Source organism: Petaurus breviceps, unplaced genomic scaffold (assembly GCF_028583685.1).
Source record: "Petaurus breviceps papuanus isolate PSGF00001 unplaced genomic scaffold, PetGlider_PUasm1.0 140, whole genome shotgun sequence".
Lineage (NCBI taxonomy): Eukaryota > Metazoa > Chordata > Mammalia > Diprotodontia > Petauridae > Petaurus > Petaurus breviceps.
In genome coordinates this window covers 49,570,065-49,819,206 of record NW_027185698.1, presented here as the reverse complement: position 1 = coordinate 49,819,206, position 249,142 = coordinate 49,570,065, and the positions used below count along the sequence as shown (strand labels likewise).

Below are 249,142 nucleotides of genomic sequence, written 5' to 3'. Positions count from 1 at the left end.
GCCTGGACAATGGCTTCCCAGAATACAGATCAAATCACAGAACACTTCTCAAAGTGAGCCCCCAAAACAAAGCCTCACATCAGGGCTTATATAGCCTTCTCCTGGCTCAGACAATGGACAACCTTTTGGACCCAATGGCCAATCAGAAAGTATCTACTGAAAAACAAGCTTCCCACCCCAGGCTCCAGGTGCACTTTAGCCTAGGGGCAGGGAAGATCTTTAAAATTTACATTCACATTACAAATGTATATATGCATTTGTATATATGTACTTCAATATTTACTTCTAAAAGCATAATCACAAATATACAAATTTACTCCATGACTCATGAGAGGCTTAATTCTGCTCTACCCCTTCACCAAACTACCTTACACTCTGGGGAGATGAGGGGAATTAGGTTCCTATAGAACACAGCCCCAGTTCCAAGTCCAAAACTCACCTTGGGCTTGAGTCCCAGGCACCCTGGCCTCTCAAGGCTTTTCTACTGGGTTGGCTAGCTGCAGCTTCCCATCTGCAGTCCTGGCTCCAAGGTTACCATGGCTTGAACTCCCTGGACTGGTGGGGCTCACTGTAGGTACTTGAAACTGAGGATAAACAACACAGAACAGAAATAGAAACTCCCCCAGGTCAAGAGAAACTTCTGAAGCTAGGGGTAAGAGGAAGAGCAAAGGAAGGACATTCTTGCCCTCTCAATTCATGACACCCATGCCATGGACAAATTGTGATCTTCATCCTCTGGATTCAGCAGGAAAGAAAGACTGTCTTGGTTTGACAGTTTTTAAAGACGCAGTCTCTTCTAGCTAGGTAGCCAATCAAAGGAGGCTGTTTGAACCTATGTAGAATGAAAACTAGGGATGCAGGATGCCTCCATGTTAGGTGGACAATCTAAGCCCAAACTAGGAAAGTCCCTTACATTCCTTTTTCTCCTTTTTTTTGTAATCAATGAGCAATAAACATAGTTAAATCTGGCATTCTCTGAACCTTTCAGTTAATTAGGAGAGTATGAAGATATAGTCTTTTGTAGAAAATGATTTGAGGATGTTTTCTAGTTCCTTTCACATATTTTCACCAAAGATAACCTTGATACATGGCAATCATTCTCATAAAGATTTTATGAAGATGAAAAAGTAGGCAATAGTAGTTATTGATATCAAACAAATTGTTCTTTAGGGGATAGTGATATCATCCATGAGTTTTTCCATTCTTTTGATAGCCTTCCCCTCCCTGAGGTAAAGGTAAAATACTCCCTTAACACTTTCAAGATTGCATCACTTCAATGAAGTTTTCTTTTTCTGTATCTGGCTCTGCTTTCCTCGCAGGACACATTCCAATGCCATTCAATGCCCTTATGTGATTGTGATTGATAATGAAAATATTTATCATCATCAAAGGCAATAGCATTATGTCATTCTGCTCCCTACCTCACCCTCACCTCAGGCTCTTGTGAGTCTCCAATGAGATAATGAATATGAAGACACTACAAAACTTTTGTAGGTGGGTGAGGGATTACTCTTATTAAGTGAGGGCAGGCACAATAAAATGTGTATCTTTTCTGGGGGAAGTCTGCCTGGCTGCAAAGTCTAAATTATTGACAGGAGGGCTTTACATGATCAAAAGTTTGTTTTTCACTCACTGTTCATCATTAGTCAAAATCTCTTTTCACCAAATCTTCTTTCATATATCAGCACACTGGCTAGCAACGTTGGTGGACTCTAAGGTCTGGAAATATAATTTATGACTATGGCCAAGGGTAATTAAAAATATTTTCAGCTTTGCCCCTACCAAGATATATCTTTTGTTTTTTCCTTCATAGAAACACAGAACTTAAGAGCTGAAAGGGACTTCAGGAATTATCTCACCCAAGATGCATTGAAACAAGGAAAAAAACTCTACAACAGTCAGTCAACAAGCATTTATTAATCACTTACTACATGCTAGTCACTGTGCTAAATTAGCACTGGGAATACAAATACAAGCAAAAAGAAAGATAGTCTCTGCCCTCAAGGAGCTTACAATCTAATGGAGATAGATAATACATAAAACTGAAAAGGGGTGAAGGGAAGAAGATACTGGCAGGGATATAATAGAAGAATTAGGATTGCAATCTGGTAAGAAATGAAGAGATGACTGGCTTGCATCAACGGAGGTTCTGGGAGGAATCAGATCAAAGGGAGAGGCCACAGTACATCAAAGCTATGAATGCAAGGACTAAAGTAATCTCTCCCAGAATAAAGATTTATCTGGAGCATGATGGAGGAGCCCACATTGTGACCTGATGAGAAAATACCCCCAACAAGTGGCCATCCTGCTTCCACTTACATATTCTAGTGATGGGGAACTCACTAACTCTTGAGGCAACTCATTCCATTTTTGAATAGCCTAATAGTTAGGAAGTTTTTTCCTATACATTGAGCCAAAATCCACCTTCCTATAACTTTACTCCCAGTTCTACTTTCTGGGGCCAAGAAGAAGAAGAAGAAACTCTAATCTCTTTTTTCCCATGACAGTCCTTCAAATACTTGAAGACAACAATAACATCCACTCATATCTCTCCAAGTCTTATCTTCTCTATTCCAGACTCCCTCCATTAAGGATCATAGATTTAAAGCTAAAAGGAACTTCAACCCATTAATTTTACAAAAAAGGAAGCTGAGGCAAGCTAAGTTAAGTGGCTTGCCTAAAATAATAGGATCATAGACTTAGAGTTGGAAGGGACTTTATTGGTCATCTAGTCCAACTCTCTCATTTTACAAGCGAAGAAACTGAGGTCTAGATAGAGTAAGTGACTCATCCCACGTCACATAGATAGTAACAAAGACAGCCCTGAACCCAGATCCTATGGTTTCAAAGCCAGTGATCTTCACATTGTACCATGCTGACTCAAGGGTTTTGGACCCCCTAGGACAAATGCTGCTCCCAACATCTCTTGGTGTTTTATGGGCTCTGGGACATGAACCTCCCAAATGAGCTCCTTAAGGATAAACAAGCATTCTCTTTTGTATTGTCCCTAAGGATTAGCACAAAGTCTAGTGCATGAAAGGTACTTTTAAAATGACTGCTGGTTGATTGATTGATATGCTTGCTTTGATTACACACTAGAGACATTTAGTATGAAAAAAGAATCATTAGCTGAGTAGAAACGATGAACAAAAATATCTCTTGATTGCAATAGACTCATGATATTGCATAATCTTCAAATATGCATGATAGACATCAAACCTAGATTTGATTCTCCCTCCTCCCCCGCATTGTTCCTGGGTCCTTCACTCTGGGCCTGAGCTGCAAATCTAATCCCTTTCTTACATGACAGATGTAATAATACTCGACAATATCCATCATTCCCCACCCCTACCTTCACCCAAGTCTCTTCTCTAAATTAAACTTGTTCCTTCAGGATCTTCCTAGACCCCTCACCATCCTGGCTCATTGTCCTCTGGGAATGTTCCAGCTTGTCATTGATTTTAAAATGTGAAACCCAGAACTGAACACAATACTTCAGACATAGCTTGACCTGGTATGGAGACATCAGGATTATCATCACCCTCATGCTGGATATTATGCTGTAGCAGCAAGCACCCCAGCGTTCCCAGGGTGGCTGCTAGCACAGGTTCTTGGATCTGCTTTGATAAAGGAAAGCAACTCAAAATGGGTTAACAAGCTCACTTTAATCAGTCAGACATATATCGTTTACCTTGTTCAGGGGAAAAGGTCAACACCCCGAACTCCAAAGTACACAGGCAGAATTATCAAGACAGAAACAGATCTAGTAGACAGATTTCAAACTGTCCAACCATTACATCCATACCAAATCAACATTCGGGGTTGAGTCATAGAGTTTTCAGTTCACTAAAACCCCACAATCCTTTTCCAGAAAACAGATCAGGGGTCAGATCACTTCGCAAAGTGAGCCCCCAAAACAAAGCTACACATCAGGGCTTATATAGCCTTCTCCTGGCTCAGAGAATGTAACAACCTTTTGGACCCACTGGCCAATCAAAAAGTATCTCCTGAAAAACAAGCCTCCCACCCCAGGCTTCAGGTGCACTTTAGCCTAGGGGCAGGGAAGATCTTCCAAATTTGCATTCCCATTACATATGCCTCCATTAATACAATTGGTGTTGTGTTACATTTGTTGGCTGACATGTCACTGTTGAGTCATAGAGTTTTCAGTTCACTAAAACCCCTAGATCCTTTTTACAAAAATTTTTGTCTAACAATTCTTCTCCCACCCTGTTACTGATGTAGTTGACTACTTTGAATCCAAATATAGGATTTTATACTTATGCCTATTTAAATTCCTTTATAAAAAATTATACTTTGGAAGAATATTCTTAGTTTTGCAAACATCAACAAATGTGAGCAGGTCAAGATGGTGGAGTAGAAACAGGACCTCTGCACAGCTCCAGCTCCTACCACCTCCAATTCATGTAAAAGGGGACTCTGAACAAACTTTGGAGCTACAGAACCCACAGAATGACACAGAAAAGCTAACCTCCCACTGAGAACAGCCCGGCAAGCCAGCACAAATTGGCCAGCATAGCACTCTGGGAGCCTACCCCAGCCCCGGGCGAACCAGAGGTTTTAGCGCCAGGGCAGGCCTGACCAACCACCAGCTAGAGGGACTCCAGATCACCAGCAGCTGTGGCAGTCCAGAATTATCAACACATAGATGCTAAGGACAAAGTGAGAGGTCAGTGCAGTGTGGACTTTGGGACCCAATAGTTGGGAGTGCGTCGGCTTTTCTCCCCGGGGTGAGAAGCTGCTGAGGGCTGCATTCAGTCACCACCACATGGCAGCTTCAGCTCCTGGCCTGCAGAGTGTAAGGGGACCAAGCTACCAGTCTGAGGGGTAATTGCTCTTGCTTTAACCTGCTTGGATCTAGATTGTGGTGTAGGGTGGAGGTCCTGGGGTGTGTGACCACCTTGCCAGAGTGTGTGCAGGCTTAAGAGAGGGAACCCAACTAATATCTTCATCAGCTGAGAAAACCCCAGCATTTGGAATGAAGCTCCCCTGTCTGGTGGCAGAGTCCTACTGTGGCAAAAAGCCCAAAAGTCAAGTAATTGAGTAGCAACATGACCAGGCAAAGGAAGCAAACCAAGCAAAGCAATCCAACATTAGACTCCTATTTTGGGGACAAAAAGGATCAAAGCATGGAACAGGAGGAAAACAGTGAAGTCAGAACTCCTGCACCAAAAACTTCCAAGAAAAATACGAGCTAGTTACAAGCCATAGAGGACCTTAAGAAGCAGGTAAGAGAAGTGGAGGAAAAAATAGGAAGAGAAATGAGAACGATGCAAGAAAATTATAAAATGAGAGTCAACAGCCTAACTGAGGAAAATAATACCTTAAAAAATAGACTAACTCAAATGGCAAAAGAGGCTCAAAAAGCTAATGAGGAGAAGAATGCCTTAAAAAGCCGAATTTGCCAGATGGAAAAAGCATCTCAAAAGCTCACTGAGGATAATAATTCCTTCAGAATTAGATTGGAGCAAATGGAAGCTAGTGACTTTATGAAAAATCAAGATGCTGTTAAACAGATCCAAACAAATGAAAGAATAAAAAGCAATGTGAAATATCTCATTCGAAAAACCACTGACCTGGAAAATAGATCCAGGAGAGATAATTTTAAAATTATTGGACTACCTGAAAGCCATGATCAAAGAAAGAACCTAGAAATCATCCTCCAAGAAATTCTCAAGGAAAACTGCCCTGATGTTTTAGAACCAGAGGGCAAAATAGAGGTTGAAAGAATCCACCAATCACCTCCTGAAGGAATATTATAGCTAGGTTCCAAAATTCCCATATCAAGGAGAGAATAAATACAATAAAATAAGCAGCCAGGAAGAAACAATTTGAATATTGTGGAAACACAATCAGGATAACTTAGGATCTGGCAGCTTCTACACTGAGGGATCAAAGGGCTTGGAATATGATATTCCAGAGGTCAAAGGAGCTGGGATTAAAACCAAGAATCACTTACCCAGCAAAACTGAGTATCATGTTTCAGGGGAAAATATGGTCATTCAGTGGAATAGAGGACTTTCAAGCATTCTTGATGAAAAAACCAGAGTTGAATAGAAAATTTGATATTCAGATACAAGAAGCAAGAGAAGCATGAGAAGGTAAACAGGGAAAAGAAACCTTAAGGAACTTATCAAAGTTGAACTATTAACATTCCTACATGGAACAATGATCATTGTAACTGATGAAACTTTTCTCAGTATAAAAATAGTTGAAGGGGATAGAAATATATATATATATATATATATATATATATATATATGTCTATATAGGAGGGTATATGGGCATATGAATACATATGTGAATGTGTGTATATATGTTTACAGGTATACATAGATAGAGGGCACAGGACCAATTTTATAGGAAGGGATGATACTTAAAAGGTGAAATCAAGAGGTGAGAGAGGAATATAATGAGAGGAGATGGGGAGAGACAGAATGGGGTAAACTATCTCATATAGAAGAGGCAAGGGAAAATGGTTACAATGGATGGGAAGAATAGGAAGGCAAAAGGGAATGGGTCAAACTTATTCTCATTGAATTTGGCTCAGGGAGGGAATGACATACACACTAAATAGGGTATCTCACCCTACAGGAGAGTAGAGGGGAAGGGGATGAGAGGGGGCATGATGGAAGGGAGGGCAGGCTGGGGGGGGAGGGAAGTTGGAAGCACCCACTTTTGAAAAGGGATGGGATCAAAGTAGAGAATAGAACAAGTGGGAGGTAGGATAGGAGGGAGGGAAATATAGTTAGTCTTTTACAATATATCTACTATGGTAATGTTTTGCATTAGCTACACATGTACAACCTATACTGAACTGCTTATCTTCCCAGTAAGGGTAGATGACAAGGGAGGAAGGGAATGAATCTGGAATTCAAAGTTTTAAAATCAAATGTTATATATATACATATATACTATTATTAATAGTATTTACATGTAATTGGGAAATAAGATATACAGGCACTGGGGCATAGAGATCCACCATGCCCTACTGGAAGAGTTGAAGGGAGTATGGGAGAAGATATGGGAGAGAGCAGATTGGAGTCCTGTGGGACTGCTATTTGGGGGTGGTGGGTAGGGGAAAAACGGGTAGAAAATTTGTAACTCAAAATCTGGTGGAAATGAATGATGTAAATCAGAAGTTAATAAAGCATTTGGAAAATGAAAAAAAAAATCTACTCTAAAAATGTTTTAGAGATTTTTTTTTTTTTACCTCCAGAGGACCTGGAAATCTAATCCCCAATGAGAGAGTAATGCCCTCTTGATAAATACACTGACATACTGAGGAGAAGAATTGTTCCAGAATTACAGAAATTCTCAAATGGAGGTGGAGTACTACAACATGAACTTGTACCTTTCCACATGTCACAATAGGTTAAGAAAATTTTCCAAGAGATGAAGAAATACATGCTTCAAGTTGTCTGGGAATTCATCCAGTTTAAGCTCCATGGAAAGCCTATAGGCCATACTCTAGGCTAGACTTGGAAAAATGAACTGTTTGCCAAAGGTATTCTCAATAGCCAATATGATGTGTGATTGCATAATGAACAACTAAGGAATTCATGTCAAAGTCTTGTGAATTCAATGCTGTTACATAAAACAAATGATTGCAACAAAAAGACACATTGCATATTTAAAAGCTTTTTTTAAGATATAAAAAAATGTGAGCAGTTCTATTATGTATAGGACAACAACTAAAAGGGTTACATGTGAAACCATGTGCTTCCATTACATACAGCTTGCCTTTCATTTCAAAATTATATAAATTCCCTACATTCGTTTCATAGCTGTCCTGCTTGTCTGTGTTTCTTAATCTTCTATTCTCTTCTGTTCATTTATTTAAAATGTTACAATGGTCCTCTTTTCTTTTTTTTCCCTTTGGCAACACTATCATTGTTATGTTCCTTCTCTCTCATAAATCCACCCCCTTATTAAAAAAACAAACCCTTGTAAAAATAAGTATAGTCAGGGAGGCCAGGTAGCACAGCAAGTAAGAGCATAGGCCCCAGGGTTGGGATGACCTGGGGATCGAATCCAGGCTCAGATACTTAGCACCGCACCCATAAATAACTGGCCGTGTAACCTTGAGCAAGTTACTTAATCCTGACTGCTTTAAAAAAAAGAAGTATAGTCAAACAAAATAAATCTATGCATGTTCAAATATATCTGTCTCAATTTGTACCTTGAGTCCCCCATCTCTTTATTAAGGAGTGGGTAGTGCTTCATTATTACTTTTCTGGAGTCATGGATGATCATTGCATTGATCAAAATTCTGAAGTCTTTCAAAAGTTGCTTTTCTTTACAATGTTGTAGTTATTGCATAAATTATTCTTCTGGTTCTGCTTACTTCACTCCACAAAAACTCACATAAGTTCTCATAGTTCTCTGAATTTCATGTTTTTCACCATTTCTTATGGTACAATTATATGGCAAATGCTATAACTATGGTCATTCTCCAATTGACTGTTACCTGCCATGCTTCCAATTCTTTGCTATAATAAAAAGCGCTGCTATAAAGTATATTTGTACATATGGATTCTTTGCCTCTTTCTTTGAACTCTTTGGGGTATAAACCTAGTAGTGGTATAGGTAGGTCAAAGTGGTAGTTTAGTGAGTTTTTTGGCATAGTTTTAACTTACTTTTCAGAATGGTTGGACCAATTCACAGCTTTAAGAACAATGCATTAGTATTCTTATTCAAACTCATCCCATTAGATTTTGATCATCATTTTAACCTATTAAAATCTTCTTTGAATTCTGACTAGTATCCAAAATCTTAATTAAGCACTCAAAGTTTTATGTCTTCTGCAAATTCAATAAGAATGCCACCAATATCTTTACACAAGGAACTGATAAAACTGTTGGTTGACTCTAGAACAGAACCAGGAACAAAACACCCATCCATGTTCCCATAAGAGATCCATGCCAAAACTATTTCCTGGTTGTATCTGCCATGGAAATTTGTCTTATCTTAACATACTCATGAGAGCCATCATACAACTTTGCTTCTTTACAATTTCTACCCATTACTCTTAGCTCTATCCTCTTGGACCAAGCAGAACAAATCCCTTTCAATGGCACCAAAAGGAGGTCCTTTCTAGGAAGACACAAACCTTGTCCACTCTCCTACCTTTGAGGTAACTCCCTGCCTTTGAAACAAAGCCCAGGTCTGTCCTTTCTGTATGACTTCCCAGGATAGAAGGAAAGGGATCCCTGAAGAGTGGGGGGTGGGGGACCCAGAGCTGCCTGGAACATCTGGGGGGATTGGAATGCCAGAGGCTGGTGCCTGGGGCAGGAGGTGAGCTGGTGGTGCCTGGAATGGACTGGGAGCAGTCAGGCACTAAGATGGCCATTGGGAGTACCAGCACCCACACAATCACTCTCCTAAAAAAAACTGTCCAGGTGGGAGGAAGAAAAAACAGATTTTTTTAAATTAAAAATATATAACTAACTTTTTTTCAATGACATGGTGCAACCCCCTTATTTACCAGTGAGGAAATAGCAGCTTGGAGAGAGAACCAAGCATCCTAGAACACCCAGACAAATAAATGGATTAGCCAGGATTTGAACCAAGGTGTCCAGATTCCAAACCAAGGACTCTTACCCTGCAGCATGTTGCTTTTTGCTGCTAGTAAAATAAAAATGCTGAGTGTACAGAAGCCCAGATGTCTCTGCCCTGGGGGAGCCTGGGAGGGAGAGACTCTGGGAGAGATTTCCTTCTGTACTTGGTGAGCAGCTGTGTGTTCAGGGGGTGTGAATAGCAGCTTTCACATTGTTTGTATATTTCAATTATTTTTCCCTCCTACAGATGAAGTCCCTCAGGGTTCTCATTCCTCTGACCCAGCAGATGACTCTGAAACCACTGTAATGCCAGGAAGTACAGCCGCTCACAGCATAGCCTGGTTAGCATCACTTTGCTGACATCCAAATGAATATTTTGTCTCCATTTCCCTGGGGTTTGGAGCTCTTGAAATAACTGTGGAAATGAGCCTGGGGCTGCTCTCAGAACCCAGTGAATTCTATCAAGGGTGCTCTAGGGCTCACCCAGTACTGCTAGCCAGGACCAGCTTTGCATGGCTCCCAGGCCAGGTCAAAATTCTGGGAAATTTTAGATCTTCTGGGCAATCCTGGGTCTTCAAGAGTAGCCAGTTACCATAAGATTCACCTCTTAGGATCATTGATTTAGAGCTGAAAGAACCCTTGGAGGTCCTCTAGTCCAATCCCCCTCACTTTGCAGAGGAAGAAATTGAATTCTAAAGAGGTTAAGTGACTGGTCCAGGGTCACATAGCTAATAAGAAAGAGGTAGGATTTAATCTCAGGTCTTGTGACTAAAATTCCATTACTATCAATTCCATACAATAAACATTTATTAAGCACCAACCATCAGACACTGTGCTAAGCACTGGGAATACTAATGAGAAAAAAGAAAAATAGTCCTGGTCCTCAAGGATTTACCATCTAATGGGGGAAGATAACAGACAAAAGGAGACCAGAAAGGGGCAGAAGCATCCCTTGTTGTATCCTACTTCAATCCATTCATTTTATACTTGGGAGAAAGGAGAGGGGCTCAGGGAGGTTCAAGGACTTGCCAACGATCACATGGCAGAGCCTGGGACTTGAACCCAAATCTAGCAGTCTTTAAATTGCACTACCCTGATATAGCATGAAATTCATAAAAACACAGAATCTAATGCTGGGACCCAACCCAGGGATGATGTAGGTCATCATTTTACAGGAAAGTAATCTTGCAGGTAGAGGTACAAAATGACTTTCCTATGGTTGCTCAACATAGAGAGTACCAGAGCTGGGATTCAAACCTATGCTCTTTCTACTACACTCCTCACACAACCAGTACAATCTAGTATAAGGGAAAGGTCTGTGACTGAGAGTCAAGATGCTGTATTCTAGTCATGATCTGCCACCAACTCAGTGTGTGACCTTGGACCAATCACTTCCCTTCTGCATAGAGAGAGGAAATTGCATTGATAAAATTTAGAGGTTAAAAAAATTAAATAAATAAAATTTAGAGATTGAACTATATGGTCTGTAAGTTCCCTACCAATTCTGACATCATAAGCTCCTTGAAGGCAAGGACTATTTCATTTTTGTCTTTTGGTGCCTGCCACATAGTTGGCACTTGATAAATGTTTGTTAAATTAAATTCAACTCCAGGGCTTAATGGCTCTGTCCTGGGTTTGGACTGGGAAGTCAAGCAAAGTATCCCATTTCTAGAATCCTCTCTCAAGATGCTGCAGAAGTGAGAAGTCTTCATTCTGTCCTTAGTGGGCAGAGACCTCTTCCCTTGTCTCACCAGACACACCCCAGTAAAGCACAGTTCTATAAAGCTAAACCATGAATTCACTTTGTCCCAAGAACAGATCTTTTAGAACAAAATGGCAGGTGGAATCTCAGAGTTGGAAAGGACCTTGGAAACCATCTAAACCAACACCTACCAAACCACAGGCACCCTATATGAGTCAAGTCAATGAACATTTATTCATTTAAGTCTCCCATAAGTGGTCATTCACTTTGCACTTGAAGACCTACAGTGAGGGAGAAACGACTCTTTCTAAAAGCAAATCATTCTACTTTGGGATGGCTCTAGTTTTCCTCAAAGTGAGCTGAAATCTGCCTCTCTGCATCCTCCACCAGTTGGTCCCAGTTGTGCTCTCTGCAGCCAAGCTGCACAAGTCTATCTGTCTCTCCTCTACAGGATGGTCCTTCAGATCCTTGAAGACAACTATCATGTTCAACCTCCTGACCCTTACTCCAATCTTTTATTCTCTGGGCAAATTCCCGCAGGTCCTTCAAATGATCTTTGGAGGCACTTTACCATCTCAGTCTCCCTCCTTGGAATGCTCTCCAGTTTGTCAGTATCCTTCCTAAAGTGTCACTCTCTAAGTTGAACCCAATACTCCAACTATGATCTGACCAGGACAAAATACAACACAATATTACCTCCTTTACAGTCTTCTAAGAGCCCCCACCCCGATCTTTTACAAACATACTGTTGTCTAATAATATCCCATGTTATACTGGTAAAGATGATTTTCTATTAAATTTTATCTTCTTGGATTCAACCCAATGTTCTAGCATATGGAGAGATCTTTTTGAATCTTGATTCTGCCATGTAACATGTTATGATCTCTTCCAGCTTTGTGGCATCTAAACATTTAATAAGCATGACATCTCTGCTTTGACCCAACTCATTTACCAGAATGTTGAAAAGAGCAAGGCTAAGGAAAGTCCTCTAACTTGGTTGATTATAGACCTCCCTAAGTTGACACCAAGCCATTAATAGACCTTTTAGGTTCAGTCATTCAACCAGTCCTAAAACCATCTAACTGTATTGTCATCTAGCCCACTTGTTTTCATCTTATATGCAAGGACAACACAAAGGTTTGTCAAAGACCTTGCTGAAAGTAAATTATGGGTGTAGCTGTGAACTGGTCCAACCATTCTGGAAAGCAATTTGGATCAATGCCCCAAAAGCTATTAAAATGTACATACCCTTTGGGGGGAAGGAAAGGATAAAGGGAGATAATTTGGAACTGGAAATAAAATAAAATTGAATTTTTAAAAAAGCAAATTATGCCTACAGAATTCCCCTGATCTATCAGTCTAGTGACTCTCAAAAAAAAAGAAATGAAGTTAGTCTGGCATGGTCTATTCTTGATGGAGGCAAATTCACTTGTAGTGATCACTGCTCCCCTTTCTAGACATTCACAAACCATTCCTTTAATAATGCATTTTGGAATTTTGCCAGGAATTAAAGTCAAACTCACTAGCTTACAGGAAGTAGATTTCTCTTTCCCATTATATCTTTTTTTAAAAGACCCTTTTGTTGTCCTTTAGCAAGCTTAGCTTATACTGAGCTTTAGAATCCCTGATGATATTTTTACAGTATCACACTATGCCTTTATAATAATCTTTCATTATCTGTCCTTACTTCTATTGTGACCCCTCTGGGAGCCACTTCCCAAATCTTACTTGAAGATCGGGTTCCCAAGGCATCACTATCCTTGGTTCAAGATCCTCTGTGAACCCTTACTTCAAAGCTATATTTCATGAGCCCCACAGTGTTTACCTTTAGGGATTAGTTGACACATTTAGCTTGAAGCAAAGGCATTTACCTTAATGACAATAAGGACAATGGCCACAGAACTGTTCCTCATAAACCTGGGACACACTGTTCCACAAACACATACAATGTAAGTGGGAAAAGTGGAAACATATTTAGAGTATACTAGTTGAGAGTCACACACTTAGATTGTGGTTGTGGTTTGTCTTCTGTTCTCAAAGAGGACCATGACATCAGCATGGTGATGCCATGCCTTGCAAACAAACTGGATTTAAGTGAGGGAGGGCTGTGCAGGGTCACCAGCCTCACTTTCTCCTGCAGAGCCATCTAGACTCAGTGACCAGATATAGAACAGGATGACTGGAGATGGCCCAGCCACACATTTAGGAAACACATTCATGCCTCTGATTAGATAGAGCTCTGACAGCCTTCTTTTTCTTGTATCATTTTCACTGCTCCCTCCTCAAATGATAGATTTCTGCTTGGCAAGCTGCTCAGTAAGACTCAATTTCTGAATTCCAGGTCTAACTCTCTCTTGACTCACCAACTAAACTCTCTGGGTCTGTTCTCTGCTAAGAGTCTTCCCCTACTGGGTGAATAGGTCCATTTCAAGGCATCATTGCCAAAGTGAGGGAAAAATATCTACCCCGCCTTCCAAGAGGCAGAGAAAAAACTCCCTCTCAAGATCTGGATTTTTCTTCCATTTTCTTTTCAATCAACAGTGTGCACTCTGAAGAATACCTTCCTGCCCCAACTGAGAGGTGGTCTTGCTTTTTAAAGACCACTAATGGTATTACCTATTCTTCAGTCAGACAATGACTAGTCCCTATAATTTCATCATGTCTGAATGAAGAATTTCTTCAAGCCTTATAAAAGGAACAGTTTAGGCACTTCTTTATCTTTCCTTTAAAACCATAAGACCTTGTTTCTGACTAGAGATTGATTAGAGATTTTCTGTTCAAACCTCCTCCTCACTATATTTCCATCTTCTATATATCTTCTTTTTTTAAAATCTAAGTTGATTAATAAATTCCCTGTATATTCACATAGGTTTCTTTACATAGTCCCCCATTTTCTTCTGCATTGAAATTGTTTGTTTTGTGTCTTTGGAATTTCACAGTTGAGAGTTTCTCATACTTCTTGGTTTAACTTTCCCTTTATAATTTTAGACCATGAAGTCCTACATAAGCCTCTCTGAACTCTTTCAAATGTCTTAAAAAATCAAGGGGACTGTCATACTATGCCCAGTTTTCCTGTTTTCTGTCACAGAAGTAGTAAAAATGAAGTAGTCACCACATCCCATGAAGATTCCTGTCATTTCTACTTCAGCAACAAATATCTATTTGTTCATCACAGTCCAGTTCAGAATAGAAGTTATCCTTATGCATCCACCTTTTGAAGAAGGAATATTAAAATAAGTCAATAATTTTTTAGTTGCTTTGCTTTGGGCAGAGAAAAAACCCCAGCTAATATGCACATAACTGCAGCCTCCCATCATTATTAAAAGCATGCCTGCATGCTAAGATTTCAATTAGTTTCTTGAATTCTGCATCTATTTCCTCCCATTTTCCAGGTGGTCTATAGTAACTCCCATAATATAACAATTCTGTTTTTTCCTTCATTGATTTTCACCCAGATCCTCTCCATCATGATTTCCCACTCTAATTTCTGGATTTACTCACATAAGTATATATATATTTTTTAAAGCAATCGGGGTTAAGTAACTTGCTCAAGGTTACACGGCCAGTTATTTCTGAGTGTGGTGCTGAGTATCTGAGCCCGGATTTGATCCAGGTCATCCTGACACTGGAGCCGGTGCTCTTACTCGCTGAGCCACCTGGCCGCCCCTAAGCAATTGGGGTTAAGTAACTTGCTCAAGGTTACACAGCCAGGTGTTTCTGGGTGGGTGCTAAGTGTCTGAGCCCGGGATTCGATCTCCAGGTGTTCTCAACACTGGAGCCGGTGCTCTTACTTGCTGTGCTACCTGGCCGCCCCTAGTATATTTTCTTAATATACACTGATTCTCCCCTTGCCCTCATCCTTTATTTTTTTTTCCCTTTTGAAGAAGGTTTACCTTTCGTTGGTATCATTTCAGTCATGAGTTCCATCTCACCATGACTCATTGATATTTCCAAAATTCAAATATCCCTCCTTGAATGAATATCTTTAGTTCACTTTGTTTTTACCCATATTTTTTGTAGGTAGCTATAGGTATCCTTGTGACAGCTAGGTAGCACAGTGGATAAAGTGCCAGGCCTGGAGTTAGGAAAACCTGAGTTCAAATCTGGCCTGAGACATTTATTAGCTGTATGACCTTGAGTAAGTCACATAACCCTATTTGCCTCAGTTTCCTTATCTGTAAAATGAGCTGGAGAAGGAGATGGCAAACTACTCCAGTATCTTTGCCAAAAGAACCCCAAATAGGGCCATGACTGAACAACAACAATGCCATCCTAGTCCTCAAGTATGGTTTGAGTAGGGCTGGCTCCTTTTCTTGTATTGTTGGGTGCCTCTAATGCAAAGCCTCTTCCCACGTCATAACTGGTACCTTGCATGGCATCTAGCTTAAAAGATATGCATAAGCAGTTTTCTTCTTCCCTCTTTCTTTTTAGCTTAGAGCCCTATTGATCTAATTTGTAAGACTCCAGATTAGCCAATAATAGACTGCAGACCAAGTCTCTGCTGCTCATTGTTTGGGTTTCAGTGGCTTCTTAGAATGTGTGAAAATAGCAAATTTTTTTTGTTCTGGCCAGAAACTCTTGATTGATTGATATTTTTGTGATGGTAAACTAGACCATCTTTTGTCTCACTTCTTACCTCGCCTTCAGTCATTGAATGGGTGTTGCCTCAGACAAATAGAAGTAAAGACCTTAATTTTAAAAGGCCAAGGTCATCCTGGGACATAGTCAGTGGTCTTGACTCTTGTCTTGCCACTGTACTCTGATGACTTTGAATGAGAGAGTGAGGATGATGACTTTGTGCATCTCTACTCACTTAAATCCAATTCACTAGCAAATCAAGATGTCACTCTCATGATGTCACTGATCCTTTTCAAAAATGGAGGATGAACAGCAATAAGACTCTAGACAAACATATTTTAACCAGTCTCATTTGGTGCTCTCCATTACATTTTAAGTTGTGGTCTAGAAATCCAAATGCCATCTTCAAACACCATCTTTTTAACCAGCTCTCCACTTCCCAGTCTGTCTTTCTCTTCTGAAACTATGTAATGGAAATGCAAATTTAAAGATCTTCCCTGCCCTTAAGCCCTTTGATAGGCTTAAGAGATTCTGAGAATCTTCCTTGATTTGAAAATTTACTCTGCCTCCTAATAGGCTGAATGTGGTCACATGGAGCCTGTGGCAGGAGGCTTGGTTTTCAGGAATGCCCACACCTTGATGCTATGTGATTGGGCAGTGGGTCAAGGGGATGGTTACATTCTCTGACCCAGGAAAAGGCTATATAATCCCTGATGTAAGGCTTTGCTTTGGGGCTCACTTTGAGAAGTGTTCTGTGATTTGATCAGATGAGACTCTGGGAAGCTGTTGTTGAGAACCCCCCGGCTTTGAAAAACCCAGATGTTGATTTGGTATGGATGTAATGGTTGGACAGTTTGGAAACCTGTCTACTTGATCTGTTTCTCTGTCTTGATAATTCTGTCTGTATACTCTGAAGCTTGGGGTGCTGACCTTTTTCCCCTGAACTAGGTAAATGATATATGTTTGACTAATTAAAGTAAGCTTGTTAACCCATTTTGAGTTGCTTTCCTTTAACAAAGCAGATCTAAGAACCTGTGTTGGCAGCCACCCTGGGGACACTGGGGTGCTTGCTGACACAAACTATGATAAATAATCAGATTCAGGTCTCAAATAAAATTTGTAAAAGAGAAGGTGAGAGGGGTGGCTAGGTGTTGCAGTGATTAGAGCACTGGCCCTGGAGTCAGGAGCACCTGAGTTCAAATCCAGTCTCAGACACTTAACACTTACTAGCTGTGTGACCTTGGGCAAGTCACTTAACCCCAGTTGCCCTGCCTTCACCCTCCAAAAAAAAAAAAAGAGAAAAGTTAAGGAAAACTGGGCATAGTCTGATTCTGAACTGATAAAAACATCACCTGTGACCCTAAGGTATTTATGTTTGTTACCCAGAACTTCATAATCCCTAGCAATGCTTCCTAGGTTACTTCTTATAGTATCATTTTTTTTTTCACATGAATCATCAGAAGTAGTTAGTGGTCGTCAGGTTTGACAAGTCTTGGAAAACTCTCCATCAAGCTCCAGAAAGACTGCAAACTTCTCTATTTTTAATGTCAGGTTGACAAATGGATTCTTCAACATCCCTTTATAGGTAGTCACCAATCACTACTGTTTATCTTGTCTTCCCCTGATTCATACTGCATGATGTGTCTTCTGCCACCACCTGCATTTCCATAACATCATCCCTTGGAGTGCAATCAGTTGCCTCCTCCTCAAAGATCCTATTCTGTCATCTATGGGGAAAGTTTCCTCATCATTGCTTATGTCTGAGTGTTCAAGGGTCTTTTACTCTTCTCTGTCATTAGGCATTGGACACTCTTCAACTTCTTGACGCAGGTCAGGATTTCCTTTGTCCTCTTCAGATCTTTTTTCTTCTTTGTTTTTATCTTTAAGGTCTTTCTCCAATTTTTTCAATGAGGCACATCATTCTCTATGATAACTTGGAGGATGGAGAAGCATTCCTTGTCGAAACTTTAGTCATTCTTGTTGGTTTTTCATGCCCAACTCTGACAAACAGAAATTTTGAACCTCTGTCTTCTCTTTCATCCTTTCCCTATGATCAGTTTTTAGAAGCTCCCATGTGTCCATTTCCTTGCCTCTCAACTGTGTCCACAAATTGAAGCATAGTCCAGTAGAAAAAGCATGGATGTGGAACAAGGGTGTGCTGATAAACGTTTTACAACCAGCCTGGGCAGGGGGGAGGGAAGGTTAGATGTATACCTGACACATTTTTTTCAGTTTAATCTTCATTACTGACATTTTCTCCATTACTTTCTTAAATCTAGACAATCAACAAAACACTAAATCAAGCCCTGATTTGATGATTTCTGAAGTATAAATGCTCACACTGAAAATTGAAAAATTTGCTTTGGGGAGCCATTATGGACTGGCTCCAGCACACCCTTGATGTGAAGTTAAAGGACCCCGGTTCAAATCCTGGCTCTACCACCTGCCTACCTACCACCTACCAGAGAGAGGAGCCTCTCTGGACCTCACTGTATATAAAATTAAGGGATTAGACTAGATGACCCCTTGACATCCATTTCAGCTCTGAACCACTGATCTTTTGATCTTCCATAGTACAGACTTATTTCTGAAGCAGGAATGAGGCAATCAAAAATAGGATGAACATCAAAGATCCTGGCAAAGCGGAAAAACACCACCAGATGATTCAATGGCTTCTATCATACAAATATTTGGAAAAATCTAGATGACTGAATTTTTTCCACTTTCCATTCCAAAGCAGAGTGTGAACGCAGCTGGAATATAACAGTTCACAATCAATCTGGATATGTGTGCTTTCCAGCTGTAGTGAGGACAAAAATAACAAGACTGACAACAGAAACTTGGGGCAGAGGCATTTCAGTGATTGGTAGGACTCAATCTGACAATCAAGAAGTATCCATTGTGTGAATCCTGCTTTTGCACAGCTTGACCTGTTGAGAATACCACAAAGCACAAGACACTTTCTCATCTTGCTGGGGAAACAAGACCTCTCACCTTAGCTATTGCAAAAGTATCTTAATTGGATGCCCTGCTTCTAGGCTTTCCCTTCTTCAATTCATCCCCCTTTGTTGTTGCTGAGTCATTTCAGTCATGTCTGACTCTTTGTGACCCCACTGGGGGTTCTCTTGGCAGAGATACTGGAGTGGTTTGCCATTTCCTTCTCCAGTTCATTTTACAGATGAGGAAACTGAGGCAAACAGGGTGATTTGCCCAGAGTCACACAGCTAGTATCTGAAACCAGATTTGAACACAGATCTTCCTAATTCCAGACCCAACACTCTCTCCACTGTGCTACCAGCTGTCCTAATTCAACCTCCAAACAGATGCAAAATAATCTTCCTGAAGCATAGCTCTGATCATGTTACACACACACACACACACACACACACACACACACCATACTCAAGAATCTTCCTATGACCTTTAGGAAAAAATAGGAACTGTGTCCCCCTAACCTCAGAAATATCCAAATTCAGCCAGGCATGTTGGTTACTCCAAGAGTTCACAGAGACACCCCTCTCTTTATAGAACTGTGGATTCCTCCAATTTCATTAATCAGAAATGAATGTAGACTTAGAGATGGAAGAGATGTTAGATATTATTATCTAGCTCTCTCATTTTACAGATGAGAAAACCAAGACCCAGAGAAATTAATTGACTTGTCCATTGCCACAAAGGAAGTGATTAGCGAACTGGAATTTAAATCAACACCCACTGACTCCAAATTCAGGACTCTTTTCTACTGCATTATGTAAACTAATTCTTTAAGCTTCCTTTTTCATATCTCAAGAGGGAAATCAGGAGATTTTGTCAGTCACTTATGCTACCATTTCTGCCTTAGAAACTAGATATGTTACTTTTCTGGGGAATTAGGAACCCAGAATGGCTGACTTCTGCCCAGCCTCAGTGTCCATAATGACTGAAGCAAAAGAAATACCATCCATTAAGAGAAATTCGCAGATATCAGAATCCAGTGAGACTAGAGCCTGCATCTTAGGATTTTATCAGCAGGAATTGGCTCTGTTGGAGAAGAGACCCATAGAAAGAAAGCATGAAAGTGGCTACAAAGTTTTCTTTCTAACCATGGAAAGCATTCTGAAGAGGAAAAGAGGCATTGGCCAAATGGAAAAAAGGGGACGACGATGTTGATGAACCTGCAATGGTAGCCCCAAGCCCAGGAGTCCCAGCAGACATCTGGTGACTTCGGTGCCAGACAGGCAAATTACTACCCCCACAAAACATCTACAGATCTCTACTCTGGCTACCAAGACTATACTGAGGAAACGGTGAACAAGACTCTTTGCTTCTAATTGTTATTACTATCTTTCATTTTTACATCATCTGCATTTATGAATATCCTTCCACTTCCTCTGACCAAAAAAGTAATCCCCAAATTGGAGGACTTTAAAAAGGAAAGAAAATAAAGTAGTTCAGCAAACCTAATCAACATATCAAGCAAAATGACAGTATATGAAGCATTCAATACCAGTAGCCTTCCTACCTCTGCAAAGAAAGGGAGGTACACTTCCTTGTTGTTGTTTTTTTTTCTGGGGCCAAGCAAGGGCATTATACTTAGTCGCCAGCTTCATTTGTGGTTTTTTTTTTTTTTACAGCATTTACATTGCTGTAGTCATTGTGTATATTTTTCCTGGTTCTGTTTATTTCATTTGAATCTTCATGTTTTTCTGAATTCTTTACATTCACCATTTATTATGGAACAATAATAGTTTGTCACATTCATGTACCACAACTTATTTAGTTCTTTCTCAATCAATGAGTGTCAACATTGAAACAACTGAATCTTTTCTCTGCCCAGGAGGTATGGTTTACACATTTCCATCTGAGACTCCTGGAGGTTACTTCTTCACTGGCACCCATCTATGTATGGGGAGGGAACTGTGGTGGACAATTTTATTATTGGTCTGTGAATCAGTTTGCAAGGTCTGAATCCTATGCTAACCTCATTAACTGCCTTTTTGATAGATATTCATGTCTTGACTTTTGGTTTTCTGATTAGGTTTTGATTTCCCAGGAATCAGATTCTCTAAATTCATGGCTTTTCCTTAGAGATTGGACAGATATATATATTACAGCTTCCCTTAGCTACTGACCCTGCTTTTTGAAAATGTCTTATTCAATCCCAGCTAGAGAGTATTTCAGCTTGAAACGGTTATAAATTCCCAATCAGAGTCATAGGCTCAGCTATACTCCCCCACATCCTATCTTTAGTGGAAAAAAAACAAAGAAATCCAGCTGTCAGTACTTTTTCACCTAGCCTCTGAAGGGCACCAAACCTCGCCTCTTAAGGGGTAAGGCCATTGAGTTGCTAAGGGATTAGAAGTGGTGGTAGTCATTGCCATAGCTTCATCTCAATTGTTTATTGAGGGAGACTGCCATTTCCCCAATACTCAGGAACCTGTAGTTCAAGTGACAAGGTCATTTGGGTTGCTGGTTAAGGGTCTGTAGTGAACTGCACTGGTTGACAAATGTTCCTGCATATTTCTGCAACAAGTTTCACTTTATGACCATAATCACTCCTGTGTAGCTATTTCCTGAACTTGGTAATTTAAACCCAGGCATCAAATGGCTTATCCATCTGACCTACAAAGGAATTAAGAATGATTCTGTTGCCTGCTTATTTTCCTATATTTTACTAGTTAATTTTTAGTTCTTACATAATCTATGAACAGGGAAAATACACTAGAATGAGGACTCAAGTTGTATTTGCAAATTATTATTATCATTAGCCCAAACATGCTACTGAACATGAATTATAAAGAAGTCTCACTTTTAAGAAGAATTCATATTACACTTGAGAGAAGAATATAGCTATGAAACTCTGACAGGGGGTAGGGGAGGCTGAGCAGGGAAGACAAGAACTGCTTGGAGATTGCCCCCAAAAGGTAGAATGTGAAAACAGCTCAAGAGAACCTGTGCAATATGGAGGTCACAGAAGACAGTAGGCACATTCGAGGTGGAGACAAGGAAGGCATTTATTGTAACACATGCCTGATCTTCTGAAAGCTGCAGAGTTCATCACAGAGCAAAGAGATTCCATAATTTGTTGACTAAATGAACGACTATATAAAATATAATGACTATATACTACACACACATACACACACACTGTAATGATTATATAGCTCCTTTCTGTGTTAGATCTTAGAACTATATTCTCAGGATTAAAAAAAAATTACAGAATCTCAGAAATGGAAGTAACCTTATCCAATCCAATTCCCAACAAGTGTTCACCTGGCCTCTATTTGGTGACCTCCACTGATGAGGAACTCACTACTTTTTTTCCTTAATAGTCTTTAATTTTTTTTTCCAGTTACATATAAAGATAGCTTTCAGCATTCATTTTTGCAAAATTTTGAATACCAAATTTTTCTTCCTCCTTTCCTCCCTCCTCCCTTCCCAAGACAGCAAGCAATCTGATATAGGTTATATATGTACAATCATTTTCAACATATTTCCACATTAGTCATGTTGTGAGAGAAGAATCAGAAGAAAAGGGAAAACCCACAAGAAAGAAAAAAACCCAAAAAAGTAAAAATAATATGCTTCGACCTGCACTCAGACTCCATAGTTCTTTCTCTGGATGTGGATAGCATTTTCTATCATGAGTCTTTTGGAATTGTATTAGATCATTATATTGCTGAGAAGAGCTAAATCTATCATAGTTAATCTTCACACAATGTTCCTGTTCCTGTCCTGTGTACCATGTTCTCCTGGTTCTGCTCACTTCTCAGCATCAATTCATGTAACTCTTTCCAGGTTTTTCTGAAATCTGCCTGCTTATCATTTCTTATAGCACAGTAATATTCCATTACATTCACATACCACAACTTGTTCAGCCACTCCCCAATTGATGGGCATCCCCTCAATTTCTAATTCTCTGCTATCACAAAAAGAGCTGCTATAAATATTTTTATACATGTAGGTCCTTTTCCCTTTTTTATGATCTCTTGTGAATACAGACGTAGCAGTGGTATTTCTGGATCAAAGGGTATGCACAGTTTGGTTACCCTTTGGGCATAGGAACTCACTATCTTAAAAGACAGCCCATTCCACTTTTGAACAGCTCTAATCATTATGTACCTGCATGATAGAAAGGAAACCCAGGAAACGTCCCATGATGTTTTTCCAGATGGAACTGCCATCCCCACTTTCAAGAGGACAATCTCATTTCTCTTCCTAAGATACTTATCCAGACACCAGTAGGAAGAGAGACCATATGTCAGAAGCATTTATTCTGTTTGACAAGATAATTTCAGGGGGAGGAAGCTTTCACAGGTCAGTTGTACAAGCTGGGGTGGGGGGGGAGGGAGGGACAGGGAGGAGGAAAAGGGGGAAGGAAGGCCAGCAGGAAAACTCTAGCAAAAAGAAAGCTAGCAGTCAATTTAAGATTAGAGGAGGATGGGCTTAAATAACTTGGGGAAGAGAAGATTCAGGGTAGGCACTATTGTTCTGTTTTGGTTTCAGTATCTAAAGGCCTGTCATAGAGAAAAGGAATTAATCCTGTTCTGCTTTGCTCCAGAGAACAGAGACAGGAACAAAAGTCGGATGTTACAGAGAAGCAGATTTTTACTTCTGTACTGTCCCTTTAATGTACTGCTTTTCATATGGAACAGTTTAGTGAGAAAAGGAGTAGAAGATGTATTTTTGCATAAAGATAAAGAGCTAAATTAGCTCTGATTGGATGCCTGAAAGGAACAGGAAAAGAACTTAGGTTAAATAAAAACTGCTGAAATGTGGGTGAAGAAACAGTTTTGGGATGAGATTTGAGCAGTTTGGAATAGAAAATGAACAGTGGTATAAATATAAAAACTTAAATCACCTTGTAAAGGATAAAGAGTTATGCCTTGTTTGTGAACAGTTTGATGACCTAAATAGGTATAGAAAGACCCCCAAATCTCTTGACTCCAAATTTAGTGCTCTTTCCATTATACCATGATCTCAGGCACTGAGGAGTTCCTAATCATTGAAGGTTTCCAAGCAGAGGTTCAAACACCAGTTAAGGATACTATAGAGAAGGAATTTCAGTTCAGAAACAAACTTTTTTATCCCAAAGTGGAAAAGATTTTCTCTTTGGAGCTTCCTCATTGGAGGCTTTCAAGGATAGAAAAGATGCCTATTCGTCAGGGACTTTGTAGAGGAGATTTTTGTTCTAGGTTGGAGTTGGACTGGAGTTGGACTTTTGAACATATCTTCAAATATTAAGCTATTTTGATTCCTGACACTTTCCTTTCTTCCTCCATGAGTTCAGTGATGGCTCAGTCTTCCTCTCTTCCCCAATTCCTACTTTCACATTAAGAAATTTCAACATACATATTGATACTCCTTCAAACCCCTTAAGTTCTCGGTTCCTCAAACTATTCAATTCCCATGACCCTCTCCTCTACTCTACTTCAGCTATACACAAATAGTCATGTCCTTGATCTTGTCATCACTCCCTAGAGTCCCACTTTCATGTTCATGAAATCTGAAATTTCTTTATCCTATCATACCTTTCTATCATCCCATAATTCCTTCTGCTTTGTGACTTCCCCCAACTCAGTTCTTTATGCTTGTCTGACCCCAGTACTTCTATCTTTCCTGATTTATTTCCCAGACCATCACTTTCCTTGCATTGGATTCAATCTCCTCCCTTCCCCATCTCAATGCCTTAATGAATCAGTTCAACCTTACACTATCCTCTACCACTGAACCAATTGACCCCTTGTCCTTTTGCCAGTCATGCCTTATCAAATTCCATTCTTGAATTACTTCCACCATCTGCCCCTTTTTCTCCTATTCATGTGCTACCGTGTTTCCCCGCTAATAAGACCTATCCCGAAAATAAGCCCTCCCCTTACTGTGTAAGATTCCTCTAAAACAAGCCCTCCCCCGAAAATAAGCCCTATTGAGATTGCTACTTGTATGCACCCCCCTCGTGAAATGCACACCGCGCTCCGAGCTGCATCCAATCAGAGCTGCAGCAGTGAGCGCGTCACCCTGTTCTTCCCCAGTGATTTGCTTATTGAATAAAGGTACATTTTTTTGTTCACATTTACCTGTTTATTAAAATTGCTGTCAATGTTCATTAAAATAAGCCCTCCCCTGAAAATAAGCCCTCTGGTGTTTTTCTGTCCAAAAAAATAATAAAACAGGGTCTTATTATTGGGGAAACACGGTACCAAATGAAATTGGAGAAACCACAAAACCATTATGAGTGGATCCACTACAAATTTGTTACATAATATCAACTGGGCTCTCACTGCAGTAAGGCAATCTTTTTATACTTCCATAATCACTTAGCTCTCTCATTCACCACAATAGACTCCACCTTTCCCCTCACCCTCTCAGCTGAAGGAAGCTAGGTGTGCAATGGATAGAGTACTTGAACTGGACTCAGGAAGACCAGAGTTAAAAACTGGTCTCAACATGTTCTAGTTATATGACTCTGGGCAACTCATTTTAAAAATTTCTTTCTGAGGGAGGCAGAGCCAAGATGGCAAAGTAGAAACAGGACTTCTGCAGGGCTCCAGATCCCACCTTCTCCAATTCATGACTCTGAAGAAACTTTGGAGCTACACAACCCACAAAATGACACAAAGAAGCTAACCTCCTGCTGAGGACAGCCTGGTAGGCCGGCAGGGAGCAGCCAGCACAGTGCTTTGAGAGCTGAGTCCAGCCCCACATGAGTCCGAGTTTTAGCCTCAGGGGGCTGGCCAGCCACCGGATAGAGGGACTTCAGATCACCAGCAGCTGTGGTGGTTTCCAGAATTATCAACCCATAGATGCTAAGAACAAAGTGAGAGGTCTTTATGGACTTTTGGGGACAGTAGTTCAGGAGTGTGGTTAGCCTTTGCCCCCAGGGATTAAAACCAAGAATCACCTACCCAGCAAAACTGAGTATCATATTTCAGGGAAAAATATGGTCATTCAGTGGAAAAGAGGACTTTCAAGCATTCTTGATGAAAAAAAGAGTTGAATAGAAAATTTGATATTCAGATACAAGAAGCAAGAGAAGCATGAGAAGGTAAACAGGTGTAATGCCAAGCAAAGGCAACTTCCCAAGGTTCAAAATACCAGCATAGCTGCTCTCGATTTTATTCAGTGACAAATTAAGAACAGAGAAAATCAAAATATACCATAATTCAAAATACAGCATTCACCAAGTGTAATTCAATAATTCCCAAGTACTACTCCACCCCTGGACATGATAATTCATTTAGTCAATCCCAAAGATCCTCTTCTAAGTACTACTTCACCCCTAGGCAGTACATTCATTTAGTCAATCACAAAGCACAAAAAAGTCAAAAGTTCCTCACCCTTGGATCACAACATCTATCCCAGAGTTACAACAAGCTTAAGCACAGCATTTAATACCCAAAGAGAGGTCTTTTCTTCATCTTGACCTGAGGCAAGTTCTCAGCGATCTTTGTTCCTGGGGAGACAAAGCTTAGCAAGGCCACAAGATCCATTGCCTGTGTCCTCATTAATTCATTATCTGTCTGCAGAACAGTCCTAGGACCCCTGAAAACATTAGCAAAACCCTCTTCCAGGATTTCTGTAAATATACAAGAAAATCCTTCTTCAGGGCTTCTGAACCAACAGCAAGGTTCCAGAACCTCTGCAACAACAGCATTGGCCTTCACCAGTGGGCGCAATTTACTCTCTGTCTGCAGAACAGTCTCAGGAGCTCTGAACCAACAGCAAGGTTCCAGAACCTCTGCAACAACAGGATTGTCTTTCACCAGTGGACGAATCTGGCAAAACAACATCAAAACAGAAAGACAAAGTACCAGCATAACAGCCATGTCTCCTCAGTCCTTGGCAGCTCTGGGTGGCAGATCTCAAAAATCCTGGGCAATTCAAACTGGCCCTCAGCAATCCTCTCCATTTCTGCCTCCATGATGCTGCTTCTAAAAAAAATTCTTCTGCCTCTTTTTTTGCTTGTGCCTCTATAAATTCATGTCACCAGCTCCTCCCAGTTCAGCCCTCTCTTTTCACGTCAACAAGTCCATCCCACAAGTGGGTCTCACAAGCTCTGGGTTTTAACACAATCAATTCAAAAACCAAGCCAATACAGGGGGATCTTTAAATTCCATTACTATTACAACAGGGAAAAGAAATCATAAGGAACTTCTCAAAGTTGAAGTTGAACTATTTACATCCCTACATGGAAAATGATAATTGTAACTTATGAAACTTTTCTCAGTATGAGAATAATTGAAGGGAATAGAAATTTATGTATACATATATATATACATATATATACACACACATATATGTCTATATAGGTGTGTATATGGGCATATGTGAATGTGTGTGTATGTGTACAGGTATACATAGATAGAGGGCACAGGACCAATTTAATAGGAAGGGATGATACTTAAAAGGTGAAATCAAGAGGTGAGAGAGGAATATAATGAGAGGAGATGGGGAGAGACAGAATGGGGTAAGCTATCTCATAAAGAAGAGACAAGGGAAAATGGTCACAATGGAGGGGAAGAACGGGAAGGCAGAAGGGAATGGGTCAACCTTACTCTTATTGAATTTGGCTTAGGGAGGGAATGATATACACACTAAATAGGGTATCTCACCCTACAGGAGAGTAGGGTGGAAGGGGATGAGAGAGGAGATGATAGAAGGGAGGGCAGGCTGGGGAGTAGGGAAGTTGGAAGCACCCACATTTGAAAAGGGACAGGATCAAAGTAGAGAATAGAAAAAGTGGGAGGTGGGATAGGAGGGAGGGAAATATCATCAGTCTTTTACAATATATCCACTATGGAAATGTTTTGCATAGCTACACATGTACAAGCTATATTGAATTGCTTATCTTCCCAGTAAGGGTGGGTGACAAGCAAGGAAGGGAATGAATCTGGAATTCAAAGCTTTAAAATAAAATGTTTAAAAATATATATTATTATTAATATTAGGTTATGTATAACTGGGAAATAAGATATACAGGCACTGGGGCATAGAGATCCACCGTGCCCTACTGGAAAGTTGGAGGGGGTATCGGAGAAGATATAGGAGAGAGCAGACTGGAGGAGGGAATATCCAGTGGGATTGCTATTTTGGGGTGATGGGTAGGGGGGAACACAGGGAGAAAATTTGTAACTAAAAATCTTGCAGAAATGAATAATGCAAACTAGAAGTTAATAAAGCATTTGATTAAAAAAAGAAAAAATTTCTGTCTGCCTCAGTTTACTCATTTATAAAATAGGAGTTGTGAGAATAAAATCAGATGATATTCATGAAGTGCTTCACAAATCTTAAAACACTACATAAATACTAGCTAGCATTAGTATACCTTCCCCTTCCATATAATCCTTAACTTCAGGTTCTCAAAAAGGCCTCTTAAGAAGAAGTAACTCTTCTCTTTGCCAAGTTAATCCTGCTATTTGTATCTATGATCTTATCTCCTCCTGAATTCTCCAGAAGATTGCTTCCTTGATTATCCCCACCCTAATGTTAAATTTCTCTATCTACTGATTCCTTCCCTGTTACCTAGAAACATGCTATAATTTAGTAGTAGTAGTACTAGCCGCAGCAGCAGTATAGTACTTCTATAGCACCTACTGTATGGCAGGCACTCTGCTAAGCACTTTAGGAATATGCCTCCCATATTCTTTTAAAATCCTCTCTTCATCTTACCACCCTTGCTAGCTATGATCCCATAGCTCTCCTCTTCTCAGCTGAACTCCTTGAGAAAGGCTTCTATACTAAGTGCCTCCACTTCCTCTTCTGGCAGTCTTTATTTTAAATCCTCTACAATCTAGCTTCCATTCTCTTTACTTCAACTGAAACTGTTCTCTCCAAAGTCTCCAGTGATCTAATAGCATTTTCCCAGTCATTCAGGATCAAAACACTGTTGTCATCCTCAACTCTTTTAACACACTGTCTCCACATATCAAACTGTTGCTACGTCCTGTCATTTCCATCTTCACAATCTCTTGCATGTGTTATTTTTTTCTCCAGTCACATAGTCACCACTGTGGTGGCAGGCTCTAATCATTTGGCTTAGCCTTCCTTCTGGTTGTCTTCCCAACCCCAACTTTCTTTCTATTCCAATCTATACTCCACTCAACTGCCAAAGTGACTTTCCTAAAGAGCAGTTCTAACTATGTTATACCCGCCAGTGGCTATCTCTTAGCCCCATGATCAAATATAAAATACTCTATCTGGCATTGAAAACCCTTTACAACCTAGCCTATTCCTACATTTCCAGGCTTCTTACACCTTACTCTCCTTTGTGTACTTTATGACCGAAGACCTTCTTACTGTTCTTTGACCATGACCTTCCATCTCTCATCTCAGCACTGGCTATCTCTCATGCCTGGAATGCTCTGTGTCTTCATCTCAACTTCCTGGTTTCCTTCAACACTCAGGTCGAATTCCATCTTGTGAAAGAGCCCTTTCCCGTCCCCATCCCCAACCCCCTCCCCCACTGCTAGTTTCTTCCCTTCGAGACCATCTTCTGTCTACTCCCTAAATGTCTGGTATGTACATAGGCGTTTGCATGTTGATTCACCCATTAGATCGTGAGCTCCTTACGGACAAGAACTATTTTTTACTTTTCTGTGTATCTTCAGTGGCGGATTAAGGGAGGCGGTAGTTAGAAGCAACATAGACTTTTGAGGAGGGTCAAGATGGAAAGAGAGAAAGAAGAAACAGAAGAAAACGGGATGGAGGGAAATATCCAGCTAATAATCATAACTGTGAATGTCAATGGCATGAGCTCACCCATAAATGCAAGCAGATAGCAGAATTGATTAGAAACCAAAATTAAACAATATGAGATCCTTGAAATAGAAAGGCACACACAGAGTTAAAATAAAAGGCTGGAACAGGATCTAATATGTTTCAGCTGAACTAAAAAAAAAAAAAGATAGGGTAACAACCATGATCTCAGACAAAGCAAAAAAAAAATGGACTTAATTAAAAGGGATAATCAGGGAATTACATTTTCCTAAAAGGTACCATAGACAATGAAACGATATCAAAAAGTTTTAAGGGAAAGTTTCTTTGACAAATTCCTCAAATATATACTGAGTACAGAACTGAATCAATTTTATAAAAATAAGAGCCATCCCCCACTTAATAAATGGTCAAAGGCTATAAACAGGCAGTTTTCAGAAGAAGAAATCAAACTGTCTGTAAAACTATGTATCCCTTTTAACCCAGCAATATCACTACTAGTTCTGTATACCCAAAAGAACAAAAAAAAATGGAAAAGAACTTATATGTATATTTACAGCAGCACTTTTTGTCATAGCAAAGAATTCGAAATTGAGAGGTTAGGGTTGGCCAGGTGGCACAGTGAGTAAGAGCACCAGCCCCAGAGTCTGGATGACCTGGGATCGAATCCGGGCTCAGACACTTAGCACCCACCCAGAAACACCTGGCTATGTAACCTTGAGCAAGTTACTTAACCCCAATTGCTTAGGGGCAGCCAGGTGCCGCATTGAGTAAGAGCACCGGCCGCAGAGTTGGGATAACCTGGGATCGAATCCGGGCTCAGACACTTAGCACCACACCCAGAAATAAATGGCCCTGTAATCTTGAGCAAGTTACTTAACCACAATTGCTTTAAAAAAAAAATTGAGACGTTGTTCATCAATTGGGCAATTGGCTGAACAAGTTGGGAACTGACAAGGGGGGGTGGTTTCAGAAAAACATGGCAAGTCCTATATGATTTGACACAAAGTGAAGTGAAAACCAGAAGATCATTGTGCAGAGTAACAGCAATATTGTAATGATGATCAAATGTGAAAGACTTGGCTACTCTGATCAATACAATGACCCAAGACAATTCCAAAGGGCTCATGAAGAAAAAAATGCTATCCATCTCCAGAGAGAACTGATGAACTCTGAGTGCAAATTGAAGTATAATTTTCTCACTATCTTTATTTTTCTTGCTTTTTCTTGAACTATGGCTAATGTGGAAATATGTTTTGTATGATTTCACATGTATAATTGATATCATATTGCTCACCTTCTCAGTGGGTAGTGGAGGGGGTAGGAAGAAGGAAGAGAATTTGGAACTAAAAATTGAAAAAGAAAAAATTGTATAAATGAATTATGGATTTTAAAATATGTGTGTATATATATATATAAATTTCTTTTTTAAATATTGCACCAAAAGATCTTGTGAGGTAAGCAGTGTGAATATTCTCATCTCCATTTTATAGATGGCAAAACTGTGGGGGAGAAGATGGGAAGTGACTTGCCCAGGGTCCCACAGCTAGCAAACTGCATGGATGGAATTTGAGCTCAGGTGTTCTGGCTCTTCATTCCACCATGCTGCCACCCCCAGACAAGCCTTGTTTACCTTGGTGGGGAGGGGTGTGAGAGTCAGAAGCCTCATCAAGCAGGAGTGTGCTTTGTGGAACCTGCCCAGCTATGAGGCAATATCACTCACCATGATACTATTATTGACCATGCCCAGATATCAAACCCACTATGGCTTTGCTGCCTCATTTCTCTGGACAGAGAAAAGGCAGTGACTGTCAGTCTTCTGCTTGGCTCCACCTTCCCCCAGAGATGTAAGGCACTGCTCTGGCTTTGTCACTGAAGGATGAGGTATCCCCAGCTTCCTTTTAGCCTGACACATTCTGGTGCAGATTCAATCTCGTTTTCTAACAGGATAGAGCCTTTTTTTCAATTAAGTCATAAATCTACAAGTGCAGGGCTCCCTCCCTCAGCACCACAAGCTGACGACAGCACCTCCTGCTGCCCCTGGAACCGGAGCCTACAAGGCAGACTTTGGACAGCACCTGGGCTGTGTCTGTCAGCCTGAGCTGTGGGCTAGGGAAGGGAGTACAGCTGCATGGTTGCAGTCAACAAACACAGGTGGAAGGAAGATAAGAGCCTTCCTCCCTCCACAGCTGAGCTTGCTTTCTTTAACTTGCAAAGGATGCCAGAGTTCAAGTCAACAAGCATTTATTAAATAAGTATTGTGCTACATGATGATACAAAAACAGTCCCTAAGTCTCAAGGAGTTTACAACGTAAATGGGGAGGGACTCTCTGTAACCTTGGGCCAGTGCCTTCCCTGCTCTGGACCTCAATTTCCTCCTCTGTAAAATAAGGGGATTCGATTAAAGAATTTCTCAGGGTCTGTTTGGCTCTAAATTCTCTGACAATCATATGACATCTTCAGAATCACATGGATCTTAGGCACTCTTCCTCTCAAAGTCCCTCCAGGGAAGCATGCTTTCAATCCCACTGCTTTCACTGATGTCCAGACCCATGAGTCTGCTCAGGTCCATAGGCTCAGAAATGAGCAGCCCAGGATTCCAAATTACTTTCGCTCTTTCCCTGTTACTGACAAATGGTTCCTTAGCATCGGAATCCATCACTCACTTGCTTCTTTCCCTTCTCCCCATCTCCAAATACTCCAGACCATGAGGATATATTTTCTAGGGTTTACTCACATAGAAAAAAGAGAATACACTAGCTTCAGAAACGGAATACCAGGAAGAAGTTCACGGGTTCCTAGATCTAAGAGCTGGAAGGGACCTCAGAGGGCACTCAGTCCAATCCTGCCATTTTCACAGATGAGGAAACAGGCTCAGTGAACAAAAGAGGGAGACCATATGACATGGTGGAAAGAGACATGGATTTGGGGTCTGAGGTCTTGGGCTCAAATTTTGGCTTTGCCACACCCCATTTATGTGACCTTGGGCAAGTTCCTTCCCAAATCGGGGTCTATTTTTCACATAGTCAATAAAGATTTATTAAGTACCTACTGTGTGCACTAAATACTGGAGATACAAACAAAGGCATAAAACAGTCCCTACCCTCAAAGAGATCACAACCCATGGGAATAGACAATACATAAAAAGAAACTGAAAAGCCAGGGTTAGGGTCCTGGAGCCAGGGTGAGAATTATCTGAGGAAGTGAGTTACAGGGCTGATTTCATCCTGCAGAATGAAGAACTTGTGGAGATCGTGAAATGCAGGTGGTCAGCCAGATGGGAAATGAGGTGAATTCTCTGCTTGCCCTCCTTAAAATGGTAGAGCGTGAGGGAGGAGCCCTCCAATGTTCAACCTCTACCCTCTCCAGTAAAGGGGGTGGGGAGGTCCTGGGATAGGAATTTCTGAGGGGTGTGAGCTTCAGAGTTGATTTCATCTTGCATCTCACATCTGAAATGTGGGGGATTGGATCAGGTGATATCACCTAGAAGTCTAAATGCCATCATCCTTTGATTGTATGATTTGCTCAGGTTCACAGAGTTAGCAAGGGGTGGGGCTGGTACTGTCCAGGAAACCTGACACACATTGCCTCTAATATTGTGCTTCTTAGGGGACCACCAAGGGACAAACAAGGAAATACTAATAGGTGAATGGAACAGTATTCCCCCATTATCTCAAAATCGTTCAGCCTGACAAAGAGGACAGGCACACACATCACCTTTGTCTACAGATCTAGGAAAGAAAATAGTGTTTTCCAACCCCAGTAAGCTAGGAAGGTTCTTCAGAGCAATTGGAAGATGTCAGGTGTACCCCTTTGGCCTGCTCAAACACCTCCAGAGATAGATAACTTATTACCCACTGAGGTGACCCATTCTGTTTTTGGAAAATTAAGCAGGGCTGTGGGCTATTACAGAAAGAGCCTGGGACAGACCAACAGGAACAAGAAGGGAACAATTCTTCCAGTGCGATTTTTGGGATGTATCTGGGCACACTTAAATTTCATGGGATCACAGAATCTCAAAGTTAGAAAACAGAATAAGAGGTTATCTTCTGGTTCAACCTGTACCTGAACAAGACTCTGGTATACAACACACCAGCACATGGTTACCTAGCCAATGCTTGAAGACCTCCAAAGTGGGGAGGGAGCCAACTGACGAGTCAAGCTTCTCATCCTTCCTTGGCTGCCTTCCCCTTTAGAATTTTAGATCAAGGGATTCTGCCCATTCTTACTTGAAACTCTTTGAAACCTACTCTTTCAAAAATCTAGGATGCATGCCAGATTATGTCAGGCTTGTTTTCTTATCCTTCCTTATTATAAATTCTAAGACAGAGTGATGAGTCCTTCTCCCTATCTCCCTACCTCTCACCCCACTAACCTCTCCCCAACCTCCCATCAAACAACCTAGCAACTTGTTCTTCCTTGAAGGCAGAGGTTATTTCATTTGTATCCAAATATCCCCTCTGCCTAACACAATGATGGCATAAACTTGAGCATGTGATAAATATTTGTTGCACGATTGATTGAATAAGGTAAGAATCTGATCCAGAACAGAAATTCCTCTCATTTTTTTCTTTAACTTTCAAGTGATGAAATTATCATCAGGGCAAGTCAAGAAATTATTAGCTGTTCTGCTTCAGGCAGAGAGAAAATTATGGCTTATGTCTGGATAATTGAAGTGCCTTTGGTGCCAGGATTATGATGTGCTGCCTCTTTCTGTCCAGTATACTCTAATCCATTTCTACTTTGGTAGATCTTCACCTAAAATCTCTTCACCATATTTCTCCTTTCTAACTCCTAAATTTCCTCACATTAGCATATCTTCTCCATGTAGAATGCTACTTCATCCCTAATATTCTATTTTTTTAATAAATCATATCTTTCCTTCATCATGAGTACCATCCCACCAAGGGCCACCTTTGAGGTCCAGTTTGCCTCCAGTCTGAATTAGGTTTGTTCCCCCTTGTTAATTTCCTCTATTTTGTTCATGTATATGTAGTCACCTGAGTCTGCAGGTTTTCTTATTGGATCCTTTTCTGCATTACTGGATGCATCTATTGTTTTCCATTATGTGATAGTTGCCACTCCCTAGGGTATTAAGTTTGGGAGATACATAAGGCAGTTTTCTCCTTCCCTTTGCTTTTCAGATTTTAGTTTTCTTGGTCAGATCTGTAATAACTGTAAGACAACCATATTAAGCCCCCTTAGGCTGTTGATTCAGGAAGTAATTACTGCCTTTTTAAAGGGGCCAATTCGTTGAGAAGTACAACCAACAGGGTTGAAACCAATTAAACTAACACAAAACTATGTATTAACCACAAGTACATTTCTCATAAACCCAATTAAGCTGCCCTCTAAAAGACATAACCCAGCCAAAATAATTCTGCCAATTCAATTCAACTAATGTTCATTAAGTGCTTGCTATATGCAGGGCTTTTGTGCTCAAAGATGAAAAAAAAAGTCTTTGACCTTAAAGAGCTAATAGTCTAGGACAGGAGATTAATGTCAATAAATGAATCCCCTTGAAGTGGTAGCATCAATAGAATTTGCACTGTTTATTTCCTTTGGGTTGGTACCAATAACCATATTTTACATAATTATAACTTTGAATAGTGTGAATTTGAATACAGCTGAACACTTTAGGGGATTTGTAATTCACAAAAAATTCTGGACCTAACTGTATACAAAAAAGGTATGACACAAGGTAGAAAGAAGGTGATGGGGCCAAAGAGAGATCCAAAGAGCCATGAGAAATTTGAGGAAAGGGTGATCAATTTCAGCAGGGAGAATAAGAGAAAACTTCAGGGAGAAAGTGGCCCCTAGCTGAGCCTTCAAGAAAAGAAGGGGCACTTCAGCAGATGAAGATGGGGAGAAATAATTCAGACAATGATGGATCCATCATTTTGGTAATAGAGAAAAGACAGGTTTGGCTGGAATACAATATATGAAGGGGAGAAGGGTGAGATAGGACTGGAAAAGTAGATTGGAGGTAGAATGAATGCCAGAGTCAGGGTCTTATACTTTATTCCATTAGCGAGGGGTAACCATTGAAGGGTTTTTAAGAAGAGGAGTGATGTAATCATAGAGACCCATTGATTACTCAGGCACCTTGTGCAAGAAGGATTTGAGAGGAAAGCAGCTGGGACAGAGAAAACAGGTAGAAATCTACTGAAATAGTTAAGGAGAGAAGAATTGAGGGCTGGTACTAGGAGAGTGGCAACATAAGTGAAGGAAGGAATTACTGCAGTTGGCATTTGATTGTCTTGCCAGACAGGAGGGGCTGGTTGCCCATGTTCTGCCAAATGAGAATTCTGCCCCATCAGGTGATGCTGCAGCTGTGGGGAGGCCCCACAGAAAATAGAGCTAGAGGGAAGAGGAGTTCAGCAGACTGTAGAATCATATGAATTATTAAAGAGTGACTGGCTCCTATAGGAAGCCCTAGGGAACTCACTACCAAGGGGAGGCAACCAGAAGGCACACTGACCCAAGTCTAGAGCCTGAAGCATTTTGTCCCATGCTGAAAGAGGCTACTTTGCCCAAGGCTTTTAAGGTGTGAAGGAGACTTCTCCAGGGCCTCCAAGGTTTGAATCCAGGATGGCTCCTAAATGGCCATTCTCCAGTCCATGCTGAGTCCTCATTATTTTTTAAAAGTGCTCAATTCTATAAATAGCAAAGTATAAAAATGGGAAGCTGCTCCTTTCTGAAAAATACCCCCCTTATTCATCCTGCCAGGAATAATGGGAACCGTGAAATGAAGATCATGTATTATTCAGGTATTCTAATATAACACAATCTTTTTTTAGACAACTGTAGGAAAGAGATAGGTGGGGTTTTAAACTTTTAATTCTGTCTTTAAAGAATGCTTTTTCAAAGTCTAATTTTAGAATGTACTTAAGACTCTCAGAGCTTGGAAAGAGCCTTTATATATCTTCCAGCCCCACCACCACACTCTATAGAGAAGGAAACTGAGTCTCAGAGAGGGGGCAATAACTTGACCATGCTGCTAGTCAATCCAGAATTCAGGTTTCCTGAATCCCACGCCCAGAGCTTTTCCCCCTACCTTCATCTTTCTCCTGAGCTCCACCTACCTGCCTGCTGGATAGCTCTATCTGCCTGCTGGACAGCTCTATTTGCCTGCTGGACAAGTCCATCTGCCTGCTGGACAGCTCCACCTGGTCAGTTATGCAATAAGCATTTATTAATCCCCTCCTGTATGCCACACATTTTGTTAGGTCCTGGAGATACAATAATAAAAATGAAATTAGTCTGCTTTCAATGTATTTACAGTCTATCTGAAATCTCTCATATTCAATGTATCCAAATAGAAATTTCCTCTTAAATTAATGTCTCCTAACATTTTTTTTTTTCAATCAAGGGCACCACTATTCCTTCAGCAACCCAGGTTCGTAACCTAGGAGTCATTCTCATAGCCCCACATCCAATTAGTTTACAAGTCTTGTCAGTACTATCTCCTCAATATCTCACATCTTTCCTCTTTTTCTTTACACCACAACCATACCAGTTCAGGCTCTCATCATGTCTCAACTGGATTACTGCAACCACAGCTCCCTAATTGGCATTCCTGCATCCAGTCTCATCCACTTCTAATCCATCATCCACATAGCTGCCAAAATCCTATTCCTAAAGTAGAAGTCTGATCATGTCATTCACCTGCTAAAGAAGATTCAGTGTCCCCTCATTATCTTTAGGTTAAAGTACCAACTCCTCTCCTGTTTGGCATTTAAAGTCCAGCAAAACTTTGCTCCAGTCTATCTTTTTTTTCCAGACTGATGGATCCTACATTGCTTATGGCAATGCACTCTGTGGTCCTGATAAACTGGCCTGCTCTGTTCCACATATATGGCATTCCATCTCCAGCCCCCATGTTGCATAGGCTATTCTTCATGACCAAATGCTACCTTAACTTCCTTAACTCTGCCACTTGAAGTCATTAGCTGCCTTAAGGCTCAGCTCAGATGCCAACTTCCTCAAGATGCCTTTCCTGATTCACACAGTTGTTACTACCTCCCACAAAAAAAAATCATGGAGTATTTTGAATATAACTTGTATCTACCTTAGAGGCAGCTAGTGGCACAATGAATAGAGCACTGGGCCTCAAATCAGGAAGACCTGAGTTCAAATCCAGTCTCAGACACTAGCTGTGTAACCCCGGAAATTACTTAACCTCTGCCTCCATTTTCTCAGCTGTTAAGTGGGGGTAATAATAACATCTACTTCATAGGACTGAGATGAGGATTAAGTGAGATATTTGTAAAGTGCTTAGGACAGATCCTGGTATACCATAGGCACTTAATAAATGCCTGTTCCCTTCTCATCACCCTCCCCCCAATCTGTGGATATGTTGTATCCCCACAGTAGAATATAAGCTCCATGAGGGAAGAGCTTGTCTCACTTTTGTATTTGTCTCTTCAGCACCTGTACTTTGTATACAGTAGGCACTGAATAAGCCTGTGCTAATGAACTGAATGAATTCCCCCTTCTGATTCCTCATCCAGTTTTAATGACAGAGTAATTTCCTATGCAAAATTGTACCAATACAAAGCCTAGTTCTAGTTTTGCCTGGCATCTTCCCAGGATATCATAGGCCAGCATCAGAGCAGACACCCGAGTGGTATTTCTTCCCACCACACATCCTACATGACCTCTCTGGGATTCACTCAGCTCATCTTTAAACTCAGAGGGGTTGAGCTAGATGACCTGGAAGGTCCCTTCCAGTTCCAAATCTGATTTACCCATGAGGCACTCATAATGCACAATGCCTGACATTCCACCATTGCAGCTTTGTCCCTTTGAGTTAAGTATTGGTTTCTCCCACCTGCTCCATTAAAATACAAACGGGAAAGTGTTTTTTTTTCCTACACACTTTCCTCCTCCTCCTCCTTGGGAGCAAGGTCCTCTGTGTATCTGCTACCAGAGGGATTAATTGTATGAGCACTAGCACTGACCCTTGGGGTGGGTTGAATCAATCTGGTTTTTACAGCAAACCTTGTTTGCTTCTTGGTGGAGGGGAAGTGAAGTTAGAATCACAGGATCATAGATTTAGATCGAGGTAAGATTTTAGAAGCCATAGAGTATAACACCCTCATTTTACAGATGAGAAAACTGAGGCCAAAGCCATTAAATGATTTGCTAAGTGTCATACAGTAAGAGTCTAATGCAGCATTTCAATCCAGATCTTCCTGAAAAGGCCAGTGTTCTATTTGCTTTACCCTACTAGCTCATCTCAAGCTAGAGATTAGATAAGAATGTAGGTAGAACAATTCCCAAATCTGCCCGGGCATGAGGAGGCTTCCTTCCCTCAAGCTCCTTGATGGCATGAACTTTCTTTTTGCTTGTATTTATATTCCTAGCACTTAACACAGTGCCTGGCACATAATAAAAACTTGACTTGACTATGAATGTTCAATGGTCAATTCTCAGCCAGGATGCCCATCTAGGAAAATCCCAAATCAGGGTGGCAAAGGAAGGGAGATTTTCTGAGTAGGGGAAGGTAGCATAGTGTTTGGTAACCTTGGAATCAAAGAATTAGAGCTGGGAGAGTCCTTAAAGGCCATCTAATCCATCTCTCACATTCCACAGTGAAGAAAACCAATGCAGAGGTTGTCTGTAACATAAGTTACAAGTAACATAAGTTGTTAGTAGAAGCACCAGGATTTGAATTCAAGGCTTCTGATTTTGAATCCACTGCTCTTCCTACTGTACCTTGAAGGATCCCAAAGCTCTAAGTCTAGAAAGTTTGGGAGAACCAAAGGCTGAAGAAAATATCTTAGTGTAACTCCAACTTTGGCCACACCCATATCTTGGACTCTGGCTGGGCATTTTGTTCCTTTCTTCCAAGTCTCTGCCCATTATGGAGGTAGACCAAGACAGAGCTTTATTTAAAAGTAGAAGTGCCACCTAGCCCAATCACAGAGGAATTTGGAAGCAGAGTTAGGATTTGGATCCAAGGTCTTCTGTCCAGTCTAAGGCTTGGCTATAAACTGGGGATTGGGCTGCTATCTAATTCACCTTCTAGAACACTGATTCTTCTCTTCCTAGTCAAGTAAGGCTTAGAAGCAGCAGATGATCTCTAAACCCAAGAGGACATGTTCTTTCAGGGACCAAGACAGTGGGGGAGGGAGAGGATCTCAAGATTAGTGAAGAAGGTACAGAAAGAAGAAAATCCTAAATAGATATAAAAGAAAGAGGTGGTGGCCCAGGAAGCTGACTGAGACCAGAGAGACCCAAGAATTATGAAACCAGGATTATGGAACAATAATGTGGACTAGGAGTCAGAAGGTGAGACATCTAATCTAGCCCTGGCTCTATCTCTTTGACCTTAGGACAATTCCTTGCTCATTCTGAGTCACCCTTTCTTCATCTGTAAAAATAAGAGGGTTGGGCTTTCAACTGATTGTGTCCTTCCAGCAATTCAAATATTCTGTGATTCTGTGCAGGGACTAAGAGAGGTAAAGAATAACAATTAACATTTATATAGTGCTTTAAGGTTTGTAAAATACTTTGTAAAAAGTAACTCATTTTACCCTTACAACAACTCTGGGGAGTAGGTGCTATTATTACTATTCCCATTTTACAAGTGATTCAACTGAGGTAGACAAAGTTTCAATGACTCATCCAGGGTCACCTATCTAGAGAGTGTCTGAGGCCAGAATTGATCTGGGGTCTTCCTGACTCTAGGTCTGGTGTTCTTATCCACCATGTTACCTCCTTGCCTCTAAAATTAAACAAACTTTATGCAGGCAGTTCTCCAAGGGGGCAGAAAGAAGTGATAAAATTAAAGTCTTAATTAGCTCATATTTATTAAGCACTTAGGACCTGCCAGGCACCGTGTTAAGTGCTAGAGATAAAATGAAACTTTAGTCCTCCAATCTCAAGGATCTCATGTGTGATCAAGGGAGACAATATGTGCATCTCCAGGCATATGCAACATATATAGAGAATAAAATATAAGGTTAAAGAAAATTGAGTGGGGAGGAGAAAGGAAGAGACACTGGTAGTTTGTGGGAAATCTGGAAAAGCTTCATGTGGAAGGCAGCATTTGAATTGAGCTTTAATGGAAACCAGGGATTGATTCTGAGAGGTGACTGTGTATTCCAGGCATGGGGGACAGACAGCCTGTGCAAACATAGGACATGCTACACATGAGAGTGGGCCAGCAAGGTGACCAGTTTGGCTGAAGTGCAAAGGCCAATAGATCAGGCATCGATTATCTGTTTAGGATGCAGGGATGTTGGCTTTTCAGTTCCTGAAATTCTGTGAGAATTTTTAGACTATTGAGGCTTCTGAACAATGGACATGTTGGCTTACTGGAAAAATGACTCTTGGATACCACCTCCCAGAGGAGACCCTCCTGCCTATGGCTTGCTTGGATTTGGTTTTCTGGGGATACCACCAGGGGACAGTCAGAATTCACTGTGCCTTACAGGTTCTACCCTGCTTTCTCCCCATTTTAGGCAAAGAAACTCTCCTTATCATGACAGTTGACTCTTAAACCCACATGAAATAGTCCAGACTATGGTCACATTAGCTTTTTGAGGGATGCCAAATCACACTCACATCAAACTTGGGGTCCACTTAGATTCCCATAGCTTTTTCACAGGAACTAATATTTGGTCATGCATTCCCCATCACCCACTTGTGGAGCTGAGCTACTGAACCCAACAGATGATTTATTTCTTATTTAATAGGGCTTTATCCCCATTACATTTAACCTTATTAGATTTGGCCCATGGTGCTGCTCTTCCAAGATCTTTGGATCTTAATTCTGTTGTCCAATATGTTAATTATCCCTCCAAGCTTTCTGTCATCCACAGATTTTATAAGCACACCATCAGCCTTCATTTGAAAATTACATCATGATGAACTTCCTTGCCTAACTCCAGACTCTACATACCCTGAAGCACCCTAGATGCTGATTTGAGTAAAAAAAACTCCTCCGGTTGTGCAAGACAGTGAATTTTAAAATAGCAATCCTCTTCCTCTGCCTCCCCTACACCCACCCTTACCTTATTATTTCCATATATTAGAGTCTTTTAAATACACAGCTTGCTTCTCACCCATCTACCACCATTTATATACTCTTTGCAGGTAGAGGCTAATTTTTTTTTCCTTCTCAATTGGCACAATCACTACTGAGGGTCCTGTTAATGGTTTTTGTCTCAAGGGGCAATCATTTCTCACATTGAGCTGAAAAGAGTTTCACTTTCAGACTGAGAAAGGATTGATGAAGGCAATGTCCCTACTAAAAGATGCATGACTGGAAAATTAAACATATTTTTATTCACTTCCAAGCACTATAAAGGCCCTAATCAAGGTAGGAGTGTTTAGTTCAGACTAAAGCTCATCATAAATTCACATTTCTTTAGAGCTTTAAACTTTACAAAGTGTCTTCCTCTTAAGAAACCTGTGAGGTTCACAGTGAAGGGATTTGTTCAAATTTACACCATTAAAAGGCAGAGGCTAGTGCAGGAGTGGAGAATCTTTGGCCTCAAAGCCACATGTGGCCTCGCCTCTGAACCTAGACCTTCTGATTCCAAAGGTCCAAGTGCTCTTTCTATTGCTGCCCTTTGTTTACCATAAATGCGGAAACCCCATTCAATGACTAAGTAACTAATTGTTGTTTTTCCCTACAGACTCAAGCCTTGGTGTGACCTTGGGCAAGTGACTTCTTGTGACTTGATTTCCTCATCAATGGAATAAGGGAATTGAACTAGAAAATCAGTAAGGTTCCCTCCAGTTCTAAATTCTTTTAACTTATAAAGTAATTCCCATAATGGTTACCAAATTAGTAAACTAAACTCATGGTAGTATTTTGACTGTCAAACAAATGGTTGTAACTGGTGGCTGCTGTCTGTCATCCTTAGGCCTGCAGTACACTAAAAGGTTTGAAGAACACTAAGCTTTGTGAATAAAATAGAATACTGTACCACAAGCACAAAAGACTTTGATGATGAAAGTTGTTCTAACAATGAAAGAAACTCAGTTAAACACAAAGGCACGTAAATGATAGTGAATTTCAGCGCATATCTCGATATAGACAAAGAATCACTAACCCTCACTAAGGGGCAGTGTGGTCTTGTGGATAGAGAGCTGACCTTGGTGCTTGGAAGATTTGGTTCTCATACACTGGCTATTAGATTCAAGACAAACCATTTAAGGTCCCCTAAGGCCCAAGGCAAGTTTGTAATACAGCTTAGAATTTTCAGGGAGAGTATTGGCTTGCATAGGTAGAGAAAGCTGTTTACCAGGTCAGCTCTATCCTTCCCTCCCAAATTTTTCTCAGTGAACATTACCCCATTTCTGAAGGCTTCTTTGGAGAAATCGAGGGGTCGCAGCGCCATCTTGTGGTCATCTTTTTCCTTCAAAAAAATTTTTTTTCTGGATGCCTTATCATTTCATTATAGCTCATTATCTGGTGTTCTTCAGATCACAAGACTAAATAAAACTGGTATCTCTGAAGTAACCATCCATGGTGACCAAGAAGGGACGGGGAGGGGGGAAATGACACCACCTTGAATTTAGGTCCAAGCTAAGTATGTGCATATACATTAATAGCAACAATAACATTGGATTTAGAAGACCTCGGTATAGACCTTGGCTTTGCCACCTCCTACTTATGGGACCCTCCAATTACTTCCCCTGTCCAGGCCTGAGTTTCCTCACCTGTCAAGTGATGGGATCTGAGATGACCTCCAAGGATCATTTCTTAGTTCTAGAAGCCTATGCTACTGTGGTATTATTCTTAAAGGGCTTTAAGGTTTACAAAGCTTGAAAATGCAGAGCAATCCTAAGAGGCAGGCAGAGGAAGTCATACTTTGTTTATTTTACAGAGAAAGAAATTTGGACTCAGAGAGATGAAGTTATTTGTCCAGCGGTTAGAGCACTAGACCTGGGGTCAGGAAGATTCATCTTCCTGAATTCAAATCTGGTCTTAGACACTTACTAGCTGTGTGATCTTGAGGAATTCACTTAACCCTGTTTGCCTCGGTTTCCTCATCTGTAAAATGATCTAAAGAAGGAAACGGCAAACCACTCCAGTATCTTTTGCCAGAAAACTGAATAACTAAATCAAGCTAGTAAACATGGGATTCATACTCAGGTCCCCTGACTGCAGGTCCATGATTCTTTACACAATACCACACTGTCTCTTGATTAAAAAAAAAGATGGAGAATGTATTCTGGAGGCTACTGGGTAGACTGGGAGCCCCAACTCTGTGTGGCTTGCCTTTTCTCCATTTTCCCCATGCCTTTCCTATGACCTACTACTTAGTGAACCCTATTTTTCTTCCTCTCAGACCTGCCATTTTATCCCTATTCACTACCATGCCTTAGTCAACCCTGTGGCCTTATTTTTGTCACTTTTCACATGTGACTTTGTCTTCATAATCTGGCCTCAGTTCAGCTTTGACTCCCACTACTCTGCTCCAGACTGGCCTTTTCACCAGCCACTCTCATACAAGATGCCCATGGGCCTTATGGAACAGTGAATGATAACAGCAACAACAAAGATAATTAACAGAGTTGCTGAGGTAAAAAAAAAAAAACCACTAGTGGTCAATCTTCTGATGGTGAGTCTGTCCACATTTAACCAGACTGATCTTCAGGTGACAGACATGATAGCAACATTTATATAATGCTTTAAAATTCTACAAAGCACTTGACAAATATTATCTTATCTCATCTTCACAATTTGTGTGAGGTAGGTGCGATTACTATTCCCATTTTACAGATAAGGAAAGGGAATCTATGTGACTTGCCCAGAGTCATCAAGCTAGTATTTGAGGTCAAATTTGAACACAGCTCTTCCTGATGCCATCTAACTGCACCATCTAAAAGCCCAGAGCCTCAGACCCAGAGTCAGGGAGACCTGGGTATTAATCTCACCTTGGATATTTACAAGCTCAATAACCCAACATCAGTGCGCTCATCTACAAAATGGGAGGGCTGAACTTAATGACTTCTAAGGTTCTTCAAGCTCCAAATCAATGATCCTGTGTTCAGGTAATTCTGCTCAAACTTCCCCTTCCTGAAAGGCCTTTCCCTTTACCTCTACCCAACTCCCACTCCTCCATTCAAGGCATGGACGTAGTGCCCTCTTTCCCAACTAATGGCCTGGAGATGCTAGGCAGTAGATGAGAGATCTTGAGATCATAGACAGTTTTCTTTCCATCTTTTACTTGGAAGAAGGGAGTTAAGGCGAAGATTTCTATAATTCAATTCAATAATGACATTAGTGTGCATTAGTTGGTGGAGTTGTGAACTGATCCAAACATTTTGGAGAGCAATTTGAAACTATGCCCAAAGGATTGTAAAACTATACATACCCTTTAACCCAACAACACTACTTCTAGGTCTGTATCCCAAAGAGATCATACAAATGGGAAAAGGAGCCATAAGGACAAAAAGATTTATAGCATTTCTTTTTGTGGTGGTCAAGAATTGGAAATTAAGGGAATGCCCATTAATTAGGGAATGGCTGAATAAGTTGTGGTATGTGAATGTAATGGAATACTATTGTGCTATAAGAAATGATGAACAGGTGGACTTCAGAAAAACCTGGACTTATATGAATTGATGCTGAGTGAGGGGGGAAGAACCAGGAGAACATTATATACATTTAGTCACATTGTGCGATGATTAACTCTAACAGACTTGGCTCTTCTCAGCAATACAAAGTTCTAAGACAATTCCAAAAGGCTCAAAAAGGAAAAATGCTATCCACAACCAGAGACATGCAGATTGAAGCATACTATTGGCTCCTTTTCGTTGTTGTTTTTTTTGTTTTTCTTTCTTGTGGTTCATTTCATTGGTTATAATTCTTTACAACATGACTAATGTAAAAATAGGTTTAATATGAATATAAGTCTATATCAGATTGCATGTCATCTTGGGGAGGGGGATGGGGAAGGAAGGGAAGGGGAGAAAATTTAAAACTCAAAAGCATGTGGAACTGAATGTTGTAAACTAAAAATAAATAATCTTTAAAAACACAAAAAAATTACGTTAGTCACTCCCATGGGCAGCTACATAGTATAGCAGATAGAGCGCCAGTCATGGAGTCAGGAAAACTCATCCTCATGAGTTTAAATCTGGCCTTAGATACTTATTAGTTGTGTGACCCTGAACAAGTCACTTAATCCTCTTTATCTCGGCTTCCTCATCTGTAAAATGAGCTGGAGAAGGAAATGGCAAACTACTTCAGTATCTTTGCCAAGAAAACCCCAAATGGGTCCACACAGAGTTAGATGTGACTTAAACAACTGAACAGTAACCTTTGACTATAGAACTTTTGTTGTTGTTGTACAGGAAATTCCCAGGAACTCCCTCTATCAATGCAGCTTATGGTCTTAGAGAGTTGCCTGAGGGCATTAAAAATGTAAACGACTTGTTAATACACAGTATGTGCCAGAGGTGAGATAGGAACCCAAGCTTTCATGGGCCCTATTACCAACTATGCCCTGTTGCTTCTCCCTATAATACTCAGAATTTACAAAGACTTATAAAGAGCTTTCTTCACAATGCTAAGAAGTAGGTAGGGCAATTATCCTCATTTTACAGATGAGAAAACCAAGGGGCAAAAAGGAATTATTAGCTGGAGTTAAGCCCCAGGGCTGGAACTCAAACCCAAGAGAAGTCTTTTTTCTACTATACCCCTACATGGTCACATACCACCTTCCTGAAAAACATACATTTTTATCAATGGCTTAGAGTGATAGTATGGAAGGCATTCCATGACAAAGCTGAGAGTGATACCTAACACTGGCCAATAGAATCAGGAACTGAAGGGATCTCAGCAAGCTAGGATAGGTCAAAATTTCAAAGAAAAAATTTAATATTTATCATCTAGTCCATTTGCGGACTCTTATAGGTTTGTCAGGGCCCGGGGGTGTGTGCTATGTAGGACCAGCATCATTCCCAGCATAAAAGCCAGTGGGGGCCTCCCTCCCCAACTTCTCAATGATCCATCAAGGTCTTACAGACATACTGACTCAGTTCACCTGTTGTTTCCTATAAAGATCCTTGTGACTGTCCATAGGCAGGATGTTGCAGTAATGCCAGTGTACTGAGAGGGCATACTCTGAGCAAGGCTTCTCTCTTCTGCTTGAAAGGGAGAAATAATTTCAATTATTTCAACTGGAAGAGAGCGTTACACTGGCTCTGGGCTGCAATTTCAACTCCTCTAGCGTGACAAGACATTAAGGCATTATCCTGTTAGTACTGAAAAGATACTCCAAGAGTATACTTTCCAGTCCCAAAATAGGAACTTATTTTTAATCACCACTGACTTTTCTAAAATAGCATTTCCAATGTGAATTCTGCTGCTTTATGGGATCAATCAATGAACAGGATTTAGTAATAACCTTCAGGACCAGCCTTGGTGCTTGTGGGGGGAGAGGGAAACATAAAAATAACAGATGGGACTTTAGCCTCAGGGAGCTCATTATCTTGGGGAGACAGAGGAGGAAACACCGAACAAAGACTGAATGCAGGCATACGTGATCATCTCTGTTCCTCACTCACAACACTTCATTTCCTATCTTCACGTCTTTGCACTGGCTGTCCCCCGTGCCTGGAATGTACTATTTCTCTTTGACTCCCAAAGTCCCTCTCTTAAAGATGTAGTTCAGATACCGTCTTCTGCTTTTTCTAATCCCCCCAATTGCTAGTGCTGTCCCTTCTAAGTCAACAGCATTTATTTATTGGGCATCTCTTATGCACCAATCATTGTGCCAAAGATAGTCCCTGCCCTGGGGAATACACACACATACACACACACACACACACACACACACACACACACATACACATACACACAATACAAGCTTTATGTTTATTACATATCATATATGTCATATTATATTGATGTCATATAACATTACATATTATGTAATTGTTATATAAAATAGTACATATTATATACTTATATATAATGTATTAAATATGTGTATGTATATGTATACACTGAAATTTACATGTAGTTGTAGACTCCCCCATTAGAATATGAGTTTATTATAGGCAGGGTTTTATTCTTTCTGCTTGTATCCTTGGTGCCTAGTACAGTGACTGGCATAAGCTTTTAAGACTTGTTGATTTTCTACCTACTGAGGAAAAACTCCTGATGAGATCATTCCAGAAGCAGAATTAGAGTGCCTTTGGAGGTTGCTCCCCCATACTAGAAGTCTCCAGGAGGAAGCTAGGTCGACCCTTTGGTATGCTGCAAAAAGGATTCCGTACAGGTTAGACTAACTGTCCTCCAAGGTTCCCTCCAGTGCTGAGATGATATGTTCTTGTGGTCCTGTAAGGCACTGGATTCATGACTCCCATCTCCGTGGGGAGGTTAGAAGTGACTTGAAATGGCCGCTGTCAACATAACTACAGAAAATGTGGCACTGTTAAAGAGGTTCCAGCTGTTTACAATTAAAAATGTAAGAAAAATATCTGTTATAATAAAGTGCTTCTAGACTCTCAGTATCTTTCACAGTCAGTATTCACTATAAGTCTATGAGATAGCACAGGGATTTGGGTAAGTCACTCAATATCTCTGGGACCCCATTCTCTCTCAAATGTAAAATGAGGAGGATGGATGTGATATTCTTTCTCCAAATTTATGATCCTAATAGGGACAGAGGATGGACTTGTAATTTCATTGGTATAGGGAACTCCAGATAAGGAAATTTACTGATGGAGGTCAGCATCTTAGCTGCAAGTGAAGTCTTTTAAGAAACTGCAAAACTGGGGGGCGGCTAGGTGGCGCAGTGAGTAAAGCGCCGGCCCCAGAGTCAGGAGAACCTGAGTTCGAGGGAGGGAAGGAAGGAAGGAAGGAAAAAAGGAAGGAGGGAAGGAAGGAAAGAAGGAAGGAAGGAAGGAAGGAAGGAAGGAAGGAAGGAAGGAAGGAAGGAAGGAGGGAAGGAAGGAGGGAAAGAAGGGCAAAACTAGAAGAAAATCGTTTTAAAACTGGAATCAAAGATTTTTCTAGGGCATTACCCCAGGGCCAGCTCTCTCTCTTTTTTTTTTTTTTTTTTTTGCCTTTTAGAGGGTTAGAGGGCAACTGGGGTTAAGTAACTTGCCCAAGGTTACACGGCTAGTTTTTTTGTGTGTGTTAAGTGTCTGAGGCCAGAACCGAACTCAGGTCCTCCTGACTCTGGGAGGGCCAGCTCTCTTATCCACCATGCCTCAGAATGATCCTATCATTCTATCATGCTTATTTAACCTATGGAGAAACTGGGGCTCACAAAGAAGAGGTGACTTACCAAAGGCACAGGTGGGAGCATATGAATGAACTCAAGTCTCCAAGGCTCTTTTGTGTACCCTCATACTGCCCATCAGAGGGAGGCCTCGGAGAGTGAAATCTTCTAAGTCACCTCTTTCTCATGGATAGGTCACGGCCCTCATCTACAAGACTTCATTGAGTAGTATCTGAGCACGGTCTCAGGAAGTACTGGTCAGTGGCTCAGACCCAAGACCTACTGACACACACTGTGCTTTACACGGTTATCACATGGTTTTCACAGTCACCAGTCAACCTCGGGGTGCTAAGGCTGGGGGGACTATCTTCATGCTAATGTGGGAAACTGGTTAGTTTGGGGATATTATTGGCTTATGAAATTATACAAGGGAAGACCATGGTCTCCTCCAAATTGAACTTTGAGGTCCCTGTCAGAGATTAAAGCCTGGTCCAAGGCAAGTAGAGAGGAAAGGGGAAGTGGACTTTCACATAGTACATTCTCTGTGTCATGGTCTTCCATTATGGTGGGTAAGGGCTCAGAAAACATTAATCCGAGTTTCTACTCTGCTGATTTCAGAAAAATAATTTCTTCCTGGGAATAGTTTCTTCATCTTTAAAATGAGGGAGCTGAATCAGTTGATCTCTAAACTCCCAGCCTTAAAATACAAAGATTTTAAGTCAGGTCTTAGTAGCCTGGTCTGGTGTAATGCAAAGAACACTGGATATGAAGACAGAAGAAACCCAGTCTCCCATACTGTGTGATCCTGAACAAGTCCCTTCCCCTATTAATCTCAGCTTCTTCCTGTATAAAATGGGGTTAACAACCCCATTTATTGCAACATTTTGCTTCCATATTATAATCTCCTCCAAAACAGTTTATGCTGTAGTCCAACTAGACTCTATAACTGAACATGCCCCTCAGAATTCCTTATGCTTGGATTGTCATACGCCACACCCTTGGATTGTCACACGCCACACCACGCCCTACCTTTGCTTGATGTGGTTCCTACCTAGCCTTTAAAACCCAGATCCAAAACCAACTCCTTCATGAAGTCTTCCTTGGTCAATCATGGTCTTCTTCCAGGTCTTACACATAACTTTGCAAGTCAGGTGCTTATCAAGTAACATGATGCATCACAGTTGTGTTTGTCTTATGTCCCTATTAGAGTTCCATGAGAACAGTGATCGTGTCTTATTTATTCCCGCTGACACCTCCAAGGTCAAAATCACAGGATCCTCAGCATTGTCAGAAGAGAGAAAGGTGAGGGCTGAGAAAAGGCCATTGGATTTAGTCATTAAGAGATCATTGGTAACTTTGGAGAGGGCAGTTGTGGTTGAATGATGAGGCCACAGGCCAGACTGGAGAGGTAAAAAGAGACTGAAGGAAAGGAAATCAATGGTAGATGACCTTCTCAAGTTTAGCCATGAAGAGGAGAGATATGGAATAGCTAATGAGAATGGATTAAGTGAGGGTTTGTTTTTGTCTTTTAAAAGCTAGGAGAAACATGGGTCCATGTGTAGGTAGTGGGGAAAGCAGCCAGTAGAGAGACTGAAGTGAGAGTGAGGGTGATTACATGGGATCATCCTTTGCAGAAAACAGGATGGAATAGGAGCACTTATGCATGTAAAGGGGAGCTTTGTCTTGGCAAAGTAAAGGGCTACCTCATTATGTGAGACAAGGGTGGAGACAGTGGCAGAAGGCATCTGAGTGATGAAATGAAAAGGGGAGAAGATGGAGTTTTTTGGTGAAGGCTCTTCAGCAGAGGATGAGGGAATGGGGTGAGAGTGGGGGTGGACACCCAAGTAAGTTTGGAGATGAAAAGGTTTGAAAAAATGGTTGTGGTGAGTGGGATAGTGAGTCAATTAGGGAGGCATAAAGAGATTGCCTTGCTACAGGGAGGGCTCAGTTGAGATTACGTAACAGATTTGTGGTGGATTCAGTTTCGTGGTTTACTCCAGCTTTGTGGAGCAGCAACTTTGTGTGAGAAGGCAATTAATGGTGGGAGAGAACTAAGGCTGAAGCTTAGTGAGTCACTTGATTTTGTTTCAAAGCTGCTAAGTTGGTAAACTTGGAATTATCTACAAAGAACCATGAGATGCAGTGTGGCAAAATGGGCTGAGAGCCAGTAAAACCTGGGTTCATTCTCACTTCTGAAAAATTGTAGATTATTCACTTTGTCAGCATTTTTCTGCAACTCTGGAAAATGGTTTATGATGTTGCTATAACAGTAAAACTTACTACAAATTCTTTTGGAGGTGACCATAAACTATGACCCCCCCCCCCAAAAAAAAAACCCTCACTACTCCATCAACAGCAGGTATACTCTTTCTGAGCAGTCTGAGATTTTGTTTCTGATTCTCAATCTCTACCCTCCATGACCAGCCCAGCCTTCCTCCTCCATCCCACAGCTACTGCTGTCTCAGTGCTGACCTCTTCCTAGTGACCTCCCACCCCACCATCCCAACTCCTGACAGGCTCTTCCCTTGAATGAGAAAGGCTTTAGCTTCAAGGTCAAACATGGCCATTACCCCATCAGATTACACATTAGAGTGTTTCCTAGTGGGAGGTTACACTTACCTAAAAAGCACTTTCGGTGGGTGGACATTTTTCAAGTGCTGCAGAGAAGTAAATTAAAGGTGGTGAAGAAAGATAGGAAGTTAGGGTTCTTCACAGGTCCAGTTATTTGTAGCTGCAAGTTTTTGTTTTAAGGAAAGTTTTGGAGCTAAGTGTTTCAATTGATCAATCTTAAGACACTTCAAAGCAAAGTTTTTTATTTAAGGACATTTTGTGCCAAGAATCCTAATAGACTACTTGTCTTTTGTTCATGTTTTTCATTTTTATATACACATACATATTTATACTTTTTTTTGACAATAGCAAATTTAGTACAGAGCAATTCCTGATGAAAGATGATCAGACTATGAGACAAGCCCCCATCTTTATATCCAACCACCAAAAAAGTCACAGCTAGAGAAACTGGCCACCACATGAAACCATTATTATCACATTAATATTTTTCAACAGCAACAGCCCATACTCATATAGACTGAGGTGTAAATATACATTCAATTGAATGTAAGTTTATCCAAAACGTCCATAATGCCTCTGGCTCCCATGTGAGATCACATTTAATATAAATAAATCACATTTTGGATAAAGAACATATGCAAATTCTTCAAACAGTTTAAGAAGCTTATACACAAAAGCTATCTTTCATTATCCAAACACTGACCAACTGGAAGTGCTGGCTTCTAACAACAGAGGCCTGGATAGGCATACAATGGGCAGGAACTCTGTCCAAAACAGTGGTTTGGAGGTACCCTATCAGCCCTATTGGAAGGTGGTTTGCAAAGGTATCAGGAAATACTGGAATGAACTTTGGATCTTTAAGACAACATATGCCCACTAAAGTAATCAATTTGGAATCACTAATTCAGTAACTAATAATGGAAACTTAGCAGAAACACATTGGCCTGATTCATGTGGAAGAATCACAGACGACAGAAGCAGCAGTCAGTATTTAAAACAACAGGATCCTTGACTGGTTAGAACCAACTCCCTAGGAATGGTCATAAGTGGTTCCTGGAAAAGCAGTTCAATGCTGATGCAGCAAACCCTGAGCTGAGGCTGGTGAACTTGGCTGGAAATCTATGGATTAAGCACAAAGACTGGCACCCCTCCCTTTCCTTTCAGTGGGAGGAAACAAAGAAAATGCCCTTCTGCTTTGAACTTGCATCACCACCTATAATTCTTAAAATTCAAGTATGTCTGAGCTAAGTCCCAGCTTCCTCAGGACTTCCTACCTCTGCTCCTATAAAACAAAACACTGTCCTTTTTCCTCAGCCCACAAGACAGCGCTGCCCCTAATCCCACTCAATCCACACTCAAGTTATTAACTAAGCAGTTCCAGGAGAAAAGACAGATACAAGACTGCAGGACGCTCAGGTGCCAACTCCAGTCCCACTCCCAATTTCTGTTCTGGCATATGAGCTGGTCTGTCTCAGAGGCCATTCCCTACCATACAAGCGATTTGGTGCCAAACTCCCCATAGTTCCTAGTGCTGATGAACAATTACCCAGACTTGCGAGGCCAGTGAAGCCAGGGTACCTACAGAGCAACCAAAGAAGCATGCTTGTTCTCTCTAGGCCTGACCTGACCTGACCAGACCCAAACCAACTCTTGCATCTGGAATGTGATATACTGACCAGTGGAAACTTACAGGCCCCCGAACAGTGCCCCATTGCTAACACAAATCTAGAGGTGACTCTAGATCACTAAAATAAAGGACCAGGGTGGCAATTTATGCTCATCATCAAAGGGTACAGCCTTGACCAAGAGGAAGGTGGCAATTTCTATTTATGATTAACTTAATACTAGGAGCATCTCTCTCTCTCTCTCTCTCTCTCTCTCTCTCTCACACACACACACACACACACACACACACACACAGCCCTGTGTCAACAACAACAAAATCTACCTTCTTTTGGTCCCTAGCAATAGGGATGGTTCTGAATTACCGTAAGCTGCAAGGAAGCTTACCTAGGAACATTTCTGAGATTCGTAAACATTTACCCTTAAAATCCTAAACGAACATAAATGTATGGAGACTGAGGTATTTGTGCTGAGCATGGAGTTCCCTTGGAAAAGGATCAACTTTTATGATTTGTCTCATGCAGAATACACCAATTTTGACCTATGTTTCAAAAACAAATCTAGGAATAATGACAAAGGCACTGTTCAAAATACAACTTTTTGCTGTTATTAAAGGACATAACATCCTAATGTTTTCTGCAAACTTATGTGGAAATCTGAATCAACTTTCCCCATGCTTAGAATACAAAAACCAAAGCTCAGGAAACAAGCCCTGAGGTCAGGAAACATACCTTTAAAAAGGAACAGGCAAGGAAACCAGATATAAAGAGGAAGGTCCAGGCAAATCCACCATCTGAAATCAAGACCAGCATTCCAATAACCAAATTCCCACTTCCAAGTTCTGGAACTATGGGGCCCTTCCCTTACTGAGAGACCAGAGTGGGCTCTATCCTTCAATTCTGTCACCAACCAATTTACTCAGTGTGGCCTTGGACAAGTCACTTCCTCTTCAGGCCTCTGTTTCCCTAGGTCCCTGCTTAATCCCATGGATGTTCTCTGAAGCACTTAATGGAAAAGCTTGAAATCATTCAAGTAGTTAATGAACAATACTAATCATTTTTACTCTTCAGTTAACTGTTGTAGCTTTTCACAGAGAACCAACATGTTTCAACACAGCATTTTGAATCATTCTGAAAACTGAGAAAAACCACTGTCCTTAAAATCCCAGTCCAACCACTTAAGGTTTGTTGATCAATTCACTCCATCAATCTGCTTGTGGGCCCAATGACACACACGGCTGTTGTACAGAAGAGACTCCCTGCTCTCTGAAATAGAGACATAGATGAAGATACAAGATAGATGGTGGGAGTTTTCATGAATAGCTTTGCCACATTAATGTCAAATACTTGTCTTTCTTTGGTTGGACTACTCTACTTCTAGTTGAAAAAAATCACTGGTCACTGTATGCTCTTCCCTTTCCAGTATCTGACAGGGCTTTGAGAAATACATTGGTGACCCAATCTCAGCAGCTCTGGAACCTTTCCCTATTCAGGGTCTGGAACTATGAAGGCTACATATTTCTCCATGATTCAAAGCACGTTAGGTCAATCTACCCAATGCCCAAGGCAGCCATCTCCTATAGACCAGTGAATGAGTTCTCCCTGTAAATTTATTTTATTTTTTGCTTTTTGGAGGGCAATTGAGGTTAAGTAACTTGCCCAAGGTCACACGGCTAGTTGTGTGTGTGTGTGTGTGTGTGTGTGTGTGTGTGTGTGTGTGTGTGTAAGTGTCTGAGGACAGACCTGAACTCAGGTCCTTCTGAATCTGGGGCCGACACTCTACTCACTGTGCCACCTAGCCACCCCTCCCTGTAAATTTAAGATCAAAGTGGGAGAAGAAATGACTTCTCTAACTCTCCAGTAGCTCATATAGTTCCTCAGATTTCAAGTCCTTTTCCACCATATTACACATCTTTATTAAGAAAATTTTGTTCCTTAAATGTTCCTTTGAGCTTTAATTCATTAATTCCCTAATACTTCATCTGTCTACAGACTGTCATTATCACCAGGGTTCCCCCTTTCCAGTTAGTGATCTTAAATGTGCATCTACTTCCTTCGAAATAAAAAATTAGATTTTTTAAAGCCTTTCAGACCCTGAAATAGGAATTATTTTGTTTCCTATTTTCTGACATCCCTTCAGTATGTTTACTCCTGTTGTGAGAATAGGAAACAAGATCAGCTTCAGAATATTTCCTCTCTCATTCCTCCCCCATTCAACAATGATTCATTCTCTCTCTCTAACCTCTACTTCACCCCTATTTCTGTAATCACCCCATTAGATAATTTTATTCTCTTATGTTTGGGGTAAATTATACAATCAACTGAGCTCTGATGCAGTGCTTATATAAGGAAATGAAATTAAACCAAATCATCTGCAATGATTAGCTGGGCATTTCTGCCATTTTTGTAAAACAACCTTCCCCTCATTCTTCATTTAAAAAAAAAAATTCAATGCATTGTTTTTAAGTCCACTCAACAATGTTCAAAGAAACCCCGCCCCTCCACCCCTGCCCCTGCAAAACTGCTAAAGCCACCTTCCTGTAACTGAATCTTGCATATCTTGTCTGCCTTGAATGTGCCAGTCTATCTATATCACTTGGATGAAAAAAGACCCCATTTCCCAATGAATGACAACTGATGGCAATAGTACTTTTTATCCCAAATTTTTAGAAAAAGTCTCTGTTCACACCCCTCTCCCTCATACCTATTTTCTAACAACCTCAGCCCCTCCTTCCAAATTCCTTCCCTACAATGCCCTTTCCTGGCAGTCAAAGAGGGCTGTGTCCTGGGGTGGGGAGAGGACTGGATCCAGGTGACTTCGCCTAGCACCACAGAGCTTCAGACATTTGCCTCCTGCAGGCTCCATGGGGCACCTCCTGGCAGCAGCGACCTCCCTGAAGTAGAGAAAGCCCCAGATTAGAGACTTTCCTGAGGTGGGTGGAGAAAAGACTAGATATTTTTTGCTTGTGGTCCAGTCAAAAAAGTATTCTTTACAGACTTAAATTAAATGCTGGTGAAGTGAGCAGAAACTACCTACCTGCCCACCTAAGGATAACTTTCAGGCACTAGCGCAGAAAAGCAAATTCCAATGCCTTGTACTGCAATGCTGTCCTAATGCACAGGAATCTACTGTGCAGGAAGAACTCTGCAACAGCACCAATGAATGACCACTGAGTCATGACTCCTACAGGATCACAATATAAATTTCAGCCTACTTAGATTCATTCACTCACTCACTATTTTTACCACTGATTTTACTAAGACAACTTAATGTCCTTTCTTTTTTTAAAAGAGAAGGCTTCTATCTGCTTAACAATTCTCAGCTATTCCCCCATTCTTTGAGGAAATGAGTGCTAGCAGTTCAAAGGTCACTGGTAATATGCTGAACAGTTCAGCCTTCCTCCTGATCTGCAGATACAAAGCCCAGTTCCCTTCCTCCAAGACCCTAGGGCAGCCTCCCTTTCACTGTTCCCTTCAGCACCTCCACAGCAGACTCCAAATGGCCTACCCAAGCATTCCTACGTGCTGCTCACTGTATCCCAGCTCCCCTTACTGAGCACAGCTCTTAGTGCTTGGTGCTGCCTTCTTTCTCATTTACTCATGATACTGCTCTTTCTGAACCAGAGAAGGCCACATTGCAGTTTCCCAAGACTTGATAACTAAATTTGGTCTAACTGTCCCTGAATACTACACTGGGGGCTCTTGTGGAGCTAAGAAAAGCCACATATAACTGGCAGGATGGGCTACGTTCTCCTCTCTAGTCTCAAAAACAGAGCTCACCAGGAAGTCAAACCAGATGAGTATTCTGGGAAGATGAAGCAATTGTAATGTACTTGTCAGATTGCCCCACCTGACCCCTCCTTAAGTGTTTAACAAAGAATTCACATGAACTATATAGACTGAAAAACCAAGAACATTTTCTTAACCATGCTTTTTGTCTCATGTTCCTGCTACTGGTAATTAAGACAGTCTAGGCAAAAACTATCTTATATATGCCATTTAACAGAAGGATGTTAATTTTTTTTTCTTTTTTCAGTGTTTAATTCTAGAATCTTTCACCCCAGATACTACCATTAGCTTCTGGTTTAGCTAGAATTGGCACTAACAACTCAGGCTAGAGGAGCTATGGAATTGCAAGGCTTCTCAGAGGAAATTACATCATACTGAAAAGGGTGATTATCCATTGTAAAAGATAGTTTTCCTCCTCTTCTCTCTTTTCACCCCTTTTCTTCCTTTCTGCCTTGTTTTCCTTCCCTCCTCCTTTTTCAAAAAGAATGGAACACGTATGTAAAAGCTGTCAATCAAACTCAGCAGCAACCCAGACTATAAGGAATTTTGTCATTGCTAAAGTACCTTCTTGTGACAAATCAGACACGAATATGGTTCTTGTACTTAAGATAGTGAAAGTTACTTCTTGTGTCTAAGGTGTGTGTGTGCGTGTGTGTGTACTCAAGGCCAAAGCCATCTGCCTGGGTATAACATCATTGCTTATTAAGACATTCTGACAATAAAATGTATAATCAGTCAATACAGTCGAGCTGACCAGATGTACAATAAAAGAACAGCAAATTTTTTCAACAACAAATTGCAAATGAGATCACATTTGCTGACTTCAGAAAAGAAATAAGCATGGTAAACAATATTGTGCTCACATTTCAAGATCAGATTGCGAAATAAGTAGGACAATCTTCTTTTCTAACAGCATATTTATAAAACCAATGGAATGCACATTATTCCACTGGAGGGGATACAGAGAGTAGAGAATCAGAAGTTACAAGTGCCATGAGCTGGAAAAATAAACCCTGGCAATACAGTTTAATGTCCAAAAAATTCTTCATAAATAACACAAAAGATTTTTAACATGCAATCACTTATATTAAAAATGCCAGTGTTTTCTGCATGTGACATACAGCCACTATCCAGAGTCATGAAATGTGATTTGCAAACAACTTGGTTCCTTGCTTCCCACAACCAAGAATGCTGGTTTAGTGGCTGCCAATTCATTATAAGGAATGCAGGTTATCATCAGAAAACATTTTAATTATATACAAAAGTGATTATCAGGATGATTACACAAAATACAGATGTAAATGTACACCTTCTATAGATTCAGGTAACAATGCTGTGCTTTAGCAAATTCACTGTTTCTCATTGCACTAAAGAGCTTGGACTGAGGTGAGAGGCACTAAACATCAAACTCCAATCACAAACCAGTGAAACATAACAGAAGCACGAGTCAGAGTTGTCTTCCTTTTGGGCAAAAAAACCAACCAATGTTGTTGGCTTTAGAATGAATGGCTCACTCTTCTTACACCACTGCACCCCAAACAAGGACGTCATCAGATCTATGTGTTTCATAATCAAACTGAGTGGGAAAAAGGTTCACTCTGGGCTATGGTTGTGACATGGCAAGAGGCCTTTGCTGATTTACATTTTACAATACACCCCATCTACAAGAGCAGAATTTCGAACTGGAGGATGAGCTCATGAAACTCTCTCAAGTTCTAGGAACATTAAGTCCAACAAACACCACCTTCAGACGCCATTCTGCTGCCAATGCATTTTGAAAATCCCCAAAACTGAGGTTTTAAAAAAGGGATTTGGATCCCTGATTTTCAAACTCTGACCAGGCATCATTTAACTCCATGAAGATCATTTTGGCATACTGCTCATATGGCTGCCCGGCGGCCTGGGAAGAAAGAATAGACAGACATCAGAAACTGGCAGCTTTTTCCCTAGAGATTCAAGCAAGTCTTACCTGGCCTTCCCTCTGTCACCCCCACTCCCAACTTCTATGGCACTAACCAGAGCCACATGGCAAAAACTGAGAGCAATGTCATGTTGGCCAAGCACCGGAGGCCACTCCCAAAATGTCCACAAAGCTGAACAGAAATTGCAGAGAGAAGCTCCTCAGGGGAAGAGGAGTTACAATTGGGTGGATCCGTAGATCAGAGAAGCTTTGCCATCACTGACAAAGTGGCTCTGAACAGTCTGTTCTTTTACCTCTCTCCAAAATCTCAGTGGTAAAAATATCCCATGTGATTTGTTCTTGAGGTGAATGGACTTTAACAGTGGCAAAGCCTGATCCTGGCCTGGAATAGTTAAGTTTCTCATCAGGAAATAAACATCAGGGTCAAATAGTTTCTTCCGTCACATGAATACCCTCTCAAATTCTCCACTGGTTCAAAGCTCAGCAGTGTAGTTCACAAAGGCAAGGGTAATATAACATCTGCCAATGTCGGTAAATGTGGTTTAAATAATGGTACCCTGTAACTATGGGCTTCATATCCTCAGCTATAATCAGATGCAATTCTCTCATCAGATCCTCACAATGACCCTTGAAGGACAGTTCCTGAGACAGCATTCTGCCCTATCTAATGGGTGACAGGCTCAGCACTCTGTCTTTAATAAACCTTTGGGCTAATGATCAAGCCTTAGCTTAACATAACTGCATAATCCTAGAAGAAGTAAGCTGGGTAACAGGTTTCCAATCTGCTCTGCAGTATCCCAGATCACAAGAAAGGCACTCTCTCCCTGATCATTCAAGCACTGGGACCTTCTCCTGATTGTGATCTTGAACATACAAGGATGAGATAAACAACAAAGACAATAAGGATAATGACTGAACAATTAGTCCTGGCCAGTTATCTCAAAGCAAGGTACTAACAAACCTATAAAGGTGTAGGTAACAGAGAGAACTTTCATTATTTCCCCTTCTTCTCCCCCCATCAGCCACCCCAGAAACATCCAGATAGCAAATGTGCACCCAACACCAATCACAACAGCAAGAAAGTACTTATGACTCTACAGAGTCCATCACCAACTATAAAGATTCCCTTTCACAGTTCTTCAGTAGCAATAATGGCATTATCCAAGAAGTACAGCAACCTTTTAAATTCAACCTCCTCCACCAGCACATAATTTGCTTATAAATCAGAGCACAGAACAGAAGATGCAAATTTTTCAGCTACTTAGTAACACTGCATTTGATATATTACAACATTTGATTACAAAATAGCCTTAGAAGAAAATGTAAGTTATTCAACAGAGCTCAAGCATCCATAAACATATTTTAAAATATTCAAAAAATGTTTATGCTTTAATGTAGATAAGAATCAAAATTATTCAACGCAGTGCCTGCAGTAAAAGCATCCATTCAGCTGAAAAGCTTTTCCAAGTCCTCATATCCTGACTTCATTATGAGCTTGCAGCTCAAAAACAAAAGAAGTGGGGTAGGAGGGGGGGACAGAAAGAGAAGGAGCGTGAGGGAAAGAGAGGGACAGGTAGAGATGGAGAGAGAGGGAGGCTGAGGAAGTCCGTGGAGGGGAGGGGGAGAAGAAAATCCCACAGGTACCTTGGACAGCTCACCTTGTCTGGATGAACCACCAGCACAGCCTTTCGATAGTACTTCTTCACCTGCTCAGGAGTCACCAGGTCTGCCATGCCAACTGGTTTCCACCTGCTTTCTCCCTCCCAAAGCACCATGTGCAGTGTGGAAATTAGTGCTCTTATATTTCTCTCTTTTCCTTCAATCCAATCGAGAAGCTGAGAAGGTATGGGAAAGAAACTTAATCTGTACATCTGCACACTTACAATTTCAATTCATTCAACAAAACTCTTTATATGACTTTCAGGAACACCTGGTGTGAAAACTCTTTCCACCAATGAGGATGCACTCCTCTTTTGTAGCTTATAGTCTTATGAAAGACCTATATCCATCATGCCATAATGCTGCTTTTCTTTTTAAAGAGAAAATAAAACATCATAGAGGCAGCTAGGTGGTGCAGTGAATAAATAGAGCACCAGCTCTGGAGTCAGGAGGACCTGAGTTCAAATCTGGCCTCAGACATTTAACACAAAACTAGCCATGTGACCTTGGACAAGTCACTTAACCCCAACTGCCCTCCAAAAAGCAAAATAATAATAATAACTTAAGATATTTCTCAAATAGTAGAAAAACATTTACATACAACTGATGCTGTAATTACTTATCTCTACATTAAAGTTAGTATTTTAAGAAACTATTAGACAATACTTGCTAACCTAGTTTGTTTAAATTAAAATATGTAGGAATTGAAAATGTTCACTTGTTCCAATTAACCTCCAGGAAATAATTAGTCCTAGGTTAGTGAGATTTTTGACATTCCTTGAAGACAAGAACTAGCACCATTCAAAATTACAGCTTCTAATTACATGAGTTCAGTTAAATTACAAAATGGAGCTAGCGACAACTTGTAAAATCATCTAGTTCACACACACACACACACACACACACACACACACACAGACAAGACACATACACACACACCCTTTTTATTAGCCAAGGTCATATAAACAGGTAGCACCAAGACTAGAAGTAAGGTCTCAAATTCCACAAATAGGAAGGGCTGATGCACTAAATACTGACCTTAGCTAGGAACTGGTCCTAAAAATAGTTACAGATTATATAATAAATAATCTTTTACCAGGTCTCAAAAACTCTGTCTAAATAAAATGGTCTGTTGGTTACCAGAAGTAACCTCTGCTCCTTTCTTCTAAACTCTTATAACCGTGTTCTGCTGACCTTTGCCCTTACTCTGAATCACAAAATGAGATGCTTGAGTTTGGAGGAACCTAGGAGTGCATACAATCTAATGACTATTTTAATAAAGCATGATTTGGCTTTGTTTTATCACCAAGAGGGTGTCCATTCAGTACTACTGGAGTACAGACAGTGACGGGGTATATACCCACCACCTTGACAAAGTAGCCCATTCCACCTCTGGGCAGCTCTAACTATTAAGGAAGTTGTTCTTCATGCTGACCCGTATAAACCTGCTTCTCTCTATAATTTCCGCCCACTGTAGTTCTAATTCTCCAATCCAGGACACCAAATACAACATACTTAAATCCTCTTCTACATGGCAAATCATTAAACAATGAAAGACAGCTATCATGTCCCACCCACACCCTCCACCTATTCTGCCCCCCCCCCCGCCCCAATCTTTTTTCCTCTAGGAGAAATAAACATTCTCAGTTTATTCAACATAGTCCTTGTATGGCATGATTTCAAACATTTTCACTATCTGGGTTAATTATCTTCTGGATACACTTCAGCTTTTTAGTGACTATTAAAATATGGCATCCTAAATTGGAGATAATAGTCCAGATAGAGTCTGAGAAACCCATAGGTCAACAGGACTATCGTATTCCTTATTCAGGATACCATACTTGTATTAATGCAGCCTAATGTCAAATGATTATTAGCAACTGTGGTCATGCTGTTAACTCATACTGAGATTGAAATCTACTAAAATATCCAGGTTCTTCCTTCACATGAACTATTACCTAGCCATACTTCCTCCTTATCTGTATTTATGCAGCTGAATTTTGTTTTAGAATTTTTTTTTTACTGTGAATTAAACACCAAATAAAGCATTTCCAGAAACAGGATAGAAAAGACTCTACATGATATTGCAAATCTCTCATTATGTAAAAGCTTGCTTTTCTTTTAAAATATATAATAGGGAAGCCAAGATGGCAGAGTAAAAGCAGGAACTTGTTAGAGCCCTGGCTCCAACCACCTCCAATACCTATAAAATATGACTCTTAACAAATTTTATAGCTGCAGAACCCACAAAGTGACAGAAAGAAACAAATCTCCAGCTGAAGGCAGCCTGGCAGGCTGAAAGGAAGGGTCTATTGCAGTGAGTTGGGGGCCAAGCACTCCCAAATGAGGGCACAGACCACAGGTCAGACTGGCCAGAGCAGACTTTAGGAGAGTGAATCACCGGCAGCTATGGTGGTTTCAGACTTCTCAACCCATAAACACCAAAGAAAAAGTAAAAGGTTAGTGGGAAACTGTTGGAACTGGGTGATGGAAGAGCACGGTCCAGCCCCTGCCCCCAGGGTTAGAGGTGGCAGCAGCTCAGCAGCTCAGCAGCTGCTACCATGTAGCTACCTCCAGAGCTCAAGAAATCATTCAGAGGGTAATCACTTTTGCTTTGACCTGCTTGGATCTGGGTCCCAGTCTTGGGTGGTGGTCCTAGGATGTATGGCCAATGTGGCAGAGCTTGTGGTGGCTATAGAGAGGGCACCATCCTCACAGCTCGAACAGCTCTGAAAACTGTGAAAACCCCAGCAATTTGGGACACAGCTCTCTCTACTCTTGAAGCAGAGTCTACCCTGGCAAAGAGCTCAAAAGTCAAGTAACTGACTGCCAAGACGAGCAAGCAGAGGAAGTGCAATTAGACCAAAGAATCCTTGTTTGGGGACAAAAAGGATCAAAACATGGAACCGAAAGAAGACAATAAAGTCAAAACTCCTGTATCAAAAGCTTCTAAGAAAAATATGAACAGCTTATAGGCCATGGAGGAGCTAAAAAAAAAATCTTGAAAAGCAAGTTAAGAGAAATGGAGGAAAAACAGGGAAAAGAAATGAGAATGATGCAAGAAAATAATGAAAAGCGAGTCAACAGCCTGCTAAAGGAGACCCCAAAAAATTCTGAAGAAAATGACACCTTAAAAAAACAGAATAACTCAAATGGCAAAAGAGGTCCAAAAAGCCAATGAGGAAAAGAATGCCTTTAAAAAGTCAACTTGGTCAGATGGAAAAGGAATTTTTAAAAAATGGAAGCTAATGACTATATGAGAAATCAAGAAGCTATAAAACAAATCCAAACAAAGGAAAAAATAGAAGGCAATGTGAAATATCTCATTGGAAAAAGCACTGACCTGGAAAATAGATCCAGGAGGGATAATTTTAAAATTATTGGACTTCCTGAAAGCCATGATCAAAAAATGAGCCTAGACATCATCTTTCAAGAAATTATCAAGCAAAATTGCCCTGATATTCTAGAACCAGAGGGCAAAACAGAAATTGAAAGAATTCACTGATCACCTCCTGAAAAAGATCCCCAAAAGAAAACTCTTAGGAATATTATAGGTGGTCAAGGGGGCGGAGTCAGGATGGCAGAGTAGAAACAGGACTTCCGCTGGGCTCTTGCTTCCATCTCCTCCAATTCATATAAAAGGTGACTGAACAAACTTTGGAGCTACAGAACCCACAAAATGACAGAGAAGCTAACCTCCTGCTGAGGACAGCCTGGCAGGCCAGCAGGGAGCAGCCAATGCAGTGCTCTGGGAGCCCAGCCCAGCCCCAAGGGAGCCTGAGGTTTTAGCCTCAGGGCAGCCGCAGCCACAACCAGCCTCCAGCTAGAGGGACTCCAGATCACCAGCAGCTGTGGCCATTTCCAGAATTATCAACCCACAGAAGCTAAGGATAAAGTGAGAGTTCAGTGCAATGTGGACTTTGGGACCTGTGAATTCGGGAGTGTGGTCGGCCTTTGCCCCCAGAGCAAGAAGCGGCTGAGGTGCAGCCACCATGCAGCCCTGCCACCGCCCCCCACATGGCCGCTTCAGCGCCTGGCCTGCAGACTGTAGGGGGACCAAGCGACCATTCTGAGGCGTAATTGTTCTTGCTTTAACCTGCTTGGATCTGGATCACAGTCTGGGGTGGAGGTCCTAGGGTGTGCGACCAGTTTGCCAGAGCGTGTGGAGGCCTCAGAGAAGGCACCCAACTAACAGCTCCAGCAGCTGATAATACCCCAGATATTGGGACAAAGCTCCCCGCTCTGGCAGCAGAGTTCTACTGTGGAAAAAAGCTCAAAAGTCAAGTAACTGAGTGGCAACATGAGCAAACGAGGGAAGCAAGGCAAGCACAGTAATCTGACTTTGGACTCCTTTTTTGGGGACAAAAAGGATCGGATCATGGAACGGGAGGAAGACAGTCAAGTCAGAACTCCTGCACCAGAAGCTTCCAAGAAAAGAATAAGCTGCTTACAGGCCACAAAGGAGCTTAATTTACATCATTCATTTCCACAAGATTTTGAGTTACAAATTTTCTCCCATTTTTCCCCTACCCATCACCCCAAAACAGCAATCCCACTGAATATCCCCTTCCCCAATCTGCTCTCTCCTATATTTTCCCCCACTCCCCCCTCCAACTTTCCAGTAGGGCAGGGTGGATCTCTATGCCTGTATATCTTATTTCCCAGTTACATGTAAAATAATAATAAAGTATATAATAAGTTCAACATATAACTTTCAAATCTTCCTTGCTTATCTGTGATTCCTTTTGGCCTTCTCTTCTGTGCACTAAAAAAAAAAAAAGCTTCAGGGAGGCTAGGTGGCACAGTGAATAGAGCACGGGGCCTGAAGTCAGGAAGATCTGAGTTCAAATCTGGCCTCAGACACTTAACACAAAAACTAGATGTGTGACCTTGGACAAGTCACTTAGCCCCAAGTACCCTATCTTCCCCCCTCCAAAAAGCAAAGAAAAAATATGCTTCAATGACCACCTTTTCTTTTGGTAACTCTATGCCCAGTCCCTGAAAGGGAGGAAAGGAAGGAGGAAGAAGTAACAAATAATCAAACAAAGGATTTTATCTGCACCCATCTTACTGAAGTCTGAATCCTTCATCCAACTAAATATTAGTTAGCCCTCCTAGTCTCAAACTTAACTGAGAAGATAGACCATCCAACATGAACTTCTTCATCTTTTTTAGTCTATTCCTCTTCATCACTCTTTTCCTATTCCTATTGTTTTCCCTCCCATCTCTTCCAGGAATTTGCCCTTTTAATCATCTTTACTCCACCTCCCTCCACCCTCGGCCTTCAATCTCTCCATATCCACTTGTGCCTTCCCTGCAGTCTATAAACATCCTAGGTCTCCCCAATCCTTAAAAATCTTTCCTTTGTCTCCTTATAAAATATCATTCATATTCTGTCCCTCTTTAGATCACACTAGATAAAGCATTTGTTAAATACTTACTAAAAAACAGAAGGAAAAGTAAAGATAGTCACTGCCCTCAAGGAGCTTACGTTCTAATGAGGTTGAATCAGGTTACAAGTGAACATGGCTGGCTGGCCTGGACACTTCCTCAAATGGAGGTTCCAGGAAGGAAGTCACCAATCAGAAGAGGTGTCTTTTGGGGTAGAGGCATCTCCAGAGAGATGAGGCAGAGGTAGAAAAATCCAGAGTCAATATTAGAGCTAAGAAGTGATCATGGCTTGCCTAGGCACTTCCTGACACAGAGATTCCTTTCACAGTCAAACTCCTAGGGGGAAAAATCATCTGCCACTTTTCCTCCTCCCACTTACTTTGCAATTCCTTGCAATATGGCTACTGATCTCACTGCTCAACTCAAACCAGTCTCTCAAAAGTTACCAACAATCTCTTCACTGTTAAGTCAAATAGTTTTTTCTCACACTTCATCCTCCTTTACCTCTCTGCATCTGATACTACTGAGCAACCAATGGTTGGATGCTTACTCCTTCTTGGGTTTTCATGACACTGCTCTCTTACCTAGTTTTCCTCCTACCTCTGTTAACTGCTTTTGATCTCCTTTGTCTGATTCTTATCTACATCCCACCCTCTAACCACAGTTTTGTCTTGGGTCTTCTCTTCTCTCTTTATAATCTTTTCTTGGTGACTGAATTAGCTTGTATGGGTTCAACTGTTATCGCTATGTACATAATTTTATATACCTAGACCTAGACTCTCCTAAAGTTATCAAAACATCATTTTTTGTGTTCTGCAGGAACTATAACCTTTCTAGTCACCAACTCTTTGGTCCCAACTCTCGTCAATTCTGCCACTACATGTTCGCTTCCCTTCATTCACATGGCCATCATCCTAGTTCAGGTCTTCTTCAGCTTTCCCCTGGGCTATTGCAACAGGTTCCTTATTAGACTTACTTGTGTGATCCTTGCACAAGTCACTGAACCTCTCTGCTCTTGAGCAGGGATATGACAGGATTTGTACTTCATGATGATTGTTTTGGCAGAATCAGAGAGGGGAGTGACAGGTTACTGGTATTTGAACCCAGGTCTTCCTGACTCCAAGTTTAATGACTATTCCTATACCCCATTACCTCCAAAGCCATTCCTTCTCTACAGGCAGCTGGTGGTGCAGTAGAAGATAGAGTATTGCACCTGGCGCCAAGAAAACTGGAGCTCAAATCCACCCCCAGACTCTTATTAGCTGTGTATCACAGAGCTGGGCACTTTTCTGCCTCAGTTTCCACATCTGTAAAATGAGGACAGTAACAGCACCTACCTCTTAAGGTTGTTGTGAGGATCAAATGAGGAAGTATTATTAGTAAAGCACCTGACAGAGCCTAGCACATAAAAGGTCATTCCCTCCCTCTCTTTCTAGTCCATCTCCCTACCATTACCTGAATATTCTCTTAATGAATTGCTCTGATCATTTCACCCCTCTTTTTTCCAACATTTCTAGAAACACTCCATTGTCTATCAAATAAAACATATGCCCTAGCAATGCAGGCTTCCACAATCTAGGTCCAACTTACCCTTCCCATGTTATCTTCATTTTGCCACACTAGCTGTTCTGCCCTCTTTCATTTCCAGGCTCATGCTTTCTCCTATATCCTAGATGGGCTCCTATTCTCCAGCTCCCCAGCTCTACCTAAGAAGGTTCCCACTCCACTCTTACTCCTTCCTCCAAAGCCTAAGTCAAATGCCATCTTTCTTCCCTGAAGCCTTTTCTTAATCCAACTCTCAGCTAAACATGCTCTCTCACTCCTCAAATTTCTCATAGCACTCTATCTGGACCCCTCCTTTACACTTATCCCACTCTCCTTTGTACCACAGTTATTTATGCACATATCTCTTTTCCTTCATTACATTGTGAACTCCATGAGAGCAGGGTCTGTGTCTTATCTGTCTGAATTTTCAATGCCCAGCACAGGGTCTTGCAAATAGCTGATATTCAACAAATATTCCTGAAATGAAAGTTAAGGGTCTGAGGATTTATGTCAGTCTCTTCAGTGCTCTCATCCAGTCTCTTAGCCGCAGAACGGCAATCTTTGCTGCTTCCTCCATGCCCCCCTTTATTCCCCAAAGAGAATATTCTCCTCACCAAGCAAAACTTGTTTATGCATCCTATTCCCTTTGGAATCTGTCTGTCCCCAGACCATTCTTTCAGCCAGATAAATTCCTGTCGATATGCTAACCATCTCATGAAAAGAATGCCTTGAGTCACTTCAAATGCACTCTGTTTGAAGAAGGGCCTTGGAGATGGAGAGAGATTGCGTTTTCCTTTTAACTGTACACACTGCACTGCACTGCAAACCATGAAGCCCTGGGCAGTCCTCCGATGTGTTCCCCAGTATAATGCTTCATACAATTCACCTTGTCCTTCCCTTATGCAAAAACACAACTTTGAAGAAAAACATTTTTCTTGGGAATCCTCCTCTTCCAGTTGGCAAATGGGTTTTAGACACATTCCCAGGCAATGACTCTGCAGCAGGTACTAAAGCGTCTTCCTCCACTCAGAACACAAGTGAAAGGCAAAAAGTCTAGGGGATGCCAAGGAATGCTCATGGTACTATTCAAGAGTCACTCACTATCCACGAGCTTTTTCACAACCTCTTCTGACCCCAAAGGCTCACCATAAAAAGCATTTTCTACAGAAAAGAGCTTTTTTTAAAAAAGCAAAACTTACATATTCAAATATGGCAGAAACTAGCAACTTCATCTTCAGCTCTGAAGTTTGGTATTTTATAGGAAGGCATACATACAAAATGCAGATATCTTAAAATTTTTAAGAAATTTAATTTTAAGAAATGGAGTTCTATAAAGAGCACTCTTATTGTCCAAAAGAAATCTTTAAAAAATTTACCAAACAGCTAAGTAACATAAGTTAAGTCTGAAGTAATTTGGAGACCTAAAATCATTTTCTATCACTGGTAATAGAGTAATAATTCACTACTGTTAGTCCCATTTTATTTGCTGGATCAGTTTTTCTCTGCCTGTCCCTTAAGTGTGGGTGCTTCTCTTCAGAGTCTATCTTTAACCTTCTTCTCTTCTCTCCCTATTCTTTCTTTCCTCCCAAGTTAGTGAGTTTTCCAGGGGTTTCAAAAGAATTAGTTCAGTGGAAGAGGACTGGATTAGAAGTTAAAGGGCTTTGAGTGCCTGTGTGACCATGCATAGGTCACTTACCCTCTCTGTGCTTCAGTTTCCGCACCTGTAAAATGAAAGATGAACTAGATGGCCTCTGATGTACCTTCCAGTTTTAAATCTTTACAACTCTGATTACTTCTATCAGATGCCTGCCAAATCTAGCCCTCCCAGATCTCCCTGTCCCACCCCTTCTCCTATTCTCTACACCCACAATTGTAATTGCCTACTATTTGTCTTCACCTGAATGCTACCCAACTGTACCTTACACTTAATATAAGTAATATAAATGACGTCATGGTCTTTCCCCTAAGATCTAACTACCCTGTTTTTTGTAATGGCAACATTACCGTTCCAGCAACTCAGGCCTAAAACCTAAGAGCCAATTTAACTTCTCTGCTTCCAACTATCAGCCAAGTCTATCATTCTCTCTTGGTAAAAGTTCCTACAATCTCTCATTTCTTTTCTTTTCATTTCCTTTTTTTTTGGAGGGGAGAAGGCAGGGCAATTGGGGTTAAGTGACTTGCCCAAGGTCACACAGCTAGTAAGTGTATCGAGTGTCTGAGGCCGTATTTGAACTCAGGTCCTCCTGACTTCAGGGCTGGTGCTCTATTCACTATGCCACCTAGCCGCCCATCCCCTTTTCAACACTTTCAACACCTAAGGTCAGGCCTATCACCTCTTGCCTGGACTACTACTATAATACTCTCCTGTCTCTAGGCTCTCTTCTCTCCAAACAACCTTCACACAATTATCAAACATCACCAAAATTCTTCCTGATGATATCCAAAGTAGGTGTATAAAGTACTTTGTCAACTCTGTGTATTATATATGTATGTGTACAGAGATACATATGTATTAGCTTATAGTTTTTATTATTATTTATGATAACTTAGTGTACAATTTGACCATTTTATTTCCCTCCCCAAAAAAAGGATAAAACACAAACTCTTTAACCTACCATTCAATGACCTCCACCTATATCAACAGGTTTATTGTGTTCCCATTTCCCTTCATGTACTTCCCATCAAACTATATTATTAGTTGTTCCCTGCTCCCTTCAGTTCCCTCCTGCCTTGGGTTCAGTCTATCTTTCAAGATATAGGTGCAGGCTCCACCAAGATCATCATCTGAAATCTCCTTCCTCTAAAGTACAAGTCAAGTACCAGTCCCTTTGATGAAGCCTTCCTGGAGCCAACCCTGCTGAAATCGATGGCTCACCTCACATTTTTCATAATACCACCTGGCTCTCTCCTTCGCATTTATCATAATTCTACTTCTACATGTATATGGCATGTCCTCCTCCCATTAAAATCTAAGATTTGTGAAAGTTGGGGTTATCATTTTCCTCTCTGTACCATCGCAGTCCAACACAGTCTAATTGATTTTGTAGGTGCTTAATGCTTACTGCATCATGGCGGCAGAACACAAGACCTGGAGCCAGGAAGACCTGAGTCTGACACTGGCCTCAAAGACTACGGTGGGATCTCACACGTGTCCTCTTCTGTAAATGGACATAAGAGCTTCTACTTCCCTGAGTTATTGTAAGGGTTAAATGAAACAACAGATGCGTAGACCATTTTGTGAACCTTAAAGGGTCACATAAATGTCACCTATTATTTATACTAAATTTAGAGAATGAAAATGTCATATTTCTCTAAATAGTCACTGAAAATTATGAGTTATAAGGAATTCTGGTGGGACTCTAGCCCCACCTCTCCTTTGATGTAGAATTTAGAATATCTTTGACAAAAAAAGAAAATCAAGGAAAAACAGTACCTCAGTTCTGCCTGACAGACACTCCCCTCCATTGTGAGACTGAACTGTTAGAAATTTCTTTCACAGACTGAGCTAAAATGTGCTTCCCTACATAACTTCAACTCCTTAGTAGTCATTCTTTCCTCCAGAGCTACAAAGAACATGTTGGCTCCCTCTCCTATAGCTGAAGACGGCTGCTCTGGCATACCAGAGTGATAAGGGCCTGGATGGTCGTTTTTTCATCTTTGTATGAGCATCACCACAAGACAGTTAATAATTATTCACTGAATTGAATTTTCTCCCCTTATTCTTGTCTTCTCCTGACTAAACATTCCTATAACCCTCAATCATACCTAAAAGATCATTTCATGGCCCTTCACCATCCCGGTTTGTCAGTCTCCTTCTACAAGTCTCCAAACGTTGCCTGATCAGGGCTGACGACAGCAGGGCTACCACTGCCTTCATCATTGGCACTATGCTTCTAGTCCTGAGGCCTAAATTAGAGGGATGTTTCAGGGTCCCCAGCATGCTGCTGGCATGTATTAAGCTCCAACTAAAAGCTCTAACAGGGTCTCTTCCATTCAGTCCCAGTGCCAATTACTAATTATAACTCTCCATTCTAAACTATCACCCACCAAGAAAAGAAAAAAAACAACATCAAGCAATTTAAATGTTAGGCTTTGCATTTTTTCCTGTTAAGCTTCATCACTTCTGCCTGTCAAAATCTCTTAAAGTCTTGAGCCTGTTTTCCAGCAGTCTCAGCATCAAATTAACTACAGACCTGATACCCATTAATCTAGGCCCTTTCCATGCCGCAGCTAAAATAACTATATACAGTTCTGTGTTACCAAGCAAAAGCCACTATGACCAAGTTGTTCCTAGAAGATGCTCCTAGCCCCTGGAAATCTGGGTGGACATCAACACCTACATATAACCCCCATGGAGAATTGTATTGTCTTGGCCTCTGCAAGGTCAAACCTAAGAAAAACATCATCTTTACCTCTTGTGACATATATCTACATTAGATAAGCCATCCTAGCTTTCTACCCATAAATAAAATCCTTTTTAAAAAGCCACCTTGTTACACATATAACATATTGGCACCACTGTAATAAAAAACATCTAATTCTTTTGAATATCATGCCCCTCCCCTTCTTTTGAAGTCATGAATGGATTTAAATGACCAAACCTTTAGCTTGAGAGGATCCATATCTTTGGACATCTCTTGCTTCCTCATTTCAGCAATTGTCTTTGGTCCTTTTTTATCGGATTTGGATGAAAATCCTTGATTGGGTAAAAGATCTTCAAAATCATTTTCTGAAACTTTTGGCTTTTGAGCTAAGACACAAGATAATAAAAAATAATTTTCTTTTGAAGTTGATCTACGTAACCATTCGTAAATCTATATTTCCTCCCACAAGAAAGGCTACCTTTTTTCAAAGAAACACATTACAATAAGCAGCATATATGAGAAAGAGGAAAGGGGTGGAGGAAGGTAGACAGGAGAAGGAAGGGAAGGAGGGAAAGAGGAGGAGGAATTCAATGTAGTTACTTCTTAAACTCTGGGACAGTCAACTATCCTCTACAGAGTATGGATACAAAAGAAAAATCATACTTGTTTCTGAAAAACAGATTCCATAAGTAGAATGGAAAACTGGCTTAATCTGGTGAGGAGATACACATACATACATACACACATACATACTGATGAAGCATGGCCCTTAAAAATACACTTGTTGATTATTCAGTAGTTCAGTTCTATATGACTCCACATGACTCTATGGACTTTCATCCATGCAATTTTTTAGGCAAAGATACTGGAGTGGTTTGCCATTTCCTCTTCCAGTGTATACCCATTTTACAGATGAGGAACTAAGGCAAATAGGGGTAAGTTACTTGCCAAGTGTCTGGGGCTGGATTTTAATTTACCTGACTCCAGCCTGGTGCTATAGCCACTGTACAGGGATCCTAGATGCCCCTGAATAAGTCCCTAATAAGACACAGATAATCTAGTTTTCTCTAGCTGGTATGGTTTAGACTTAATCAAAAGTATATGTAAAAAAACAAAATAAAATAAAATGAATCAACATCTATTCCTGACCTCAAGGAAAAAAAAAACACATCATGACAGGATAGGAAATCTGGGCCAAATCAAATAATATGAAATATAATGAAATATAAATGTAAAATTTTACCCTTGGGTTTAAATAATCAATTTCATAAATACAAAATAGTTCTATATGCCCCTGTGTTTGTTACAATGTATCATGTTGTATATTACATATCATATGATGATATGGTATGTTGTTTATGCATTGTGTTATGTCTATTATATGTTATCATACATTATACTTTATATCTTAGATATTATATATAATATTTGAGTAGGATAATGTCATGTTATGCCCCTTTATGCCATTAGTTTGTATGTCTCACGCTGAGTGTTATTTGTGTGGCATTATAGTTTGCCTCATTATATGCTGTATATTATATGGTTCAATTCAACCAGGATATGTGCATTGTATTTTCTATTACGTACTTTATGGCATATTATAAGATGTTCTCTGATGTTATATGCTTTATTCTGTGTTGTTATGATGTAGTTTATATTATATGCCGTACATTATATGTAATGATGCTTTATAAGATATTATCTGGTGTGACTGAATTTTTATAATCAAACTTATTATCAGTCTCTTTTCTGTGATTAGGTTTGGACTTTCAAGGACCAACTCTTTTCACTCATGTCTTTATACTTCATATGATTATCTATTATATGTTAAATGTGTTATATATGATGCCAGGCATTTTATATTTCTTGAATTGTGATAGGAGGGAATACATGAATGTTTTACACACACACACACACACACACACACAGAGATATATTATATTGTAATGACAAGCAAAGAAGTACTTAACAGCTTGTTTCAGCTATTTATTTATTTGGCACCTTGTTTCAGTTCAAGTTTATTTTAAGCCTTGTCCATGATTATATCAAATCTTTGTTAAGAAACAGAACTTGTGAATCCCACAATTTGTGAACCCCTGTTGCTGATGAAACAGGAAGGGGAGGAGCTAATGACTATATATAAGGAGAAGCCCAAGCTAGGAGAGAGCAGAAGTGAGAAGAGAATACTTGTGGTGACAGAATCGAGAAGGGGAACTTTGTGGTGGCCAGGCACTCTGTTTGTCTGTTCTGCTTGTGTTAATTTTTGTCTGTGATACTTTATACAGAAGTCCTGGGACCTTACTGGAAGCCCTAAAAGAGGATTTTCTGGTTGTCTGTTTACAGAAGTCCTGGAGGAGGGTTTCAGAGGTCCTGGGATTGTACTGAGATTTGTGTTGAGCTCTCAGACCTTGTATGTGGGTCTGTGTTAATTTCATAAGCAGACAGTGAATTGATGATGGTGTCAGCAATGTGTATAAATGTTGTTTTGGCTCTGTTAAGCTTTGTCTTCACAGAAACTGTGAAGAACTCGAGGTGGATTGAACACTCTAAGCTTCAATATGAAACTGAACGAGGAGCTGGAAGAGGAGGTAAGAGCTGCCTGCCTATGAACCCAGGTGACAGTTGGGTAGATAGGAGCTGGACCCATGGAAGAAGAACCATGGAATTTGGGAGCAGCCTCGAGTCAAGATGAAAAAGACCTCTTCTTGGGTACTTGATGCTTACTGAGATCATGATTTACTGTGGCCTAGGGGTGGAGAACTTTGACCTTTGTACTTTGTGTCCTTTAAGGAGGCTTGCTCCTTAAAGATGATTGAGTTAAGGACTTACTAAATGATATCTTTTGTTTAAAACTATGTGGCCACTTTGGTGAAAGTTAGTGATAAGTTGTTATGTCATAACATTGTGAATGCTATACTTTGGTTTCTGTCAAATGTTTTGTCTTAGTTTATTACTGAATAAGATTTCACTATAGTATGTAACCAGAACCTTGAAACTGTTTACTGCAGCAGTCCTCTGGAAAGCTGCTGGTGCTTGGCTAAATTTACATATGTGTAACACCAGGGATGTGCTGCTAAATGTTTAACAATAGGCTCTGGATGGGGGGGTAGCTAGGTGGCACAGTGAGTAAAGTGCTGGCCCCAGAGTCAGGAGGACCCGAGTTCAGTTCCAGCCTCACACACTTAACATCCACCCAAAAACACTAGCCATATAACCTTGGGCAAGTTACTTAACCCCAACTGAAAAAAAAAAAAAAAAAAAGGGCTCTGAAGGAAAAAAAAGTAACCTATAACACACTTTTAAGTTTAATCTGTATACATATCAACATTTTCTCCATCATTTTAAGTCTAGATAATCATCAAAACAATAAATTAAGCACTGATTTATGGCATTTGTTAAAAAAAATATATGTAACCACTAGTCTAATATAACAAGCACACTTTCCAGCATCAATTTGGTTTGATTGTTTTTTTCAATGTGGCTAAATAATTCCCTTTGGGAAGTAGCATTATTCAATAGTATCCATATAAGAGAGTTCATTATATGCCATTTAATCAATTTAATATTTTTAATTTGTTCAGGCTGTTCCCTCCCCCACCCCCCATGCCTTCAATAATGTTTTCCAGCTCAATGATTCTTTTGGACTAACAAAATAAAAAACCTGACATTTCAATATGTTTTATTCAAGGGGCGGCGAGGTAGTAAGGGTGGCCAGGTAGCACAGTAAGAGCATCAGCCCCAGAGTTGGGATAACCTGGGATCAAATCCGAGCTCAGACACTTTGCACCCACTCAGAAACACCTGGCCGTGTAACCTTGAGCAAGTTACTTAACCCCAATTGCTTAGGAGCAGCCAGGTGGCTCAGTGAGTAAGAGCACCGGCTCCAGAATCGGGATGACCTGGGGATCGAATCTGGGCTCTGATACTTAGCACCACACCCAGAAATAACTGGCCGTGTAACCTTGAGCAAGTTACTTAACCCCAATTGCTTAAAAAAAAAAAATGTTTTATTCAAAACCCCTACCTGTTGCTCCAGGTAATAAGTATACCTATCTGTCTCAAGATGAGAGAAATAATAAGAACATAAGACTAATTAGAGTACCCAGGCTTTTTTCTTATATCTCAATCCTCCAGCTTTAATAATGAGCCCAAAGGATTTCTCTACTGTCCATAACACACCAACACTACACATCTCTTATTTGCTATCTAAGAAACAGCCAAGACAAAAAAATGGCACCTGAGTAGGGAAGTATTACAGGTCATTTACCCTGACTCTCCCAGATCTATAGCTCAGATTAGATTTTGTTGGTGTGTTGGTGTATTGCAAATAAAGGATAATTTAGGGAACTGTGGGTCCAAACACATTAGTTCAGTGACTCAAGGCTGAAATCTAGGTTCCTAAGACAAAATTCTAAGAGCGTCTCCCTTACTCTAACTGAAAAAGCTGTACCACAAATAACTTCTGATTGAAAGCAGATCCCGATAGCTAATTTGGATTTGGTTCTCCCCTAAATTTTCACAAAAGTTGATCAAAGAGGCCAAATCACTGAAAACTAATACCGGTCTCATATTTAACTAGTTTTCTTCTGAAACACAGGTGTAGCAAAATATTATATACTCACCAAAACTGGGAGCTCTAATGCCCCTCTCTTCTCGTCCTCCAATAACACTGAAGTTCACAGAATAATTAGGTTTCGTCTGTGGGCTGGATTTGGTTTGTGATGATTTTGCCTGGGAAGGCCATGATGGACCATAATTTGGGGGTCTTGCTTGCCATGGGCTCCCACCTTTTGAAGACTGAGTTGTTTTTGACGCAAATGCACCAGGAGAAAATCCACAAGAAGAACCTGAAAGAAACAGGGAAGTTTTCATGTAAATACATCACCTTCAAAAACTACTGAAAACACTACTTCTGACATTATTGTTTTAAAAATCACTGAAAACAATGGCATAGTAATGTGAAGCTTAAAGAAATACTTTTTCTGAGTGAAAATCTATACCTTTGCTTTCAATTATTCAAGATACTTGAGACATCAGTAGTCTCCATTCCTCTTCCAATCAGTCTTTTAAAGACTTGGAAAATATACTACGTTAGTATTCAACAAGGATACTTTGAATTTTCAAGGTTACAACACTAAACACCAGCCATCTGACATAGTTGATGCTAAAATGTTCACAAAATGCTTTGATAATCTATAAGGTCCAGCCTCCCAACCTGGAACAAAGGTTAAAGCAAGGAAAAGTGACACTGTAAAATATCAGCTTATGCTTATAGATAAATCACAACTCTATTTGCTCACTAAATTCAAGGGGCTTCCATCTTCCACCTCCCCAACCCGTGATAATGAAAGCAGAATAAATCAAGGTCCCCTCTGTGGCCCTCCCCTCAACTCTTTGCTCTCTGTGAATTTTTATTGGCCTTAGGCACAGAAATGATTAGCTATAATGCTGGTTTTGAAGTTTGGATGATGAATAAATTCCTCTTTAGAAAATGGATGTTTAGGGGCAGCTAGGTGGCACAGTAAATAGAGCACTGGCCCTGGAGTCAGAAGGACCTGAGTTCAAATCCAGCCTCAGATACCTGATACACTTACTAGCTGTGTGACCTTGGGCAAGTCATTTAACCCCAATTGCCCTGCCTTCCCCCCTCCAAAAAGACCAAAACAAACAAAACAACAACAAAAGAAAATGGGTAATTTAAGGCCATGATTAGACAAATGCATTAATGTTAGAATGAGAAAGAAGCAAATTCCTCCCTTGAAAAGTTTGCTCTATGAAACTTACAGGTCCCTAAAAGTACCTCTGAATATAGCTGCACAAAACCCCTGAAGCTTGAGAGAGTTTTGTACTTCAACCTGGAAGCAGAGTCCTACTTTAACAAACAGTTAAAATTCCAGCAATAGGCTGGAGAAATGAGCAAACAATGTGAAAAAATTCAAGACTACAGAAGGTTATTATGGCGACAGGGAAGATCAAAATACACACTCAGAAGAAGACAGCAAAGTCAAAGCTCCTACATCTAAAGCCTCCAAGAAAAATATGAATTGGTCTCAGGCCATGGAAGAGTTCAAAAATTTGAAAATCAAGTAAGAGAAGTAGAGGAAAAATTGGGAAGAGAAATGGGAGTGATGCAAGAAAATCATGAGAAAAGAGTCAATAGTTTGGTGAAAGAGACACCAAAAAAACAGTGAAGAAAATAACACTAAGGAAAATAAGAAGAATGCTTCAAAAAAAAATTGGGGGTGGCTAAGTGGCACAGTGAAGACAGCATTGGCCCTGGAGTAAGGAGGACATGAGTTCAAATTAGGCCTCAGACACTTGACACACTTACTAGCCATGTGACTGAGGGCAAGTCACTTAACCCCAATTGCCCTCAAAAAAAAAAAAAAAGAAAAAACAGAATTGGCCAAATGGAAAGCGAGGTCTAAAAGCTCATTGAAGAAAATAATCCCTTAAAATTCAGAATGGAGCAAATGGAAGCTAATGACTTGATGAGAAACCAAGAAGCAATAAAACAAAATCAAAAGAATGAAAAAAATCCAAAGACACTGTGAAATATTTCACTGAAAAAAAAACCTATCTGGAAAACAGAGCCAGGAGAGATAACTTAAAAATTATTGGACTACCTGAAAGCCATGATCAAAAGAGCATAGACATCAAATTCAAGAAATTATCGGGAAAACTGCCCTGATATGCTAAAACCAGAGGATAAAATAGAAACTGAAAGATTTTACCGATCACCTCCTCAAAGAGATCCCAAAATGAAAATTAATGCACACTGCCAGATACCAAAAAGTTTTAAGATAGCAGATGTGCTATGTGTAACCAAAGATTACAAATATCTGTGTACTTCATTTTTATTTAAATGTATTTCTGCCTCAGTTTCCTCATTTGTAAAATGGACTAGAAGATCTCTGGGATCCTTTCCAGTTCTAAATCCATGAAACTATGCTGAATAAATTGACCAGAACTGCACAGGAGAAAAAGGCATAAGGGGCTGTGGTTGTACCAGTGTTAAGATGAACCACATCCCAACAATGAGTGTGAAAATTTATCCAAGTAAATATGTCCATCAGAAAGAACCTCAACAGTTTCCATTCAAAGCCGCACCAACATTGACTGGGATGTTCTGGATTACAGTTGAGCTAAGTCAGTGAGCTTCGGTAGCACATGTTTTGTGTTTGACAGTTAAAGTATAAGACCACCTTATCCCTACATGTAATCAACCAGTCAGTTGATTGATAGCCTAAAGGTAAGAAGCTACAGGGTCCAGCAGAGAGCTCCTGGGAGAACTATATAAGCAGCACATTGTTCACAACTATAAAAGGCTGGGTTGGCCTGACCTCTGGAAGAGGAAGCTAAGGAGTCTGAGAAACTGCTATCCATGGGGTCAATGTTTCCCACAACTTTACTTCCACTGAGGCACCTAACCATCAGAGCAGGGAGTACAGGGTTGTCAAATATGAATAACATACAAAGGAAGGTTACAGAAAAATATCTTTGTAAAGAACCAATCAAAGATAAGGTAGGAAGATAAGAGGTATGAGAGCTTACTTCTACCTTCCTTATTCACCCCATGTGCTCCTGTCTTCTAAGCCCCTCATTCTTCCTGCTGCTCTCCTTTCACATTCAATATTATTTCTTCTCTTACCCTATATCTTCTCCTCTCCTATTCCCCTGTAGTAAATAAAAAAAGTCCTTCCCACAATTCTCACTCAACCATTCCAACACAGCTACATTCAAATAAAGCAAGACAAGTCTCAGCCCAACACTCTAGCCCCTTGAGATCTTTTTAGATGCCAAATGCCATCCAACATATTAACTATCTCTTCCACAGCAGAAATTTAACAAGCATGCCATCTATGCATTCATCCAAGTCACTGATAAAAATGTTGAACAGAACAAGGCCACACAGAACCTTGGTATGGTATTTAGGCCACAAGAGACATGTCTTCAAACTAACACTGATACATTAATCCTCAAACTTTGGGTTCAACTAATCAATCAGTCCTAAACCCACTTAAATGCTACCATACTTTGCCTATGTCCATCTTGTCCACAAATATCTCACAAGACACTTGTCAAATGACAAAGTAAAACTGATATACTCAGCAACCAAAAAATCTCTAATCTAATCCTAATTCAGTTTGTCAAAAAACAAACTGAAGTTAATCTGGCAAAATTTGTTCTCAATGAACCTAAATTGTCTCTGTGGCGATTACCAACACTATGTCAACTTCTACCCACTGGTGCTAATCCTACCTCTTGGGGCCAAGTAGGACAAGTTTATTCCCTCTTGGAAGAAGGTACAGCCAAGATGCTCTCTCTTCCTTCACTTTGGGTTTCTCAAAACACACCAGAATTTATTAGTCTGTTCTCTTTTTCCCTAAGTGACTACAATGAAAGCTAAAATGACAACAAGAAGTATAGAACAGTAAGGAAGTTAAGAGGAAGGGGAGATGACATCAAACCGTGGGGACTTTCCAAAAGTCATTAATAAAATTCTAGTTACCAAATGCAATAATCTTTTCTCAAAGTTTATCCTCCTTGATCTTCCTGCATCAGACCAAGTCCAAATTGGAAAATTCAAGGAGGAAAAAAAAAAATCACAATCATTTTCCCAGCCTACATAGGCATAGGGAGACGTATGTGTACTGGAGATGGGATCTAGACAAAAATAATCAACTGGAGTATTCCAGAGCTGGGAAAGACTTTGGCAGAAGGCAAGGGTCCCAAAGCTAGCACAAAGGAACTTAAACTTGTGAAGAGTGCAGAATAGCTGCTGCTCACTACCCAGTACTTTGTCAAAGATCCAGGGCAGACTAAGAAAGGGACCTGAGCCTGGGGTACCATTCTGAGTGAAGAATGATCAAAAGTCTCTGGCTGGGTACTGAGCAAAGGACAAGTTCAGAAGCAAGCAGGATGTCAGTTCTAGCTGCCAGCCTTGCCTGAAGCTCCCGGAGGAATAACCAGATCAGGAATAACACACCCAAGGAGAACCTACAATTCTGTTCCTCTGAATCAGCAGAGCTTCCCAGTTGGCTGAAAAAGGCTCAATCCAGCAGCACCTACTGTTGTTCAGACTCAAACCCAAATAAGGAACTTGCAGAGCTCAGACCAAGACAACAGCAATCAGATTTTGCCCCACACCAGACTACTGTGGAACACTGAAAGATTACAGGTATCCAGCCTGAGAAGCTAGAATAATACAATACTCAATATTAAAAAAGAAAATCCCTCCAGCCATTCCTCCAGAAGTGTGCAGCGCCTAACCTTAACATCAAGTTCAAAATCAGGAAGCAAGCTGGAAGAATGAGCCATATATAGATATACATACATAGATAGAGAGATAGATTGACAGATAGACAGATAAAATAAATGAATGAATGAATAAATCCCACCATAAAGACCTGTTATGGTGACAGGGATGCTCAAAACACAAACCCAGAAGAAGAGAATAACTCCAAAACATCTGCTAGCAAATAGCAAAGAAAAACACAGTTTGGGCATAAATTCAACTCTGGAATTCTGGAAGGGATGGAGGAATTTTTTTTTAAGTTTGAAATGTTTTTTTTAAGAATGAAACTAGAGCACGAGAGTAAAGAAATTAGAAAAGGAATGAGAGCTATGAAAGAAAATATGGAAAAAGAAATTAACAGCTTGTCAAAAGACATTAAAAAACCATGCCCAATGGGGTGTCCAGGTAGCACAGCGAGTAAGAGCACTGGCTCCAGTGTTGAGAAGACCTGGAGATCGAATCCCGGGCTCAGACACTTAGCACCCACCCAGAAAACACCTGACTATGTAACCTTCAGCAAGTTACTTAACCCCAATTGCTTAGAGGCGGCCAGGTGGCTCAGCGAGTAAGAGCACCGGCTCCAGTGTCGGGATGACCTGGATCATATCCAGGCTCAGATACTCAGCACCACACCCAGAAATAACTGGCTGTGTAACCTTGAGCAAGTTACTTAACGCTGATTGCTTTAAAAAAAAAAATCACATATAGAAATGAAGGAAGCAGATAGGAATAATTCAGGGTTGGGAGTTGACAAGGTCTGATTAGTAAGGAAAAGTGAAAATGAAAAATGAAGCCTTAAATAGTCAATAAACACTTCAGTCAGTCAATAACCATTTATTAAACGGCTAACATATGCCAGGAACTAAGTGCTACAAGAGATACAAAAAGAGGCAAAAGACAGGTCCTGGTATCAAAGTGTTCACAATCTAGTGGGGGAGACAATAAACAAACAACTATGTATAAACAAGTTATATACAGGATAAATAGAAAATAACAGAAGGAAGTACTAAGAAAACTTAGGGGCTGGGAAAGTCTTCTTGGAAAAGATGGGATTTTAGATAGGGTCTGAAAGAAGTCAGGGAAGCCAGGAAGGGGAAGAGATGATAATTCTATGAGACAATAAGAATATCAAAACAAAGTCAAAAGACGGAAAAGAAAAGAACAAAATCAAAGATGTCTCAGAGCAAAAACAACTAACATAAAAAAAAAAGAGGAGGAAAAAAATTAAAATCAGTGGACTACTTAAAAGGCACAACTGAAAAAATAGCTTATTGACAGACTGGGTTCCCCTCAGTAATGCAAGATGATAAGACAACTCCAAAGGACTCATGATGGAAAAGGACACATCCAGAGAAAGAGCTGCAGAGTCTGAATGTAGACTGAAGCAAACTGCTTGCTCTCTCTCCTTGTCATTCTGTTTTGTTTCTTCTTCCTCATTATTCCTTCCATTGGTTATACTTCTTCTTTACAACTTGATTAACGTTTAATGTGAAGGCATATGTAGAACCTATATCGGATTGCATGCCACAATGGGGGGGAATGCGGGAGAGGAAAATTTGAACTCAAAAACTTGTGGAACTGAATGTTGTAAAGTAATAGTAAATAATTTTTTTTAAAAGAATTAAAAAAAAAATAGCTTGGATGTCCTATTTCAAGAAAATATAAAACAAAATTACCCAGATTTCTTAGAACCAGATGGCAAAGTAGAAACAGAATCTACTAGTCACCTTCTGATAAAAACGCCAAAATGAAATCTCCCAGGACCACCAACAGTCAAAATCTGGAGCTTTTCATTTTAAGTCAAAGAAAAAATAAGTAGCCAGAAAAAAAAGAATTCAAGTACCAAGAAGGAACAATCAGGAACACACAAGATTTAGCAGCCAACTCTTTACAGAAACAGAGTTTGGGATATGATATTCCTGGAGGCAAAGGATATAGGCTTAAAAAAAAAGAATAACATACCTAGCAAAACTGACTATAATCCTACAAGAAAAAAAAGGACTATTAATGAAAAAGGGAACTTCCAAACATTTCTGAAGAAATGACCAGAGCCATGCAGAAACTTTAAAGCACAAACACACAAGTCAATAAAAGGGTAAACATGAGTGAAAAGTTATAAAGGAGTAAAACAAGAATAAACTGCTTACATTCTAATATATAGAGATGATTCATGTGTTCCCAGAGAAACATCATACTCAGAGGTCATAGAGGGAACATAATTAGAAAGAAGGCCTGGGAATTGTTCTGTTACATTTTGATGATCTTAAAAGAAGAAAGAAAAAGGAAGGGAAGAGGAATACAAAGACGGGAAGGGATAGAAAATGGATGGAGAAAATAATCTCACGTAATCAGAGCACACAAGCAGAAGTCTAGAAGAAGGGGAAGAACAGCTGAAACTTGAACTGATCAAAGGAGGGGAAAAATAAACATACACATGGAGTTGGGCACAGAAGTATGGTTCAGTCAACAGAGAAAGAGGAGGGAAAAAAGAGAAAGGAGAGGAGCAAATAAGAAGTTGGATAGATAAAGGAAGGCATTAATCCAAAGTAAAACAATTTCTAAGTAAGGATGTATGAAAATATTTATAGCAGCTCTTTTTGTGGTGGTAAAGAACTGGAAACTGAGGAGGTGCCCACCAATTGGGGAACAGCAGAACAAGTTATGGCATATATGAATATGATAAAATACCACTGTGCTATAAGAAATGATAAAGGGAATGGTTTCAGAGAAACCTAGAAAGACTTAAATAAACTGATGCAAAGTGAGGTAAGCATAACTAGAACAGTTTATAGAATGACAATAATACTATAAAGACAATTAACTTTGAAAGGCTTATAAATTCTGATCAATCACCATTTCAGAGCAATCACGATGAACCATACTACCAAGATCCTAATAGAAGGGTAATGGATTCAGAATGCAAAATAAAATATATTTCTTTAGACATGACCAATCTGGGAATGTGTTTTGCTTGAACATACGTTTGTAACAGTTTTTTTCTTCCTTTCTAAATTGGTGGGGGATGGAATAGGAGGGAGAGAGGGCACATTATTGTGGTTTGAAAAATAAAATTTTTAAAGTAACTCAAACACACCAAAAAAGCATATAGAGGCAGGCAAAGGAGAAATAAGAAGGGCAAGGTAACATGAAAATAAGAAAAGAGAAAGAAACCAAATAAGGAAGAAAAAGGGAAAAAAAGAACAGTATGTTTAACAAATATAATTCCTATTTTCAGAATAATAAAGGTACAAACCACAGAATACACAATATACTAGAAATCTATAAGTTTGCTCTAAAGTAGTGCCTCCCACACAATAGATGCACAATTAATATCTGTCAAATGATCAGAACATCAAAACTTTAAATAAGGAATTCTCATGAAAAGAACCATCAAGTACCATAGGGAATAAGAAATTATTTTAAATCTTAGCAGAAAAAAACAGCATCTTAAGAAGCACACTAAAAAATTCAACTCTGAACTAGATAAAAGATTCCTAACTCAAATATCAATATCAGTGTTTAAGACAAACAGATCTAACCTAGAATTCAACCCTACCAGGTATGGCTTCCACTTAAAATCTGAGCCCTAAAAACCCTAACAGTGATTCAGTCTTTTTTCAAATCTTGGAAACCTTCTATTTCAAAATAAACTCTCTCAGCTCCCTGCCTCTTTCTAGTGCAAGAGAAGCTCCTTTTTTGCACAGATTCAGTGAACTGTGAAGATGTCCAGGTACTGACCCAACTCACGAGCTAAGTTTTGCAAGTTCCCTTTTACTTCACCCAAAGAACCAGTGTATCAATCCCATACATGCTGCTACTGGAGGAGGCTCCAAGAAGCATCAATTATAACTAGATGTTTTATAGGAGTCTTGCTTTTCAGAATGCTTGGATTTATTAGCCCATCAACAGCTAGAAAAGAAAGGTTTATGACACAATAATAATGAAAACACCTGGATTCATACATACTTAAGCTGCACTTGTAAACTTTTATAATCTAACAGATTGAAAAAGAAACTTTTCCCATAAGCACTAATATTTTAAATGCACACTCCTGCTTAAATAGTATAAATTTCACTCATTACCTTGAATACCTGAACTGAGGTTAGCAAGGTCAGCAAAGGGATCAAAGTTCTGAGATTTAGGTTGGTTGACAGATGAGCCAGAGGTAACACTTGACTGGCTTCCTGAAGAAAAAGTTGTGCCTATGGGATGGAGGAAATATTTAACAGTTCATTAAAAAAAGTCAATAAACATTTATTAAGTGTTATCTACTAGGAAGGGAAGAAAATAAGCATTTATTAAGTGCCTACTATGTGCCAGGCATTATACTGAGCTCTAGAGATACAAAGAAATGCCACCACACATACACACACAGTCACACTTTCATACACATACACAGAGTCTGCTCTCAAAGGAGCTCACAATCTAATAGAGGACACAACATGCAAACCACTGTTTGTGACTACTCAGGTGGAAATTGAACTGTCAGTCTCAGTTTCTGAATGTAATCATGCAGTTATCCTCAAATAAATGTTGCACTAAAAGAACAGCCTTCACTTTCTTCAGTAGGAGAACATCTGTTAATACCCTATACCTTCACATGCAGATTTGGCAGGCTGTGGTAATGGAATATTGCCAATACCGGAGGAATCAGCCCAGGAGTCCCATCCTCCCAAGAGATCAGGGTGGCTGGCAGAAGTAGTCATCCTGGTAGGCTGCTCTGTTGGCAAATTCCCTGGGAAGAAAGTTCCAATGACACAGAGAATTATTATCTAAAACAAGCATGATATATGTGGCACACATCTCCCTGGGTATGGTCACACGTAGGTGGGAAATTATTGTACCTGATTTGGAGTTCTGCTCTTAATATTTTTCCTAAACATTTCTTCTATAGGAAAACTTGAAGAGAGGGCAAACTATGCTCTAAGGACACTACCAATTCAGGCACCTAAGAGCTTTGAATAAGTTTATCTCAATGTTCTGATATTTCAACAGAGAGTAACTATCACTTGTCAGTTCTTTCCTTTCAATGTCTCTGGACTAAGAAGTCTTCTTAAGGGTCCTAACACTAGTCAAGTGTAACAGACATCTCTTCAGTTCTACTCTACAGTATCCATGTCTTAGCTATGCTCTCACAATAGCTTCTGTCAACCAAGCCACCTTGTGTTTAAATAAACAAGCTGATTCCCTTGTCAAAGATCATTATCTAGAACAATCTATCTCTGGTCTTGGGAAGGGCAACTGCCTGGCAGCACTTTTTTGGAACCTTCATTTGCTGACAGCAAAATTCCATTTTAACCCATTATCTCATTAAATAAATGATAAATAATGTGAGTAGAACAACAACATCCAAAAAAAAAAATGCCAACCCTTTTTCTTTAGGCTTTAGGATTTACAAAGCACTTTTCTTATAACAACCATGAGAGGAAAGTATTATTATTATCCCCTTTCTAAAGATAAAGATACTAAGGCAGAAGTGAAATGATCTGCCCAAGTTCAATCATCTAGTAAGAGGATGAAAACTGGGCCACACCTATGTCTCTTGCATACAGTCCAGTCCTCCTTCCATTGTACCACAATACGCCTGCGCATGTTAACTACAGGTCACCACTCATTCGTAGCTTTCAACCAAAGGCACCTAACCTAACAGCCATCCTCTCCTCAAACACAGAAGCCAATCTCCAGCACTGCAGGGCAGGCCCAACAGCTGAGGGTTCAAGGACAGAGGTGGCTGCTAAGAGATGTTCTGGTAGTGACAAAGCAGCAGAGCTCTGAAGAAAATACTTAATAATTTTCCGTATCTCTAACTACAAGATGCAGAACTCATTTGTCTCTTATGCACTGATAAGCATATACTATTTTGCATCATAATTATTTCTGCATATTTCCTTTCCTCTCTAGTAGACTGTATGTTGCACAAAAGCAGGACCTATCTTTGTATCTCTAGGACCAAGCACAGTGCATTGCATATAGTAGACAATTAATAAATGTTTGATGTTGGATTGTGAGGACAAGAAGAGGTGATGTAGACACTGAGCTTTCAGAGCATCTAACAAACAAACAAAAAAAATTACTCAATATCCCATCCCAGGAAATCTTTTTTTAATTTTCTTTTAACTCAGGTCCTCCTGACTCCAGGGCCATCCTGAAATCTACTTTCTTTAATCCTTAAATTTTTTTGTTTTTCTGGAAATTCATGTTATTTCAGAATAAAATAAAATATATTTTTTTAAATGACACACATCTTGGGGTGTCTAGGTGGCGCAGTGAATAGAGCACCGGCCCTGGAGTCAGGAGGACCTAAGTTCAAATCTGACCTCAGACACTTAACACAAAAACTAGCCGTGTAACCTTGGGCAAGTCACTTAACTCCAACTGCCCTCCCCCAAAAAATGACACATCTTAAATTTAATAATTTATTGTAAATTTGTGAGTTTTTTCCTGCATTGAAATTCTGATGATTCAGTATTGCATCATGTAACTGCATAGTATCATATCATAAGCAAGTCATTACACACACACATATTCCTGCCGATGCATGCTGGACTTCCTGAAAATGTGGGACATGCTTGCCTGCCAACACTTGCTTGTTAAGCCCTGTCTGGTAGAATTGACCACTGATTGGTTATAACTTGCATTTGGTATAAGGTCTTGGAAAATCATGTAATCATGGGACACTGAGTAACTTTTTTTTTTAAAGGGGGAGGTAGGCCAAATAAGTTTGGGAATCTCTGACTTACAGTGTTTGGGTAGCCCACCCACTAAGATTAAAAGCAGTTCAGTTTGAGAAGGCTACTGATGCTCCACAAGAACCCTGAAAGTACCTTTGTCTCCAGAGTGAATTATGCCTCTCATATTCGGTTAGTAGGAATATAAACATAGGGAAAACTGCTGATGTGCTTCTTTTCATTTATGTCTTTCCCAACCACGAAAGCATCCTAGGGCCCCAAACCCAAACATGCACAGGCTTCTACCCATAACCCAGTGTGCTCTAGCTGGAACAAAGATGAATGCTGAGGAGAGACACAAACAGCTAGGAATCCATCTACTAGAATATCATAATATGGCATGATTTTCCTTAAGATGGAAATCACAAACCAAAAAGTAACATGAAACATACCAAGATACAAGGCAATTTTTCATTTATATTTGATATATTATTTTCAGATTATTAGTTTGGGAGGGAAAGACCCACACAAGGATACCATTTTATCATCCCCAGAAAACTAATATTACAAAATGAGTAGAGGTTGGTACATTAAAGTTTTATGAATTATGTTAGTTTTCAGCAAATATTTTCACAAGAGATGTGTGCTCTTTCTATATCTACAACAGAGACTTCATTATAATAAATAGGACACGATAAAGAAATATAATTGAAATATTAGAGATAGGGGCAGCTAGGTGGTACAGCAAATAGAGCACCAGCCCTGTAGTCAGGAGGACCTGAGTTCAAATCCGGCCTCAGACACCTGACACATTTACTAGCTATGTGACCTTAGGCAAGTCACTTAACCCCAATTGCCTTACCTTCCCCCCTCCAAAAAAAAAAACTATCAGATATAAATCTTCAGACCAGCCCATAGCCTCCCACTATAGCAACAACATCAAAATTTACGCAACAATAGCCAAGGCTCACTCACCTAAATGTAAAAAGTCAGAGCTGGAAGAAGGAGGAGGTGCGCTGTGTGTAGAAGGAAACATACTGGATGAGGCTGGTGCAGAACTGGGATTAAGAAAATCTTCGAATAGATCAGGATTGGAATGACTCTGAGTTTCTGAACTGGATGACATCGTGAATGGATCGAATGGATCAGCTAAGGAAAACGGCAGCCAAAATGACATGAGCTGTCAGAATTTACTCACAGGGGAATTTTTTCACTTTAACCCTTTTAAATAAAGGTAAGATGAAGTCCTACAAGAAATACTTTTAAGTAAATGTTTTATCACTGTGATAGTTCTAGAGGGTTAATAAAGGCAAAAAAGAAATTATTTCAACTGATAAGAACAAAAAAAAGCAATTATACCATTAAACAAAAAAAATCTTTATTGACACCTAATCAATCCAAGCCCATGGTTCTTTTCCCATGGAAGCTACTCTCTTCACATTAATTCTTTGGCCACCTGATTCCTCTATCATCCTAGAGGCCTCTTGCAGACAGAGCCAGATTCAAGAGAAGCCTCAGAAATATGGCACAGATAAAGCATTTTGGTGCAGAAAAATATATATATGCTAAAATTAATTACATGAAGAACACTAGTGTAGCAGTGGAAAGAAGTGGCTTCTACAAAGTTCTATACAGCATTCAATTGTAAGGTAAGCTACTACACCTAAGCATGTAGTCGGTTTATTTTGTAATTGCTGGGGATATAAGAATCTCATATTTGACAATAGCGAAAGAGCAGCTAACTCAACCTGTTCAAAACTATTTCAATTTATTCAGTCAGGTCCAAGTAATAATAGTAGATGAAATTTAAGATTAGGGGGCAGCTAGGTGGCTCAATGAATAGAGCACTAGCCCTGGAGTCTGGAGGACCTGAGTTCAAATCTGACCTCAAGACACTTAACACCATGTGACCTTGGGCAAGTAATTTAACCCCAATTGCCCTGCCTTCCCCCCTCCAAAAAAAAAAAAAAAAAGATCAGAAGACCGGAGATCTGAAAAATCTCAGAAAGCTGTCTTCTATAAATTTAAATGTCTAAATTATCAGGAATGCCTTTTCATTAAATTCTAGTACTGTGTAAAATAAGAGGGTGAATCCTCATATCCCTAAAACTGAAACTATAAGTTTCTTGACATCTTTCACTTTCCAATTTGAATTTATATATTTCCCTAAAAAAGAATCTTTGTCCCTTTATTTCTTTTTTTTTTTTTTTTGGTTTTTTGTTTTTGCTTTTTGGAGGGCAGTTGGGGTTAAGTGACTTGCCCAAGGTCACACGGCAAGTTTTTGTGTTAAGTGTTTGAGGCCGGATTTGAACTCAGGTCCTCCTGACTCCAGGGCCGGTGCTCTATTCACTGTGCCACCTAGCTGCCCCTGTCCCTTTATTTCTACAAAAGAGTAAAAATAAGGATTTTAAAAGGTAAAATTTTGGCATTTCAGAGAGAAATTCTATATGTACATGTCACTCACAATAACTGTCTTTTGTTTTGAGGAAATTTATTTAAAATTATTTCAAATGAATGTACAAAAATTAATCAAGTAAGTAAATTAATCAATTAATTAATAAATCAATGGACAAAATGATGGCTCAAACAAGGAATTTACTGGTGAAGTACTATGTGTGCTATTACTGGTGAGGGTCTTTGTAAATCTCTATACAAAATGAGAAGAGAGGTAAACTAAATTTTGCTCTGGAAGCTACAATATGGAATTCAAGACTTCTCCCCACACCTAAGGATTTCTTAGTATTTGGGGGGGCAAGGTGCAGCAGTAACGGAAGAAGGATGATATTGGTAGAGTAAAGATCATGGTATTGAGAAACCACAGAAACCATTTTAGCCAGCACACCTGAGATCTTAGCCAAAATTCAACCTCTCCGATTAAAGTTCTGAATTTAAGGCTACTGGAGAATTTATTCCTTGAGAACAGATCTTCTATGCAATGAAAGTAAATGGGAAAAAGTCATTTTATAGAAATTTACTTCCCAGCAAACTCTACAGTAGAAGGTTTTGCAAAGCCAAGACTAGCTCTAAGCCCGGAAATGCAATGGGATGTGATCAGGAAGTGGATTTCCTGAAAGGAGCAAGTCAAACAGCACCAGTAATATGGCACATCTCAGATGAGACCAATCATGTATCATTTCTAAAGTATACTATACTGGGCAACCTGAAGGTATGGCAGGATGGGCTTCAACCCATCCACTGGCTAATTAGAAGTCCACCATCTTGAAACCTACATGGCAATCAAACCTCTATTTGTCTCTTCCTTACCTTTAAAAAAAGAACTTACCTTCTTCAGTGCTCTCTAGGGACAGACAGGTGAACAGAAAAAGGATTTACCTAACTACAAGTGGAGATTTAAATGCTGGTTACCTGAGGTAAGTTACTTCATATTTCACCCAAAATAATGAGCATACTGGTCTAGACCAGATGAACATTAGGACCCTTTAGCTCTGAAATGCTATGAGTCTATGACTAAATGATTCGTGAGGTCGCTTGGAGGTCAGATGCTTTCACGTGTCACTCAAATCCACATACTTCATAGCTGCTTCTACCTCCAAGATCAGTTTCCTTCTCTCCTCTACTCATCTCCTAATCTCTCTAGCACAGACATTCTAGATTCCTTATCAAGCCTGCCATATGCACATCACCAAAATTACTGATTTGCAGTTCTATTCTGCACAGAACTTCCTGAAGGCTTCTCCATCATACCTACAGTGAACAGATGGACCTTCAAGTATATAAAATTCAGCTATCTATAAACCCTATTGTTTCCTTCCTTTGTTCAAGTCTTAGATCCATGGACTAAAGCAGGAATCAAACTAAAAATTCATTTATCTTGATATTTATTATTCATCTTAATAAGAAATTCACACTTAGAATATTACTGAAAAAGTACATACCAGGGGTGACCAGGTGGTGCAGTGAGTAAGAGCGCTGGCCCCAGAGTCGGGAGACCTGGGATCAGTTCCGGCCTCAAATACTTAACACCCACACAAAATAACTGGCCGTGTAACCTTGAGCAAGTTACTTAATCCCAATTACTTTAAAAAAAAAGAAAGAAAAAAGAAAAAGTACATACCAGCTGAAGAGTGAGCTACATTTTGTGAAGTGCTCTGTGCATTCTCTGAGGGAGGAGGGCCACTGAAAAAGAAATCTGTCCCTGCCCCAAGCAAGTCCCCGGTAGGCTCTTCTGAAATGGTTGCACTGGTAACAAACAGATTGCTTAACAAATCAGTATTGCTAGAAGAGCTTTGAATTTCTTTGGTGGCATGGCTTTGCTCTGGTCCAGCTTCAGAGTCCAAGCCTAGTAAATCAACACTGTCTTCTTGTTGTGACTCTTGCAGCTGGGCTGAGGGTTCATAATCTGTATCGAAAAGTAAATTTTCATCTTCTGCTTTTTCAGGGGCACTTGACTTTTCTTCTTCAACTGTAATTACTTTGTTCTCACCAGGGAAAGAAGAAGGTTCTTCATCAGACAACTCACTTCCATCCCTCTCTTCATTCAGGACAACATGGTTTTCTCTAAGAAAGTTATTTTCTACTCCAGGTTCTGATACTTTTCCTTCTGCAAAATTTGGAGGGGGTGATTGGGGTGAGGAACAAGAGGGGTGAGAGAAAACAGATTCATAGACCAATTAATTTCAAACACTTAGGAAAATATTCTTGTAAGATTTTCATGATTATAACAGGCTTTCTTTTGTATACATATAAAAAAGAGTCAATTAATACAAAGATATTTATTGGGCAAATACTATATACTTGGCAGATGTTACAGAAATAATGATCTTTGCCCTTAGGAAGCTAACACTCTAGATGGAAGGACAAGATTTACCATGCATAATACAGCAAATAAATGATGCAAGACAATTAACTGAAATATAATGAATAATGCTGGCATGTACAATGTCATACAATATAATATATTATATAATAATATAAACTAAAGAAAGTCAGAAGAGAAAGATTAATAAGGGCTACAGAAACCTGAAATAACATGAAGCCTTCATGAAGGAAAGGGGATTTAAACTAAGCCCTGAAGAAATAGATGTCAGAAGATGAAGCATCTGGAGAGCTGAAAAAATGTAAGGATACATTCCAGGTGAGAACAGAGTAAGCCAGGGTGTAGAAGAATGATGAGGAATACAAGAACCTGATTTTTGTACAAGGAGTAAGGATACATGACCTTTGACATAAAAAGCTGCATCATAAACAAGTTAGAGGAACAAAAAAATTACCTTTCAGATCTACGAAAAGAAGAAAAGTTCATGACCAAATAAGGGGTAGTGTGGATCAGAGAAAATAAAATCGACAATCTTTGATTATATAAAGTTAAACGTTTTTACACAAATAAATCCAAATAGAGCTAAGATTAGAAGGGAAACAGTTAACTAAGGAAAAAATCTTTACAGCAAAATTTTCTGAAAAGTCTCATTTTCAAGATATGAGGAACCAATTCAAATTTATAAGAATAAGAGTTATTCTTCAATTGAAGAATAAATTATTAAAGGATACAAACAGCCAGTTCTGAAGGGAAGAAATTTGAGTTTCTATAGACATAAAAATGGTCCAAATCACTAATAATTAGAAAAATGCAAATTAAAGCAATTCTGAGGTTCCATGTCCTGCTCATCAGACTGGCAAAGCTGACAAAAATGTTAAATGACAAATGTTGAAGGGGCCATATATAATGTGGAACAGCAACCTAGTCTAGCCATTCAGGAAGCAATATGGAACTAGCTCCCAACACTCACTAAACTGCACACCCTTTGATCCAGTGATAACACTACTAGGCCTAGGCCTCAGAGAAATCATTGAAAGAGGCAGAGGTCCCATACAGAAAAAATGTGTATAGCAGATTCTTGCTGTAGAGGCAAAGAAATGGAAACTAAGACACTACCTATCAACTGGGGGATGGTTGACCAGACAATGGTATGTGAAGGTGATGGAATAATATTGTGCTGTAAGAAATGAAGAAAGATGGTTTCAGAGAAACTAGGGAAGATGTGTATGGACTGATGACAAGTGAAGTCAGCAGAATCACATTGTAAAAACGAGTATTCTGAAGGACTTAAGAATTCAGATCAATACAACGATCAATCATGTGGGGACTGATGAAGAATGCCACCCACCCTCCTGACAAAAAGGCGGTGCCATCGAATGTGCAGCAGAATGAGAAGCACATTTTTGGACAATATTAAAATCTGGTTTTATTTGATGATACTTATTTATTACAAGTAATTTATTTCTCCCTCCAAAAAATAGGAGTAAGAAAAAAATGGAAGTCTTTATTAAAAATTTTCATTTAAAAAAAAAAGTACACTGCAGTTATACTTAACCTTGTGAGATACAAGATGTCATAAACAGACAAAAACAAAAAAGGATGCTGTACTCTACACCAGAGCCCTTCATACCAGTGTCAGAGACACTCTGAGCTGGAAAGGTTGGTGACTTGACCTGGTATGTCAATTCTCAAAATTTTATGAAATCAGATCAACCCAGAACTTTCAAAACATGGAGGCCCATCATCACACCCCATACCTTGCCAGTCCAGTGTATGAAAAAAGTTGTTTGTCTCAGTGTTGTTACTCTGTGGAGAGTCTGACTCTGTGAGCACACTTTCAGGGGACTGCTGGGAGGCTTCTGCCTCATACTGGGCTGTGGATCCAGGCTGTCTAGGAAGTTCAGGTTTGCCTATAATTTGTGAAATGGCAAACAAAACAAGGAAATACATTAGGCTACACGTTCTCTAAGGAAAGGGACTACCCATTTACCATATTATATATATATTTCAGCAGAACCCGTTATGGCAGTATGTATCTAAAATAGGCACCTAGGAAATAGCTTAGAGCGAAAGAATTATAAAACCTTAATAAAGGTTCAATTCAACTAGGGTTTTCACAACAGGAACCACCTGTTTTAAAAAAAAATCTAATAAATTAATATCTTGATTTATTAGAATAAAGTGGTACTTTCTTATAAAAAAAAAAACACCAAAAAACCCTCTATTGATTCCTTTACCATACATTCCCTTTATTCACTTAAAATATGATTCAGTGTAAAACTTTTTCAGGAATACCATTCCATTAAATATGAAATCCTTTAGTTGAACACACACAGACATACCTCTCTCTCTAAATCTTAAATCATGAATATGAAAATAGCATTGTTTAATCTGTAAGCTCATGAAAAAGCTTATTTTTTTGTAACCTATCTGGCAGTTGACTACAACAAACAACTTTTTAAAGCCTTTAAATAAAGGAGATAAAACTAGCAATATTTTGACTTTCTTCAATTGGATTAAAGAAACATGGTCACGTTCACTTTCCAGGAAGTTGAGCAAGACTAATGCAACATGGAAATAACCCCCCAATCATTGACATGGCAGTAGAACGGTTTTGTGGGAATGTAGAAGCTCTCAAGTAAAACAATGGAAATCACTTGACCCAGGAGATGGAAAACTGTTCACCTCTTCCTTCTACTCTTCCCCTGCCTCCCAGCTCAACTCCCAACAAGGTGACTGATTTGAAAATAAAATACGAATACTGATTTGTATAATTGTTTTCAACTTTTCTAAAAACTGATGCTGCTCTAGAGCTATGTTAGAACACATATTAAAAACATTATTTAATTTTTATGTAGTAGAGTATTTAAAAATTAACTAGATGATTATTTTACCACTTTTTTACATGAAAACGTAAGAGAATTTTTCTCAAACCAGTTTTTAATACAGTATATACATCTATTCTGAAAACAAAAGAGGGACGATGGAACAAATTTAATACAAAAAGTTATTCATCCCCATCAGTCCTAGTTATAGAAAAACCAGGTAGTCGAGACAGTGGCTGCTCCAAATCCCATTGTGGTTACTGCAGGGAAGGAGAGAATAAAATAGTCACAGATGAAAGATTATTCCTCTCTATTTGCTGTCTCTTCTAGATTCAAGGCCTAGTAAAAGTTTCCTTGAGGACCTATTCAGAAAGTTGCTGGACTATTTAGAAATAGACTGATTCCTGGAATAGACCCAAGCCCGACTAATCCCAAAATGACCTAACATCACCAGGGTCCTTTGTGCTAGATAGTCTGTTGGCAGGGAGAGGTCTGAGACTCTGAAATGGTCAACACTCCATAATATTTGCATGGGGTATGCTAATAAGTGGAAGAGCACAGTAAATGGATGAAGTCATACTTTGGAGGTTTCCTCATTAAAATATAAAAATAAAAACCCAACTGACTTAATGGAGAAAATTAATCAACGTGGTTATCTTTGTCAAGAAGATAAGCAATCAAAAATACAGTTCCTCGTGTGAGAAAATCAAGTATGTGTTGTTCATCATTTCAAGTAATTAGTTTTACCAAATTTAGACAAAATATCTTGCTGCTCCTCTCGGCTGGAGAACAGAATTTTTGGATTCAGTCCCTTCATATTTAAGTTATCCCATGGTGGAGTCTCAAGACTGGGCCTGTCTCTAGGTTCCACTTCTACTTCAAGATTCACTTGAAATAAGTCAGGGTATTTCTCTTGAATGTCACATGCATCCAAATCATACCTAAAAACACGAAGATAACAAGTACACAATCAAAATTTTAACATCAAGAAATTTGCCAACCATCTTAATAGCACACTTACACTCAACAAATCATTTAAATGAAGAATGTGTGTTCCAAATAAGAGAGAAACACTTGGCTGGGCTTCCCTTCTCTCCAGTTGGATCAGATATTACACTAGTTTCCATAAACTTAAAAAAAAATAAATGTAAATTTTTTCCTTTTTTAATCCTACATATTTTATTTCGTGTATTCAAAAGCATGAGTCTGAGAAGGGGGGTCTGTAGGCTGAATCACCAGACTGCCAAAGAGGATCGTGACAAAAAAAAGGTTAAGAACTCCCAATTGAGAAAATCACCCAATGGTACATGTGCATTCAAACTGCTTTCAAAAATGCAACTCTAAACAAATAAAGAGTTTGAAGCTGTACCCTAGAGAGAGAAAATGTGCCTCCCGTCAATGCAGGGGTAGGAAACTATGAATGTAAAATACTGCCAATGCTGTTAACCATACCTGATACATTGGAACGCAATGTCAGTTTTGCTGAACTCCCCCCCCCTTTGAAATTACTGTTATAAGGAATTGGGGGGGGGGGGGGGCCAGAGAGACAGCAGAAATGAAAACTATGTGAAAACAAAATAAATTAATGAAAACAACAATGGCAATGATAAAGGTGATGTCATCCAAGTATACATGGGTCTAAAAGTGCTATATCTGCCTAAGTGCCTAATCAAGACTACAGGGTTCTTTTTTTAATTTTAATTAGTTTTTTTTTTTAACTGAAATACACAATAGAAAAAAGAAGCATTAGGGCGGCTAGGTGGAGCAGTGAGGAAAGTGTTGGCCCCAGAGTCAGAAGGACCCTAGTTCAGTTCCAGCCTCAAACACTTAACACCCACGCAAAAAAAAACTAGCCTTGTAACCTTGGGCAAGTGACTTAACCCCAACTGCCTTCTAAAAGGAAAAAGAAAAAGAAAAAGAAGCATTACCATGTACACAGTAGAACCATAAGAGAGGATTCAAAATATACAGCAATAAATTTCCATTTCAAGAAACCCTATATAATAAGTCCTACATTGTGTTCAGAGCTCTCCATTTTTTCTTTGCTTCCTTGTGAGTTTTCTTTTGTTCTCCGCTGTGCTCTTTTTACTCTGTTTTATGCCCTTTTCCCCCCTCATCCCTAAGAAGGCTATAATTAAGCATGGAGACAGAGAGATAGATATACACACACATACATACATATATATATATATATATATACTTATATACACATACTTAAATATCTATAATCATACTTATATACAGACACATACATTCAAATGCCTCTATGTAAGACCGTACTATACTTCTCTGTCCTGTTTCTGAGGGTGGATCACATCTTCCTTCCTAAGTTCAAATCTTTCCTTATTTTTCTAAATCCACTAACTCATCATTTTTTACACCACAGTAATATTCCAACCTTATGTTGTCATTATTTTAAATAGTCTAAAACAATACTGATTAATATGGTTGACATAGTGTAGCTTGCCTATTTTCCTCTTTTGATTAATTTATTTTAGCTTTAACTTTGAGATCATGATTACTACCTGTTTTTTCCCTAATAAATTCTACTCCTGATCTTTATCTTATGTTTGTGTATATCTCTTATTTCCTATCCCTTCTGACTCCTCTACTTTACTTCTACCCAGTACCTTGCCCTCTTATTACTTAACCTACCCCAACAAAGATCCCTCCCTTATCCTCTCCTCCCCAACCTTTCCCCTTGAGCTCTTGTTTCTATCTGAATTTAGAAGACTTTTATAGTCTTCCAATATACATATATAGTTCCCTCTTTATGCCATTCCTATTAATCTAGAAACTCTTCTATACTCCCCTTTATCCTATTTCCTTCACCCTCTTATTTCTTTATAAATTAGAAGACTTTTATTCCCTTCTAAATGTATATACTGTTCTCTCTTTAATCCAGATCTAATATAAGGCTTCTTCTAAAAATCCCTCATCTCCCCCTCCCCCTTAGCCTTTTTATGAGAGAAAGATTGTTCCCTCTTTAATCCATTCCCTATGAGAGTTGGGCTCCAGAACTACCAGCCCTCCTCCCCCCATCTAATTCCTCTTTGTCAGTTCTTCCTCTCACATTTCATTTGTATAATTACTCTTTTTACCTTTTCCTAGACTGATATTACTTTTTAGAATCACAACATACTCAGCTCTACCCTGATCTTCTTTCAAACTATCCAATTACTAAATACAATCTTGAGACACAGTTTACATTTCCTCATATAAAAAGTAAACAGTCCATCCTTGTAATTAGTCTTTTATCATTCCATATGTCAAATTTCTTATTGAGTTTAGGTCTTTTTGCAATAAAATCCTAAGTCTGGCAGTTCTACTGCCTCACTTTGACCTGGCTTCCATGCTCTTTCATGAAGTCTGGATTCAGTCAAAGGGCCATACTTGAGGACCTAGAGGGCCACATGTGACCTTGAGACTGCAGGTTCCCCACACCTGTGGGTATAACTTGTGTAATTCTAACTGTGGTTCTGCCATATATGAATTGTTTTTTCCTTGTTTCTTTTAACATTTTCTCCTTGAGCTAGAGTTTTCAGAATTTAACTATGATATTCCTGTAGGTTTTCCTCATAAGCTCTCTTTCAGATGGTGATCAGTGGATTTTTTCTTCATTTCTACTTTCCCCTCTTGTTTTAACACTTCAGGACAATTTTCTTTAATTATTTCTTGTATTATTGTATCCAGATTCCTTTTTTTATTGTAATTTTCAGGTAGTCCAATTATTTTTTCTCTTCTTGATCTGTTCTCCAGATCAGCTGTTTTTCATATAAAATGTTTCGCATTCTCTTCTATTTGTTCATTCTTTATGTTTTATTTCTTGGTCTCTTACAACTTCATTGGCTTTCCCTTGCCCAATTCTAATTTTCAAGGAGTTGTTTTCTTCCTTAAGATTCAGGATGTCCTTTTCCAGGTAGTTGACTTTCTTTTCATAATCTTCTTGTTTTTCTTGGATTATTCCTTTTTTTTTTTAACTTTTCCTCAATATTTCTCATTTGATTTTTAAAGTCTTTATTTTTTTTAATTCTTCTATGAATGTTTTTTTCAGCAGGTGACCATTTGAAGTTATTCTCCTGGGAGAGGTTTTTTTTGCTTCAGGATCCTCCTCTGAAGATGAACCCCCCTGCCTTCTCTACTCCCATTCTATGGTTGTGTTCTTTCTCCTCTGCCTGCTCTTTTTTTTTTTTTATAGCAACTGTTATTGTAAACACCTCTAGTCCTAAAGTAGGAAGAATGGTGCCTCTGGCCTCACATCTTCCTTCAGTTCTCCCCTCTAGCCTCGAACCAAAACAAACCACCCTCCTGTAAGTGTCCATAGCCAGCAGCAGGGTATGTGCTGGCTCCTTCTCACCTGGGTCATGTCTCCACAGCGCAGCTGGGCCTGACATCTCTTATCAGCAAACTGAGGTTTCCTCATCTTCCCTTGCCCAGATACTGGGCTCTACACTGTCCAGGAGGTAAAAATTCCTGTAGCTGGGGCCAAGGCTAGCTCCCAATCCAGCAAGTGGGGCTCAATGCTAGCTGTTTCAGCTGAACTGGCCTGGGGGTGTTTACACTTCACAGGTTTTCTTCCAATCTTCTCTGGTTGTCAATCTGCCCCAACTCTTGTTTATTTTTACCACTCTAAATTTGCTATGAGACACTATTCTGTCTTGTTTGTAGGGGAAATCTGGAAAGTGTGGAATTTTCTAACCTATTCTGCCATCTTCCCAGAATCCTCTACTATAGGGGCTTTTTTATTTCCAATAATCAATGAGAAGACTGCACAAAGCTCAGGCTTCTGGCACTTTATTCCTGGATGAACACAACTGCCATGATGCCCAGGGCTCTCCCTCCTAGAAGCCCCCAAGTCATCAACAGGTTCAGAGGTATGAAGAAAGAATCCCTATGAATCTGGGACAAGGTCAGGAGATAAAGGGCACCTCATGGAAAGCTGCCAGGGTGTCATTGGCACAGTCTCCTCCCTCAGAACGGGGTATCAGTTGCTCAATCTCTGGCACTCTAGACAGGTTTGTTTCAGTTATTTTCTTTATTCAGCAGTGAGGCTCCCCTTTTTTCCTTCCTTCAGGTGCTTTCTCTTAATTCAGCCATTTCTTAAGGAAATTCTAAGTCTCTCCCAAAATGAGAGGACTCACTACAATATCTCTGGGGCAGACATGTCCAGCCGCAAGTTTGCATTTGTTTCAGGACACCTACTACTCTGGAGTGAAGATCATTAAAATAAAAAGAATGGCTGACATTTATATGGTGCTCTAGTTTAGCAAAAAGCTTTATGTATGTTCTAATTTGATCCTTACAACACCCCCATAAGGCATGTACTATACCTACTATTATATGCATTTTATAAATCTGGAAACTGAGGTCCTGACATGCCCATGGCCTCACAATGATGAATACAGCACAGCCAGAATTTAAATACTGACCTTCAGACTCTAAGTCTAGTGCTCTGGAAGAATAATTTTAACATATTTGCAAGCCTGAACATTGCAAGCCTGAACAAACTACCTAGGGAGTTTTCATCAAATGCTCAACTCTGAAATTTCCTTTATTTTTAAGTTTTACAGTCAACCAACTGTCAATTATCTTAGCCAATTTCCAGGAAGCTGAGTAAGAATAACGCAAAACTGAAATAGCCCCCATATCACTTGACTCTGGAATGCTTTTGTGGGAATTCAGAAGCTCTCAAGTAAAACAATGAAGATCAATAATGAACATTTGACCCAGAAGAAGCTGGAAAGCTACCCATCTGCTCCTTCTACTCCTCCCATACCTCTCAGCTTATTCTGATGAAGTGAAAAGTATAATCCACCAAAGCAAAGCACCAATATAGGAAGACCTGCCTTCCCTTAATCTGTTAATACTTCACACCTTTACTGGAAGAAGAGAGTTACTTAAGTATGCTCCTTTCAAAGATCTTTCCTGTTAACTCCTTCTGAGCAATACAATTTATGTGAAAGTGTGTTGAAAACCATAAAAATACAAGAAATTATGTTATAGAGCCAGGGATTGTAATGATGTCAATAAACCTGGGCAGAATAAGTGATAGGATCAATAGCAATTCCAAAGTGAGAATGCATGTAAAATACCAAAGCCAGAAGGGCCATGAGAGAGTCTCTAATCTTCACCCTTCATTTTACACATGAAGAAATCAACACCACTGGTTTCTCCTTGTGAACCACCCAAAAAAGTGATTCATAAGTAGAGAGTTGACAAGTTTTCTGTATAAGGCTCAAAGACCATATTATGAAATGCTTAAAATCCATTTATAAATCAGGAAGATGAGGCAGACAGAAACGTAAGAGAAAGAGAGAACAAAAGTGCAGAATGGAAGAAAGAAAAAAGATAGACAAACATAAATCAATTTGAAAGAGGAGGGAGACAAATGAAATTAAAGAGCCTCTGAATGTGGGGGAACTGATGGGCAAAGTTCCCAGGACGTTCACTCAGCTGCTGCAGTTTCAGAAGAAACTGGCATAAGATCCTCACCATCACTCATCCCAGGGGTGGAGACAGCCTTTCCCTTCCCTCTCCTCCTCCTACAGCCCCCATAGAGATTCCTTCTAGGACCAGCCCTCAGCCTCTGAGCCACAAAGGTAGCCAGATGTTTGTCCTCAGTCCACACAGATGATGAGGGAACAATGAAAGTCTTATGAGCAAGGTGCACCCATCAATGGGTCCCAAGAGTACCCAGGATATTAACATATAACAATCCAGTGCTACTCCTCCTTACGCTCTGCCACTGGTTGGCATAGGAATCAAAGCAGAGAATCAGCCTTAGAATGGCAAAGTTACAGGGACTTTCAAAATCATCAAGCCCAAATTCTTTACTTCGCAAGATGATCACCACGTCAAGATCAGAGCGTAACAAGCACCAGCCAAGAGGCTGTGTCGTGACAGCAGCAGCTCTAAGCCCTCTGGGAATCCTAAGGCATGGCAAATGGCCAGTGTGCTGGACTAAAAAACACCCAACACAGTGTATGGGCACTGCCCCTCGAGGGCCAGGAGTGCCTTCTGGAAGAAGAAGACAGTACAATATCTGCACACAAATCTTTATATGAGTGCTTGTCACAGATGCCCTTCCACCACTGCAATAATACAGAATAAGAGCAGGAACTTAGGACAGCTTAGAGACACACTAGTTACAGCAGAATGGCCGTGACTGGGTTTTATTTACTAAGGTAAGCACATTCTCTATATAAATGCCACAAAATGGTGGTAAAGAGTACTTTACAGCACTGTAAACGTCACCCAAGCATGTTTTGAACTTAAGACACAAAGGAGAGCTATTTGAGAATGTAAGGTCAACAGCAATCATATACAGTGCTTAAGGGATAAAATGCTTTATATACAGAATTTCATTTAGTAACTCAGAACTATGCTGAGGCAGATGCCACAGTTATTATCCCTATTTTAATAATGAGAAAAATGAGCCCCAGAGAAGTTGTGACTTGCCCAAGGTCACAGAGCTAGGAAGTGAAAGCCTGAGGATCTGAATCCATGTCTTTCAGCTTCATGTCTGATACTTTTGCCGCTATAGATCCCAATAGCTTGAAGGAGAAGGAATATCACATTTTAAAAAGTTGGATCCTAAACATCTAGCACAAATCCTTGCATGAAGTAGGTACCTGAAAACTTTAATTTATGAAATGAAAAATAGATCAGAATTTACTAGCTGAAATTTTCAACTGTATATCCCACATTTAAATATATGCTATTGAATTAAAAGAAAGGCATTGTTTTGGATTATAACTGTAATTTTATGGGTATAAGGTATTTCAAAATCCCCTAATCAATCAAATGAGCCTTCAGTAACTCCAGCCACAATGTACTTATGCTGAAATCCAGTTTTATCTGGCAGTTTGTCTTGTAAAAGTTCTTTTTTTATGCACATTATTGCTGCTTGTTCCTACTTTCCCACTATACAAATAAAAGAATACACGTAAACTGCTCTCTGCAAATCTTAATGTGAATGTGAGCTGTTATTAGTCTCTATTTTGCTAAGCCTCCCTAAACCTAAATATCTAGCTCAGCCTCTTTCTTTATTATCATTATAGTCTGAGCAGTTCTCTCCTCTGATTTCTGCACACAAGAGAAAATTAAGGTTTTGCAACTCTGAGGTCATCGAGGGCATCAATCTCACAACTTGCAGGTCACCCAAGGGGGCAACAACAGAAGACTTGACATTACAAGTGTTATATGCAGGGCAGGTTATTCATTTAAAAATGTAAAACAAAAAAGTACAAAAGTACAAAATGAATACCAACTGCAAGGGTAATGCAGATAACTTTAAAAGGAAAAGATGAAATTTTAAAAGAAAAAGAGATTAACAAAACTTCAGACTAAAAAAAGGTGAAAAGGGTCAACGTGAAAAAATAAGTAATAAAAATAGGAAATATAAGGGCTGAGAAATCCGGTATAAAAAATTCATCAGAAACATTAAACAGTCTATTCTAGTTTAGCTCTATCATTGGCTGGTAGAAGGAGCAAAGAATCTGAGTAGACTGGTAAAAGCTGAGGAAAGAATTGGCACAAGGAGTTCTCAGCTGTCAGTAATGGTTAACAATGAGATTATTCTGTCTGGACTACAACACAGATCCCATCATCTTGTGACTCTTAAGCAAATATACTTGACCAAAATCAACAATATACGGTTCTTAGTTTTCCTGTTAATTGTATGCTACTGTTATTTTACATTGCAAAGAAAAGGTCCTTGGAACTTTTAATTTCATTCATGTAATATTTTCAAAAATTTACTCCAGGGGTGGCTAGGTGGTGCAGTGAATAGAGCATCAGCCCTGGAGTTAGGAGGACCTGAGTTCAAATTTGGCCTCAGACACTTAACACAAAAACTAGCCATGTGACCTTGGGCAAGTCACTTAATCCCAATTGCCCTCCAGAAAGCAAAAAAAAAAAAAATTTACTCCATCCTAGTTTAGAAAGGCTACCTAACCTCACCCAGAACAAAATGATCCCCAAATCCACAATGTCCAACATTAACCTACTTGGCAAACTTCACAGTTGTAGCATTTCGGGGCACAAAGCCTGTGTGGAACTGAATCTGAAACATCTTCATTGAAGCCATCTGGGAATGACAAACAAAAATTGTTTATGTAGAACCTAATGAAAATAATCATATTCTCAGGCCAACAAGCTTCCATCCATTTTGCTTCTCTGCTGCAGCACTGCAGTTTTATAGTGGATGATGTGCAAGCTAAAATACTTTCATTTATACTATTTAACTTTGAAAAATAATTTTCACATTTTTTTCTAACATTCAATTAAAATTTACTTATAATTTCTGTCATGCATGTTTAAAAGGCAAAAGACCTCACAAGCAGAAAGCAGGACCAAGTTTGACAATTCCCACAGCACAGACTCATAAGAAATGCAAATATGGCATTTGCTACCAGGCAAACTTGGCAGAAAACACATGTAGAATTAGCATTCCAAATATGTGAACTGGTCATTCAATCAATGCCCAATAATTTGACCAAACCATCAATTTACTACCCATTCTCTGAGGGCCCAAAGAGTTCCTCAGGACACCCTTTAATGAGTTACTGGCCACTCTATTTTCCACTCTACCAAAGTGGGGCTACCCCACCACCTTACTTTCAGATCTATCTTTCCCATTGTCATTTTCAGTTCCTCTAACTACTAACAGAAATGAAAGGTGACTTTCATATTGCAGTCAATTTTAGTAAAAGAACAGTGAGTTTATTCCTGATTTGGATTCTACACAACTCTTGTGGCTTTACTTCACTAGCACTGGAAGAAATCCCTTTAGAAGTCAGTAAATACTAAGTGAAGTACTACTTGCTAACTCTAAATGATTATATATTGACATACACTAATGACCAGGAAACAAAGGAATTCAAAAATGCTGACTGATTCAGAACGTTAAAGTTTGTAAAAGGTGGTAAAGAGATCTCATTTGAGCCTTAAAACCCCCTTGTAAGGCAAGAACTACAAGTGTTACTCTCACTTTGGAGAGAGGCATTTATAAGGCTCTGAGAGACTGCCTTGATCAGAGACCATAACTGTCTGAAGATGGGCTTGAATCTAGATCTTCCTAGCTACCAGTCTAGCACTCTAGCCACTACGTCAACCTCTGTATTAGTAGTTCTAGCTCAGCATCTTTTAAAGCTGACCAATGCTATATGGTTCTTTTATATCCTGCCAACTATAAAACTTTCTGGGCCAAGGATTCATAATTATTCAGCTGTCCCCATGATTTAAAAGCATCTTCCTCCTTGATTATGCAATTTGTTACAAGGGTTTTGTTCTTTTAAATTTTTAAATAAAAAATGAAAGACTGTGCCACAAAGGACAGCCTGCAAGGCTGCAACAACCACCTCCATCGATGGCACCTCCAAATAGCTACAAGTACTTTAAGTGAGGGGAAGGTATGTACAGTCTTAAAAATCAACCATAATCCAACAAAAGCCTAATTCCACGAAAGTCTACCAGAAAATAAGAGGAATTTTATCCCAGCATACTTGGAGCTGCAGAAATGACCCAAGCATTCAGGTACCTGGGGGGCTTTTTACATTTAAAAATTTCAGACCTGGCTGGTATTGAAAAGGTCAAACACTAATAGACCTGCTCCAACTTCAGATTACTAAACTGTGCTATGTAAAGACACTAGGATTTATTCTATCAGTAACTCACAATTCTATAGTGCTTTAAGGATTACAAAGCTTTTTTCCTGTAATAAACTCCTATTTATCTAGCCTACAGTTTATCTGGATATGTTTGCTTGCTTTCTCCCCATTAGAATGTAAACTCCTAGAGAGCAAGGACTGTCCTTTACCTCTCTTTGAGCCTACAATATTTAGTACATAGTACATACTTAATAAATGCTTATTTGACTAAGAACACAGGGTTTGCCCTCAGGTAACTCACATTCTAACATAGCAGACAACATATAAAAAACTAGGTGGACAGGGGCGGCTATGGGCGCAGTGAATAGAGCACCAGCCCTGGAGTCAGGAGCACCTGAGTTCAAATCTGGCCTCAGACATTTAACACAAAAAAAACTAGCCATGTGACCTTGGGCAAGTCACTTAACCCCAACTGCCCTCTAAAAAGCAAAAAAAAAAAACAAAAAACCCTAGGTGGATATAAGATACATAGAGAACAGACTGAAGGCAGTCACTCTGGGAGGGGGGGAAAGCAATATTAAGAACTGGAAAAAAGAGAAAAGATTTCTGAGGAAAGTGGGATTTGATCTGTGTTGAGGAAAGTCAGAGATTAAAAGGTGACAGTGAGGGGTAAAGAATGGCAAAGGGAGGAGAGACTTAAGGCTGGGAAAACAATTAGGAAGCCAATACAACAGACCACACAAGAGGTGATGAGAGCCTAAATCTGGGTGGGGGCTGTGTAAATGGAGAGAAGGAGGCACATATGAGAGAGACTATGAAGATCAAAATGACACATTTTGGCAACAAACTGTAAGATGAGTTTGACTGAATAGGTGAAGAAGACGCCAGGTGAATGGGAGAATGGCAGTACCCTTGACAATTAAGGAGAAGTTCATGAAGAGAAGAGACAAGGATAATTAGTTCTGCTGGGGACAGAATATAAATGCCTACAAGACATCAAATTGAAAATATCCATAAAACAGTCTAGAACAAACAACACAGGAAAAAGATTAGGAAGAAAGATCAATCTAGCAATTATCTGCATGGGAATGATAATTAAACTCAGGGTAGCTAAGATGCCCAAGTAAGAGAGTACAGAACAGGGGTTCTTTTTCGTGGCATCCTCTCTTCCTCCTTCCCCCAGCACTCTGGTAAAACCTATGGACACCCTCTTAGAATAACACTTTTAAATGCATAACATAAAATTCACAGGATTACACAGCAAGCCAATTATACTAAAACAGTTATCAAAAATTGTTTTTAAAGTTCACAGAAAGGAGTGGAGATGTCTAAATGATGTGATATGCAGACTGTATGCTATCTTGGGGAAGAAGGAAGGGGGAAAATCTTATAAAAATGAATACTGAAAACTAAAAATTCATTTTAAAACAATAAAAATATAAAACTATAAAAAAATAATAAATGATGTGATATGAGCAAGAACGAAGAAGGAAGCAGTCTCAATTTTTTTTGTAAACTATGAGGCCAGATCCTCAGGCTGAACGGATGGGGAGAGAACAGCCATGGGTGGTTTGAGGAAAGGTCAAAAGGTATAGTAACTACAGTTGCCATGGGGAGTGGGAGAGCAACTCAACTGGGGAAATAAAGAATGTCTGCCTTGCTGCCAGAAAGACCCAGCTAAGACTGTCTAACATTTGTAAGGCACCGCAATTGCAGAGTTTTGTAATCTTCCTCAGGTCCCCACAGCAACACATGAAGAGAAGTGGAAGAAGCAGAGGCAGGGCAGGAGCAAGACTCCTATAATGTAAATGTAAATGTGACCAGGCACAGGATATGAGCGCAAGGTATCGGAGAGGAAAGGGACATGCAGAGCTGAGCTGGCTAATCAAGGGGTCAGAATGACTTCATTCCCAGGGAGTGTTCCATGAGCTACCCTAAAGCCCTACATTAGCATGGCCCAGCATTTAGTGATCCCATGGTATAGGCTTACTGCTTAGGACAGGGCCTTATACTTTTATACACTCAAAAATACAGGTTAAATGAACCAGAGAATACTGTGGTATTTTGACAATGGCTGATATAGAAATCTTCTAAGATGTGCTACCAGTACATAGAGAGCTGGGCAAGTCACTGAATCTAAGTGCCTCAACTTACTCATCTGTAAAAATGGGGGCAATAAAAGAACCTGCCTTTTAAGAGTTGTAGGGAGGATGAGAAAATATTTGTAAAGCACTTGGCAAACCTTAAAGCACTAGATACATAGCATTACTGTTGTTATTTCTATATAACCATTACCCTAATTTAGGCCCCATCACCTCCTGCCTGGACTACTACAATAACTTCTTAATTTGTTTTCCTACCTGAAATCATTCCCCTCTCCAAATCATTTATTTTATAAAAACCTGTCAAATTAATATTCTTAAGAGATAGAAATAATCATGTAACTTCCCTATTCAAAACTTTCAATGGCTTCCTATTGCATGTAGGATAAAATACAAACTCTTCACCCTGACCACAGTTCTCCACAAGCAGGCTGCCAACCTACCTTTACAGATTAATTTCCTATTTCTAGCCTCTTCATATATGTTTAAGCCAAAGTGGCCTCTACCTGCTTCCCAAAGATCTTGTCTCTGTCTGCAAAGGCCTTGGCTACACTCCCTTCTCCCCAGCCCCTATTAGAACTCTTACGTTCTTTCAGGGCTTACTTCAGGTACCATCACTTAAATGAAGCCTTTCCTGAACCACCCCCCAATTCTTAGTGTCTTTTCTTACTAAATTGTCTTGTATTTACTAAGCAGCATACATGAAGTAAGCTGAACTAGGGTACAATGTTTCATTTTCGTCTTGGTCTCCCTGGCACACGGTAGGCACAAAATAATTTTCAAACTGAATTGAATTCTCAGTATTCTCAAGTTACTTCATTTAGGTATATTTGGTCTCCCCAACTATATATTTATCTGTTTCTTTTTATTCTTTAAATAATGTCTGGCACAATGGATAGAGTGCTGGGCCTGAGGTGAGAAAGACATTCTGGCCTCAGACTCTTAATAGCTATGTGACCCTGGGCAAGTCACTTAACTCTTTTTGCTTCAGTTTTCTCTTCTGTAAAATGAACAGGAGAAGGAAATGACAAAGCACTCCAGTATCTTTGCCAAGAAAACCCTAAATGGGATAATGAAGTCAGACAAGACTGAAACAACAACTGATAGCAATGTCTAATAACACAGATATTCAGAACTCATATAACGATACAATTAAATTCTCTTAGAAGAGCTAGCCACTAGCTAACAAATACGATAGAAAAGGTGACTGATCAACATAAGACAAGTAGTAGAAAAGAGAAGGTCTCCTAAGTTATTACCTTAGCTTGCAATCTTCCTCCTAGTGTTGATCTTGCATGATAAATTACTATGAGTACATCACCTTGGACTGTTATACCCAATGGAATTACTGCTTTTCCATCCTCAATTTTAAAATCCCTAAATAACAGAAATACAGATGAATTATTTACATAAGCTTATTTTATATAAAAGTAAATACTTGCCATACTTAGGATCCCCATCTTGAAGTCAAACTTACAGTCGAACCAAAATAATCATACTCAAAGTTACAAGAAATGCATTTCCTAAAAATATTAAGATTTTCCTAAAATGAAAAATTCATAAAATCACAAGTTTCTTTAACTGATGGATTTTAATATTTTAGAAAGAAATTTTCCAGAAATATCTTCTTTTTTCTACAAGAAGTTGCTTTCCACAAAGTTTAAGTAGTCAATATGGATGAATGACTATAAAAATAGCAGTTGTTTACAAACTCTGAATTTCCTAACCCCTGACTAATTTCTGATTTCATTTCATCTTGCCTAACTATACCCTCTACAATCAAATCCCAGGGAGTTTTCTTTATTTAGATACACTACACTTCCATCAGAATGGTCTGTTCAACTTACAAATACTCAATGAGCATCAGACACAGAAGCAATCGTAATAACTAAGTGACAGGTGCCCCACCACAGAATTACCAACACATAAATGTTAACATAGGAAGTACAAGAGAGGTACTACTCTGAACTTACTTCATTTTATCATACTCCTGAGATGTAGTGGTCACTCGTTCATCTCCCACATAGACTTCACAAAAGGGTCTACAGCCATTTCTCTGCTTGCTGAACAAGGGCACTGGTGTCATCACAACTGCTTTAATAAGGATTGGTTTACTATGAGGGATAATGGGCTCTTCTGCCATCATGTCACACATGTACTCTATATACCTATAAAACCAAAGCACAACAAACATAGAGCCAACTTTGTGGACCACAGATACAAAGTTTAAAGAGCAAGGTGACTGCTCACTACAAGAGTCATTCAGCTCAAACTATACGCATAAAGATTCATTTAAGTAGTTACTTCAAGAATAAAGTTCCAATGTCATCATTTCAAACATGAGAGGAAAAAAAATATATCATCATTCTTGACTGAGAGACAGAGCCCGTGAGGCAAGAAAATCAATTCTACTACCAGAGACAACGTTAGTCCTGGATGGGTGATCACTGTCCTATGAAATGGAAGGCAAGTGGGGGAAGACACGGGCACACAGACAGACAGATAGGCAGTCTACAAGTGTTTTCTAATCCATAACCTATAACGGCTAAGAGAAGTGAACTTACTGACAAGCTGCGAGCAGCCAATATTCACTAAGTAGTTGTTATAGCTTTGGCGCTATGGGGGATGTAGTTAATATGGTCCCTACCTTGTAGGAACTCGAAGTCTAATTGGGAAAATAACACAAATACATATGAAAAATTATCTCATAACAAAAAGGCAGCATGTGCTAAATACAAAAAGAAACAAGGATAATGAGTGCTATAGGAGTTCAGAAGAGAGACCTCCCTTGGCTATACATAAATTAGAAATATTTTGTGAAGAATAAGGCTTATCAAGCTAATCAAATCACCTGAAATGTTGTCAAAGATTAAATGGAAGCTGACATTAGTATTTCTGCTCTAACAGGGCTTCTCATTCTCTCAGATGACATTCTGATCCACTAACTTGGAGCCAGAAAGACGTGGGTTTGAATCCTGTTTCAGACACTAGCTGTGTGACTCAACACATCACTTAACCTCCCAGAGTCATCAGTTTCTTCACCTGTAAATTGGAGACACTAACAGTATCTACCTTACAGCAGCTGTGATCAAATGTGAGAATATATACAAAGCACTTGGCAAACCTTAAAGTGTTAGTTAAATACTGGCTATTCTAATCAAAATCAGCAACAACAAAGTGCAAGAGTTGTATGTAGGTATAGAGTTTATACTCCCTATTTAAAAAAAAAAAACCTCAAACTCATAATCTTGTGGAAGTGAATGTTAAAAACCAAAAATAAATAAATAAGCAAAGATCTTAAAAAAATAAAAATTATACTTAACAAGTACAATATGTTTTAAAACTGGATTTTTCAAATTAAAATTATTTTGAAAAAGCCTCTTTAGTTTTAATTAATGCTATGCTAGAATTCAAGGGTGTTAGTTCAAGGTTCTATATCCAGATCATGCCTTAGCTCCATCTTCACAAAGTCCCCCTTGGGCCTGCTTACTCTCTCTTTCCATACCTCCTGCCCAGATACATACATATTCTAGAAAATGGAGTGGGGAGGGTGGGGGAAAGGAGTCATGTTTTTTCCAAGCACTGGCAAACATCTTTTTAGAATTTATCTGGACCTCACTTCCTCACGTGTAAAACAGAAATATACTTTTACTACTTATTTCACAGGGTTGTTACAAGGAAGGTATTAACTCCAGGGCCCCCATCCCTGTGCCCCATCACACATACACCCTGAAACAGACTATTCCTTCAAGGTTCAATTCAAATTGAGCTACCATAAAGTTTTCCCTAATGGTCCAACTTCTAAGTGATATCTCTCTCTATGAATCTCTCCAAACATTTATTTGGACCTCTCCAAATCATACCAGAACACTACTTCAGTCATCTGGGTATTTCTTTTACCCTTTCCATTCTGCACCCCTAGCCCCCAAAGGCTCTAAGTTTCTGGAGAGCTAGAATTGTGTACTGTTTAATTTCCATATATCAGAATACCATAAGTGCTTAGCATTTATTTGCTGATGCACTGGGAAAAAGCATTCTGATAATTATCATTTCTAATTATTCATATAGCCAACTTAGATGGGGTGCTATAAATAATTCACAACAGCCTATTCAATACCTCTAGTACATTTTCTTATTTATATTCTCAACATTTAAAGTTTGGATCAACCTAAGGAAAAAGACAAGATAAAAGCATATGTATCAAGTATCCATATTCCCAGTCATGTGCTAGGCACTAGGGGAGATACAAATTCTAGATAACAGATCATCTCAGATGGAGCTTACAACCTCATTAAGAATAGAAAGGTACAGAAAAAAAAAAGTAAAGCCCAAATGGAAAGAACAGGAGTAATAGCAGAGGTCCAGAAAGGTTTCATGTAGAAGGCAGCATTTCAGGCGTATTTTAAGGAGTGGATGGGGGTTAACCAGATGAAGAAGGATGGTGGTAAACAAAGGCAGGAAGGTAAGAAAATGCTAGATTTTGTTTGTTTTGTGGGGGCAATTTGTAGTTAATTTTGGCCAGAATATAGAGTATGTAGAGAGGAATAAAATAATAAAATTGGCACCAGATTATGGAGGGCTTTGAATGCCAGGTTAAGGAGTATGAATTTTACTCAGGGAATCAATAAAGATAAGAGTATGGGAATAACATGACTAGAACTATGCAAAAGAAAGATTAACCTTAATCAGTATCAAGCAGACTGCAAGAAGTAGAATATAGAAGCAGAAGGACCTCCTAAGATACTATTACAATAACTTAAGCTGATGGTGATGAAAGTCAGCACCAAGAGAGGAAAGACTACCTATGAAGGAGGAAGGTGGTCAGTAGTGTTCAGTGTAGCAGAAGAGACCAGGAGGACGAAGACAAGAAAGGCCACTGGATTTTATTAGGAAGTCACTGATGTCTTTGGCAAGAAATACCTGAATAGGGGAGGCTAGGTGGCACAGTGAATAGAGCACCGCCCCAGGAGTCAGGAGGACCTGGGTTCAAATCCAGCCTCAAACACTTAACACTTAACTAGCCATGTGACCTTGGGTAACTCACTTAACCCCAACAGCCCTGCCCTTCCCCCTCCAAAAAAAAAAATTTAGAAATGCCTGAATACAGTGATGGAACCAGGTTGCACAGTAGAGAGACCTGGATTTGGAGTCAGAGAGCTTGGGTTTGAACTCTGGTCTGCTGTCTATGAGAACTTTGGCAAATCACTTCAACATTCTGAGCTACAATTTCCTCATCTGGAGAATGAAGGGAATGAATAAGATCAGAGATATCAAACACATGGACCACAGACCCTGTGGGGCCTCCAAGTGTAGCCAAATCAGAATGAAAGGTAATTGGGAAATATTTAACAAAATAAATTAAAATACAATAAAACAGAGATAATGTCAATTTGTAGTTTTCTAAGTCAATGTGCTTACAGAGATCTGTTTCTATTGGTGCTTGACATCACTGGACTAGATGACCTCATTTCAGCTTTAAGCCTATGATACTATGATATAGGGGAGAGAAGTTGCAGAGGCTGAAACAGCAGACTTTGGTCACAGTAACAGAACATAATATGTGAAGAAACATGACTAAAAAAAGCATCCACTGTTATAAATATGGAAGACGGTAAAAATATTACCACAGACAGAAACTCTAAAAGTCAGGGAGAAGAGCAGGTTTAAGGGAAAGATGATGGGCTCACCTTTAGACATGCTGAGTCTAAAGTGTCATGAGAACATGACAGGAGAGATACTCTGTAAGCAGGTGATGATGCAGGCCTAGAGCTCAGAAAAGCAATCAGGGCTACAGAGATGGAAGTGTTACAGTGTCTTACTCACCCAAAGAATGGAATTTATGACCCACTAAACTTCCCACAACCAGAAATTTCAAAAACACTGGAAGACAATGGTCAATACCCAACAGGACAGAATGTCATCCATATATGGAGAGATAAACAAGTACTATGTCCTACAAAGTTCAAGGGACTTTTCTACTTAATGTTTTCACCGGTGCCCTTGAGAATTAAAGGCACTCCTAACCACTTCCAGTCAAAGAGATTTGATCAAGACTGGTGACAACGGCTGTGGAACTGCAAGTATGACAGGCCCCAAGAGTGATGAGAGGTAGTTTTTCTCACAAAATTTTTGATGTCTTGGTCACCACCATGACTACGAACTCCTACTTGATAAGACTACTTACACAAACCAGAAGCTGAACTTATAATATTCTGTGGCCAACTGAGTTTCTTTTATCTGATTACCTTAATGACTTCACATGCAGGAAAGAATGATACTCTGAAACAAGACTAGTGACAGACTTTTGGAACTTAATTCTCAAATTATCATTTTCTAGATTTTAAATACTCATTTGGAAGAAAAGCACATTAACGCCAAATCACCACTGGACTAATTATAATTAGGTGCATCAAACAAACATTTTCCATCCATCTTGAAAACAAGCTAAGTGCTAGGATCTGATGAGCATTTGTGTTACCCCAAGCACAGAAGCAACCCATCAAGGAAGCAAAGTTGAACTGTACCTTTTATGAGATGGCCAGATGCCAGGTGGGCAGCGTTTCATACTAAACATATAAACTGCAGCCTCAGCCGTGGTGAAAAGACGACAGAAACATAAAAAGGAGCAAACAACAACAGCTGATGCTGCTCTTCCATCCTAAAACAAATTATTAAAAACATTGTATTTATACTGTCAACTCAATTATTCAGAGTCATGATGCGGATAATGTGATACAAATAACTCATCCTCATACAGCAAAAGAAAGATAAAAATGATCTAGAATTACTCCAGTCATTTTTTATGCCCCTTTACTGATCTCCATGCCACATCAATAAAGAAAAACAGCATTTCCTCATCCCATTCCAAACACCACTCAAGCTTACCCATTCATTATAGTGTTTTATCAGTTTCCTTCCTTTGCCTACTACAGGTCTACAAGTATCTGAAAGACAGCTCTCTCTATGTTTAATAAAAAGCTGATGAGATTATCACTTTATCTTTGGCTTCTTTTGTAAGATTTTTAAAATTTCCCCCACTGTTTGTCTTAACACAAATATTAAAAAGTAGCCCAAAATCTGTTGATTCTGGCTTCAACTTAGTTCACCATCAGGTGCTTCAAAGAAGCAGCTTTCTATGCATCATGAAGACCAACAAGACAGTCCTTTGTTGAACACAAAGCCATCAATTATAAACACATCATTTACAGAAAATGTATTGCATCTACACTCCTAAAGTATCAAGAACCTATCAGAATCTTGATAGCAGAGTTTTTCATAAGGGTACACAGAGACAATCTATAAGGCAGGCAGCTAGAACCTACAGTTTAACTACATTTAACTCACCAAGTACACAGATAAATAAGTCTGTAACGAGTCAGACATCTTACTTAATGTATAAACCCAGGTAACAAGGAAGCCCTAACCTTCAGTGAGCTTAAGCTTAGAATTCTCATGGTCCTCCTTCACTACTTAAAACAAAGACATGTGTGCTTGCATGTGGGAAGAAGCAAGTGGGTGGGGAATGATGATCACTTCAGTCTCTTTACTTCCTCACTCCTACTGCCTTCCTATTCTCCCTCTGTTCTGTCCTGTGCCATATCTGGTCCTTCAGGATCAGTCTCCTCAGCCTTCCAAGGTGAAAATTAACTGGTCTGCTCCATACTAATGTGCTCACAGGAGAAGAGATGCAGCAATTCTTTAGGACTCTCCCTTCAGTTCCTTAGCTACATGTGCAATACAGAACAAGGGTCTTCTAGAGATAATTATTTGTTCTTTCTATTGCAAAATAATAAATCAGATAAACTAATGAAAATATAAACAAATATAGATGAAGCTGGCATAAAAATTCTGGCACCAATATGCATGTATATATACTTTATATTTGCCAGTGTATGCCATATATTCTAGGCATATAAATGTATACATATGTACACGAAACCATCACAATTATACTTACTGAATAAAAACAAGCGATGGTGTGCCTTGTGTCTAGCCTAGGTCTTTGCTGAGGACTACTTTTACCAGGGTTTAAGGCCATAGTTTTCTTCTCCTATTGCCCAACCCTATTCCCCAATTTGTAGAGCTATATTTTAAAAGCAGAAGTTTTCTGGACCTTCTTCAGGGAAAAATACAACACATACTATTTTGGAGAAACTAGTCTAGAAGCAATTGCTCCCAATTATTCATTTTCAAGGTCTTACCAAGGATAGAAAGCAATAATTAGCCATCTACCTCATGTAAAGACCTACCAAAAGACCTAAAAGAAATCAACACATTTCTGTAGTTACAAAGCATCTCTTACCAAGGATCTTATATCAACAAAGGTAGCCAGGTTCTACTCCACCCTCAAGCCTAAAACCAGGTTGAAATAGAGTCCACTTGTTCCTAACAAAAGGTTCTCTTCTACCTCTCCTAAGATCCCTCAAAGAAAAGGGCATTTGATCACCTCCCACTGAATATGTTCTGGATCAGACTAAGTGCAATCAGAGATGGACTTGATAAAAATTGAAAGATAGTTAGACTCTTACTTACAATGCAGTGAACAATGCAAACATTTTTGTTGTCTTGTTTTAGCCATAAATGCATATTCTTACAGATGTTATAAAGGTTTTGAAGGTTTGGTGCACGTCTTGCTGGCCAACCACATTCTGAAACCTAAAGGGGAAAAGTTGGAGAAGACTCAGTTAAGAGTAATCAAGTTCTTTCATACCATCAAAGCTATTTTTTGTCATTCTTAATTTTCCCTATTCTCATTTTTTACAAATATAAAAGCAATGTACACAAAATGTGTGTACTATAAAAAATTTATTAAAGTGACAAAATTTAATGCTGATAGGGAGATGGAAAAGCAGGCAAGCTAATTTCACTGTTAGTAAAGTTCTGAATTTGTTCAACTGTTTGGGGAAACAATTTTAAGAAGAGAGAAGAGATCTATCCACATCCTCTGACCCAACAATCCCAATTAAGGTTTATCAACTTATACTCTAAGGCAGGAGATCTTAATGTTTTTAGTGTGCCATGGAGCCCTTTGGTATCTACAAAGTCTATAATTGCTTTCTCAGAATTACGTTTTTAAATGCATAAAATGTTTAATTAGCACTACGAAGGAAACCATTAATACTGAAATACAGGTATCAAAGTATTTAAAAAACAAATTCACAGACCTCAAGTTAAGACCCCTGCCCTAAGGCAAGCAAAAGACCTACTGGTACAAAAATATTCACAGCAATAATATAAGAAGCATAATAAAAATAAGAAATAAAAAAAAAATTCAACTATTAAGTATCTATTATGTACTAGGAGGAGGCAGCTAGGTAGCTCAGTGGATAAAGCACTGGGCCCAGAGTCAGAAGACTCATCTTCCTGAATTTTAATTTGGCCTCAGACACTTCCTACTGTGTGACCCTGGGCAAGTCACCTAACTCTGTTTGCCTCAGTTTTCTTATCTGTAAAATGAGCTGGTGAAGGAAATGGCAAATCACTCCAGTATCTTTGCCAAAAAAATCACCCCAAATTGGGTCACAAAGAGTTGTACACAACTGATAATAACTAAACAACAAAAAAAAGATATACTAGGTACTGCGCTAGATGAGGATATAACTATACAAATGCAATGATCCCTATCTCTAAGGTGCTTACATTGTAATGGTAATGAGGACATATATAATGATAGACAGATTAATTACAAAGTAGTCTGAGAAAGGGAGGACACTAGCAGTTGAAAGAATAAGGAAAGGCTTCAGATAAAAGCAATGCTTGAGATGCATCTTGAAGAAGAGTGGGATTCTGAGGAGGGAATACATTCTAGGCATGGGAAGAAAGCAAGTGTGAATGCATGGAGATGGGAAACTGCATGTTGTGTGTGATGAAGAGAAACATTTAGCTAGATTACAGTGTGGGAGGGGGAATAAGAGGAAATAAAATTAGGACAGCTTGAAGCAAGATTGTGAAAAGCCTATGAAACTGAAACCGAGAATGTGATTCTAGAGGCCTGAGGAAGTTGCTAGACTTGACTGAGTAGGAGAGTGACATGGTCAGATCTGCATTTAAGGAAAATCCTTTTGGTATCAATGTGGAAGGTAGACTGAGGGGACGAGACAGATTCATGAGTCACAGAGACCAATTAGGAGTTACAACGATCTAGGCAAGAAATGATGAGGACCTGAATCAAGGCAGTAGCTCTATGAGCAAAGAGAAGGATGGGGGTACTTTGTCTCACTACCGTGTTTCCCCGATAATAAGACCTATCCCGAAAATAAGCCCTCCCCTTACTGTGTAAGATTCCTCTAAAATAAGCCCTCCCCCGAAAATAAGCCCTATTGAGAGTGCTACTGTAGTGAAGGTGATCCCCTGCGCTACACACTACATTACGGCACCCTCTGTATGCACCGTCCCCCCCCCCCCCCGCTGGGTGAAACGCACGCTGCGCTCCGAGCTGCATCCAATCAGAGCTGCAGCAGTGAGCGTGTCATCCTGTTCTTCCCTAGTGATTTGCTTATTGAATAAAGGTACATTTTTTGGTTCACATTTACCTGTTTATTAAAATTGCTGTCAATGTTCATTAAAATAAGCCCTCCCCTGAAAATAAGCCCTCTGATGTTTTTCTGTCCAAAAAATTTAATAAGACAGTGTCTTATTATCGGGGAAACACGGTAGAAGTGGCAGGTTTAGCAACTAATTGTTCATGTGAAATGAGCAAGAGTGAGGAGCCCTGGGTAAGGCCAAGGTTACCAACCTAGCCGACTCAAAGTACGGTGGTTCTTCAGACAGAAACAGGAAAGCTTAGTAAGGGGGTGGTTTGAGGGAAAGAAGATGAGTTTGGTTTTGTACATGTTTAGCCTGAGATATCTCCAGGACATTCAGTGAAGTGGAATTGAAGTTCAGGAAGATAGCATCAAATGGGGCACAAGGAGGCAAAGATTTTAAACGAGACCACCAAGGATAAAGATCACATGTAGATGTATTGGCCTTGGCAAGGAGAAGGGCCATTTCACTGTCACAGACTGGGAAAAAGAAGGTGAGAATAGGAGATGATGTCACAGAGTTTTTAGATGAAAAGAAGTGAAGAAGGAATGGCTCACATCAGATGGTCTCAGTTTCTTCAGCAGAGAGAGAAAGAGGTAAAGGTTTGAGGAAAAAAGAGAGGGGCAAAAAGCATGTGCCCAACAACTGAGGAGTAACTAACTAAACCATGGAACAGAAATGTAATGGTATACTGGTGCCCCATAAAGAATGGTTGACTATTCATTGAATTATATCCTATTTAGAGAGATTCAAATGAGTTGTTAGAAAAAAAATTCTACATAAATCAGCCCTTCTTACTCTATGTAGCTCAAAATGCATTCTCTTGTCTGTGATTTTTATTGATATAGGTAATAAATTTATATACTGAAAATCCTTTAAAAAAAGAATGAATACAAGATGAAAAGGGAAGACATGTAAAGAAGTACAAAGTAAAAAAAGGGCAGTGACAATGCTAGGGCTATTCAATAAATACTTGATAAATACTTGACTTGAATTGAAATAGGGAAAGGGAGCAATGTGGGGAGATAACAGGAAGATAATGGAAGAGATTAAAAAGAATAAGAGGAAGAGGCGGCTAGGTGGCACAGTGAAGAGAGAACCAGCCCTGGAGTCAGGAGGACCTGAGTTCAAATCTGACCTCAGACACTTAACACAAAAACTAGCTGTGTGACCTTGGCAAGTCACTTAACCCCAAAATTGCCCTCCAAAAGGCAACAAACAAAAAGAATAAGAGGAAGACCTAAGGATGTCCCTTACAGTTATCCAGTGTCAGGGCGAAGCCTCCTCCCTTCATGCTAAATAAATAGTTCAAACAATTCTCTCTACTTCTAAGACTAACCAGATAAAGCACAACCTGGGGACATGCTTTCTTTATTCCTGCCTTCCCAGGCCACTCCCCCTGAATACCTCTCTCACACACACTGTTTTTCTTGTTGCCGTGTAGTTCTACTGAATTTGAAAGTTAAATTTAAGGTGAAAGCTAACCTTTACAGATTGAAATGAGAAAAGTATATAGAAATCAAATGAGAGCTGCTTCCAAGACAAAGCTGTATTTATTTCCCAATGACTATATGTACACTCTAACCTGCAGCAGGGCTGAAGTGACAATAACAATAAAAATCTGCCACTTACCCGATTATGAAATCGGGAAGGCCTGTATGTTCTTGGAGAGAGATTGTAAACAGCATAATGTCCAGGATGCTTGGAGTCCAAAAACAACCGCACATCTTCTATGTTATTTTTGAGAGCTGATTCTACACCTTCTGCTGGAAAGGACATCACTGAAATGAGAGGATTAGCATGTTAGGCATTCACACACTGATCACAGACACCCCTGATGAAAAATGCCTTCAAGGCCTGGTGGTAGAGCACAGGGTCAGCTAGAGAAGGACAAAACCTCAAAGGACAAGCTTGTCTTGTAGCAAAGCAAGCAGTATGGCACAGAGGAGGATGCAAACAGAAAGGATGCAGCCCATCCACTGCCTGCCTTTCCTCAGCCTGAGAGACAAGAGCCCAAAGGGAAGATTTCTGTATTGGCAATAAGGGGCCAGGGGAAGTCAGTCTTCAACTGTGCAGCTCACAGACACTCAGGTCTGCTGCTTCTCTGTCTTTCTTCAACTCTCCAGCATGGGGGATGTCTGAGCTTATTAGCAATGACATTAGAGGCGCTCAGAGGAGAGAAGAGAACACTAAACAGACTATTCTGCTATGTGTTCACAAGGTCATTACCTAGAAGTAAGACACATAACAGGGAAAAGATGAACAAGAAAGTTGAAGCTACTGGGAAAAAAAATAAGGTTTTTGGACTGTGGATTTCAAATATTCATGTTTTCTATGAGACTACATACTGTCTCAAGAGCATCTATACTAGTATCAAGGGATTCTTCCATGAAAGAAGGGGACTCAACTTTGGTAGGACTGGACTTTATGCTGTCAAATGTCTGATAGCATACTCCAGGACGCTACCCTTTAGTCTGTGCTTTCTCCTCCCGGCCTCCATTCTAGGACACGTGTGCATGCATGTGCAACACTCACAGACGGCCCTTAATATCTGTGTTCCCATTACATTTAGCCCTGGCCTCCTCTGTTGTCATGTACTGTCAGAAGCACACCAAAGAGAACCCACCAAAGATATCATCAGGCTTAGACCTGGAAGGGAGAAAATAGGAGGGAAAAGCTATGTTTAATTTCTAACAGTCCCTCAGTCCTTTCTGAACATTCCCTTCCCTTAACACCTCCCTCTATTAGCTGGATGGTTCTGAGCAAGTCACTACCCATCTCATCTAGGTCTTGGGTTTCTTCTCTGTAAGAAAAGGGATTTGAATAGATAATCTCTAAGAATCCTGCCAGTTCTAAATGTGGATTACTACAGAAAAGCAGATAAGTAAGTGAGACAGAGAGATAAGCTTTTTAATTTCAAATACTCTCATTCCAAGAATGAAAATGGTAATTAAGATCAAGTGAAACCCTTTCTTGTGCTCACCAGCTGAGAAAAGCATCACCATTCCAGGGTGCTACATTGAGGTCTTAGGATGTACAAGAAGTTCCCAGGAACAGGAAAGGTATTAGTGAAAGTGGGAGATTCACAGAAAATACAGAATTTGAGAGCCTTAGCAGAAACTTTTCTATAATTTTTACTGGGTTATACAAATTTTAAACATACCAATAATGGAAAGTTTCCCTGAGCCCAATTAGTAGGATAAACAATCAATATCAATTATTTATTCCTTACCTCACAGCATCAATGTTGTGGAAAGATCCCTACTGGTGACAGGATTCTAGTATGACTCCACCTAGACCCGATATCACATAAACTCAGCTGACACCAAAGACAGATGGGTGCAAGAGGCCAACTTCCTGAAGATTCACCACATCCCATGCCCACGGCCACAAATCCCCAAAGAGAACAAGGAGCAACTCTCAGTTGACCAGATGCCCTATTTCTTGTCAGCTGGTTGTATTAGGGAATAGGAGAAAAGTAGCCTGCTCCAAAAATCTGGCCTCATAAGCCAGGGACTCCCAATTCTCTTCCTCTATCAAATGCAGTAAATAAGCCTTATTTAAATTCTAAAAACATTAACTGACTACCTACTATGGCTAGGACATTAGAAGATATAATGTGCTTTCATGTGTGTTTCAAAAAATATTTGTTAACCAATACTTGGGAAGGATGAGGGTCGTTATAGAATATATATATAAAACTTTTATTTATTAACTTATAAACATTAAGTTATATAATAACTATGAATCTTTGAAAAACATACCAGCAATTCTAGATGTGATGTACGAAATATCCAAATCTCCTTTAGCATAACTGAAATTGAAATATAAAGTTAGTTACTTCATGAAATTTTATACTTAAATTAAGATATAGCTTAAATTGGAATTTTCTCATGTTGAGGGTCCTAAGAGTATATCATGATTTGTATATATTGGTACCCTAATTTTTTTTAAAAGTTAGGAGCTAGCATGGGAGTGACTATATTAATCTCACCAAAAGACATAAAGGAGGGGCAGCTAGGTGGCGCAGTAAATAGAGTACCGGCCCTGGAGTCAGGAGGACCTGAGCTCAAATTTGGCCTCAGACACTTAACACAAAAAAAAAACCTAGCCATGTGACCTTGGGCAAGTCACTTAACCCCAAATGCCCTACCTTCCCCCCTCCAAAAAAACAGCAAAAAGAAAAATCTAAAAAAAAAAAAAAAGACATAAAGGAAATACTATAGATATGAGTGATAGGAAGAAAATCCATGACAACAGAAAAAAAGAGTCAAGGAAATGGGTAACTCTCCTTCAGAGAAACAGGGAAGGTTTAGCCACACAAATGAAAGGAAAGGGTTTGGATAAGCTAGACTGGTACAATGGAGGTTGTTTGTGAGGGAGTGGGTAACCAAGAAGAAGACACAGAGGCAAAAAAATTCTACAAATGCTGGCAAGTAGAAGGATAATAGCAACAGAGTTGAATGGAATTGTTGGACAAAAGGGTAGAAAGTTAAAAAATAAAGGGGAGACAACAACAGATGGCTTAGGGATAGTTCAAAGCAAGGATGAGGCTAGAGTGAGGGTTGAACTAATCCATTTAATTCTTGGGCTATGATCATTCATATCACAATGACTTTTCCAACTTTTGCTGCCACCTGATTTAGCCAGAACCAATCAGGACCTGTATGTATCCTATTCAGTTTGAAGGCAAAAGTTAGCTACTGTTTGTACAAACCAAAACACTAATTCCAATTTCAAAGATAAAAGGAATAGAATCTCAATTAAAAGAATAATGGGGGGGGGGGGGAAAATAGAGTGGCCCTGGAGTCAGGAAGACCTCGATTGCCCCCCCCAAAAAAAAAGAAAAGAAAAAAAGAGTAAAGACTATTTTTATTACATGGTGAGACTGTGTCACCAAATGAGCTGAGATTTGCTCAAAATTACAAATGATCCCGATCTCATTTTTTTTAAGATGGCATATCACCAAATCTCAGCAATTAGGAGGAACCTCATAGATAATGCTGTCCATGACATACCTAAACAAGAATCCCTGCTACAAGATACCTGATGTCCTTCAACAAGGGGAAATCCTTTACTCTCAAGGCAGTTCATTTCATTCCAGGATAGCTTGAATTATTAAGAAACTTTCTGATAACAAGTCTAAATTTGGTCCTTTGGAAATTCCACCTATTATTCCTAACTTCTGCCCTCAGGGGTCAAACAAAACAAATATGATTCCCCTTCCATGTGATAGTCTTTAAATACATACATATATCTATCATGCCCTTTCCTCCAGGTTTTCTCTTCTTCAGGCTAAACAGCCCCACTTCCTTTAGCAGAATCCACATATGGCATGATCTTGGGGCCTTCTGCATCCTGGCTGCCTTCCTCTAGATGTTTACCAGTTTATTATTGTCCTTCCTCAAATGCAGAATTGAACACAATAGACCAAATGTGTCTTGACTAGATCAGAATATAAAAACACTAACCCCTTTCTAGTCTTGAATTTTTCTCTTTCAATGAAGCCCACCACAGAATTAGCTGACATATCACACTAGTGACTCCATGCAGCTGAAGTACACTAAAACCCCCAGATCTTTTTCAAACAAGCTGCTAACAAGTCATTTATCCTCCTACCTTGTATTTGTGAAGGAGATTTTTGGAACACACTGTAAAGTCTTCCCATTTACCATTAATAAATATCATCTTATTCAATCTTGCAGCATGTTGCAAATAATCGTGATTCTTTTGGATCCTGATTCTGTTATACAGCGTGTTAACTATCCCATCCAGCACTGTCTCATCCACAAATGTGATAAGCAAGACTATGGACATCTTTATCCAAGTCACTGACAAAAATGTTAAACAGAACAGACCAAAAACAAATACCTGGAACATTTCACTTAAGATCTCCTTGAAGGCTGACATAGAATTACTAATGACTAATTTGTGGGTCCAGCCAAGACACCAGCTCTGAATTCACCTAAAGGTACCACAATCTACCTCTTTTCTCTCCATTTTGTCCATAAGAATAGCACTGCAGATTGTCAGATGCTTTGATAAAATCTGGATAAAATATTTCTATGGAATTCTTTCCCCTGATCAGCTTGTCTAGGAACATTGTCCAAAAAGGAAATGTGGTCAGGTTTTGAGTGTCCAACACATACTTCTGATCCCACAGAATTTTGAATGGGCTTCTACAGCTGGTCAGTGATCATTTCAAAGCGGTAATATCTAGCAAAGAGCAACACACACACACAGTGTGAGCCTACAATCAGAGGGAACCCTGAGTCATGGGACATTCCAAACATGCCACATAATTCCTTCCTTTGACGATAGTAAAGTTTGCCTGAATCTGAATCAAACTAGTCTCTGGTTACAGATGCCTCCCAGGTAAGTTAATGAGAACCTAAAAAACTGACCAACTGTCTCTCAGCCTCCTGAGAGTTGAATAGATAAGGTAGAGAGGGTTGAGAGCAAGGTTTGTGATCCTCCAAAGTTGCTTAACTATTTGAGATAAACATCCAGCAAAGCAGATATATGAATAACTGAATAAAGCTGACTTAATCACAGGCTAAGCATATATGCAGAATAACATGAAGAACATATTCTGACATTTATGACAATTCTCAGATGGATGCAACAAGTAGAATGCTGAACCTGAAGTCAGGAAGACTTGAGTTCAAATCTTACTAAGACATTATGTGACCCTGAGCAGGTCACTTAGCCTCTCAGTCTCCATTTCCTCATCTCTAAAATGGGGATAATAACAGCACTTTTCTCATAGGTTGTTGTGAAGAACAAATGAGATAACATATGTAAAGCACTTCGAAGTCCTTAAGGGCTGTGTGAATGAAAGTTATTGTTATCATTTCCTATCTACTCCCAACACACAAAACCCACCAGGCTGGGAATCCCCCTACCCAGGGAGGAAGAAACAAGAGACAGCAGTTTTGGCTGCCTATGTCTCATGTTCTAATAGCCTGGCATTCATCCACATGAATTACTGTCTGTGTGCCTAAGGTTGGAAACTATTACATATAGGAGAAGAGAAGCACACACGAACCTGGGGAGAAAGAGAAGAAACAGACAGAAGGCTGGTGGGAGGAAGAACAGGGAACAACTGATCACGAGGTGAAACAAGAGAGGAAGTACACAGTCCACAGTAAAAACAAAAAGTATTCTTGACAAGGCTGAATCATGACCCTGCATCTGAACCCCGCCTCGGGAACTCCTCTGAGATGACCAAAAATACCATATCACAAGTGGAGTTATTCTGTCCCCATTCCATGCTATTTCCAGGTTTCACACTTCCACGACCTCTCAATAAGGATTTGATTCAAATGGCTCCAATAAGAACAAATTCGTTCATGTATCTTATGACACAGGATCATACCTGGTAAAGTTTTCATTATCAAAGGTAAAGCACAAGGAATTTGTGGTGAAGAATGATGTGATGAAAATGTGTGTGTGAATGTGTGTCTGCATGCATGTGTGCAAGTATATGTGTATCTCTGTGTGTATACAAGCATGTGTGCACACGCCTAAGGTAATCATGAGCTAAATAAATTTAGTTCAAGTGATTAGAGTACTGTTAAAATAAAGCCAAGAAATCACTGGTTTAATCCTCACAAGCCAATTAGCTTCAGAGAAAAACCAAGTTCTCCACAATTGGCTACACCACAAATCCATGCTGATGGTCACAAAAGGGACTGAATGGGAATGGGAACGGCTTGGCACAAACCATCACCATGAGGAAATACTACCCAATCACGTCTACACATGACAGAGAGGTTGACATATATGCAATTTAAAAGGGAAAACTGTATCTATAAGTAATTAACCCCTTTCCATAATTAACTTTTCTTCACTCAAAACATAGAGATTTTAGTCAATAAGTTTTAAGCTAATCAGACAAATTATTCTGTCATTTTTCTTCAGATGAGAGCAACCCTGCCAATTCTTGGTTTCTTTCATGAAGCTGATTAGATGCAAGGAAGTTAAATAGGAGGTAGGTAAAAAAAAAAATTAGCAAAGTCTTTTAGAGAAAACTGTTATCCAATACCCAGAAACATGCTGGGCAAGCATTAATAACACTTCCGAAGAGACTGATTACAAAAAGATGGCATGCTGGCAGCTCTTTGCAATTAAACAATAAGTCATTCGAGATTTTTTAAAGAATTATATTTCTATCACCCATGGCTAAACTTAGGAAGATAAAAGCTAAAAATTTATAAAGACAACTGATTTGCATAAAGCAAACACACAGCATGCATATTTTACCTGGGGCTGTAAACAGGCGAGGTACAAAAGGATAAATAAAATGCAAAAAAGAAAAAGCAATGAAAATGAGGCAAAAAAATTTTTAAAGGATGATGGGATAAACATGGGATAAAGTGCCTGCAAAACTACAACCCAATTTTTTTTCACAAGCTTTCTATGGGACGACACATACCAGACCCTAAGACCATATAACAAATTCAATTTCTCCCCCACCTGAACACACATCTTTATATAAACGCTGATATGAGCTGCAAATAACAAATAACTGCTATAATTCTAATTACCCCCCCCCCAAAGCAACCAGAACCCATTCTGGAAAGGAACAACTACAGCAAGTTGGGCAAAGGAAGTGCAGGATATCTATGAATGATGCCTTCAGATGAAGGGTCAGGCCAGAGATCACTCACTGACCTCCATCAGGGTACAATCTTTAGGAGCAACAAGTGAAAATGAATCACTTCCATTACCCTTCAGTTCCCTGGGTCACATATGGCAGTGTCACCTCCAAGAAATGAGTATCGATAAGATGAACCCAAGATATCATACTGCTTCATGGCAATCAAGTCAACACCTCCCCTCCTGCTCCATGTTAGTCTACAGTCTAATGAAACAATTAATCCTTCAAGATGGCTTCTTTTTAAACCCTTTAGAAATATAAGGACCAAAACTCCATTCCTTTTCACATAATTAATTACTTGCAGAGAAGCTAAGTCAGGGGAACCTGAACTACACACATGACCTCCAGAAATAGTAACCAATAATTTCACAAAGCATAACAATTCACTAATTCAGACTAACTTAGAGAAAGGTTAATCCAAATAAAGAATGTTATAAAATATGTTACAAGAAATACAATTTTCTTTCTTTCTAGTACCCACTTTATAGAACGGATAAGGACAATTTGTAATGATCACACTGATTATCTGTATTACCATGTGTTTAGATATAGCTCTCTATAATCCTGCTCCCAATATTAATTTGCCTAGCACAAGGTCCTTTCATAAATAAATAAATTTCATAAAGATTGAATTATGGTTGCATTATTTTATAATAGTGCGCCCACACACTTTTATATGTGAGAAAAGTGGCGAGGGCACAAATATGCCTGCTCACTGGAGAGTTAGAAAGCAAGAACACTGTTCTAGTACCCCATTCTGGAAGCAAAACCTGACTACTCAAATATATCCATATTCCCTCAACCCATGAATCTCTGGTCCCTGAGCCTTCACTCTTTTCTGAAGCCAAAGGGCAGGCATTTGCATCTGGCTAGAACTTAGTAGGAATATTTTCAAGTGAACAAATACGAAAAAGGAAGCAAGAAAGAGCTACAAAAAAAGGTTTCATCCAGAATTCTGATCAAACCAAAAATGTAAAACCTATTCCTGAGTTTTATTTCTTAAATGTGACATAAAAGCCACTAGGTTCTATTCCTTCCTTTCAATAAGTAGGTTTAGCCATTTTTGAAAAATGATCCCTGAATTATAGTTGTATATAACTATATGTGCCCTGAAGGTAGGCATGTTTTCATAAACAAAGGACATCAAGCAACTGTAATGAATAATACCAAAATGACTCACAGACTTATATATTCAGCAATTATTTTAAGGTAGTATTTAAAAAACTAATACTAAGCAGTACTGATGTATAAAAATTAAATGGAAAGCAAAAAGTGCTTATGGAAGCCTATTATGTTTTCCTACTTTTTGATGTAGTGACTAGTGAGTTTCCTGATATTGAAATAAATGTTGCTTAAATATTTTCACGTCAATAACAACTGTTTTCATGTGCCAAGGTAGCCCTGCTTTTCTCCCATTCTAGTCACACAAAACAGTCACATTTCACTAGAAGATGGTAACAGTCTGAACCCTAAGGGGTGATACTTCTGAAGCTTTTTTCTGTAAACTGCAAACAAAGCTTTTCTTCATGAACAAACAGCACAACAAAACTTTTAACAAGCAGTGAAATGTGTGAAAGATTATGAGGCCAATTAACCTCCATTTTTATTTCCCAAAGTCATCTCAAAACTCGAGCACAACCAACCCCGAGATTAGAAAGAAGGCCAACTGAGCTGGAGCCACAGTGGGGAGAGGCCTGGTAAAAGGTTTCCCCAAATTCTTGGAACACTAATGTGTGCAGACTCACAGATCAGGCTGGGTAGTCCCCTTCCTTGATTCTGTTTCTAAAAAAAAAGCATGATGGAGTGAAAAGAGCACTAGGCTTGAAGTGAAAAAACTTAGGTTTGAATATTTGCTCCAACACTTAAAAGCTGGGGACACCCAGCCAGTCTCTTGTCCACTCTAAGCCTAACTTCCAACATATCTGCAATATGTGAATAATCATGCTGATATGATCTATACCACAGGGTCATTGCAGTAAAAGATCCTGGACAAAAGTAAAAGCATATAATTAAACCTAACAGTATTACGGTGTAGGTGCTGGGAGTGTCAAAAATAATTCCCATTTTTGTGGCATTTTAAGATTTACAAGATGCTTTTTTAACAACAACTCTGGTAAGGTCATGAGTGAGTACTATTAATCTCATCTGAGAGATGAAACTGACACTCAAAAAATTTATGTTATTTGTTCAAGATCACAGAGCCCTTGAGTGTTAGAGGCAGAAATCAGAACCAGGTTTGCATACTGCTAGGACTCATCTTTCTCCACTACATTAGGCTGCCTTTGAAGAGCCCCAGTGCTAAGTTGCTCTCACCAGAGTGTTTGACTGCTCCCTTGTGCATAAGTTGGAGAGGAGAAAGGAAAGACAAAAGGTAATGAAAGTGAAGGAACAAGTAAGAAAGGCAGGGTAGGGTATAAAATTCTTAGCTAAAGTGAAGCATTCATAAAATTTCCAGATTTTAGATCTTATCTTCCAGTTGTTCCATTTCCCAGGACTTCCCCCTATGCTACTATCATATGTCCTCCTTCCCCCAAAACAGATGCAGACGTTTGCCCCTATACTTGCCACAGATTAAAAGGACTAGCTTGCAATGCTAATTCCACAACAGAGGATTAGAATGAAGAAATGACAAGGTCTAGTATATACTCTAAAATAATTTATGGAAACCAGGGGTTGTGCTAAAGTAACAGTACTTTGTTATGGAAAAAAATTACATCTTTATTTTCACTAACTGGAATTTTAGCATTTCCTTCAATTATTATTTCTTTAAGCTTGATTCTAAGAAATCCTAAGAAAGGGTCAATCTATAGATTTCACCAAGCTGAAAAAGGGTTCCGTGACACAAAAGACAATCCCAACCCTAGAACAGACTAAAATTCAAATTATGCTACAACAGATATGAAGCCATAAACAAAAAAATCAGTATTTCAGAGTTATTTTCATTAATTATCCACTTATATTTTATTTAGCTTGTTTATCTTAATTTCAGTGGAAACGGAATTTCACTAGGATACTTACTTAGCAACAGACTGGATGACTTTGGAAGAAGTATCTTTGATGTTAGTAAAAAATCGTTCGGTTCCTCCTCTAAGTATGTCAAAGAAACCACTATAGGTCTGATCACACTCTGCAACTGTCATGCCTAAAAGTAAAGAAGATAACACAGAATATAATTATTAGAGGCACAATCCTATCCCAAATGACAAGTATATCACATCCTTCCTACTTATATATACATTCCAATCTGTCATGATATTTTGAAAAAAGGGCACTCAGGGTAGCAAGAAACAGGACCACTTATGCCTCTCCCTAGCCATGAAAAGGAGGGGACCGATGGCCACCAGAACATCTGCCTCACATTATATGATCCAAAAAGTACTCCACCAGATGTACTCAGTTCTATCTGAACCCTTGCCTCTGCTCCTTTAAGACACTTCTGGAGCTTCCCAAGGGCCCTCATTTCAATCTACTCTCTTAAGTATGGCAACTTAGTGTCCTACAGAACCACCACTGCCTATTTCCCCATTTTTTTGTTTCCAGAAAAATTTAAAAATGAATGCCTACATTTAAGTGTTGGCAACAAGTTTCAAATTCAAGTTGTCAAGCTTTACTTGACAAGGCTAGAAAAAGGAAAAAAAATATTGTTAATAACTAATAGTTTCTAACTACTTCTCAGTTAGCAAGGAAATTAAATGAGCAACAAATCTTCCTAAAAACTGAATTTTACCAGAAAGGTAATAGCAGATAGGTTTAACATCATTTCATCAACCCATTCAGTTACTGTATTGGTATAGACTGCTAACATCAGGCAGTTCTAATTTTGCGTATTTTTTCCACTGATACTAGATCATCTGTTTAAATGTAGTTCAATGTGATTTTACGTGAGAAAATGCTTTTTGACATCATTTAACTCCCTCAGAATCCTCACATATAAAAATCACAGAATCTCAAAAACTGAGACGTCATAGACTCAATTCAAATGATGCATAGAAAAATAACCCCTCTACAGCATATATACCACATGCAAGACAAATCCCTTCCATTTCTTTAGTTCTCTGATTTCTCACAAAATAATTTTGAAAATTTTTTTGTGCAGGTTTCTACTCAAAAATATGACATGTGTCATTGTTATTATAAAGGGTATTTCTCCTTCTACCAGGGATTTCTTGATGATGATAAATAAAAACACAGATTTGTCTTATATCCTACTTACCTACAGTAATGTATTAACTCCATTGTTTTAAATGATTGGCTTTTCTGTGCATACAAATCTTGGGATTTGCAAAATTTTAAATTCTTCATTGCCGGTGTTTACTTCCCTTAATGTTATTCATGCCTTACTGTTATTACTAAGTTTTCTAAAACTATATTAAATTGGAGTGGTAAGAGTGGACATCCCTTGTTTCACAACTGTTTTTAAAGTGAGTACTTAAATAAGTGATTCTCTATGGCACATAAATATTAGCTTTTGGTTTCAAATATATCCTTTCAACCATACTTTGGAAAGATACTTCTATTGATTTTATCAAAGGATTTTTGGGCATCTACTATATGGTTTTTATTTTTCTCTTGCTATCAAGTTATAAACAGAGTACTTAATAAATTCTTACTATATACCAGGTACTAAGCACAGTGTCAGGGATACAAATACAGCCAGTCCTTGCCTTCAAAAACCAATATTCTAATAAGAACAGATAACACTTAAGGGGAGCTGGAAAGGGTAGAAAGGAAAGAAGTAGCATGCTGTGGAGAAAGTTGGGAAGTAATGGGGACACCTGGTTCTGGGCAAGATAAGGAGAAAGTTCACCTCACCCCAGAGGTGGAGTCTAAAGTTCTGGGTGAGGGTTGGAGGGGGGCCAGGAGGATGATAACAGGAGTAGAAGCAGCATGGTGTGCTGATGGCTGGGAAAGATTTAACATAGTGACTGTTTTGTTAGTATTTAGTATTTTGATATGAATATTCATTCTTGATATTGGTCTCTAATTCCTTTTGTCAGTTTTCCTTTTTCTAGTACAAGGAATGCCTAGAAAGAGTTACTGAGCCTATGATCTTGCTTTATGTACTTGGCATAATAAAAGAATTACTTTCCTTTTAAAAGTTTTACTGCATTCATTTTTGGGACGTATCAAAGACTGGTGTCTTTTTCAAAGACTTATTTCTTCATCTGAGATTACTCCATGTGGGTTGTCCACTGTTAGTTTAGATACTTTAAATTTTGACAGATAATCATCTATTTTTTTTTAATTCTGAAATATATCAGCACAGAGCTTTGTGCAATAAACCGATCTTTTTTTTTCTTTTGTCCTTATGATTTGCTTTCTCATTTCCAATTTTGAGGATGTGGATTTACTCTTCTATAAGATTTGCTAGCTTTATAAATTATCCATTTTACTCTTACAAGGAGAGTAGTTTTGGAAGTTAACACCTGAATTTATTTTATTTTATTCTTAAAAGGAAAAGCAAGCAGTAGACAACAGAAATTCAGAGTTTGTGTACAATCTCTTTCTGTACCATTTTATATTTGAAAACGTCCATCTTTGTTTTTTTTTGGTAAGGTCAAAATAAAAAGCTAATTTTTTTATATTAAGAACAATTCTTAGATTTTCATTTCAATTATACTATAGAAATCTGATCTTAATTATTTCTCTGCTATATCTATTAATTTATGTTTACGTTTCTTTATAAGGTTTTTATTTGAAATTGTGAAATTTATCTTTCTTACTGATATAGGCAATAGAGATATGAATTTGACCACAAGTACTGTTCTGGATGCATACCATAGATTTTGATTAGTATATTTTTTTCATTAGCTTTGATGTGATATTATTGTTTTTATAATTTCCACTTTCACCCATTAAGTTTAAAATTTCTATGGGGAACTATACCTTTTAGATATGGTTATCACAATTTATTAGTAGTTTTAATGCATTATGGTCTGCAAATGTAATCTGTAGAATTTCTAATTTTGTTTAGATGCCTCTATCTTTTTTGTGACTTAGCACTCTTTCAGTTTGTGTATAAAGTATCTAAAAACAAATGTTCTAGAGCAGGAAAAGATCTTGAAGGAGATCTACTTCAATTTCCTTATTTGTAAAAATGAGGGAAATTATGCTCAAGAAATTAAGTGACTTGCTCAAATTCATATAATTTGTTTTCTGCAAACCTGTGGATGGATTATGGGAGTGTTTTTGTTTTTCTTTTTTTTTCTTTTCCTACTGGGAAGAAATGAGAGGGGATAAAAATAAATGCTTGACAATTATTTAAAATAGAAATTTTTTAAAACTGATGCATGGTAAAGTATACATTTAGTTGCACCAAGTAACCTCCTGATCATTTTCTACAACTTATTGTTGACTTATTTGACATCAATGACAGTTTATGTGGAACTAATAACAAAAGGTTTATTATGTAGAAATTTAATAGTATTTCAGAGATTCTTTATCATACAGAAATAAATTGTATTTCATTAATTGGTTTTTTCACCAAAGATAATCTCTGGCTAACATTAGCTTGATCACATATTTGGTTCCCAAAAAACAAAACTATATTTGAAAAAAGGCAGTCTGGCATAATGGAACAAGTAATGGATTTAAAGAGTCAAGTAATGGATTTAAAGAGTCAAGAAGGCTTGATGTGAGTCAGGGAATTCCACAGACATAGTGTTGCTAACTTCAGCAAGGTATATGACGAAATCTCTCATGATATTCTCATGGAATTATATATTAGCTGGAAAGCTGCAACAAGTAATTTCTAAGGTCTCTATCAACTCAGATTAAATAACTTAATGTTGGTTTTTATCATCAATGGCATTGCGCACAAAACCAAAAGGTTTGTTATGCAGAAATTTAGCAGTTAGGGAGATTCAAAATTGGCTGAAGCACTAGACCAAAACTGACATGATTAATGAAATTACATCAACACCAAGAGAATGATCTAGTAGAATACTCAAGAGGATTATTCCTTGGCCTTGTACCTTTCGGTATTTTTTATCACAGATGGGATACTTACCAATCTTCGAGATGACAAAAAACTGAGAGGAATTAACAAATTAGATTGCAGAGTAAAAATCTAAAAGATGTGAAAATTCAAAACCATAAATAGAATCTTTGTTAATTGTGATACAGAAAAAGGTATAATCATAAAGTAGTATTAAAGAAAATCAACCACACAAGAATAGAAGGTGTGTTATATGAAAAAGATTTTGGAGTTTTAGTGGACAGAAAATTCAGTATGAGTCAATAGCAGGCCAAAAAGTTCAACTTTAGATGTCATATTTTAAGAAAAATATTTAAACTAAACTTGCCTAGAAGGGCAATCAGGATGCTGAAAGTGCTACAGTCCATGGAGTATAAGGAATGGCTGGAATAACTGATGATATCTAGTCTGAAGAGAAACTTTAAAGGGGCACAGTAGTTATCTTTAAGTCAAGTGGACTGTTATGTGAAACAGGGATCAGATTTGTTCTGTGGCCCCATAAAACAAAACCAAGAGAAATGAATGGAAATTGCAAAGAACAGATACAAGCTTGCTGTAAAAAAAAAAAAAAAAGCTAAATACCAATTATACCTGTTCAAAAATAAAATAGGCCACTGCAGAAGGTAGTAAATGCCCCATCAATATGTTTTCTTTTAAGATAAAATTAAATGACTGTCAAGTGTTTCAAAGGGTTGGTTTTATTTTTAGTTCTGTTATAAAGGGTAAAACATTTGGATGTATAAGTGCCAGCATGTCTGAAAAAAAATTAGTGACATTACTCTCTATTCATACCTATACTCTTATCCTCAAGATCAGATACAGGTCAGATGTAACTTAACCAAGTAGTAAGAGTAGTAATGTTTCCTTATAGGCCATGCTTCCCACCTTCATCGATATGACTATTTATGACAAAGGTGAAGATTAAAACTTATTTCAGTCCTTCATCAAAACTCTGTAATTGGCAGTAAAATATCAAATTGGAATATACTGCTTCTTAAGTCATTAACTTTCTATTTATTATTTTGTATTCAAAGCATTTTATACTTCATGTAAAGTGTCTTTCTGCAGCATTTATAAACAAATCTAAATAATAACAATAAAAAATCCTCCTAAATAGACAGATTTACCACCGTAAATCAATGTTCACATAGAGATTTATGTGGAAATTACCATGTATGACATATGCATAAACCAAACACTACAGTAACCAAAACAAATACTAATGACCACATTTTTCTCAGAGAAAAGATGAGGAGAATAAATATGTGTGGGTTACATTGAGGTTAGATGACTTTAAGATTGCTGTAGTGATCCTGGAGCATGTGATAAGTCACTGGAGTTTCCTGAATACAGGCATGATCTGGTTAGACCTTCACATCAGGAAAATCATGTTGAAGCTGAGTGGAGGATGGATGAGAACAAGGAGAGACTAGAAGCAGACAGAACATCCAACAGGCTACTGCAATAATGTAGGCATAAGGTTATGAAGGCCTGAACCAGGGTGATGGATGTCAGAAGAGAGAAGGGAACATTTTCCAAAGATGTTATGAAGGTAAAAATGACAGGCCTTTGCCTGAACCTGTTATTATAAGTGAGATGGTGAGTATTAATTAAGACTTCAGAGGAGGTGAATTATGTATCTTTAATAAAATGATGAAAGAAGAGAAAGAGAGAAGAACAAGGAGCCTCTCTTAAGAATGGAGAGTCTGGTAAGAACTAACAAAGTCCAGGTGAATGTGAGTTTTAAAGGGTCTCAACTCAGAATCATTCCAAGATGTAGGTCAACACAAGCTCTGATGTTGGTATTAAGGATTACAAGAAGTTAAGCCTATTCCTAGGGAGTTCAGTTTGGTACAATTAATGTGATTAAGACCACACTAGGTCATGGCCTGCAATAAAAATTCCTGAGCAAGAAGATAATAGCACCTTTTCCTACAACCAAATATTTCATGAGGACACTATGCTCTTAATTCAGTCACTCATTCATCAAACATGAGGATATCCATCAACTGTGGGAATACCATACTCTCAATTCAGTCATTCATTCACCAGACATTTGAAAAGTATCTATTATATACAAGGCACAAGAGGATATAGGAACCTAGACAATGCCATTTTCATGGTATTTAACAATATGAAAGCAGGTGGTGCAGCGCTGGACCTAGGGTCAGGAAGATATGAGTTCAAACTTTGCCTCAACACTTGATAGTTGTGCAAACCTGGACAAGTCATTTAACCTAGATCTAACTCAGACACTTGATAGCTGTGTGAATCTGGACAAGTCATTTAACCTAGGTCGAACTCAGTTTCCTCATCTGTAAAATGGAGATAATAACAGCACCCACCTCCCACTTGTTGTGAGGAACAAGTGAGATAATATTTGTAAAGCTTTTAGCCCAAGGCCTGGCATGCAGTAGGCACTATAAAAATGTTAGTTATTATTATTATTAATTTATATTGTAAAGAAAGGATGCATTTAAGCAAAGGTGTATTTTAGCACAGCCCTGTCCCAAAGATTCCTATTTAAAACTGAGGCTCTTACACCAAAAGCACACTTAAGTATAGAAAGTCTGATGTTAAACAACAGGGAAACCAACATCAAAATTAAAATGACTAAATATTACTCAAAGGAGTATCAATCAAAATGCTTTCAAATTTGGTTTTATAGAGAATTCCCTACTCACAAAGATAACATGCCATGGATAAGAAAGAAGGCAGATTCAGAGAGTTTTAAAATGAACACGTACCTCCACTGTACACATTGCTGAGTTGCCCCACGGCCTTAGTACTTTGTGGTACTGAACTGAGAGAACCTCTGGGCTGCATGTTATTTCCATAACCACCATTGTGTTCCAGAAGCTGTAAAGAGTCAATACGGTCATATTTATCATTATACACTTTCACGGGTTTTTTTTTTCCATGAAATTTGATACATGAACAAAAATCAGCCAACAAAATGTGCTTATAGTACGTTTTCCAGCACCATAAAGTTGGTACCACCAAAATGGGAATAAATGCCTTTGGCAAAGTTGACTATAAAGTTAACCTCTATCAAGTGAATCCTATTGCCCATTCATGGGCATTTTGTAGTCAAAAATACAAATCCCATGGCAAATCAGGTCCCCCACAAGAATAGGCTAGCAATTATGGCTAGCACAGTCACCAGCTGCTAACAACTAACTGTGTAACATCCCAACAGTGCAAGGCTCAGCTCAAGTTCAATTTTCCTTTGGAGCTTGTTTCCATTCTTCCCTGGGGACTACTTATCATTGGCCACATAGCTGCTCTGCCAGACTCCTTAGAATTTTAACCACTCTAGGACTCCAACTACATAAAGCTCCCAGAAAACGTCATTTCCAACCAGCTGTTCTGCTTGGATTCAACATCAATAATGTGGCTGCTACAAGATAAGCCATCACCTGAAATCTCATTTTGGAAACTGATTCAGCTGTGATCCTCAACTCTACCTTAGCACCCTCAGCTGACTCTCCCCTCTAACTGAAAAACTACTGGTAGGTAAAGCAATAAACTTTTCCAAGGCCCCCTTTTCACTTCTTTTTGTGTGTTGTCTTCCCCATCAGACTATAAAGTCCTTTGAGGGGAGGGGCTGTTCTTTTTCTTAATCGTATCCCCAGTGCTTAGCACAGTGCCTGGCCACAGGAGGTATTTAATAAATGTTTACTGACTCCCAAATTAAGTAATGATTATTTACCAAAAAAAAAATAGGGCTCAGATGCAGCACCACACTTTCTAAGTTTACTTCACAATCTAATACCTGCTATGCCCATTCCAAGCCTTAATCTTAAGATTTTAAATTTAAATTAAGATTTAAATAATGAGTCAGCCTATCAAGCCTATGAATTTGAAGTTTTGCATACTTAACCATAAAGAAGAGATAGAGATATATAGATACATATAGATACAGATATAGATATAGACACAGTGTTATCACATAAATGAAACCCTCCTAAGCTTAAAAGTGCTATAATAATGGTAGTAACAAGAAATGATAATGCTGCTACCTAAAAAAAAAAAGTATGGTTTTCTCAAGTTTCCAAATCTGGAGAAAAGAGTTTTCATGGACTGAAAATGATGAATAAATAAGTAGTTCAAAATCATTTCCTTTATAATGAAAATTATCATCATTAGTTTATATCATTATCCAGGTTTTCAATTAGCTATAGATTTTTCAAAGGACAGCAAGTTATATCCCCAAAGGATACTAACAGGCAGTTTGCAGAAAAAGAAATCAAAACTATTTATAGTCCTATGAAAAAATGCTACAAAACACTACTGATTACAGAAATGCAAATTAAAACAACTCTAAGCTATTACCTCCCACCTATCAGATTAGCTAACATGATAGAAAAGGAAAATGACAAATGTTGGAAGGGATGTGGGAAAATTGAGAAATTAACTGTGCTGCTGGAGTTGTGAACTAACCCAACCATACTGGAGAGCAATTTGGAACTATTCTCAAAGGGCTATAAAAATGTGCATACCCTTTGACCTAGCAACACTACTTCTAGGGCTGTATCCCAAAGAGATTTTATAAAAAGGAAAAAGATCTACATATACAAAAATCTTTATAGGAACTCTTTTTGTGGTGGCAAGGAACTGGAAATTGAGGGAATGTCCATCTACTGCAGAATGGCTGAACAAGCTGTGGTATGTGATTACGATGGAATACTATGTTGTGCTATAGAAAATGATCAACAGGATGCATTCAGAAAAACCTGGAAAGACTAATACTAACTGATACAAAGTGAACTAAGCAAAACCAGGATAACATTGTACACACAGTAATAGCAAAATTGTACAATGATCAACTCTGAAATGACTTAGCTATTCTCAGCAAGACAATGATCAAAGACAATTCCAAAGGACTTATGATGAAAAATACTATCCACCTCCAGAGAAAGAACTTATAGAGTCTAAATGCAAATTGAAGCAACTTTTCAATTTCTTAGCTCTTTTTGTCTCTGTTTTCTTTTACAATATGACTATATGGAAATATGTTGTTCTGTTTGGCCCCAGAGGCCAGAACTAGAAACAATGGTTAAAAATTGCAAAGAGGCCAAATTATACAGATATTAACTTTGCAAGTTGCCTCCAATCTTTTTGAAAATGGGTAGAATATCGTGAATATATTTTTAAAAATTCAGAAAACAAAAATTTTAGTTGAAATACATTAAAATGAGAATCCAAGAACTTTAATTAAATGTTACCCCAGTTTTTGGTGGGGTATCTCCAAAACCTGTCAAACTTGTTTCAAATCATTTTTTCCAAGTTCCAAAGTTCATTTTACCAAGTTTATATCAGAAGATTCACACAGACAAATGTGACATGTATTTTATTGGGAGTACTATACCATACTCTCCTCATAACAAAATAAACTACTAATTTAAAGCAAACAAATATCCTACCAAAGTACAGACATTTGATTTTTGTCTTTGTAGTTATGGATAGATAGCTGCAAATGTTCCATCTCCAATAACTAATGCCCAAAGCAGAAAAGAACATTAATCATGTTCATAAATTATTTTTCTAGCTACATTCTTTATCAAATATGTAAAAGATGATACCTTGATGACTAATCCTGTATTTCATAATGTCAGAATTGCATAAGTCTTACATTTCATCCGAGGAAACCAGACTTGTATGCTATAACATACCCCTGAACAATAAGACAGAAGATTTAAAATAATTATCCTTGAGGAGTTGAGCAACTAATGAATCTGCTAATTGTTCTTACTCATGAAGTTTTTATCAGTTAATACTTGCAAATGCAAAAAATATTTTAGTTCATTCCAAAACAGATCACAAAAAGCAATCCTAATGTTAAGCTTTCTTTTTGATGATTCTTTGGAGGTTTTTTTTAATCTGCATTTCTTTGGTTTTATTTCTTAATGATTAAAAAATTACTTGAACAACAATTTTTGAGATGTTTCAACACTATCAACCTTTCAGCACTCTGACAGAAAACACAGAGACTATAAACTATCCTGTACAAGGCTTATAGTCAAAGATTTTTTAAATTATAATCCAGATAGCCAAAACAACTAAAATCCAGAGAAATCTACACACAACTCAAGATCTTCACGAGGGAAAAGCCATGGCACTGACTGCTACCAATGATTAAAGAATCTGTATCTAATGGAGATGTAATAAAACCCTAGCCAAGGAGAGTTCATGATGTTAGCAGCCTGCCTCAGCCACCCAAAACAAGGTATGAGTACTCGAGTCTTGAACCTTCATGCCATCATACTCTGCGATAAACACTGCACAAAAGAAACTTCAACAAAGTGGTTGGTACAGCCAGTCCATCAGATCACATGAAGACAAATGTCACAGTGGAAGGACTAGTGGCCTGGGAGTCAGAACCCAGCTCCTGCCAGGTCCCTCCTCTGTACAACAGGCAGACTACATGGTAGCACCTGCCTCACTGGGATGTAGTAAAGAAAGGAATATCAACTCTAAAGTGCTACAGAAAGATCATGAGTCCTATATATAGACATTCCAGCACTGCCACTCACAAAGGTGACCCTGCAGTAGAGGGAAAATGCTAGGTTTGGAGAGAGGGGACCAGAGTTACACTCAGTAGACTATGCTAGTTAACAGCTGTCTGGACTCATCACTTCCCCCTCTGGGGGCTTAGTCTTCTCATCTGAAAAATGAGGGAATCCAACTATATCAGGAGATCTTAACCTGGAGTGAGTCTCTCCATTGTTTTTTATATTTCCATAACTCTTTTACTATAATCAATATTTTATTTTATGCATTTAACAGTATCATTCAGAGTAGGAGACCAAAGGCTTCCTCTGTGTACCAGAGAGGGTCCAAGGTATACCACAAGAACTCCTAAAGGATCTCTCCAGTCCCTTCCAATTCCACATTCTAGGGGCTCATTAGTTAAACCTTATTTTATGAAGTCTGGAACGTGGAACTGGACAAGCAAGAAAAGGGGATGAACAAAGAATCATTAATGAGAATCTGTATCTCAAGGTTGGGTACAATAAACTCCGACTTTCAGAAGAAAAGTATGAGGTAATAATACAGGCAGTAAGAGGCTGGGAACCAGGGGCAGAGATCCAACCCATATATCTCATTTTAAAACATCAGAGGCCCCCTGAATTCAAATACTGGAGCAGCATAAAGAGATGGAAAGAGAATTAGAACCAACATGAAGATCTGTAAATAACAGACATACTAACAAAAAAATTTAAAAAATAACAGACATACTGAGAGCTGCGTACAGAGCCAAGAGTCCTAGACTGGGAGACAGAACACATGGGTTCTAGATTGGATTTGGGTGATCTTGATAACAAAGAACAACCTTCAGGGCTTCAGTTTCTTTATATGCACACAAGAGAAAGAGCTGTGGCTTTGGAATCAGAAGCTAGGTGTTAAGACCTTGGCAATGGCATTGCTGTATGACCATGGCCAAGCCTCTACACCCTCTGGGCCTGTTTCCTTAACTGTACAACAAGGCGGTTTGACTAAATGGTCTCTGCCATCCCTTTGAGCACTAAGCCTATGAACCAATGAATCCTGAATTAAAGGGACAGTGTGCTATGCAATTCTCTGGGAAGCGGCTCTCAAAAATATGAAATACTATGAAAATTCAAGATGTTGTTAATCAGCATCTGCCTGATCAAGTGTAGGTTCTCCACAACAGATGGACGCACCAGGATTCCAGCAGATGGGACACCTGAGGAATATATTCTATTCACAGGCCTGTTGCTTCCAATGTTTTCATAAAGGCAGTTCACATCCTCCATGAGCACACCTACCTAGATCACTGAGGTTTCAATCACGTGAGCTCCAAGGGAAACTCTTAATAAAAAAGCAAAGACAAGACTTGGGATCAAAAGCATCACTTTCCAGAAGCTGGCTGCCAAACCCACAGTTTGACAGGGGCCCACCATACAGCTGCTAGGATTATTCTTTCAGGGACAACAGTATGGGTTGTCACAGATCTTTCCTTCTGATAAACCTCAGTAATGACCTTTCCTAGATATACTCCTGAGTGCAAGTAATACTTCCAGTGAATTAGAAAACAGACTGGTAAGAGGAATGGAGGGAAGGAAATATAAAAGGAAATAAGGATTTATATAGTACTTACCATGTGCAAGGTACTGTAGTAAGTGCTTTTACAAATATTATCTCATTTGATTCTCACAATAACCCTAAGGTAGATGCTATTATTATCCCATTTTATTGTTGAGGAAACTGAGGCAGACAGGTTAAATGACTTGCCCTGAGTTACAAAATTAGTAAGTGTCTGGGACCAGATCTAAACTCAGGTCTTCCTGTCTCTAGGTCGGTATTCTATCCATTGAGCCACAAGATAACTGGAAAGATTCATATTTTTTCCACACAGGATAAAAAATTCCCTTTGGATGGATAAGAGGCTGATCGAATGGAACAGCCCCCCAAGAGCCTTGTGAAGAACAAAAGAATAATTATGATGCGTCCTACTCCCACTAGCCCTAATGACACAAAGAAGAGAGGGAACCGGAGAGCTGCCAATCAATCATTCGATCACTTTAGGCCTGGCTCTTCAGGGCTCAGTTGTAGAGGAGTCCTAACCCTGGGGCACCTCAACTAACTAACTAAGATAACCCAAGCTCCCAGAGGGTCATTCCTCAGATTAAAGGATAACATAAGGCCTTGCCTCAATCCTCACTGATTCCATCACCAAAGTCTGCAGGTCGAGGCCTGGTTTTTCTCTTGGCCTCAGCCTAACTAAACCAAACACTTACAAAGGGACAAGAGCCAGGTTCACTTCTACAATTGCATGTGGAACTTCATAAAGTTAAGGCAATTCCTTGTAAATCACAAGGAAAAAGAGGCAAATGGGCATCTAACATGCCTGACTCCATCACTAAAAGGCACCTTACGTGATCAGTAAGCTTGGGTTATAAGATGTTCACCCACACCCCATAGCACCTCATAATCTCTCAAGTCATGGATGGAACTGTCCTAACCCTCCAATCAGAGGCTGGGGTTTTTTTTTAACTGTCTCTCCATTTTCACTCTTCTAATCCGAAGGAGGGAAGGGAAGAGTCAAGAATGTGAGAGACTGACACCACTGTAGTGAGCTAGATGGGGTAGGTGAACTGCTAAGAAAGTTGTTTTCTTATTTGGAAAGTTGCATATACAAGTTCAAGCAGTACTCTGAACTCCCATTACCATCTTAAGAAAGACCACTCAATAAAACAGTATAAAAGCCCTTTCTCTCACCTCTGTGATAGGTGACTTTGGATTCACATTTCTAGCAGCTGCTATCTCCTGTAGCTGATTCACAAGTTCTGTAATTGACAACCTTTCTTCTGGGTTCACCTTCAGTGTGGAGCCTTAAAACAGAAGTATGTTTTAGTTATATCAGTCATGAAAATGTATCAGAACAGGTAGAATGAAGCTAGCAATTATTATCAACCCAAAAAAGCAAGAGAAAAATCTGAACCTGAATGTGTATTCAGATGTTCCCATAAAGAACAGAATTTTTCATTTAAAAGCAATTTAGGCAATACAGAGCAATGGCAATGTAGATGCCATCAAGACAGTAAAACCTGTTAAAATTTAACACATTTCAGATGATAATAATAACAAGCATATTTACATAAACCTTTATGGTTTACAAAGCCCTGTGCATGTTATCTCATTTATCATCATAACAAACCTGGGAGACAGATGCCGCTATTATCCCCATTTTGCAAATAAGGAAACTGACACTGAGAGAGATTAAGTAAGGGTCACACTGCTAGAAAGTGAATGAGGAAGCCCAACTGGAACTCAGGTCTTTCTTCTTGACTCCAAGTCTAGCTTGCCTAGCTGCTTCACTGAATTTTTTATAAGGATTAAGCACTGAATTAAAAATAAAGGCATGCCCTTCAAAGATATTAAACTAGAGAGTTTTTCCCCTAAATAAGGGGTCATATCATAAAATATGCATGTGCATATACTTTGTGAAGGATTTGTGGTGTGTTGTTGGTTTGGTTTGGTTTGGTTGGGGGTGCGGGAGGAAGGGGTCAGGGAGGAGGGGGAGAAAGAAGGTAGTGAAGACACATCATGCTGTTCTCATTCCTACCCCTCCCTACAACTCTCTCCTAATACATGGTCTCCTCTCAATGTAATGTTTACAGAAAAGCCCTAAGAAAGACTGCACTGCTCCATGAAACTTAACGAAATTCACAATAAGAAAACTCACACTAACAACTAGCAAATAACGCCATATACTGTCTACATAGCAGAAATTATTTCCTAATAGACCCCTTCTACTAGTTTACAGTGAAGATAAATTCCAAACCAGGGAATTTCCTTGATCAGACCAGATAATCAGAGAAGTCAAGTCTGTCCTCTGACTTTCCAACAAAAGCTTGCCTAAACCATCCCAGAATGGGAATCTAAACAGTAACTGAAGACGCCACAACCTTCCTAGGCAATAATGCCCCCAGCTAATCCTCTTCATCCATGAAGAGTTACAGAATACAGAAAAGATAACTTTCACCCCTTCCCCAGTTCTCTGCTCTACAGATGTCAAAAGGTTGAGTTGGCAAAAAGAGCAGGACCATGCAACAGCAACGCAATGACAAATAGTGCCAGTAGGGACTGCCAGCTTGGTGAGCCTGCTTCCTTTCTACCCCATATATGACCACAGAAGCAGAAGCCAGGACATCTAGCAACACAGGGCAGTTGAAAAAATCCCTACTATTAGTATCTGTAAGGTCAAAAGATCAGGGAATGATCCGGTTACAGGCTGATAACTGAAGTTGCTCTGGATCAAAGTGCCAAGTGTTTCCAAAAAATATATATGCGGATAAACAAGATGTTAATTCTCCTCTCACTCATTAGCCTTCAAGATAACCCTGCTTGATCATAGTTGGGTTGGTGAGCACAAATATAGGAAAGTGAGTTAGGCAGAGGGGAGAAGAAACAAGTACAGAGAAAGAAAGTGCCCCTCAAATCTACAGAAAAAGAGTTTAGCCTCTCATTCTCACCACCATTATGAAAAAGAAGTTACCTTCACATTTCAAAGGAAATATGAAAACCTAGAATATATGCGCATTATAAAATAACTCCTCACCTTGTGCTGCTCTAACAAACTATAGTAACTCATTCAGGGTGGAATCATTACCAAGTTAAATGATATCTTCAGACTACCAAAATAATATCATATAATCAAAGAAATACCTTGAATGAACACGCTGGATGCTTCAGTTACTATGGAACCTGCACTAGCCTGATCAGTTGAATTGTTCCTTAAGGCTAAGTTAATTCCTTAGTGGAAGTCCAGCTAATTTTTTATTGATGAGACCTGAGGCCCTCCCCTTCCCCCACCCAACTTTCCTTTATCTGTCGATGCCACCATTCTCCCAGGGAACCCTGGAGCCATTCATGATTCTACCCACTTCCTAATCCCCTTCCCCTCTCACCACATGCAATCAATTTAACCTCAGCTTTCCCATACACCTCAAAAAAGTTATCTAACAATCCACCAATTATTAAACACCTGCTAGGGGCAGGATCCCATGTCAAGTACTGGGACAACAAAGAAAAATGACAACATATTCAGGCCTACACTGGAATTAATCTCCTGGGGAGATAAGAAATGTACATGAAGAAGTATGATACAAAGTAGGTTGTGAGAAGTTCAGTCAAAGCATTTTAGGAAATCTAAAGAGGTCACTGAGTTAGGAGAAAAAGGAAAGGCTTCATGAAAGTGCTTGCATCTTGAAGGGAAAAATTCCACTGAGGGGAAGATGTGGCATGAGGAAGAGGATCTGCATAAATGAATGGACCTACCCTTGCCCTCACAAAGCCACCACATTAATTCGGGGCCTCTTTGCTTCTTGACCGGGCTATTAGAATAACCTGCCTCCAGTCTCTCCTCTTTCTAACCCATCCTTCACACCACAGCTAACTAAACTTCACTGTGCACAAGTCCAAATGTGTTAACTTTCATAACTGAAAAGCCTTCACTGATTTCCTCTTGTCCCCCAAATAAAATAAAGCATAGTCCTTGGTTCAGCATTCAAGCTCATTCACAACTTGCCCCTATCCCACATTTCTAAGTTTAACTCTGTTCCCTTTTACTGACTCTTATGCCCTCAAGTGGTTTTTTCAATCTCATAGAATCAAATGATTTAGAATTAAAAGGAACTAATTATAACACTTGTGGCATTTTGCATGAATTTTAATTATACAACTAAAAGAAGCCTTCTCTTACATTCCCTTCAAAACTGAATAAAGAGGCAGATAGGTGGCACAGTGAATAGAGCACCGGCCCTGGAGTGAGGAGGACCTGAGTTCAAATCCAGCCTCAGACACTTAACACTTACTAGTCGTGTGACCTTGGGCAAGTCACTTAACCCCAAATGACCTGCCTTCCCCCCTCCAAAAAGCAAAAAAAAAAAAAAAAAAAAAGTGAAATCAAAATGCATCTCAATTTTGACATTTCACTGCCTTTCAGTTTTTTAAAGGCCCCACATGTTTTAGGAATGGAATTCTTCAACTAGACATTTAAGTACTGGATACTTTTCATGAGTTTTAGTTTAAACTCCATCTCATCAGTTCTGGATGATTCTATTTAGGAAGAGTATTAGCAAACTAAAGTGTGTCCAAAGGAATTAGGTCAGAATGGGAAAGGGAGTACAGAAAATGGAAACCCTGAAAAAGAGAAGGCTCTTAGGAGGAATAATATCTTTGTTTTCAAGTACTATCATGAGGAACATGGACAAGACTTGCTCTGCTTCTGCTTGGTCCCACAGGGTACCGAGATCCAGTAAGTGGAAGGGAATAGAGGTTGGAGCTAAGACACGCAGATTTCAGCTCAATTAAGAAAAAAAATGATTAACAGTTATAACTGCTCATCAGAAGAATAAACTACTCCTGGAGCTACAGAGTTTCTCAGTCCCTGGAGGTTTTACATAGAATATACAAGTCAAGGCTACTGTAGAAGGAAATTCTTTGTGACTGCTTCCAGGGCCGAGTTCCATGACTCTACTTACAGTCTCTATTCCAGCCCAACCATACTCAAATATCCGTAAGGTCATTCTGCCATATCATGGGACTCAGCATTTATACCATCTGCCTACTCCCTCTGCAATCTCCATCTATTAAAATTTTAATTTTTAATTTTTTTTTTTGGCTTTTTGGAGGGGGAAGGGTAGGGCAATTGGGGTTAAGTAACTTGCCCAAGGTCACACGGCTAGTTTAGTTTTGTGTCAAGTGTCTGAGGCCGCATCCGAACCCAGGTCTTCCTGACTCCAGAGCCGGTACTCTAGTCACTAGGTGCTCTCGCCACCTAGCCACCCCCATCTATTAAAATGTTGCTCATCCTTTAAGGAAAGGCTCTGGTTTTAGAACCTTTAAGGGTTGGGTCCACACTATGAAATCATGAGGGAGCAATCTGACACACCCAGGAGGGACAAAATGAGCTAGGACTATTAGTCACCCACTATAATTCTATGGATTTTCCAACCAAAGTTGGTAACAGAAAGGCTCAAACTATTCCATATTCTCCTATAACCTTATTGCCTGATCTGTGGCTATTTCCTCTACCAACTCCTTCATCCCACAATCCCTTTTGTGACAAAAGGGACAAAAATAGTCCATGGAGCAGTGAAGTAACAAAGGCTCCCAACTCCTTGACTATGGCTTCAGAAAACTTGTGACTTTTAAGTAATACCCATGAAGGCTTAGCCAACCTGACTTTTGCCTATCCTCTGAAGCCCCTTCCAACAGTTTAAAAACTGTTTACTGTAAATTTAGATTTTCAACTTACGAATGAGATCATGAAAAACTGTGTATCTTGTGTCATTTGGTGGAATTGAGTATTTTCCATTAACTATCCGAAGTTTTGCTCCATCTTCAAAAGGATGTTGCCTGAAGCACAACAGGTACAGGATACAGCCCAAGGCCTATTCAAAAATTAGGGGAAACACAAAGATCACTAGTGCACAGAAGCTAAAGTACAGTTAGTAAACCAGGCTATTCAAGTATCAGTCTAGAAAAGGAATTTTTCCGATTGCATGTATTACTCTACCACAGGATACATCTCATACATCTTGTCACCTACTTCTTTCAGGTGACCTTTCTAGTCACCATTCAATAAAATACTTTTCTTTTGAGTTAGGGTCAAACATAATTATAAACATAAAATTAATGTGCCTACCAAAGTACAAGGACAATTAGGAAAGCTGCTAATTTAGCTACTTAAAACTTTCAATCTGTCAAGTTTCTGTACTTCTCTGACAAGAGCCCAGGAGGGTAGGGATTGTCCTCACCTTACAGAGGAAGAAATGGAAACTCAGAAGTTAAACGGCTTGCCAATGCCCAAAGATCTAATGTCATATATAGCTAAACCTGGGGCTCTGTGACTCTAGGTCTAGAGCTATTTTTTTTTTTTTACTATATCCTAGTGTCTCTTGGAATTGATAAATGGCAGATAAATAATATGGGCTTCCTTCTGATGATGAAATATAGGTCTCCTCTCTATTCAAGGGTTTTTAACTTCCAATATTAAGAGTAATTGAGCGTGGCATAACATCTGGATATTTTCTAAAGACTACCTTTTGTTCATAACATAGATGGAAGCTTAGGGAACAGAAAGATACTGAACCACATTGTAATGACAATTACTCTTGAAATGTAAGAATGACTTTCCTATGCTTCTGTCTTTTTTTTTGGAGGGGGGAAGGCAGGGCAATTGGGGTTAAACGACTTGCCCAAGGTCACACGGTGAGTAAGTGTTAAGTGTCTGCAGCCGGATTTGAACTCAGGTTTTCCTAACTCTATTCACTGTGCCACCTAGCCACCCCTATTATGATTCTGTCTTTAAGGTACATGATTATGGGCTTGGATAATTTACTTTACCATGACCATGGTTCTAAAAGCCAAAATTATAAAAAAGAAAAAGTCATTCCTACACGGTAAGAGAGATTGTCATCAGAACACTGTACTGCATGTCTCTCTTCCACAAGCTTTCATATACATAAAACTGAGCATAGAGTCAAACTGGCCAAGGCTTGACCTCAGTAAGAATGTATTCCAAAAGAAGCAGATGTGGAAAGAACATTTTCACTGAAAAACTCAGGGAATCCTTAAGCTGGTAGAAGCCCTTGTAACAGATGCTAATTGTAGCCAAAGAATTAGCCCTAACTAACATAAGGGATACTGACAATTTTTAAGAGAGAGAACTGGAATCCAACCACACCTGTGCAAAATGATGTAGCACTCTGTGTCTTGATCTAGTCGACTGAAGGAATGCTATGAACCTTCACTTTCAAATGATTTTTTTTTTCACTAAAATTCAGCATTTAAAGAGACAATGTATATGTCTGTATATACATGTATTAATACACTATGTTACACAGAAGTCAGAAATAAGGTCAAATCCCATTTCAGTTGATGGTCCTACCAATTTCCTGAAATCCAAATTAGTATTTGCAGAACATTCTAATGTTCAAAACTCATGATGGTCTATAGATCCTTAAGGGTTTGTCTGGTGACGCTGCCAGACATATCCCAGACCCAGCAACGTGCCCTGACCATAACCAGTTAATGACCTCCTACCAATAAGAGACAACAGATTCTAGAGATGAAAGCAGAGCAGCAGGGCTCTGGGATACAACTCCAAATCTCATCCTCATTTGCATAGTCACATGGACACAGGGAAACAGTAACTGTTTTATAACAACTCAAATGACATGGGAACACAAACATCAAAATTATTCTAGTGCTACCTTCTAGACATCCATTCACATGAAGGAACAGCAGCTCTTACCCAGATATCTTGCTTTTCACCAATTGGAAAGTTTGAGTATAAGTCTATTATTTCTGGTGTCCTGTACATTGGTGTTGTATTCCTTGTGATCTATGGAAAAATTCAAACATTTCATTCTTCACAGGTAAAATTACACAGAAAATAGCATCTTAATTTCTAAAAACTGACCCTAACACAATGAAGGAGTCCTTAGTCTAGGGAGTTTCTAATCCTCCAATTAGCTCAGATCTTTCTTTGTTCATGTTCAGGCCTTAGACTATTATTTTTCACTATAGGATCAACAATCTTTAAAATCATTCATTTTCTTTCTAAGTTTACAATAAAAATAAACAGCAAAGCGAATTATATAAACATTCAAATACTATTCTGTTTGAATTCGCATCTATGAACCTCACCCATACTGCTGCAGTACACTGGGGGAGATTCCATCACTCTTAACAGGAAGGTAGTATAAATATTATCATCACTTTACAAATTAAGAACCTAAGGCTTACAAAGGTCCTTGTAATATGTCCTGTAATTGCAATACTTTGCCCAGGGTCACAAAGTTAACAGGTGTCTGAGCCCAAACTTAAGTCCAGGCTCCTCTCTCCAAAACAGGCAATCTCTCTAACTATACCTCAGTGCTTTTACTGGAATAAAGGCCAGCTAAAAACGTGCAACTGCGAAACTCTCAAGTTTGAAGCAGAGGACAACTTTCCACTCACCAAGTCTGGGCTTTACTTTATTAATGTGGCTAAGTTCATTTAAACAAGAAATGGTTTATGAATAAACTACTGGCATGTAAGGGATAAGATAAAGAATGAAACCTAGAAACAAACCAAAAAGTATTTTGGGGAATTCATTTCAAGCTCATAAACTCACATAAATTAAAATTAGCATTTATTAAATTACTGCTAACAAGTATAATAAAACCTTATTAACTTTAATGTCCTTCAGAATGGGAAGAGGATTCAGGTTGCTATACACGACCTATGAAGAAAGACTTTGTACATAAGAGAATAACTTGTCTTTCAATTTTTGTTGGGGAGTCATTTCAGTCGTGTCTGACTCTTGTAACCTCATGTGGGATTTTCTTGGCAAAGATACAGTAGTTTGCCATTTCCTTCTCCAGATCATTTTATAGATGAGAAAACTGAGGCAAAAAAGGTTAAATGACTTGCCCAGGGTCACACATAGCTAGTAAGTGTCTGAGACCGCATGTGAACTCAGGTCTTCCTAATTCCAGGCTGGCAGCACTCTATCCACTGCACCACCTAGCTGTCTTCAAGTACTTTCAGGTATATTTGGCTTTTTGGGTCAGTTAAGTTCTCAAAGCCTGCTTCCTGATCTAAAAATACTATGGTAATAAAGCTTGTGCTACCTACCCTCCTAAGAATGTTGTGGGGCTTAAGTGAGATTAACACACATAAAGTACATTTCAATATTAAAGAAATGTTAACTTTGGTAGTTTGTGACCATCCAGGTCATGTCATGTCATTGACAGAAAATCTGACTCAATTGTGTTTGCTCTGTTGTTCAGTAGTTCTAAAAAACCATTTGACTAAACAGAACAAAATAAAGCCTTCAATAATAATGGTGGTTTTAGTAGGCAAAATCGGTTCTCATTACATGAACATGTCAGAGTTCCTATGTCAGATCTCTCACATATTAGAACAGTTCTAGATCTCAAGGAACAGAAAAACAGCCACATGCCCTGCTTATCCAATTACAGGGTATATTAACAGCATCTCCCCCCAATAAAGATAGGAAACAGACTTCTCCCTCACTACCACCTGTGAGACCCCATCCTCTTTTAGTTCTAGAAAATGAAGTCACATATTTAATCATAACCCAGAAAATCAAAAACTGGTTCAAAGCAAATGATAGATTATTTATAGTAGCCCAAGGCAGCTAGAGTCTATGAGGCTTTCCACCTAAGTAGACAAAGGCAGCTATATAGTCTTTTATAAACTTGCCAATTTAGGGTAAGCCTACTCCAGGCACCTTTGATACTCTAGTCACAAATAAGCAAAATGAAGATAAACACTGGCATTGGAAGAGTTCAAGCTGGACTGCATTTACAATATGCAGTCCTTGCAATAATGCCAAACCACTCATTGCTGCAAGATTCTACTACGACTATAAAACAAAATTCTCACTGTGAACTCAACAACTGAGGTGGTCAATCAGTCAACAAGCAATTACTGAGCTCCTACTATATGCTAGGCAATGTGCCAAGTGCTTCAGATCCAAAGAAAGGCAAAAAAACAGAGGCTGCTCTCAAAAAACTCACAATCTAATGAGAGACAACATGCAAACAGTACGTACAAATAAAATATATACAAGATAAATTAGAGATAAACAAGAGAAAGAAGGTAGCGAGAATTATGATATTAGCTAGTCTCAACAATACAAGGATCCCATACAATTTCAAAGGACTCATGATGAAAAATGATAAAGTCTGAATGCATATCAAAGCATGCTTTTTTTTTTAACTTTTGTGGGGTTGGTTTTTTCCATGTGTGTTTTCTTCCTCAACATGACTAATAGGGAAATATGTTTTGCATAACTACACGTGTATAACCTATATTAAATTACTTACCCTCTCAATGGGGGAGGGGGGAAACATAGAACTAAAAATTTTAAAAAACAAATGTTTAAACATTTTTACATGGAATTGAAAAAAAAAACAAAAGCCAAAAAACAAGTGATACAAACCTGTTTAGTCAAGCAAAACAGATCTCCACATTAGGCATGAACCAAAAAAAAAAAATTCTCAATCTGCACTGAGTCCATTGCCTCTCTGTGGACGGGGGTGCCAGACCGTTTTACCAAGAGTCCCTGTGGACTCCATTGCCTTTCTGTCCTTATTCCTGGGTCCTCTATCTCTCTTAATGAACCCAGAGAACAAATTAGCTTTTGTGACCACCAAATCTTTCTCAAACTGCTTTCTAACCACATTTCTCCCATTCTTGTACTTCTGAAGTCAATTTTTTTAACCCAAGTTTAAAGCTTTATATTTATCATTATTAAATTTTATTTGATTCACTTCCGTTTAATGTTCTAACCTGTCAAGATCTTTTTGGATCTTGCCTCTGTCAACCAGTATGTTAAATATCCCTCTTAGCTTTGGGTCATCTACAAATCTATTAGGCAAGTCACCTATGCCTTTCTCTACATTGCTGATAAAAATGTTTAACCACAAAGCCCAGCACAGGTCCACGGGGCAGTCTATTGGTCTTTCTCTCACAAGGACATCAAACAAGTAATGACTACTATTCAGTCAACTAGTTCCAAATTCACTTAATTTTAATAGTATGAAAAATTTTATCAAATGATTTACTGAAATCCAGGTAAACTATATCTTCAGTTTTCTCCTTATCTACCAGGTTAGAACTACTGTCAAAACAGTAAATAAATTTAATCTACTATGACTTATTCTTAATGAAGACAGGCTAGCTGTTATCAGAGTTTCCCTTTCTAGACTGAATGTCTAGATTGTGAATCAATCATAGGTTAGATTTGTTAAAATGGCAGCCCTATAATTCTGTAGTCATATTTAGGTTAATTCCATATGAAATTGTTGAAATCACTTTGGGTAGAATGGGAAACTAAGGCAGTGAGAAACTATTACAAATAATTTTTTACATGCAATTTTCTCTATTTGTCAATGGATCAATAATTAAGATTCTACTATAATTTCTTACCTCTTCTTCAACCATTGCTCTCTTCTGAGCAGTCCAGTTGTAGTCAGGATAATGTGACACAGTTGTAGCACTGCCAAAATCACACAGTTTAATTGTTCCTTGGTTACTAATCAGCATATTCTCAACCTGTAAATTTTTATATACATCTTAAGTACATGTGAAATTGGAACATGATAAATAAGCTATAATTTGTAAAATGTAAGCTGAAGTATACCAACTTTTTTAAATCATTGTGCTATATTGCTGACATCTGTGAAGCCAACTTTGCCTTACTCCCCTCAGGGAGCCCTACTCTAGGTCTAGTTGCTGCCTAGGAGCACATATAAAGAACAGTAAGAGCTAACGTTTATAGAAAAATTTGGAAAGCCACTGACAGACAATCTGGTCTGAAGCTGAAACAGCCCCGCCACCCCAAGGTGGTGTATGTGAACAAGGGGGATGCCTGGACACACACAGCAGGACTACAAGCTATGAAGCTATAGGGTAGGACATGAAACTAAATGTTGCCATGGCAGAGAAGAGTCAAAAGGGAGAAGACAAGAAGTTGAATCCCTGGAATTTTATCAAATTTCATTTCCTTCACCCAAGGGGAAACCAAAAAACCTTGACTAAAGTGTCAAATGGACCTTGGTTTTTGAAAACAGATAATCCAGAGCAACTCTTTATTTTAACAGTTTCCCTCTCTCTAAAATAAGAGTTGCTTGTTCCCCCATTTTTAGATATGCTCTCTCTGCCAAATAAATCTCTTCTCCTCTACAAGCAAACCTCAAGTCAGGAAAAAAATCCACCTCAGCCCTGAAATCCTGGAAATTTCATCATGGCCTCTCTCCCAGTATGGGAGAGCAAGATAATGGATTGAGAAAGCAAGAGCAAAAAATTGTCCTTGGAAGACATCAGGAAGGAAGGAGACCCCAAATGATGGCCTCTAGGACTAAGCAAAAGGTGAATGAAACTAAACTACCTGAAGGCTTAGCTATGCTGAGTAAGAAGAGAGGGAAAAGAAGAGAAGATCTGATATTACTTCTTCATGCTCTGTAAGGGAAGAGAAGACAAAAGAAAAACTCCTTGTCAGGAAAAAACTGGAACAAAGATACAACTCCACCAACACATCCTTGAGGAAATGCCCTGGATGTAGGGAAGAAAAGATCTCAGATAGGAAATAGACACATCTGACCACTACACAAAACACTGAGATTTAGAGGAATGGTAGAGGAATGTGAGATACAATTCAATAAAATTCATCTAAAATCTCTCCAACATGGCTCTTCCTCAAATACTCTCACTCTATTTTAAAGAGGTTAAAAAGCTTATGGTGACAGTCACCAAAATTACTTGGGAAATGACCATATGGTCCATCTACTGCTGTTCCCATAGCCAGCAGTCATAGCTAATCATGAACTTTGGAGAGGTAGACAAAAAAATTAAAACACCAAATGTACACAAACTTCAGGTTGTAGCTAAAATATACAAATAAAATTTTCTTCAATTTCAATGCTTCCAATACCTGAATTTAAAGTCTTTTTGTACCCTCCTCACAACAAAAATGCTATCAGACTTAGAAATATAAAAACATGTGAGAAACCTGGTCACATTTTGTACACCCCAGGCCCATTTAAAGACAAAATTTCTTTCAAAGGCAGTATTCAGAGGATCAAGAATACAGGTCTTCATAAAGGCAAATGTCAGTCTGGAATACACAGCAATACTGGCCCCAGTCTCCCTTGCCACCAAACAGGTTACAGTATCATCTAAATAGTACTCATGGGAAAGTTGTTAAAATTCTCTCCACTAAGCAGAGTCCTACTGATTTGCCATTCTAAAACTAAGCATTTCTGTTTAGAATTGCCTGAAGTGACTGAGGGCCTGAGTACTCATTTAAAGAGACCAAAAAATAGATAAGTGGATAATGGGTGCTTGCTGGTAAAGAGATTTATAAGAATAAAGTGTTAGCAGAGACAGCTGGAGTGGTGGCATAAAGCAGTTCAACTGACTTGGAGCTTTGAGATGATCCAGATGACAGTGGTGCTGCTGAGGAATAGGTTGAATGTGAAATGGAAAGACTCCTTGGTCAGAGAGCTGATGACCAGGAAATTAGCTAAAACCCAGGCAGGAAAAAGAGAGGGAGTGAAGCCTAAAGAAACAAAAGGACCCTCAGTAGGCAGGCATCCAGCCCATTCCCCAGCCTCAGCAGAGAACTGTCTGCTCCAACCAGAAAGAAAGCAGATGGGAAAGAATTTCAGAGAAAGCAAATAATAGCAGCTCAAGAGAGACAGGAAACTGAGGAGCAGGCATGAATGATAAGCTACTATCAATCAGCAAGCATTTGTTAAGTGTTTTTCTACATTCCAGTCATGGTGCTGAGCACTGGGAATATAAATACAGGGACTAAAAAGATCTTTCCTCCCAAGGAGCTTAGAGTATCAACGTGAACTGAGAAGTGACCTCAGAACCAGCAAGATGAAGGTTCAACTTTCTCCTCTCACCCATTCTGACTGGGAGACCCTGGGCAAATCAGGTCTCATCAGGGAAATAGGCAGCTGTCTTTGACTAAAAGTGGAAGCAATGGGACAGCACTGCACTGAGAGAGGTTCCTCACCCAGGAACTTGCATTATCCATGAAATCACAGGTACAACCCCTAACCCTATGAACTATAAATGTAGGACAGGACCATTCAATGATGACACAAATAATACTATGCTTCTCATAAGCCCTAGAAAGGATTTACTGCTTTATTACTGTACAATATAATTATGGAAGTTTATAAATTATGACCCAGAGCAATTAAGAAAAGTTTGTATTATATTCAAAAGAGTCACTGAAGAATGAAGACAGGATGAATGTAATATATTTTAGAAAAGTATTAAAAATGGCTAAAAACCAAATTAATTTCAGAATTGTAAAGCATAAGCTTCAGTTATCTGGAAAATTTATTTCCATGCAACCCTTCATTCCTCAATGCCTTGAAGATGAATAAAGCATCACTAGAAACATTTAACTTTTTTTTCAAAAATCCAAAGAGAAAGAATAATCTCCCTTGATAACAATCTTCAGCATCTCTGATTTTTAAATGCTGTATGTACCTTGAGATCCCGATGGATTATAGGGGGCTTCTGTTTATGCATATGTTGTACTGCTCTGCATGTCTGATAAAATATCTTCAAAACCGTGTCACAGGAGAGAGGGCCTTTGGATTCAACTTTCCTTAAGAATTCCACCAGTTGCCCTATTATAAAAGACAGTCAATTTAATTTACATCACTATGCAAATGGGAATCCCATAAATTGTTAACTAGAAAATGAAGATGTCATATATAACTGTCTCCCTTTTTATTTTACAGCCCTACAAGTTCTATATCTCACCACTTTTAACTTCAATATGTATTAAGTGCCTTCTACCTAGGCAATAACAATGCTAAGCACTGCACCGGGGGAAACACAAAGATTTAGCAAGACATGGTCCTTGCCCTCATGGAGCTCACAATCTAGTACATGAGAGTACTACAAATTCATACATATAAAACTAATACAAAATCATCTTTAAATATACTAGAGTCACCAACCAAGTGTGATGTGAGGCATGTGAAAAGGAAAGAACAATACCTGCAGGAGTCAGTGAAAAAGATATTTAAGCTGACTCTTAAAGCACAGGTAGCATTTAAACAGACAAGGAAAAGAGCATATAGAATAACATAAGCAAGACATGGAAGTGGAGCAGCACTGGACATGCAGAAGGACAGAATTTGCCTCTGAATATTTTTTTTTAATGTAGCCCAACTACACACTCTAGCAATATAGTGATATCTATCTAGCTATATGATATATCTATATAAGATATGTTAGATCTATGTCTGCAACCTCAGGCAAGTTCATACAACCACACCTAGCTTCAGGTAATGATAGCAATCCATCTATGTAACAGATTAGATCAATGCCCTACAGTCTAGTGTACAACAATGGGCAAGTCACAATCTCTCAGCTTCAGCTTCCTCATCTACAAACGTGTCAGCAGAACCAGCTGATCGCTACCCTTTCCAGTTCTATCCTGGGTTTCAATTTCAACAAGGTTGTCAACTGTAAGGTTCATTAAAATAGTATTCTATCAGTGAACTAAAAAACCACCACAATCAAACTGGCTAAAAATGTATCCTGTATCTTACAGGAGTTTTCAGAATGCTAAAAATGATCTCCCATGAGTACTTACAAAAGCAAAATCAGTTTTGCTTCTCTAGTGCAATAGACCTAGGTAAATAAAAAGCAAGCAACTTCCTGAGACCCTGCCATGTGTAAACCCTACTAAGCTTGGCACTTTGGGAAGATACAGCTGGTACCAGAAGTTCAGTTTATAATCTAGTTGAGGAGATACCACTGTGCTGTCTAGTGGAAAGAGAAGAGTCACCAAGACCTGAACCTGAATCCCAGTACAACCACTTCCTAGTTGTAAGCTACAATTAAGTCACTTAATTGCACTGAATCTTAAGCTACTATCTATAAAATGAAGAAAATACTACTTATACCACTTACTTCACAGGGTTAGTGTGAGAAGCAACCAAGGTAACATAAATGAAAGTATTTTGTAGCCAAAAGTGCTACTGCTCCTAGTCCTGTTCTTTAATTCTATGAAAACATAACTAGCTATTTTCTAGGCTAACGAAAAAAAATACAGTTCTTAAAAAAGGGGGAAGTGATCTAGAATAATGCTGATATCACACTTCCTTTTCCTTTTCCCTTCCTTTCTCCTCCCCAACATACTCTAGGGGGTCTAATAGTCAGGTAAATGTCTAACTTCACTTTTACGTACGTCCCTCTGAACATTTTCAATGATATGACTGGTTTTAAAAGGGCTGTTTTTATGACTTTGGTTATTAGAAAGATCAGGTGGTAGGAACAGATGAAATAGTGAAGGAAACAGCTCAAGAAAGGTCTTCAGTTAGTCCTTCATTCTGCCTTCTGTAGGACCAAACAACAAACATTTATTAAGCATCTACTATGTGCCAAGGATATAAAAACAAATGTGAAGCATTCCCTGCCTTGAAGGAACTTACATTATACTGAGGAAGACAACATAGATACATATAAGTAGATACAACATAATATAACATAACATAATGGGATGGAAAGGGAGCCACTCATAGCTCAGGTCATCAGGAAAGGCCTCATGATTTAGCGGAACCTTGAAGGAAATTTGGAATTCTAAGGCAAAAAGGTAAGAAGGGAGCCCACTCCAGGCATAGAGAACAGCTTATGCAAAGAAATGGAAATGGAAGATGCAATGTCAGGTTTAAGAAACACCAAAATGGCCAGGCTGGCTTAACCATAGAGTTCATGAAGGGAAGAAATACGCAATAAGCCTGCAAAAATAGCATGAAGCAAGATTGTGAAGGGTCTTAAATGCCAAACAAAGGAGTTTGTATCTTAGAGATAAAGAGGAGTTACTAGATTTATTGAGGAAAGGAGTAACACGGTCAAAGTTTTATTTCAGAATATCACTCAGGTCGTCAGTCAGAGAGGACAGAGTGAAGGAAGAAGGAAGAGAAGGACAGTGGTAGGGAAAAAGGAAGAGCACTTATATATGCCAGGCAATATGCTAAAATCTTTACAAATATTATCTCATTTAACCCTGAGAGGTAGGTGCTGTTATTACCCCCATTTTACAGATGAGGAAACTGAGGTGAAGTGGTTTGCCCATGATCATGCAGCTAGTAAGTGCCAGAGCCTGGATCTGAGCTCATAAGTTCCTGCCTCTCAGCTCAGCACTCTAGCCAGTGCCCCGCCAGCTGCCTCATAGAAGGGAAAAGAGAGAAAGGAAAGTCTTTGAGGCATAGAGTTGAATTAGGAAGCTACCAAAATATCCCAGGCAAGAAGCAATTAGGACAGTGTCCACCATCTGAGTGGGGAGAAATGGATGGATTCGATATCCAAAAACGTACAGAAACATATCATTATGATATATTTGGTATATATGGTATATTTGGACCAGACAAATACCTGAGCTTAAAGATACAGGTTCAACAGACACAGCATAGTATAGTGGGGAACAGGAGTCACAGGGCTATAGTTCTAACACCATTTATAATGCCAAATAACGATATGAGGAAAGTACTCAGCCCTTCCTAAGGCTCATTTTTCCCATCTTCAAAATAGATATAACACCTTCACAACCAAGTTCACAGTGTTATAAGAAAAGGCATTATAAAAATGAGCTGTGATTATTAGCACCACGGTGGAAAGAGCAGCCAGGTGGCAGAGTATATAGAGTACTGGGCCTAAAGTCAGGAAGACTCCTCTTTTTTGAGTTCAAATCCATCCTCAGACACTTACTAGCTGTGTAACCATAGGCAAATCACTTAATAATAATATTTGCCTCAGTTTCCTCATCAATAAAAATGACCTAGCGAAGGAAATGGCAAACCACTCTAGTTTATCTTTACCAAGAAAACCCCAAATGGGGTTACAAAGAGTCAGACATGACAGAAACAACTGTACAGTGGCAGAAAAGAGTTATACAGGCCTTTCACATCACCAGATCAGATTTCAGAAGTGAAATGCTTGTCCCCCTTTCCATAAATTTACATGCCATCATCCTCTGGTGGCTCAAACCCATGCTCTGATGCTTATATGTCATTTAACATCTCTGAACCTCAGTTTTAATATGCTTAAAATGAGGTTGGACTAGAGACTTCAAAGGATCCCTTCCAAATCTAAAACCTATGATCTATTATCTTTAATTTGTATATTAAAAAATTAACTGACAAAAACACAGTATTTTTATTAGTATGATTTGTAATTATTCCATGACCTCACAAACAACTGAATAAAAATGGACATAAGGCATGCATTTTCCTCATTCCCAAAAACTCCACCAATTTCAGGGGCTACTACTAAGTTGGGAGTGGGGCCACAGGTGAGCCACAGATGAAGACAAAACCTGTTTCTACAGTAACTATGTTCTATTAGACTACAATGATTTAACATTACGTTTCTGGGCCATCCCTGACCAGTACCATTTAGGTATCTCAAGACAGGCACTGTTGCAGTAAACAAACCACAGTGACATGGGCTTATTCTAGTAAACTATAATGCTGTAAAATACTTGATGAATCAATATAATTCAACTACCTAGCTATTAAAAAAGTATTCAAAGCTTTGAGCTTTATCTATAGCTTAGTGCCTGGGACCCCTTCTAAAGAGCAGGGCTCATCCAAGACATGGCACTTTTGAGTTCGGGGGCTCTGAATTCTGGACAAAGTTTAACAACATAAAATATTTTGTGAATTACCTTATAACCACATTACAAGATAATGTAGCTATAAAGAAGGCATTAGTCCTGGTTCTGTACCTCTTCTCCTCACTCACAAAAGCCCACCCCAATTTCTTTGGGACACAAGTACAGAACTATAGCTTATTATTCTGGATTTATCTAATTTCTCCCTCCAAATGCCATCAATTACTCCTATAGGCTAGTAAAGAAAACCAAGTAAAGGAAAGGAATGACAAAGATGCATAACACATCACTTTGCAGAAAGGTAAGCAAGCATGCAAGATGATATCAAACTTAGGTATGGCTCATTGAAATGAGGGAGGGATATATTTCAAATTAAAAAATATAAAAAGCCAAAAGAAAACTTTTTTTCAAAATACCAACTAGTACAGTACTACCTGAGGCTTGGGACAAACAATTCTATGATTTGGGAATGGGGGAGGTCATAGAGATGGATATTTCCATAGGTAACTTAGGGAAAAGACAAATAAAAACTCTTTTAAGCTCAAGGCATTCACAAAAGCCAACAACAGCCAAAAGGGTGCAACAAAGAACAAGAATCCAAGCTGTCTGACTAGGGTAAAGCAGTAAAAGAACTGGGTTCAGATACCACCAGCAATTATAGGAGCCAAAGGGATAAAAGCTTTCCCCTTGGATTTATGCCATTCACAATGGCATTCAAGAGACAGAATTCGGATACACAAAACTGGTCCTAAGTACGTAGCACAGAGCAATGGATTTATTAAGTGTTCAGTAACTGCATAATTGCTAAATGAAATAATAAAAAAAAAATAGATAATTTACATAAGAATAAGTGACACTATTCTGAACAGGATTCTAGATCTAACCATGAGAAGAATGAACCAGATAGCATGGAATGCCGAAAGAAGGCATTGCCATATTCTAGACCCTGTTCTCCTTTAGGGGGATGGATATGAGGATCACAAAATGGTATCTGGTACATAAGCATATTTTCTAGAGAGCTTTTGCAATTTCAGGAGTTCTCAAACATTTCCAAGCTATGATGTTCCTCAGGCTTCCCAGAGGGTTGGCACCTTCTGTGCCCTATACTCTCCTAACAACTATCATACATAAACATACACACACACACACACACACAACAACAACAACCAAACAATCAAGAGTTAACTAACCCTAATACAACTCCCACTGGAGGAAAAAGGGTAAATTAAAACTATACTTGAAAACAAACTATTCTAAGACAGAGGTCAGAGCCACAGCGGCTGGATGGAAATTAATATAAATATAATCAGTCCTTTTTAAGAAGCACTGATATAAATCATTCTAATTCTATAGAAACTGAGAAACATAATGTATCACGTCTTACCAAATTATATCAATTACATTTGGCCTGAGAAAATTCCTGTCAAAGATCTCTCCTATTAGCACAGAAAACTGAACCCAAATGTGCTCACCAATGATTCTGGAGTGTGTTTTTCCTTGTCCCGATCAGAGCCTGTGTGACCTCACTCACAATAGCAGTGCACTCCACTAGCTGAAGGGGATTCAGATCTGGTACTAACTAGCCATGTGACCACAAGGAATCCCTTCCCTTCTCAGAGCACCAACTTCCTCCTACATATGATAAATTGCAAAAGACCTTCTAACTTTCAGAAAAAGAAGCATGATGAGATTCTACAAGGGGTTAAAGGAAGTATTCTCAAGAATGGTTACGAAACAGAGCAAGAATGAAATATGAAAGAAATTCAATTAGAAAAAAATTATACAAAATATAGAGAAAGGTTTGCAATTTAAAAGGCATTTGTAAAAGGAAAGAATCCCCTCCTAAAATGAATCTGAATGCTGTGTTACTATAATGACCAAAAAGCTTGGGTCAGAAGACTAGAAGAATTGCATCTCCCTCCCCCTTCTTGGCACAGACAAAGGACTATGGATCTGGATCTGAACACTGCATACATTGCCAAATTCGGTTGATATGCTAGTTGGTTTTGCTGGAATGCTTTTTCTTCTTTCTTTTTTCCTCTTTGAGATGGCTTACTAGCTAGGGGAAGAGGGAAGGGATACATTTCAAAATAAAGATGGCGATGAAAAAAAAAACAAAAGAAAACTTTGAAAAAAGCTACTAGTGATGTTCTACTGTCACCTACTGGACTGGATATAGGAAAATATCTGTGTGTCCACAGCTCACATTCAAAAATGTGCCCATCTGGGAACGTGAGAACAATTTTCACCATAGGTAGACAAGCGCTTCCTGGGGCCTGAGACAATGTCCTTTTTACTCTTAGCATGCCTTTCAGTATATGGAAAAAAACCTCTCTAACTTCAAGCTAGGCCAACCATCTAGGTCTTCTTCTTCAATAATATTGTAGGGGTATTCCTACTCAAGTAGAAGTTGGGTTAGATGTTATTTAATATCTCTTCTAAGTATAAAATTCTGTGAATTCCCTGTTAAGAGGATTAACCATGAATCCTTCACAGTTGAAAACTGTTCACTTTCTGTTCTTTTATAAATTGTAAGAACTTACTGATTTTCACATAACTGTTTTTCTAGTCATTTTAAAATTTTATTTTTTTCCCTTACTAGTAATGTGCATTCTGTGTCTTCACCATTAGCCAAGAACAACAATACTGGGACAATAGGGGCGGCCAGGTGGCTCAGTGAGTAAGAGCACCGGCTCCAGCGTCAGGATGACCTGGAGATGGAATCCCGGACTCAGACACTTAGCACCCACCCAGAAACACCTGGCCGTGTAACCTTGAGCAAGTTACTTAACTCCCATTCCTTAAAAAAAAAAAAACAATAGTGGGACAAATCATAACAGTCTACTCCTCATATATACCTACTTTTTTTCTTTCTCAAAACACTTGGGGATAAATAAAATAAAAATTATATGGTAATCCTATATTTTATAAACTGATGACTTGTGTTTTTATTATACAGGGATATATACCAGGTTAATAGGAACTCTTTCACATATATTTTCATTTCTTCCAGATATTCTAGAAAATTAAAACTTAGAATCTTATGAAGCTTTTTGTAGTGTAAAACATTCTGAGCAGCATTTCTTGCACATAGTAGGTGTTTAATAAACATTCATTAAAATGAATCAGAATCAAGGATAAAATGAGCATTGAAAAATGCTTCACAAAGGATTTTTTTTTAATGGAATGGGACAAAAAGAGAAGAGAAGGTTATGTGGTTGAAAAGATAGCCAGTGAATAGAGCACTGGCCCTGGAGTCAGGAAGACCAGAGTTCAAATCCAACCTCAGACACTTAATACTTACTAGCTATGTGACCTTGGGCAAGTCACTTAAACCCAACTGCCCTGCCTTCCCCCCTCCAAAAAGAAAAAAAAAAGAAAAGATTGCCAAAATATATACTGAAAATATATTCAGATCTCCATTCCTAGAGTTCCTTCCAGAGGCTCTCCTATGACCTTTCCACTGAATTTAGTAATTTGTGTTTGGGGAAGATTTCAGAGGGACTTGTGAATGAAAATGATGAAAACAAAGATGAAGACAAAGATGGTAGAAGGAAAAAAAAGTGTGAAAGAGAATTCTAGTTCCTCCTGGGCTGCCACTTTCCCTCCACCACCAGCACCCCCCACCTCTGCCACCTCTAAACACATTTACTTTTGTCCACATTTAAGTCAGCAAGAGAATGTGCTCTATCATCATCACTTTATAAACACTCACATCTCTGTCTCACCCCACCCTAATAGATCACATTCCTTAGGGACAAATCATCAAATATTGATCTTCGGGTTTCTAGGACAGTGCTAATAACTCACACAGCCCTGTTTATTTTACCTCTGCAGTGCAGCCCATGAGCTCCCTAAGGTCAGGCACAATACTTTAACATAATACCTAACAATTCTAGAGGCTTTATGGGTCACATATTTCATCCTCTGCATCCCCACAGCACCTAATAAACAGTATGCTGCCTAGGCACACAAAAGGTGCTCAAGAAACATTTGATTAAATGTTTAAATCATTATTTGTCAGAAACATTTCACAGAACACAAACAATGAATACTGAGAAGACAAGAGAAGAGAAAAGGGGTTTGGCAGGGTAGATTCTCTTATTAACCAAGAAGCAAATTCACTAACTCTGAAACAAGTCATGTTTCCATACTCTTTGTAATAACTACATGCAAAGAATATCTCTTCTGGTAGACAGTGGGAGTCTAAATTCAAACCAGAGTTGCCTTTTCATAGTTAAGCATTTTGTAAGAGGAGCTGTTGGGCACTGAAAACGCCCACATGCATTTTACAACTGCATAAAAAAAGATATCACGAACACAGATACCCTAAAGAAAAATCTTACCTCTGCAGAGTTCAGTGAGCAGAAGAAACTCAGCTTGTCCAGTATCTGATTCTTCTTTTCCTATTGATGCAGCAGAGCAGAACTGGACAATGTTAGGATGTCCAGAAAGTTTTTTCTGTAGTCAATTTGTTAAAGAGGAAACATGTAGGCATCTCTACAAATCTGTACCCATAGTCTAGTAAAAAGTTTTTAAGCAAAAACATACTTCAACACAGATGTGCCCATGAATGCTATGACTTCATCATTTTAACAGAAAGAGAAAAGTAAGGAAAAGGAAGCAGGAAGCGAAGGGCCAGGGCATAGAAAGGTAAAAGCAAAAAGAGAGGAAAAAAATTAGTACTCACACATCTGTGGTCATCATCTTCAACTAAATACATACTTTATTAACTATTATTGGGGCTAAAATAGCCCCAAGATGCAAGTAGGCACTGTAGCAGACCCCAAAGAGCGGGCGAGGACACTATGAAGAAGAGAGGCATTGTTGTTAGGTAACTTACACTGCAGTCCACACACAACAGTTAAATCCAAAGCCAAGACTTGATACACAAAATTATGCATAGCTCAGATCAAATGCCTTATCCATAAAAGTCTTCCCTTTGTCCAAGTAAACAGTGATCTCTCCCGCCTTTGGGCCTCTCATCACATTGCTTATTAGACATCAGCATCAACTATGACTATTCCTGCTTCCCCTAAACATCTGCAAGCTCCATTAGACCGGAGTCTGTGTCTTATCTAAATTTTATGACTCTTTCAGAGCCCTGGGTAAAGCGCTCTGCACAAAGTATGTGTTTATCAAATATTTGTTTGGAGAATGAGGGTCAGACATAGGGGACAATCCAACCCCCTTATTTTTTAAAGCAGGAAACTGAGGCTGCGTGTGCAGACACATCCAAAATGTCCATTTTTTCAAATGAACATTTATTTGGCAACATAGAATCACAGGATCATAGATTTAGAGTCACTGGGAAGCCTGAGGAGTGATCCTGTCCAACCCTCTCATTTTCCAGAAAAAGAAAAGATAAGCAAGTGATGGAGAAGGGATATGAACAGTTCCTCTGACTGCAACTTCAAGGCTTTTTCCAGTATATTAAACACTTTTCCACCTACTATTGTGTGCAAGGCCCTGTACTCAGCACTAGAGATAAGAAGACAAAAAGGAAATAATACCTTAGCTAGTTAGGTTAGACTTCATAGAAAAAAAGAGCTTTCAGCACTGCTTTGGAGGAAAGAGCAATGACTATTTTTGGCAAATAAGGAAATCCACAAAAGATGACAGACAAGACAGGCAATGGTGAGCAAGCACATCAGGCCACATACTACACAACAAAACAAATTCTGAAGAAGAGAAGAGACATGAGGGGCATACACGGTTTGCTGGGGGGAGCTGCCCAACTTCACTCTCTACCCAAGGATGGTATTCTATCAGAAGTCACCTAGAGGGCTGCCTCCTACAACTCACACATAATGCTAGTTTGGAGCAGTGCTTCTCTAAGAGAAAGCAACCAAGCCTTTGGTACTCTCTGACAGAGCCTCGAGGCTCATCAGTACTTAATCTTCAGGAGGAAGAAGAAAAGACAAGTACTTACAACCCTGGTTTTAGTTGGCAAGTATTAACCATTATAATATCCAAAAAAGGTGCCAAGAGGGCAGCAAGAGTATGACAGCTGCCTAGTAATTATATACATACATCAGTAAAATAAAAAAAAAAAATCCATCTTTTTTAATTGAGAAAAAGACTTTATAATGCTGAAAACTATTTCAACATGAATCTGAGTTTCAATATAAGGAAGATAAATTCTCTCTTTCTATGGAACTACAGTCTACAGGTCAAGTGAGGTCAAGTTTAAAGTGAGCTGCTCAATGAAAAGTAGGCCTGGTCTGGTCTATAATTTGTCATTTAACTCAAGTTTTCTGACTCTTAAAATATAAAGTGATTTTACATTTAAAGTCTTCAGAAAAAGGATACCATAAAACAAACTTCTTGAATGATTGCTTTGTTCTTTTCCTCTTCATTGGACAGCAGTCTCTGTACCATAAAATAATACAAAAAGAAAGACTAGATTAAAAATGGATATTTCTTCTTTGAAAGTAACATGTTTAACTGATATCTTATTAAGGAATAAACATAATTTACCTTAAGATTTACTCAACTCTTTTTAGATTACATACCTTTTGTTCTAATTAGCCACAAATGGATATTTGAAAAACAAGCTTTTGCTAATTATGGGAAACAAGGAGAAGACTAAGGGATAGTGGGGAGGGAGGGGAAGTGAGGGACAGAGAGGAACCTCTTTAAGTATTGGCTACGATAATACAAAGGACACAAGGACCAAAACCAACAAAGAGGTGTTTTCAGTGACTTCATTTAAATTTGTTGTTGTTCAGTCTATTTTTTTTTCAGTTGTATCCAACTCTTCATGACCCCATTTGAGTTTTTCTTGGCAGAGATACTAGAGCAGTTTGCCATTTCCTTCTCCAGCTCATTTTACAAGCAAGGAAACTGAGGCAAACAGGGTTAAATGATTTGCCCAAGGTAACACAGCTAGTAGCTTGAGGCCAGATTTGAACTCACAAAGAGGCATCTTCCTGACATCACTTAACCATGGAGTCCCCTTGTTTGCCTCAGTTTCCTCACCTGCAAAAGCAGTTGGAGGAAACAGCAAACCCGTCCAGTAACACTGCCAAGAACACCCCAAATGGGATCAAAAAGACTCAGATATGACTAAACAACATTTAAATTGCAGATGCCCAAACAAAAATTACAAAATGGGCTGGCTCCCTTATCCAGTTATTCATAAAACACACAGATCTCTAGCAAAAAGGAGATTCTTTCCAAAGTAGAAAATGCTTGGGTAGTATATAGCATATCAAGAAACTCTAAGACTAAAGCTAGGAGTACCTTAGAAATCAACTAGTCCAGCTCTTTCTTCTTACAGTTAGAGAAACTACAGCTCAGAGTGGGAATAAGTGATTTGCCTCAAATCCCAAAACTAGTTAGAGCTAAAAACTGAGCTTCCCAGCTTCTAGGCACAGACTCTTTCCACTCTCCTGTCCTATGTCTATTGAGGCCTTTTAGAAGAACAAGACTCTATTAGTGAGGAACTACCAATTTCCTTTTAGTGTCAAATTAAAACCAAGGAAGGCAAAGAACATGAAGCCTGGCTCCAATAACCACTGAGTAAGCTGGTCAAAGATCTTTCCCCAATGCCATGACACACCTGCCCCAAGTATGCTTTAGAAATGACTAGCTTTCAGAGTACACCTGCTGGCAGTCACAAAAAGGGAAATTCAAGTGTTGGACACATCAGGAAGAAGGGAAAAGACAAATATCAGATACTTTCTTATTTCTAATTTGGAACTTCTTTCATTTGGAGAAATACTTGTAAATATTCCAAAATAGTTTTCAATTCAACGTTTAACTTTCCAAATAACTGTTACCTTTAAAGCATAATCTTTACCACTTCCAAGATCTTGAGCTTCATATACAAAAGCAAACCCACCTGGAAAATTAGAACAGAAGTGAAGTTAGATCTATGTTTTCAAGTTACTTACTCAGTTGGTAAAGTTTTACTACCTAAAATATCAGTAAAGACTGAGTTTTTATTCAGCCACAGCTCTGCAACTTATGGATGAACCTGCTAACAAAATGAAACTGCCCTAGTAGCAAGGGAAACCACCAACACAGTGAAGTTTTATGAAGTATTTCAGGCGCCTGCCACACAGGAAATTTAAAGAAAACCATTTTGTAGAAGCTGCTAGGACCACATCTGTAGTTTATAAATACACATAATGTATGAGAAATGAGAGTAGATATATATGATAGCTCATTACCCTCTGTCCTGATTGGAGAGTGGAGTCATGTCCTCCAAAATCTCCTCTGAGATCTCCCCAATTTATCATGTCTCTAGCCTGTTTGTACATAGCTGGTTGCATATTGTTTTCCCCGTTAGACCATGAGCTCCCCAAAAGCAGGGTTTTTTGCCTTTCTTTGCATTCAGTGTTTAGCAAAGTGCCTGGCATATAGCCCAAACTTAATAAATGCTACCTGACTGACACAGAAACCAATAGGAAATTTGGGAAGAGACACAGCTAAACCCCAACCCTGGAAAAAAAAGAAAAAAAATACAAAAATTAAAATTCAGTAAAAATCTGAACCTTTGGCTCTGCGAGGATCCTTCCTCTTCCTCAATAATAATAAGATATCAGATGCTCTATACAGATGCAATGGTTGCTACAAATCACTTGTGAACATTTGCTTTACTATTTTTCCCAATTCTCATTTTGCAATGAAATTCATAAAAATTTCTTTTTATAGCTTATAAAATGTTTCCAGCAAAATGACATTTAATAAGAATTTGTTGATTGGCTAAAAAGGCATTTTAGCCCTGCTGTTAAGCAAAGGCAGTCTTTACTGATAGTGGATCACCAAGTACATTCCCATCATCCAACTTCCCCGATGCAAAGCTTGGTCTGTTCATTTGTCCCTAAGTGATTCCCTATTCCAAACCTCCTCCCTTCAGGTCTCTTTCTCCCGATCCTTTCCTGGCTTCTCTAATGAGCACCTCAGCTCAGGAAGACTTTCCTGCTGTGCCAGCTTCCTTTTGTTACCTGATTTGTGTCTAATGACATTTACTCACTTTACCTCTATGCTGTTTTTATCTATGTACTTCTTGTCTCCCCCATTATAACATGAGGCTCTTGTGAGTACACACGGTTTCATTCTCTGTACAATGCCAGGCACATACTAAGTGCTTACTAACTGATTAAACTGAGGTGGTGGCTATGTGAGTAGAGAGAATGGAATGGATGGAAGAGAAATTGTGGAGGCAGAAATGGCAAGATCTGACAACTGCCTAGATGTGCAGAGGGAGGAAGAAGAATGAGGATTCCATGATGATAACAAAATTACAAACCAGGAGACTGGAAGGATGGTGACACCTTAACCGAAAACATATTGAGTTTGAGATATCTCAGGGAGATCCAGCCTGAAATGTCCAATGGACACTTGGTGATGTGGGACTGAGGCTCAAAGGAAAGCCAAAAGCTGGCTATATAAATCTGGGAGTCATCTGCACAGAAAAGGCAGTTAAACTGGGAGCAGAACAGCTGAGACAGAAACAGAGAGAGACAAAGAAAAACAGACAGAAAGCAAACACCACCTGGAACAGAACCTGGGGCAACATCCACAGCTTAGTGGGGCAGGATCTGGATAAGGAAGCAAAGGAGCCAAGGAGAGGGCTACGAGAACCAGGAGAGAATAAGAAAGGGGTCCAGAAAGAGAGAATGTTCAAAACTGTCAAATGCAGCAAAGTGGTAGAGCAGGATGAGGAGGAAGAAAAGATCATCCATTTGGGCAATAAGAACACAATAAAAACTTAAGAGACAAGTAGGTCAAAAGTCAAACTGCAAAGGGTTTAAGATGATACAGGGTAGTGAAGGTTTAATAGGTTGTAGTAGCCTTGGACTTGTTTGAAGGCAGTGAAGACAGAACCAGTAGATAGGGAGAAGTTAAATATTAGAGAAAGAGAGGAGATCACTGAGGCTGTAATCTTCTAAAGAAGATGGTAGAGGCTATGCTGACCTTGGCAAGGAGAGCCTTTTACTCTGAGCCTGGAGAATGGAGGGAAAGAGTGGAAGATGATGTCAAGGGGTTCTGGTTTTTGTTTTTTGAGATAAAGAGAACTAGAGATGAGGAAGTTAACTTCAAACAGCCTCAATTTTCCTAGTTAAAGAAGAGCCATGGTCCTCAGTTGGAGAAGGAGCAGGTGGCTGGTGGTACAGGAGGCTTGAAGAAAGAAATTCTGTAGAAGCTGAGACAGGGAATCAATTAAGAAGAAATAAAAGAACTGCTGCAGTGAAGTCCCAGTTGAGGTTGAACAATGATTTTGTAATGTATCCAGTAAGCGTGATCATGACATGTCCCCCAGCTGTGTTCTGATCTAGATTTTTTTTTTTACAATGACCTCCTGATCAGTCTACCTGTCTCAATTCCCTTACCATTTCACTGCTCCCAAAGTGATTTTCCCATAAGCAAAGATCTGACCGTGTCACTCCTCTACTTAATAAACTCCAGAGCCCCCTGGGATAAAATGTAAACCCTGTTTAGCTTTGAAAGACTTTCCCAGCCCTGGCAGTGATCTGCCTTCCCAGTCTCCCTGCAATGGTCTTCTCTCTGTCCCTCCAGGGGACAGGACAATCCATTAGCCATCACCTTGCATTTGCACTGCTCCGTGCAATTAATAAATACTTATTAATTGAATAAACAAGAATGCAGACAGGTTTAGCTATACAGATAAAAGAATTTGAAATCTAGAATTAAGTATTCAAAAGACAAAAAGGGAAGCAGCACAAGTATTGGTTCTAAAATACAAAGGATTATAGGTTATTCAAATTTTCTGGGTATTAGTTACACAAAAATTAATAATAGGAGGTTTTCAACATCCCAACTGGAAGGATATCACTGAATCACAGAATTTCTGAATTGGAATGGAACTCAGAAGCCATCTACTCCAACCTGTACCTGTAACTGTACCACCTGTACCACCACCACCACCACCCCAAAAAAAAAAACAAAAACAAAAAAACACTACAACATATCCAGCAAGTGATTTAATAACTTCAAGAAGAACCACAATGAGGGAGAACTCACTACTACAGAAGAGAGTGCTTTGGAACTTGACATCAAGCCTACATCTGCCTCTCTACACCTTTCATCCACTGTTCCTGGTTCTGCTCTAGGACCTCATCATACATGTCTTCTCATGTCCCTCCCCCCTTTAGTCTTCTCTTCGCAAGGCTAAACAGCCCCAGTTTCCTCAACTCCTTCTCAGAAGGCACAGACTCTAGGCCCTTCACCATTTTCATTGTCTTCTAAATACTCTCCAGTACGTCAATGTCCTCCTTAAATTGTGGTGGCCGCCCAAAAAGAGAACACAGTATTTCAGATGTGCTATGACCAGGGTAGACTACAGAGAAACTGTTAGCTCCTTAGGCCTGGAAGCTATCCTCAAGGCTACCCAAGCTGCCAAAAACTGACTTTTTGGCTGCCTCATGACACTACTGACTCATATGGAACCTGCTGCCCACTGAAACTCCAAGATCTTTCTCAAACATTCTGCTAACCAAAGCTGCCCATCTCATATTTGTTTAGTCAATTTTTTAAACTCAAGTATGACTTTATTCCTATTGATTGCATCCTATTAGATTTAGCTCACTGTGCTAGCCCGACAAGACCTTTCTGAATCATTATGTTGTCATCCAGTACACATTAGCCATCCCTCCCAGCTTCGTGTCATTGGCAAATCTGATTAGGCTACCACTTATGTCTTTTCCAAATCATTTATAAAAATGATAAAATTGTAAAGGACCAAGAACTGATCCCTGGAGCCTGCACAAAAGACCTCCTAACAAGACGATACTAACATATGAAAGAGTGCTCATTAATGAGTTCATCCAACTATTTTTCAATCTACTTAATTCTATTATTATGTAGCCCACATTTCTCCATTGCTCAAAAACAGCATTAAAAAAACTGATACTAAAATAAAGGTAAATTACATGTATAGCTTTTCTTCAATCTGACAATTGTGAAAAAAGGAAATAAAGCCAAGCTGGCAGAGCCGGTTCTTGTTCAAACAATAGTGGTTCTTTGTGATCACCACTTCCTTTTCTAGATGTTCACTAACAACCTCTTTATTAAGAAATTGTACAATCTTACGAGGAACCAAAACCCAGCTCGGTGGCCTGTAATCTGCAGATTCTATCCTTTCCTTTCTTTGAAAATCAGGAGAATATTGGCCTTTCTCCAGTTCTCCACAGTCTTTCAGATATCACCCACAGAGAAGAGCTTAGCAATCACATCTACCAATTTGTCGGCCCAAGTGATTAAATATCTTAGTCATCTTTTCTTTCTCTTCTAGTCCAAAGGTCATTTTTACAGCAGTTACCACCAATTCCAACTCACAGTTGCAGTCCGGAAATTCTTGCTCCTCTGGAGCAAAGAGATCCCCAAACCCTGGATTTATAGGACACATCTGAAGACAAACTTGATCTTGAAGGCAAACTTAGAGTGTCGGCCAGGTTGGCCACTGCCATATGTTATGTGTGGAAAGAGCACTGGATCTGGAACCAAAAGATCTGGGTTCAATCCTGATTCTGTTGCTATCTATGCAACCTTGTACAAGTCACTTAATTTCTCAGGCTTCATTTTTATCACTTGTAAAATAGGCTTGATTGATCTCTACACTATCAATTAATTCCAAATCCCTGACCTATGACTCTACCCTGTTTTTCTGGTTTGTCAAGGTTCCAATTGAAGAGGTTATTAGCACAGCTGGAAGGAGTATATTTTCTCATAATCTGCTCTCTGACTTAAAAGGGGGAGGAGGGGAGCACCTCCATGCTATTCCCCACTAGCAATTTCAAGGCCTCACAAAAATGAGAAGAAAATTATCCTCAGAAAAGATTTCTTTTAAGACTCTTCAGAACATAGGCCAGTGCTTTATGGCTATATGGCTCCCATAAAACATCACACAGCCTAATTCTCATTAAAATAGTAAAACTGAAAAAAGAAATTTAAAACATGAAGTGTAATGCATAACTCACCAAAAAAGGGTGCCCATGGCTCACTGGGTTCCAGGTTCGGTTCTGACACAGGCTAGCTGTGTGACCCCCACATAAGCCAGACTTTCCCTCTCTGGGCTTCAGATTTCTCCTCAGTAAAATGAAAGAGCTAACACCCCACTGGATCTCAAATTCTATAATTCAATCATCAGGTTATTATACTGACAGGTCTCATTAAAAAGTTTTAATAAAATAAAAATGTAATTGCTCTAGAAGGTAAAAAAATATCAATGAAAAGTACTATTATGCAATTCATTAACCTTTTCAAGACAAAAATGTAAAGTATACTTCCACCAATAACGTAACCTCTGGGAATCTCCTTTGCAGTTAAAGAGCAGGGCTATCAATTCACAAAAGAAATAAAGCAGGGAGACAGCAAAACTATTACTACTGCACGATGAATAAGCGCATCCTCATCATCAGCCATGCAAAATTCTGAAGAGCTCACCTCCAGATTTAACAAAACAAAATTATGAATCAAGGACTGGAAAAAACAGATTCAACTCAATAATTCTTCAACCATTTATTTAATGTTTACTGAAGATAACACTGCTAAATACTGATGATACAAAATTTCAAAAGTGCCTGGTTTCAAGTAGTTTACAGAGAAGATCCAGCCATTACAAACAATTCAACAATTTATTCGTCATCTGCTATACATATGTACTGGTGACTGTGTTAAGTGCTTGGGATGAAAACAATTCCTGCCCTCAAATAGTTTATTTTCTACTAGGAATAAACGGCATATATATATACACAAAGAAGTAAATGCAAAATACATGCAAAATAAATACAAGATAATTTCAGTGGGGAGGACATTAGTGTTCTCTAGGTTCACACACACCAGGTGCGAAATTTAGGAGCCTACTTGAAGAAAAGAATTCTCTCTTTTGGTTCCATTCTAGAGGCTATTCTAGGAAATCTCTAAATATGTTCAAGTCCAGGTTTCCACAAATGTGGGTAAAAGAATTCTTCCAGCTCTTGTACAAGCACTCAAGATACCAAAAGTATATTAAGTAGAAGACTGCGTTTATTTCAATCCACAGAAAATGCAGATGAAAAAACTCAAAGACCATAAAAAGATATAGAAAACATTGCCAGTAACCTATAAGCAGCCCCTGAATGGGAATCTAACTCATCATTGCTCTTCTTGTAGACTCCCCTTTCCTACCAAGGTTCTACACAGTAACTCCTTGACTCAAACCACCTCACTGCTTAGTGGTTTAGACCAAAAGCATCAAACAGGCAATCCAGTAAAACCAGATTAAAAAAAAAAAAATTTGAAAGCATTTAACAAAAAAAATTTTTTTAATATAAAATTACCACTACAATTAATTTGGAGACAATGTGTATGTGGTTTAAATAAATTTTTCAATACTTGAATATATGCACATGCTGTCACCTCTATAAAACATACATCCCTAGGGGCTGGGACTAATTCACTTTTGTTTCTGTATCTCAAAAAATGTTTACTGATTCATTTGTTTAAGACAAACTGACTTATCAGCTGTTTCCTGGATAGTGTTCCACCTCTGTGCCATTGACTTGGTGACAGCAGGCACTGGTAGAGGAAGAAATGAGAAAGTATTAAATAATCTCCATGACTGAGAAAGAAGTTGTACTGGGAATGGCACTGGGGGTAAGCTACCTGGTGTACCAACGAGGATAGAGTTACTTAAGTGGCAATATTACAGATAATCCAAAACCATTTACTGGTTCTGGATGCTTGTATGCTTTGATGGTTTAACTAGCTAATTATTGTTTGATTTGGATTTATATTAAAATGCAACATTTAATACAAATTTGAAAGGGAAGAGGAGGGAATGGAAGGTAGAAATTATTCAAAGTCTGAGGCCAAGTCCCATCATACTCAGCAACCTTAATTAATCTTTCAGACTCACTTTAACATCAACCCCATTGTACCAAAGGAAAAGAAGGCAAATCTACAAGAAAATAACTAATGACCTTCAGTACTGGGCACCCCCCCCCCCCAGTCACCTTCCCTAGACAAACCACACTCACTGTTTAAATAATGGCAATTAAACTCATGGTTTAAATACTGAAAAACAAAACAATCGTTCCTTAGCATCCCAAAATTTCTCCTATTACCAAGTATCTAGGAACAATTCGTTTCCTGCCATCCAGGGAGACCTTAATAATTCAAATCCCCTTCACATCCCTATTCCAAACCTGAAGACAAATGTCCCTTAGGGTTACAGATTTAAGGCTAGAAACGACCTTCAAGTCTGCCTATGATTAAATAGCAGCATTAAGAGATTAATTAACTAGTCTGAGGTTACACAGGTCTCCACAATGTTGGGATTTGAACCCAGGTTTTCTGATTCCAAATCAATCAATAAACCTTTCACATGCACTGCCTATGTACCAATCACTGCATTAAGGCACCTCACCACACTGTCTCCCTTCTGGTTCAATGGCCAGTCTTCTCTCCTCACATCAGTCACTATAGTTCAGGTCCTCATCACCTCTCACTTAAACTTCTTACAATAGGTCTCATCTGTTTCCCTGCATCAAGGCTCTCCTCTCTCTAATCTATCCTCACACAGCTGCCAAATAGGTATCTCTAAAGCCATATTATATCCCTTCTCAAGAAGTTTCTAGGACTGCCTGTAGCCTTTCAGTTAAAATAGAAATCCTTGGGGTGGCTAGGTGGTGCAGTGAGTGAAAAGTGCCGGCCCTGGAGTCAGGAGGACCTGAATTCAAATCTAGCCTGAGTCACTTAACACTTACCAGCCATGTGACCTTAGGCAAGTCACTTAACCCTAATTGCCCTGCATTACCCCCTCCAAAAAAGCAAAAAAAAAAAATCTCTGTTGTACAAAAACACTGTAAAAACAAACAATTAAAGACTTGAGAATTCTGATTAACATCAACCATATTCCAGAAGCCCAATGATAGCAAACGATACCCACCTCCTAAAAAGAGGTGAAGACAATATGCAGAATGAGACATTCTCAAACACAGCCAATGTGGGGATTTCTTTTGTTCAACAATACTTATTTGTTACAAGGGGTTTTATTTTCTTTTTTTCTGGGTGGGAGGGGAGGAGGAGAAAATAAATGCATAATTGAAAAAACAAAATTTAATTCAAAACAATCTTTGTAATAAGGAAAAGCTTAATTAGCAAAGAGATATAGTCAGAAATCTTATGATGCGAAAAGAAATGGCATAAATAAAACTTTTTTTTTAATGATGGCATATAGTTGTATTCAAATAAAGTTGTCTCCTGTTTGGAAGAAATGAGGCTGATGCTATCTCGGTACTACAGACAATATAGTTTACACATTGTTCATTTACCTTATCTGGGGTCATCCTTCAAAATGTGCCCTACCCCATCCATGAAATCTTTCTAACCACTGTACTACATATTGATCTTGCCCTCTTTGAAGACCTATAGAATCTACTGACTATATCACACAATTTAATGTCAACTGATCAACTAATATTTATTAATATCTACTACCTATAAGGGGTACAAAGAAATCTAAGATATAGCCCCTGTGATATTGAACCTTACAGACCTTACCACAAATTTCAACTAGTTAATCCCAGTCAGCTAGAAGAGACTTTAATTTAATTATACAATAATTCAAAGACTTTAATCATCTAGTTCAGGGATTCTTAACCTGGGGTTTTTGGACAACCTCTCCCCCCAGGAGGTCCATGGATAGATTTCAAAGGGTCCATGAACTTGGATAGAAAAAAAAAAATACATCTTTATTTTCATTAACCTTTGATTTACTCTGTGTTCCTATGTATTTTATTTTATGTGTTTATAATATTCTGAGGAAGGGTCCATGAGTTTCACTGGACATGACACAAAAAGTTTAAGAACTCCTGCTCTAACTGAAATTTAACATTTCCTTCAATAATCAGTGTGGAAAACAAAACATCATTCTGAGAAGAGGTCTGTAGACTTCACCAGACTGCCAAAGGGGTCCATGAAACAAAAAATTAAGAACCTCTGGTTTACTACAATTTCATTTTACAAATAAGGAAACAGAGGCCCAAAGAGATTAAGCAACTTAACCAAGATCATACAATTACACATTAACAGAATAAAGCTTTGAGCTCAGGTCCTCCTGACTCCAGATCCAGTGTTCCATCCACTATGCCATACTCTCTTCTTAGCGAGACTAGACAAATACATGAAAAATTTAATAATAAATGAAATATTAATGAGATGTCACAAGGTAGTACATGATTGTCAAATAAATGGTAATGACAGTTAATGCCATGAATTTAGACAAGTGTGGGACTGATCTGGGAGGGCTTCATGAAGAAGGTAGGTCTTGAGTTAGCCTCTAGGAAGGATTAGGAGGGAGCTGGGATAATGTTCTGAACAGGAAGAGCAAAGACTTGGAGGAAGGGAAAGTGCACAGCCCATTCTGTTCACAGCGATTAAACTATTTTGTCCAGAAAAGAGGACTCATGCAGAAAATTAAGAGGGGAATTCAATTCAACAAGTATTTATTAGATGCCTACTATATGTCAGGTACCATGTTAGGTCCTGGGAATGATAGATTTTTAAAAATACATAGTACTGAAATAAAGCTGGAAAAGTATTTTGGGATTTAGATAATTGTGAATGGCAGAGTGAGTATGGACTTTATCCTATAAACTCTAAGAAACTACGAAAGGATCCTAAGCAGGGAAATAATAGCACCAAAATGTGTTTAAGAAGACCAACCCATGCCACGCAGGCACACCTCCAGCCTCCCTGCCTGTCCACTGGCCATCCTTCCCCTTGAATGAATACATTCATTTCTTAAGTCTTCATCACAGAATTCTTCTCTTCTTCCTTGAAGATATTCAAGTGCCATTCTCTACATGAAACCTTTCCTGATTCTCCCTCCCAAACTACCCTGTATTTAGCTATTCACATGTGTATTTGGCACCTCCCCCTTTAGAACCTAAGTTCCTTGAGTGCAGAGATTGTTTCATTCCTAGAATATGTGTTCCCAGGGACTGGCACAGTGCCTGGAATAGAGCAAGCAATAAATGGTTATTGACTGATGGATAGATTGAAAGCAAAGGTGTGAGGTAGAGAGACCAGTTACAAGAATAATGAAGTTGTCCAAGTATGAGAGGATAGGGGCCCTGAACTAGAGTGGTAACGATAGCTTTTAAAAGAAGAAGTACTGCAAGTGAAGAAACCATGGAGTCAAGGGGACCTGAGTTCAAATTTGATCTCTGACACTTACTAGCTGTGTGATCCTGGGCAAGCCACTTAACCCCAAATGCCTCGTCAAAGGGAAAAAAAAAGATTGAGTGCCTGACTGGATGAATGTGGGGCACCAAGGAGAAATATATTTTGTATATGTGTGCGTATATACATATGGTTTCTATCCTATGGGGTCAAGAAACAAAAATAGATTTTAAACACACTGATTTTGAGATGAATGCAGGTTAGCTAAGTGGAAGTATCTGAGGATGAAAATGTTTAATTGGAATTCAGAAAAGGAATCAAGGGTAGAAACACAGCCTTGGAAATCATTCAAAGTAGATGGAAGAGAAGAGCTAGCAAAAGAGATAGCATTGTTATCAAGAATGTCAAGGAATGAGAAACAAGTAAGGGTAATTTAAAGGGTGAGATACTGCAAGATAAAATAAGACAAGCCTGAGAAAAGGCTGATAAATCTGGCATAGCTTGTACTCTAATCATTCCATAGGACAGGCCTCTGACCAGCCAGAATGTTAGCTCCTTGGGGGCCCTGTATTTCTCTTCTACTCCTGCATCTTATATTGAACAGAACACAGAGCCAATACTAACTCTGACTAACTGATAATGCACACTGACTCCTGTCATAAACAGCTACTGAGAGAACTGAGGCAGAGGGTGCTGAGAACCTGTCCAGTCTGCCTGGAGGAAAAAACTGTTATCTCACATTTTCATTTTATTTCCTTGTTTTTAAATTAATAACCAAGTTGGAATTAGCCACACACGAGAAGCAATGTCATAATGCAAACTGTCACCAACATAAAAGCATTTACATGCGGATTCAGAATGCATGTGAATCAAAGGGAGCTCAGGACACTAATTACTGGTCCACTAGTACAAAGCTATGAAGGAACAGCCTCAACAGCAGTGTGCTTTCCATACTTTTTTCATGTACTCACCAGGTATCATTCTGAATTAGTTATTTGTGTAAACTCCCATGAGAACAGAATCTATGCTTTATCTAAACTTTGTATCTCTCCCAGGCTAGCATAATTGCCTAGAGGACATAAGAGATGCTTAATATGTCAGCTAAGCAAAATGAAAAAAACTCTTAAAGGCTAAGTCCTTCCTGTCCTGCTCAACTTCCCCATTTCATGCTAAGAATGTGTAATACTTGACCAAGGCACAGAGGCCTCTATTCCTGCAGAGTCCATTAAACAACAAATTCCACATGACACACATATTAAGTACCTAACATGGACACAGCACATTCTAAGCTCACTGTGGAAGCAGTGACAGTGAAGGCTTGTCAATAACACCTCTGAAAGCTGCTTCTCTCATTTCACTTGAATGGCTGCCACACTGATTCAGTTCTTCATGATCTCTCTCCTGAACTGTTTTTCCCTCTCTAAATTTCCTAAGGTACAAGTCTAATCATTGTATTCCCTGCTCAAAAACCCTTACTGACAGAACCCTACTGCCTTTAGGATAATAAAATACAAACTCTTCAGTTTAGCATTTGAGACCCTCCCCAGTTGGGTTCCAACCTCCCTTTAGAGCCTTATTCATCTCGCTTGTAATTTCCCCTTCACCATTCCAACTTTCCAAACAATCAACATATTCACATTATTGCTTGAACATTCCATCTGTCTTACATCTGTTTTCAGAAGTCATCCCCCCTGCCTAGAACGCATTCCCTTCTAAGCCTCTGCCTCTCAAAATTCTTGTTCCTTCAAAGCTCAGCCCAAGGTCCACCTCCTCTTTGAAGTCTCCCCTGATCTCCACAGTTGAATGCTCTCTCTCTGTTGCTTTTTAACAGTTTAATGTTCTCTTAATGTTTCTTTCCTTTTTTTCCATAGTTACTCATCTATATAAACGGCTATAAACCATGCCTGCCCACCCTATCCCCTACAGCTCTATTCCTATTATCTAGTTCAATGCCTTACTTACATGTAGCAAGTACATAATTCTCAATTAAATTGAGTATGAGAAGTCAGATATGCATATTTTCTGCAAAATTACATTCCTCATAGCTGAATGAGACTGTTCATGCAGTGACTCCAAAGTGCATCCAGACTATGGGCCACCTACTAAGGAGGTTAAAATAAGGCTTAATAAAAATGTATCTTAGGTAACTGAATTGACATTTTGTATTCTGATTTGTCTAGAAATATAGAAAGCATGTGTCCTTGTTACACAGCTGCCCTATACTTAATTGTAGATCTTTAGGACTGCTTTTATAGAGCTTCATACATAATGGTTACTTGATAATATTTGTTCATTAATTTTCATTACCACACCATAAATACAGGTCTTTAAGAGGGAAAATATTACTAACACAAATAGCATCCCTGCAAATATTTCATACTTTTAGGACCCTAAAGCAAAAGCATAAATACATGAAGCTCCTGGCAGCTCTACTCTAAGATAATGCAGTTTGTCCCAAACACACTCACTCCTCCCTGACTTCACTGCTTGTGGCACGAGTCACACTCTTAGCTCCAGCACTGCTACACAATTTGAGTTCTGCTCTCTGTCTCTCTCTCTGCCTCTCTGTCTTCTGTCTGTCTGTCTGTCTGTCTGTCTCTCTCTCTCTCTCTCTCTCTCTCTCTCTCACACACACACACACACACACACACACACACACACACCCTTCACCTTCAATGATTCAACGCTATCTACGGGATAAAAGCTGAATGTTCGTTGTTTTTTCATCATGTTATTCTTAGTTCAGTCTAATCAAAAACATTTAGTAAGCACCTCCTATGCAGCATGCAGAGTTGAAGGTAGCTAAGTGGCTCAGTGGACAGAGAGTATGTAGTCAGGAAGACCTGAGTTCAAATCCAGCCTCACACGAGTTTGTGTACTTGGGCAAGTCACTTAGCCTCTGTTTGCCTTAATCTACTAGAGAAGGAAATAGCAAACCCCTCCAGTTATCTTTGCCAAGAAAACCACCAAGGACAGGACTGGTGTGCTACAGTCTCCAGGTCACAGAGTCGGATGTGACTGAACAACAATGTATCGAGCACTGTGCTGAGGACTGAGGATACAAAGAAAGGCTCTCAAGGACCCTACACACGCTAATGGGAAAGACAACACGCAAACAGCTGTACACAAACAAGATACGTACGAGATAAACAATATTGGAGGAAGGGCACCAGCGTGTAGGGGGACTCTTGAGGGAAGCAGGAGGCAGGGACAAGGAAGAATTCCAGGCATGGAGGAATAGTCAGTGACAGACAGAATGCCAGGCCCAGAGCAGGCTCGTAGTGACACTTGTCAAATGAATGAATGACCTAGCATCACTCACACTATGACTCGTATTTCTCTTCCCCTCCCAACTTTTCTCTCAACTCCAGCTGCTCCTTTTCACTATACTGATTCCCCAGAGCTGCAAAAATCTTCTCAAAATTTTTCTTTTCTCACTTTATAATTATTCTGTAAGGCTCTGCATATGCGTCAGTTCCCCACAACAGAATGTAAGCACCCTCAAGGGACTGTTTCACTTTTGTCTGTGTCCCTGCTGCACTTAATGTTTGCTGAACGAATTTCTCACAACTTGAAGTCTTACATATAACAGTTAAACTTCTGATGAATATCTTGAATTAATATATCTGGAGAGCTTTCAACATCCCCATCCAAGCTATCTTAAAAATACTATAAATCATCAAGTTACTTTCCAGGAACTAAAATTTCTTCTTTCTGGCAGTTCTACAGGAAGGAATTAATGTAGATACTTCCTGGCCAGAACCTTGCCCCATCGTTCCTCTAAAAATGCCTATTACAATGTCTAGAACAGATTGAGCAGGCTACCATATCTTTTCCTACCTCCCATCCCCAATCAAACACAAGAGTAGCAAATAGGGCCATTTGTTGCTTTGAGATTATAGGCAAGACAAAGGCCAGAGTCCTGTCTAATTAGAGTTCCCTGACCTTTTTTCCAGTGCTATTAATTCTCCATGCTAGTTTCTGCGGTCTGGGTCCAAATGCATTCACTCCGCAGGAGTCCGATGTCACCAAAACTCCTCAGCTAATAAAAATGACACCAACACTGATCTGTTGCAAGGTTTAAAAAAGCATAAAACCACGTCCAAAATACAGGAAACCACTTTGTTCTTAAAAGGAAGAGGATTTATAGTCAGTGATAGACTGCAGAGTAGATGACCAAATAATGTCAGAAAAGTTAATTTTAAACTACAAGTTTACAAACTTGTCCGACTACCCTGGAGAACATTTAATATAGCTACAACAATATAGTTCTGCATAGCTCTATTCTACTATTCACTTTGCTGCCTGTGACTCAAAACAGAATCACAGAAAAAAAAAAAACTGTGCCCTATCTCACAAAACACACCTCAAAAGTTTCTAAACATGGAGCATTTGATCTTTATGGGCAACAACCCTCCAAGGCATAACACTCAGGCCAGTGTAATCTTTCCCTAGTATCACCAAATCAATAATGAAAGAAGTTCCCTAACTCTCCCACTGAAACTCCAATTCCAGGCATCATTATTCTCAGCATTATCATATCCCCTAATTAATCAGACACACAGTATGGAACAGAACTGAACTGATGATACAGCTCATTGTACAGATGAAGAACTGAGGCAAACAAGGTTAAGTGACTTGCCCAAAGATCCAGTCCCTGGGGTCAGTTAGGAGGTACAGTGGATAGAGCACAGCCGGGAGTTAGGAGGACCTGAATTCAAATCCTGCCTCACACACCTGCCATTTACTAGCTGTGTGACCCTGGGCAAGTCACTTAACCTTAACTACCTCAAGAGAGAAAAATCCTGTCTCTGCTCTCAAAAGTTAATGTTATTTTAGAAAGACAACAGCCTGCTATAAACCAAACAGGGTACTTCCTGCTTCTCTTCCCCTTTCCCCCTTTTTTATGCCAAAGACTAAGACTTCATTCATCATTTCCAAACTCCAGCTCCCCACCTCTCCTTTCCATATTCAATGAAGACCCACTTATGTATCTGTCCCCCAAAGATGATCAATCAGTCGAGTGTCCCAGGACTCCTAGTCTCCGGATGTGACCTGCCCTCCCCTCAGCTGCCAAGCATGTGACCTGTCTTCTCGAAGCTTCCACTCCAGATGTGACCTGTTCTCCTCCAGGATAACCTACCCTGGGGCTCAGCTTCCCTCCTCCACAAGTGCTCTCCCTCAACCCCCCTCCATGTGATCTTATTTGCCCCCAGCTCCCTCTTTCACCAACTGTCAGCTCTCCCCCTGCCCATGTGCCTGTCCCCCAATTTTCACGTCCAGATGTGGCCCGCCTTCCTCCCCTGGATCGCCCACATATGGCCTGCCCACCCCGACTCCCCAGATTCTCACCTCCAGACGCGGCCCGCCTTCCTCCCCCGGGTTCCCCCCAGATGTGACCTGCCCTCCCCCCAGGCAGTGAGTGCCCGGCCGAGCCCGTCCTTCCAGCTGCAGGTGCCCGCCTGCTTGTCTCTCCCGCCGGGCCCTCACCCTCGGCGATGACCCGCTTGATCCGCAGCCTCAGGTCGCCCAGCTCCACCGTCTGCCCCACGAAGTCTGTGTGGTCACGGCTGGCGGCCCCGCCCAGGGACCCCGGACCGGCCAGGAAGTCCAGCGCCGACTGCAGCAGGGACATTGCGGCGGCGCCGGCGGCCGGACCGGCCCCGGCCGGGGGCTCCGCCGGCCGACGGGGGAGTGCGGGGAGGCGGCCGGGAGGCCGGCCGCGAGCCTGAGGCGCCTCCCGCGCGACCCACTGCGCGGCACCTCTGCCGCGGATCAACAGTCAACCGCCCACCGCACCGCCATCTTCCGCCCCAGCGCGCCGACGTCGGCGCGAACGTAACGCGTCACGACGAGTCATGGCGCCGGCCTCTCCATTGTACGCCACGCGCCCCAGTCCCGCGACCTTCCCCGCTCCCGACCCTCCCACAGCGACGCCGCCCCGTCGCCTCTCGGCCCCGGCGTCTTTGCGTCCCGCTCGAGCCCCCCGAAGGAGGCGCATGCGCCGTGACCTCCAGAGCGCGGCGGTCCGGGCGGCCGCGTTTAGCTGAAGGCTCCGTCGCCTATTCCGAGGTAAATTAGCTTTAGCTTTCGGGACTCGTGGACCGGGCCGGGAGAGAGAAAGCTGCCCCAAGCATTAGCCCTGAAGTGGGCGGGGAGCGGGCGGGTCCTGAGGCAGGCCCTGTTAAACGAGGAGCCGGAGCTTTGTCGAGGCGTCACCGCGAGCTCTGGACCGGGGCGGAATTTGAACCCGGGTCTTTCCGCCCCAACTCGACTCTTTCTCCCCGTTAGCCTGCGCGGCTGCTGTGGGAGAGCAGGATGCACGGAATCTTTGTGTTGGAAAGCGCCTCAGATGCCCCAAATCCCCTCTCTGCCTGAGCTGGAGCCCTTTTGGCCGCGTCGCAGACCAGTGGTCCAGCTGCCCGCCTGGGATCGGTAGCGCCGTGGGGGGCCGCTAGGGGGCGCGGTGGGGAGTGCGGAGAACGGGGCGCCCTCCGGGAACGCGGCCGGACCCTGAGCGAGTCACGGAGCGGCCCTCTGCCTCAGTTTACCTATCACCTGCCTGAGGATAAAATGAGATACATGTAAAGCGCATTGCAAAAGAGAGGTGGACATATATGTAAACAGATAAACAAATTAATAAATGCGAATTAATAAAATGAGTCGGTCGTTAAGCATTTGTTGCCGTTTGACTCGTGTCCGACTCCTCGTGACCCCATTTGGGTTTTTCTTTGCAGTTATTGGAAATTCACTTGATTTTACAGGTGGGGAAACTGAGGCCAGTAAGGTTAAGTGACTTGCCCAGGGTCACACAGCTGGTGTCTTGAGGCCAGATTTGGACGCAGATCTCCCTCACCCCAGGCTCAGCACTGTCCACTTCTCCATCTAGATGCTCTGGGCTTCCCATTAAGCATTTATTAAGTGCCTACTGGGTGCCAGGGATTGTACTAAGTGCTAGGGATACAGAGAAAGGTTGAAGACAATTCCTTGTCCTCAAGGAGCTTAAAATCCAACGGAGAAGACTACATGCCAGCAAATACATTACAAAGCAAGTCTTGCTGGAAAAGGAGGAAATGATTAACCAAGGGAAGGCTGTAGAAATTGGAGGGCTTGCGCAAGGCTGCCTGTAGGAGTTTGATGTAAAGGAAGCCAGGGCAGTGGGCAGATAGGACCGAGGAGGGAGAGGGCCCTTAGAAGCCTTAGCCATAGAAAATGTCCAGTCATATAAATGCTAGCTATCACTATTGAGACAGTCACTTATATTTTTAAACAATATAATTGTTGAGAAGTGTTTCTCCAAGCCTCTGAAATCTGACGCTCCACTGTTTGCCCCCCTTTGCTTCCAGCCCTGTTTTCTGGTGCTACGTAAAATCAGTCTAATCCCTCTTCCATATGACCACCTTTGACATCTTAATACAACAATCATGCCTTCTCTCTGCCATCCACCCTGGTACTTTGCCCTTCATACAAGCAGACCTTACCTTGCAGCTGCACCCTACTAATATTAGAATGTAAATAATTTGAGAGGAGGGATCTGCTAGCTTTTGTATTTATATCCCTAATGCTTTGCAAGGAGTAAATATTTAATAAATGTTTTTTTCATTCATTCCTTCACTCCAAATAAGTGTCGAGTTCCTTTGATTCGCCAACACATAGCATGGTTTCCAGGCTTCTCACTATCTGATTGCTTTTTTTTTTATTAGATGAGATCTGGTATATTAGTGTTTCGCAAATATGGTTCCCTGTTCACAGTACTTTGCTTAGCTCTAGAGGCAGTGGTAGGATCTTGCCTTTTGTATATAATGAATAGCTGAAGATCTTTAGAAATAGTGCCTCTGATGTGTTAGGCTAGAGATGGGAGACAGATGTTTTCAGACATGGTTAATGTGTGGATTTGTTTTGCCTCTTGTTACAGAGTAGGGGAAGAGGGTTAATGATAGCTATGCCCCCCCCCCAAAAAAAGGGGGGGGGTCACCAGAAAAAATGCAAAGAAAATGTACAGAAGAGATCAGGAGGAGGTTCTTAGAATAACAAAAAGTGGGATGGCTTTGGAAATAATGCGCTAAATTACGTGTTCTATACATACATAACATTTAAATTGTACATAGTGAAATTCATGGTTTCATAAACAATATTCTGTCACTTTTATGTGGAAATTTTTGTTGGTGTTTGTCAAGTTCAGAGCAAACATTTTAAAAATTAAAACCAAAAATTGCAACCAAAAAAAAATTCAATAGACCTATACCATTCACAATGGAGGGGAATTCTTTGAATGAAAAGCCCTTATGAGATCATAGCCCTCAAAGTATAACAGAAGTTTCATTATTAGAGTTATATTATTGTAACAGTTTTGAGCTGTTCTTCAAAAAGAGCGCAATGCTTTTGAGGCATGTTTCTTCCTCTGTAACTTGCTTTGTAGCATTGAGCCCACTAATTGCTGAATCTGATGGCCTTTTCTCAGTCCTCATGCTTCTTGGACTTCTGCAGTATTTGATACTATCAAGTACTCCCTCTTATACTCTTTCCTCCTCCCCCCAGAGGTGGCCTGCCCTCCCCCTAGGCTTCCTGACTGTATGATCACCTTCCTCTAGTCTTTTTCCTCACACAGCTGCCAAGAGAACACAGGTCTAAGCATGTTCACTCCTCTCTGATCAGAAATCTTCAGATTCTAAAATGTTAAATGTGAACTCTACATTTACATAAAATGCCTTCCCAAACCTGTGTCCCCTTTTCCCTTAATAACCAGAAACTCCAGGGTTCTATTGGGTGAGGATGGATAAGGGAACAGAAGGTATGTGGAACCAGGTGCAAGGTCACAGTGCCACCTGTTGACTCTCCCAAAAATACACATAGACACATCCCCTACAAATAAAGTCACCCAAAAGTTAAAGTATTCATGAGTGTTCTCCGTGGAGAAGGTATTAAAAGGTTGAAGGTCAGTTGCTCATTTTGTTGAGTGTTACTCAAGGAGTAACTCTAGTTTTCATGGAAAAGATGCAAGAAGCAATAGAAAGCAAGCCAGTAGCAGAACAAAGAAGATACCTGACAGCTACTTGTTCTTTCTTGATGGGTATAATTACGACCTTGAAATTTCAATTGTCATCTAGCCGCCAACATTGAACTAGCCCATTTGTATGGTCTAGTCTTTGCTGCTGACCTGACCAAAAGAACATAGGCTTGATCCCATTATCTGTCTCCCAAGGCATAACAGCATACTTTTCTGGAAGCCTCGAAAGACTACAGTTTAAAGACCGGAAAAAGAATTACCAAGTCACTGGTAGCAGAAAAACTGCTCACCAGAAAATAACAGGAGGTCTGTTAGATTCTCAACTTACTAAGTTGTTAGACTAGTCCTCAGAGAGTAAGAAAGCTAGTTGCTTTTCTTACTTTACCATGCAGAAATGTCTGGAAGGTTTTTTGTTGGTCCTGATCCTTATCTTACTGCAAACCAAAAGGTATCCTGGTGTGTAGTTTAACATGATTTGTTATACTCAAAATGGTTTTCAAACTTGTGCTAGTTAGCCCTCCCCAAATGTCAGCCTCCAACTGGCTTATCACTAGCACGTGAGGAAGAAAAAGCTGATCTACAGCAGGAGGTGAAACAGCTGCTATCTAGCAACTTAAAATAAGCCAGTGTGCCCTGAGGATTGGTGTGAGAACTTTTAATAAATTCATCTAATTTGGAAAGACCTCAAGTGTTTCTGATGGGATTTTTTGACTTAACTTCTGAGTCTAGATTTGGATTTGCAAAACTTTTGGTGCCTACAAGAAAGGAGCAAAACTGATCTTTTTCCCATTTGCTAGTTAAGTGGACCTGATCCTAAGGAACAGAATCACCTTAGGTCCGGCTGTGGATCCCAAATCAAAGCTCTACCCACAGTACCTGATATTTTGCAGACAGGGTCTGAGAAGCTCTCTAATTCCTAATCCTTGAATGACTAGGAATTCACAATGTGCCTATATACAACACAAATGTCTGGTTACACTGCTAATGACTCCCCCACCCCTTGCCAAAAGAATGCAGAGGCTAGTTTCATAGTATGTCTACAGAATATTTCTGCTAAGGAAACTAAAGTTAATCATTTGAAGGACAAAGTTAGCCTAATTCATTGTTTCATAAATTGTAAGACATGAAAGTAATCTTAGCCAGTCCAGCCTTTTTATTTTGAAATAGGTTAAGGCTTGGAGGAAATGACATTGGAGGCCATGCAGGGCTTATTACAGGGCTAAACCTAGAACCCAGGTCTCCTGACTCCCAGCCTCACCTTTTCTGAGTTCTAGATCTAAATTCTGGACTGACTGCTAGACATAGCAGTTCCTCAAACTGAAAATCTTCAACACTGAGCTCATCATCCCCCCAAAACCCGTCTCTCTCCCTAATGTGCCTGCTTATTTTGGTGGTAGCACCAGCTTCCAAGTCATACAGGCTTATCATCTTGGGAGACCTCTGATGTGTCTCATCTACAGCGGGCTGTTTGCTTCCACCTCTGCAATATGTCTCACTTCTGAACTGGTCTAATCCAGTCTGGAAAATAATTTTAAATGACTTGAGAAAACCCCCTAAACTGTTCATACCCTTTGACTCAACAATCCCACTAAAAGATCTCAAAGATAGAAATTCCCCGTATATGCCAGAATATTCATAGCAGCATTTTGGGGAGTAACAAAAATCTAGAGACTTGAGTACCCATCATTCGGGGAATGGGCAAACAAAATGTACATGTCAGTGGAATGTGCTGCCAGAAATGACTAATGTAGGGCCACTAGGTGGCGCAGTGAAGAGAACACCTGCCTTGGAGTCAGGAGGACCTGAGCTCAAATACAGCTTCAGATACTTAATCCTTACTAGCTGTGTAACCTTGGGCAAGTCACTTAACCCCAATTGCCCTACCTTCCCCCCTCCCAAAAACTAAAAGAAGAAATGACAAATATGAGTTCAGATATGGAACTGATATAGCAAAGTAATCTGACCCGTGTGAACACTGTACACAATGACTACAATAATTTTAATAAAATCAACACTAAAAGGCTGTAGAACTCTAATTATAAGGACAAATCTGTGCCCTAAGGGAGAAGAGATCAAACTACCCAAGGTAGAAAACTGCAAATTCAGAATGTGGTGTAAACTGCAGACATGGTTGCAGTATCTGTTTTACTCACTTGATTTACTTTGTGACAGGGCAAGATTGAGGTGGGGGTACTATTTTGGGGAAGGGAGTTAAAAGGAATGATTGGTATAAAAATAAGTCATCGATAAAATATATATGCATCACATCCATTCCCTTCTCTTCACAAACAGCCTAATAAAGCCCTCATTACAACCTACCTGGATTATTCAACACCTTCTTAGCTTGTCTATCTCCAGTCTCCTCTCCTCAGATCCATCTTTATGCTGCTCAGAATAATCTTCCCTATGCAAGGTTATAATTATAACACTCTCTATTTAACCTCAATAGCTCCCCATTGCCTGCCAAATAAAGTATAAACTCTTTATTCTGGCATTTAAGACTCCCCACATTCTGACTCCAGCCTTTCCTCCCTTTCCAGCCTAATCTCATCTCCCTTGATCTCAGTTGAAATTTTTACCTCTCTGCAAGGCCCAGCTCAGTTGCCCATTCCTCCATGAAAGCTTTTCAATCTCTCCTGAAAATTTCTTACTGCATTTTTATTAGTTACTTGTTTAAATGTCTTTTTTTCCTGTTAGATTATAAGCTGTTTTGAGAGTAGTCCTTAGCAAATAGTAGCCATTTATCAAATGTTTGTCAAATTAGATTGGAGCAGTCAAAAAAAGTCCTTTATGTTTTCGTGATGCTGAGGTATACCTCCCCAGGTGACTGGGGGGTGAGGGCTGTGTGTGATCCTGCCAGCTTCCCCAGAGGGAAATTTACGGAAGTGCTTCTCCTTCTGACCCCTTCCCCTTCTTACTCCACCCCCACGCCTCTCTTGCTTTCCTTCTCAGAGATTCCTAAAACCTGGAAAAGTGGAATCTGGACTCTGAAGTTCCTTTTGCTCTGGGCATGCTCAACAGCTGCCAGAATAGGGTGGTTTCTAGCTAAGTAGGAAGCTACTGACCCCATGGCTGAAACAGGAACCCCAGAGGAAGATGCAGATGTACAGATGGAACTTTCAGCAGACCCAGGAGATGGGAATTCCTGTGAAAACACCCAGTCATCCCACCGAATGCTGAGCTTCAGTGATGCCCTGCTTTCCATCATCGCCACTGTTATGGTGTGTATGTGCTCCTGGTCCACACCTTCCCTTACCCCTGACATCCCTTGCTGCCCCCATGCCCCAACTAAATGCCTCCTTCCTTAGGCCTTAGACTGACTATATGCAGTTCAAGAGAGGAGAAACAGTTGGTTCTCAGAACAAATATTATGTTACTCATCTTGTTTTGTTTCTTTCCTGTTGCAGATCCTGCCTGTGGCCCACACGAAAATCTACCCTGACCAGGTATTCTATACAGTTCCATGCAGAGCTAGAGCCACAGGGCCTCTCCCCTTGCTGCTGCCACAACCACTAGCTTTAAGAAATGCTTCATTCCCCATTAGGCTATATAAAGAAAGCAATCAACTCTTTGTTAGGGCTTAATTAGAAAATATATTGTTGTCCTCCTTAGGACTTAGTAAATACTGGTTGATTATGTCCTGGCAGAATCATGCTTGGTTAATGAACTATTCTGGTTAATCAGATCTATTAACTCAGCACATCCACAGCTAAAAATTCAGTCTATTGGGAGCTAGAGATGTATAAGACATGGTCACTGACCTCCAAGGAATTTACAGTCCAGTAAAGAAGAAAAGCTCAACATGCATAAAACATCAAATGCCTAACTGTGGCCTCTGAAGGGCAGTAGAAATTTAGAGGAGAGAAATACCTGCCATGTGTGGCCTGGACAGGCCATGGAAAGGTTCTGTGAAGGATGAAGGAGGATGAAAAAGACCTTGAAGGCAGGATCTGAATACAAGGAGGAGTGGGCGAGGCGGTACAGAACCCCAAGGCAGGGATGGTTTGGTGCGTGCCTCTGTGCAGTGAGGGTAGTGAGGGGGTCAGCCTCAGTGGGGCACAGCAGCTGTGACGAGCAGGGGGAAATAAGGTGGCATGCAGAAGGTATAACCAAGTGGTGCAATTAATTTTTGAACAGAACATCAAATTTACCTATCTAAATAAAAGTATCCCTCTTTGGAGGTTTTTGTGATGGTGCTGCCTGTGCTCAAAGCATTTTTTTTGCTTTTTTTTTTTGGAGGGCAATTGGGGTTAAGTGACTTGCCCAAGGTCACACAGCTAGTAAGTGTTAAGTGTATGAGGTTGGATTTGAACTCAGGTCCTCCTGACTCCAGAGCCAGTGCTCTACTCACTAAGCCACCCAGCCCCGCCACTCAAAACATTTTTAATCTCCACTTTTGGAATTTCCTTTAGAGCCTTACTGGCCCTCAAGGGTAAATTTAATTTTTAGAAACAACTAAGAATGTCATTCAGAACTAAAACCAATGAATAAAGTAGGTGATACCAGCTTAGGTGTTTTTTTAAGTGACCTAAAGTAAAATGTCATTTCATGATGCTGGCTCTCAAAGAAGTTCCAGAGAAGACTTCCAGACACTGTGAACAGTAGCAGCATCCATGGAATAAATAAATGCCTCCTAGACACCTGGAAAGACAAAAGCTCATTTGAGTATATATGCTCTGGTTTGTTCATTGCTTTGCAGCCACACCTTCTTTTATGGTTAATAGAAACCCCATATATAAAATTTAGTTGAGCAAACATTAAGTGCCTATTGTATGTAGAGTACTGTGAAAGATTTAAAAGTTTCATTTCATTTGCTGTAATGCTGCTTTAAATCAGCAGAAAGCATTTGATGCCTTAATATCTAAGTTTCAAAATCATAGTAACCTTTTCATATTAATTTCTTTTTCCATATAATTTTGTACTTAAAGCCTCTCACATAGTATCTGAGATAGTAGTATCTCTCTCTGCATGTGATTGTGTCCCCAAGCAATCAATAAAGCTAAAATTACCCATTTAGACTGGATATATTCATGTTTTGATTGCTTAGTAATCAGAATCTAGCCCTAGACATCTATTCTCGACAATGCCCAGATGATCTATTTGCTTTAGTACTAACAAAGTCTAAGTACATTTACGAATCTAGCTGTAGCCATTACTTGTTTCTCAAAGGAATATATTGGGACAGAATTTGATAAAATAAAAACCATGCTACTCAGTGCCTATATCATAAGATGCAAAATCCTGGTCAGTCCTAGAAATTACTATTCTGATAAAGGACACATCCAGAAGTACAGACTCAACTACAGTGCAGACCAAACCTTTGTTTAAAATGGTTCTTAAAAAAAAAAACAGTGCTTTGAAAGTCTCTTTTTTTTCCCCAAGCATTTCTGAAATGAGTTAAGAATCCTTTTGGAGACTGTATTTTGCAGCAATAATATGTACAACTTTTCTCTTGAAATTATGGTACAGAAAGTATTCTAAGACATAGTCATCCTGTCCAGAATATGTTCCTCAGGCTTTTATGGAAATAATACGGCAATTCTCCACTGAAAGACTAACCAGACATTTTTTTAAAATTATAACTCAGTGCTTCATCGTGACATGAAGATGACCCTGTATCTTCAAGCTGTGCGAGCAGAGTGCCAACTTTAGCAGATCTTATTTGACTAAAGATGCTTCAAACAATGGGCTATGTGCCCATTGTCTGAGGATTGGAGAGTTCATTACTAGAGTAGGTTCAGAATGATGAATTTTTAGGCCACAACTACACTAAAAGACCAGCTACTAAGATACAGGATTGTGAGCTATGCCATGGAGGAACCATCCACCCACAGGGACAAATTACAGATACCTGAAGTATTAAAATAAGTAATGTGACAGTAGAGAGTACATTATTGAAATGAAAAAATGGTCCTTCATAAGTTAAGATGTATGATAAGGAAATAAAAGTTAGTTCTAGTTAACCTAGTCATAGGCAGTAGCATGCAGATTCAGCCTGAATCTAACACCAAAGATGTTAATATATTTTTTAATTGGGTCGAAAAATCATAAACTTAGAAGAGAACTTGAGAAGTGATTCAAGCCATCCTTGTAGCTCTCTAGGGAGACTGCAGCCATGCTGTTTTAGACAAATTGGATAAAAGAAATGCCTATAATTAGAAGTTATCCAGGTAGTATCTCTTCTTGTAGACTGAATTTAGAAATGCAACTACCAGCTTTGATTTTTGAACTTAGTGATAATGTTTAAAACATTCCTAGTAACCTAAGCAGCACTTTGATTTTTTTTAAATAGTATTTTAGATTTATAGCAGCCTTATAGATTTAGATATGGATTTAGATTTATATCATTTACAAATATACTTATTGATAATTTTATATATCATGTAAATATATTTTCAAGGTAGCAAAAAAGTAGAAACAAAGTTGATGTCCATAAATTGGGGAGTAGCTAAAGAAATTGTGGTACACAAATGTAATGGAATTACCGTGCTGAAAGATATGATAAATGTGATGAAGACAGAGAAGTATGGGAAGACTTGAAGGAATGAATTAGGTACAGACAAGAAAACAGTATACATAGTGACTACAACCATGTAAAAGGAAAGAACCACAAAATCATCAAAAGTAATGTTGCAAAATTACAAAGAACAAGCACAGCCTCAAAAAAAGAGATGTAAGGAAATGCCCCCACCCCTCTCCTTTGCTGAACTGGGAGGTCCATGGGTGTGGAATTTCAAGACTTATTTTTTAATGGACTGATCAGTCTTGCTTTCCTCATCTTCCTCTTTTTATTTTCTTTAAAAAAGAATTGTTATCAGGGGCAGCTAGGTGGCGAAGTGAATAGATCACCGGCCCTGGAGTCAGGAGTACCTGAGTTCAAATCTGGCCTCAGACAGAAAAAAACTAGCAAAAATTAGCCGTGTGACCTTGGGCAAATCACTTAACCCCAATTGCCCTCCAAAGAAAAAAAAAAAAGAATTGCTATCTAAAGTGGTTCTCTGAGAGGGGTGAGAGATACTAGGGAAAATGCATTTTATTTCTCCATGCTTACAGTAAAACCACAACTTAAAAGTTTGGTTCATTTTACTCAAAGCAGGTCCTTAGCAGTAGGATTGGTTTTCTGAAGTGATGAGCAGAGATAAGTCATTATTTAACTGAATTAGGCTAATCTGGTTCAGCACATACCATTGCCTAATAATGTAATGGTGACGCCTCCTATCTTATATAGGACTGTTTTAAGAAAAGTTTGTTTCTAAGTTCTGTAGTTATTTCCAAGGGCCTGATAACCATTTACTGTTCTGAACAGGCCTTTTTTCTCCCTTCTGTGCTTCAATTTAAAGTCATTTCACTATCTGGTCACTCTTGCTTCAGAGAAAGGGCTGGGGAAATGAATTGAGCCCACCATTTTGACTGCTTGGCATGACTTTTAGCAAGTTTGCTGGCAGAGGAAGATTCAACCACTGGATGCAGTTAAATCTGGAGAGTAACTATGGCTTCCAGAAAACCCATTTAGCTGCTAGCTTAACCTTTCCTCTTCTTCCCAGCCTCTTCTTTATAGCTAAGCATAATATAAGCATTATACCTGCTCTTTGACGATAAAACAGCCTCTACATCAAGCTTCCAAATTCAATCTAATTCAATTCTGCTATTAACTGAGAACCTACTCTGCTGCCTAGAACTAGGATCAGAAAAAGTAATTAAAATATTTGAGTTTTAGTGTGATTTTTTTTTTGGTGGGTTTTTTTTTTTACCATAAGTTACATAATTTTGGAGAAGAAAGATTTGGGTGACTTTATTATTGATCTTGCCATCCTTTGAAAAAGATGCAGATAGGCGACTGGTAGTACAGTGAATAGAGCACTGGCCCTGGAGTCAGGGGGACCTGAGTTCAAATGTAGACTCAGACACTTAACTAGCCATGTGATGTTGAGCAAGTCACTTAACCCCAAATGCCCTGCCTTCCCCCCTACAAAAAAAATAAATAAATAAACATGCAGATGAGCTGGAACATGGCCTTTGAATCTGGAGGAGGGAAGGAAGGGACACCAGAGGGCACAGATTAATGTGGAGAAACAGTGTGGAGAATAAAATGCATCTTTAGTCAGGTGTCCTGCTACTTAAATCTTAGAAAATGGATTGTGTTGCCATTCTTGTGTGATTGAAGAATTATGTCATTAGTAGATGAGTAAATACCAGATGCATGCCAGATTCTTCTACTGATAATATTGTCTTTCATTTCAGCGGTTTGACAAAAGTATACAAAAACTTCTAGCAACTAAAATTGCGGTTTACCTGATGACATTTTTAATAGTAACTGTGGCTTGGGCAGCACACATAAGGTATGCAAAATGGGGAGTGTTTTTTTAAATGTCCAAAATCTAAAAGGACAAGCAAATTTTGCTAACTTGCTATAGTAAGTCATTCCTTTGCAGCTACAATGGAAATTAAATTAATAAGTACACACTGGGATCCTTCTGTCTAAAAATTCAAGTATAATCTAACAGATGGGTTATTATATACCCTTTTCTTGCATCATGGAGGGAGTAAAATAGTCAGTAAACCTATTATGGTAAACTTATAGAGATGTCTGCCTTCATCCCATAGCTTCACAACAATAAGAATCACTTGGCCTCTTCTTACACTGTGCATACAGTAAGCATTTATTAGGCACCTACTCTATGCCAGGCACTGTGCTATGTGCTGTCATTTTCTATGAGCATTACAATCCCACAGTGTCCTGGAATAGTTCCAGAAGAGGAGCAGAACATGATGAAACATGACAGGCACTTCCATATTCCTGGTCATGCAGGGGAAAATGAAACCTAATATTTTTGCCTTGTTTAATAGATTAACAAAAGGTACCATAAATAAATAATTTGCATAAGTACCAAGGAAACATCCTCAGAAGGAAAATTTTCCCCACCCAGGATTATCCACGTAATGGCTGTAAGTCTTTATATTCAAACAAAAATAGCTTTTTCCTTCTTACTGAACATGGGATGTCTTAAAATCATTTTATTTGTTCATACAAAACTTCTTTCTAACCTCTTGATGAATGGATCTCTGATTTTCTTCTCCCTTTTTTCACTAGTGGTTTTCTTAAATTGCGAAGAACTTTACAGAACCACAGAATTTCAGAGATAAAAGGGAAAACCCAAAAAAGAATCCCTTCTACAAAATAACCAACAAGTGGTCCTCCAGCCTCTGCTTGAAAACCTGTAAGAAAAGTGGAGACCGCTGTCTCTGACAAATCCCATTCCACTCTAATAGGAAGTTGTTTTTTTTTTAACCTCAATCCCAAAGTTTATCTAATTAAAATTTCTATCATTTTCTCCTGGTTCTACCCTCTGGGACCAAACAATTCCCCCTTCCAGATGACAGCCTTTCAAATACTTTGAAAAAAGTCTTTCTCCATGCTCATCATCTCCATTTCTTCACATGACATGCACTTAAAGACCCTCATTATCCTCGTTGAATTCCTTTCAACTTATCAATGTCCTTCCTATGTCAAGATGCCCACAACTGAACCCAGTGCTGCATCTGTGGTCTAACCAGGGCAGAGAACAGTGGGGACCATCAACACCTTATTCCTTTAATCTGTGTCTCTCTTAATGTTGCTTGATCTGGCTCCCATACTACAATACTGACTCATAACTCAATTTGCAGTTCACTGAAACCCCTTTTAGACAAAGTAGTATCTAGCCACACCTCCCTCATTCTGCACTTTGGAAGTTGATTTCTTTTTTAACTCACACATAGGATTTCACATTTAACTATTAAATTTCATCTTCTTAGATTGAGACCAATATTCTAGTCTGTCATCTTTTTTGTCCAGATTTTGTCATCCAGTGCATTAGTTCTCGACTAGATGGGAACATTGCTCAGTCCCCCTGTCTCCCCCACAAAAAAGCTAATTTTTGAAGAGTCTTTACACTTTATCACCAGTTCCTAGTACGGTAGTTTGAATATAGCACTTGGTTTGTGAAATATTAATGTTTCTTTCAGTTATAAGTATTATATGTATAGCACTTACAAATTCACACAAGCTTATAAAATGATTTAAACATGTTGACTGCCTTCTTAACTATATTTTTAAAGGAATGGCTTGGACCTAATTTTTTAATAAAGAAATCTCTGAAAGGATAATGGAATTTCAATATGAAAATAAGATTCTACTTTAGAAAACATCCAATTTTCATGCATTTTGTAAGATTTCTATAATCTAAAAATATTTACAGTCAAAGTTTCCCTCTACCAATATGAATTCCTCAGGAATATAAATAGTCAACCTTGGAGAATCCCAGGGATGAATTTTAGCTACTAAGGCCAGATGAGCTGCAGTGTTGGAATACCTATATATGGAAAGTTGTTGTTGTTACCAATGTTTGCTACAAAGTCACTTTGTGTCCTATATCTTCATGTTTCTCCAATCAGTCACAGAGGACAATTTAGTTACAACCCAGTTCTGGAGACAAAAGGCCAGAGCATAGCAGGTTGAGGGAATGCTGACTTGACTGTGCTAATCTTAGGTGCCAGGGCCATCTGAGTTACTATGTCAAATTTTAGCAAATCCTGGGAGATTTTATTGCCCTTTAGGCTAGCCTATATAAGATGATCCTGGGAGCCCCAGATCTGCTCTTAGAAACAGCTGTACTACATAAATGTGCCTTGAATAGGAGCCACAACTCAAGATAAGAACCCAGATGCCTGGTATCTCTTTATTTCTTTAATCTCCTCCCCCAGATTGGCTGCCCCGTACCTCTGGCTACTCCATCATCCCTCTCTTCTTTTCCCTAGCTTTCCTCTCACCTCTGAAGATCCTGTTAGTCTGCCATTTTCCCACCTCTTCAGTCTCTTTGCCTCTCCCACCATGGGCTTCCTATTCTTCCCTTCCCTACATTACTCATCCCCTCTCCAGCTTGGCTCTACCACCCTTGGATTTTTCATCTCTGTATTTTCTCATTCTGTGTAGTACAGTAGAAAGAGTGCTAGATTAGAGTCAAAGGACCTGGGTTCAAATCCTAGTTCTTCAGCTGATCCTAGTTCTTCAGCTTACTCTCCTATGTGCCCAAGGGTAGCTATTCTATGCCTCAGTTTCTTCAAGGTAGTTGCAAAGAAACTGTCTTGGGCAGGAAGGAAACCTGGAAACCTGGAAACCTTACTGTGAAAATAGCTTTGGAAAAAAATAACTTTGAGTTTTATTTTTATTGAGTTACTGTAAGGACAAACCCCAGAAATGTTGATGTGGCAGCCCCTTCTGACTAATTCTTACTGTGAGCAGTAGGTATCTGACCTCTAGGATTCCCGGTCACTACCTAGATTCTTTGGCCTCTAAAGTCAGCTCAGGTGACCTGGGGTCTAGTTCTGGCTGCTACTGACTTGCTCTGTAACAAGGCACTTAACCTCTGGACCTCTGTTTCTTCATCTGAAAAAACTGTCATACCTATACTACCTCACAGGATTGTTGTCAAGTTTTATTACTAGCAGCAAGTAAATATCATCACACCAATATTTGGAAAAAGACAAGACTGTAAAAAGTACCTTAAGTTTAGTGACAGCTAGGTGGTACAGTGGATAGAGCACCAGCCCTGCAGTCAGAAGGACCCAAGTTCAAATCCAGCCTCAGATACTTGATACTAGCTGTGTGACCCCTGAGCAAGTCACTTAACCCCGATTGCCTGCTCCCCCCCCCGCCAAAAAAAAGTACATTAATTTTGTTAAGGAGTTGTATAGTCAGAAGAAAGATTTTTTTTTAAGCTTTCCAAATACTTTGGTGCTTGTTAACAAATGTTACCAATTATTATAAAACTAAGAAAATATATTTACTATTAACTATATTTCATTGGTTTCCTCTTTTTTAATTGTATTTTTTTCTAGACTATTCCAGGTAATTGGAATGATAGATGATACTTTGGCCTTGCTAAACCTGGTGAGTTTTCTTATTCTTTTTAGGAAAAATTTGAACTTAAAATTTGATTCTCACAGAAGTGAAGTTGAGGTGAATAATTCCTCTCCTTGTGTCTTGACAGAAATTTTCTAGACAGAAATTTGTTTTGTCATGGAGAATTCTTTATTTCTACTTTTTTTTTTTATTTGACCTGTCAGCTCCAGACATGTCAGAGCGTGTTGAGGAACGGTCAAAAGATAAAGCTAGACAGTTTGATGTAAGAAAGCCAGGAAGGGGGACGGCTAGGTGGCGCAGTGAATAGCGTGCCGGCCCTGGAGTCAGGAGGACCTGAGTTCAAACGCAGCCTTAGACAATTAACACACAGACAAAAAAACTAGCTTTGTGACCTTGGGCAAGTCACTTAACCCCAATTGCCCTACCTTCCCCCCTCCAAAAAGAAAAAAAAAAAAAGCCAAGAAGACAAATTCTGTAGTTGCAAGTATTTATCTGTTATTTCTTTTAAGCCAGACTTGGAATAACAGAAAGAAGTATTGGAGTGATTCCCCCCAAATCAAATCCGACATCCTTTCCCCTGCTCTCATCTGTCTCTTTTCACACTTCTGCTTATTACTCCTACTTCTGCCCCCTGCCACCAAACAGAATGTCTCATCTCTGTTCTATATTACAACCCCTTCAAGTACTTTAGATAGCTATCACGTATCCTCCCGGATATATCCCCTATTCAGTTAATACTCACATGCCATTATTTGCCTTCCTTCTTACTGCCCTCCTTTGATTATTTTTGTGGTATCCAGAACTGTGCTTCAGTTATGGCCCAACCAGGGCAAAGGTCAGTGTAGTTATCACATCTCTAGTTATAGATAATATGCCTCTTTTAATGCAATCTAAAACTATATTGGTTTTTGGTGGATTAATATTGAGCTTACAGTCCATTAAAACCCTAGATCAAATTTTTCATACGACTCTCAATTTCCATTTCTAATATGTAGCAATACCTCCCCCATCCTATACTTATGAAGTTTATTTTTTTAACTCAAGTGTAAGCAACATTTATTTTTACTAAATTTCATGTTGTTGGCCCAGCGTATTGTCAAGATATTTTTGGGTCCTGATTCTTCTATTTAACAAGCGAAATAACCTTCCTATTTTTATTTTATATAAAAATGTATTAAACAGGCCATCTGTGCCTTTACTCAGGGCATTGATGAAATTATTGAGGGCTAAGCACAGATCCCTATGACTCTGAGGACAGAGGAGAGAGTTCCTTGGGTACTTAAAAAAAAATAGGATCCAAGGTGGTTTCCTCTGCCCTGCCCTTACCTCAAAAGGGACCTATGAAGTCATTGACCTCTCATTATTTTTAGATACACTATAGATGGAAAGAGAAACACTTGTGGGGATGACCTGGATTTTACTTTGATCAAGCTGGTGAATGACATTTTTTCTTTTACAGGCCTGCATGATGATTATTACTTTCTTGCCATACACGGTGAGTTAACTTCAGATCCCTCTTGGTGCCAACCATAAGTAAGTCATCAAATGTCTCCTGAGTTTACCTTGCTTAATCTTAGCTTTTTCCCTGCTGTGGAGGAGAAGGAAAAGTAGACCCAGGCCCTGCCTTCAGGTTTGAAACAAATCTCACACACCTGGGACAACTAAGTTATATACTGTGAAACACCAACAAACTCTGAAGTTTAACATCAAGAGAAAGAAGATTGGAGAGAAGGGAAGAAAATATATATTTGAAGGGTGTTCCTATGAAAGAAGGATTAAATTTGTTTCGTTTAGCCCCAGAGGGGAGAGTTAGGACTGGGTTTCTGTTACCAGGAGGCTGCTTTTAGCTCAGTGTTACAAAGAACTTTCTCACAGTTGAAGCCATCCCACAGTGGTTTGTGCTGCCCCAAAAGGTAGCAGACTTCATGATTGGAACTGTACAAACAGATGTTAGATAGACACTTGTCAGGGATAGTGTAGATTGTGCTGGGTAGAGGGTTAGATTAAGTGGCTTCTGAAGTCTTCCAATTCTGAAAATCTGTGATCTGAAAACTAAGAGTGATACCTATCACCTACCTCATTGGAATGTTGAAGAATTAATAAATAAAGATCTTCATGACCTTTTAAGTTCTTAGGGTATAATGTAATATTTATAAACATATGAAGGAATTATTTGGTGGGTTTTTAAATGCATCGTAATATTTTGAATTATTCCAACATAAAAGAAGATATTTAAATGGAAGAGCTTCTGGTTTTTTCTTTTTAATTTTTTTTTTGCCTTTTTTGGAGGGCAGTTGGGGTTAAGTAACTTGCCCAAGGTTACACAGCTAGTTTGTGTGTGTGTGTGTGTTTGGGTGTTAAGTGTCTGAGGCCAGAACCAAACTCGGGTCCTCCTGACGCTGGGGCCAGCACTTTACTCACTGCGCCACCTAGCCACCCCTTCTTTTTAATTTTTAAGGCATTCATTTTAAATTGCCTTAGTAGCTAAAAATACAAAAACAAGTGTTACTTTTCAGTTGTTAACCCCACAATCATGGATAAAAATCTAACCTGAACTAAACCTCAAATGTACATTGTGTAACATCCTCACATATTTTAAACCTTTGCAAAAATTTTTAAAGGTAGATTCCAGTTTGAAATAAGCCCTCCCTAGAATAAAGTGGTGAGCTATCTACATCATGGTAAGGCAGTCATATCACTAGGTCCCTGAGGGGTAATTACAGTCTTCTGCTAACTACTATAGGCATTTCTTACCTGTCTTTTTCCTTCCTCTTATTTCTCACTTTCTCCACTTTTCTCATCTCCTTTTCTTCTTACTTCTCATTCTTCCCCTTTTTCTTTCTTCCTCCCTCTTGTCTCCCATTACTCTCTCCTGTCTCTTTGCCTCCTTTCAATTTCTTTTTCTTTCCTGCCTTTCTTTCTTTTCAGATATATGTACCTTAGGCCTGTACTTATGAACATCAGTTTTGCCCTGATGCTCAGGGGTCCAAAGACTTGGTTTTGGAGTTAGATAGTCTTTGATGTTCCCGTCTATTTTTGCATTTTATTGTAGAGGTATTTAAAGTTGAAGGTGGGATAGTGGTGTTAGTTCCTAATTTCATAACATTTCTTAACATTTTAACTTTCCTTTGCAGTTTTCCTTAATGGCCTCCTTTCCTGATGTGCCTCTGGGTATTTTCCTGTTTTGCATTTGTGTCATCGCCATTGGTCTCAGTCAGGTACAGTTAATTCAAATGACTTCTTTTTTTAAAAAGTTTATCAATGATTTTTTTTACTTCACTATTTCTTTCTAGTAACCCACTACCACCATCACTATAGAACCTTTCTTATAAAAGTCAGGTGCTGAAGCAACTGAGGGCCTGAGTATTCATTTAAAGGGACCAAAAAGAAGACAGATGGAAAATGGGTACATGTATTATATACTAGTTTAAACCTAATTTCTGCCAAACAACTTTCCAATTTTCTCAGTGGTTTTTCAAACCCCAGGATTCTGCTCAGGCTTCTTTACCTTGCCCCCACTTTTGGTTCTGATGTCATAACAGTCATAACTGGCACAAAGTTAAACTGACTGCCTCATAAGATAGTGAGTTCCTTGCGCCTAGACTTTAATAGAGACCAGATAAACCATATGTCAGTGATGTTGTAGAGGAGATTTGTGCTTTAAGAATGGATTGGCCAAGGTAGGTCTAAAATTGTTTCAAGCTCTGAGATTCTAGAATTCTATACTTAACAGACAGGAAGATGAAATATATTACTACTGCCATCTCTATAGCTCGTATACATTATTCTTCAGTCCTCTAATATATGACAATTCCTCTATAGTGTTAAATACTTATCATAGCAAAAGGTACTTAATGATCCATCCTCAGAGCCCCTGGCTTCACTGAAATAAGTTCAAGCTGGGACCAAGAAAGCATCCCTGGGATTTAGGGCCGATTCCCAAGAAGGGAATGCTTGGCATGACTGCCACATGTTGGTGGCTCACAAAACTTCATTTGGTAAGGAGGAGAATATTAAAAATAAATTAGAGCTCAGGTAAAAATATGTATTCCTAATATTCATACTTACTCATAAAAAGGTGTTTTACAAAAAAGAAAAACATTAACAACATTAAAGGGAAAGGAACTGACAATCCCAAGGTAAAACTTCTCAGTCTATATTTGAAAGGGAGTTAAACCTCAGGGAAACAGAGGAATTAAAGTTTAAAAACAGAAATATAACACGTTTTATATATATAATTTGACTAGTTGAAATAGTTATGGAAGACTAAAATAGATTTTACTCTCATTAGACAACACCAAGAAGAAGAAAATAATAGAAAACAAGTAAAAGTTATTATTTGTAACAATAAATGTGAATATGGTTGGCCTTAGGTGACCTATTAAAATAGAGTTACAGAACAGACTAATAAACAAAATCAAGTATATTGTTTACAGGAAAACATCTAACATAAAAATTAGATTAACAAAAAAGAAACAAAAGGGTCAGTCAGAGGAAAGTTTCAAAAATTAAGAGCAGAAATGAACAGAATAGAAAATAAAAGCATATTTGAGTTGATAAATAATGAACTAGAGAATTTAAAGGAAATAGATGATTTTTTTAAAAATTGTAAATTTCAGGGGCAGCTAAGTGGCACAGTGATTAGAGCACTGGTCCTGGAGTCAGGAGGACCTGAGTTCAAATCCGACCTCAGACACTTAACACAAAAAACTAGCCATGTGACCTTGGGCAGGTCACTTAACCCCAATTGCCTCCCAAAGAGCAAAAAAAAAAAGGAGTAGGTATAGGGGAATTTTTCTTCCAATTATAATCAAAAGTATCTACCTCAAGCCAACACTCAGAGTAATATGCAGTAGAGAAACAGGCATTCACAGTCAAATACAGGTACAATCTAAGGATTCCCACCTTCACCACTTTTATTACTAACAATTGTAATAAGACAGTATAGGGAGGGAAAATATTACTGACGTTAACGTTGAAAAGAAGTCAAAATATCCTTATTTATAGATGACCTGATAGACAATAAATGAATTCAACAAGTTTGCAAGATACAAAATCAGTACACAAAAAATTTTGGATTCTTATCTACTAGCAATAAAGATCAAGAAAACATAAAAACCCATTTACAAGAACAAAAAACATGGAACTATTGGAACATTTACCCACATAGAAATAAATGCATAGGCCCACCTGTCTAAAGACAACTATTAAATCATAATGATTGGGGGTGCGACTAGGTGGCGCAGTGAGTAAAGCGCCAGCCCAGTTCCGGCCTCAGACACTTAACACCCACACACAAAAAGCCGTGTAACCTTGGGCAAATTACTTAACCCCAATTGCCCTCCAAAAGGCCAAAAAAAAAAAATCATAATGATTGGAATAAAAGGTGGCCAAATAATTGTAGAGATTATTAGTATTTGTGAATAGGTTGGATTAATTTAGTGAAAATAATAGTACTAGCAAAATTACTTCCTATATTTAATGAGGCAAAAGACCCCAAGACATCTGATTATTTACTGCTTTAACTAATTATTCTTGTTAAGAAGTTAATTTAGTTGTTTTATGTGATGTTGTGATAGCTACATGTCACTTAGGATGCTACCCACTGTGGTCACTAACAACCCATACTGGCTTGTGTACTGCTTTCTTTAAACCTGTGGAAAGGTAGAGTATAGGGGAAACAGAGGGGCAGAGTCAAGATGGCAGAGTAGAAGCATGACCTCCAAGCAGCTCCGACTGCCACCTTCCCCAATCAATGTAAAAAGGGGACTCTGAACAAGCTTTGGAGCTGTAGAACCCACAAAATGACACGGAGAAGCTAACCTCCCTCTGAGGACAGCCCCGCAGGCCGCAGCAGTACTCTGGGAGCTGAGCCCAGCCCAGCCCCATGCCAAGGCTTTAGCCCCAGAGCAGGCCTGACCAGCCACCAGTCAAAGGGACTCCAGATCAGCAGCAGCTGTGTCCGTTTCTAGAATTATCAACACATAGATGCGAAGGACAAAGTGAGAGGTCAGTGCAGTCTGGACTTTGGGACCCAGTAAGTGGGAGTGCATCGGCTTCTTGCCTGCAAGAAGCCGCTGAGACACCTGGCACAGCCGGCCAGAGCCACATGGCAGCTTCAGCTCCTGGCCTACAGAGTATAGGGACCAAGCGACCAGTCTGAGGGGTAATCGCTCTTGCTTTAACCTGCTTGGATCTGGATTGCAGTCTAGGGTGGAGGTCCTGGGGCGTGTGTCCAGCTTGCCACATCCTGTGGAGGCCTCAGAGAAGACACCCATCTAATACCTCGGGCAGCTGAGAAAACCCCAGCATTTGGGATGAAAGCTCCCCTGTCTGGTGGCAGAGTCCTACTGTGGCAAAAAGCCCAGGGGTCAAGTGACTGAGGGGCGACATGACCAGGCAAAGGAAACAAAGCAGACAGAAGATTCCAACATTAGACTCCTATTTTGGGGACAAAAGGGAGCAAAGCATGGAACAGGAGAAAGAGAGTGAAGTCAGAACTCCTACACTAAAAGTTTCAAAGGAAAATATGAGCTGGTTATAGGCCATAAAGGACCTTAAGAAGCAGATAAGAGAAGTAGAGGAAAAATTGGGAAGAGAAATGAGAATGATGCAAGAAAATTATAAAATGAGAGTCAACAGCCTGACTGAGGAAAATAATACCTTTAAAAACAGATTAACTCAAATGGCAAAAGAGGCTCAAAAAGGCAATGAGAAAAAGAATGCCTTAAAAAGCTGAATTTGCCAGATGGAAAAAGAATCTCAAAAGCTCAATGAGGAGAATCATTGCTTCAGAATTACATTGGAGCAAATGGAAGCTAATGACTTTATGAGAAATCAAGATGCTGTAAAACAGATCCAAACAAATGAAAGAATAGAAGGCAATGTGAAATATCTCACGGGAAAAACCACTGACCTGGAAAATAGATCCAGGAGAGATAATTTAAAAATTATTGGACTACCTGAAAGCCATGATCAAAGTAAGAGCCTAGAAATCATCCTCCAGGGAATTCTCAAAGAAAACTGCCCTGATGTTTTAGAACGAGAGGGCAAAATAGAAGTTGAAAGAATCCACCAATCACCTCCTGAAAAAGATCCCAAAAAGAAAACTCCTAGGAATATTATAGCCAGGTTCTGGAATTCCCAGATTAAAGAGAGAATATTACAAGCAGCCAGGAAGAAACAATTTGAATATTGTGGAAACACAATCAGGATAACCCAGGATCTGGCAGCTGCTACACTGAGGGATCGAAGGGCTTGGAATATGATATTCCAGAAGTCAAAGGAGCTGGGATTAAAACCAAGAATCACCTACCCAGCAAAACTGAGTATCATGTTGCAGGGGGAAATATGGTCATTCAATGGAATAAAGGACTTTCAAGCGTTCTTGATGAAAAAACCAGAGTTGAATAGAAAATTTGACATAACAGGGAAAAGAAATCATAAGGAACTTACCGAAGTTGAACTATTAGCATTCCTACATGGAAAAACAATAATTGTAACTAATGAAACTTTTGTCAGTATGAAAATAGTTGAAGGGAATACAAATATATATATGTTTATATATATATATATATATATGTTTATATATATATATATATATATGAGGGTATATGGGCATATGAATACATATGTCAATGTGTGTATATATGTTTACAGGTATACATAGATAGAGGGCACAGAACCAGTTTAACAGGAAGGGATGATACTTAAAAGGTGAAATTAAGAGGTGAGAGAGGAATATAATGAGAGGAGATGGGGAGAGACAGAATGGGGTAAACTATCTCATAAAGAAGAGGCAAGGGAAAATGGTTACAATGGAGGGGAAGAATAAGAAGGCAAAAGGGAATGGGTCAACCTTATTCTCATTGAATTTGGCTTGGGGAGGGAATGAAATACACACTAAATAGGGTATCTCACCCTCCAGGAGAGTAGGGGGGAAGGGGATGAGAGGGGGCATGATGGAAGGGAGGGCAGGCTGGACGGGAGGGAAGTTGGAAGCACCCACTTTTGAAAAGGGACAGAATCAAAGTAGAGAATAGAACAAGTGGGAGGTGGGATAGGAGGGAGGGAAATATAGTCAGTCTTTTACAATATATCTACTATGTTATTGTTTTGCATTAGCCATACATGTACAACCCATACTGAACTGTTTATCTTCCCAGTAAGGGTGGGTGACAAGGGAGGAAGGGAATGAATCTTTTATTCAAAGTTTTAAAATCAAATGTTTAAATATATATATATATATAAACATATATATATGCTATTATTAATACTATTTGACATGTAATTGGGAAATAAGATATACAGGCTCTGGGGAATAGAGATCCACCATGCCCTACTGGAAAAGTCGAAAGAGGTATGGGAGAAAATATGGGAGAGAGCAGATTAGAGGAGGGGATATCCTGTGGGACTGTTATTTTAGGGCGGTGGGTAGGGGAAAAACAGGGAGAAAATTTGTAACTCAAAATTTGGTGGAAATGAATGATGTAAATCAGAAGTTAATAAAGAATTTGAAAAATGAAAAAAAAAAGTAGAGTGTAGTATATATTTATTACCAAACAATAAAGTGTAATGTTTAATTTGTCCACCAAGGGGCACTAAAGCCACTACCAAAGTGATTTCACCATGATGAAATGTGGCTCCAAATTATTGGAATTTTATGGAAAAGTGTATGGCCCATTATTTCCATATTCTCTCTATGTCTAGAATTTTACCTTCTCAATCAGTAACCCTCCATATTGATTCTACACAGTCAATAAACTTTCTGTAGCCAAATAGTATATTTAACATAGAAAAGATGCAAGGCAAAGTGCTTCAATGCTGCTACATGAACGTTCTAGCCCAGCTGTAATCCAGAACCACCATACCCATACAATATGGGAGAGGGATAATGAAGAATGATACTCATGTACAGGTCTCAGATTAGAACAGTGAAACTCACCAAAAAAGAAAACAAGACTTCTCTAGCTGGTGACATTTTTAGAAGTTTTAGCCACAGATCCAGACCTACCTCTGTATAGTAGTTCCCAGTCAGCAGCATTCTGAGACTGACTGACATACCCTTGCACACAGGGCCCTGCTCCTGATGCCTTTCTGGCCTCAGTTCTCATGCTGATGTTCTAAGGTCAGACCACACAACTGCCTGTAGTATGCCCTCCGAGCCCCTCACAAGTTCTGTCTCAAAGGCAGTGACTAAAGGCATACCTGTGCATCAGCTGCTGTTTTGTCCTGTGCTGAGTGCATGCTGGTCAAGTCCTGATGTTTTCCTAATGAGGGAAGGGGAAGAGTAGAAGGAGCATTTGTAGCTCTGTAATATTCTTCCTCTTCTTCACACCACCTCATACTCTAGGGCAAATTATGATTATTATGAGTAGTATGAATGCTGGCTGAAGGAATAGAAGTACTGAAAGCAACCTTTAAATTTCAGTGTACCAGACAAAAAACCCCAGTTATCCTGCCCTAGGAATGGCCTTGACTTCACACACATCAAATTGTCATAAATAATTAAAAATCAATGAAATTGGGGGGCTAGGTGGCACAATGAATAGAGCACCTGTCCTGGAGTCAGGAGGATCTGAGTTCAAATTCGACCTCAGACACTTAATGCACACACACACAAAAAACTAGCTGTGTGACCTTAGGCAAGTCACTTAACCCCAACTGCCCTCCAAAAAGCAAAAAAAAAAAAAAATCAATGAAACTCAGTGAGAGCTAGTGGAGTAGGGAGGAGATAGCGGGGAGGAGATAGATAAACTCATTTATTTCTGGTGGCATTGCAAACTTGTAGAATGTTTACTGCCCCTCTCTTCAGTAAAAAGTGGAAAAATAATCATGCTCTTTGACCTGATAATTCTGTTGTGAAGTCACCTTGAAATCCTGGCCTTCAGATGAAGTTGACCCTAGAAGTATTATTTTTTTTTTTAAAGCTATCTTCTCAAAAGTTTTCCCAGCAACATTATTTCTATTTCCAGGAAACTTGGAACAGCTTAAATGTCCCAACAGGGGAGTGGTTCACTTGTTGGCACATTAATATAATGGAATACTATAATACAATTAAGACTAAGAAGTATCAGGAGTATAAAGAATTATGGGGGGGGGGGGAGCGGCTAGGTGGCGCAGTGAGTAAGAGCACCAGCCCTGGAGTCGGGAGGACCCAGGATCGGTTCCGGCCTCAGATACTTAACACCCACACAAAATAACTGGCTGTGTAACCTTGGGCAAGTTACTGAAACCCAATTGCTTTAAAAAAAAAAAAAAGAATTATGGGAAGATCTTTAGAATTAATGCTAAGCAAAAAAAAACCTAGAAAAGCCAAGTATTCAGTATAACCATATAAGAAGAAAAGTGAATGGGAATGAATAGACAAAGAACCTGAAGGAGACTTAAATGAACATATAAAAATTAATAGTTTATTTATTGAAATTAAATGTAACAGTTACAAGGTAAAATTAATTAGTTCTTTTGGAGTGTATAGCTTGGTATTTAAGCTTGTTTGTATGCTGTCCACATCTCTCAGAAGACAGTATTTTTCCTTATAGCTTCATGTCCAAGGAGCCAGCACAGCCCATCTTTCTTTGTGTGTATCATATGTTTCTCAGGCTGCAGTACATTGATTTCTCCTTCCTCACAGGCAGCAATTGTGACCTATGGATTCCATTACCCATACTTACTGAATCGCCAGATCCGACAGTCAGAGAACAAGGCCTTCTACAAGCAGCATATCTTAAATATTATACTCAGAGGACCAGCTCTGTGCTTTTTTGCAGCCATCTTCTCCTTTTTCTTTTTCCCTGTGGTAAGTTCCTCACCTTCCACTAAAGTCACAGTGTGAAGGTGCCCCTGGGTTCTCAAAGGTTTATACTAGTGGAATACAAGCCCAGGCAGGTCCTACCAAAATGGAAAGGTTTCAGATGTGGCCTAGCAACAGATTATTTGATCTAAAAAAGAGCCTAGTTAACTTGAAGGAAACTTATCATTAGGTTGGCTGCAAAGGGATGAATTCTTAAGCCACAGAAACTCCCAAAAATTGTCTCCCTAAGACAGTTGCGAGCTGCATAGGTGAGACTAACCACACCCATAAAACCACAAGTCATTAACATAAAGTCCTAATGATGCCATTCCGCTAGCGATGGTTTTTCATCAGACAGGATTGGGAAGTATGTCTCTTAAAAGAAGAGGTATTTTAATAACAAACAAAAATATTAAAAAAGTGGTTGTGTGTCTAATGTAAAATGTAAACCCCATTAGTGAATGATTTCAACTTCTCAGCCACTTTGTCCTTGAATCTACTGCTTTATAAAATTAGATAAAGATATTATTCTTGCATAGAATCACTGAGTCAGAGAATTGGAAAGGATCTCAGTAGCCATCTGGTCCTATCTTTACCTGACCAAGAATCCCTTTTATAACATTCCTGACAAGTGGTTATCCACATTATTTGTCAACACAGCCCATTACTCTTTTGGGCCTAATTAATTTCAGTTCCACAAATATCTATTAAGTACCTACTATGTACAAGACACTCTACTAATTACTAGAGATACAGACATAAAAAAAAACCCATACCCTCAAGGAGCTTAGATTCTAATTATTGTTAAGAAATTTTTCCGCACATCAGGTCTAAATCTGCCTCTTTACAATTTCCACCAATTACTCTTATTACTGCCTTCTGTGTTGAAGCAGAACAAATAAGCCTTTATGATGTGGAAAGATTTTTGTTATGTTCCCCCCAAAACCTCTTCTCTAAGCTAAATGCCCTCATTTTTCTAACTGATCCTGATACAGTATGTCCTCTCATCCTCTCACAGTTCTAATCATCCTTTTCTGGATGCCACAGTAGTGGAAATTGCAGAGACACAAATTTGGGCTTGATGTCAGGAAAAACTTCCTAACTATGAGAGTTATTCCAAACAGAATGGGCTGCCTCTGGGAAGTAGTGAGTTCACCCTCACTTAACATCTCTAAGTAGAGACTAAATGACCATTCAGCAGACCTGATAGAGGAAATGACTTTTCATGCACAGGTTGAACCAGATGCCCCCACGGTGTCTTCCAGCCTAAGGATTCCATGATTCTGTGATTCCTTCTTTAAGCATAATGCCCAGAACTTAGCACAGTGTTCCAGATGTGGTTTGACCAAGGCAGGATATGAAAGAACTAAAACTTCTTACCCCAACTCTGGTGCCTCTCTCAACATAGCCTAAGATAGCACTTGCTTTTTTAACTACCAAATCACACTGTTAACATATCAATAATAATAAGCTAGATTTTATAAAGCACTTTAAGATTGACAGAGTGCTTTACATATGTTATTTCATTTGATGTTAAGCTGGCAGTCCACTAAAAACCCCAGTCTTTGTCATGTGAACTGTTATCTAGCTATGATTTCTCTGTCTTGTGAAATTAATTTATTGAAGCCATGTGTAGAACTTTTCATGTATACCTTTTCAATTTCATTGTATCCCATTTAGGAAAGTAGTACGACATAATGGGAAAAGTCCTGAATATGTAGTCAGGAAACCTGGGTTCAAATCCTATCTCAGGCACTTACTGTATGATCATTGGCAAGTCACTTAACCTCTCAAAATCTCTTTCTTCATCTATAAAGTAGAGATGATAATAATACTAATACTATCTACTCACAAAGTAAAAAAACTTTGCAAATAATGCTGTATAAATATGAATAATAATTATTACTATTGTTGTTCAGTCCAGTGCTCTATCATATCAGGATCTTTTTTGGACCTTGATAATATTGTAAACATATGAGCTGTCTCTCCTAGGTTGTATAATCTGCAAACTTAGTAATGTTTCTACTGCTGGTGCAGTGGAAAGAACACTCAATAGAGAGTCAAAGGAGGGGAGCTATAATCCCAGTTCTTCCACTTATTACTAGTGTGACTTTAGCTTAACTTACCCTCTCTGGGCCTCAGTTTCCTCATCGGTAAAACAAGGGGGTTGAACTACCGTGTTTCCCCGATAATAAGACACTGTCTTATTATTTTTTTGGAAAGAAAAACACCAGAGGGCTTATTTTCAGGGGAGGGCTTATGTTGTCCTGCCTCAGCTCTCCTCCGCAGCACTGCTCTCAATGGCACCAGCAAGCAAATCACTGGGGAAGAACAGGATGACGCGCTCACTGCTGCAGCTCTAATTGGATGCAGCTTGGAGCGCGGCATGCGTTTCACGGGGGTGGGGGGATGGTGCATACAGAGGGTACCGTAATGTAGCGTGTAGCGCAGGGGATCACCTTCACTACAGTAGCAATCTCAATAGGGCTTATTTTCGGGGGAGGGCTTATTTTAGAGGAATCTTACACAGTACGGGGAGGGCTTATTTTCGGGATAGGTTTTATTATCGGGGAAACACAGTAGATGAGCTTTTGGGACCCTTCTATATCTTAAGCTGTATGTTATATTTCTTCAGACACCAGTATACATGTTGACTGCACCGGACAAGGACAGATCCCTTGGCCATTAAACTAGAGAATTTGACCCCTTAATGATTACTCTTTGTGTCCGTTTATTCAACTAGGTCCAAACCCACCTACCCGTACTATTAATCTAGTCAGTATCTCTCCATCTTGTTCACAGTATAACATGGTTTTTTCAAATGATTTTCACCTCTATAGCATTCTGTCAAAAATAATTTAAACCATAATTTGTTCTTGATGAAACCATGCTAGCCTTTTTTTTTTTTTTGGCCTACTAAAAAATTACCACTATCTTTTATTTTTATGTCAGTGTAATTTCCCAATATATATCTCCCTTTATGTGCTAGTTTTAGTAATCATTGCTTACTTCTTAGCACCCACAAACCTTCCCTTTGTTCTAGAATTTTGCCCTAAAGCAGACTAGGCAATGGTCTCTAGATTTGACTGTATCCGCTTTTTTGAAAATTAGTAAATTAGCTCTTCCCTAGTTCCAAGGCATCTCTCCTATTCTTGAAGATTTTTCAAAGATCACCACCAGGAGCATCTGCCAGTTCTTTTCAGTACCATGGGGTATACTTTGGAGAGACAGATTTGCACAGGGGATAGAGCTCTGGGCCTGGAGTTTGGAAAACCCATGTCTAAATCCTGCCTCAAACACTAGTAGAGTGACTCGAGGCAAGTCACTTAACCTCTCTGTGCCTTAGTTTCCTCTTCTGTAAAATGGAGGCAATAAAAGCACCTACCTCACAAGAGTTTTTGTGAGGATCAAATGAGGCAATATATGAAAGTGCTTTGAAAACCTTAAAGCTCTTCATAAATATTAACTCCTACAACTTCCACCCTGGTCTGGTGACTTGAACTTATTAAAAACAGTTGGATATAGTCTTATATCTCTTCACTTCTCTTTGGTTTTTATTCCTCATCCAAAGATCACTCTTTCTGAAAGAGAAAATAAAAGCAAAGTGTTAAGTAAATAAACCCTTCTTACTATTGGCTATTATCAAAACCCAGTCCACCCCAAATAAGTAGTGGTCCTACATCTTTTTTCCTGTTCTCTTTGGCCCTAATGTAGCCTTTAAAAAAATATTTTTCTTCCTTTGCTTTCATCACCAGCCTTAGCTCAATCTGAGCTTTAATGTTCCTGACACTCTTATGGGATCCTTACTTCCATCTTGTGTGTATCTCTTTCAAAAATCTGAAATGGCGGGCGAGCTCCCCGTGTAGCCATTTTTCTCTTTAGGTACTACTCTTTTTCCTTCTTATAATAATAATATCCGCTTAAGTCTTCCAAATTTGACTCTCAAAAACTTATCATTCCTTTTGGGATACCTTCCTTGAAAGAATATTACTATTCAATCCTATCCATCCATTCTGTGGATTCTTTGAAATTCATACTCTTAGAACCTAGGCTCTATATATCAGACTATGCTTTACTTTCTTTTCTCCTACTATAAACTCTTAGAGGCCTCTGTGCTGGTCAACACTAGAAGCTCTAGTGCTTTTGTTAATCAGACCCATATCCCCACCCTATGCACACATGCTTTTCTATGAAGATTTCTGACTTGAGGTCTCAATCTATGACTTATTCCTAACTGAATTAGAGCAACTGAATTTTATTCCCCTTTTCTCTACATCAGATTTCAGGCGTAGCACCTCTCCCACAGTCAGTACCTCCCACTGAATCTTTTAGAGGCTGGGAAAAAAACTCACTTTTCTCCATTCACTTTTCTAACTCCTGTTATCTCCCCACTGACTAGCAGCAGGGCATGCAATTATCCTGAGGCTCAGAGAAACCTGCAGCAAGCAAAACAAACAAACAAAAAAAACACTAGAAAAGTCAGAGGGAGAGAAGCAGAACTGACTGCCATCAACCCTGCTGCAATGGCCAAAACTTGTATCCTTGTTAATTCTCACCCTGGTCAATTACTTACTTTAATACTTCAGTGGATCTATAATTTTGTTCATGTGGATATTCCTTCCATTAATACCTGCCCATCCTGTGCACTTTCTGTCTTATCTTGCCATTAGTGTGCCATTGTGGGGTTGAGGGAGAAAAAGATCTACCTGATATACTAAAGCCTTTTTTTTTTAACAGTGTGTACATCAAGGGAGCACATTATGCCCTTACTGTCATTGCATATCCAACCTATCTTTCTCCTGCTCATACATTTCTCTGATGACATTTTCACTTTTCACATCCTATTTAATTATTCATTTACTGTGTTGTAACCTAATTATATGCACAATGCATCTCTCCATTGATCTTTAGATGAGCAACCCTCAATTTCATTTCTTTAAAGACAAGTCTTTCCATGACTTGCAGCCTTAGATTATCACTGGAAGGATATTGGTGTTAAAAAAGAAAAAGATGGGCCTTTATTTCAGAAAGAAGTTTGGGGTCATTAAAAGAGCTGTACAGTTTACCAAAAGGAATCTATCATACTCTCTTCCTCCTATTCCTTTCTAAGCCCAACTCACTATCTGTTTGAAGTGTCTGGTCTATAACTATCACCTGATGGGTAGGCTCTATGGGGTTAGCCATCCAACTATATGTTATAGTCTGGACAGTAGCAATTCATCCACTTGGAACTCTTTTGAATGGATATGGATCTCATTTAAGAGACTCTGCAGTATTCTGGGGCTTAATGCAATCAGCACAGTATCATCCATAAACAGAACATCTGGAAGACCTCCCCATCCATAAGAAGTCTCTCTTCACTTTGGACTGTCTGCTGGACATCTTCCATGACAGTGACAAGTATATTTGGTGAGCAAATTGGACAAATTCTCTGGGTTTTAAGCTTCACTTGATATATTTATAAGAAGAATGGTGTTAAAAGGTTTTTCTGTTTTGTTTTGCAAGTAATTTTGTACAATTTTGATGTGAATGGGAGACACCTTGATGGAAGGCCTTAAAAGGTGATATTTTCTCCTGTGGAATAAAATCTAGTGTAAAATATCTTGTGAAGGCCTTTTTGCATATCTTCACCAATAATGTGCATGATGCATGTGTAGAGTATTTTTATAAAAATTTTGGAGAGATGAGAGAGTAGGATATGAGTCACTAGGGTTTGTTGTTGTTGACTTTTTTTGTAAAAATAAAATTTTTCCAAGTCTCTGGATTTCTCTCTTCTTTCCCTTCTCTTGAGAATCAGTTTTTCAGCATCCTCAGACCTGTGTTACCTCCTGCACAAAGAAATGGTCTCCTAATAGTCATCTAGTCTTCCTCTCTTTATTTTCTCCAATGCTTTTTCAACTTCCACATGCAGTGCATCCAGGCTTGTGAGGCCAGAGGCCAAGATGTGGACCTTGATAATGACAAAATAAAAAGTGCTTTGAGAGTCTTTGCAGATCTTTTCCATTTTTCATGTTTGGTGTCATCATTCTAGTTTCACTCTTCCGGGTCCTCTCGATCTTGGATCTCTCCAAGCTTTCTTTCCATTTGTTTTCTGCTTCTCATCATTATCTGCATACCTCACCGTTTTTTGAGGTGATACTGCTCATAATCTTTCATCATCCTTTCTGATTTAACAGACTAGCATTGCCTTTACCAACCCTGTTTCTCTCTTCTTAGCACTATTTCATATTTCAGTGCTAAGCATTTGCAGGTTTTTTTGGTTATTAAAACAGATTCAATATCAATTAAACTTTTAAAGAAAATGGTTACAATTTGTGTCAAAAACCTATTCACCCAATTTCTCATTTTTCATTATCAGTGGTTTTAAATATATCAGATTGGAGTTTTAATTGTATGCCATATTATTTCCTCATTTTTACCCTTCTAGTTTTGTACTAATTTTGATCTTTGCTCTAATAAGTTGATAGCTTGCCTATACACAGATAGCTGAATTGGAAATGGTTCCCATATTAGAAACAAGTTATTTTCTGCTGAAATGTAAAAAACTTCTAGTTTTTGTTTTGTTGTTTAGTGCCCACTATAAAAAAAAATTTCTTTACTCTTCTTGATGAAAGTATTCATGATATATATAGGCATGAGTTTTCTGTACTGTCTGTGAGTCTTTAGCCTCTCCTGTTTCTTACTGCTGAAACTTATTTTCACATTTTTCACTATCCTTCCATTTATCTACCTTTGCACTGAAGTCACCAAATACCAAAGTATGCTTTTAATTTGAAAGATTGTCTTGAGTTCTTCATAGAATTTCTCGGGGCGGCCAGGTAGCACAGCGAGTAAGAGCACAGGCTCCAGTGTCAGGATGACCTGGGGATCAAATCCGGGCTCAGACACTTAGCATCCACCCAGAAAACACCTGGCTGTGTAACCTTGAGCAAGTTACTTAACCCCGATTGCTTTAAAAAAAAAAAAAGAATTTCTCTACCTCCTCATCTTCCAAAACAGATGTTGATTCATAAACTGCAGTTATATCCATGATATTTTTATGCATGCTTTTCATGAGCACTGCAACACAGAACATAATGCAAATATGGAAATGTCTCCATCAGTAATGTTTGCTGCCACCTCTGGGCATATAATTAAACCCATTCTGATAAATCTTTTATTTGTGTATCCAAAAAGAAACTGTGAGCCCTTTACCTTTTAGCTGCAACTTCTTTTTGTGGTCTGATTCCATCTATTACAAGAATATAGAGATTAATACAATTCCATTCCTTTAGGAGTATGTCTACTCATAGGTCACTGGACAAGAACTTCATAGAGAGAGAACCAACAGTGAAGTCAGTGTTTTTAGAAGGTCAAATAGGGTGTGATTATTAGCACACTGTGCTTTCTTATCCAGCTCCATCCATCCCTGCAGAAGCCAAAGTGGACCACACAGGATATTTTTCTTTGTTTTATGGGTTGCCAAGGCAACCATTTCAATAGGCCAGTCTGTTGAGGATGAACCTCTCTGCAATTAGCTAGACCGATCCTTAGAAAGCTTGGTAGAAGCTCTTCTAGAGCATGCGCTCTCCTGTGTGGCCTTTGGGAACCCAGGGCCACCTCCATATATCACAGTGAGAGATAGGACAATCAGACTTTGTAGAGGCTGATAGGTACACCAGGTACCAGTGAACCATCTGTGGGAACACATCATGCCCACAGGTTCATCTTCTAAACATCACCCATGGTATTATAGATAGCAGAGTTACATGCAGATTATACTAAATACAGTGGTCAAAAATAGATTCATATTCTATTACTACTATTCAACCCTCCAGTAACTAAGCAGTGATAATAACTATTGATTTTTTTTAACATTGTCATTCTTAAAATTTGTTATGTATTTACTTTAGCACATTTTTTTAACTTTGAATTCTGAATTCTCTCCCTCTCTCCTGCTTCTCCCTTGCCCATTAAGCAAGAAATGTGATATCAGTTATACCTGTGAAATCATGCAAAACATTAGGGCTATTAATTTTCCAACATAAAATATGTGCAGTTTTATACCAACTGGGCTCTAACCTATATGGTTGTTCACATGAATGCTATCATAACTCAGCCATGGCTAGTGTAGAAAATCTAGGCCCCAAAATATTGAAGAACCCCCAAAACATAAACCACATATTATTTGGGGGCTCACTCTGACAGACCAGATAGGACTTTAAGGGCTTTCCCCAAAACATCAAATATGACTTGCATTTTCCCCATCCAGAAAGAAAATCTGAATTTGGAATTTTTCTACCACTCTCTAGTAATAAGTACAACATCTTGTGGTTGAGTTTTAAAAATCAACTTCTTAAATATAAGATGATGATGAGTGACTAGGTAATGCATCTGGAAAGATTTTGGGGTCTTTTAGGAGTGTCAGAGGGCAGCCAAGAACACTAACACAATATTGGGCAGCATTTTAAGAGGAGCAATGAAGTGTAGATACTCTGTCCAAAGAAAGACAGTATAGATGGTGAAGTCCTTTTAGTTCACGACATAGAAGGACCAGATGCAGACCCTGGAGACCAGACTTGGGGGGTAGCTGTCTTTAAGTATGTGAAGGGCAGTCATCATGTGAAAAAGAGAACAGCATTATTCTGCTTGGTTACAGAGGACGAAATTAAGATCAAGTGGATAGAAGTAGCAAAGAGGCACAATTAGGCTTGGTGACTGTAAAGGAAGACCTCCTAACAACAAGAGCTACCCAAAAGTTGGATGAGTTTCCCCAGGAGTTATTTTGTTAACCTTCATGAGATGTCTTCAAGCAAATGCCAAATAATTTCTTGTTGCCTATGTTGTAGAGGGAATTCTTTTTCAGTACACTTTGAACTAGTTGGTCTCTGAAGCCCCTTCTAGCTCTGAAATTTCATAATCTACATATCCAACCTCATCTCTCTTCTAAACTCCTTTCTGCCTTAAGAGCTCCTGGCCTGGATAACTCTGCCTAGACAGGCTTCCAAGTAAAGATATTCAGAACAGACTCCTTATCTTTCCCTCCACCCACCCCATTTCCATAATTGCCTCTTTCTGTTAAGAGTACTGCCATCTTTCTATTTAACTAGGTTCATAATCTGAGTCTTTTTTGACTTTTCCTTTTCCCTAACCTCCTTCAACCAGTCATTTACCAAGACTTGTTCATTCTGTCTTCTATCTTTCCACATTTGAAGTGCACTGATCAGTCTAGCCAGACTGTTCTTTCAGCTGTTCCCTGAACATTCCGTCACCCATTTTTTTGCCTTTGCAACAAACAGGCTTTCCCCTATGCCTGAAATGTCCTGCTTCCTCATCTCCACTTTCTTAGATCTCTAGCTTCCTTCAAGGTTCAATTCAAAACCAAGTTCCCCAGCAGAGCCTTTCTTAATCTCCCTAACACTTCCCGAATCATTAGTAACTTCTCTCCCTGGTAGAATGTAAGCTCTTTTAGAGCAGCAGCTGTTTAATTTGTGCCTTTGTATCCCACCTGCCCAGCAGTGTTTTGTACATAGACATTTAGCAGCCTTTATTGACTAGAACCATAGTCTGTCAGAAATTGATGAGTGAGATTTTAGAGACTAACCTTTTGACAGAGGAGAAAACTGAGGCCTATAAAGGGAAAGTGACATGCCTAGTGTTACTGAGTTTGTGGCAAAGCCAGTTATTGATACCTAGAACTTACTGAGGACTAGAACTCCATAAGATCTTCCTTCTCTTTTTAAAGACAAGCAAAAACAGTTTTTTCAGTGATCTGTTTAAAACTTCTCTAAGATATCCCATTAGAATATTTCTACCCCAAATAAGATCTTGGTTTACAATAATTAAGAATGTACAGGGTGGCTAGGTAGTGCAGTGAGTAAGAGTGCCGGCCCTGGAGTCGGGAGGACCCGGGATCAGTTCCGGCCTCAGATATTTAACACCCACACCAAAAAAAAAACCTGGCCGTGTAACCTTGGGCAAGTTACTTAACCCCAGTTGCTTTAAAAAAAAATGTACAAATATTTATCTGTTTTCTTACTCAGTGACAACGAAGAGGCAGGTTTCCTGACACTATTCTTTCTACTACTCAATGTTGCCTTACCCAGCAGTAAGAAAGGGAATGTAACACCGTGGCCTCAGACCTCCACAGTTCTTCACCAGAACAGTATGGCTAGATAGCTTGTAACATAGAGGGGCACTTTCTTCCAAAGGCAATTTAAATAAAGATAGCAGCACAACATTGTGGAAAAAACCCAGATTAAAGAATGGGAAACCTGGGTTCTAGTCCCAGCTCTGCCACTGACTAGTTACATGGCAAATTTCTCTCTAGGCCTCTGTTTCCACATCAATTTTTTTAAAAAAAGGATTTGGACCTGATGGCCTCCAAGACCCCCGCCAGCTCTGACCTTCCGTGGTTCTAGGAAATCCTATACTATGAAAAACATGGAGGATCCCCTCAAGTTCAGCCCACTTTTTACCCATCAGAGCAACTGAGGAATGAATCTGAGTAGCATGATTCCTCTAGAATCTGTACTCAGCTGGATCCTACCCAAACAGTCCCTAGATAAAACGTGTTTATACCTCACACTGGATTCATTGAGTGCTTTCAATTCTGTGCTTTAAATATCGTCTGTGTTTGACTAACAGGGTTTGTTTAACATGGTTGAATTAAGGTACAAATATGTTAAAACTATCAGAAATGAAAACATGAAGCTAATGGTTTTTATTTATTCCTCTAGTCTTACCTTCTTCTTGGCCTTGTCATCTTCCTTCCCTACATCAATAGATTCATCATGTGGTGCAGAAACAAACTTGTTGGTAGGTAACCCGTGTTTCAGTGTAATAGACACCAGTTGCAATGACAGCAGCTAATCCCTGCCTCTTCCTGTGCTTTACAGCTAAGCCCTTGTTTCTAAGTGAGGCAAGGTGCCCCTGTGGAAATAATCATAATAATAACAACTGATGTATGTGTAGCACTGTGCAGTTTACAAAGTGTTTTCTACAGGTTATTTCATTAGACTATCTGAGCAGCATTGGAAAGGAGAGAGGCAGGGATTATCATCCCCATTTTACAGATCAGGAAACTGGTTCAGACTGTAGTAGAGCTGGGCCTCAAACCCAGGTCTTCTTACTACATATCCATTCTTCTCCCTGTACCTCAATTGCTCCACTTTTATGTTTGTGTCATACTTTGCATTCCAAGTGCTTCCCTTCCCTCATTTAATTTGATCCTTACAACAACTTTGTGAGCAGGGATTAAAAACCCAGATCATTTCACCCACAGCGTAATGTTGTATGCTCCATGCTGTGCTGGCTGTAGCAGAACCCTGTGCTAAGACCCAAACTTGTGGGCATGAAACCTGGGTCATCTAATGACTTCCAATGTGGCCTAACTCCTCTGTGCCTGACTTGTCTCCTCTTTATATAATAATTCACATTTCTTTAATAATTTGATGTTACAAAATACTATAATGTCAAATCTCTGAAATGTTATTCATCTCTTCTGCCCTCTGTGACAGTTTGAAAACAGATTGTTTGGGCACTGAGTTCTTCTGAATGATTTAACCATTCTGAGGCACAAGATTCACAAAGAAATTGTTATGAATTCTGATATGATGAAGATTGTTCCTGACTATTTGGAACTGGGTGTTATCAAATGGCTACTGAGGGAACTTCATACCTATTTAACAAGCACAGCTCAGTGTCCCAAGTGGAAAACATGGAGTCATCAGAACCTCACCTGAGAGCCTTCAGACTTTATCTCTGGGCCTGTGTCATTACATACTGCACCATTTTTGAGATAGATCCTAAGCAGACACCCTGGAAAGATTCTGTCAGTCATTTAACAGGTTCATGCTGAGGATCCCTGGGGTGTGCTGGAGCTAGCTCAAACAGGTCTCAAAAGAGCCTGTGGTTAAATTTTTAGTGTGAGCATACAGTTTTACACTTTGGAAATCACGCTACAAATTGGAAGTTGGTTTCTTATTCCTGGATAGTATGGACTTAAAAATCATGAAGAAAATGTTAATAATGCAGATTAGATTTAGAAGTGTATCAAGCATACAGGAGTTGGTTGTTAAACTTTTCTGAACATATCATTGTGTATAGATAACTCTATGCCAAAATCTAATTCACTTAACTCCTACCACACATTTTCTAATTCTCAAGTCAGAGAATATTGCCCCACCAATGGAGGGCACCTATCCATTTTTTAAAAGGCAAAGCCTTAATTAGATAGTGTAGCAAAAAAGAGCACTGGACAAAGACAGGTCTTGTTTCAAATTCTAGCTCCAACAGCACAACCATCAGCTAGTAAATTATCCTCTCTGAGCCTAAATTTCCTCACTTGTAAAATAGGAATAATAATATTTTACTACATACCCTACAGGATTGTTGTGAGAAAAGCACATTGTCAACCTTAAAAGTGTATTAAAGGAAGTTATTTTTGTTTGTGAGTTAAGAGTAACCTGAGCCCTTGGATTTATTCCACTTCTGGACGTTGGAAGACAGAGAGGCAGGAACCTACAAAGCAGAGTCTGGGGTGGGGTGGGGTGAGGTGGGAAAGAGCTTGGACTGATGACTATCACTTAGCCCTCTGCTTTGTGCACTGACAGGTACCAAACCAGAAGAGCAGCCTCAGAGCTTAGAGTTTTTCACTTTTAACATCCACGAACCCCTAAGTAAGGAGCGAGTAGAGGCCTTCAGTGACGGTGTGTATGCCATTGTAGCGACCCTCCTCATCCTGGACATTTGGTAAGGTTTTGTCCTGCCTGACAGCTTCAGACTTCTATAGATACAGAGTGATGCTTACATTTTTACATGTGGTAGCTCGGTCCTAAGCAAAGACAACATGGGGCCCTTGGTTACCCTGATCACTTGCTTTGGAATTAACCTTATGCTTTAGTTATAACTTGAGCATAGGATAATATCAGTGATCTTGGTATCCAAATATAAAAAGCAGAACTGGTAAAACATAAACATTCTTGTGAAACCCAGACAGACAGCATAGATCAGTAATTACTGATGGCCTATCATTAAACCTCAGCTATACAAACATCACTAATGAATCTGTCCACCTTTCGTTTCTTGATATGCCCTTGGGAAGTCCAAGATTGTTGTATAAAAGCAGATTCACAGAATCTGAGAGGAAGCAGGGACTTCAGAGGTCACCTTGTCCAGCCCTCTGCCCAGCTTGGGAATCTTCACCCACTAGTCTTCTGGACAGAATGGGCATTTTCCTAAGATAAGCAATGAAATGTGACAGAGTTTTCTGGCTTAGAAAAGGAGGCTTTGAAGCAGAGGACTTGCAGTTAGTCAGATGGGCTTCAGGTCTCTGGCAAGCACATAGAAAGATATTTGATTTAAAATCTCATTTGGGATCACTAATAAGAGGCATGTAGTCATTTTCACATTCAGTGTACCAAGGACACTGACTGTGGAGGGTAGAAAAGAGGTCACTGGTGGCCAACAAAGAGCCAGACTACCTAGTGAGAGAGCAGAGCTGGGGAAACACTGAGATGCAGATGGGACCTTAGGCCAGTGATGGCAGTGATCAGAACAAAGGAGAGAGGAACAAGCCTGAACACATCTGTGTCCTAGCAATCCTGGATCCTGACAGCCCGTTGGAGGCTTTGGATTCTCTTATTTCTCAGACTACTGCTAGGCCAATTTTATGAGACTCTTTTATAGACATGACCATTTTGTTTTTAAATATCAACAGTGAGGACAATGTTCCTGATGCCAAAGAAGTTAAAGAAAAATTTCATGGCAACCTTGTTGAAGCACTGAGAGAATATGGACCAAACTTCCTGGCCTATTTTGGCTCCTTTGTAACAATTGGTCTCCTGTGGTTTGTCCACCACTCCCTCTTCCTTCATGTGAGAAAGACGACCCAGTTCATGGGCCTGCTGAACACATTTTCCTTGGCCTTCATTGGTGGGCTCCCACTTGCTTATCAGCAGACCACAGAGTTTGCCCAGCAGTCCCACAGTGAAATAGAGAGCATCCGCGTCAGTTGTGTCATCACGTTTTTTGCCGGCATCTTCCAGTTTGCCATCTGGACCACAGCTTTATTGAATGAGCAGGAGACCCTGCACCCATTTGCCAGGTATGGGGGCAAGGAACACGCCTTTATGTTTGCCAAGCTCGCCCTCTACCCCTGTGTCAGCCTTGTGGCCTTCTCTTCTACCTGCTTCCTCAGTGAATTCAGTACGACCATCTTCCACCTCATGCAGATCATCGTTCCTTTTGCTTTCCTCCTCCTGCGCATCCTTGTCCGGATTGCACTGGCCATCTTAAGGTTAGTGATCACTCTGACCAGACCCGAGGAGACCCTGTTACGAGATGAGGAGACAAGACTGTGTGCAGCTGAGATACTGTCATGACCCAGTCCTCTGCTGAAAGCTGGCTGCGTGAAATTGTTCTGGGGGCTTTGATCTCTTCGAAAATGAAGCAAGAAGAACGATCTGTGCTCCAAAGTCAGCCGTTTGTTATTAGCTCTTTCCTTGTGGTCTTGTTGCTGTGGGTTGTCACCCCAAAGCCACACTTTTGCTCCTTGTAAGACTCAGAGATCAGCATTTGTGGAGAAGATCAAAAGTTTTCCTTAGTGACTATTTAACCTAGTGCTTTTCCCAGTAGAATAAAATGGAATGGTGGGCCTGCTGACAGAGGAACCCCTTCTGGGAGCAATCACAGGAGGTCGTATGGACCAGCCGTTTCGAACTCAACGTCCTTCTAGGTGAAGGACACAGTACAGTTCTAGGTCCACCTGAATTCTCCACTTTCAAGCAGCATGTTGAGTACCTGCTCTCAGCACTTCCCCACAAGCTCTCTGAGCAGCAGTGTCCAATAGCATCACTCTTAGTGTGAAGTTTGCAGCATCTGCAAACTTAGATCCGAACATTCCACAGAACCAATGTTCAGCAGTTGGGAAAGCAACATATTTACATGTAATAGGTTCACACTGTGTGCAGGCTGTCTTTCATCCTATGTCATATGTAACTGTGAAGTTTCTGAGATGAAAGCCCTTAGCTGTGCTGTGATAATCCTTAGGTTTTTTAAAGTCCCTGTAAAGAAGACAGTGCGTAATTTCATATCATAATTCACCATCTGAAAAATTCTCTTTGCCCTTTGTATCATATCATACTTTGTTGATAAATAAAACTAATTTCAATGGTAACATATCCTTGAGTTTTATTGCTTACTATTTCTTGATAGAAAGATAACAATTTTTCTTCCAAGAACTTAGAACTTGACCAACTCTGATTTTTTTTACATTATTTTTTCATAACCTGAAATAGCTCATTTCCAGCATCCTCAGACCAAACATTTTAATGACTGTTTTGCTCAAAAGACATTGAATTTTACTTTACTCATATAAAATTAAGGGTTGGGGATCTTACAGTGGAACTGTGTGAATGATAAAAACAAGTGTGGTACAGCACAGAGAGAGACCATGCAAGACAGAGGAAACAGGGCCAGGCGGAAGATGCTGTCCACTGGCAGCAAAAGACTGCAATGGGGAGCAGTGCAGCGGACAGCTCAGAATGCCTCACTGGGGTGACCTAGAACTCGTAGAAAATTTAGAGGAATTTCCTGAGTCCTCTGCACAGCATCCCTGGCACATGGTTAACCTGCCCTGCTGACCTATAGCAGAGGCACAAGGGTCCCACCCTGCCTTTACTCCCTGGAACTGCCCACTTCCTCCAGGACTGGCAGGGCTAGGTTTTGAAAAGCCACCCCAAGTCTGGTTAGTCTTCAACCAACCAGTGCCAAGATACAGAGAGAAAGAGATGGTAGACTGAACAGTTACTAAATGCTTACTCTTTGCTAGGCACTGCCAAGCACTAGAAATGCAAATATAAGCAAAAAGACAAACAGTCCCTGCCTTTGAGTAGCTTATGTTCGAATGGGAAAAAAACAACACAAAAAGGTAGCTGAAGATGAGAGTGGGGCGGGAATACCCTCACAGGGGCAAGGTAAAATAATCCAGGGAGTCCTGAGCTAGCATTGGTTTAAAGTTAGCATGCCTCCAATAGCTATTTCCTCAAAGGAGCCAAAATAGGCCAGGGAGGAGGCCCCAGGAGTGGAGGCATTGCCACCATGATAAGGCAGATTAAGCTGAGGTAGGGGAGTCATCCAGGAGCTAGGCAGGTCTGATTTGAAGCCTCTCCCCCCACCTAATTTAATCAGACTTTTTTTTTTTTTTACTCTGCGGGTTGGGGCATAGACATATTGCCATCTCATTAGCAAACTAATACATACCTTATCTCTTACCTTCCCCTTATTTACTGTGATTTCAGCAGCTGAGGGAGGAAGGCCCTATCTGTGTGATATAGTCACCATCTAGTGATCATATAATAATGTTCTTTCAGACCAAAATTTTGGACTGCTTAACAGTAAGACCTGGCAAAGATTTCTTGTAGAACACATTGAAAAGAGGGTCAGCATATCCACCAAGAAACAGGAAAAGATACTCAGTGCGGACCACCATAGCCCTGCTGTGTACTGTCTTCTTCCTCTTTCGGCATTCTACAGCTCATGGAGGACTAGTCTTCAAAACAGCAACAGTGTAAACCCTGTTTCTCTCTATTTTCTGCACTGGCTCTTTGGAACCCTCCCAAAAACAGTTCCTGCCTTCCTTGCTTTAGGCTGCAGAGTGGATAGAGCACTGGGCCTGGAATCCGAAAGGGCTTAGTTCAAACCTGGTCTTAGACAATTACTAGCTGTGTGATCCTGATCAAGTCACTTAACCTCTTCTGTCTGAATTTCCTCAACTACAAAAAGGAGATAATAGCCTTTATCTCCCAGGATTATTTTCAGAATCAGATGAGATATATGTAACATGCTTAATTAGCATATAGTAGGAGATTAATACATGCCTATTTCCTTCCCCTTCACCACCACCACCACTCCATCACCTTATTTTCCTGTAAACTAATAGGGCTTCTCTTCCCTTTCCCCAAGGGGAAAAATTGAAAGAGGGGAAATGAGCCCTTTTACTCTATAGGAAGGAAACCTATTAGCATCAACAAAGGCATGATGCCCTCCCATTTCTAAAGCCAAATACTCCAAGAGTTTATCTCTACCATACAAAACAGTTCTGACCAGCAGAAAACCTTGATGACAGGTCTCAGTGCTCTTGCAGCAAAGGCTGTCCCTGACGTGTAGCATATGGAGTTATGTATGAATCACAGGAAGGCAAGTTAACATCTCTAGCCTTTTCTCTCCCACCCCACCCTACCCCCACCACCTTCACCAAGGGAGATTTTAATTTCTACCAGTAAAAGAAGCAGGGAGTTAGGACCAGAGGTCCTAAATCTGCTCTCCTCAGAGAGATGGGTACCAGACTAGGATTATATCTATCTGTTCCCTTAAATATTAGCCTAAAGGTTGTAGTTTTCAGATTCAAGCTAAACTTCTGGTCACTATTCATTAATGGAGAAAGAAGGACCCCCAAATTTTATATCTAAGGCCTGACTCCCCACCAAATACCATAATAAACAAATATAGCAAATGGGGGGGAGAGAGGGAATTTATCCAAATCAATAGCAAAACAAATTAGAGAAAGTATACACAGGAAAATATAGTAAACAATACAGAGTGAAGGAACTCTCCCAGTGGGAAGGTGGAATCTCAATCAAGAGAGAAAATCTGAAATCTCACCCAGGGGAAAAATTCCCCAAGATCTCTAGTGTAGCAAGCTGGGCGAAGGGACATTATGGAGATTGCCAGCTCCTCTCGTGGTAGCTTCTCCCCAGAGTTCTTTTCTCCCTTTATGGCCTGAAGAGAAAACGTCGCATCATGCATCTTTTCTTTCAGAGTTGGAAGTCAGAGGAACCCAGAGACTGAAGAATCTGAAAAGAGAAAAACCCCTCGATCTCTCTTCTCTCTTCTCTCCACCTCTCACACTTCACCCCTATGAAGGGAAGTTGTTGGCTCCAGACTTCATACAGGTCTTGATAGCTTTCCCTTAATGTGACCTTGAATTGGATTTCAGATGCTACAATAAAGTTTGGGGCCAGAGCTTTGGGCACAGATAGTTGGTAGAGGTACATTGGCCTGAACCCAAATGCAGGAACTACTACTTGTAACACAAGACCAGATTACTGTGAGTATAGTAGAGGGAAAAGGGCATTGTAGTTGAAGAGGTTATAGATGGTACCTTTCAGAGCAGGAGGTGATCCCTTGGATACTCCCACAGCACATGGTGTAGGGAACAGATAAATGGAGGGAAAGTGCCAGGAATTTTACCAGAGTCGTTTGGGATCATAGGAATGGTGCTAATACATCATGGATCAGTCAAGTCTCTGTGGGGATAGCCAAAGTATGTGATGGATATGAAAGTGTGAAGCCTGAGACAGCCAATAAATCTGGGTAGAACGTTAGGAGCATTTACCCTTGGTACCCATAGTGTTAAGGCCAGGGCTTTTGCTATTTAGTTTGTAACAGGAGTTCCATATTGCCATACTATGTTCAGTTTCATTGTGAGGGAAAGGAAAAATGCTCAGCCAAAGCCCCCATCTATAACAGATTCAACTCACTGACTGGACGAATCACTATGAATCAAATAATGAATCATTTGACTGAATCATACTTAACAAAACACAACTAACAGAAAAGTCCATGCAATAAAATCATGTTTAACCTCTTACAAAACAATAAATAACACCCTCAGTCTTCTGCACCAGTGGAGAAAAGGTGACAAATCACCAGAGGGAAAGGGAAAGGAAACTCAGGTTCCAAAGACAGTGGAGGGAAGATTGCCTGAAGTCACTACTTGATCTGTTCCTCGAGATAGTTCTGTACCTCAGGAAAGGGGGTCTTCTGGAGCTTCTCCTAGAACAACTCCAGGCACCTCCTTGCCTCTTCAGCTGTTACTGAGAGAGGGTCTGCTCTTGGCATAGTTCATGAGAGCCAGCTTTACCCACCTTCAGCTGCTTTAGCTACATCTCTGTATACACAGCTATAGTTCCAGCCAAAACCCCTCTGCCATCCATCGCTTCAATCACTGACATTCCAGCTTCACGACTCCATCCCAAAGCCACCTCTCTGTGTCTGATCCCTAAAGCCCTGCCTTGGTAACGTCATCCATCCCAAAGTTGCCCACAACCTCACTTTATGCCTCAGGATTCTTTGTTTCTTCAGAGAAACATTCTTTTTAGATTCAGACTTCCCAGGCTACATATGTGGAAGCTCCTTTAAAAACAGTTCTTTCAGAGACTGCCCGTAAGTAGGGATTTATTCATCACATTCTTTAGTCTGTATTTATTTTTAATCAGTACTTTTTTTTTGTAACTTTAATTTCCAAATATATCCTCCTATCCAGCGAACCATGCTTTGAAACAAAGATGTCCAAAAGAAAGAAAGAAAAAAAAAGACATGGTTGACAGTATATGCAATAGTCCGCATATATTGTCCCCCACCTTCACAAAGAAGAAAGGAAGGTGCATTTTTTCAACTTTTCTACAAAATCAAGACTGCTCATCATAATTATGTGTCCTTCATTTTCATGTTATTATTCTTTCTTTTTACTTTGTTGTGCTCATGTATTCTTTCATGGTTCTGCTTACTTCACTTTGCATCAATTAATATGTTTTCATGATTCTCTGAATTTATATTCTTCATATCTCCTGGTGGAGTAACATTCCATTGCAGTCATTGTATACTATATTTTGTTCAGTCATTCTTCCTACTTGGTTTCCAGTTCTTTGCTACCAAAAAAAAAAGTGCTTTTCTGAATATTTTGGTATACAAGGGAATTTTCTTTCTGTCTCTTTACCTCCTTGAGGTATACATCTAGCAGTGATCTCTCTAGGTCCTAACTTGCCTCATGCTCCAGTTTGGTAATAGCCCAAAGAACCTCTCAGGAAAATGCTATGAGCTACTTCCTTACCCCTCTCCACAGAATGTTTCCAGCCCTGACTCCTATCTGGGTTAGAATGAGTAATTTCCTTTTACTTCTTCCTGCTTTCCCACACTATATTAATCTCAAGGTGCATTTTTCCTAATACAACTTTCTTTGTCCTTTCAGTTCCCATGATGTTCTGCTATACAAATAATTTTCTTGAAGTTTTAATAAGCCTCAAGGACAGCCCAAACCAGTGAGCCTTCTGCTCTTCTTCCTGCTTTTCCAACAAAGCCTTTGTTTACTTCAACATATTTTGATGAGTCAGAATGTTCCTGGGTATGTCTGTTGATCTGAAGTTGATATTCATATTTTTCTAGAGTCCACATAAAACTTCACCAAAATTAATTTTAAAAAATAAATGATGTCAATGTCATCCCCAGCCTAGATCTGTCTGTGCTATCAACTAAACTTACCAGTAATCCTCATCCCTGCAGAAGTGGTACTTGGCTGTGGACATCAGGATATAAAGTGACCAGAGCTGTCGTACTGGAAAGACTGCAATTACCAGGTCCGGGGAGTGTGAGATCACCAATTAACCCCCATCTTGCATATAATTAGGGCACATTCACCATATACACTGCATCCCGTTTCTAGAGTGAAGATTCAAACAATGTTAGGAACTCTGCCTTAGAAGCTATTCCCCCATAAGAGAACATAATCTGTTAACATCTTACCAATAATAAAGGCTACCCCAAGTTAAATCTTTAGAGTCCATTCCTTCTTCTTCCATGGCAATCCTGCAACCAGGAAGTGAAATTCCATGGAAGGAACTATATAGAGAAAGGAGAGAGTAGCTCCCACAGTCTGTATGGTGGTTCCTAAGTTCTGTCCCTGAGGACACAGGAAGAAAGGCAGTCAAGTACTCCCTCCTATGCTTCCAATTCCTTAAGTTGCTTTAAAAGCTATAGGGCTCAGAAACTTGCAGAAGACATGAGTAGTTTTCTGTTCTTTTTTTTTTTTTTGAGGCAGTTGAGGTTGTGACTTGCCCAGGGTCAAACAGCTAGTAGGTGTCTGAGGACAGATTTGAAATCAGGTGTCCTTACTCCAGGACTGTTGACATATCCACTGCACCACCTAGCTGCCCCATAGTTTTCTATTCTTGAAAGCCCACGTAGGGACCCCATGGTTAAAACCAAATATCTAGTATGCATGCTACCTGAAAAAGTACAATAGAAAGATTTTAAATTAAGGGACCTAGTTTTGACTCCCAGCACAATACTAGCAGTGTGATACTGGACTAGTCAGTTAACCTGTCTGCACCTCTTTACTGACTCTTGCCCCTGGGAAACAGTTTAAAACAGGCCTAACATGATTGGAAGGAAGAGAGATAGAGAGACAGGCTCCTATCAGTTCTTCTGGTTCTGTAGCCAATTAGGGCACTCTTCATCATCTCTTTATCAACATCAGGTGCATCAGCCTTGAGTCACACATGGCTGGAAGCTGGCACAGAACCAGGAGTGCCACCTCTGAGCACGCACCATGGGGATGGCCACTACAGGCCAGTACAACTGAGACACACAACACACTGCTCTTGTCTTGGTTCTTCTCTTACCCGTGTGACGACTTCTCAGGCTTCTTTGCTTGATCGTTATCCATTTCCTATCCCAGACTCTGTATTTAAGACTTCTCTTCTCTCCCTGTACTCTTACTTGGTGGTCTCATGAGCTCCCATGTGTTTAATTTTCATCCTAAGCAGATAACTCCCCCATCTGTCTCTACAGTCCTGGTCTCTCTCCTGAGCCCCAGTCACAAATCTCTAACTGCCTATTGGATATTTCAAGCTGGATGTCCTATAGACATCTCAAACTTAACATGTCCAAAATAAACCTTATTTACTCTCCCCAAAACCCTTCCTCTTCCCAACTTTCCTATGTCTGCTGGTGGCACCACCGTCTTCCCAGTCACCTAGGCTCAAAACCTCTGTCATCCTTGACTTCTCACTCTCACTCAACCTACAACCTAATCCATTGCCAAATCTTGTTTTTACTCCGACGGTTTTCCTCCTATGTGTCCCCTTCTCACTCTTCTCAGACAGCTGCCACCCTGCCAGTGCAGCCCTTCATCACTTCTTACCTGGAAGATTGCCATAGCCTTCTAATTAGAGGGCCTATTTGCCGCCTGTCTCTCTCCACTCTAATCCATCCCTCACACAATTGCTAAAATGATTTTCCTAAAGCACAGGTCTGAACATGTCATTCCCCTACTCAAGAAATACCAATGGCTCCCTATTGTCTTTAGGATAAAATATAAACCCCTCAGTTGGATTTTTTTAAAGCCCTTTACAACATGGTAACCTTTCTAAACTTGTTATCTCCACTCTTCCTTTCCCATACTTTGCAGTCTAGCCAGACTGACTGTTCTTCACACATGATACTTTATCTCCCTCATTCTATGCCTATATATCTATGTCTGTGTGTATGTATGTACACAAACATATACACATATGTGCATATATGTCTATAGATATATGTTTATATGTATACAAATATGTAAATATGTCTATATATCTACATAGATATTATATATTTTTTTTATTTCCCTCATTCCTATAATACACCCCTTCCTCACTTCACCTTCTTAGAACATCTTGTTTTCTTTAAAACTCAGCTCAAGTATTTGTTGATTATTAAATTCACAATTAAAACTTTAAAAGCAAAACAAAACAATTCAGGCACTACCTTCTACATAAAGCCTACCTCCTACTCTTAATCACTTAGGGGGAGAGGAGTGACCCCCACTTCCCCAAAAAATTATATTGTATTTATTTCGTACATATTTTTCTATACACTTATCTAGCAGTATTATGGTTATGTTATGTGTAGTTGCTGGGTGGGTAAAGTGTTGGTCACTCTCTCTCCTTGGCCCCCACCCTTATGTAGGTAACTACTAATCACTCCCTTAAAGTTTTCCCTCAGGCTTACTCTCTGGTCCTTCCCTCAGTTCTATACTTCTAATGCAGGGAGTTTTTTTGTATCATGGACCCCTGATGAAAACTATAGACCCCTTCTCAGAATAATGTTTTCATTATTTACTTATTCATTATTACATTATTTCATAAAATACCTAAGACTACAAAGAAAATCAATTATATTGAAATATAGTTAAAGGGGCAGCCAGGTGGCTCAGCGAGTAAGAGCACCAGCCCCAGTGTCGGGATGACCTGGGGATCAAATCCGGGCTCAGATACTTGGCACCACACCCAGAAATAACTGGCCATGTAACCTTGAGCAAGTTACTTAACCCCGATTGCTTTAAAAAAAAAAAGAAATATAGTTAAAATATATATATATTTTAAAGTTCACAGACCCCAGGTTAAGAACCTCTGATTTCTTTTCAAGTCAAGGAAAGACAATGGAAAGAAAACATGGACAAAGTGCTAACTAGCCAGTCTCCCCTCCCCAAACTACTGACTTATATTGCCTAGAAAGATTTCGGTCCATATTACTCTCTAATCGGAGTTCAGGCAGGCTCCTGCATCAGTTCAGTCTTGATGCTTTATGCTCCTGGCAGTTTGAACTATAAAAAGATAAGCAGGCAGCGGGAAAGATTGTCAGAAATCTTTTCCTGAACTTTTAACTGTTTGCAAGTAGTTTCAATTGCTAACTCAGTGAAGGAAAAAGGGAAGTTGTATTTTGTATCCTTTTTATTATTTGTTTTTAAACTTCCGATTATTAAAGTAATTTTAATTGGATTTTATATTTCATAAGTACCTGTTGCATTTTTTTAAGGAAAAAAATACTTGAACCTGCTGAATTAAGCTCATAACCCTCTCTTTGCTTTGATAAATGATAAAAATGAATGAATAATGCCCCTCATCTATACCTCTGAGTCCCTAGCCAGTAAAATTGCCCTGGCAAATATATATTGCAGTTATGAAATCTCTCTCTCTCTCTCTCTCTCTCTCTCTCTCTCTCTCTCTCTCTCTCTTTCATTTTCCCATGCTGTCTTTTTCTCTGCTATATTTAAATAACAAGACGGTGGTCACTAATACAATGATTAACCATATTTTTCTTACAAAAACCAGCTTTAAAGACTTAACTATTTCTTAAGCATTTACTAGGTACCCAGCACTATGCTAGGTGCTGGGGATATAAATAAAAAAGAGAAGTAAGTTTCAGAAACAGACAAATTCTCCAGAAAGGGAAAGACGGGAGAAGTTAAGAAAGGAGTGAAGAAGAATCACCAATCTTGGATCTGTCCCCTCTGGGTGAGTTCAGTAAAAGAGAATCTGCCCAGATGAACCAAATGACCTTCTAGAGTCCTTGCAATCCTCCCATGCCATGCCCCTCGTCAGGGATGCTTCATGGTTTTTCCCTTAGGATAAAAAAACTAGCTTGTCAGTCAAAGTCCAGTGCAGCTCCCAGAGGGCTGAGGAGGGAGAAAATCCACCTGAACCAGCAGGCATTCCTTTCCATGTTTATATCTCCTTGGCAACTCTAACACAACACTACCCTTGTATACTCTCCTGTCGCCTCCCTAGACAGAATGTAAGCTATTATGAGAACAAAGACCATTTCATTTCTGTCTTTGTAGCCCCGGGAAAAGCACATAGTAGGTGTTCAATAAATGCTTCCTTGAAAGATTCTGTTAGTCCTTATCTTATGTGTAAATTCACTGAGAATTAGACCTTCTTTTCTTAAGTCCAATGACATCATGCAAGTGGAACAATCTGTAATCCTTAAAGTACTAGATAATAAACGTGAGATATTATTGTTAGCTTCCTACTTCTCCCTCTCATCTCACTCCCTTTGTTTTCCTGTTCCAGTCTCCAGAGAGTCTGTCCTGTCCAGGGCTTATAGTCCTCTTTTAAGGGAAATTGGAAAGAGCTCTGGATTTAGGATGTCATCTCCAGTTGTCCCAATCTATATCAGGTCACTGGACCCAGATGACTCTGGAGGAGAAAGTGAGGCTGGTGACTTTGCCTCACTTAAATCCAATTCACTTGCAAGTCATAGTAAGATTTCTCTTTAGAAACAACAACGATTGTAGAACTTAACATTTTAAGTACATTAAACAAAGAGGTGAAAGACAGAATTTCCCCATGAAGATAAAATGTGTATTAAGGATTTAAAATGTGTATGTATGCTATAAGTAAGGGTATACTGATGCCAGCTCAAAGAGAGAAGTGATTGTTAAATTTTCAGTGTGAGCATTTATACTTCAGAAATCAGTAAACCCCTGAAATTAGGGCTTTATTTTTTGTTTTGTTTTGTTGATTATGTATGTAGACTTAAGAAAGTAATAGAAGAAATGTTAATAAAACAGATTAAACTTAAAAGTATGTACTTTGTTTTTTTTCAGAGAGACTGTTGTTAAACATTTACCAACATATCACCAGTTCCAGAGGAAAAGATGGGACCACGTAAGACAGATGAAGGTAAACAGGCAATATGGTATACCTAAACCCCAAAAGAATATTGAACTTGGGATTGGAAAACCTGAGTTCAGATTCTGACTACCACTAAGCTGTGTGACCATGAGCAAATAATTTCTCCTCTATAGTATGCAATTTTCCCACCTGTAAAACAGGGTCAAATAAAATGATTTTTAAGGTCTTTTCCAAATCAGGCATTCTATGAATCTATAAAAGAGGATTCTGTTTGCCAAGGTGCCTGTATGCTCAGGAGGACATGCCAGTGTTGTTAAAGGATGTCCCTTAGAGAATAGATAGTTGGGCATAGAATAATATGCACAGTCATATAACCCCAGAAATCCACAACTTAGATAGAAATAAAAAATAAAGCAAGAAAGCAGAGAGGATTCTGCCTGGAATGTACCATTGGGGAGGGGGAGGTTCGGCTGAGAAAGAGAAGAATTAGTGGATGGTGGTGGGCCTTCTGAAAAGAAGAAAGGCAGATTAAGCAGGAGTCACTCCTGTCCTGAGGGTGGAGCACTGCCTGGCAAGCGTTTGGGTCCTGGCACTGAATGTCTGTTTCAGTGTTAGGTTGCCTTGACAGTCAGTAGAGTGGAAGTCACCAAGGAGAGGCTGGATGACCTGTCAAGCAAGAGCCCTGTGATTCTTTGACTAGGTTGTTCAGCTCTTGCTGAAGCTAGGGAGAAATTTTTCCTGAAGTTTTCTTCCCTGGCTGTCACTCCCCTCTCCTTTATGCCCATCCACATCAATGCTATCTCTACTGTATCCTTATCCCACTCAGCCCTACCCTTCACTTATCCTCTGGAACCCATATTCTAGTAATAAACTACCTTCCAGATTACACATGTACTCTTCCGTTGGAAATTTTATATATGTTTATTTATATAATTGTATATATTTATATGTGTATATATTGTATATATAATCTATATGCATGTATATGTGTTTCTATGTGTACATATACACATATACAGTGATAATAATTTCAGATCATTTGAACCCCAATAAAGGCCAAAGCCTGAGCTAATCAACCAGACGTGCTTTGCTTTGCTCTAAAAATGCCCTTTCCTATGTCAGGAACTTTAAGACCAGATAAGGCTGACAAGGAGGATTCTTCCTGTTCGTAACCACTAAAGGACAGGATGTCTGGAACCATACATTATCTTGAATAGTGGTGTTGAGGTTTAAGGTTTAAGGGTGTTTGAGACCCCCAAATATCAATACATCAGGTCCTGCTGAATGAATTTGATTCAAGTCTTCTCTCAGCCAAAGTAAAGTAAAGTTTATTAAAGATTTGCCTTAATGGGTAGACTCTTAAAGAGCCTAAATATCTGTGACACTTGTATTGGACAAGCAGGGCAGAATAATCTGACATAGAGTAAATCTGCCCTAGATTGAATTCTCAGCCCCTTCATGGAAGCAAGATGCATCTTACATACAGAAATAGTGTGGGAGGGATCTAGGGGTGGTCCAGAGGAGGAGTTAGGGGAGGATCTTGAGGAGCAGTCAAATGAGGTCAGACTCCAGTAATGAGATTAAGGATGGGAAATAACTGAGGGCTACCTGGAGATGACCAACTATGGAGGGTTTGGCTAGTTTAAGGGTAACAGATTTGGGTATAGAGATTTTGATGGGCCTAGCTATAATGAAAGGCTCATAGCCTCAGGCCAATGCCTCATCAAGTAGGAAGATTCAATCGGTTTCCCAGAGCCTGTACCCCATCATTGGGACTTCTCTTGGTATCCTAGGGGCATATGCTATATAGGGGAAACACAGATATCCTGGGATTATAACTTCCAGTTGACACTACCTTCAATTTGTATTTACGATTTATTCAACTAAGAAAGTTCCCTTCTCATAGTATGTTTAAACACATTTGGAGACCATAAATTTGAGTTACATATCCTGAGTTGGGATTGTACTTAAATGTATTTAAGCCTACTCATTCTTTTTGTCAGTCAGTCAGAAGTTTTCTCCTGGCAACATGATCATTTATCTGCTAGCTTTAAGGGAAAAAATTATATATATATAACCTAGCTTGTGATATATATATCTTAATTCTTTTAACCAAACTTTCAGGTTTACAACACACATATATAAATATATATATGCCTTTGTCTCCTGCTGAGGCTCACTCACGTCTATATGTGTATAAAATACACACACATACATATATATGTATATATATATATATAAAATTTTATTTTCTATGTACATTGTTGTCCCCAATAGAATGTAAGCTCCATTAAGCACGGGAACTGTTTTGTTTTTTATCTTTTGTATTAGCTTGCTAAATTGAAATGAATTGGACTCCAAGATAAGATGGCAGCATCATAGGATACAAAGTAGGACATCATAGGCTACATTAATAAATTGTCCTCCATATTAGACGTGTACTATTCCCCTGGAAATTACTCTACACACATATACATATGCACACACACACACACTGTATTTGATTTTTCTATGTGTGTTGTTTTCCCCCAATAGAATATGAGCTTCTTAAGAACAGGAACTGGATTTTTTTTTGTCTTTATATTTTTAAGTAGAAACTTAATAAATGCTTATTAAATTGAACTGATTAGGTAGCAGCATGGAAGGACACAGAGGAGTCCCCATCCTTGACAAATATTCCCCACCCCCACCCCCCAGTAAAGCTCCAAAAAATGGACCAGAAGGAATAGTGATAAAACCCAAGAGAGGCATAAAAATTGGTCCAGTCCATCTCATCCAGGACCACACAAGAAGACTGCCAAAAACCTACAGAGTCTCTAAGGAGAGACAAGCCTGGGCAGGCAGACAGCACAAGGGGCTCAAAGTCCTAAGCCACAGCAGGAGACCAGGACAATCAGCCCTGGGATAACCTGGGGAAGCCAAGACAGGAAAGGGAGCCAGACAAATCCTCTGTGAGCACAGTGACCAGTCTCCACCAGCTGAGTGAGCCTCAGTGGGAGACAATGCCAAGAATTTGAGTGCTCTGGCAATCTACCCTCAAGCCCTAGCAAGTGGCAAAGCCAGACTAGCCCAAGCCCCCAAGCAACCCCCTCACCCAAGCTACAGCAGGAGAGAGAACCAGTCTAGCACCTGGGCCACTAGGTCCGGGAAGTCTAGCAGGAAATCTTCTAGTACAATTAATCAACTCTGGGTTTAGGACTGTGCAAAAAGAAAAAATGCAGAGAAGGGGCTGAGGCCCAAGCTTAAGTCAAGTCACCAGGAAACTGAGCCCCATGCCAGGAGGTAGAGGGTAGAACCTAGCAATGGCCCCCATATTCAGGATCAAACAGGGCCTGCTCTGCCCCCTGGAAGATTATGGGAGGGAGAACAGTGTGACCCAAGCATAAACTCCCCATTCAGAAACCGAAGCTGGATTTATAAATGATGAGGGATGGCTCCCAATAGGTTCAGCAGGAACTCTGATCTTATCTAAGACCAGAACCTGGGATTCAGTCTGGAAAGAATTCAGCTCAGCCTTACTTGGGAGTCAGGGTTGAAAAAGTTTATTATATGCTTTGCAGCGGGCAAGGGTCCTTAGGGGACCTGCAAGTGAAAGGGGGCACAGGCTTTTACTTTTAAAGGGTAGGGCTGCCATTGTCCGGGCTGACTGGATGGATGTAAGGGACTTCAGTGCATAGATAAAAGTTAGGGCTGACTGAGAGGAATTTGTGACTTCAGTGCATAAATAAAAGTTTGAGATGAGATTTGGGCCAGACAGGAGGAGACATGAGGAGATTAAGCTAGGACAAAGGAGTCACAAGTTGTTGCCTAGGCAGAGTTCAGATAGGGGGAAGAGGCAGAGTTTGAGGCTGGGAAAGGGATTTTACAGACTGGTTTTACAAATTGCTATTACAATTTTACAATACAAATTGCAGTTACAATTGTACAAACTGGTTTTACAAATTGATTACAGACTGATGTTGCAAATTGGTTTTACAAATTGCTGTTACAGATATAGATCCCAAGCACCCCATCATAAGGAAATAGAAGAAAATGTTAAACACAATGACAAAATACTATGAATTACAAAGGAAACCCAGAAAAAGAAAATCGTTCTAGAACAAGGCCAAGAAAAGCCTCAGAGAAAAAATGACTTGGTCAAAAAGACCAACAAATGAAGAGATAAAAATTGTAATTTTAAATTAAATGAGTTATGAAGGAAAAAAATGGAAAGGTAAATTAATAGCTTGTAATTGAAAATTATAAACAACACTCAAGAAATGGAGTATCTCAAAATTAAAATGGACCAAATCCATGACTCCATGAGACAAAAAATTTTAAACAAAGTAAAAAAATTTTTAAAACACATGAAAATATAATGTATATGCTATAAAAATGACATACAAAACAGATAAAAGAGAGAGAATCTAAGAACCATCAGTCTACCTGATAATCATGACCAAAAAAATCCTTGGGATATCATGTTTCAAGAAATCATAAATGAAAACTGCCCAGATCTTTTAGAACCAGAGGGAAAAATAAAAATAGAGACAATTCACCAGTTACTTCCTGAAAAAAAAAAAAACACCAAAATGAAGCCACCCAGGAATATCATAGCTAAAATCCAGAAGATGCCAGTCTAAAGAACCACAAGCAGCCAGAAACAAAATACTCAAGCACCAAAAAACCATAATTATGATTACACAAGATTTGGCAGATACCTATATGATCAAACTGATACCGTGGAATGTGGTATTCCAGAAAGAAAAAGAAAAAAAGGCTACCAAGAATTGAATTGTCAAGGGAGGCTATAAAAGGGATTCTTACTAGGGTGGGAGGCTGGATGCATTCAATTGAACTCAACAAGTATTTAATAAATTCTTACTAAAAAATAAATAAATAAACATACTACATACAAGGCACTATGTTCTGCTCTGAGATTACGCAAAGATGAAAAAGTCTATTCTCTTTTTCTGACAGAGACTAGAAGCAACTGCTGCTGGGTTCCATAGGGGTTCAGGGAGTTAGAAACATACTTAGTCCAGGAATAAACAATGCTCATTGGAAAGCCAGGAAGGTTTTTATTACCTTTGTATTACATGTATTCTTTCAGAGAATTAGACAAATGCAAGCCCTTTAAAGCTGCTTTCATTCGAATTTCCTGCCTTGTTCCTTCAGAACTGGGATTGGTTCCAGCTCTTCCTGGTTACAATCTTTCTACCTACCCACTACACATTTATTCCTTCATATGTTCCCTCCTCCCAAACATGAGCTAACATGGGTTCCATGATCAGATAATGAGGTTCTAATTCTATTAGGGGTGTATCAGTTAATGTGTATGAGGCTAGTTAAGCATTGCTGTTAATAAAAAGTTGGTGACCATCTCTTGACCCTGACCAGTTTGGGCTAGCTTAGCCCATGCCTTTTCCAAGGGGAAAATCACAGATTTCTTCCAACTATATGATTGGATAGGGTCACTCTGCCCTTCCTCCCCTCATCCTGATTTACACCCTCTTGCACATCCTATGTAACATCTGTTTTTGCAACATCTATTGTTCCTTTAGGATCTGTGAAAACCAAACTACTAGCATTTCTCACAAGGGTACTCACCCTCCCTGCTCTGTACCCAGCCATGCCATTGTGTACCAGGTTTATTTCTGGGGAAACCTGACTTTGTAGTATAGGAGAAAAAATTGCTTATTCCCATATTCATTAGCTTGTCACCTTGTCCACCTTGGCTATTCTGGGGACAATTCTAATTTTGGGGCTCTCCTAGGGTATGTTTGTTTTTAAAAGAAAGTTTTAAAATGTTCCCAAGGTACAAATATGAATTGGATATGAAACAGATCTTTTATTCCTGTGCAGAAAAGGAAGTGCTAAGCACAAAGGAATTGTAGTGGGCATTACGAATGATTACAACAGAATTCAGTAACTTATCACCACTGGTACAATCAGTTTCAAGTCTTGTTGGGACATGAAAACAGTTTTTGCAAGGCTACTAATTAGCCATTTTGTATCTTGCCTCTACTGAGTCGTCTGATCAAATGCCAACTTGGAGCTGTTCTCTGGTGGTCTCATTCTCTCCAGTGCTGATGCTTCCCTTTCACCCACCCATTCCTTCTACTTCTCAGGTTCTCTCTTCTGGTGGTGGTCACACTGCCCAATGCAGGTTCATTTCTCTGCCATCAGCCACTACCACTCTATCACCACACCTGCAGGCTTTTATGCCTTTTCCTTTCTCACAAGGATCTATATTAAAGGAAAGAAGACACCAAAGGGTGGATGCCCCCTCCCAAGCACCACCAGCATAACCTGGGTATTCTTGAAGCCAGGTCAGGGGAAGTACACCCCCACACACACACCCACACATACAGCTTCCCACACCTCAGAGAGTACTCGTGCTTCTAAAGGAGAGGGAGAGAGTGAGCCAAAGGATGAGATGCCCCTTTAGGCTCAACAGCCAATTAAGGGACTCCACTGAACTGAGAGTCAGACAGGCCTGTAAGCCTGGAGGAGTAGAGAAGGAATGAACGCTTGCACATTTTACTAGAACTAGATCAGTAAACCAAGGGGCATTTGTTAAGCATCTTTTGAGTGCCAGGCACTGCCATAAGAAATACAAAGACAAGAACAAAACAGTGCTTGTATGAGGTGGGAGGGGACAGGATTAAGCATCATAGTATATTCCAGACCCAGTGCTAAGCACTTTCACAAATATCTCATTTGATCTTCATAATAACTCTTCCAGGTAGGTGCTATTATTATTGTCATTTTACAATTGAGGAAACTGAGGCAAAAAAAAGTTAAGTGATTTACCCAGGGTCACATAGCTGGGAAGTATCTGAGGTCACATGTGAACCCAGATCATGCTGACTCTAAGCCCAGGGTGATGATATCTACTATGCCATCAGTTGCCTTAAGGAGTTTACATTCTTCTTAGGAAAATAACATGTATCCATATACAAAGTAAATACAAGATAATTTCTGGGTGGAAGCAGGAGAACACTTGTAGAAAATGGCTTTTGGATGAACTCTGAAGGAAGGTAGGGGAGCTGAAAGATAGAAGTGAATTCCAGGCATGAGGAGCGTTCATTCCCATGCAAAGGGATGGAGATTAGAGACTGCAAAATGGCAAGTTTGACTTGACTGTCAAGTGAATGAAGGGGAGTAATATGTAATATACCTGGCAAGGTAGGATGAAACCAGATTATAAAGAAATGAAGGAACCAACAAGGGCTCTCTGGTACTTTAAGAAGGTGATTTTGGAGCGTCTAGGTGGTGCAGTGAATAGAGCACCTGCCCTGGAGTCAAGAGGACCTGAGTTCAAATTCTGCCTCAGATACTTAACACTTACTAGCCTAGGCAAGTCACTTAACCCCATTGCCCTGCTTTCCCCTTTCACACCTTCACATATTAGAGGTAATATTTCTGCTGTTCAGTTTTTCATTCCTATCCAACTCTCCACAACCCCATTTGGGGTTTTCTTTTGCAAAGATACTGGTTTGCCGTTTCCTTTTCCAGCTCATTTTACAGTTGAGAAAACTAAGGCAAACAGGGTTAAGTTTGTAGTGTCTGAGGCCAGATTTGAATTGAGGAAGTTGCTTCCTGACTACAGGCCCAGCACTCCTGCCCCAAGGAGTACTTACAAAAATGAAATCACAAGTTGTTTGAGGATGGAGCTTGAGCCGTAGAATTTTACCTTGGCAGCACCTGGGGAGAAGGTTTTGTGACTGTGACAGCAAATTCGGGAAGACACAGGGATGTGATGGGAGTGGGGCAAGGAGAAGAATTGGGTTAGGGACATTCCAGTAGGAAGTGGAAAGCAAGACAGGGCAGGAAAAGGGGGAAATGAATGTGGTATGTTGGGAGTGTTTTGTATTTCCCCAAGGATGATATCACTTCTGTCCCTTTTACTTTCCCCCCCTCAGGTCTGGAAGGTGGAAGGCCAGTAAGAGAGGACCCCTGGAAGGGTGGGAGGAAGAGTGTCTGACCCAGGCTAAGATTCTTCCACTCCTAAGAGAGAGAAAGCAGTCTTATACTCAAAACAGTCACTGAACCTCTAGGGGAGTTCCCAAGGGAAATAAGCTCTATTTACAGCCCCAGAGAGGAAGAAAAACTGCTTCCAGTTTGGCCTACAGGACCTGCCCTCCCCCTTCACACCTTCCTCCCTTCTCCTCCCTTTCCCTTCCCCCCACCCAGGAATGTGTCTTCTCCCTCATCCCTTCCTCCAGGAGGTTTTTGTACTAGGCCCTCCCCCACTGAGTGATCTCCAGTCTCCTGGTTTTTCCTGCTCAGGCCTGAATAAACCAATCAAGACTTGTTTACCAAATAAACTACTGACTAGAGATAATATTCCCTAAACATATTAGGAAAGAACCGAAAATCAGGTAGAAAAAGAAAAGAGAAACACAGAGACAGATTTTTTTTAAAGTGAAACTTAGATGGAAAGGTTACAAATCTGCCTTTCCAGCTGTATTTTGCTATGGGAGTGGGGGTGAGGATTAACATGGTCAGACCTAAGTTTTATACTTTAACTTGGCAGCTGTATGGAGGATGGATTGGACTGAGAAGAGATTTGGCTCAAGTACGTTTGAAAGCTATTGTAAGGAGTTCAAGTGAGAGGTGATAAGAGCTTGCACCACAGTGGCAGCTATGTGAGTAGGGCAATCTTTTGTAGGTAGGAACATGTCTTGGCAATGGATTGGCTATCTAAGGTAAATGAGAGTGCAGAGTAAATGAATGAAACCAAGAGAGAAGAATGAAACCAAGGGTATGAGCTTGGGTGAGCAAGAAGGTGATGGTGACTTCAACAGTAATCAGAACATCTGTCCAGTCCAGATTAGGGGTGAATTGGAGGGTAAAAAGATAAGGATATCTATTTTGGATGTTTTGCATTTGTTACATCTATAGGACATCCAGTTTGAAATGGCCAATAGACAGAAACTTTAGGAGAGAGACTAGGGCTAGATATCTACATCTGGGAATCTAGATGATAAATGAAACCAATGGAACTAAATATATTACCAAGTGACATAGAAGAGGAAAAAAGAAAAGAGAGCCCAATGTAGAGTCTTGGAGGATACCTATAGTTAAAGGGCAGTCTTTGGGACTATGTGGGGTTTTCTTGGCAAAGATATTAGAGTATTTAACCATTCTCTTCTCCAGCTCATTTTACAGATAAGGAAATTGAGGCAAACAGGGTTAAGTGACTTGCCCAAGATCACGCAGCTAGTTAGTATCTGAGGCTAGATTTGAACTCATGTTTTCCTGGATCCAGGCTTCACACCCAATCCACTGCCACCTAGCTGTCCCCATGACCTGGCTACAGATCCAGCAAAGGAGATTGAGAGAAAGCAGTCAGGTTAGAGGAGAACCAGGGGAGAGAATTGTCACCAAAACCTAGTAAGAATCATGATAATTGAATGTCAGATGCTATAGAGAGACCAAGAAAGATGAAGACTGAGGAAACAACCCCTGAGAATGTGGCAACTAAAGTATCACTGATGACTTTGGAGAGAGCAGTCTCAATTTAATGATGAGGTCAGAAACCAGATTAGAGAAGGTTTAGAAGACAGCGATAAGAAACCAAAATGGAAGCATGAAGTGTTTTCAAGTTTATCTGACAAGAGGAGGAGAAATATTGGACAATAGCTCAATTCAATAACTAGTATGTGGGTCAGAGACCTCCAACTTAAAATAGTGAGACTTCTCAGGGTAAAACAAAAAGGAGCTTGATTACAATCTCGCGAGCAGGGGCATCAGGCAAGAGAGGTGAGAGGCAGAAAGCAAGCACATGGTTATATATAACCCCTAATGCAGAAACCCCAACTCCCAACCGGCCTTCACTCCCATTGGTGGGGAGGCGGGCTCACAATCTAAGCACGGGAATATATCTCAGAGACAAAGAACACAGAAACATGTAGGCATCCAATGTAAAGCCAGGAAAGCAGTTTTGTCCTTATTTGGCATATTTTGTGCTGGGGTGGCACTGGGGAGAGTCTCCCTTGCTCTAAGTTCCAGATTCCTATAAGGTCAGGTGACTTCCAAACTTAGGCCTAACTGCTGGCCAAAAACCTAGACCATGAGAAGTCTTCACAACTTTTATTCCACACTCACTAGGAATTGGGACTTGACAACTGACTGTGCCCTGCAAAAGAAAAAGTCAGTATGATTTAGGATTGAAATATTATAAAGGATCCCTAAAATTGTGATAAAGTCTAATTCTGGGGCCTCGGGAACACAGAAAGGACTGGTCCTTTACCCTCAAGAAGGCTTTGGAAAGTGCTTTGCAAACCTAAACATGTTACATAAATACTACCTGTTGTTATTCTGAAGCCTGAATCTGAAAATGAGTACTGCACCATTTGCAGAAGCTGGCACAAAGAGTTCTGGGGACCAAGACTGCAGGGCATCCCCAGATACAAAGTAAATAGTGACTGAAGAAGTGTACTCAGAGTCATTGAAGGCTATTTAAGGTCTCCCTCATTAGGCCAAAAATAACAATAGCTAGCATTTCTATGGTATTTTAACAAATACTGTTTCATCTTACCTTAGCAGTCCTGAGAAACAGATAATATTATTACCCCCATTTGACAGGTAAGGAAACTGAGGCAGGTTAAGCAACTTGCCCAGGGTCACATATCTAGCAAATGTGTGAGGCAATTTTTGAATTTAGGTCTTCTTGACTCTAGATTCTCTGCGTTATCTACCACACCACCTTGCTGCTTCTAAAGAATTTGTTGTTGGGGTGGCCAGGTAGCACAGTGAGTAAGAGCACCTGCCCCAGTGTCGGGATGACCTGGGGATCGAATCCGGGCTCTGATACTTAGCACCCACCCAGAAACACCTGGCCATGTAACCTTGAGCAAGTTACTTAACCCCAATTGCTTTAAAAAAAAAAAAGAATTTGTTGTCATTGAGTTATTTCAGTCCTGTCTGACCCTTCATGACTCCACTTGGGGTTTTCTTGGCAAAGATCCTGGAGTGGTTTACCATTTCCTTGTCCAGCTCATTTTACAGATGAGAAAGCTCAGACAAATAGAGTTAAATGACTTGCCCAGGCTCACAACTAGTAAGTGTCTAAGACTGGATATGAGCTCAGGAAGAGGAGTTTTCCTGACTCTAGGCCTGGCACTCTAATCCACTATGCCACCTAAAGAATAGGGACTGTGTTTTGCCTTTCTTGGATCCCAAGCTCTGAGCACAGCACTTGGCACATAGTAGGAGCTTAATAAACATTAAGGTAAACAACAGAAGCCTTCTCCTGAGTTACTTTACACTTTGCCTTTAAACAAGAATTGTAGAGTAAACCCAGGAAGAACTACTGCCCAGCTTGGGCTTTGATATGCTAATTTATAATATAAATTGGGACTTTTGTTGGTTGTTTTGTGAAAGTGATTAAAAAATAACTTGGATCAATGAAGAGGTGGTAAGAGAACATCTAGCTGGGAGCCAGGAGATCTAGTCTTAAGGCCTCCTTGAAAAGCTCTTTTCCAGGGTCTTTGCCCTTGCGGTGCTCTCATTGACTTACCTGCCCCAGAGACTCCGATGGACCCACTGGCAGCTCTTCTTTGTGCCCTCCCACAAATCCTCCAGAGAAGGAAAGCTTCCTCTAGGGTTTTGGGTCTGTTTGTTTTTAAACATTGTGGGTACCACTGCAGGGCTCCATGCTGTCTATATGTTATCCCTCCCTCTAAATATGCCCTTCTGTCTCTTATCATTTCTTGGATGATGTTCCTCATGGCTCTTCTTGACCATGAGTCATATTTTACATGCGAATATGTCATGACCTATTTAAACTCTCTATTGCTTTGGATCACCTCCAGTCTTGATTCTTCTGAGACAGTGGTATTCCACGGTTGGCAGCCATAGGCACGAAAATGAGAATATTCAATTCTAAAAGATGGATTTTTTTTTTTATCAGAGAGCAGCTTGTAATCATTGAAAATACGGAACAATTTTCCATATGCAGTCCTATCTGCTCTCTTTCTTCCTCTTTGGTTTGGGCCCGGCTAATTGCATGTCTTCATTGCCAGTCAATCAGGCAATCAGCATTTATTAACCACCTAATATGTACCAGGCACTGTGCTAAGCAATAGGGATGAAAAGGAATGTAAAAGATAGTTCCTGCTGGAGATACCATGCAAGCAATTATATACAAACATGTACCTACATATATATACATATACATAGAGAGAAAGGAGAGGATGTGGAGTGTGTGTATATACTTATATACATGCATATACATATGCATACATTTACACATATGTGTATATACTTTATATAATTACTTACATATTGTCTCCCTTACTGAGGGAGATATAGAAATATAGATATTTACACATATACACACATACATATATATATATCTATAGAGAGAATATATACATATAAATATTGTACATGTATGCTATGTATATGTACAACCATATCTATACTACACATATATATTATATATCCACTCTATACATATATACAGACTATACATTTGTACAAACTACATATGTGTGTAGTATGTATAAATGTAGTATAAATGCATAATGTGTATATATAATGTATATGTAGTGTGTATATATGAATCTGGTGTGTATATATGTGTAGAGTAGATATATATGTGTAGTATGGCTTTATATGTGTGTATAGTGTATATATGTGTGTGTGTATAGTGTGTTTGTATGTATTTTTTATGTGGATGAATTAACCAAATGGTTTGCCTACACAATTTCATTTTATAATCTATATAACAGGCAATTTTTTTTCATGAATGAAGTGTTAAACCTTGATTTTAACCTTGGCTCTAATTAGTCAATGGTCTATCCAGAAAAAAGGCAGCTGATTCAGGAATGACTCCACATCAGTAACCAGTCATTTCCTGTGTATTTAGATAGAGTCAGTATGACTGTTGTGATGTTGTCTGACACTGGTTATATCTAGCACTTTCCAAAGCTCATCTTGGAGAAAATTGTCATGACAAGTAGGTGCAATGCTTCTGAGGGTCCTCTAAACCTTTGACCTCTCTTGTTTTGTAATGCTGAACTATATTTTCCAACATATATATATTTTACCTCCCTCCTCTATGCCCCATTTGTTTTCGTTTTTTCTAAATAATATTTTATTTTCCCCTCAATTACACATTAAACCAAATTTTAAACATTTTTTTAAAGTTTTGAGTTCCAAATTCTATCCCTTCCCTCCCCCTTCTCTGAGACAATAAGTAATGCAATATAGGTTATATATGTACAGTCATGTAAAACATTTCCATATGAATCATTTTGTACAAGAAGATAAATAAAAAGAGAGGAAGAAAGAAAGAAAGAAAGAAAGAAAGAAAGAAAGAAAGAAAGAAAG

At 39.5% G+C, this 249,142-nt stretch overlaps 2 protein-coding genes across 6 annotated transcripts; one reads left to right on the top strand and one right to left on the bottom strand.

Moving 5' to 3' along the window:
- Positions 1 to 51,551: 51,551 nt before the first annotated feature.
- Positions 51,552 to 184,554, bottom strand: GAK (cyclin G associated kinase). Of its 4 annotated transcripts, none has more exons than XM_069072528.1 (28): positions 184,389 to 184,554; positions 168,545 to 168,606; positions 167,073 to 167,132; positions 165,107 to 165,221; positions 156,620 to 156,762; positions 153,539 to 153,664; positions 149,850 to 149,939; positions 147,849 to 147,984; positions 143,306 to 143,418; positions 136,807 to 136,918; positions 130,102 to 130,225; positions 122,186 to 122,235; positions 120,054 to 120,202; positions 116,430 to 116,552; positions 114,422 to 114,555; positions 109,871 to 110,065; positions 109,157 to 109,274; positions 104,194 to 104,273; positions 95,933 to 96,126; positions 94,118 to 94,270; positions 91,659 to 92,144; positions 88,559 to 88,732; positions 85,510 to 85,650; positions 84,998 to 85,117; positions 76,240 to 76,464; positions 71,855 to 72,003; positions 60,317 to 60,493; positions 51,552 to 58,637 (listed from the first exon to the last, which is right to left on the bottom strand). In XM_069072528.1, the coding sequence occupies exons 1-28, from the start codon at positions 184,531 to 184,533 to the stop codon at positions 58,536 to 58,538; spliced, it is 3,996 nt and encodes a 1,331-aa protein (XP_068928629.1). In that variant the 5' UTR covers positions 184,534 to 184,554; the 3' UTR covers positions 51,552 to 58,535. The 4 variants fall into 4 exon arrangements, with proteins under 4 accessions (XP_068928629.1, XP_068928635.1, XP_068928643.1 ...); XM_069072534.1 differs by having other exon boundaries at positions 85,558 to 85,650; XM_069072542.1 differs by lacking the exon at positions 85,510 to 85,650.
- A 186-nt stretch (positions 184,555 to 184,740) lies between these two features.
- On the top strand, positions 184,741 to 225,757 carry TMEM175 (transmembrane protein 175). Of its 2 annotated transcripts, XM_069072509.1 has the most exons (11): positions 184,741 to 184,970; positions 190,858 to 191,126; positions 191,313 to 191,351; positions 196,147 to 196,244; positions 199,783 to 199,834; positions 201,267 to 201,302; positions 202,942 to 203,025; positions 210,441 to 210,605; positions 221,318 to 221,396; positions 223,193 to 223,331; positions 224,299 to 225,757. In XM_069072509.1, the coding sequence occupies exons 2-11, from the start codon at positions 190,974 to 190,976 to the stop codon at positions 224,960 to 224,962; spliced, it is 1,509 nt and encodes a 502-aa protein (XP_068928610.1). In that variant the 5' UTR covers positions 184,741 to 184,970; positions 190,858 to 190,973; the 3' UTR covers positions 224,963 to 225,757. The 2 variants fall into 2 exon arrangements, with proteins under 2 accessions (XP_068928610.1, XP_068928620.1); XM_069072519.1 differs by lacking the exons at positions 184,741 to 184,970; positions 196,147 to 196,244 and having other exon boundaries at positions 191,028 to 191,126.
- Positions 225,758 to 249,142: the final 23,385 nt, after the last annotated feature.

Coding starts and splice junctions, on each gene's coding strand:
- GAK (XM_069072528.1), bottom strand. CDS start 184,533: ATGTCCCTGCTGCAGTCGGCGCTGGACTTCCTGGCCGGTCCGGGGTCC. Junction 165,222..167,072: donor TTCAAGAAGTTTGTTTTATG/GTATCCTTTTTC, acceptor AATTGACTACAG/AAAAAACTTTCTGGACATCC. Junction 143,419..147,848: donor AGTTTTTCATGATCTCATTC/GTAAGTTGAAAA, acceptor TTCTGTTTTAAG/GCTCCACACTGAAGGTGAAC.
- TMEM175 (XM_069072509.1), top strand. CDS start 190,974: ATGGCTGAAACAGGAACCCCAGAGGAAGATGCAGATGTACAGATGGAA. Junction 199,835..201,266: donor CTTTGGCCTTGCTAAACCTG/GTGAGTTTTCTT, acceptor TTTCTTTTACAG/GCCTGCATGATGATTATTAC. Junction 201,303..202,941: donor TTACTTTCTTGCCATACACG/GTGAGTTAACTT, acceptor TTTCCTTTGCAG/TTTTCCTTAATGGCCTCCTT.